We start from the raw sequence: 288,358 nt of genomic DNA, 5'->3' as shown, positions 1-288,358 counted from the left end.
TGGTAGTCAGTTCTCTCCTTCTACCATGTGAGAAGGTGTGGCAGTTTGAATGAGAGAGGTCATCACAGGCTCAGATATTTGAATACTTGGTCCCTAGTTGATAGAACGGTTTAGGAAGGATTAGGAGGTGAGATCTTGTGAGGGGTGATGTGTCCTGGGGGTGGGCTGTGAGACTTTAAGAGACTCAGTCTATTCCCAGTGACTTTCTCTCTCTGCCTCCTGGCTATGAATCAAGATGTGAGCTCTCAACTGTTGCTTCGCTATGCCATCATGAATGCTAACTCTGAATTACTCAATTAACAGCTCTCTTTTTATAAATTGCTGTGCTTGTAGTGCTTTACCACTGCAACAGAAAAGTAACTAAGACACCAGGTCAGGCTTGGTGTCAAGCACTCTTACTTGAGGACCCATTTTACTGGATCATGGACAGACATTTATACCAGTGTTTCTTTGTTTGCTTGCTTGCTTGTTTTTTAAGGCAGGTTCTTATTATGTAGCCTCAGATGATTGCAACTTGCTGTGTAGACCAGTCTGACTTCAAAATTGTAGCAATTCTCCTCTGTCTGCATACTTCACGGTGATTTCTGGTTCTCAAGTATCTGGCATGCAAATCTGCTGTAGACTTTGTGCAAGGTTTCTGTCACCTTTTAGAAGTTGCTTTTTACCAGTGGCTCTTATTGTCAGGCATCTTGTGCATGAGAGAATAAAACGGAGATTTAGCAAGTGTAGAAAGAGCTGGATTATGTAGAGAAGGGCATCTGGGGAAAGGGCAGCCCAGCCCCCAGCCTGGGGTGCCACCCAAGGAGGGACCTGTACAGGAGGGTGGAACCGAGGAAGGCTGAGAGATCCTGGAGACCAGCAAGGAACTTCTTGCTATGTTAAAGAGGCACCTCAGTCATTGGTTCCAGGTTTGAGACTTAAAGATTATCAACCCAAATTTGGCATTAGCAGAATTTCCAGAGGAATAATAGCAAAGCAAAGGAAATCTCCTACAAAGGGCTGAGAAGATGCATAGAACACAGCTGGTGGGCTGCCAGGCACTTGGCAGTTACGCTGTCACTTGATAATTTTCTTTAGAATATGCTTGGTTTATTTGTACCAGCATTTCTTATAATTCCATGCTAATATAAAGGTTAAACAGATATCTCCCCGAGTGTAGAACAGTTAGTCAGAAAGAAAACACTGCAGGGTTCCGCTAGGGAAGTGTCCTCCAGTGAGGACATTATGGGAGCAAGCTATACTCACTCCACTGTGAAGTTCTTCAGCTCTGGCAGTCTGAGAGAACTGCACTGGTGGAGGCCTGGACGGCCCTTGTGAGCATCAGCCAGCAGCTAGCGTTCATTGCTGGGCACAGGTGATCTCAGTAATGCTGCTGATCATCGAGCTTAGATGATCTCCAAAGCCAGGGGCACAGACTCAAAGTCTCAAAGTCTGCTTGCTGCTGGTATGTATCAGCTTAGAGGCTTAAGAAGTCTGTCTTTGCAGAAACACAATGTGATACTAGGGGTCACTTCCAAAGTTGCAATTTTTGGGCTGTAGTTTTGCATTAACAGGGCTTAGAGTTTAGCGCTGCTTCATTAACATATCAATCCAATCCCTCCCTTGGTGCTAGTTCATTAACATATCAAATCCTGTCTTGGGCTTGGCACTTATCTAGCCATCTTTTGTGACTGGTCCATTAACATATTAGAGCTTGCCCTGAGGACTCAGGCCTGTCTGAGGTACCTTGTACCTTACAGGCACTAAATTATTCCAAGTCACATAAAATAGTTTCAAGTTACTCAAAATGATTTTACTTATGCTCCTCACAAAGATGACTTAGTAGGAACAGTGTGTGCCTTGGAATCATGAGGACAGAGGACTGAGTTTGGTCCCCATAACCTGCATATGAAAAATAAGCAACAAACAAAACAAACAAACAAAAAAATATGTGTGGCAATGAGCCTTGCAATCCAAGGACTAAGGAGCCATGTGGGTCCCTGGGCTTCAATATCCAACCAGCCTAGCCAGACAGGTGCATTCCAAGCCAAATTAAAGACCTAGAACAATGTAGATAGCCAGTTGTCTTTCCTGTGACCTCTGTATAAACTGTTAACAAGACCACGCCAATGGATCATTACCCAGACAGTTTTTATGTTAGATAAGGAGACAACTGCCAGAGACGTCTGGAAGAGTCCAGAGCAGGGAGGGAAAGAAGTAAACTGAACATGACCAGCAGAGCAGACTTGGCCTTGAAAGGAGAGACAGGGAGAGTGCAAGAAAGGAAGACAAAAAGATGCCAAGGGAGAGGAGCAACAGAGAATAGAGAAGAAATCACAGGATTATAAGGACAATGAGATGCTGTGGGGCAGGAACTCAGGAGCTGGAGAAGTTCAGGGTGAGTGGTGGGGTTACAAGAACTGAGAAAATCTAGAATGCTAGCTGGGATTCTGACATGGGTAACAGGAGCTTGTGATACCAAGGGACCCTCGAGGCCAGCATGTGCTCTCTGGTATGCAAACAGACACCCACAGAGAACAATTTGTCCCTCCTACCAGTGATAAGGAAATGACTCCTTTGGTAGAGAGGAGCCAGTTTTGTAAGTTCCTGGGAATGATGGGTTTTATCTAACTGCCAGAATTCGAACCTGGCAACCTCCACATTCACACACATGTGTGCACACCCGAACACCCAAGCACACATACAGACACATGACCATGCTTACACATACACACACAAACCCAACTGCAAGCCAAAATAAGTGCTGGGGATGGAACCCAGGCATAATGTCTGCTAGACAAGGGCCAAGATACTTGCCTACATCCCCATCCTCTGTCTTTTATAGAGATATTTTCTTTGAGCCTAGGAAGCCAAGGCCACAATTTGGTTGTTACTTTCTGAAATCTACTGAGACTAGAGAGGAGGTTCCTATTTTTTCCTTCAGGAATAAAGACCTGAAACCATGGTGATTCACACTTGTAACCCAGCACGATGGAGACAGACATAGGTGAATCCCTAGGGACCACCAGCTAACCAGATGTTATGGTTGGTTCTAATTGCAGTTTGATACAATGTAGAATTATCTGGGAAGATCAGGAATTATTTAGATAAGGTTGGGGGAAAAGCTAACTTAGTATTTACAAGCAAGTAGTATGCTAAGTATTCCATAGGTACCATGTAGTCTGTATATTGAGATCTGAGTTCAACCTGGACTATAGAAGGATTTCTGCCAGTTAGATAAACCAGTTCCCATACGCCAAAAGGAGTCATTTCCCTTACCCATGGCAAAAGGGAAATCATATCACAGCCTATGCTGGCTCCAAGGCTCTCTCAGTACCACAAGTACCTCTATTACCTCTATTACACATTTCAAATGCTATGCTATCATCCTGATTCCTGATTCCCCTCAAATAATTATCTTCCTATAGCCAACATGAGTTTCCTCTCTCTCTGTCTCTCTCTCTGTCTCTCTCTCTGTCTCTCTCTCTCTCTCTCTCTCTCTCTCTCTCTCTCTCTCTCTCTCTCTCTCACTCTAATTGATTGAATTACCACAAGAGTATTCCAAATCTGATTTTGGTCACATATATCCTTGACAATGATGCTCAGCTGGGAAAATTGCCTACTGCCAAGCTTGATTACCTGATTTTGATAACAGAACTGGCACAAAATGGAATGAGATAATTCCTGGGAGTTGTCCTTTGAGTTCCTCATGTACCCGGTGGCATGTGAATGTGTGCATACACACGCACACACAGGATAAAAATGTTCTTTTAAAACTTTAAGAAACTACTGTTAGGGTCTAGCACTGAAGCGCAGTCAGTAGAACAATTGCTAAGCATCCACAGAGCCTAAGTTCCGTACTCAGTACCATTTATACTAGGTCTGTTAGTATAAGGCTATAATCCCAGCACTCTGGAGGTAGAAGTAGGAAGGCCAGTAACTGAAGGTCATACCGTGCTACATGGCAAATTCAAGGTCAATTTGTTCTATATGAGACCCTCTCTCACGCAAAAAAGTTTTTAAAGATGGTTATAAAGCTAAGCACAGCCCTTCAATCCCAGTATTCTAGAGACAGAGGTCTCTGTGAGTTTGAAACTCTCTGGCTCTACATAGTGAGTTCCAGGCGAGCCAAAGCCATATAGTGAGATCCTGTATCAAAAGAAAGATGATTATAATTTGTATCTGAATTAGTCACAGAGGATCATGGTTTGAATATTTGCTCCCAGCTGTTAGTGCTGTTTTGACCACTGTGAAACCTTTCAGAGGTGAGAACTGGCTGCTGGTAGTAATGTACTGACAGGTCCCAGGAATTGAAGTCAGGTCATCAGGTTTGGATTCAAACTTTTGTATTCACTGAACATCTCACTGGCCTGTTTGCTTGACTTTTGAATTGGCCTCTATAGGGTAAATGACCTAACCTACCATATAGAGACAGACTGTGACGCTAACCGTTAACCATTCGGGTAACAAATTGAACTGTATATACATTCCCCAAAAGCAATGGAATGGGGTGGTTTTCATTATTTTGCTTTTGTGGATACTTATTCTTGTTATAAGGACAGTGTTTGGGAGTCAGTTCTATCTTAACCCCTTACTTCTGAGGCAGGGTCTCGTTTGTTGGGTGTTATTCCAAACTAGTGAGTGTCTCTCCACATAGCAGCACTGGGAGTAGAGGCTTCACCTCCAGCTTCTTTTCCAGGACTTCCAGGAATTGAACCCAAGTTCTCAGGCTTATGTAACCACTGCTTTTACCCACTCATTTACCTCACTATTACCTATTGTTAATTTACAGTTCAGGATCTCATGTACCTTAGGCCAGCCTCAAACTCACTGTGAAGCTAAGGATGACACTAAATTTTCTGATCCTCCTGCCTCTAATTCTCAAGTCATGGTATTATAAGGCCGTGCTGTGGTGTGTTCCATGGTGATAGAAAACAAGACTTCAGGTTGCCTAAGCAAGCACTCTGCTACTCCTTTATTCACCCAGCCCCTCTTCAGAGGTTTATCCATGATGTTCATGCACATCTGCAAATTCAACTACTGTGTGGTGAAAGCATTCATTCCAAAACAAATCACATCAGCACTGGACATATACAGCCTCTTTGTTGTCCCCATTCTCGAAGTGATATAGTTACTGTAATTACATAGCTTTTCATTGTTTCTAGTACTAGTCACCCACAGACTAAAGTCTATGAGAGATATATCAAATCAAAGGCAAACAATATGCTATTTATAAAGGAACCCGAGCCTCTATAGAGTTTGATGGCCTCAGAACATTCTGGAACCCTTCTCTTCTGTATATCAAGAGAAGACTGGCTGTATTTCATATGGAGAGGTGATGGGATATGTCATTCTGTAAATATGTCTCTCTTATTGGTTGTTAAATAAAGCACTGTTGGCCAATAGGGAAGCAAGATAGGTGGGACTAGGAGTCTAGGAGGATTCTGGGAAATGTAGTGAAGGGAGCTGTCACCATGTGATCTCCCAGGAGAAAAGGATGAGTCAGGAGGACGTCCTCAGAAAGATAAGTCCTTATAAAAAGATATATTAGTAATTATGGGTCAATAATTAAGTCAGAGCTAGTCAATGAGAAACAATAGCAAATGGCCAACAGCTTCATAATTAATATAGTGTCTCGTGTGTTATTTGGGGCCAAAGTGGCAACGGGAGCCAGGATGCTGGTGGGAAGAATGCACTTTACAGAGAGGGAATTTCTTGCAATTGCTGATGTAGAGTTTCAGTTACAAGGATGGCAATTAAATGTGGCTCTCCCATGATATAGTCTTTATTTCTATTTTAGCTTTAGTTATGTGTGTGTGTATGTACACATGGAGGCCAAAATAAGGTATCAGGTCCCCTGGAACTGGATTTACAGGTAGCCGTGAGTCATCTGACAGGGGATACTGTAAACTAACCTCCTGGGCCTCAGCAGGAGCAGCAAGGGTTCTTAACCACTGAGACATCTTTTAGCTCCATACAGCTCCATTTAAAAGACAAACACAATAAAACAAGAAACAAATCCTAATGCTCATGAGGATAATGCAACCTGAAAAAAATAAAACAAAACTGCAGAATTTAGTTAGGGTTGGTGAAATAGCTCACAGGGTGAAGATGTTTTCTGCAAAAAACCCTGATGAACTGAGTTTGACCTTTAGGTCTCATGTGATGGACGAAAACCACAAACCAAAGTTGTCTTCTGATTTAACATGGGTGCCATGACACGCCCACATCCCCAGACAAGCAAAGGATAAATAACAAGTACATAAACAAAGAAATGCAATTATAAAGAGTACAGAATTTAGGCAAGGGGATGAGCCAGGGTATTAGACAGCCTAGAGCTGATGGTTTGTAAAACCCAAGCTTGACTTTGTCCACCCCTTTTCCTGCAGCAGTTGCTAAGGGGAAAACAAAGTTAGGCTACTCCCAGTGTTTTGTGTTAGAGTCTCAGGAAAGTGTCCATACACCAAAGCGACTTAAGCAAAGGAAACTTAACTTCTGCACAAGGGTGCAACATTGTAACTCATTCAGATGGCTAAAAGACACATGCAGTCCCTCTAGGTTTTTATCCCCATCCCCCAACCCCTACCCCTGGAGGGTCCCAATCCTCAAGATCAACACTGGAACATGCATTCTTAAGTGAATGTAAAAAATAAACAAACTTAAAAGCAACACAATTTTAAGAATGGGATGAAACTTTGTGCTCAAGCTTTGCTGTGAGACAAATGTCAAGTCTGTTGAGAATCCACAGCAGAGAACAAACAGTTCCCGACTGGGAAGAGTAAACTGGAGACACAGGAGATGCAGGTTGTGATTGACTGATGAAGTCTCTAACATTTTGTACATTTCTCTTAAATTTCTCAATAGGAAACACAGCAGCTAGCACTTAAGGGCTCATAAGCAACAAAGTAGATTTCAATGTCACTTGTTCCCATGAACCTTGGACCCAGGAGCAAGAAAAGAAAGACTTTGGCAATAGAAAGTAAATGAACCTGGAAACCTGCTGCATGTCAGCTTGCTGGGTAAACAATGCCCACCCCTGAGCATCCCCATTTTTCAACTATGTGCCTAAGATCTTACCCTTTGGGCACCTTTATATGCCCCATCCCTGTGGTCTTCTCAGCCTGTTGTGTTGCCTTGCAGCAGGAACTGTGCTTTGCAAATGTTTAGTTTTAAAATGCTTTCATGTCATTCTGAGTTCACAGCGTTGCAACGTCTGCTGAAGCCATTAGGTGTGTGTGTGTGTGTGTGTGTGTGTGTGTGTGTGTGTGTGTGGTGACAAAATCCACATGGGTGGTGGATGACACTCAGGAAGCCCTGGATTCAGACCGTAGCATCACACACTGAATGTGGTGCCTCACATCTGAATACCCAGTGATTGGGAGGTATAAGCAGGAAGAAAGGACATTCAATAACAGCCTGGGTTACATAGCATATTTGAAGTCAGTTTGTGCTGTGTGAGATCTTTTCACAGAAATGGAAAAGAAAGAAAAGGAAAGAAAAGAAGATGAAGAGAAGAGAAGCAAAGGAGAAGAAAGGAAACCTGAGTTCAGGGAGGGCCAGGAAAGACCTATGGGGAAGCTTTCTATCACAGGGAGATTTATTTCTGAGCCTCAATACCAGTGAACCTGCCATCAACACACGCACACTCAAAGTCACACACACATTCACACACACACACACACTCTCACACACATTCACACTCACACACTCACACACCTACCCCAGCAGCAGCAGCAAGTGTTGAGCCTACAGTTTGCAAGGTGTGTGGCTACCTTCCTGAGAAACTTCTTTGTTCTAGATATGGGAAGGTGATTCTTGCTGACATTGATCAGTTATCACATCTACTCCGTACACACCTTCATGTTCATTGGCCTGATGGTTATTTTGTCAACCTGGATATCTGAAGGCTTATCCATGGCACTAGCAGTTTCCTGGAAATATTTATATAGATGCTTCTCAATATAGGCTGCGGCTACATTCTAATGATGTCATCATTGAAAGACCTGAAGTGGTCAGGCTGAATGCCTCGTGACATCCCGGGCTCAATAACCAGACAGTTGGATGCAATCCGCAAGAGGTTTTTAATTTTACACAGGCATCTGTGGGCACTCCAGCTGCTTTAGCAAGCTGAGAGCTCCGAGCTTTAGGACAGTTTTCTTTTTATATACATAATTTTGGCAAGCTAAGCAATGGGGATATTGTAAAAAGCGGAGCTACTGCAGGTACAGACCTGGGCAAGCAATAGGGGATTGTCAGAAGCACAGGTATAACTCATCCTCCCTGGAGAAGCCACAAGGTCAGACGTACATTTATCTCTACAGCCTTCCGGTTTCCTTCGTTAGCACTCTGGACCTGATGTTCTTTCTAATCAGACCTGGTTCCCTGCCTAGGGGAAAGGACCTTGGGGAATTTTCCACTGAGGCAACCTTCTGAGTCTCAAAAAGTGTGTGTGGGGGGGTGTATTGAGGTTTTTCAATCATATATTGTAAATATTCCAAGTCAAAACTGTACCTCATATGGCTGAGGTAGGTGAGCAGGGAAAACAAGAGATATTTAAGAGGCTTCAAACTTAACAGGTTCACTTGAGAAGGTGTTTGCATAAGGATCCTCATCACTCATGTAAAAGCTGAGCACTGTGGCTTATGCCATTAATCCTAGAACTAGGGACTGGAGGATCCCTAGGATTTCCTGACCAGCCTGGAGAACCAAGTCAGTGATTTCCAGGTTATATGAGAGAACTTATCTCAAAAATAAATAAACAAGTAAACATTAAGTGGATAAGTGTTTGAGGAAAACTATATTGACTTCTGAACTCTACATACACACACACACACACACACACACACACACACACACACACACACACACAGAGGTGCATGCTGCATGCACAAAGATCAACATTTGAAAAAAGCCAGTGAAAGAGAGAAGGCTTGGAAACCCCTCCACAACAAGGCTGATATGTAGCATAGCGTGCATAGAGAAAGTTCATGTTCTGTAATACTGGAATGTAGGAGTACTAATCCTTCGTACAGAGTGTGCCTTGAGTTTCTAATTTCCTTTTCCAGCCCTGTGGCCCACTTCTTTGGAAGTTCCGTCTTTATTAGTAAACTGTCATTGTGTCTACCGTGTGGTCCAGTTTTTGTGCTGGCCATAGAGCCTGGAACTCTCAATGAGAGCCATCCAAATCTGGATGTCTACCTGTAGTGCACTGAGCCTCTCCAATGTCATAGCTTACCAACACTGTGCAGAATTCATTATTTCTTTCTTTAACAGCAGTGAGGGAGGAGGCAAAGGCACAGCTCTGTTCTGTCATCCTCAGCCGTTAGAGGTGTTGTTTTAGAGACCGTGACTCATGTCAGACTGGGATTTGCAGCTTCAGAGCAGGAAAGAATTTCAAGATGAACCAGTATGAAGTCAGGTTAATCTCATTAAAGATAGTTTAATATAGACTTAAGCATGGGGGTCAATAGTGAAAGACAGTCACTTGGGAAAAATATAGCAGCATGGTGTGTGCTTCCCTGAGGAAAACAGACCGAGAGAGAGAGAGAGAGAGAGACAGACAGACAGACAGACAGACAGACAGACACAGACAGAGAGACAGAAAGACCCAGAAATTAAGACTTTGCCATATGCATAATAGTCTTAATGTTGACCTTAGTGGTGGATCACAAACTATATTTTAAAAATTGTTAATCAACCTCTATCTCTCTGTCTCTCTGTCTCTGTCTTCTCTGTCTCTATCTCTCTCTCTCATCTTATCTCCTCTCTCTTTTGATAAAGATTATACAATAGCTCTGGAGATGGCTTGAATAGAATTATAATCCAATAAAATAAAAACCAGGAGCCATTAGGATTGCACCCAGATTTAAGGTATACCTATTTTAAAAGGGGGTTTGTGGTAAGACTCTTGGAGAATTGCAGCTTTATAGATGGGAAGCAAGAAAAGCCTTAAGCAGCTGTTAATAGTTCACAGATTCATACTTCTGAGTGGGTGAAAAATTTCAACCAGACTCCAACAAGGGAGTGATATTTGTTTTTCTTGCCTCATCATGATCCTGGGTCTCCCTTGGAGCTTTAGTTCCTTGCCAGCACTCAGGATCATTAAGGAATATCACAGAAGTGGCTTATGTTACCCTGACCCCACTTCTCCTCCCCTCCAGAGCCTCAACCTGCATGTAAACAAAAGGTTTCTCCTCTATCTTGAAAAAGTGTTTTTCGTAAGATGAAGACTCAAATTAATACACAAACCTTTACCTAGAACATTAGGTATAACAGAGACTTTGCTGCAAATTTCTCATATGTACAGTGGTATTTAGCCACTGTTATCTAGGGATTCAACTATCTCAGGAGCTAGATGAATTCTAATACAGTGTGTGTGTGTGTGTGTGTGTTTGTAAGTGTTTGTGTGTGTGTGACAACAGTGCTGAGACTTTGAGGCCTTAGTGAACACCAAATGCTATTCTAAAAAATATGATTGAAGAAATAACAAAAAGGTGGGTGAGAGAAGATATCTGAACCGTGGTAGTCAGCCTCAGGAGGAGGAAGTAGCCAAATAATGGAATGGCCAGACAGCTTCCTACCCTAATATGGGCTTTCAGAAAGCAGTCCCTCACTGGCTACTGAGGTCTCTTTTATTGGGGGGTGGGTAGGTTTGATATAAAACAGCTCTGAGGATAATAGGATGTTAGTACCTGGACTGAAGAGTGGGGGACTAAGGGCTCAAGGCTGCCTGTGGGTAAATAAGTGTGGTAGAAAACTGTGGGATAATTGGCTGTTAGAAAGGAGGTAATAAATACAAGTGTAAACATATATCATGCAGCAAGGGAGTCTTTAAGGTATCTGGGAAGAGGGCTGGAGAGATGGCTCAGCTGTTAAAGGCTAGGCTCATAACCAAAAACATAAGGTATCTGGGAAGACACATTTTTGTAAAGCAAAAAGGCTTTAATCACAGGTTCAGTTGCTTAGAAAGGGTGTACATCATGGGATCGCAAATTCAGTTGATGGTTGAAAAACATGGTTTGCAGGATACTTTAGGTTTAGGAAACAGAAACTTGTTTTTGTAAGGTATGGACACTTAATTACATTGTATAACAATGTGGCTCCTTAACAACAATGTGGGCTCCTGTATCAGTTTCACAACATCTGTAATCCCAGCATTCAGGAGGTGAAGGCAGGAAGATTAGGAGTTCAAGGTCATCCTCAGTGGACAGGTCTAGGCCACCCTGCTTCCAGGAAAACATTTGTATATCTAGAATTGTTGATGCTCCTAATGCCTGGAAAGGGAGGAAGAATATCACTGACATCTGGTAGGAAGAATCTAATCTATGGATACTATTAAGTAACCTGCAAACATACTAGAGTCTCCTAGAGCAAAGATTAATTGGTCCAAATAAACCTGACAAAATTGAGGACAGCCTTTATGGAAAGCAGTGTGAACAGATACAAAGGAACTGAAGTTAGGATGTTGAAAAGACGGTTGTTCCCTATGTTTACAGAAATAATTAATAATAAAGACATAAAATAGATGTAAGTGCCCACCAACAGATGAATCGAAAATGAAAATGTTAGATGCAGACACAGAGGGATACTTCTCAGCAATTAAAAAAAAAAAAAGAGGAACCAGGGAGAGGAGGGCTCAGCCAGTAAAGATGCTGTCTGTCAGGCCTGCCAGCCTAAAATTTGTTCTCTGACTTCTACATATGTGCTGTGGTGAACACACCCCCCCATAACACAATAAATAAAATATAGTAATTTAAAAATGAATCCTGTCATTTGCATCAACTTGGAAAATGTGGAGACTACACCAAATGAAATAAAACTGACACAGAAAGACAAATTCAACAGAACCTCACTTGTGTGTGGAATCTGGAGGGATTGGCTTCATGTAAGTTGAGAGAAGAACAGGGGTTGCCAGATGTTAGAGCACTCATTCACAGCTTGAGAATAATAAAAAGATAGTTACATGGGAGGAATAAATTTTGAGAGATCTGCTCCACAGCATAATCATAGTTGGTGATGATTACATTTTGTTTGTTTGATGAGATCATTTCTTCCTAGATACCTGAGCTGGCCCAGACCTTACTATATAATCTAGGATTGCCTGCAGTTTTCTGCTTAGCTTCACTTCCAGATTACTGGAAAGGAATCTGTTTCCTCCGCTGCTCTAGCCCATCGTCTCCATGTGTCAGTATAGAAGGTCATACATGAGGTGTTACCCAGGAAGTGACAATCTTCCTGTTTCAACTTCTTAAGAACTGAGATGAATAGATGTTCACCACCATCCCATAATTACACTATATGTTTGTAAAAAAAAAAAAAACTCAACAGTGCATGGTCTTCTCACAATACGAACAGTAGTATGTATGTAATAATATGTGCATGGTAATGCACATTTAAATTAGTTAGATCAAACAACTCCACTGTGTAAGTATTTACATATACACACATATTTTTCAAACAGATATTATATAGGACACAACTCTTTTATTATTCAATTTAGCTTCTTAATTTTTAAATTATTATTATTACTATTATAGCATGTTTTCCTTTATGTGTATGGGTGTTTTGCCTGCATCTATGTCTGTGCATCACATGTGTGCCTGGTACCAGCAAAGGCCAGAAGAGGGCTGTGGGTCCCCTGAAATTGGAGTTACAGGTGGTTGTAAGCTGTCATATAGTTACTGAGAATCAAACCCAACTTCTCCGGAAGAGCAGCCAGTGCTCTAAACCATCAAGCCATCAGCCCTACCCCCCATTTTTATCTTTATTTTTATTTTTAATGGGTATGTATGTGTGGAAATGTGTGTGTGTGTGTGTGGTTTATATCTGTGTGGCATATGCACCCACAGCAGACACCAGAAAAGGACATCAGGTATCTTGTTCTGTCACTCTTTGCTTGATTTCCTCAAGGCAGGGAGTCTCACTGAACCTGGAGCTAGGCTGGCCTGCAGCAAACCCTCCTGATCCTCTTGTCTCTGCCTCTCATGGTGCTGGTATTACAGACTCCTGCAACAATATCTGGCTCTTTTTGCGGGTGCTTTGGATTTGAATTCAGGTCCTCAAGCGACTGCAGCAATTTCTCTTATCCACTGAGTCATCTACAGAGCCCCTTTGTTGGTTTTAGAAAGTAAATAAGAGAAATGGAGGCTTATATGAGCCATCTCTTGAAATTTCAACCCAGCTGGCTCCCCAGTGTGTAATCAGAACCAACTGAGAACCAACTTTGCATTCATGGCGGAGAGAACTCTAGGAATGCATGTGTGGAGACCGGAGGACAACCTCAGATGTCATTCAATCTTATTTTAAAGATTTAATTTTTCAGTCTTTTTTTTTAAGATTTAAAGGCTTTTTATTTTATGTGCATGAGTGGTTTACCTGCATTTATATAAGTGCATCATGTGTGAGCAGTGCCCACAGAGGCTATAGGAAGGTATTGGGTCTTCTGAAACTGGACCTGCAATTGGTTGCTAGATGCCATGTTCTTACTGGAAATAAACCTGGGTCCTTTGTAAGAGCAGCTGACCCTCCTAACTTCTGAGCCATCCCTGCAGCCCAGACACAGTCTTTCTTTCTTTTTTTTTTTTTTGTTTGAGATTATAGTATACTTAAATTATTTCTCCCTTCCATTTATTCCTTACAAAACCTCCCATGAACCTATTCCTTGCTCTTTTTTCAAAGTCATAGTCTGTTTATTCATTAATTGCTGTTACTTACCCACATACATATATATTTAAATATAGTTTGCTCAGTCTGAGTAATGTTATTTACACATATATTTTGTGAACTTGTCATTTGGTATCGGATAACCAAGTGGTGTACTCTTCCCTGGAGAATATGATTTCTCCCACCCTCAGCATTCTTTAATTGCCTGCAATTATTTGTGTAGGGTTGAAGCCTTGTGATCTTTTTTGCATGTCTACTAGAGAATTCCATGATCATCTCGTACTTAGGCAGCCATGTGGGTAAGATATAGATTCTAACATTCCTGAGAGACACAATCTCAGAGCAAATGCCCTGATCCTTTGGGTCTTATACTCTTCACTCCTCTTCTCCTCAGTGTTCCCTGAGCCTTAGGTGCAGAAGTGTTTCATAGATGTGTTTGTTGGTATTGGATTCTTCTACTCTGTATTTTGATTTATTGTGGTTTTCTGTAATTATTTCATCTCGTGCAAAGTGAAGTTGCTTTCATGGGAAGAGATGACTATATTTGTCATTGGTTATAAGGACAAATGCTTCAATTTTTAGGTATTGTGCTGGTTTAGTAATGATTGGAAGTTCCCTTCTAAGATCCATGAACTTACTGGCACCAAGTGCTAGTTTGGCTAAGTTTCTAGTACCAGGCCTATTGTTCTTGAGTAGGTCTTGTCCAGTTATAGAACTACTGGCTACTGCTAAGGTATGCTTGTCACTGCTGCAACCCTAGGGTTACTGTTCTATACTGATCGTTGTTGTGGTTGCTTCCCTTCTTTGGAAGCTTGCAAGGCCCCTTCTGTAGGAGCCACTCTGATATCCATGATCCATGCTGTCACCTCAAACCATGCAGAAGTCCATGATCTGTGCTTCTGCTAGTTGTTAACGAGCAAGGAAGCTTCTTTTGCACTGATGACTCCAGATTCAATTGAGAATGAGAGACATTGAAGGCTTCTGCAACAAACCCCCACCAAAACAACAACAAAAACCACCCAAAACTGTGGAAGAGATTCCTTAAAACTGTAACAAAGCTGAAGTGTAGCTCTTCACAGTTGATGGCTTCTGGTGGGGTTGGGTGTGGGCAGTAGGAAAGGACTCAGTTATCTTTAAGGGGCTGGCCACTGGAAGTTTGCCCATGATCCAGTGAATATATGGCCAATGCAAATTGAACTTGGAGTGTTTATTTTCCTTTTCTGTAGAGAGGGAATAAGGGTGGGAAGGTAGACCTAGGAGAAAAGATGAATGAGTGTGATTGGGTGTATTATATGAAATTCTTAAGTAACCAGTAGGGATATTATGTTAGGGGAAATTTAAGTAAGGAATAAAATATTTCTTAGTGATTTCCTTCTTTTCACTTTTGAAGATATTTATTTTATTTATGTATGTATTTCACAAGTGTTTGCTTACATGTACATGCACTATATGTATGCCTGGTATAGGTGGGGTTCAGAAGAGGGCACTGAGTCCCTCTGGAATTGAAGTTACAGACAGTTGGGGGCTGCAATATGAGTGCTGGGAATTGAACACAGGTCCTCCTTCAAGAGCAGCCAGTGCTCTTAGTCACTCCCTGAACCACCTTTACAGCCTGGCTGTTACTCTTTTTTCTTTTAAGAACTTTTTGCTCATGTCCCAGGGCCATTTTTGAAATGGGTAACTCTTTTGATACTGTGTTTCTGAATTCTTTGTATTCTTCATATCAATCCTCTGCCAGATGTATAGCTGGAAAAGATTCTTTCCCATTCTCTGTGCTTCCCCTTCCAGCAGCTGGTTGCTGCTTTAGCTATTAGTGTTATGAAGTTGCACTTGTCAGCTGTTGGTTCATTTCTTGGGCAGAGTGTCCTATTCAGAAAGTCTTTTCCTAGACCTTTATCATGTAGGGTGCTGTCTATATTTTCTTCTAGCAGTTTCAGTATTTCAGGTTTACGTCTTTGATCCATATAGAGTTAGTTTTTGTGTGATGTAATAATTGCATATTCTGCAAGAGGGCATCCAGTTTTCCCAGCATTTTTTGTTGAAGGTGCTTTGTTTTCTACAGCTAATAGTTTTAGATTCTTTTTCAAATATGAAATGACTAATGTTACATGTATTCAGGTTTGGGTCTTTGATTTTGTTTGACTGTTCTACATGTCTGATTTCTGTCAGTGCCATATTGTTTTTATAACTTTGTCTCTGTAATATGTCTTAAGATCTGTAGTGGTAATTCCTCAGACATTTCCTTGACCACCCCCCACCCCAGGATTTTTTGGAGATTCATGATCTTTTGTAGTTCTATGTGAATTTTAGAATAGTTTTTTTTCTAGTTTTGTGAAGAGGTGTTTTGATTGAGATTGCATTGAGTTTTTAATAATGTTTAGCAAAATGGTTGGCTTTCACTTAATTAACCAACCCATTAATATGAGATGCCTTTCCATTTTTTAGTGTTTTTATCATCTTTTTGCCCACCAGGGATTTAAAGTTTTCATTTTAGAGATTCTTTGCTCATTGCTTAGGTTTATTCCTAATATTTTATTTTCTCTGAAGCTGTTGTTAATAGGAGTGTGTCTGTGATTTCTTTTTCTGTGTGCTTGCTTCTGGTATATAGAAAAGCTACTGATTTGTGCAAGTTTATTCTGAATTTTGCCACATTGCTGAGTTTTTATCATTTCTAGAATTTTTCTGGTAGAATCTGTGGGATTCCTAATGTATAATAGTATCATGGTACCTTAAGGTTTCTACTGTTGTGAAGACACAACATGACCATGGAAACACTTATAAAGAAAAATATTTAATTGGGTGGTTTACATTTCAGAGGTTCAGTCCATATCATCAGGGTGGGACATGGTGACATGCAGGCAGATATAGTGCTGGACAAGAAGCTGAAAGTTAACACATCTTGATCCACAGGCAACAGGAAGTCAACTGACTCACTGGGCATTGCTTGGGTATATATGAGACCTCAAAGTCTACCTCCATATGTACACACTTCCTCCAAAAGGCAGTACCTAATGCTTCAACAAAACCAAACCTCCTAACAGTGTCACTCCCTTTGGGGACCATTTTCTTTCAAACCTCCACATTCTACTCCCTGGTCCCCGAAGGCTTATAACCAAATGTATTCAGTCCAACTTCAAAAGTCCTATAGTCTATAGCAGTTTCAAACTTCTTTAAAAGCTTAAAGTTCTGAGATTCATGTGATCATTTAACTGTAATCCCTTGTACAATCAAAATCGGAAAGCTGATTACATACTTCCAACACATAAAAGCACAGGATGTGTATTACTATTCAAAAACAGAGGGAAGTAAGCATAGTGAGGAAATACTGGACCAAAGAAAAACCAGCTGGGCAAATCCAAATTCTGCATTTCCATGTCTAATGTCAAAAAGCTGTTCATATCTCCAACTCCTTTCATCTTTGTTGACTACAATACACCTCTTTCCTTTACGCTGGGTCCTCTCCCTGTTGCAGCTCTCTTCAGCAGGTAGCGCACGGATCTGGCATCTCCAAAATGTCCAGAGAAATCCAGGCTTCACTTTCACAGTTTCACGCAATAGTCTCTATGCCTCTTTTCAGGGTTACCTCTGACACATGTCTGGTCTCAGCGACTTTCCTTAGTCACAGAGGGAAATTTACAGTGTATTTTTTCTATCCCTGACTCTGAAGCCAGAGCCATGTGACCAGAGTGGCCAAGTTCTGCTGATTACTGGGTCTGAATAATGGCCCCCTCATTGAATTACATCTTAGCCAGTTTTCTGTTTTTGATTGTTGCCTTTAATGCCAAAGCCTGGCTGTCCTTGAACTTGCTCTGTAGCCCAGGCTGGCCTCAAACTCAGAGATTCACCAGCCTTTGCCTTGTAAGTGCTGATTAAAGGTGTGCACCATCACACTTGACTCTAAGTTTTTATTAAATTCCTTTTCACAAGTTGGAAACTTAGCTGGGTGGGATCTTTCCCTGTGGTCACCACTCCCTTTATTTTATGTCTTAATCTGTTCATCTTCTTGAACACAGGATTTAGTTCTATATAAATTTTATAAATTTTCATCAGAGTCCATACTAATAACCACACAGTAGAGTCTATACTAGACTGTTTAGAGATTTCCTCTGCCAATATAATTAATCCAAAAAACTCTTCATTGTAGCCTCAGGCAGACTCTTTGGATAATGCCCAAAATCATCCATATTATTCGTCAAAATATCACAAGAATGATCTCAAGGCCACATATTTATATTTTCTCCTCTGTACCCATTTGAGCATGTCCCCCCAGTTTATCAAATAACACTCAGCACCATTGTCTTTCATGCTCCTACTAGAATGGCCTATTTAGCAGTCTTAAATCATTGCTTTCCTAACCCAAAATACCAAAGTCCAAATTCCTCCAAGCAAAATCATGGTCAGGCCTATCACAGTACTATCCCTCTCCCTGGTACCAACATCTGTCTTAGGGTTTCTATTGCTGTGAAGAGACACCATGACCATAGCAACTCTTATAAAAGAAAACATTTTTTTGTGGTGGTGGCTTATGGGTCAGAAGTTTACTCCATTATTATCATGGTGGGGAACATGGAGGTATGCGTGCAGATATGGTGCTGCCTACATCTTGATCAGAAGGCAACAGGAAGTAGACTGTCACCCTGGGATTGAGCATATATGAACCCTCAAAGCCTACCTCCACAGTGACACACTTCCTGCAATAAGGCCATAGCTACTTCAAGAAAGCGACATCTCCTAATAGTGCCACTTCTTATGAGTTTATGGGGGCCTATTGCATTCAAACTACCTTACCACTCTTGAACATCTCCTTGAATGTAGCACTTAGCTCCATTCCACTTTCTGATGCTCCTTTTTTCTTTTCATTGAAAAAAATAGTTTCTTGTTACTCTTCATAATGAATCTGTAATAGCGTGGCCAGTAATAACCACACAACAGAGTCAAGACTAGGCTGTTTGAGATTTCCTATGTCAATTGAATTAATCTAAAACTCCTCATTTAGCCTCAGGCAGTCTCTTCATATAAGGTCCAAAAGCAGTCACATTCTTCACCAAAATATCACAAGAACAATTTCTAGGCAATATATTAAATTTCTCTGGAGCCTTTTGAGCCATCCCCCAATCATTCTTAGCACCACTGTCTTTCATGTCATTTCTGGTATGGCCCACTAAGTAATGCATAAAGCATTCCATTGCTTTCCTAACCTAAACTCCCAAAGTCCAAGTTCCTCTAAACAAAAACACGGTCAGGCCTACCATAACAAGTCCCCATCCCCAGTACCAACTTCTGTTTTAGTTAGGGTTTCTAATACAGTGAAGAGACACCATGACCATGGTAACTATTATATAATTGGATGACTTACATTTCACAGTTTCAGTCCATTACCATCATGGTGGGACATGGTGACATTCAGGTAGACATGATGCTAGAGAAGGAGCTGAGAGTTTTACATCTTGATATGCAGACAACAGGAAGTAGTCTGAACCACTGGTCATGGCTTGAACATATATGAGACCTCAAAACCTATCTCCATAGTGATGCCCTTCTTCCAACAAGGCCACACCTATTCAAACAAAGTCACACCTCCTAACAGTGCCACTCCCTATGGAGGCCATTTTCTTTCACACCATCACACATGGTATCTGTAAATAGAGAGTTTCACTTTTTTTTTAATCTGCTACTTGTATTTCTTTCATTCTCTTATTTTATTGCTTCTGCTAGTATTTTGAGTACAATATTGAACAATAGTGAGGATAGTGAACATCCCAAGTCAGGCTTTCTCATTATCCTGGTGTTTGTTGATTAGGCTAGATTTGCAGGCCAGAGATCCTCAGTTATTCTCCTGTTATTTTCTCCCTCATGCTGTGATCCTGGGTATGCTTGGCCATGCCTGCATTTTTTACTTCAAATTAGGTCCCTGTGATTACATGTCTAGTGCCTAATCAACTGAGTCATTCCTCCAGTACCTCCATGCACATATTAACTTGTAGAATTAAGCTGGCCCTTTGTTTGCAATGATGGGTGTCTGTTAGATAAAATTATTAGAGATTTCTCCCTGTGAAGCTGATTTGTGGTTAGATTTTCTAAATTTCTGAAAAAGGGATATGGAACCTCTTCCCCTCTTTTCTCTCCTCTCCACAGAAGGAATTGCACACTTGAATGCCAGTGCTTTGCAAGGCGCCTTTACAACCACAGGGGTCATGGGTGACAATCATGCACCCACATCTCATCATATCATAGAGGAACTCTATCCTGAGATGCTCACCTACTCTGGAATATCACCAAGAAAATATTTACTGCTCCAAGTGGGAAATATAAATGGTTCATTCGTGGATGGCAGAAAGCAACTGGACCAGAGAAAGTTCATCAGAAAGGCAGGATCCAGCCCAGGCCTTTCAAAGTCACCTGGAAAGCCAGTAGGCCCTATGAGGCCCTGGAAACCACATACCAGAGGCCAAGGATGGGATCCAGGAGGCCAGAGACCCCCAGAACATTCCTTTCCAAATGGTCAGCCACACTCAGCACACTCAGGGATGAGGCCCTGGCCAGACTCTCACTCCAGGACCACACCTAGTAAGTGTTTTTTTTTTTACTTTTTCAAGTAGACGTTACATAAGTCATATACCTATTGTATTCTCTTTGGCTTTTGTCGCGTTTGCTGCGCGGCCTGTGTCCGAGAACGTGCGGAGGGTGTCCGGGATTGACAACACAGAGACTCGTTCAACGATGTAAAGAAAACTTTAAGCAGGCTCCAAAAAGGTTCAAGAAAACTTCCTAGGAAAGGCTCCCACCAGAGAAGCTTCTGCTCTCTCCTCTACCCTGGCTGGTTCTGCTCTGACCCCAGAAACTGATCTGGGCGTGGCAGAAGAGGTGGTTAGTCTTTGGACAAGGTCGAGGTCAGGGTGGTTTCTGTGGGCAGGCTTTTTCCAGGAACTTAATGCCCCCAGGCATTGTATTGTTTTTAGTAAACATTTCTTACAGCTGCCTACTCCCAGGCAGAAGGGGAAGTGGGTCTCTGCTCAAGGTCTGGTGTTCCCACAGGCTTTTTGGTATTTAAAATTGTTTTTAGTCATCAATTTATTTATTATACAATTTATCATATTACCCATTGGCAGCAAACTTTAGTGTTTTGGTTTTGGTTTGTTATTGTTTTATTTTCTTAAGACATCTTAGCATTCAAAATGGCAGGTTGTCTTGTGTCATTTTCATACATACTTAGTTTTGGTTGACTCCTCCATTTGCCTCCCCCATCTCCCTAGACCCCTTGTACTCCTCTTTAATTTTTATATGGCATATTCTATTACCTCCATACCTCTCTTCCTTGAAACCTCTTTTACTACCATTCATGGACCCCTTTCTTGTTTCCAGGCAACTACAAACAATCATATATACAATAAAATTACAAGGTAAGATACATATTTGAGACATATGGTATTGGTTTTACAAACCTGGGGGAACCCCTTACATTTTCTTATTTAATACATCTGAAAATTTCAGAGTTTCTGTGGTTGAATAAAATTTCATTGTGTATGTACCATTTTTGTATCTATTCATCAGTTGTTGTACATTTAGGCTAATTTCATTTCCTAGCTATTAAAAATAGATCAGCGACAAACATGGATTATTATTGTATATTAATAATATAAAATAATCTTTATTTTGACATTTCATAATGCAGTTAATACTTTTATTTGGATTCACCCCTTATTACTCTCTAAGGTATACCTCTTACAATTTCCCCTGGCCATTTTCCTCTTTGCAAATCATTTACTTTCTAATTTCAAGTCTTTTTTTTTTTTTTTTGGTAAAACCAGATACTACATATGAGAGAAAATATGCTGTACTTGTGTTTTTGAGTATAATTTATTTTATTTAAAATAATAACCTCTATTTTTCTACAAAACTTTCAAATAATCAATTTAAAATTTCTATTTAACAAAATAAATATATTGCTGTATAATTATATTGATCTGGTGTTTTGAAGTAGGGTAGTGAATGGCATCATGATAGAGTACATTCTGAGTCATGTAGTCTTGATTTCATCATTGGAGTCAGTGGATCCCCAGAGCAAGCTGAATGCTGTCACAGATATCAAGGGTGTGGGCTCAAAATGGCCCCTTAAAAGAAAGCTCAGAGACACTTTAAGGATGAACTTAACCATTGCAGCTGCAGAGGACCTCTACTTCAAGGAACTGAAGTACATTCCCTATTCCCAGGGCATGGTTATTTTTCTTTGTGTTTACACTTTAGCCAGTTGATTACCATATTCTCAGAACAACTTGAATGAGGCTTACAAAAATACAATGCCAAGTGCAAAGTCTCCATTAATCAGGTACCACAGTTTTCTGGGAGGTTCCTGAACTAAGTTTTGCATAGGCCTTTGTCTTCTGAGGAAATTCCCAAACTAAGTTCACACAGGGGAACAAAAGGTATCCGGTTGGTCAGAGAATGGATTAGGCTAGGTGCTAGCTCCCTGGGGCTAGGTCAGATGTATCAGGTTTGTGGTTAGGACAGGTTGCTAACACTGCTGCGCCAGGCCAGCAGGATACCACTACACTAGCAAAACTAACCAGGTCTATGAGCTTTGTAGGTGATGGCGGGACCCTCCCTCAATGAATAAGGTGAACAAGTAATGGAGAATGAGTCCATGAATCAATCTTTGGTCTCCATATTCACATGATTATACATACATGTGCACTCACAGATACATGAGCCAACATACAGGAAAAAATGAGAAAAAATAAATTAACTTAAAAATAAAAAAAATATATATATATATAGGATACAGAAAATAAAGTAACCACAAGAGAGAAGTTGTTCCTCCCATTCAACATGTGGACTATGGGAGTCAAACTCAGGTCAACAGGCTCAGCAGGAAATGCTTTCTTTTTCTGGCTGAGCCATCACACCTGCACTGCTGGACACTTCTACACAAGGATTGATTACACTAATATCATCATAAGCTTGTGCATAATGTGTTCAGATGTTCACGGGAGGGGAACTTTTCAACTCCATTATGATGTTTTAGGAGTAGAGTGACATAATTCTTCTGACACTGGCTGAAACTCTGTTACTGGAACATGACTGTAAAACGGCACTATGGAATGACTAAATCTGGCTATTTAGAATATACCTCATAGTGCTGGTTACTTTCCTTTTTTGCTGTGATCAAAGACATGAGAAAAGCAATTTAAGAAAGGACACATCTATCTTGCTTCACTGTTTAATGGGGCAGGAAGCAGGACTTGGAAACAACTGGTTACATTATTGTGTCCATAGTCAGGATGGTGAGAGGGGAGGGGGGAGAGACAGAAAGAGAGAGAGAGAGACAGAAAGAGAGAGAGAGGGAGAGAGAGCAACAGAGAGAGAGAGCAACAGAGAGAGGAGAAAGAGACAGAGAGAGCAATAGAGAGAGAGAGACAGAGTAGTTTCAGAGAGGAAGGGTATGTTTCAGGTTTCAGCTTATTTTATGCCTTTCTATTTTAAAAAAGGATCTATTTTTTATTATGTGCACATGAACGTGTGTTTGTGGGACTATATGCCACATATGTGCAGGTGCCTGTGGACACCACAGGAAGGAATCAAATCCTCAGGAACTGGAAGGATAGGGGGACATGAGTCACCCAGTATGGGTTCTGGAAACCAAACTCAGATTCTCTGGGAGAGCAACAATATTCTTAACCACTAAGCCCCTTTTCTTCTTTTAAAAAAATTATTTGTGCTTGTGTTTGTACATGTCCATGTGTGTGCGCATGTGTATGTATGGGCAAGTGTGTACATTCCATGGTGTATATGTGCAGGTCAGAGGACAACTTATGGGAGTCAGTTCCAACCCGCCACCTTGCTGAGACTGTCTCTCTCACAGTTTCTATTGCTCTGCCTCACTCAAGCCTGCTTCCAGGTGACTCTTCCATCTCTCCCTTCCATCCTGCCGTAGCAATGCTGGAATTGCAGATGCACACTGTCTCATCAGACTTCTGATGTGGATTCTCGGAGTCAAATTGGGGACATCAATGTTGCATGGCTGCTGCTTTATCCCATCATGGTGTCTATCTGGCTCACTTTCTCCTTTTAGTCCAAGACCCCAAACTATAAAATGCTGCTGTTCACAATTTGGGTAGATCTCCCTATCTCAATTAACCTAATTAGATCTCCCTCACACATATTCTCAGAGGTCTGTTTCCAGGATTATTCTAGATCTTTCCAAATAGACCTCACATTTATTGCATGTCATTATCATCTTTGTGTTGACAGCACTTGGGGTCCACCCTTTTACATCTGTCTTTTTTCATTAGTTTAATTGATGTTGAATCTGTGCCTGGTGCTAATCAGGGACCATTTGGTTCTGGGTTCACACCCTTCTAGTACCTCACAAGGAAGAGAGGTTTCAGATGAGTTGTCACAATTAAACACAATGATATAGGGTCTTGGAAGTAAATAGTTTTCTGACAGGCTAGGTAATCTTGAAGGAATGGCTTGTATGTGGATTGTTTTAGTTTTTTCTACTAGTAACAGAAAACAAACTATTAAAGGTTAATTTTAGTTATATATATGTGTGTGTTTGTGAAGAAGTATGTGAACATGGATGTTGGTGCATGGAGGCAAGAGGTATGGGATCTGCTGCAGCTGGAATTTCAGGCAGTTGTGAGCTGCCCAGTGTGGGTGCTGGAAACTGGACTCCAGTCCTCTGCAAAAACAGTATGCACTCAACTGATGAGCCTTCTCTCCAGCAGTCACTAAAATTGAAGTTGTCATGATCAGCTATGTAGTCAAGAGGGAGTGAGGTAGATGAAAGATCTCTGTGGATATTTTTCCCCATCCTCCCCTTTTTTACAACCTCCTCACTCTTTCTTTGTCTTTTCTCTCCTCTTGCGCCCTCCTATTCCCCCTCTCAGTTCCCCTTCCTCCCTCCCTCCCTCTCTCTCTCTCTCTCTGTATGTTTTGTCATGATATTCATGTACTATGATGACCATATGATGACAACCTATGGAATTCTTCTAAATCTTCCACATCTGGTGGGGGCATGCTGGAAATTACAGAGACATGTGCCTAGCTTTTCCATGTATTATTGTCTTTTTTTTTCTTTTTAAGACTAGAGACTGGGACCTTGTGGGTTGAACAGGCTCCTTCTACCTCTAAGCCAACTGAACAAACAGGTAATATTCAAAAACAGAAAAAAGATTTATTCACTGTAGTCACATTGGGAAAAAGAAAAAAGAGGTCCAGTAACACCTCAACCACAAACCTGCGACATGAAGTTTGGGTTCAAATCAAGGGCCAGGGATATGAGTAAACAAGCAGGACTGGCTAAGATGTGGCCCATCCATCATTGTCATCTTGCTCCAGTCTGCATTGAGAAGTAGTCTTGCAAGTTCTCAAAGATGTGTGGAATCTCTTTCCGGAAGACAATCTCCCCTCTGGCTGACATGACATTATTCACAGCCTTTCCCTTTCTCAGCGTGAGAATACAGGAGACATTGCACTTCACAGACACACATTGTTTCAGTAGTCTAATGATGCAGACCAGCAGGTCATTCTTTGGTGACAGGTTCTCAAGCGAAAGAACCAGGGAATCAGAAGTAAAGATTAGTACTGTGCGCGGTGGAGGTCTGTCTTCCCTGATTCCATTTATTTCTTCAACTTCTTTCTTCCTCTTCCCTTTCCATCTTCTCTTTCTCCTTCCATTATTGTTTTTAAATACAGGATCTCACTATGTTGACCAAGTTGTCCTTGAACTTGCTTTGTAGGCCAGGATGACCATAAACTCACAGTTGTCCTCATTTACTTCCCTGACTTCTAGAAACACAGAGCTGGCCAGCCAGTGTAGCTACCTCAATAAGGTCCAGGTTCAGGGAGATACCTAGTCTCACAGAATCAGACAGAAGGTATCAAGGAAGATTCCCAGTATCAATTTCTGGCTTACATACCTACTGACCCTCCCACACAGGAACCAAACCTTCAATATATAAGTGTTTCAAGAACATTCCAGATCTAATCCATAATAAGCTTGCATCATATCTCTACCAGAAAGATCATTCTATAACCTTCCCTGGTTCTTCCCCAATGTGACAGAAATTCTCTCTCAACTCTTTTTTATATTATTTTTATTTTATTTATTTACTTTTATTTTATGTGCACATTTGTCTGTGTGAGGGTGTCAGATCCCCCTGGAACTGGAGTTATAGACAGTTATGAGCTACCATGTAGGTGCTAGGAATTGAACATGGGCCCTCTGGAAGAGTAGTCAGTGCTGTTAACCACTGAACCATCTCTCCAGTCTCCTCTCTCATCTCTTACCCAATGTTTTTCTTCCACACTGTTGTGTGAGTGCAGATCAAGGAGGGAGAAGGCAAGGCCAGGGTTGATTCTCATTGGTGTCTAGCTTCATGTTCTGTGGGTTCTAACAGCATAAATTGCTTAAGTTATTGCTTTTCAGCAGTTCTAATTATAAATACTGGATGTGAGAATAGTTAAAGAGACACCACACACACCAAACAGATAAAAAAGAATCTGACTGACAAAAAGTATTCGAAAGAGGAGAATGCTTCTAAGTCTTCTGCTCAGGACCCTGCAAGTCACAACCTCCTGGAACTGAATGTCTTCTTAAGACAACCAAGACCCTCTTGGCCTGGCTTTTGTGCTTTGTTTCCAAAGGAATGCTTCCTTGAAGCATTTTTCAGCCTCAGCTACTTCTGTGGACATTTGGGATTAGCAGACTGTTAGAATGTTTCCTGAGCTAACAGATACTCACAGGCCTGTCCAGCAGACATTGAAGAGCAGCAGGGTGTGACTGTCATCAGACTCACTTTGCCACAGGAAAGGGTTATCCTAGCATCTGAGAAATAGCACAAAGTCTCTACTGAGGCTACAAAAAGTCCAGGTTGAACCCCGTTCTGCCGAAGTTCAGAAAGAACTGAACTCGATATCAGTACTCCATGTCTGGCAGGAGACGTGTTGTGAACTCCTATTCATCTCCTCTGTTTCTCAGCTCACGGGGTGAAGGTAACCAAGAGCTGTGTTTGCACCAGCTTTCCTCACTCACTTGTTCCCTTGTTTGTCAAGCATTTACTGAGCGCCTACTGTATAACAATGCATACATGGAGACCAAAGATGTATGGGAATTATGAAGTCATAACTTCTGCCTTCTCAGAGGGTTATATAAAAAAATTCTAAAAAGAAGACGGGAAGTGCTGTGAGCGGCATCTGCTTTCCATGGCAGTCATCACCTCACTGCAGCTGTGCTGATGTGCACAAGACCTGCACAATAAGGATAAGGGAGAGGCCAATGAGGACCCATCCTCACCTGAGAGACTATTTGACATTAGCAATTAATGGGCACTGGAAGAAGTGGTTTCATTTATTCAGCCTGAGCTGCATGAGACTCTATACCAGAATAATAAGAAAGAAAATGAAGGCACTCAGAAAGGTAAAGAAATAAGTTCAATGTGATGTGACATTAGCACCACTATTCTTGGCACTCCTCTTGATTGTCAACTTGACAGAATCATTCAAATTATCTAGAAGAGAACCCTCCAGATATGTCCATGAGGGGACATTCACTGAGATATGAAGACCCATCCTGGTGTGGATGGCACTCGTTCACGGCTGGGGTCCTATTCTGAATAAAACAGGAGAAAGTGTGCTACACACTAGCATTCTTCTCTCACTGTTTCCAGATTGTGGATTCGGCATAGCCCACTTCCTGAAGCTCCTGCCTCTGTGATTTCCCACTCATGGTGGACTATACCCTTCAACAGTGAGACCAAATAAACCCTTCCTTCTTTAAGCTCTTATCAGATATTTTGTCATAGCATCAAGAAAGTCACCAATACAGCTTCTAATATTAGAAGGCTATGCTTTTCGCTTGAGCTCCCAAAATTTCCAGTACCAGTGATGACAACTCTCTGTACCCATTGATTCTGCATCTATCAATTCACCAATCACTGTAAAAGAATATAAGTATAATGTTGATATAAAACAAATTGTAAACATTTAAAAGTGAAGATATTTCATGTGAAAAATCACATTATTGAAATTTGAAATTGCAATGCCGATAACTTAAAAACGGATGTATCCAGCAAATCTGTTCTTCAGTTTTTTCTCACCCTCCTCTGTGTGTGAGTAGGTGGTAGGTGCGAGTTGTGGATATAGTGTCTTATTTTGCTTGCTTGTCTCAATACAGTGTTTCTCTGTAGCTTTGGAACCTGTCTTGGAACTCTCTCTGTAGACCAGGCTGGTGTCAAACTCACAGAGATCTACCTGTCTCTGCTGGGATTAAAGTCACTCACCACCACTGTCCAGCTGATATATAGTGTCTTGTATAGCTCAGGCTGGCCTCAAACTCACTATGTAGCCAAGAATTGTCTTGGACTCCTGGTACGCTTGATACTCCTGGTTCTACCACCAGAATGCTAGGATGGCAGTGTTGCAGCACTATACCCAGTTTATGGTTCTTAGGATATAACTTTGGGCTTCAGTCTTCTTTGTCATGTACTCTACTAAACTGAGCTATAGCCTTAGCTTTGTACCTCATTCTTGCAAATGAATTTTCAGTGGCTGAAACAGTTGGTTCTGACTATCTGCTACCTGGTGTCAGCTGTCCCTATAGGGTCACTCAAGAAACAACTCTGCTTTTATCTTGTGCTATCTGCCTGGTCAGAAAGACCTACAAGGCTGGAATCTGCTCCCAGAGGTTTTATGCTTTAATATAACAGTTTTCTTATAGTTAAAAATATGCTCCAGTGAGTCTGCTAAGGAGACCATGCTGTCCTATGACCCCAAACACTTATTCTTTGGTAAGTATAGAAAAATAAATCAGCATCTCAAAGAAATACTTAGATTCTCATGATTCTTTCAGCATTATTGACCATAGCCAAGATATGAATCCATCTAACTACCTATAGATGGATGAATGGATAAACAAACTAAAGTAGATATGTGTGAATGCATGTATAAACACATACTGGAATATTACTCAGCCATAAAAAATGAAGAAAATCACCAGCTATTGTCGTGTATACCTGCTATTCCACCACTCAGGAAGAGACAGGGTAACTCAAGTTCAAGTATGTTTGGTTACATAGCAAGACTTTGTCTCAACTACACACCACCATCCCTAACATGCACACAGTACAAATGAACCCAAAACACACAGACATAGAGATGGAGAGCCTATTAGTCTACTTGCAGATGGTGTGTAAAATAAATGAACAGAAGCAAAATATAGAATGTTCGTTATCAGCATTGAAAAGATGACTCATCAGTTAAGAGTCCTTCCTGCTCTTCCACGGGCCCTGAGTTTGGATTCTAGCACCCATGTTGGGAAGCTCACAGCACTTGTAACTCCAGCTTCAGTCAATCTGATGCTCTCCTTTAGCCTCTGGGGTATTTTTAAGTTTCTAACTAGAATCTATTCATCTGTCTGTCTATCTATCACTCATCTATTCATCTATTTCTCTCTCTCTCTCTCTCTCTCTCTCTCTCTCTCTCTCTCTCTCTCTGTGTGTGTGTGTGTGTGTGCTAAATCATGCAAGTGGAGAAGTAGTGGAGGATGGTGAACAACCCAAGGCTTAATGCATGTCAGGCAAGCACTCTACCTAATGAGCTACATCCTCGGGTAATCATCTCTTCATTTTCTTTCTTGTTCGTGCTTTCTCGTACAGCTTTCAGTCCCCAAGTTTTGGCATATGGTTCTGATGCAGTCTAGGGATCTTGAAATGATACACTTTGGGGGGGTCCGGATTGGAATCACTTCCCCAGCCAGTTAAAGATTTTACAGGCAGGAAGAATCTGAAGCTCATCTACTAGCAGCAGAGAAATCTTAGGCACCAAAGACAGATTAAGCTGTTGAAGTGAGGTGCTGGCCATGGGTGAGGAAACCACACCCACAGTTGATACACAGAGAAAAAGACTCTTTGCAAAGCAGAGGGGAGCTGGGCTTGGGAAGCTGAAAACTCCAGTCTGTTCTGGGGTGAGGGGCTGGGAGTTTTAACGCCTCTGAAGAGCTTTTCTCCCCACTTGAGTTGGTCAGTTTGAAGACAGAGAGTGTTTACCTGATTAGCAACTGTGGCATGTCATGTTCTGAATCAGTCTTGAGCTCTGAGCTGGTCCATCAGCAGGGGACCTGCTGGTGGGAATAAAAAGCTGTCAGGCTTTTGTCTCAGGTCAGGAGGTTGAAGAAGAAGCTGGCCATCTTGGGGATTCACCACCTTCCCAGCCCAGCCATGGCCTTTCTCAGTTCTATCTGCCCCACCCGTCTGCCCTCCTTTTGTCTAGCTAGGATTACTCACCTTTTAGTTCTCTTTCCGCAGGTTTCATTGAGCCTCAAGATCAAATTAAGTCTTTTGTGTGTGTGTGTGTTCAACCCATTGCACTCTCACCCAAGAAACAGTTCTTACTGCCTGCTCACTTGGGGTCATTTAGATTCCTTAGGCCAGGCACTGTGACCATCCTTCACTGCCGTGTCCTCACACATGGCACATACCAGCTCCCAGGCAAAAATGACTGGTGATTCAGTCCTTACCCTTTCTTCTCCTTTCTCACCTCACCACCCATCACTCTGTTGCTGAGTATAGGACGTATTAGCTTCTTGAGACTGCTGTGACAAAATAATCCTGGGTAAGTTTTTCTTTTTTGAGATCACATCTATACTTGACAAAATTCTCAGACGTCAACTGTATGCCTGCCACATTTGGACAAATTCCCAGCGTAGCCCAAGCTCTTGTGGAGATACAGAACACTGGCATCACCCCAGAGAACCATAAATATTGTCTCCTTTTTTTCTACCATAGAAAGTATAATTTTCAACCAGGAAAGGTCACAGGCTAAACACGTCCAACTCCAATATATGATATTTTGATGGGCAATGGGGTGGAGCTTGAAGCATTGCACCCACCCTATAGGAATTCAGAGCGAGTTCCAGGACAGCCTCCAAAACAATACAGAGAAACCCTGTCTCAAAATACAAAACAAAACAAAACAAAAAAAGAAAGTGCACAAGTAGTAGAATTTTACTTGCTTTCCTTTATACCTGCCTTCCTTCCTTCATCTCCTTTAGTTTGTTTATTTTTAAAGAATTTTTTAAAAAATAATGAATCTCACTTTGTAGAGCAGGCTGGCCTCATACTCACAGATATCCTCCTGCCTCTACCTCAGGAGTGCTGGGTTTTAAAGAAACATTTAAACAACGTATTTTGATTATTTCCATCCACAAGTATTCAGTGTTCCCTCTGGAGCCCTTCTTCTTCTTCTTCTTCTTCTTCTTCTTCTTCTTCTTCTTCTTCTTCTTCTTCTTCTTCTTCTTCTTCTTCTTCTTCTTCTTCTTCTTCTTCTTCCTCCTCCTCCTCCTCCTCCTCCTCCTCCTTCTTCTCCTTCTCCTTCTCCTCCTCTTCCTCCTCCTCCTGCTCCTCCTCCTCTTCCTCCTCCTCCTCCTCCTTCCTCTCTTCTCTCTCTCTCTCTCTCTCTCTCTCTCTCTCTCTCTCTCTCTCTGTTTTTCAAGACTAGTCCTGGTTGTCCTGCAATTCACTCTGCAGATCAGGCTGGTCTCAAACTCACTGAGGTCTGCTCACCTCTGCCTAACAAGTACTGGGATTAAAGGTGTGTGCCACCACCGGTCCCCTTTTTAAATAGTGAGTTTAATTAGTTTTTAAAAATTAATTTAATTAATGACTTTGATTGTATGTGAATAGATGTGGAGTTATTTACTGGTCCATGGGCTACTTCTCAGCAGCTACCCCCCAGCAGTAACTAACTGCCTCATTACATCCAGAGCTATACATGATGTTTCTCATTGTGCTTTTTCTATTTATACATTCTAGGGTTCACTGGTCAAGGAACCCCTCACAATTAATAGGGGTCTTTCCACAACAATGAACACAATCAAGCTAACCCCCCCACAGGCATTCACAAAGGCCTATCTCCCAGAGGGTTCTAGATTCTGTCCAGTTAACAGTTAACATTAACCATGTCATACATTTACTGTGTGTCAGGTGCTCTGGGGGTGGATTCACAATTTAGAGTATATGGGGAGGTAACACACATAGCTGATCATATCATCAAGCAAGCACCTTGCATATCTTCCATAAGCCCTCTGTCAATGACATATAACCCCGGCTCTTATTCCAACCCTCTTTTGTGGGGAGGGTAGACAGAATTTATGCACAATATCATACACAATTGAGTGTACACCTTAAAGCACTTATCCCTACATCTCATGAAAAAAATAAGTGCATAATCGGTTTTGGAAACATAGAAGGAAATCTTGCTTTTTTCCTAGGGAACCAAGCAAAGCTGGGAGGCTCATGACATTCATAATGCACCAGGGCAAGAGAAGGAAACAGACTTGGTACAGGACTGGGCCTGGGCATGGAGACCTGAGAATATAGGTTCTATTTTAGGTAAATTAAGGACACCTATCAGTTCAAGGTGAGTCTTAACAGAAAGCTGGAAACTTTAGACTTGAGTCCAATGTGGGGAGAAGGCAAGGAAGAATTTGTGCCAGCGGCAGGGGAGGCTGACTTGGCATTTTTCAAAGGTCACTGTGGTGACTTGGTGGAAGGAAACTCACTCAGCGTCAATAAAGACAGTTTTCAAAGTCAAAGCAGTGAGGAGGGTGTGAACTGAGGTGAAGTGGCAGGCAGCTTAAGAATCACTCAGAAAGTTCTCGAAGGAAGAGATCCAAATGGCATTTGATGGACTGTGTCCCTGAAAACCTGGTGTGCTTCCCTTCAAACATCCACCCTTCAAACATTAGGGGTCCCATCATCACATTTCCAGGGAACCCTAAGCTTATCAGCTCTCTTTGTTCAGCAACTACTTTCGGTTGTAATTATGCGGTTTTGATATTTTATTAATTTTTAATTTATTGTATTTTGAGACAAGGTGTCATGTAGCTCATGCTAGTCTCAAACATAACTTATTATAGAGATTGACCTTGAACTCTCCTACCTCCACCTCCTTAGAACTGAAATGACAAGCCTACACCACCATATCTAGCTTATGCAGTGGTAGAATAGAGCTCATGACTTTGTACATGCTAGGTAAATACTCTACTAAAGCTATACCTTCATTACCTCTTTTATTATTTGTGTGTGTGTCTGTGTTGCTTTACAGCTTTTGCACAGCGGCTATGCTAATCTTCTCTGTATCATTCCAATATTAGTAAATGTACTGCCTAAGCAAACACCTATATTATATATCCAGATTACTTACCAAAATGTTTGGAGTCTGTTGTATGCCACACATTAGTGATGTAGCCACTAATAAGTTAGGCACAGTCCTTCCAATGATGGGCTGGGAAGACGACTCAATTAACCAAGTACATGCTGTTCAAGTGTGGGGACCTGAACTTGATCTCCAGAATCCACCCAGAACAATAACAAACAAATAGACAAACATCTGAGCACGGTAGCATATGTTTGTGATCCTACTGTGAAAATTTACTTTTGCCAACATTGGGAAAGACAGACTTGCCACCTGCATTAGAACAGCCAAATGCACTTAGTGCTCTGTTCTGCTTGCTAGTGGGATTCTGGACATCAAGTTCAGGTCCCCATGCTTAAACAGTCCATCATTGGAGGGTTTTGAGGGCAAAATAAGACCATAATTTAGAGCAGAGCAAGGTGGCATGTATCCAAAGGGTAATGTACTGTCAGTGTTTAAATGGAGAATGCCATGTAAATGCCATGTAAATGAGGCAGGGTTCAGAGTCAGGGTTTCTTAACCTAGATGCTCCTGACATTTGGAGTTGGATGATTCTCTATTATGAGAGTTGTAATTTGCATTATAGGATGTTAATTCCTCAGCCCTGTCTCTATTCATTAAATACCTTTAATGTTCCCCTTCTCTCAGTTTGATAACCAAAAATCCCTAGACATTTCTAGATGGCCCTAAGATCTTGGAGGAAATCAGTTGCTTTAACTTGAGAATTACTATTTTGGACAATTCCTTCATCATCCTTTTCCAAAAAGTCCATTATACTTAGATACACTTCTCTGGCTGCTGTCCCATACATTATTCTTACCTTCCCTTAATTTTTTTGTTGTTGTTCAAGTTATCCTCTAGCTCAGGCTTGTCTTTAACTGATCCTGCAGTTGAGGAAGACCTTGAATTTCTGATCTTTCTGTCTCCTTCGTACCCAGTTTGCACAGTGCTAGGGTTGAATCCGGAGCTTCATGCTTGCTAGATAAGCTCTTTACTAGACAAGGTATATTTTCTATTGCCCTGGAACATTATATGAATGAAAATTCAGTGGGCAACTATACAGTCTTGAGTTATACATTTCTGTATGCATATATGATTGCAAAACTTTGGGAACTCAGTGAGTCAGAAAGTTTTGTGAAGGGTGTCGCTCAGAGGAAATATTGAATAAATGTCTTTGGTTGTTACTGAAATTTAATGTCCATGGCTTTGATTTATAGTACCTTTTTGTTCCCTGATGCCTCACGTTCAGGTAAGTGGTCAGTAAACATTATTACAGTTGTTATAACTGTTGTTATGGGGATTGGCACTCAAACTATCTCCAGATACTCCATCATTGTCTCTCGACTTCTCGGCCTGACATTCTGACCCTCATTCATTCTTTTGTGGGAACTCCCTTCTTAACACTTCTCAGCAGATTCTTCTGAGCTTCCTCTAACTCCACCTTGCCTGTGGCATTTCAAGTGGGGGATTCACTTCCTTGTTTCTGAAATCTACTTTTCTCGATGGTTAGATGACAATACTATGAAAATCATTCCTTTCCCTTTTCAGTTTTATAACTTGATTTGACATTTAAAAGTTAGTTTTCATCCACATTGACAGTAAATTTATTTTTTTAATCAAAAGACTTTATTCAGAGGCTTGGGGAAAGGTGGGAGACATTCTGTTGTCCTCCACAATGTACATCTTAGGGTTTTCCTTGTTGCTAAGAGAGGCGGTAGAACTCTTAGGCATATATCCAAAAGATGCACATTCATACAACAAGAACATCTGTTCCACTATGTTTATAGCAGCATTATTTGTAATAGCCACAACCTGGAAGCAACCTAGATGCCCCTCAACTGAAGAGTGGATAGAGAACATATGGTACATTTACACAATTGAGTACTATTCAGTGGAAAAAAACAATGGAATCTTGAAATTTGCAGGCAAATGGATGGCACTAGAAGAAACCATCTTGAGTGGGGTAACCCAGTCACAAAAAGACAAACATGGTATGTACTCACTCATATATGGATTAGACATGGATCAGGGGAGTGCCAGCCTACAATCCCACTGCCAGAGAGTCTGGGAAACAGAACCTTCAACCAATGACTGATGGAAACAGAGGCAGCCAGCCACAGCTAGACACTGAGCTGAACTCAAGGAACCCAGAGACAGAGAGGGAGGACTGATGAGCATAGGCATCAAGACTGGACTTGTTTAACTCACAGAAACAGCTGACCTGAACAATGGGGACCTCTTGAACCCCAGACTGATGGCTGGGAATCTAGCATGGCACTGATCCAGACCCCCTGAATGTGGGTGTCAGTGAGGAGGCCTAGGCAATCTATAGGGCCTTGGGTAGTAGATCAGTATTTATCAAATACTGATACAAATGGACTTTAGGTGCCCATCCCACAATGAGAGATGCACTCTCATCCTGGATTCTTGGGGGAGAGCCTAGGCCCTGCCAGGGATGAAATGACAGACCATGGATACCCCCCATGGATGGCCTCACCCTCCCTGGGATAAAGAGTGGGGTTTGGGAAGCAGGGGTGGGGTGGTTGGTGGGAGTGTGTGGGAGAGGGGCGGGAGAGGGAAAGGGAGAGGGACCTGGGATTGACATGTGAAGCAATCTTGTTTCTAATTTAAATTTAGAAATTAAAAAAGATATAAATAAATAAATGTGCACATAAAAAAAGAGAGGTGGTAGATTTTTTTAATGTGGTAACAGGGACAGAGAGCTCCTTTGGTGAATCCTATTTCTTTATGTTTTCTAGACAAAAACACATGGATACTTTGGGAAACTTTCCTTAGTCATGTAGTCTGATCATCTTTATTAAGCCTGGTATCAATGTACACATTTGGAGTTCTCATCTCCTTCCTGACCAGATTTTTTGATATCTTTGATACCCAAGGGGCAACCTTCTTAAAAAGCACTCCATGGATGTGCTTGATCAAAATACATTGTATACACATATAAAATTCTTAAATGATAAAAATTTAAAGTAGAGAGTAATGGAGAAAGGCACCTGAAATATACTTCTGCTTCCACATGCAAGCACATGCATATGCACACATACCTGCATACATATATGTACTCAACACACACAGAGATACACACACACATATACACACAGACTCACACACACACACACACTCACAAACACACACACACTCACACACACACACACACAAGCGTGTGTGCACGAGTGGACTATCATACTTGATGCCTATAATCACAGCATGTGGGATGCTAAGATAAGAGAATTGTCATGTGTCCGGAATTCCCAACGAGGGCTACAAGTGTGAGAGACAGACCTCTGTTCTAGAGCCATCTAATAAGTGACTAGAGAGGCATGGCTCAGTTGAAGAGTACTTGCCTAGCTTGCATGAGGCCCCAACCCTACTCCCATACTCCACACTGCCTATGGAAGAGGGGAAATCCTAGCTTGGTGATGAATAGAAGTTATTTACATCGCCTAATAGGTGTTCAACAAACAGCAGTTATGATTGCCTATGGTGAAACTAAATCCATTAATTCTGCTCTGCTTGCTCTTTATTTAAAGATTTATTTTATTTTTAATTATCTCTGTGACTGAGTGTGGGCATGTACACGGGAGTGGAGTTCCTGGGGAGCTGGACGAGGGCATCAGATATATTGGAGCTAGAGTTCCAGGAAGTTGTGAACATGGGTTCTGGGGATTGAACCAGGGTCCAGCTTGCTCTTTTGTAAAGTCAGGGCACCTTTTGGACTTGTGCCCTCATGACTGATTGACTGGTGATGCATGGCAGACTTGTGGTTTCATGCCAGCGAAAGGCCTGAGAAAGAACTAGAACTCTGTGAACTCCCCAGTGCTGCTGCTTGGGGGAGCAATGTTTCTGCTTCTCTGTGTTTGCTTTTCTTAGGCTGGGAACACCTTGGTAGGAACTGAACTTAAGAGTTCAGGCAAAAGTCAAACTCAGCTCCTCCTGCTCTTCCTCTCCTATACATCCAGCTGCCATATTCTGTTTGGAAAACTCCCTTCCTCATGTAGCGAGCAGCCAGTGTGTTCGCAGCTACAGTGCTATTGGAGGCTAAGGGCTAAGGATGAAAATAAAGACAAAGACAGCGGCTCATTCTTGCAAGGAGAATGGCATTTATTATTACAAGAGTGGAGCCTTATATACCAAAGGCAGGTATGGTGGAAAAACACCTAGGTCAGAAGCCATTGTTCCCAGGGCCCTCCTGCAAAGGGGTGGGCCAAAAAACAGGAATTAGCATTTAGACAATGAACAGGAACTTGCATGCAGGCCTTACTGGGAGGAGGGGATGAGAAGTGTTTTGATAAAAGCCCTTAGTAACAAGCAGTCAACAGACCCCCATGGGGTAGGGTGCAACATCTTCACTCCCTCCTCACCTGGTCCAGTCAATTCCAGATTACCCTTCCTCCTTGGGTTCTGAGACATCTGCTCCAGGAAGCCGGACCCACTTCTCCACCCACTTCATGATGACGTTTGCTGTCTCATACTGACTTACTAGCCATCCTTCAATGCTGTGTTTGTTCATTTGTCCATCACCCTTGACATACAAGCTGCGACTACGATGGGGGGGGTCAAATGTGTTTACATTACTAGTGACATAGGTAGGGCAAGTAGACAGGTGAGTCATTCTTCACGAAACTGCGGAAAGGATGGTGACCTTAGGGGTGGGAGGTGGAGATTACTGACATACTTGTACCAGTCATAGGTTTGTGCAGTTTAGTTCCAGGTACAAGATGTAGGAGTCATATGACTCCCTGAATCCTAAGCTCCTTTGCCCTGAGCGCCTATACTCACTCTGCTTCTTAGAGATGGGTCATCTTAAATCTTCCACAACTGACTGTTGCAAGGCTAAAAACATGAAGATCTCCCAAGTGCCTGGATAAGAGGACTGAAGGATCAAGGAGATCCAATTTCTTACCCCAGTTTATTTTTAGTAATACATTGAGGGACGAGTCTGGGGAAAAATCTAAATCAGTAAAATGCTTGCTTTGCAAGTAGGGAAACCCGAGTTTAATTCTCAGAACCTACCTATAAAGTCCTGTGCTGTGCTCATAGTACAGTCCTGGTGGTGTGGTGGTGTGTATCTGTACCCCCTATGCTGGGCAGGTGGAGACATGCAGAAATCTGGGCTTCCAAACCAATCCATCTAGCCACAGTAGTGAGCCTCAGGCCAATGGAGGGCCATCCACATGGCTCAGTGGGCAAAGGCAGTTGTCACCAATCCTGAGGATCTGAGTTCGATCCACGGAAGAAAACCACGTGGTGGAAGGAGAAAACTGACCCTCATAAGTTGTCACCCGACCTTTACATGAGCGCTGCAGTATGCATGCACGTGCACACACATATTAGAAAAATCAAGTAAAAAATAAAGGTAACAGAATAATTAGATTTGAAAAAGGTGAACTAAGGATGCATGCACCAACACATGTATATAAACGAGTGAATACTCCTCCCCAGAGACCTTGCAAATAGGAATCAGAAATCCCAAATCTCTTGCTGAATTCTGAATTTTTTCTTTTTTCTATTTTGTTTCATTTTTATGTCTATGGGTGTTTGTCTGCATGTACGCCTGTGCACCACTTGTGTTCCTGGTGTCCAAGGAGGTGAAGGGCATCAGGTCTCCTGGGACTGGAGTTACAGACGATTGTTAACCACTGTGTGAGTGCACGAAATTGAACCTGAGTCCTCTGGAAGAGTAGCCAGTGTTCCTAACACACTAAGTTATATCTCCAGTCCCTTTTGCTGAATTCTGTACAGCCCTTTGCACCAATCTTGTCTGTCAGCAGCAGCTGAGAATCTTGACTTAGAAGTAGCATATTGCAATTCCTGTAGTGGCAGGGGAGGCATCATGGTGGGGACAAAAGAATGCAGGTGTCCTTTTCAGGGTACTGAAAAGCTCAGTTTTCATCTCTTCTAGCAACTAGGGAGTTCCCACACAGGAATGCTGCCTCCTCTGCACTCCTACACATACCAAGCTGCACTCTGGAGGAGTAGCACCTTCCCCAGGGGAGGGTCCACCCAGTCCTGTCTGGTGGTACCAGGCTCTAAGCAAAGATGTCAAGTAGAATGTGGGCAAAAATTTAAAAGGATAGCTGTATTCCAGAGGCTCCTCTGTTCTCCTTCAGATTCTGATAGATTAGTGTACATGCCTTGGCTTAGCCCAGGTCAAGCTTTGTTAGTGACCGTAGTTACCCTGGGCCTTGTATTGGTCTACAAGGTGTTAGTCACTGTGTGGGCTCTGGATAATGCCAGATGACCTTTGCCAGCTACGGCAGTCATTGCTTTCCCCTAGGGCAGGCTCTGCCCCTCCTGTGAAACCTACCAAGGTGTGTCCTCACCACCCTCCCTGAAGATAAGCTGGGGCTAGGTTAGGCTGGGTTCAGTCTCAGGGACTCACTCAAAGGATTAAGAAGCAAAGCACAGCACAGCTGGGCAGGAGGATGGGTCAGGAGGGCCTGGGATACTTGTCACACCGATGCAGACACCTGCTGACTCTGGCTGCCAGTCTTCTCCTCACCTATGGGCCAGGTAAGAAGGACGGAACTAGATAGACTCTGGGAGGAGAGGAGCAGAAAACAAGGGTGCTCTGGCTTCTGTAAGTCCTTCGGTGGGGTTGTCACTAGCAGCGGGAATGACAACTGTTGATTGAAGAGTCCCCGCCATAGACTCAGGGACTTCAGTCTCAGTGTGCCTCAGTTCCTGACCTCTCAGGGAACAGAACTGAAGGACAAGTCAGAGTGAATGCAAGTGAGTTTATTGATTAAGCAGAAAGACGATAGGAACGCATAGAGAGTCAGGTGCCATCGTAGTGTCCGTAATAGCAGTCCATGTGATGTAAGGAGCTTTGGGGTACTTGACCTGCAATTAAGTTGAGGTTCCAGGGAAAGCAGATATTGGTATACTCCTTTTTCTTATACACAGAATTTTGTTTTCAACATGGAGTCTGTCTTAGATATGTTGCAGTTGGAAGAGGGATGTTAGATAGAAAATATTATCAAGGAGAATCCTTACTTACACATATTATGAAGGAGATTGGAGGCATAGTTCATGAACTAGTTTGAAATCTCACTTTCTCTCTCTCTTTCTCTCTCCTCTCTTTCTCTCTCTCCCTCTCTCTCTCTCTCTCTCTCTGTGTGTGTGTGTGTGTGTGTGTGTGTGTGTGCCTATGCTCATGTGTTACAGAACACATGCGCAGGTCAAAGGACAACCCCAGGTATCAGTTCCTTACCTTCCACCTTGTTAGAGACAGAGCGTTTTGTTTAGCCTCTGCGTATAACAAGCTAGTTAGTCCATGACCATCCAGTGACACAGTTGTCTCCATAGGGATGCACTGCAGCGTCTGGCTTATTGGGCTCTAGGGAGCAGGCTTCTATTGCAAGTGCTTTACCCACTGAGACACCTCCATGGCTTCATGTTAAGTATTTAAACTATTTCATCTTTTTTTAAATATTGAAAAACACCTTATTTTACATCCAATCCCAGTTCCTTCTCCTCCCATCCTCCCATTCCTCCCACCATCTCCCCATCCCACCCCCATCCACTCCTTGGGGAGGGTGGGGCCTTCTATGGGGAATCATCAAAGTCTGTCACATCATTTGGGGCAGGACCTAGGCCCTCCTCCATGTGTCTAGGCTGAGAGACTACGCCTTCATAGGGAATGGGCTCTGAAAGTCCGTTCACGCACTAGGAATAAATACTGGTTCCACTGCCACTGGCCCCATATGCTGCCCAAGCCCCCCACTGACACCAGAATTCAGGGGGCTTGGTTCAGTCTTTTTTAATTTATTTTATTTTAGAAGCACTCTTATTTACATATCAATCCCCCATTCCCTCTCCCTCTCATCCTCCCATGCTCCCTACTGATCCTCCAACCCCATCCCACCCCCTCCCCAAGGATAATGAGGCTCTCCACGGGTCGGGGGGGCATCAAAATCCCTCACTTCATTTGTGGGAGGGCCTAGGTACTCTTTCTTGTATCTGGCTGCAATAGTGTCCCTCCATAGGGAATGGCTCCCAAAGTCCATTTGTGCACTAGGGATAAACATTGGCTCCACTGTTAGTGGTCCCATAGACTGCCCAGACCTCCTAGCTGGCAACCACATTCAGAGGGCTTGGTTTGGTCTAATGCTGATTCCCCAGCTTTCTGACTAGGGTCTCCGTTCTCTCACTAGGTCAGGTCAACTGTTTCAGCATTGGCTCCTTTGCTCATCCTCATCCCTCTCTGCAGCCAGATTCCAGGAATATAACTCAGTGTTTAGCTGCAGGTGCCTGTTTCTGTTTCAATCAGCTGCTAGATGAAGGCTCTAGGAATGACAACCAAGTTGGTCACCAGTCTCATTATAGGGGAAGGGCATCAAAGGCAGCCTCTCCACCACTGCCTAGATCCTTAGTTGGGGTCATCCCTGTGGATCCTCTAACTTTTCCTCTGTGCCAGACCTATCTCCAAGCCGGTACTGGTTCCCTCTATCAAGGCATCTCCTTTCTTGCCCTCTATTCCTCCCCTGTCTCAGACCTCCTGTTCTCCTCGCCCCTCTCTTTCTCCTCCTTTACCCTTAGGCAGGTTCCCCAGTTGTCACTCTGGAGTCCATGAGCTGGCACTTACTCAGGTCAGCTATTTCTGTGAGTTTCCCACAGAAGCTCACCATCCCACCTGAACTAACTTCCACAAGTGTGTTTGTGCTTTGTAAAAACAGGTGTACAGTTCCTTTTGCAGGTGGTCTTGTCAATTATGTGGGAAACTCCTGGGTGTCCATGATGTGAGAGAGAAATCAGAACCAGGGGAATGAGTGGGAGTGGGGTGTCCTTCCCTTCCTTGTGTTCCCCCCTTTTTTTAAAGCTGGCTGTTCTGCCTCAGTGGAAGCCAGAACCAGGACATGCTCTTTGCTATCAGTTTTCAGTAAAGACTCCCTTCAAAACCAAGCTGCATTTTCTGAACTGAGTTCACAAAGCTGATGTTTTGTTCAGGAAACAAACCCTGGGATTTGAGTGCAGCTGATCAGGTACGCTTTGCTCACTTGCTTACTCACAGCCTTATTCTCTGGTAATCTGAGGGAACTCTGGGCTTCTGGGACAAAAGAGAAATTCTCAGGGCAGATGTGAAACAACTCAGTAGTCCACGCTCCCACAGGATTCCATGATCGGTGTGATGGGCCAGACACACGATTGCCCACCTTGGAGGTACAGTGCTGACCTGGCTTGAGAGACTGAAGCATAGAAGGTGGGGAAGCATGCCTCCTTGGCATGGTAGCACAGGGTTTTCAAAACAGGGAACTGGCAGGGAATGTTATAGCTGTGGGTCTTGGGAGGAGGAGACGGCATTCCTGGCACTATACACTAAGTGGGCAAAGGCAGATGTCAGCAGCTAGCACCAAGCAGCATATTTGTGTAGGCTTGTGTAAGCTGAGCCTAGAGTTGTGTGATGTAAGGATGCCCAGGGACAAGTATAGAAACAGAGAGGCATTCCAAGAACCTTCCCCAAGATCTGCTCTTGGGTCCAAAGGATGAACTTTTTTGGTCTGCGGGTCACTTGCAGAAGTCTTCTTGAGCCATCCTGCCCTGACTATAGAAAAGGGCTCTAAGTCTTTAAGCACTGTGGAGTATCAGGAAACACACCCCCCCCCCCACACACACACACACACATGCCCCTCCAGCAGAAAAGAAACAACATCCTCCAGTCCTCACCCTGGAGCCACCCAAACCCATACACTCTTCTACTCTGACTTCATAAGAAAGAAATTCTGACTTTCTCACCAAACTTTTCCAGTATCTAAGACATGGTTGTGCAAGAGAGAGCCCTCAGTGCACCTAGGCGCTTAAATATCTGTTCATTTACTCTTTGCGTGGCACAAAGACACCTCCAAGCCTCTGGAGGGGTGAGGACAGGAAGCCTTCAACATATTCCAAAATCCAAAGGAGGTCTTAACTCCTCTTCCTCCCTTGCTCCTTCCTCCCTCAACCCCAACCTAGCTAGTATTGAGTCATTTAAGTCCTGGCAGTCAGGGGACTCTGGAAGAACTTTGAAGTTGGACATCTTTGTGAGGTCATCAATCACACAGCACCCTGAATGGTGGGCAGGTTCTTTACAACCATTCCCATGTTGCTACAAACAGAGGCTGTTTAACTGCTTTTGCCACCAAGGCTCACGCAGGGTTTGATTCTGAGACCTGTTGATCTGAGCAACTCCATTTCTTTGTCAGTGAAGAGAGTTGGCCTGGGCTATAGGCAGATGGCCCCTTCACCACCTCCTCAGGCCCTCACGAAGTATCTCCTGGAATCAGTCCCGACACCCTTCAGGACTTTTGATGTGAAATACTGGAAATGAATCCCTTATCCTCTAAGCAATATATCTGAGTCTACTGTTGCCAAGCAGAATGAGAAATCAGACTCCAGTAATTACAGAGTGTTCATCTGCATTCTGCTTCTTGTTATTGATTAGCAGTGAGTACACCTCAGACAAACCTCATTGGTTATAATACTGGACAAAGTCAGTAGATTGTAACTACTTTATGTTTGTTTATGCTTAATGTACTGTGCCTAGCTAATCTTAAATGTTCTCACGTCTGTGCGAAGAGGGGAAAACCTAATATTTTATAGGCTTTGGCAATACTAGTGATGTTGCGTATCCATTGGAGTCTGAAAAGATCCCTTGTGGGTAAGGAGGTGTTATCAGCAGATACTGGAGTCCAGTGGGTACCTGCTGGAATTCCCAGATTCCTGTGATGTGGAATGAGAATTGTATAATGTCTTAGTTATTTGACATGACAAACACAATATGATCAAGACAACTTATAAAAGAAAACATTTATTTTGGGGTTCCAGCAGCTTAGACTCCAAGACCATCATGCTGAGCAGCATGGCAACAGACATGACACTGGAGGAATAATTGAGAGCATACACCTTGAGACACGATCATGAGGCAGAGAGCAAGGGAATTGGGAAGGCATGGGCTTTTGGAACCTCAAAGCCCACCCCCAGTGACATGCCACTGCCAACAAGGCCATATAACTTACCCCTTCCCAAGCAGTTCCACCAGCTTGGGACCAAGCACTAAAATATAGGAGCCTGTGGTGGCCATTCTCATTCAAACCACCACAGACAAGGAGAGATGTGAACAGTAACAGAAGCAGAAATGGGTTATTAAGATGGAATACCCAGGCTGAGAAAATGCACCAGTGGCAAGAATGCTGTAGCATAAGCAAGACCACTTGATTTCAGATCCTTAGTACTCATGTTACAACAGCAACAGCAACAATAGGTATGGATATACCTGTAACTCCGGAGCAGTGGAACATGGAGGGAGGAGAACCATGGGGGCATATTGGCTGCCAGAAAAGTTCTCTGAAACACCCAATCTCACAGGAATAATACAGTGATACAGAAAGATGCTTAGCGTCCTTTACTGGCCTGTGCAACGCCCTCACACAAATGTGTGCATGCATCACATTCACATACAGAAAGAGAAATCAAGGAAAGAAGGAAGGAAGGAACAGAGAGTGGGAGAGAAGGAGGGAACAGAAAGAGAGGGAGGGAGGGAACAGAAATAGAGGGAGGGAAGAAGGGAAGGAGGAAATAAAAAGAGGGAGGGAAGGAGAGAGGGAGGGAAGAAACAGAAAGGGAGGGAGGGAGGGAGGGAGGGAGGAAGGAGGGAGGAGGGAGGGAGGGAGAACAGACAAGACTTCCAAGAGAGGAAGTGGACCAGAGAAAAGTCAGAAGCTCAACAGCAAATGCTGTACCAAGGACTGGGACTTTTATACAAGTGTCTATGCAAGCTCTCTTACATGTTGGCCATGGAGGTAGCAGCTGTGGTGTTCCATTATTGCCACATGTTTCTTATGTACCTTACTTATGACCCAGACTTCATGCTGCTCTCCTGCCAAAGGAACAGTCGAGAAGTCATAGCTGTGCCTAGTTCATCCAGGCATTACTGCATGTTGTTACTGCTGTGAAAAGGGTGGGTCTGTGTCCTAAGGTACCCGAAATATACAGGTTCTCATCTCCCAGAACAAAGAATTAGACCAGGGACGTAGCATTAGAGATTAATATTAATTAAGAAAGGTAAAGTGCTCCTAAGAACTGGAGTGGACTAGTGAGCTGAGGGAAACGTGTGATCAAGAGTGCTGGGCAGTGAAGCTCGTGACCTTTTATAGATCATTTACAACACATTTGCTTGCTATTTCATGAGCTTGGGGGAATAGGCTTTGCTTATTAAATGCAGTCCAGGTAGAAAAGCACTTCTAGCCCCTCTGGCAACTGACTTCCGGCATACATTAGCCTTTTTCTTTATGATATACACCTCATATTTAGAAGTACTTCTTCCCTTTTCTTTATGATACACACCCATATTTAAAAGCACTTATTCATTTTTGAATTAATGTCTTGAGGGATTCATGTCTTGGTGCATGTGTGTAGGTCAGAGGACAACTTTTGGGAGTCTGTTCTCTCTTTCTACCTTCTTGAGATGTTGTCTCTCTCATTTTTTTTCTGCTTCCCTGTATTGTCTACAGGCTTGCTAGCCTAGGAGCTTCCCGGTGAGTCTCCTGTCTCCACCACTCATTTCTTTGAAGAGCGTAGGATTGCATATTATACCTAAAAAAAAAAGCAAAAACTTATATCCCTGCTGGAATTGGGCATGCTAGCAATGGGAAGCTTTAAAAGCCATAACTGTAAGATGTGAATCATACAATATTAAGGGGTCAATAGGAAGGAAAGAGAGGGGATAATCAAGGGTTCAGAACTACAGTGGGGAGAGATGACTTCTTCAATAAAGTAAGGTAGAGAATCAAGATACTGTAATCAACTTCACTAATTTATCTCAGCTTAGTTAAGCTTTGTTTGCAGCGGCATCTTGCCTTGCAAGTGAACTTGTTGTAGTAGTGGGCACACCCTTTGGGCATGGTTTCAGGTGCAGACGTGACCCATTATAAGGTAGAGGAAGGGCAGGCTCACGCTCTCTTGGGTTTCGGGGAGCAGGGAAGGGTAGAGGCTGCACCTTCTGGATCAGGAAGAACATGGCAGTTATTTACTCCTGTCTGTGTAAGTGCCTCCCTAATAAATACCAATTTATCATTTGTTGTGGGTCTGGTGGGCTCATTTAAACCCCACCTTCATTTCTAGGCACATCTGGGTAGATAGGTGTATTCTATAATCATTTCTGCTTTAATCTTGGAGAAGCTGACAGTCAGTGAAGTGAGTTGAGGCAGAACCAGGAAGGAATTCAGAATTTCAAGATCTGCATTCCTGTCTGTTGTGCGTGAATGAAGGTGAAAGGCAGTGAATATTTTGGGCATCTTTTGAGTATGTGAATAGGTGTGTATGAACATGCAATAGGGAGTATACTCTGTGTGTATTTGAGTGTATAAATGTTTGACATATGTGTGGGTATTAGTGCCTGTGAGACTGTGTGTATGCACATAAATGTGACAATATTTGTGTGCTTAAGTGACTGTGTGTATGCACATAAATGTGACAATATTTGTTTCTGTCAGCATATCCCTGTCTGAGGGTTTGTGTCTGTACATGTGAGTATTGTCCTTGTTTGTATTTGTGTCTGCATGAATATTGTTACAGGTGCAGATCTCAGTCTGTGTTGAAGTGTCCAGGTTCTTATGCTCCATGGCAAAGAATTTGGCCCTAGACACATAATGAGAAATAGTGGTAGTCACAGTTTATTAAGAAAGCAAATCAGTGGGTCAGTGAGTTGAGAAAAGAGCCCAAAGCACTGGGCTATGACTCTCATGGACATTTAAAGGGCATTTTCACAGAAGCTGTCTCTCTCATGTTTGCATATCCTGGGCTTTACTTGACATGCTCCATTGTATGAAGGCCAGGTGCAGTAGGACTTTCACTTTTTCTTTGCCAGTTGACATCCTTTATCTGTTGCTTTACCTTGTAGTTTTCTTCAGTATCTATTCTCTCACTGCAGTGGGAGTGTGTCTATGTAATGAGGTCCTTTCTCTTCCTGGAAGTTCCCAGGTTTGCACTCCTAGTAGAATGCCTTTGCTCATGTCAGTGGTCAGCCCTTAAATCTCGACTTGCAGGGCAAGGAGACACACAAGGAGCCACTTTTACCTAGATCTCCAAAACACCAGCTTCTTTGTGAACTGATGATGAGCCAGCAAGATAGAAGGCTGGTCAGGAACAATTAATTCTACCTGTTGTCTTCAGGAGGCAAGACCATTTAGCATTTTCATGATTTCCTGAGCCCCTCCTCATCCTTTCCTGGAGCCTGCCCAGACTTGCCTGACCTTGTATGTCTGTGACTCTGGACTTTGCTGCTGTGAAGAGACAAACCGCTGATGCAGCAGGAAGGTGGGGTGGGCGGAGCTGGCTGTTGGCTGTCCTAGTCCTCTTAATCTTTCTTCCTATCTTCACCAGTTTCACGTGCTTGCTTTTATCTGTTCCTGAGATCTGTTCTGGGTTTTTGGCATTGATGTTTGCCATTCTAACACTCTATCCAAATTTTAAAACTCACTCATTCCCACAGTTATCAACTTTCCTCTGTATCCACAAAGAAATGGGTGCAGGGTGCTTTGGGATACCAAAAGTCACAGGATGGTAAAGTCACTTTTATAAAATGCGGTACCTTTGGCATGGTATATCTTCAGACTCCTATATAATTTACATTTTCTCTAGAAAGCCTATAATATCTATTCCAATTCATCTGTATCTGTAAGTCCTTAGTCATTACAAGGTGTTGTTTAGGGCCTAATAAGGAGAAAAGTCTGTACAGCTTCAGTAAAATACACTTCTTTTTCTAAATATTTCATCTATAGTTGGTTGAGTGCAAAGGGATGGGGAGGGGTACATATGAGGAAGTCATACATACAGAGAGAAAGAAATATTGCATGATTTCTCTCATATGCAGTTTTGTTTTCGTTTTTGTTTTTCGAGACAAGGTTTCTCTGTATTGTTTTGGAGGCTGTCCTGGAACTTGCTCTGTAGACCAGGCTGGCCTCGAACTCACAGAGATCCACCTGCCTCTGCCTCCCGAGTGCTGGGATTGAGGGCATTGGTGGCGCACCAATGCCCGGCTCCATATGCAGTTTTTTATTTAAATAGAACTATATGAGTGTACACGCATGATTGTGCACTGGTAACTATACTCCCTATGTAAATACATGTATATATAAGAGTAGTTCTAACTCTATATATTATAAAAAAGTAAGGAGTATTACTGGGGACCAGCAGGAAGAAGGAGAGTGGAAGAAAGAGAGGGCAATGTGGGTGAATAGGAACAAAGCACAATGATATACTTGTGTGCTACAAAAGCACTTTTTAGAAACAACAACAAGAACAAAGACACATACAAATGACTTCTGAAGGGAAAGTGTATTCTGCTTCTGCCCTCCCTCCTACATCTCTGACCCACTCTGTATCATGGATTCTCCTTTCCAAACCATAAAAAAGAACAGCTCTATTGTATGGTAGGCAGTAGACTAAAGGGAGTCAGGATGATGAGAGCAGACGTTGGAGAGGGTTCTTAAGAATCCTTGCTGCTCTTCTAGAGGACTCAAGTTTCGTTCCCAGTGTCCACGTCAAGCAGCTCAGAATTTCCGGTAACACCAGCTTAAAATGGAACCAGCAACCTCTTCTGACATCATGTGTACATGCCCTCACACTGACATGCACATAAACCCATAATTAGCTATAAAATAAAATCTTGTGTAAAGGATAGTAGACAGAAAATATATTTTTCAATATGCACTTCTAAAACATAGCATTTCCAATGCCATGGTATTTGTATGTAACCTACATAAATTTTTCTGATCATTTAATTTCAGCTACTTATAAAATATAAATCAATATAAAGTGTTAGACTATGTTAAATCTTAATTAAAAGCCTTCTTACTTCCATTTTGGTGAAAAGGCAAAATCAGTTATGACAATTGCCCCAATATGGTCAAATGGTGCCTGATAAAGCTACACTTTGAATTCAAGCAAAATAGTTCTAAGATTTCCAGAAATAGAGTTTCTGTCTCAGGACACCTTGTGATGATAACCTCATACCAGGAATAGGCGAAAAAATAGATAGATCGTAGGACATGGCTAGCAGAGGGTGAGTTATGATAACAATTTCAATAAAGCACAATAACTTGTAAATACTTAAACTTATTAAGAAATGTATTGAATATTGTAACACATTTTATTGATATGCATGGTACAATTGAAATAATTTTTAAACTGTACATAGACAGGTTATGTATACTACCAGTCTCCACATCCTTGGGCTCTCCACCATTGGATTCAATCAACATTGCATAGAAAGTATTTAGGGAAAAATGCATCTATTTTAAATGAGTATGGAGAGTATTTCTCCTGTCATTACTGCCGAATCAGTACAGCATAACAATTGGTTATCCTGCATTTACATTTTATGTTCTATTATTAATATAGAAAGCAAACGATACAGAAGAATATATGTGGGTTCTTTGTGTGTGTGTGTGTGTGTGTGTGTGTGTGTGTGTGTGTGTGTGTGTGTGATGTAAGTACAATGCCCAAAGAGGCTGGGAGATTGGGTCAGGTTCCCTAGAACTGGAGTTACAGGTTGTGAGCCACCTGAAATTGGTGGCAGGAACTCTACTCAAGTTCCCTGCAAGAGCAGTAAGCCTCCCTAACCACTGACTTATCTATCCAGGCCCCAAACTCCTTAATTCTATACAAAGAACTTTAGGATCTGTGGATTTTGATATCTGTAGAAGATTCTGGAATGTGATATCTTAATATGTGTATATACATATGTATATATAATCATGAGTAACATATTTAGTAAATGTATCTGTCACCAAAGGTATGTATCATTTTAAAGTGGCATGAACATTCAAAATTACTCTTATCAATTTTAGAATATGAAAGACATTATTAACTATAGTCACTGTGTTGTTCAGGGATTCTATTTTTGTTTTGTGAGATGGGGTCTTGATACATACCTCTCAATGCCCTGAGAGTCCCTCTATAGCCCAGACTGTCTTCAAATTCAGGGAAATCATCCTGCCTTATCTTTCTGCATGTTGGAATTGCATGCATGCGTGAGTCACTGTCTTAGTTACTTTTCTATTGCTTTGATTTGAAACTGTGGTCAATACAACTTATAAGAATGCATTACAGAAGGCTAGAGTCCATGATGGTGGAATAAGGCAGGGCAATAGGAATAGCTAAGAGCTTCCATCTTGATCTGCAAGTAGGAGGCGGGGAGAGGCACATTGGAAGTGGCAAGCATTTTTGGAAACATCAAAGCTAGATCCAGTGACATACCTCTTCCAATAATAGCATACCTCCTAATCCTCCCCAAATAGTTTCACCAATTAGGGACTAAATATTCAAACATGTACCTATTAGTGCCATTTTCATTCAAATCCTCGCATTCCCTCCCCTCTGTGGCTCCCGTAAGCCAATGGCCATATCAAAATGCAAGTTGTGTTTTCTCTAACTTCAAAAGTCCCCATAGTCTTTCACAATCTCAGCACAATTTAGAAATCCTAAGTCTAAAGTCTCTTCTAAGATTCAAGACAATTTCTTAATTGTGACCACCTGTAAAATCAAAAACCAAATTACACACTTCCAATATACAATGGCATAGAGCATGCATTACCATGACAAAAGACTGTGGCTTGCCAAAATCTTGAGTACTTCCACACAACCAGGCTTCACTTTCACAGCTTCACGCAGTGGTCTCTCAGGACCGCCATGCCAAGACTTCCATTCCACATGCCTAGCCTTAGCAGCCGTTCCTTAACCATAGAAGAAAATTTCATAACACGGTTACTCATATAACTTCATGACTGTAAAGCAGTACCGTGTGAACAGCATAGCCAGGTTCAGCTGCCTGTTTGGGATGGAGCTTGTCCTCACTAAATCACATTTGCAGAAGATTTCCTTTCTTGTTGCAAAGGAGCACAAAATACCCCAAGCCTTTCCATCTTACAAAGTGGAAGGCTAGCTGAGTGTGGTCTCTCCCTCTATTCCATTTTGGAACAGGCCTTTCTTTACTCTTCTCATCTCTTACAGTACAAGCATAGGCTCTGGCATTTGGTTCCTGGAACTGTTTGACTTTTCAAATTGTACACATTGTTTTGGGGGGTCCCATTTGTTCTTTTTCATGGTAACTGTGATTGCTAATAAGCACAAATTGGGTAACTATTGGGCTGTCTTGAAGTTTTTGCCTCCTAGGAAATTAATTTAAGACCTTTTAATTTAACCTCAGACAGAAAGAAACCACATTCCTTGCCAAGGTAACACGAGAACTGTCTCTAGCCATTTGCTAATATCTTTTTAAGTTCCTGAGCTCAGTCTCCATAGTCCACACTGTTCTCAGCAGTACCATCTTCCAGGCTTCTACTAGCATGGCCTATTAAGCACTGCTTATATCATTCAGCTGCCTCCCTAGTCCAAAGTCTTATTCTTCTAAGAGACAGCATGATAAAGCCTGTTACAGCAACAGCCCACTCAGTCCCTTGAACCAGTTTCTGTCTTCATTACTTTTATATTCATCTGATAACATACCAAAGAAACTTATAACAGAATGTGTTTAATTTGGCCTTACAGTTTCAAAAGATTAGAGTGCATGATGGTGGAGCAAGAGAATGATGGCTGGAAGAGTTGAAAGCTTATATTTTCATCTACAAATAGGAGGCAGAGAGAGGTACATCGGGAATTGAGCAAGTCTATAAAACCTCAAACCCTGCCACTAGTGATACATATCTTCCAACAAGGTCATGCCTTGTAATTATTCACAGTTTCTTGAACTGGGACCAAGTATTCAAACATATATGGAGTCATTCTCATCCAAAACACCTTACCAAGCATGCCCAGCTTTGTGCAGTAGCTCTCCCAAATTTTTCTCCTCAGCTAAGGAAATGCTGTGCCCTAAGAGAAAGCTTTTCCAAGATAATTTAATTTGCTTCATTTAACATACTCTGGTATGTATTGTTCTATTATATCCCCTTAGGTTTACATTTATTTCATTTTATGTATGGGTGTTTTGTTTACAAGCATGCTTATATGCATATGCATCATGTACATACCAGGTGCATTCAGATGTCAGAAGAAGGCATTGTATCCCCTGGTACTGAAGTACAGAAGTCTGTGAGCTATCATGTGGGTTCTAGGATCCAAACCCAGGCCTTCTGCAAGAACCAAAAGTGCTCTTAACCATTTAACCATCTCTTTAATGGCCCCATCCTTATTTTTATTGATGCTGCTTGTAACCTACTAAGTTGTTTATTTGCTTATTTCCACCAAGAGACCTCAAGTGTTTTACCCTAGGCCAATTTCATTACAGTAGGAGTTTCTCAGTTCCAGTACTAACATTTATGTATATGAATCTGGATAATTCATTTAGGGAGATGTATTGGTAGGATGTTGGACTTGATCATGGGACTTCTACTCATTAGATGGTAGTAGCATCCAAAGTCCTAGACACAACAACCAACAGTGTTTTCATATGCATCATTTCTCTATCTAACATAATAGGAGGCAAATATCTGTCTCACAAATGATTAAGGACAAACCTCATCAGGTTTCAGTGGCTAAGGGCACAGAGACACAGCTCCACATTCTCATCCTCAGCAACCTGAGGCATCTTCTTAACCTTTTAGGAACCTCAACTTAAGCAAAACTGGCATTCAAGGCATTGATAAAGAAAATAGTTTCAAAACCAGGTATCATGAAGCAGAATTGGAGATTTATTGAAGATATTTCATTAAAGATTTTAAACATGAGGGTCAAGAAAATGACAGGCACTCAGTGAATAAAGAGAGGCATATCCACTTATTAGTAAAAGTGGATTGTAAAAATTAAGTATCACATGATTGTTGATATATAGCATTTTAGTGATTCCAAGTTATATCTCAAAAGGTTAGTAGGAAGTGTATTATTTTTCTCTTGCCCATCTCTCTCTTTTGATAAACAGGATTATAAAATGGTTCCCATGGTGCCTTGTATGGGATTATACTCTGATAGAACAAAAACCAGGAGTCACTGGGCTGCACAAAGGCTTAGGATATGTTTTATTGTAAATGGAGTTTCTGGTGAGAATCCTAGTATATTTAAGGTTTACAGGGAGAAAAGAATTAGTTGATAGTTCTGCTGGAAGTTTTGTTTCTTAGCTGGTTAGAGGCTTCAACCAGACTCTGGAGTAAAGGATTCTTCCCCTTTTCCTGTCCCTATAATTGTCCTTTTTTTGCCTCAGTGAGAACCAATCATCAACTGCTTTATTCTCCAAGAATTTCATAAATGCCTTGATCATATTAAACACAGCTAACTTCCTTTACCTTAGGTATCAAAACAGACTACAGCTCCTTCAACTGCAGAACTGTCTATGAAGATAAGCTAAAAAAATCGGTTTATAACTTCAGTGAGTCCTAAAACTAATCTGATCCTTAGCTTCCCTAGCTTCCCTGGGATTGCTAGAGAAATATCCACATTTCTCACCTCTCCTTTGGCAACTTTCTCTGTAACCACGAACCACCTGATGGAGGGGTGGGGCCTCAAGGGCCTCTCACAGACTCACAAAGGACTATTGAGAGGCCCTATCTGTCCCTGTTTGTTTCAGGCAACCAGAGCTGCTGTGAGTTTATGTGTGCCATAATTTGGTCATGTGCAGAAGACACTGTTTCGCCTTGATCGTTTCCAACCTCTGGTTCTTACATTCTTTCTTTCCTTTCTTTTGCAAAATTCTATGAGCCCTTAAGTGAGGGTGTGTTTCATGTAAAAGTTCCTTTTATGACCGAGATCTCTACAGAAACTTATTTCTACAACTTTACCAGTTGTGAGACTCTATATTAACTATCATCCACTGCACAATGAAGCTTCCCCAATGATGATTGAGAGCTGTACTAAATGTGTTTGATACCATATTTACTTAGTAATAGGTTCTGCCCTAAGGACTATAAGCTCCCTGGCTTTTAACTAGATTTAAAGAACTAGGCATTCATTTCCCTATGTGGAGTAGGCCATGCATCTAATAAAAAAAGTTTGGTTATCCCCATAACACTTATTCCACTATGGCATATGTTACCATATCTTGTCAAACCAATTGTTATTATAGCCTACAGGGTTCATGGGTGGATAATATTATTAATGGATTTCTCCCCCATCAGGCTGCACATATACCATGGAGAAAGCTTCTTTTAGTACCAACATGTTTTCTCTATGTCCTATGATCAAAGTGTGTGTGTGTGTGTGTGTGTGTGTGTGTGTGTGTGTGTGTGTATTCAGATAGTTTTGGTTTATCACATAGGTATGTATCCATCAGTCCTTTTGTTCCTGATCCAAAGTGATTTCAGGTTTTGGTGTCCTATGGAAGTTCAGAATAGGACACAAATTGACAGTAATGTTTCTAGAGAGATGAATAGAAAATGAAGGCAAAAGTGCAAGGTATTTTTTTAAATTAGGTTTGTTCTTTTGACAACTTCATACGTATATAAAGCACACCCTGCTTACTTTTACTCCCAACTTCTCTGTTACATGAATAATAAAAACCCACAGACAAATATTGGGGTTCAAGCTGAAGATCAGAGAAACAAAACAGCCAGCCAGTATCTGTATCAAGGCCGAAATGGCAATCCTGTCCTCACCATGACTGGAAGCTGAATCCCCTATGACTGAATACTGAATACCCTTCTCCTGTCTTATATGTCTCTCTAATCCTGGGGTTAAAGGCGTGGGCTCTGTTTGTCTTTTAGAGTTATTCACTCAGATGTATCCCCGGGTGGCATTAAACTCACAAAGATCCATCTGCCTTTGCCTCCTGAGTCCTGGGATTAAAGGTGTGTGCTACCACTATCTGGCCTCTATAGCTGTGGCTAGCTTTGCATTCCGATCTCCATGCAAATTTTATTAAATAATAAACAATGTACCACCACATATCTCTTATCTTTCTCCCATTCTTATGAACCTTTCATTCCTTGTTGGCCCCTTTCCCAGATTCATGACTTTTGGTTTTGTCATGTAACCCATTTAGGTTAGAGTTACCCATGGGAGCCTGGTGGGTGTCACCAGTGCTTACAAAACTGATGGCAATGACTCTCCCCTTCCAAGAATCTATCTGCATTAAATAGTTAAGAAGTGAGGTGTGGTTCCCCTGAGCCTGACTGTTGATAGTTCCATTTTTGTACACAGCCAGAAAAGGAAGATGATATGTGATGTTCTGTAGTTTATAGATACAAAACTGCAAAGATACACTAAAAATACAAAACACAAATACTTACTTTGAATATGTCACCATAATTAAAGTAATAATAGCAGGAAGCTTTACAGTGTAAAATTTTCTGGAGCTGCCAGTACCTAAATACTGCATGGTGCTTTATTTGTATTTGAGTCCTTGGCTTATAGCTTCTTGGACAAGTGAGTAATGACAGAATTTTAGGAGTACATGGAGTAGTTCTCTTCTTCATCAACCTAGATTTAGAGACAAGGATAACATTAACTCATAAATTGTACAAGAAATAGCCAATTTGGGATAGGACAGAAAGCCCTAGAGAAACCAAAACAGGACCAGATCCCATCTATAAATTTCCATTGAGTATATCTGTCTTCACATCCAGAACCAAAGCCAAATCCTGCTTAATATTTGACTGGAAAAAGAAGGCAACATTATGCTTTATGATGGTTTCTTAAAAGGATAATGAGTGAGTGTATTTCAACTTATATGCCGAGCATGCTTTCTTTATTCATCCCCTGATTGAACATTTAGGTTTATTCCACATCTTGTTAAAGAAATAAATTCAAGCTAGACATATTATAATCCTCATACGTGGGAGATGAAAGAGGAGGATCTTTAGTCAGTCTAGGATACAGGACTAGTTACAAACAAATCTAGGCTCATAGTGGGGTGCTTCCATGAAAGAAAAACAGACAATGAGAAGAACGGGAATAAGGAAGAGAAGCAGGGCAAAGAAAAGAGAAGTATGGAAAAGAAAACAGCAAAGGAAGCAAAGGAGGAACTATCAAAGTCAGACAAGAAGGTTAGGAATAAAGGAAAGAAGAGGCAGGAAATTATGTAACTTGTAATAAAATGATAGACATGGAAGAAATAACGTGAAGAGGAAAACAGGCACAGAAAGATAAATAATGCAATACTACACATTTTAAAATGTATGTGGAGTGTTGGAAGTGAAATTTATAGCAGTAGAGAGAATGGAATGGAGATTATGAGAGTTTGGTGATTGGAGAGGGTTTGACCAGTTAGTATGGTGAGCTAGGATACCTCAAATCTTTTCACGGTTATATTTTCCAGTAGAAAATGCTGGCTTGCAGTACATGAGATAATACCTTAGGGCTATGTAGGTCAATTTAGTCATGTATTATGTTTATACATGTGGTGCTTGAAAATGTGTGTTGCAGATGTATACTCCCATGCAGGCCCAAAAAGTTGACCACGGGAAGAAGCTTCGTTACTTCCCACCTTATTCCCATGAGATGGGACCTTTTACTGAAACCTGAGCTAGCCTGGAGGCCAGCAACCTCCAGTGAGCCTGCTTCTTTCTCCGTTCTGTGTAGCTCTAGGATTAGAGATGCAGGCGTGGCATCACCTGACTTTTTACATCATCGCCGGAATCCAAATAGGTCCTCGTGCTTTTGTAGCAACTGCTTTTACCCACTGAGATGGTGTCCCAGCTCTATGTGTGTAGGTGTTTCCCCTCTTTTCCTACTTTTCATGCATGGTTGCATTCATGTGTGCACAGTGTGTGCAAGCGTGTGTGTGCTTTTTTTGTGCATGTGTGTGTATGTGCATGTGGAGGCCTGAGATTACTGCCAGCAATAATTTTAAATCCCCTTTACCACCTTATTCATTGGGAAACTGTGTATCAAACCCAGAGGTCTGCAGTTTGCCTAGTCTTCCTCACAATCTTTCTCTGAGGAGCCCTGTCTCCATGTTCTGGGGACTCAATTGTTTTTTCTTTTTGTATTTCTTGCTTAAATTATAAACAATCTTATTTTATATATCAATCCCAATTCCCTCTCCTTCCCATCCTCCCATGGCCCCTACTGACCCCTATCCCATCCCTCTTCTGTTTTGATCCCCATGGGGGGTCATCAAAGTCTGTCACATCATTTGGGGCAGGCCTAGGCCCTCCCCCATGTGTCTAGGGTGAAAGAGTATCCCTCTATGGGGAATGGGCTCCCAATGTTCATTTGTACACTAGGGATAATACTGATTCCACCGCCAGAGACCTCACAGACTGCCCAGCTTTCCTAACTGACACCCACGTTCAGTGGGCCTGGTTCTGTCTTATGTTGGTTTCCAACCTGTCAGTCTGGTTTCCATGAGCTCCCCCTTGTTTAGGTCAGCTGTTTCTGTGGGTTCTGGAGATGGAATTATTATCAGGTACTAAGTTATCTCCCCAAAATACCACAGATATTTTTCTTTTTCCTTTTCTCTTTCTTCTCTTTTTTGTGAGAGAATTAACTATATAAATACACATTCTGGCAAAGTATAGTAAAAATTTCAGTCATTCATATACCATGATATGAATTTCTCTTATTGTATGTTCAACCCACTACAAATTGATACTTTTTCAAACTGGCTCATTTAAAAAATGTATTTACGCCGGGTGTTGGTGGCACACGCCTTTAATCCCAGCACTCGGGAGGCAGAGGCAGTTGGATCTCTGTGAGTTCGAGGCCAGCCTGGTCTACAAAGCGAGTTCCAGGACAGCTTCCAAGATAATACAGAGAAACCCTGTCTTGAAAAACCAAAATAATAATAATAAATAAAAATGTATTTACTACTTGAGAATTTCATACATATATGAATATATTTTTATTATATTTATCCTTCACTTCTGCCTCCAACCCTTCCCAGACTTTTCAAACATGTCCTCCTCCTAACTTTATGTCCTGTCCTTCTGTGAATAATCAGTTGTTGTTACATTTATATTTATTTTAGTGTGTGTGTGTGTGTGTGTGTGTGTGTGTGTGTGTGTATCCCAATGTACATGTGGCAGTCAGGGGACAATTTTCAGGAATCGGTTCTTTCCTTCCACTGTCTGCATCCTAGGATTCAAACTCAGGTTATCAGATATGGCAGCCTGCTGAGCCATGTCTCCAGCCCCTCTCCTCCACCTTCTCCCTCTTATGCTTCTTCTTTTTTTGAATGACGTATTGAGTCTGATTAATGCTGGCTATATGTGTAAGGTTGCAGGTCCAATCATCCATGGGGGCATTGGCAATCTACTAGGGGTCACATATTTGGAGAAAACTGATTCACAATCAACTGGCAATAACTCTTCAGGTATCACACCCATGCTGGAATGTTAATTGAGTTGATCTTGTACAGATATTGTATAGACCGTTAGAATCACCATGGATTCGTGAGGGCAATGTTCCCATTATGTTCAGAAGATAATTGTTTTTATATTTTTGCTTTGTTTTATTATGAAATTGTTGGTTGGTGACTAGGGTTTCTTATTTGCTAGCTCTGTCTTAATTATTAAACCAATTCTATTAATCTAAGTATTCCTATGTGGTCTTCTCTTACTGGAGAAAGGTATGGGGACCTGCTACTCCTCTGGCATCCTACATGTCGACTGCAGAGATGAGAGGGATTTCCTCTTTGTCCCTGCTTATATTCTCATTCTCTCCAGCTATGTCACTTCCTGCCTATTTGTATATACCTCCAGACCTCTGTGGTTAGTTAGTGGCAGTTTCTGCACAGCTACATCACTTTCTGGGACCATATGATCACCCCTCTCTGCCTGCACTTCCCAGAATTCTTCATGTCTCCTAGTCCTACCTATCATCCTGCCTGGTCAATCAGTGTTTTATTCATCAACCAATAAAACAAACATATATACAGAAAGACATTCTTCCATTATCTCCTCTTTTCTGTCTGAATAAAAAGAAGGGTTTTAGCTTTAACATAGTAAAATTATATATAACAGAACAGTTATCAAATGGGAACTATAGTTAACAATATGTAGTCCATTAGTGTTTAGCAAAATTTAAAGAAAATATTCTCTCATCTCTCCTATCTTTGTGAGTCTAAAGTCTTATGTGTAACTCATTTTTTATTATAACTACAGAAAACAATAACTGTCTGTTTTTAACTCCATCAAAGACCACAGAAGAATAGTACATAAACTCAAGAATTGACAGAGACATCTTGCTACCTGATCAGTTACCCAAAGTTCCTCTGTAAGGTTGGAGCATCCATCTTTGGCCCTTAGGCCATAATGTGTCTGGCAGAATCTTCAGTGATGCAGAGATTTTAAACTGTCTGCCTGCACTGGCAGTTTGTCAGTCATTTTTCTGTGTCTTGCAGAATGTCTACTAGACTCTTCCATGAAGCAGGAACTCCTCAGGACTGTCTTTCTTTCTTTTTTTTTTTTTTGCAAATTCAGCAGTCAATTTCCTGTGAGTCCTCCATGTCCAGTCTATCAAATAGTCTAGGCAAGAGTGGTTTCTTGCCCAAATGGCTAGTCTCTCCATGCTGAAAACAAACTCTATAATGAGTTTCTTTAATGACCTTTTTCTCTTTGAAGTAATTGGTGTGGTCAGGAACAGTTGTGTATCACTGTCATAAAAAAACCTAAACTATTTTAAATGCCATATTCTGTAGGTCTTTGAAAGGTTTGAAAAATATCTATCCATGTCAAATATTTTTCTGTATATCTAGAAAACCTAACTAATGTATCTATAAGTTTTGACTATTATAGGTAACTATAATTTGTACTTAATTATACATTACATTTTTAAATGAGCTGTATAAACAAATACCTAAATAAGAGGAGATGTATAAACACAACACCTAAATAAGAGGAGAAATATACATATAACAAAATTGACCTTAAATTTGAGTCATTAAGCCAAAATCCATGCCAATGCAAAATATTCATTTCTACATCATACTTCCCACTTTTCTTAATAAAGAGATTGTTTGTGATCATGAACCATTTATAACCAACCCCATTTAATTGAAAACAAATATTTATAAACAATATTTGGGAAGTCGGGCATCATTCTCTCCAAAATGCTTTCTGCTGTTTGGGGGTGCTGTCTATGGGAGCCTAAGAAGACCCAGAAACCTGGCCAAATTCTGACTGTTGTAGTCTGTAAGGCTGCATCATCTCAACTGTTTTGACTGTTATTATCATCTGGGCTACTGTTTCATGGGGTCTTGCTTGATCAAACCATATTACACTGGAAGGAATTCACAGCTTTTAATCTTTTGTGGAAACAAGAAAAGAACCTCTTTCCCCAAGTAACATGTTCTTGTACTTAAATGTAGAAGTCAAAGCATTTTCACCATGGCATACAAATGAACTTTGGGAGTCCATTCCACATGGAGGGATGCTCTCTCAGCCTGGACACATGGGGAAGGGCCTAGGTCCTGCCCTGGATGAAATGACAGACTCTGGAGATCCCCCCAAGGAGGACCTTACTCTCTCTGGGGAAAGATGTGGGGACTGGGCTGGGGGTGGAGGGTTGGGGTGGGGCTGGGAGGAAGAAGGGGTTAGCTGGGATTGACCTTTGAACCATGCATGTTTCTAATTTAAATAAAAAATATAAAGATGAAAAAAAGAAGAATTTTTTAAAAAGGCCCAAAAAAGAATTTTCAAAATATATAAATTGGATTAATCCAGCAGCATTTCTTTTAGCAGTTGGTGCAATTTCCTCAGCAGTCAAACAATTCAAAGACAACACAATAGCATACAGCATCTAGACTCTCTGTGTATTTTCCATATTTATGTGGCTTTAAAAATTTTTTATTATTACTCTATTTCTTTTACTTTTTTTTTCATTTACTGAGACAGGGTTTCTCTGTGTAGCTTTGGCTGCCCTTGAACTCACTCTGTACACCAGGCTGGCCTTGAAACCACAGAGATTTGTTTACTTCTGCCTCCGAAGTGCTGGGATTAAAGGCATGTGCCACCACACCCAGCTACTCTGTTTCTTTTTTCCTTTTTCTTTTCTCTCCCAAGCCTGTGTACATTTTTAAACACACTCTAAACCTTTAGAGGTTTTTCTTTATTTGAATCTGTCTTCACTGTATGTGTTTATCTTTTTCTGGTCATAAGTCTTTTATCTGCTAAACAACAGTGTTAAAATTAAAGCCATGACTGTTTTAGCTGCTTTCTTTCCAAGATGGCAAGGGTACTTTAACCACCAGCACTGAGATCTGTGCTCACCACCTTGGTCTACACTGCCATAAAGCAGCATGCTGCCACTTGGAGATGTGGTCACTGCCACTGCCAGCAGCTAGTACACACCATTCAATTGTTAGCAGGGCCTCTTAAAAGAGTCATGCAGTTTTTCTGTTTATGTGGAGTCACAAAACCTCCCTTAAAGGAGCCACGTGAGTCTCTGATTGTCTCTAGCAAAACGGAACCCACCAGAGAAAACACAGCTATCAAGAAGCTGTGCTTGTCTCTGTTCTTCTGTTTCTAAAATTCCTTTTAAGCTTTTGTCATTCTATATGGAAATTCATGCTACAGGTTTCTGGTGCCATTTTGTAATGTGAGCTTTCTTGCCCCGCAGGTCCCACTACCCTTCTCTTCCCCAAAGAAGCACACAGATGCTAGATTAATTGTGAAACTGTTGGCTGGTGATTAGGGTTTCTTATTGGCTAGCTCTGTCTTAATTATTAACCCATTTCTATGAATCTAAGTATTCCTATGTGGTCTTTTTCTTATCTTACTGGAGAAAGGTCCAGGGAATTGTTACTTCTCTGGCATTCTACATGTTGACTGCTTAACATCTCCTCAGAGAAGAGAAGAGCCAGAAGACATTGTTTTATAGATCTGGTTCTTATAGACTTTCTATTTCCTTTTCTAGGAGGCTTCCTGAACATTAGAGAGAGGGAGTATGATTTAGGACTGAATACTCTATAGTCATTTATTCCCTGCAATTTTGACCTAATCTGACTCATTTTTAGAGTTATAAGCCTTTAGGTTTAATTTATAAGCTATATTTCATGCAATTTCACCTGGGAAATATACAATTTATGCAATGATTAGTTTTTAAAGATTTATTTATTATGCATAGTGTTCTATCTGCATGTATGTCTAGAGGCCCAAAGAGGGCACCAGATCTCAATATAGATGGTTGTAAACCACCATGTGGTTGCTGGGAATTGAACTCAGGACCTCTGAAGAGCAGCTAGTGCTCTTAATCTCTGAGCCATCTCTCCATTCCTACAATGATTATTTTAATACATGTTTATATAGACATATAAATGCTAAGTGAGAAATGTTTTATCCTAGAACAACATAAATATAGTCCAGGATAAAATTTCTCTCATTAGATGAATGTAAAGAGATATGATTAATGCTGATGTCAATCAAAATGTGATTATAATCACCTTATACGTATGTAAGAGTGTATATAAGGCTGTTCCTGAGGATATTATTAGATCACTCTTTTATAATTACTATTATTTATCAATAGCTCACTATGTCAAATAAACCCAAACCAACCTTGCCTTCTTATGTAGCATCAACATTACAAGAACCACATAGTTCTACTGGATCTATGGCTTCAGTACTCAGAGCAACACCAAAGACAAGCACAAGAATGTTGGACACAAGCACAACAGTGACCTCTTCAACTTTATTTTGGAGAAGTAGCATTCCTTCAAACTTGGCCACTCTAAAAAACACAAGAAGCTCACAAAAAGCAGTGAACAGCTTGGAGGACACCAGTTCTGATCCCCATATATCATCTGAATCAATTGTACCTAAAACCACATTGTCCACTTTAATCCCTGAAGCCACAGGAAAGAGCTCTGTTTCTGTTTCAGTGAATGCATCAAATTCTACAAGTACTGACACACATAATGGGGCTGAATTAAATACTACTATGCTGTCAGATACATCCAGAACTCTTACTATGGTGGAAACTAACATACCTGAAGTGATTTCAACCACAGAGCCTACTCCTAGTCCTACTAAAGTGTCCTTTATTAATTCTGTTGTTATATCCAGTACAAAACCTACTTACAGCACTTCCTATTCAAGTCCTCATCAGTCAATCAAGCCAGAAGAAACCTCCAGTGAAATGTCCACTGGGCCCCCAAACTCTATCACCAGCACAGAAATTACCACTAGTGAGACAGGACATGATGTGACCCCAAACATGGTCTCCCAAAGTACAGTAGAAAAGTTCTCACTGCTGGGAATGCTCTCCAGTGTCTCTCAGACTTATCCATTGTTAGAGAGATCCAGTCTTCATGGCACAAGTTATGATACTCCATCCAAGACAAAATCATCAGCACTAGAAGGAATCATCTTTGAACATTCCTTGGTAACTACAGTCAGAACAAACTCTTCATCACCTGTTAATTCTGCATCACCACAAAGTGATAGTCACTCTTTTGCAGGTTCTATGAATTCATCCCTACCTATTACCCATCATACTACCAAGCAAGTTTGGAACTCAGCTTGGATGCAATCTAGCCCACTTGAAAACATGGATTTAACCACAAGGTATGGTCCTAACCATACAAATGTTTCTCTTCCTGAATCATGGACAAGAGACATGTCTGTTGGGAACACATCCTTTACAAAGCTGCATGAATCATCAAAAGAAACTTCCATTGGAATCACCATTGGGACCCCTGTTTCTAGCATCACTATGAAATCACAACAGTTGACAAACAGTCACACTGGATATTCTGTGGTGACATCAAACATAGTGACTTCTAAAAGCACATCAACCTATGCCTCAATCAAGGACACATTTACACATTCAAAAGCCACAGCATCTTCCAACAGTATTGCTTCAGAAACATTCACACCTATTTCTTGGGAAGAAGCGAAGTCACCAGATTCCATTACAATGCCACATGAGCCATATTCACCTTCTGCTATTTATTCCATGAAAGACACACACATTAAATTGTCTACTAGTTCTATGGCCCCTGCAATCACAATTTCTAAGAATCTAATCCCAACAGACTTGTCCACAAGCTTGGTACCTGGGACTGATTCAATTCCAAGCTTAAGTAGCAGCCCTCAGACAAGTTTCAATATTGCACAATCATCAAATATCTCAGAAATGACCAGTGTTTCCTCAGTCACAAAAGGAAATCACATGGAAGATGGGGCATGGACATTTCTACTTTCAGAATCTACAGACAATTCTTCCAGTCCTCCATCCCCATCATGGACTCATTCAACTTGGGAGGGGACTCATTCAACAAGACCTATGCCCCAGACAGCCTCACATTTTCCAGTTCCTTCCAATGCAAAGAAATACAACACCAGCTCTCCTGCTTCTGTCACCTCTATCTTCATAGTTGCTAAGGACCCAATCCCTACAAGATTACTTACAACCTCAGGATCAGTAACTCAATCAATACCAAGCTCCAACACTGCCCAACTCTCTAAAATCTCACAGACAACCTCTGTTTCCTCATTCACACCAGCAAATACCATGGAAGGTGGGTCTCACACACCCCATGTCCAACACAACATCACATCTACATCAGTCCCACCTGAAAAGGAAACTTTCACAACCATTCTGCCCACCATGGAACATACCAGATTTTCACCTTCACAGCCAATCTCATCTGAAAGTATGGAGATTGAGACAGGCACACTTTCCTCCCCAAGGACAGCATGGGCAGATTTCAATTCATCTGAAGACATAAAACCCAGTCCTAGCCATAGTGGCCTGCCCACTAGCCCTTCTCTTTTTGAATCTAGGACAAGCACCATTTCTGCTGAGAGCACATCCCTGTCAGCCCCTCATCAGTCATCATCAGAAGATACTTCCACTGGAAACTCCATCAGTCTCCCTACCTCCACCATCAGTGTAGAAACAGAAGAGATGACAAACAGACCCATGGGACAATCTCCAGTTACATCAGACATTTTGACTTACCCAGACACATCCAGTACTGACTCAGTCAAGGACATCCACACCAGTGGGATGCATTCATTTCCACATTCAGAATCCATGGTTCCTTTCAACAGTCCTGCTTCAGCCTCATGGACATTTACTCCTAGGAAAGGATCCATGTCTACAGATTCCACAACACCAGGATTACTTTCATTGACCCCTGATGCTTCCTTGCCAGAGAGACACAGTAGTCATTCTCCTGATTCTGTTGCTTCTGTTTTCACAGTTACCAGGGATCTGTTCCCAACAGCTTCACACACAAGTTCAGATCCTGTGACTGCTTATAGTCCAAGTTGGAGCAGCATCTCTGAGTCAAGATCCAACACTGGACATTATTTCTCACCCTCACAGATGAATAAATTTTCCTCAGTCACACCAGAGCCAAAAATGGAAGCCAGCAGTTCTGGACCCCAATTCAAATACACCATCACACCTACTTCAGTGTCATCTGAAAATATAGCTTTCCCCACTACCCCTCCCACCATCCAAGTATCCCCCCTTTCACTTACACAATCAACATCATTTGATCATGAAAATATTGGGACACAGAAATTTACCCTCTTGACCACACTAACACAAACTAATATACCTGAGGTGAACTCAAGCACAGATTTCATTAGTAGTCATTCTGAAATGCCTTTCACTTACTCTCTTCCCGTATCCAGAACAGTATCCATGTCTCCTGATAGCACAGCACTTCCAACACTTCAGCACTTTATACCAGAAGATATATCCAGTGGAATTGTCAGCTCCAACATCACAGAATCAGAAGAACTATATACGAGCAAGACTGGGGATTCTAAAGTAACATCAAACATGGTCCTCTCCCTGGAAGCATCACCCATGTCTTCAGTGTCTGACAATCTCACTAGTTTCCTTCCAACTCCACTAGTCACAGAGACATCCACGTTTTTAAGTCAAAGTTATGAAGATGTATCAGTTGCAAAATTTCCAGCTCTGAAAGGAAGCCAACCTGCTGATTCTCCAGGATATCTTTATAGGCCTACTTTAACTTCCCCTGTTACTTCCACAGTAGAACACAGCACCCCATCTCCTAGTTCTGTGGTCTCTGCCTTCACCACTTCTAGGGAGGCAATCACAACTGGGAAGGATATACATGATTTATCTACTTCATTTCCAAATTGGAGCAGTAGTATACACTCAAGCCAAGAGACTTCACAGGCCACCAAGTTCTCACAGACAAGCTCTGCTTCTTCACTTAAAGCAGAAATGACTATGGAAGCCAGGACTCCCATGCACAAATCCAAAACCTCTATCACTCCTGCATCGGTTTCATCTAAAACTGCATTTTCAACCATGTTCCAGCATCCATTGGTAGATACTACAATATCTGTTTCACAGGCCACATTTTCCAATGCCTCTAGAACTATGACTCAAACAGATTCTTCCCTGAGCCAATCTCTTCCACAAACTACTATTCTTGAAGAGACTACCATTGCTAAAACACACAACAATGTTTTTTCTCAGTTGCCCCCAAGCATGACTACTGGCCTCTCCATTTCAGAGTACATGACAGCTGACAGAATCTCCACAAAAAATCCTCCTTATTTCTCAGCATCAGAAGATATCACCACTGGAAGCATTCCCAGCCACATTACCTACCCTAGCACAAAAGAAGAATTAGCCACCATCTTTGAGGCAGGTAATTCTGGGTCTTTATTATATGAAACCCTGTCCAGGGACACTGCAACCACTGTTTCTATGACAGAATTTTCTTCACCAGAGCCTCAAACATCTCCACATTTAGCATTGATATCTGAACACAGCAGTTTTGATGAACAGTCACATATAAGTTCTTTACCCAAGGAAAAACACACCTCTTCAGATTCAGTATCAACTGTGACTGAGAAGACCTCACTGTCTCCAGTTACTTCTACATCACAAGTACAAAATGTCTCTTCCCTTGGTTTTGTGGGTGCACTTGTAACTTCTATTCAAGAGACAACCTCAATTGGAAAAGACAAAAATATAGTTTCTAAGAGCACCTCAATCCAAGGCCTAGACGCCACAAGGCTTTCAACTCTAGGTCCTTCATATGACATAAGAAACCTAAAGACAAGTCACATTTTCTCAAACAACCCATCAAGCAGAGTAGAAACTAATATTCTTGGAGTTAATTCCCAAGATACTATCCTAGATAATTCAGGCCTATCAAGAATAACAGCTGTAATTATGACCTCACAAAACAATGAGGATGCAACACTTTCAACACCAATGTTCTTATCTGAATCTCCACACAGAGAAACTCAGAAAGCTTTTCCCCTAACATCAGTAAAGCAAGAATTCACCATGCCTGAATATACTAACTTGATGACAAGATCTAGTTCTGATCTTTACACAGTGCCTACTAGGATTTCCACTGGGCTTTCAAGAACAGAAACTAACTCAAATGATGGACTATCTGTTTCAAGTTCTGCATCTTTCACAAAGACAACAGACATCTCTACGGGAACTACTTCCAATGTCTCTACACTTCCCATCCCAAACATTGATATCAGTCAAGTAATTAATGCTACAGAATCATCTAAAATCACCACTCTTTGGAAAACTTCAGGCACTACTTCTGATACTCAGGCCTTTTCTACTGTAACTCAGACAGTTCTCAACATAGACAACATGTCTGTTCTGAACAGTTCTGAGTCACTGTCACGGACAGACTCCCCATCCCATGAAGCAACCTCCTCTGTGAATTTTGCAGAAATACATCAGACAACATCACATTTTCCTGCTACTTCCACATCAGAAGGACAAAGACTCTCCTCTCAAAGGACTGCAAAGGACACAAACTTAGCTTACCTTACAACTTTGTTTCCAAGCTGGAAAAATGGTGAGTTAACCACTTCAAAGGATACCAGGACCTCACAAACATCTTACATGTTCACCAGAACTGAAGTAACTAGTATGGACATACCCACTCCTAGACCCCAGTTCCAAAACACTGCAGCATCTGATGCTGTTTCACCAGATGGGACTTCCTCTTCCTTGTTGATATCACCAACAAAGACATTGCCTTATTCTGCTTCCTCTCTATCACCACAGAGTTCAAACTCTACTTCTTTACCTGAGATGTCATTTCCCACCTCTGGGTTCTCTAAGACAACAGACACATTGAGCGGAAGCTTGGAAACTGAAACAAGTTTGCCTCCAAATTTAAACAGCACCTCACTTGAAATATCGGGCTTGCCTCAAGTTACTACTGATACAGAAAAATTTCAGTCTTCCTCACAATACGAAGTAACCAGCATGAAGATTATCAGTACAGGACATGAGCTAAGTTCCTCTGTACCAGCACCCCCTGTATCTTCCAGGGATACCTATACAATGGGGGCTTCTTCCTACATTTGGGTGACTGCTATGTCTACATCATTTCCTGACTATTTAGAGACTACCAGATCTGATACTGAGCAATTTTCCCATTTGACTTCTGGATTGAGAGACTCTAGCATGTCCCTACAAACAAACATACCTTCACGTCCTGTGTCTACTCTCATTTTGCCAGAGTCGGAGACTACTGTCACTTCTGCTATGAACATATCAACTCCATATCAGACTCTATCTTCAAAGTTTACTGAAACTCCAGTAGAATCAGCTACCATCTTACACCCTTCTTCATCTACTGTAGAGTCTACTGTGGCAACATCCTTCTCAGAATCCAATTTTACTATGCCTTCACCGGAAAGCACTTATGTTCCACAAACTAGTATAGATGAGACAACTTTTGTTGAAACAACAACCTTTTCTTCAAAAGAAGAAATAACTTCATTTGCCACAACCAGCATTTCAAAAGGCAACTCATCTGTAACTTTGAGCAGTCCTCATTCTATAACACAGTCAAGTCATGTTGATGTTTTGGTTTCCACAATTGCAGAAAGACTGTCATCTTCAACTTCTACACCACTGTTCTTTTCTGCTTCCACTGGCGGTGACTTTACAGCCAGTCCAGTCCTCCATGGGATTACTTCTTCAGGTAATTTACAAACAGAAGATAACAGTATTGTTATAATGAGTGGCAGCACTCAAGATTCCATGATTATGTTTGGAACTTGAAACCTAGATCAAATTCCATCAAGACATCATTATCAACCTTCTTGAGAAACACAATGAGTGAGAGTTTTGACTTGCGAAAGGGGACAGTGCTTTTCAGGTTCTTACACATTCACCCAGGTTGATAAGTAAGAAACCACTGTCCCTACATTTCCATCCACAGACTGGGAAGGCAATAACCCTTTGCTAAGAGGTAGAAAGTTAGGAGTCCATTATTGCATTCATATTTATTTGTGATTACTACAGTTAACATTATTAAATCATACAAATTGTACAAATTAGTGAGTTTCATGATCATACATGCTGAAACAATGCTCTCATCACCCCCACTTCCTACAGTTACCTCTTCTCACTTTCTTCTCTACCTTTTAAATTCCTTCCATATTCTTTATAGTTAGTTTACTGCCTTTAGGGCTTTTTATACGTTTGCTTCCACATAACATAAAGTCTATGATGTTTGTTTTCCTGTCTGCTTAATACTGTTTAACATAATTATTTCTAGTTCCTAGAAATTATGACTGAGTAAAACTCAACTGTATATACTGCACATTTTCAAATTCATACAACTGTTTGAAAGCATGAATCCTGTTTTGTGTGTTACTAGACATGGGACCTAGGAACTTGCACATGTGAGGCAAGTATAATACAGATAGCTTATACCCTCTACCTTCATACTAGAAGGTCCTTTAACAAACATTGGTTGAATTACTAACACCAATCACTTCTAATAACTGAGGTATGTATAGGCAAAACATAGAATACAAGCAAGTGTATGAGTAATTTCTAAAATATAATAGATGTTCTAGTGTTATTATTAATGATAGTTGATAGTGGTGATGATGACAATTAGGCAATTATTTCTGTATCACACTGCTTCACAAATGTTTTAAATCTTCATTGTAATATTCTTTTGTGGGTAATGAAGTTGAGATACATAGAAAATGGGATATAATTTTCTCACTATTAAAAAGCTCATAAGTGACAGAAGTAAGCTAATAACTTAGATGTTCTTGGTTCATGCCTGTCACTCTAGCATGTGGGAAAGTTGAGACAAAAAGATGCTGTCTTCAAAGAGAACCAGAGTTACTGAGGCCCTGTCTGAAAAATCAAAGAGGAAGGGATGTAACTTAGTGCTAGAACACTTCATCTAGCATTCATAATGTCATAGGTTTGAGTCGAAGCACTCACCCAACAAAAAAAAATATAAGTCAAATCAAACAGTAGTAGGAATTTATGTTCTAATTCATTAGTTTAAATAGGGGAACTCAAAAAGCTAGCAGACAATACAAGAGATTCTGGCATTACAGTAGTCATATGAAGACAAGATTTTAGAGAGAAATTGTAACCTTTGTCAAATACTACAGAAAGGCTAAGCTGCCATAAAGTGAAGCATAGAGGACTAGACTTCAGCCAAAGTCACATGGAGATAAAAGGGAGAGATATTGCTTTAGTTTGTTTTGGAAGGTTATTCCATATGGATAGACATATATGCTATGATATATCTATCTATCTATACCTATATCTATATCTATCTATATATCTATATCTATCTATATATCTATATCTATATCTATATCTATCTATCTATCTATCTATCTATATATATATATATATATAGAGAGAGAGAGAGACAGACCCTGGCTGGCATGGAACTCACTCTGTAAGTTATGCTGAGCTTGAATTTGAAATAGTCCTGCCCTAGTCTCCCATAGAGTAGAGATTATAGGCACTACTAGATCTGACTCAACAAAGAGTTCCTACATGTTACTAGAATTAGAACAGAGTTAGAAGGCAAGAAGGAGATCATGAAAACTGAAGAAATAAAGTACCTAATGATGTTGGAGAGACCCAGAAAGCACTAAATATACTAGAAGCCCTTTTAAGGATACTATCACTGTAAGAGAATTAAATTTGTTATGAGATTTCATTTGTGACACAAGTCTAAAAATGCCCCCAGAAACACTACTAGTTTCATTAGACACTCTCCGAGGAAGTGTGTTTGAATCCCTACATAGATAGTTGGAACATAGAAGTAATATGAAAGGTATATATTTGAAATCATTGATTCACTTTCTCTCTCTCTCTATATATTGTCTTTATATATAACCAGCGGGCCTCAAACTCATGATTCTTATGCCTCAGCAAACTAAGTATGTGGATTTCAGTTCTGTAGCACTATACTTTACTATGATTCTTCTTGTATTTGTAATTCATTCATACTCTGAAGAGAAATCAAATCAAATAAAAAGATAAGGGCACATTTAAGAAAAAACAGAAGAAAAGGAGGGCAGACAGCAAATAATAGGTGGGATGTGATTTATTTGGTAGTGTGCTGCTTAGCATGCACAAGGCTCTTGGTTCTACTCCAGCATTGCTTAAGGTAGGCATGGTGGCCTACACTTGTATTCCAAGTACACAGGAGCTTGGAGACAGGAGGAGCAGGTAATTCTCAGCAGTGTATTAAGTTTGAAGCCTGCCTAGGCTGCATGAGACCCTGCTTTTAAAAAAGAAAGTAAGAAAAGACAGAACAAAGGAGGGAAGGAGGGAAGGAGGGAGGCAGGGAAGAAGAAAGAAAAAAGAAAGGAAGGAAGGAAGGAAGAAAGAAAGAGAAAGAGGATGAGAGGGAGAGAAGAAGGAGGGGAAATGAAAGAGAGAGAAATATTAAATAAAGAATGACAGAAGAAAGCAAAAGGTAAAAGACAGGAAAGGCCATCAGATCTATGTAGTGCTATCTTTTTTGTTGTTGTTGTTGTTGTTTTTTCGAGACAGGGTTTCTCTGTACTGTTTTGGAGGCTGTCCTAAAACTCGCTCTGTAGACCAGGCTGGCCTGGAACTCACAGAGATCCGCCTGCCTCTGCCTCCCAAGTGCTGGGATAAGGCGTGCACCACTAACACCCGGCTATAGTGCTATTTTGCTTATACAAATAAAGTCTGTCTGAAGATTAGAGAATGGAGTTTACTACTACCTAACCATAGAGGTCTGAAGGTCTGTACAGACAGGAAGGAAGTGAGCTAGCTAGGCAGAAACAGGATATAACCAGGGAGAAACAGGAACTTGCTCTCTTGTCTGCTGAGACGCTAAAGGTGTGGCAGTGGCTTGCTCCTTCTTCTCTCTGATCTCTCAGCATTTTTCTCTATATCTAATTCCAGTTTTTTTTATCTAGACCAATTAAGTACTCCATTTACAGATCTGCAGTAGACATATAGACAAATTGACATATTTACGGAAAGCTAACTAGCTATGGCTCAAGGCCACTGTTATAGGCTCTAGAAAAAGAATGAAATGTACTCAATGAAGTGATCTATTTAGACAGTACAGTCTTTGTGGAAGAGAAACTTACCTATTTTCTACCTCACTCTCACCTTCAGAAACAGAAGATGGCACACAGTCCCACACAGAGATTCCTGATGGAGCTACTCATGGAGACACAGCAGGCCTGGGAAAGGACCTCCTGGCTTCTGCATCACTTGCTAGCCCTAAAGGTAAGTCCCATTGTGATTATTCCCTAGGAAGTAGACATAGTAACCTTTGCCTTATTTTCTGTTCCAAAGCACCAAATCTCTTGATTTCCTTTAAAAAAATACTGTATGGGTTTCATGAATCCATGTCTGAGCAGGATCTTTGTCTAATGGTTACTGCATAGAAAACAGTGTAAAACAATGTTCTCATCATATGCTGAGCATGGTTCACTCCAGATCTCAAACTTTATTTTCTCTCCTCATTCTGTCTCTAAAGCCTTTCTATGTAACTCAAGCTGGCTTTAGACGGACAATTTCACTGACACAGTCTCCTGCATGCTAAGACTTCAAATAAGCATCTCCATGTCCATCCTGAAATGCTAATTTAATAAAATATATATGTGGAAGACTGTGATATAAACTAAAAATTCATAGAAAGATGTAAAATGAACAAAATCATTATAATGCGACTTTGTGTATGGACGAGGGCTGGTAGTAAGCCACAGTAGTTTGTACGAGCTAGGCAAGCACTCTCTTGCTGAAGCCTGCCCACAGTTCCTCACTAGCAGATTTTAAGTCAAGAACTCTACATCTGAGCAACATGCCCAGGTTACATCACTGGAAGATTTTAGGTAGAGGCTCTACCCCAGAACCATGCCCCCAGCTCCTCCCTGGGGGATTCTAGGTATATCTGGGGCCTGTGAAAGTAAAAAAGCTCATCAGTTCCTTGGAACTGGAGTTATGAATGGCTGTACGTCCCTAAGTGGATCCTTTGAACCAGAAACGGGATTTTGCATGAACAGTAAGTGTTCCTAATGATAAAATCATCTTTGCTGTTTCGTGGTTTTAGTTTCCTGAGGAACCTCTAATCTTTCTTTGAAGTGGATGGGCTCCGTAGCCTGTATTCCCACCAATAGTGTATGATGTTCATTTTTCTACAACAGTTAAAAGCATTTTTGATATTTTGAATGTAAATATCATTTTGACTAAAATAGAAGTGAGTCTTGGTGTAGTTTTGCATTTCCATAATGGTTAAGAATGTTGAGCCATTTCGCCATAGACTTAGTGGGAGCCAGGTTTTAGTTAGCTACTTTGGAGACTTTTGATATCTAGGTTTTTAATAAAGATATCACTAAGTCAGAACTATTGATTTATTCTGTGGCCAGCTTGCATTTGGCAGAGAAGGCAAAGAAGAGAAGGAAAAAAATTCAATTCAAGGTACCTTAGCGTGCAGATTCCAGTCTAGGTCACAGTATTTATAGGTGTGCTCTACCATACCCGGATTATGCAGTTCTAGGGATTGAACTCTACAAATGCTAGGTAAATGTTATACCCAATAAATTTCATGCCCAGTCCATGTACACTTAAGTACACTCATAAAACAATACCATGAAATGTTGGGTATCTTCCAGAGGGAAAAAATGATTATGCAATAAAACAGTGCTAGTAAAACTTGGTTTGAACAAAGCCAAACAAGTTCTTTTACAGCCACATCTCTAGTAAAAAAAAAAGACAAAATAAATAGGGAATGGTCACATTATGGAACTTTCAAACAAATGGCACTTGTCACCTCTCTCAAAAAAGAGTTACATTCTTTTTTAAAAATTTAAATTAGGGACAACCTTGTTTTACATGTCAATGCCAGTTCCCTCTCTCTCCCATCCTCCCCTGCCTCCTACCAACCCACTATCCCATCCCCTTTCTGCTCCACAGGGAGGTTGAGGCCTTCCATGGAAGGTCTTCCTAGTCTGTTACATCATTTGGAACAGGGCCTACGCCCTCCCCCATGTGTCTAGGCTGAGAGAGTATCCTTCTATGTGGATTGTGCTCCCAAAGTCTATTCATACACTAGAGATAAATAATGATCCACTGCCAGAGGCCCCGTATATTTCCCAGACCATCCAACTGACACCCATGTTCAGGGGGTCTGGGTTTGCCTATGCTAGTTTCCCAGCTATCAGTCTGGGGTCCATGAGATTCCCCCTTATTCAAGTCAACAACTGCCTCTGTGGGTCTCTTCAGCCTGATCTTGACACCTTTGCTCATCACTCCTCGCTCTCTACAACTGGACTCTAGCAGTTCAGTTCAGTGCCCAGTTATTGCTTTCTGCTTCTGCTTCCATCAACTACTGGATGAAGGCTCAAGGATGGCATATAATGTAGTCATCAATCTCATTACTGGGGAAGGACGTTTAAGCAGTCTCTCGACTATTGCTTAGATTATTAGCTGGGGTAATCCTTGTAGATCTCTGGATATTTCCCTAGTGCCAGATTTCTCTGTAAACCTATACTGGCTCCCTCTATTATGGCATCTCTTTTCTTGCTCATCACTATTCCTCCCCTGACTCAATCTTCCTGTTCCCTTGTGTCCTCCTCTCCCCTCCTCTTCTCCCCCTCTCCTTCTTCTAATCCCCCCTTCCCTCTCCCCATGCTCACAGTCTTCTCAGGAGATCTTGTGCCTTTCTCTCTCTCCGGGGAGCCATGTGTGTCTCTCTTATGGTCAGGAGGTACATTCTTATATACCATTATTTCACACCTTCATTTATTCATATATTCACTCACACTTCGAGTTGAACACCTACTACTTGTCAAGCAGTCAAACACTAATTGTTTTTAACAGCCAGAACTTCTGGAGATGAAAATTTTCAGTTCAGATATTGGGGTAAGAAAATATGAAACAAATGAAATATAATGAATTTTCAGTGAAGGTGAATATAAAGTTGCCCTTGAAAATGATCAAAATTGGTAAGGTTTGATGAGGGATCAATAGGTCAGGAAGACAGAAGAGCTTAACTTTGAGTAGTACAGACAATAGAGGGAGCAAGGATTGCATAAGCGTGGTCACAAATTTATGGAGGAGTTACAGCTCAAAAAATACAGGAGGGTTAAAGTTGTAGCTCAGTTGGCAGATTTCCTGCCTAGAATTCACAAAGCCCTGAGTTTTTGTCCTTGGCACCATATAAACTAAATGTGATGCATATCTATGATCTCAGTACTTAGGAGTGAGTCGGATGAAAAGTTTAAGAACACTCTTAGCTATGTAGTGACTTTAAGGCTGGCCTGGGAAATAGGAAATTCTGTCTTTCCTGTCTGTCTCTCTGTCTGTGTCTTTGTCTGTCTCTGTCTGTCTGTATGTATGTTTCTCTCTCTCTCTCTCCCTCTCTCTCTCTCTCTCTCTCACACACACACACACGCACACACACACACAAAACATCAGTGGGAGAAAAGGATGAGCAATACAGAAAAATTCACAGTACCTTTTCCCATAGTCAGTTAGTGCAACACTCATGCCAGGAAAGCATCACTGTCATAGATACTTCTCTCCCTTTCATCATGTAGGGGAAAATATGAATTGCCTGCCTAGAAAGTGTAAGCATTTTTTACAAGTTGTATTGCATGTCTCAACTTACAGAGCTATCCACAGAAGGGGCAGCAGAAGAGGACACCACTATCACAGCTCCAAAGGCTACTTCCATTGCCACTTCAACCACCAAAATCTCTACTACAGCTTCAAAACCCCTGGCTCACCTCAAGACAACAGAGAAAACAAGCAACACAAATACAACAGAGATGATTATCACAGCCTCAGATGCTTCCCATAATGTCCTAGGGATCACAGCATCATTTCCCACCAGCTCTGGAGAAAACACTAGCATGGTCCTCAGTACAAGACCATCCTCTTATAGTAGAGAACCAGAGAGCATGGCTTTATGGAGTCACAGTCTTAGGACAGAGACAAGTCAAGTTGTTAATCCTTTGCCCATATCCTCTGATGAGTCTGATACAGTATCATTGGTCACCCATTCTTTAGAGATTACTTCAGCTGTTGCCAAGATAACCCAGAATGCTTCTCAGGATGAATCAGATTCCATGGTGTCCACAGCCACTACTCCCAGAGAAGAAGCCAATTCAGCCATTGCAGCAGCAGCAGTTTCCCCCGTGATACCAGATTTGGTGACCTCACGGATTAGCAGGCCTGAAGAAAGCACCATTTTGTTTATTCCAACTCTCACTGATTCCCAGAGTGAACCAAAGTCAACAGGCTCTGGGATCACCAAGGCTAGGACAGAAGTCCCCTCAGCCATTCCAACAGTCCTCATGACAACTCCAGATGTTTCCCATATTGTATCAGATAGTGTGCCCTCAGTGACCACCAATTCTGAGACCGAAGCCAGATCAAATTCTTCAACTTCTACTACTTCATCTAATGTATCAGAAATACTGACTTCACTTGTCACTACTTTTAGGACAGTCACCAGCAGCAATATTCCAACTTTGACTCTTTCTTCTGATAAACCAGAGACAGGAGCCTCAATGATCACTCATACTGGGGTACAAGATACTTCATTCCTTCCAACTATGACTGCTTCCTCTGGTGTACTTGGGATAGTGACTTCACTAGTCCCTAGTTCTGAAATATACACCAGTACAATTTCCCCAGCAATAGCAAGATATTCACAAAAAATGGAGAAAATAACATCACAAGTAACCCTTTCTGCAACATCAGAAAATAGTTCTTCTGTTACAACTCTTACTACTTTACCAAGTGAAGCAGCTGAATCAGCCTTATTTGTTACCAATCCTGAAGAGAACAGCCTAAGGGTTCCCAGGACAAGACCAAATTTTTCCCATATTGAATCTCATACCACACCCCCAACAACCATCACTATTGAACAAGAAGCCTTATCATCTGTTCCAACTATAGCTATCTCGACTAGTATTCCAAATATGACAACACTAGAAGGCCATGGTTCCGAGGAAGATGCTAGAACATCTAAACCAATTTTGAGTCTTCATCCTTCTGAACCACATACAAAAATTTCTCTGATCGCTCATTCTGGGGAAAAGACTAGTTCATCCACATCTACTATTGTTGTCTCTCCAGGTGTAACAGAAATCATGAGACCAGTATTCCCTAGCTCTGAGACATGGATAGATACAAGAAATAAAACTATTTCCTCAGGTCAGCCAGAGACCACAACATCATGGACTATGAATCCTGAAACAGAAGTAACCTCAAGGGTGATACATACAACCATCTCACCTAGTCTTCTAGATCTAGTGACCTCAAAATCTGTGAGCCACACTCCTAAACCGCAGACTACACTTTCATTGGTAACTGATGCTGGGGCAGACTACAATTCATCTACGTCTACTCTGGCTGACTTTCCAAGTATAAGAGAAGTGACCACTTCACTGGTCACTAATGTAAGTTCCAAAAATCATGCAACAACTTCAACTCCAACTTTTTCCCCAGTAAAACCAGAGACAACAATATCTTGGATGAGCAAGCTTCAAAAAGAAGCCACTTCAGAGGTCCTAATGACAAATGCAAAGCCTAGTGTTCCAGACATGGTGACTTCAACAGTTCTGAACCACACACCTTCTGAACCACAGACAACATCATTGGTCACCAATGCTGGGGGACAGCTCAGTTTATCCATGTCTTCTCTCCAGGCTTCATCTCCAGGTATAACAGAAATGACACCACCATTATTCACTAGCTTTGGCACAGACAGCTATGCAAAGACTACAACTCTGGCTGTTTCCCCAGGTCAACCTGACATCAACGTTCCGTGGGCCACCCATCCTGGAACAGAAGGTACTTCAGGGGTTTTATCTACAATGATCTCACCTAGTGTGTCAGAAATAATGACTGTACCAACCGTTATTCCTTCTGAACCATATACTTCAATTTCATTGGTCACTGACATTGGGGAACAGCCTAGTTCAGCCATGTCTGCAAGGCCTGTCTCTCCAGGTATGACAGAAATGATCCCATCACTGGTCACTAGTTATGGCACAGAAAATCATCCAGTGACTTCAACTTTTGCCATTTCTCCAAGTCAATCAGAGGCCACAGCCCCATGGGTCACCAATCCTAGGAAAGAAGACCCTTCAGGAGTTGTAACTTCAGCCATATCAACTAGTGCTCCTGGTATGATGGCTTCAACATCTCTAAACCACATTTCTTCTGAACCACAGAACACATCATTGGCCACTCATGCTGGGAGACAACACAGTTTGGACACGAATAGCATGGCAGTCATTCAGGGTATAACAGAAATCACATCACTTGTCAACAGCTCAGGTATAGAAAGCCATGCTGTGCCTACATTTATAGTGTCATCCCCCATAAAACCAGAGGCCACATCACTAGGAGTAACCCAGTCTAGAACAGAAGGAACATCAGGGGTGCTATCTACAACTGTTTTATCTAGTGTACAAGGAATGATGACCAGAACTATTATTCCTTCTGAACCACATACTGAAGATTCATTGGTAACCAACACTGGCGAAGAGCCCAGCTCATCCATGTATACAAGCCCTATCTCTGCAGGTATAACACAAATGATACCATTCCTCCTCACTAGCTATAACACAGAACAGTATTCAGTGTCTTCAACATTGGATGCTTCTTTGAGTCAACCAGACACAACAGAACCATCACTCACTTATCCTGAAAAAATAGACAAATTAGGGGTTCTAAGTACTACCATTTCAACTGGTATCCCAGAAATGATCACTTCAACAAATCTTATTCCTTCTAAACCACATACCACATTTTCATTGGCCACTCACATTTGGGAACAATCCAGTTCAGCCATGTCTTCAAGGCCTGTCTCTTCTGGTCCAACAGAAATGATGAAATCACTGCTCACTAGCTCAAGCACAGAAAACTTTTTAATGACTTCAACTCTGGCTGTTTCCCCAGATCAACATGGGACCACAGGTTCATGGGCCACCCATCCTGAAAAAGAAGGCACTTCAGAGACTATAAGCACAACTTTCTCACCAGCTGTTCCAGATATAATGACCTCAACAACTCAGAACCACACTCCTTCTGAACCACAGACCATAGCATCATTGGTCACCTATGCTGGTAGACATCCAATTTCATCTATGTCTACCCAGGCTGTCTCTTCAGGTGTAACAGAAATAATGACACCTCAGGCCATTAGTTATAACATGGTGACACATGAAACTAGCCCTGCTCTTCTTGTTTCCCCAGTGCAAAGTGAGTCTACAGCCTCATGGACAACTCATGTGGAAAGAGGAACCACTTCAGGTGTTTTAAATACCACCATTTCAGCCAGTGTTCCAGCACCTGTTACTTCCCCAACTTTTATTCCTTCTGTACAACATTCCACAGTTGCACTTGTTACCCCCAATGGTCAACAGTCCAACTCTACCATCCCTACTCTGGCCCTCTTTCCAGGGATAATAAAGGAGACACCATCAATGGTCCCTAGCTCTGGCACAAAAAATATTTCAGCAGCTACAACTCTGGCAGTTTCTACAGATCAAGCAGAGGCCACAGATTCATGGGACACCCATTCTGTAAAGGCATTCACTTCAGACATTATAACTACAACTAAGCTACCTAATGCTCCAGAGAACATAACTCTAACAAGTCTGGCCAGCTCTTCTGAAACACAGACCACAATACCAGTGGTTACCCATGCTGATGTACAACCCAGTTTATCCATATCTACTCTGGCTGTTTCTTCAGGAGTAACAGAAATGATGACATCCCGGGCCAGTACTACTGGAACAGCAGCACATGAAACCAGTCCAGCTCTACTCGTTTCCCCAGGTCAAAGAGAGACTTCAACCTTATGGAATAGTATTTCAGAACTCCTTAATGGCACAACTTTTATTTCTTCTGAGCCACATTCCACAATTTCATATGCTACTCACATTGGTGAGCAGTTCAATTCAGCCATGCCTACTCTGGCTGTCTCTCCAAGTATAACAGAAATGATTCCATCACCGGTCACTAAATCTACTACAAAACATAATTTAGCAGCTACAACTCTGAAGGTTTCAACAGAACAAATAGGAACCACAACTGTATGGGTCACCCATCGTGGAAAAGATGACTCTTCAGGGAATTTATCTACAAACATGTCACATACTATTCCAGACATGATAACCTCAACAACTCTGAGCCACACTCCTTCTGAAACACAGAACATAACATCATTGGCCACACTTCCTAGTGGACATCCCAGTTCATCCATATCTACTCAGGTTGATTCTTCAGGTGTAACAACAATGACACCATCACTAGTCACTAGCCTGGACAGAGAAAACTATACAATTACCTCAACTCTGGATGTTTCCATAGGTCAGTCTGAGACCACAGCCACATTGATCACCCATCCTGAAAGAGAAGCCACATCAGGAGTACCAACTACTCCAATTACAACTGGTATCCCAGAAATGATGACCACGACACGTCTTGTTCCTTCTGAACAACATAATACCATTTCACTGATCACTCATATTGAGGGACAGCCCAGTTTAACCTTATCTACAAGGCCTGTGTCTCCAGGTATAGTAGAAATGGTACATTCATTGGTCACTAATGTAAGTGCAGAAAGTTATCCTATGACTTTAAATGTGAGTGTTGCCCCACATAAACCAGGTACCACAGCTCCATGGGTCAACCATCCTGGGGAAGGAGGTACTTCAGGAATACTATCTACAACCATCCCACCTAGTATACCAGAAATGATGACATCACCATCACAAAGTCTTATTTCTAGTGAACCACACACCACAGTGTCACTTGTCACTCATGTTGAGGGACAGCCCAGTTCAGCTATGTCTTCAAGTCCTGTCTCTTCTGGTATAACAGAAATGATGCAATCAATTCTCCCTAGCTCAAGCACAGAAAGCTTTTCAATGGCTTCAACCATGGCTGTTTCCCAAGGTCAACCGGGGACCACAGGTTCATGGGTCACCCATCCTGAAAATGAAAGCACTTCAGAGATTCTAAGTACAACTATCTCACCTACTCTTCCAAACATATTGACCTCAACAACTCTGAACCATACTCCTTCTGAAGAAAATACAGTAAGATCATTGATCACCTATGCTGCTAGCAACCATACTCTATCTATGTCTACTCATGGTTTCTCTTCAGGTGTAACAGAAATAATGACACCTCAGGCCATTAGTTCTAGCATGGTGACACATGAAACTAGCCCTGCTCTTCTTGTTTCCCCAGTGCAAAGAGAGTCTACAGCCTCATGGACAACTCATGTGGAAAGAGAAACCACTTCAGGTAATCTAAATACCACCATTTCAGCCAATGTTCCAGCACCTGTTACTTCCACAACTCTTATTCCTTCTGAACAACATTTCACTGTTTCATTTGTTACTCCCATTGGTAAACAGTCCAACTCTACCATCCCTACTCTGGCCCTCTCTGCAGGAATAACAAAGGAGACACCATCAATGGTCCCTAGCTCTGGCACAAAAAATATTTCAGCAGCTACAACTCTGGCAGTTTCTACAGATCAAGCAGAGGCCACAGGTTCATGGGTCACCCATTCTGTAAAGGCATTCACTTCAGACATTATTACTACAACCATGCCACCTAGTTCTGCAGAAAACATGATTACAATGAGTATGACCAGCACTCATTCTGAACCACAGACTATAACATCATTGGTCACCCAACATGGTGGATATTCAAGTTTATCTATGTCTATTCATGATGTCTCTTCAGGAGTAACAGAAATGATGACATCCCAAGCCAGTACTACTGGAACAGCATCACATGAAACCAGACCAGCTCTACTTGTTTCCCCAGGTCAAACAGAGACTATAGCCTCATTGTCAACCCATGCTGAAAGAGAAGAAACTGCAGATTTTCTAAAAACCACCACTGCAATTAGTGTTTCAGATCTCCTTAATGCCACAACTCCTATTTATTCTGAACCACATTCCAGCATTTCTTTTGCCACCCACAATGGTGAACAGTTCATTTCAGCCATTTCTACTCTGACTGTCTCTCCAGGCATAACAGAAATGATGTCATCATTGGATACTAGGTATGATGCTGAAAACAATTCAACTCTGGTGGTTTCCAAAGATCATCCAGGGACTGTAGCCCCATTGGGTACTCATTCTGGAAAAGAAGACTCTTTCAGGAATCTATCTACAACTATATTACCTAATATTGCAGACATGATGCCCTCAACAACTCTGAACCACACACCTTCTGAACCACAGACCACAACATCATTGGTCACCCATGCTGGTGGACATCCCACTTCATCCATGTCTACTCAGGTTGTTTCTTCAGTTGTAACAACAATGACACCATCACTTGTCACTAGCTTGGGCACAGAAAATTTTGCAATTGCTTCAACCCTGGATACTTCCACAGGTCAGCCTGAGACTATGGCCACATGGATCACTCATCCTGAAAGAGAAGCCACATCAGGGGTACCAACTACTACCATTACAACCGGTGTTCCAGAAATGATGGTCACAACCACTCTCATTTCTTCTGAACCATATAACCCAATTTCAATGGTCCCCCACATTGATAGACAGCCCAGTTCAACCTTGTCTCCAAGCCTTGTGTCTCCAAGTATAACAGAAATGATACAATCCCTGGTTACTAGCTCAGGCACAGAGAGCCATCCTGCGACTTCAACTGTGGGAGTTTCCCCAGATAAACTAGGGACCACAGCCCCATGGATCAACCATTCTGAAAAAGAAGGCTCTTTAGGGCATCTGTCCACAGCCATCTCACCTAGTGTTCCAGACATGATGATCTCAACAACTCTGAACCATACTCCTTCTGAAAAACAAACCATAACATCATTGGTCACCCATGCTGCTGGACATCCAAATTCATCCATTTCTATTCAGGCTGTCTCTTCAGGTGTAACAGAAACGATGACATCCCAGGCCACTACCACTGGAGCAGCAGCACATGAAACCAGTCCGTCTATGCTTAGTTCCCCAGGTCAAACAGAGATTACAGCCTCATGGACAACTCACCCTGAAATGGAAGAAACTGCAGGTGTTCTACATACCACCACTGGAACTAGTGTTTCAGACCTTACTTCCACAACTCTTATTATTTCTGAACCACATTCCACAGTTTCATTTGTCACCCACATTGGTGAACAGCCCAATTCAGCCATGCCTACTCTGGTTGCCTCTCCAGGTATAACAGACACGGTATTAGTACTGGGCATTAGCACTGTAGCAGAAAACAATTCAACTATGGCAGTTTCCAGAAATCATCCAGAGACCATAGCCCCATTGGTTACCCATTCTGGAAAAGAAGGCTCTTCAGGGGATCTATCTACAGCCAGGTCACCTAGTGTTCCGGACATGATGAACTCAACAGCTCTGAGCCACTCTCCTTCTGAAGCACAAACCATAGCATCATTGGTTACCCATGCTGCTGGACATCCCAGTTCATCTACATCTACTCTGTCTGTCTCTTCAGGTATAACACAAATGACACCATCACTTGTCACTAGCTTGGGCACAGAAAGTTATGCAAGTACTTCCACCCTGGATGTTTCCATAGGTCAGCCTGAGATGACAGCCACATTGGTCACTCATCCTGAAAGAGAAGCCACATCAGGGGTACCAACTACTACCATTACAACTGGTGTCCCAGAAATGATGGTCACAACAACTCTCATTCCTTCTGAACCACATAACCCAATTTCAATGATCACTCACATTGATAGACAGCCCAGTTCAACCTTGACTACAGGGCCTGTGTCTCCAAGTATAACAGAAATGATACAATCCCTGATCACCAACTCAAGCACAGAGAGCAATCCTGTGACTTCAACTGTGGGTGTTCCCCCAGATAAACTAGGGACCACAGCCCCATGGATTAACCATTCTGAAAAAGAAGGCTCTTCAGGTGATCTATCCACAGCCCTCTCACATAGTGTTCCAGACATGATGACCTCAACAACTCTGAACCACACTCCTTCTGAACCACAGACCACAACATCATTGGTCACCCATGCTGGTGGACATCACAATTCATCCATATCTACTGTGTCTGTCTCTTCAGGTAAAACAGAAATGACACCATCACTTGTCAGTAGCTTTGGCACAGAAAGTTATGCAATTACTTCAAATCTGGATGTTTCTATAGGTCAGCCTGAGGTCACAGTCACATTGGTCACCCATCATGAAAGATTAACCACATCAGGGTTACCAGCTACTACTATTTCAACTGGTGTCACAGAAATGATGACATCAACAACTCTTAATCCTTCTGAACCACTGGCCAGATTTTCATTTACTACCTCTGCTGCGGATGAGACCAATTTAGATCTATCTACCACAACTGTCTCTCCAAGTATAACAGAAATTATGACACCACTGGTCACTACTTCTGGGAGAGAGACACATGAAACTCCTCCAGTTCTATTTGTTTCCCCAGGTCAAAAGGAGACCACAACTTCATGGGTGACTCATATTGAAAGAGAAGCTACCTCAGATTCTACAACTACAACTATTTCAGCTAATGTTCCAGATATGATTACCTCACCAAATCTTATTCCTTCTGAACCACATCCCATAGTTTCACTGGCCACTGACATTGGGGAACAGCCCATTTCAGCCATGTCTACATGGCCTGCCTCTCAAGGTATGACAGAAATGATCCCATCACTGGTCACTAGTTCTCACACAGAAAGTCATCTGGTGTCTTCAGGTCTGACCATTTCCCCAGGTCAAACAGAGACCACAGCCCCATGGGTCACACAGCCTACAAAAGAAGACACTTCAGAGGCTGTAACTACAACCATTCCACCTAGTGTTCCAGACATGATGACTTCAACAATTCTGAACCACACTCCTTCTGAACCACAGACAACATCATTGGTCACCAATGCTGGGGGACAGCTCAGTTTATCCATGTCTTCTCTCCAGTCTTCCTCTCCAGGTATAACAGAAATGACACCACCATTATTCACTAGCTTTGGCACAGAAAGCTATGCAACATCTACAACTCTGGCTGTTTCCCCAGGTCAACCTGACATCACAGTTCCATGGGCCACCCATCCTGGAACAGAAGGTACTTCAGGGGTTTTGTCTACAACCATCTCACCTAGTGTATCAGAAATGATGACTGCACCTACCCTTATTCCTTCTGAACCATATACTGCAGTTTCATTGGTCACTGACATTGGGGAACAGCCTAGTTCAGCCATGTCTGCAAGGCCTGTCTCTCCAGGTATGACAGAAATGATCCCATCACTGGTCACTAGTTACGGCACAGAAAACCATCCAGTGACTTCAACTCTGGTCATGTCCCCAAGTCAATCAGAGACCACAGCCCCAGGGGTCACCAATCCTAGAAATGAAGATACTTCAGGAGTTGTAACTTCAGTCATCTCACCTGGTGCTCCTGGTATGATGACCTCAACATCTCTGTACCACATTACTTCTGAACCACAGACCACAACACTGGTCACCCATGCAGGAGGACAGTCTTCTTCATCCACATCTTCCCTGGATATCTCTACCCATGTAACAGAAACAATATCATCACTAGTCACTAGCTCTCATGTTCCAGAAATGACAATCTCACCAAATGTTATTTCTTCTGAAGCACATACCACAATTTCTGTGGTTACCCACATTGTGCACCAGCCCAGTTCAACCATGTCTTTAAGGCCTATCTCTACCTATGTAACTGAAACAAGACCACCACTAGTCACTAGCTCTCACATAGAAAGTGATTCAGTGTCTTCCATTCTGGCTACTTCTTCAAGTCAGAGAGACACCCCAGTCTCATGGGTCACCCCTCCTGTAACCAAAGCCCCTTCAAGCACTCCAAGGACATCCATCTTTCCTAGTGTTCCAGACATGATGGCCTCATCCCCCCTTTTTCCTTCTGAACCACATACCACAATGTCCTTTGTCTCCCATGTTGGAGAACAGTCCAGTTCAGCCATGTCTACAAGTTCTATCCCTCCAAATATAACAGAAATGATGACACCACTGGCCACTACTTCTAAGACAGAGACCCATACAACTACTCTAACTCTGGATGTTTCAAGTCAAACAGATACCACAGACTCCTGGGTCAGTCATCCTGGAAAGGAAGCAACATCAACAATTTCTACTCTGTCTACTTTATTTGGTGAGCCAAATATAACTGAAACATGGCTTACTGTTTCTGCCCCACCCAGTACACCACTTTCCACAACAACTCCCACATTTTCTTATAGTGAATCAGACATCACTCTCTCAGCTTCTAAGGCAGAGACCACTTCGACCATTCCAACAACTCTTTCATCTGATGTACAATATATGACCACTCCTCTGGTTTCTGGTTCTACGACAGATAATAGCATGATTTTTCTTCCATTGAGTACATGGATGCATGAACCAACATCAACAGTCTCCTTGGTCACTCAACCTGCCTTAACCCAAAAAACTTCCAGTTTTTCGGATAGTGGTTTAGATATAACTCCCTCAATAGTCAATCATCCTGGAATAGAAACCAGTTCATCTGTGCCAACAACGACTGTCTCTCATGGGGCACCAGGTGTAATGATTTCACAGTTCATTAGCTCTGGGCCAATGAACAGTACAGTTCCAACCACAGTTCTGCCTCCCAATGAGCCAAAAAGCACAACCTCATTAACTACCCTCCTCAATGCAGAGACTAACAGAACATTTCCTGTTTCAACTGGTTTTCTTTCTGTTTTGGAGACCACAGCTTCAGTGCCCATTACACCTGGGGTAGACGTTAGTACAACTCTCTTAAATCAGACTGTCTCCGCTGGTGAACCAGAGATGACAAAATTTCTTGTGAACTCATCTGTGACTGAGGATAGCAGAAGTGACATGGGTACAACAATTTCGTCTGGTACTTCTAAAGAAACAGTCTCTCTCTCCATCTACTCTGAGACTGAGACCCATACAACCCCGTCCCTTGTTTTAGCAGGTACCACAGGTTTATGGGCTTCCATCCCTTCAAGAGAATCAACTCTGAGTATGTCTCCTAATGTCCCTGGGTTTCCAGGTGTTGCAACAATTAGTAAATTTAGCAGTGAAACTGTACCGAGCACAAAAACTTCAGCATCTGTCACTACAGTTAGACTTCCCAATTTCGACAGTGATGTCACAAGCCCCATAATGACCTTGATATCATCAGAGTCCTCAACAAGCCCACTTACTGACCTGGAAACTACAAGTGAGACTTTTCATTTAGATACCACAAGTTCAAGACCCACTGAGGCTAAGACCACAACTACACTACATGGAAGTTCTTTTGCACCTCTGGCCTCCTCTAGAATGCCCACATGGTCTTCTGAGAATGTGACTTCAAGACCAAGTAAGAGTAAGTTTTACTATTGTAGTAATATATAATATATATGTATGTAATGTAAATATTTCCTCTATGTGTGTTTTAGGTATACAATTCAGTATTGTTGAAAGCACAATGTCATGCAGCCACCACTTTCGGTTTCCAGACAGTTTTTGGATTCCTGTTCATTACTGACTTTGTGAGGGTTGAATCTAGGACCTTATATACTTCAAATGCTATGACACTAACCCATATCCACAACCCTCCAAACAATTTAAACCACCCCAAACTGAAATTCTGTACCCATTAAGCAACAATTCCCAATTCTACATTCTCCCCAATCATTAGTTACTTATGCTTCCTTTCTATGTGCTGTATCCGTTATACAGTTATTATCCACACAGCAGCCAAGACTTCAGCAGTCATGGCATACATGGGAGACAAAATTTACTAACACAATACGGATTCCTTTGACTCTTATATTCTGTCTATACCCTCTTTCACAATGTTTCCTCAGCCTTAGAACTGGTTATTCATTGATTTTTTTATTTATTCATACATTCATTTACTTTAATAGTGTGTGTGTGTGTGTGTGTGTGTGTGTGTGTGTGATATGCAGTCAGAGACAAGAGAACATCTTTATCACTCTTCACTTTATTCCATTTAGGTAGGGTCTTTCACTAAACTTAGAACTAGACTGGAAGCGAGGAATCTAAGATCCTCCTGTCTCCACCCACATCATTGCTCTGTCTGGTGTTGCAGGAATACACATGGTCAAACCCAATTTTTTATATGTGTGCAAGGGATTCAAACTTAGACTCTCATTTTAGCATGACAAACACTCTCACCCACAAATCCCTCTTCATAACCCTAAGAGCTATAAGCTTTTAAATAAAATTTTAATTGATTTTTTAAATTTTTCTTCTATTTTTGAGATTTTAATATAATTACATAAATTTTCCTTTCCCTATCTTCCCTTAAACCCTCCCATAAATCTCCACCTTGGTCTTTTTCAAAATTATTGCCCTTATTTCATTAGTTGTTGTCACATGTATGTATAGGTATATATACATATATTCTAAATAAAATCTACTGAGTCTACGTAATGTATGAATATTTTCAGGACCAATCCTTTGGCTTTTACAAGCAATTAGCATTAGCATGCCCTTCTCCATTCCACTCTGAATCTTCCTTGGTTACCTGTGTTCTGTCTGTAGGACTGAGGACTTGCAGTCTTTCAATGTCCACTCTGGCATGTCTATTATCATCCTAGTATTAGCTCATGTTTAGGCAGTGATGTTTTTAGTGTGCCCTTCTCCATTCCCCTCTGAATATTCCTTGGTTACCTGTGTTCTTTGTGTAGGATTGAGGACCTCTGGTCTTTCAATGTCCACTCTGGGATGTCTATTATCATCCTGAATTAGCTCATGTTTAGTAAGAGTGTAGCTTCTGAAACTACTAACAGACACAATCTCACAGCAAACTCCCTGATCCTCTGGCTTTTACAATCCTTCTGCTTCCTGGTCATCAATGTTCCTGATTCTTAGGGCCTGGAGGGTTTTGTCGATGTATCCATTGTAACTGAGCTCCTTAACTCTGCATTTTGATTGGTTATTGCCCTTTGAACTGGTCAGTGTTACAAAAAGATGTTTCCTTGATGAAGGTGGAGGACTACGCTTCTCTGTGGGCATAAGAACAAATGTTCAGATTATTGTTTGGGATTATGCTGGTTTAGTAAATTGGTGGTTGAATGTTTTCCAGGGTAATGGTTTTCAGTACTAAATTTCCATTACCAAGCATGATTTACCACTTTTTGGATATGTCTTCAGTCTAAATGGAGAGCTCTTGGTTACCATCAAGGTATTCATGACACTAGTCTCCCCATAAGGCCACAGTGCATTGTTGGTAGTTACTTTCCCAAGGAGATCAACCAAACACAATTCCTGGGTTGAAGCCTACTTGGTTATGGTATAAGATCTTTTTGATGTGTTCTTGAATTCATTGGCCAAGTACTTTATTGGGTATTTTTGCATCTACATTCATAAAGGTATTCAATTTTGTCTGTAATTCTCTTTCTTTATTTATGGTTTGGGTATAATGGTGACTGAGGTCTCATAAAATAAATTTGGCAATGTTCCTTCTGTTTCTATTTTGTGAAATAATTTGAGGAGTACTGCCTTTATCTCTTTGAAGGTCCAGTAGAGTTCTGCATTAAAACATATGACCTTGGGTTTTTATTGGATGGAAAACTTTTAATGAGTGCTTCTATTTCCATAGGGGTTATAAATCTATTTAAGTTGTTTATTTCCTCTTCATTAAGTTTGGTATGTGGGATCTGTCAAGAAAATTACTCATTCCTTAAGATTACCCAATTTTGTTGAGTACAGGCTTTTAGCATATGACCTAACGATTCATTGGATTTCCTTGACATCTGTTGTTATTTCCTTCTTTTAGTTTCCTATATTGTTAATTTGAATATTCTCTCTGTGTCTTTTAGTTACTTTGAATAAGGGTTTGTTTATCTTGTTGATTTTCTCAAAGAACCAACTCTGTTTCATTGACTCTTTATTAGGTTCTCTTTGTTTCTATTTTATTGATTTCATCCCTCAGTTTATTTCCTACCATCTATCCATCCTAGGTATGTTTGCTTCCTTTTTTTCCTATAGATGTCTCCAAATTTTTATGAAGGCACTTAGTGCTATGAAGTTTTGTCTTAGCACTGCTTTCATTATGTCCTACAAGTTGTTCAGTTTCTAGGAGTTTTAGACTTTCTGTTGTTTTTGTTCTTGTTGAAATCCAGCTTTAATTTGTGGTGACCTAATAGGATAAGGTTATTTCAATTTTCTTATGTCTGTTTAGACTTACTTTATGCAATGTGGTCAATTTTGGAGAATGTTCCATGAAGTGCTGAGAAAAAGTTATATGCTTTTGTGTTTGGGTAAAATGTTCAATGGTATCTGTTAGGTAGTTTTGCTTCATAACATCTGTTAGCTCCATTATTTCTCTGGTTGCTTTTCATCTGGATGACCTGTCCATTGATGAGAGTTGGGTATTGGAATCTCTGTTAGTGTGTGAGTTTTGATGCGTGATTTAAGCTTTAGTAGTGTATCTTTTACAAATGTGAGTACCCTTGCATTTGGAGCATAGATGTTAAAAAGTGAAATGTCATCTTGGTGAATTTTTCCTTTGATGAGAATGAAATATCTTTCTCCATCTTTTGATTAATTGTTTTGAAGTCTATTTTGTTAGATATTAGAATAGCTATACCAGCTTGTTTCTTGGATCCACTTACTTAGAAAATCTTTTTCCAACCCTTAATTCTGAGGCAGTGTCTATCTTCGATATTGAGGTATGTTTCTTGTATGCAGCAGAAGGGTGGATTTTTTTTACATGTCCCTTCTGTTATTCTGTGTCTTTTTATTGGCGAATTGAGTCCATTGATAATTGAGAGAGATTAATGACCAATGATTGTTAATTTCTGATATTTTGTTTTTGGTAGTGATGGTAGTATGTGTGTGTGTGTGTGTGTGTGTGTGTGTGTGTGTGTGTGTATGTGTGTGTGTCTTCTTTGGGTTTTTCTGGTGTGAGATTACTTATTGCGTGTTTTTGTTGGTGTAGCTAAACTTGCATTGGGATTTTCCTTTCTAGTACCTTCTGTAGGGCTGGGTTTATGGAGATACAGTTTTTAAATTTGACTTTGTTATGAAACATCTTGTTTGCTCCATCTATGGTAAGTGACAGTTTTTTTTGGGTATAGTAGCCTGGGTTAGTATATGTAGTCTCTTAGAACCTGCAAGTCATCAGTACAGGCCCTTCTGGATTTTAGGGTCTCCATTGAGAAGTCGGGTGTGATTCTAATAGGTCTGTCTTTATGCTACTTGGCCCTTGATACTTTCAATATTCTTTCCTTCTTCTGGCAGAGGAATTTTTTCTAATCCAATATATTTGGTGTTCTGTAAGCTTCTTGTACCTTTATAGCATGTCTTTCTTAAGGTTGGGAAATTTTTCATTTACAATTTTGTTAAAAATACTCTCTGAGTTTTGAGCTGGGATTCTTGTCCTTCTATTCCTATTATTTGTAGGTTTGATCTGTTCATATTCTCCCAGATTTCCTGGAAGTTTTATGTTAGGAATTTTTGTTATGTTTGTTTTGTTTTTTGAGACAGGGTTTCTCCGTGTAGCTTTATAACCTGTCCTTGAACTGGCTTTGTAGACCAGGCTGGCCTCAAACTTATAGAGATCTAACTGCCTCTGTCTCCTGAGTGCTGGGATTAAAGGCATATGATACTACCACCTGGCCAGGAATTTTTTTATTTAAAAATATTTATTTTTCATTTTACATACCAACCCCAGTTCTTCCTCCCTCCCCTTTTCTCACCCTCCCCACCTCCCTGCCTTTCTACCCCAATCCATTCCTCATAAGAATTTCCTTGGGGAGTCAACAAAGTCTGACACACCAAGTTGAGGCAGAACAAAGCCCCTGTCCCCTGCACCAAGGCTGATGAATGTATGGGGAATGGGCTCTAAAAAGCCAGTTCATGCACCTGGGATAGGTCCCACTTCCAGGATACCCCCAAACAGTTGAAGCCACATAACTGTCACTCACATTCAGAGTTCCTCAGCTGTCAGTCCATAGTGCATGAGCTCCCACTATCTTGGATCAGCTGCCTTTGTGGTTTTCCCCATCATGGTCTTGAAGCCCCCCTTGATCATATTATCCTTCCTCCCTCTCTTCTACTGAACTCCAGGATTTTTTTTAGATTTAACATTTTCTTTGACTGATGAATCTATTTCCTCTATTGTGCCTTCAACACCTGATCTCTCTTCCATCCTTTGTTTTCTGTTGGTCATCCTTGCATCTGTAATTCCTGTTTGCATACCCAGATTGTCTATTTCCACGATTCTCTCAATTTTTTGCTTTCTTTCTTGTTTATATTTACATTTTCATGTTTTGAACTGTTTCCTTCACCTGTTTGTTTCTTTTATGTTAGCTATTTTGGCATTCTTTAAGGGATTTAGTGAGTTTAATGGAATTTTTGTTGGTCTTTTCCTCAATCTCTTTAAGGGCTTTCTCTTTTTTTCCCTTATTTGCACTTTAAGGATCTCTCATCTTCTTAGTTGTCTTTAAGGTCATTTTGCTGTGCTTCAGCTGCATTGGATTGATGAAAATTCAAAGTCTGTTTTGTCAGATCTTAAGATAACAATGCCTGTTTGTGTCTTGGTCTCAATTATTTGGTGAATTTTTTTCTTAATGTCCTTTTACTCTAAGGCAGTGCCTATCTTTGAAACTGAGATGTGTTTCTTGTAGAAAACAAATAAAAGGATTTTGTTTCTTGATCCAATCAATTCCCCGACATGTCTTTTTATTGAAAAATTAAGTCTCTATAACTTAAAGTTATTAAAACGCTTTCATTAATTATGGTCAACACATTGTTGGATTTTGATGTTGTAGTTTGTTTTTTCAATAGCACTTTGCATTTTTATAATTTTGGAATAATTTCTTTCCACAGTTTCTCACCTATGTTCATTCCTTTCTTCAACCTGAAATATTTCTTCCTGTATTTTCTTTAGGTTTGGTTTGTTGGATATGATTTTTTAAGTTTATTTATTTTGCATCCTTACCACAGTTTCCCCACCCCCTCTCTTGCCACTACCTCTCTCTATCTCCCTTCTCCCCACCCCTACTTCCAATTTTCCTCCTCTGTTTCTGTTCAGAAAAGGGTGGGCCTCCCATGGATATCAATAAAGCATGGCTATCAAGTTTCAGGAATATTAAGCACTTTTCCTTGTGTTAAGGCTGGACAAGCCAAGCCAATATAAGCAAGAGGGTCCCAGAAGCCATGGAAAGAGTTAGAAACAGCCCTGTTCCCACTTTTAGCAGTACCATGAGAATACTAAGCTACAAAACAGTCACATATACGCAGAAGGCCTAGGTCAGTCCCATGCAGGCTCTCTGGTTGTTGGTTCAGAGGCTGTGAGTTCCTGTGAGACCAGGTTGGTTAATTGTGATATATGGTTCTTTTAGGCTGTGGTTATCATAGAAAGTTTTCTTTCTCCATCAATTATGGCAGACAGATTTTTTGGGATATATAATTCTAGGCAGTCCATCACAGTCTTTTTTTTCCCCCCTGAGGCAGGGCTTCTCTGTATTGTTTTTGAACCTGTCCTGTGCTCTGTAGACCAGCTGGCCTTGAACTCACAGAGATCAGACTGCCTCTGCCTCCCAAGTGCTGAGATTAAAGGCACATGCCACTAAAGCCTGGCCCATCACAGTTTTGTAGAACTTAAAATGCATTTCTCCAGGCTCTTCTGATTTTCAAAGTTTCCTTTGACAAATCAACTAATATTGTGCTGTGTTATACTTGTGTGTTTTTTTCTTGAAACTTTCGATCCATTTTCTTTATTACATGCATTAGTATTTTAAATATGATATGTCATGAGAATTTTCTTTCTAGTCTTTTTGGTGTGTCTTCCTTAGTTTGGGGAAGTCTTCATCTATGATCTTGTTGGAGATTCTATGACATTGACTTGGGATTCTTTTCCCAATAATCCAAAGGTTTAGTGTTCTCATTATGTCCTGTATTCCCTTTATATCCTTTGTCTATTGCTTATTTGCTTGTTTGGTTTTCTATACTTTGCTTTCTCATCTTTGAATCCTGATATTTTATCTTTTGCTTGATTCATTCTATGTGTAAGGCTTTTCTTTGAGCTTTCTAGTTGAGTCACTAGGTTTTTCAAATTTCATCTTCATTTCAGTGTATTCTAATTGTTTCTATCTCTTATTGGATTATATTTCCAAGTACTGGATTGTCTTCTTCATGTCTTGGGCATCACATAGGCATTTAGTTTCCTAATTACTTTCTTCTTAATTTCATTAATTTACTTTTTGTGTGTTTCTTTTTAAAACTCTTTGAATTATTTGATGAAAGCAGTCACATTCTTCACCAAAATATCACAAGAACAGTCTCTAGGCCACTTACTAATACTCTTCTTCTATGAAACCTCTTGAGTGTGACACCCACATGCCATATCGCCATCAGGAACACTGTCTTCATGCTCCCACTGGGATGCTCCATTAAGTCCTGCTTAAAGTGTCTAAAACCAATTTTCTAGTCCAAAGACCCAAAATCTTCCTTTGCTTTACAACAAAGAGCCTATCATAGTCATACCACATCCCCTGGTACCAACTTCAGTCTTGGTCCATTTCTTTGCAAGTAGTTTCTTAGTCCTTTGGAAATAGTTCTACACTCCGTTGAGCAAGAATTGAAGTATATGATACTGTGGGGGTCATTCTTGTTCAAACCACAACAGGTGGAGAGGATGGATGTGGTGCAAAAGGGACCTGTAGTGACAGTTAGTGTAGGTCCTGCTGGAATCCTAGAGGTAGTTTGCAATGCAGAGAGGGTTGAGCATACTAAGATGGAGAACTGTATGGACCTGAGCTAGATCCTGAAAAATGGGAAGAAAATGGGAATGGAGGCTTTCAGGGACACTTACTAAACTAGATGATGAAGAAGACAATGGGAAATCTTGAGCTGTGAGTTCTTGAATCAACTGGATATGATGTCTACAAGCTACAGGCTTTTCCCTTCTCTATCTTACATCCATGTGTCTGGCCATACTAGTCTTATACCCATTTTCCCATAGTCCACATCCTCCTACCTTCAGAGATACAGCAAGTATTGCTCTTGAAATTCTGGAGTTTTATTTTGGTTTTTGTAATTCTCTTTTTCTAAAAAGTCTGTCACTTTTCATAGACCATAAATTTCTCTAAAGCAAAAATCTTATATACTGTCAACCTGCATTCTGTCCTATTCTATTTGCTCAAGTCTTCCATGTTTTGCATATTGACTTTTTGTAAGTTTTTATCATTTTTGTAAGGAAATTTCCTAGCAACAGGACTAATTTTTCCCTTTTATGGTTCTTTTTCTATATCTTCCTTTGGTTTTCTTTCTTTTTTTAACTAATGAGTTTATTCTATGAGTAAAAGCTTATTTATAAGATCATAAATGACTTATAAGTATTTATACACTTAAAGAAATGTCTCTCCCTCCTCAAGCAAATATTAACTGTCTATAAATTCTCAGAGAGGGATGGGGCCTCATGAACTTTCCCGCCCAAGCAACTATTCCTCAAGTAGAGACAGAGCCTTGTGAAAATACAGCTGACCTCCCACAAATTCACCACAGGACATTGACAGATCTTATTTCTTCCAAATTGTCACATCTTCTGTAAACACAAGAACACAAAACCCTTGGCATGTCTTGAGTATAGCATTCCTCCAAACTCAGTACTATCTCCCTTTCTCTAGCTCTTAAATTCTTTCTAAACCTTCCACAGTTTCAGTGCAGTTTGAAAAGCATGACACAGATATCCAGTTTGGGGCTGAACATTCAGTAGTCCCTCAGTCTTTTCACTTTGACCAGTTCCGAGTCTTTACTGTTACCACTGTCCATTGAAACCTTTATATGATGTGACACAAATGTGAAAATAAAGGCCTCAGTTCCCTTCTCAAGTAAATGTAATGTCAATGGCTTGTCACCTTTAGACATTCTGGGCTGAAACTTCAGGATCCCTCTGGAGAAGAAGTCATAAATCTACTATGAAGTCCCACCCTCTCCCTCTAGTTGGGCAGAAAAGATTTGGGCATGATATCCTAGACTTTAACTATGTGGCTATGAGACAGTATTAGTTATCCATTCACATTCAGCAGCTCAATACCAAAAAACCGAAAGTTGTTTCTCTCTCTCTCTCTCTCTCTCTCTCTCTCTCTCTCTCTCTCTCTCTCTCTCTCTCACACACACACACAGACATACACTCACACATATAGAGGATCATGGTTATATTCACTCTCACTCTTTTCCCTCCAGCTACAAGTATCCCTCCAGAATTGGTGCCATTCACTTTCAACTTGACAATCACCAACCTGCCTTATACTCTGGAAATGGGGTACTCAGGCTCCTCACATTTCAACATAACAGAGAAGGCCTTGAACTACCTGGTAATGTGAAAATGCATTCCATGGCTTACCTTTTCTTCACCTCACCTAATCTCATAGACCTCTCTCTCACTCATCCTTTTGCCTTATCCCCAGCTCCAGTCATTGTTCCAGAATACCAGCATTGGTTCTGGCTACTCTGGTTGCAGACTGATGTTGATCAGGTGAGCCTTCTTTCCTTTATATCATGGAAGACTTATCTGTCACAGCCAAATTAGTCTGGGCTTAAGATGGGAATATCACACTCAGAAGGTGAGGGGCATAAAGAATGAGACATCAGAGACACTGTCTTTGATTTAGTGATGGAGAGACAGGACTTCCTGAAAGAAGAGGCTTCCCAGGGAACTTAATTGCATGAAAAAAATTGTGTATAGCATTGAGGCTCACTGATCAGAAAATGTGATAGTAAATAACTTAGCAATCATAGAGTCCTTCAGTTCATGCCGTACTCTGTGACTTAGTAAGCCTAACTTTCTTCCTGCAAAAGGTCCAATATGTAGAGAGGCAGCAGTTACACAAGCATGAAGCCATGCATAAACCAGGTCAAAGAGACCATTAAATTCCATAGAGATGCCCAAAGAACCTAATCATGGAATTTTTGCTTGATCCTGGGGAATGAGGTGGAGACTTTCTGCAGATGATGATACATGAGTCATACTTTGACAGTGTAGATACAGTAAGCAGAAGAAACACAGGAAAATAAACTATTTCACAGGGTAGTAAGTAATGGGGTATGCAAGAGTTGGGGATACATTCCTCTTCCTCTTCCTTTTATTTGCCCTCATTTTCTTCCTCCTCCTACTTCTGTTCCATCTCTTATTCCTCCTTCTTTTCCTAGCCCTACCCTCCATAGAAAATCTCTGTTAAAGAATAGAGTGAGCAGAGTAGATGACTAGTGAGCTATGAAAAATGAAGGAAGGAACAGAGAAGAGGCCAATATGTTAGAAAGAGAGGAAAAGGGGACTGAAGAAAATGATAGAGAATAGAGAAAAAGAGAAAGAAAATAAGTAGACAGGAAAAGAAGGAAATAAAAGGAAGGAAAAGAGAAATGTAGGAGTTGGGAAGGTAGATGTTCCAAAAAGTCTCAGAGTAACTTTGAACATAGTCATGACATATGTGAATCAAATAACTGAAGGAAAAAATGACAATGAGAGAAAAAATGTTGAACAAACTTTTCTAGAGCTAACCCACTTTACAAAATAGGAGACCTAGTGAATATCAGACTTAAAAAAGAATGTGACTAAGAACATAGATATTGTCCATTAAAAAGACAAGCATAAAACCAGGAGGGAATCAACTTGAAGGAGATAAACACAATTTTCTCACATCTCTAGATGATTCATTCTCATGTCCTCATCATACTAGGTCAGAAAAGAGTGGAGCAGCCACTGGAGTGGATACAATTTGCACCTACCATCCTGACCCCATGAGTCCTCCTCTGGACAGAAAGCAGTTGTACCAAGAAGTGACCCAGCTGACCAATGGTATCACCAGGCTGGGTCCCTACATCCTGGACAAATACAGTCTCTATGTCAATGGTAAGTATCTTTGTCAGAATTGGGAGGTTTGGGGGATACACAGCATGAAACCCGTGACCTATTCCCTACAGTGAGCCCCCACCTCTGTTAGTTTTCATTGCTATAACAAAGTAACATAGAGTCAGTTTAAAGAAGGAAAGGTTTTTATGGCCCAAAGTTTCATAAGTTTAAGCCCAGGTTAATTAGTCCCTGTATTATTTATGACAAAGTCCCCGAAAAAGGCAACTTCAGGAAGAAATGACACAAGTGGCTCACAGTTATAGAGTATAGTCCATCATGGCAGTGACATAATGTCCAAAGGAGCTTGAAGCTGCTGGTCACATTGAATCTGATGTCAGGAAGCGGAGTGAGATGAATCCTGGTTCTGAATAATCTTCCCTGTTTTCATTCAGTCTGAGACTCCTGCTCACTAGACGGTGCCTCCCTCATTCAGTGTGTGTTTTCCTGGCTCAAAGTAGGGAATCTTTCTGGAAGTGCCTTCATGGACACCTACGTATCTGTTTCTAAATACTGATTCTAAATACAGCCCAGTTGATAAAGATTAATCATTGTAGTTTGGTTACTTTAAGGCATGTGGCAAGGTGGAAATATGGTGGAAGACATAAAATTGGAAATCTGCTCTTTTATGGGACCCAGGAGGCAACGAGACAGGGAAATTTGGGGGATACACAGCATGGAACCAGTGACCTAGTCCCTCCAATGAGCCCTCACTTCTGTTAATAATTCACTCAACTGTTAACTCATCCATTGATGAAGTTAAAACTCTTAGAATTCATTTACCTTTCTTCAATTTCACAGTTGAAGGCTGGGGACTAAGCCTTCAACCCATGAACTTTCTGAGGACACTTCAGATCCCAAACACAGGATTTACTTAGTGTCCTTTCTATGCCAATAGCTTATTAAAAGTGATATTTTGGGAATGTCTATGTCTGAAGACATATCCATGTCACTACTAAAAGGCTGTTAATATTTTCTGTTAAGTATAGATGAGAGGATGCTAATAAGTATCCCATTGATATATTACAGTCTCCTGCTATTGATTAAAATGTGTTAATAGTCTCAGACTTGAGAAATCACTGTACCTAAACTTTCCAGTTTTATCTTTTAATTCACTTTTGAGAATTTCTTGTAACCTTGGTACAAGCCTACCATGTCTTAGACGGCTCATTTTGGCATGCGCAACCCACTAAAAGGCCAAGTCCTTTTCTATTGCACCTTTTGGGACTAAATATTCATCCTGCTTCTCCTTCTTCCTTTTTGTGCTCCCCCTCCTTCTCCTTTTTCTACTGTCCACATCCTTCTCCTCTTCCTGTTTATCGTCTTCTTTGTTCTCCTCATTCCCATTCTTGTTATCTTCTTCTACTCCTATTCCTCCTTCTTTTCTCCTACCTTTTTCTCATCTTTTCCTCTCTTCCTATTCTTTTTGATCCTCTTGTTTCTCCATTCTGTTCTTTCAATTCATTTCCTTCTCCTGTTCCTCTTCCTTCCCTAATTACTCATCTTTCTCCCCACATTCTCCTTCTTTTCTTCTCATCATAAGGTCTCAATTAGAGTAGCAAATGATGGGGGAAGTTTGGAATGATGGATGATTCTGTGATTAAGTGCTTCATATTTGCCTGAGAGTGTCTTCACTCTCATTTCCCTTCATCATGCCAACTTATTTATCAGGATCCATAGAGCATCTCAAACAATTACAACTTCCAGATACATTGCCACCCTTAATAAAATATACACTGAATAGTGAGTAGATGTCAACAGAAAAATTGCCATAAATAGATTATACAAAAGAGTAATAGCTGCTCATGTTTATCTTAAGGATCTCATAGTGAAAATTTTGTAATTATGTCAACCTTCTCAAAACCTTGTCAGTCTCTATACTCATTTTTACCGAGAATCATTGTACATTGAAGAAGGAAATTATTTGCCCGTGATCATGACTATAAAACATGCCAAAACGGGGATTCAACTGACAGACACTCTTCAAAATCAAAGATAACATGATGAACCATCCAAACAGAGCAAGCCTTTAACATCTGGACAGGCAGTCTGTAGCCTAATAATCTAACCTAATTCTTTGTTAGCTATTTACTACCTTATATTCACTTGTGGATTATGTTGATATATAATGTGAAGCACATATTTTACTATGTTATTTAAAGCATATATTATTTTGTGTCTGCAAGACACTTTTCTCTTAGTGTAACAAAATACTCTGATCTGGAGACAGTAGACATCTGCAGCAAAATAGTATTTTTCAGATATTACAGTATGTTGCACATATGAACTCACATGGGTTGTGCCTACACGCACAAGAAGCGAACAATATCACAACAGCTGAAATACCATCATGAATGGGAAAGTCAAATTTGTGTTGTCCGTGTACGCATGGTGTGGGCCCATCTACTGGGGGATGGTTCACTTAAGGTTCACATCCAGAAATAAAAACTGACTCATTCTTCCTTACCATCACCTGTCAACTATGCCTCAAGTAGGATTTGGAACTCATGAGTCCCTTGCCCATAAAAGGAAGGGTTTGTTTTGGCTTACACTTCACGGTAGATCCTATCATGGCATGGAAGTCAATGCAGCAAGATCTTGAAGCAACTAGTTGAATCATATCTACAGTCATTAAGTAGAGAGGAAGGGGAGAGAAACAATGACACTCAGCTAGTCTACTTTTAATATACTTCTGGCTATCTGCCCAGGAAATAGAATAACCCATTTTTAGTGTGTCTTCACTCTTCACTTAATCTAATCAAATAACCACTTGCAGGCATAGCCACAGACTAACACAATCAACATAATCCCTCACAGGTGGGCCTCAAAGCTTACCTTCTATGATATTGTATTTCCTGTCAAGTTGACAACGTTGGACATCATAGAACATTTACTACAAAATTTGGTCTAATACAAAGCATTTTTCACAGCATGAATACTCTGGAGTATCAGATTGTTTGGTGTGTGTGATGATTGACAAGCTGCAGAATCCCTCCAGGCTCTAGTGTTGCATTTAGAGAAAAGGATGAAAAAATAGATGTAAGATTATCTTGAAACTCAAATGAGATAGGACAGAAAAAAAACCTAGAAATTTTCAGAACATCGTCTAGATCTGATCTATGTTTTCAGCTTTTAGACAGAATATCAGAAATGGAATAATGATCCAGAAAATAGTCATGGAAACTGCGTTCTTGAACTTCTCCTCCTTTTTTTCTTTCTGTTCCTCTCCCCCCATCCTTATCTTCTTTATCTTTCAGGGAAATATTAATGAGAAGCTCTTTTCTTGGCTTTCTCCTCCTCCTCTTCTTCCTCTTAGGGGTGGGCCACTTGCCTAGTATGCACAGGCTCTAGATTCAATCTCAAACACGCGTGCACACACTAAAAAATCCTTCTTCTCTAGTTTCTGTCACAATCCAGAGTTAGCAATTACATTTGATATCTCATTGTTCTCATCTTTGAAGCATCCTGAAGCATCATATTCCTTTCATCAAAATTTCCTGTTTCTCAAGCCACATACACATCTCTGTGTCTATGTGTGCATGTGCATTCTACAACAAATGTGTAGAAGTCAGAAGCTACCATCAGACGCTAATCCTTGCATGCTGCCTTGCTTGAGATACACTATCTTTGTAATTCACCAATATATATTTTAGAATATCTGACCCATGAACTACTTGAGACTCTCCTGTCTCTGCTCCTCATCTCTCACCATAGGATACCTAGTTTAGAGACACTTGGGCTAAATGATGAGCTTTTATGCATGATCTAGGCATATAACCTCAGTTTCTCACACTTGTATGATCTAGCTTCATATCTTTAACTGCTGAATACCTTAGCCAAAAGCAAAAAGGTCAATCTATTCTAAAATTCCAAATCACATTCCATTCCTGAGAGAAATCAAGGCAGAAATTGAAATCAGGCTTCCTGCTTTTGTTCCTCCTGTTTCTCTTCCTTCTTCCTGTTTCTGTCCTTCCTCCTCCTCCTTCTTCCCTATCCCCTTCCCTTCTTATCTCTTTTATCCTCCTCCCCCAGAAAAATAGTTGCAGAAAGGTTTTTTTCCTCCTTCTCCTCCACCTTTTCCTCCTGGGGTGAAGCTCAGAGGCAGATACTTGCATAGTTTGTGCAAGGATCTAGGTTTATCTATATATCAAGGGATAACCCTGTTTGGGATATTCCTGTAGGTATCCTATTTCTAACCTGCTTTATAGCCAATAAAGTGAGGTAGAAAACATGGAGGATGCTTCTTGCTGGCTGGCAGGCAGGTTTATGCTTAATAAGGTTTCTTACACAGCCCACTTGCCCAGGAGAGGGGCTGCCCACAGTGGAAGGCATCTTCTTGCATCAGTTAATGAAGATAATCCCCAGTAGGCATACACACAGATCAATCTGACCTAGGTAATTCCTTGGTTTCTATTCACTTCCCAGATAATTCTACATTATATGAAGTTGACAGTTGAAGCTGTCTAGGACTTAACATCAAACAGTTTTACTACTAAGCCACCTTCACAAGTCTCCATTTCTCTATTTTTGTCCCCATATAACTCTCCCACAACATGTCAAAATTTTATCAATTCTATGTTATAAATAATAAATATACACTAATGTAGCATCATAAAATTTTCTTAAGCAAAAAGAAACTAAGTGAGCAAAGATAGATTTAAATTATTGTCCCAAATAGAGAAACTATAAATATACTTAGAGCACACAATCATCCATAAATATGTTTTTACCTTTGCAATGTGTGAAACATTATTGCTGCGACATAGGATAGCCCCATCAAAACATAGGTATCTGTTATTATTGTATATATTGTTTATTTTTATTTTATTTATTAAATTTCTTCATGGACAATTTCATGCATATGTATGCTGTATTTTGTTTCGTCTAGCCCTCTGCTCTCTCTTATCTCCCTCCCACTCTTTTTCTTCCTCTTCTTTACAGGCCCCTTCCCCACATTCATGTCTTGTTTGGTTTGCTTTGTGATCCACTGATCTTAACCAGGACCACATATGTAGCCCCAAGTTTGGGACTATGCTTTGGAGACAGGTGGGTTTACCCTGTAGTACACGAACAAAAGCAATGATTATCGATACCTCTCCCAGAACTTATCGGCTGCAAAAAGTTCATCAAGGAGGGGAAGGGCTCCATGAACCTTTTCTTGATTCATGTTTGGTGTTGAAAGACTCAATGCAGACAGCCACACAGCTCTAAGTTTATATTTGCAATATTGTGCCATGTCCTGAATTTTTAAATAAAATTACACTCATTTAATTATGTATTTGTGTGTCTCTCTGTCTCTGTCTCTCTCTCTTTCTCTCTCTCTCTCTCTCTCTCTCTCTCTCTCTCTCTCTCTGTGTGTGTGTGTGTGTGTGTGTGTGTGTGTACATGCATGTCCTGATGTACATGTTGAAGTTAGAGGAATGCTATGGGAATGGGTTCTCTTCTTCTACCCTGTAGGCCCAGAGTAATGAATTAAGATTCTCAGAGTTAGTGGAAATTACTTTTATGAATGAAGTTTCTAGCCAAACTTATTATTATATATTGTTTTGATAAAATTAATGGAAATTATGTTTATCATGCATATTATCACGAGACAAGGTATATAATAATGGTCAAGTAAGATGTAGCCATTACTTTATATATAAATCTCAGAATGTTTCATAATGTGCTCGCATAATAGCCCCTTATTTTTACTCTTCTTTCCTATCTGCAGGTTATAACCATCAGTACTTGACCCCTACCACAAACAGTGAGTACTCAATATATCCAGGACCCCCTTTCCTAGGATTAACTCCATAAAGCAGAAATTTACAATATCCATTCCCATTAGTTCTCCAGAACAGCTCCATCAACCGTTCCTTTCCACATCCCCTGTGCCAAGCTCTACAGCTAATAACAATACCTCCAGAGTCTGTAACTTTTCCACATTGCTTTGTAGGGTATCTACTCTCCACTAAGCAACTTCTGCACTCTCTGTTCTTGAGCCACCCGAGACACTAGTTTGACATTTCATCACCCTAACTTTAGTCCAACCATAGCACACACTAGCTCTTTATGAAGGCCAGCTATCTCTGATTTCTCAGTTTCCAAATCTCACCTCAAGGTTCTGAAAGACGTTTCCTGACTACCTTCTATTAATAGCCCTTTCTTTACTTCACACCTGGCCCATGGCTTTTTTCTGTCATCATGATGACTAAGTCTTTGACTGTTTCTTCTTTGGAATTTACTTCAACTTAATTTATTCACTCCCCATGTATTTATCAACTACTTCATACTCACTTTCTATTAAAGGTTGAATTCTTCAATTCATAGTGAGAAGTCTGTATATGTTCATGTGTGAATTCCATTTGAATATTAGGAAATTATTCTAGATCTTAGTCATGATTGTGATTATTGTCCCATCTCTTTATTTTTCCTAGACATAGGCATAGAGTCTACTAATGCATCTGTTACAGAGGGCTGGATTTATATCCTAAATTCTGTCAAACTGAAGCTAGTGGTCCAACCTTATGCTACAGGGGATAAAAAAATATGGTATAGTGACTATATCACTTTAGCTTCAAAAACAATTATTTTTATCTAGGGAAATGGACCAGTGGGTAAAACCACTTACTGTAAAATGTCAGCACCATGGGACGCAGAAAGGGGAAAATACTGAGACTTGCTGGTGCAAGCCTACTTCCAGAATCAGTAAGACTCTATATCTAGGAAATCAGAAAGAGACATAGCAGAACACCCCAGGGCTTTTCTGGCCTCCATCCATGCCTATATATGTGCACTTGCACACACACCTTACAAATACATCACACTCATACTTACACACCAGTAAGTAAATAAATGAATAAATAACTCACACCGATCTTATCAGATGTATTATCCAGTGAAAATATATAAATAACCCAGGTGTATATGAGAAGGTTAATGGATTAAAAATTAATACAAGCCAGGTGGTGGTACACATCTTTAATTATAGCACTCAGAAGCCAGAGGCAGGAGGATCTCTGAGAGTTCAAGGCCAGCCTGGTCTACAGAGCGAGTACCACAACAGACTCCAAAGCTACAAAGAGAAACCCTGTCTCAAAACAAATTAAACAATATATCCATGCAGTCAGATATTGTTAGTCCTACAAAGAGGGAAATTCTCACATTTGTCATAGATAATATTGAGAATATCCTCACAAAAAGAGAAATGCAACATGATTTTTCTCTTGAGAGATATGGAATAGTAAATTTCATATAAACAGAAAGTGCCAATAGTAGTTGGTACAGGTTAGGGAAAGAAAAATGAGAACTGCTTAATTATTTAGAGTTCTAGGTTTGTAAGATGAGAAGATTCTAAAGACTGGATCCACAGCAGCTAATGCAATCATCCCTTTGACTATAGCCACCGTGGGCTACAGTGCATATTAAACTCCCCACTTTCTCTTTTCTGCTACAGGTACAAGCCCGTCTTTTCAACTCTTCACCCTCAACTTCACTATAACCAACTTGCGCCATACAGAGGGCATGGGATCCCAAGGATCTGAAATATTCAACAGCATGGAGAGGATCTTGAATCTATTGGTCAGAACTATCTCACACTCACCCAGTCTCATCTCAGTTTTGTAACTTTCAGCCCCTTAGATCACCTTCTCTTTTGTCCACAGCTCAAACCCATGTTCAAGAATACCAGTATTGGGAGTCTTTATTCTGGTTGCAGACTAGTCTCTCTGAGGTAAGAACTTCAGAGTATATATGCAGGGTATTTAGAAGATCACCATGTGCTAACTCCTGACTCCCTGTTCCTAGTGTTCTAGGAGCAGGTGACTTCCAACTTCTCTCTAGTCCTTTTGCTTTCGGAGGAAAATGTAGACTCCATTTCCTTTCAGGAGACAAAGACCTGTCATTTTATTGAGCACTTCTTGCTAGGCTTTGTAATAATTTCACTTATAGACTCCCCTAGGGAGGCCTTATCCACTCTGAGGAATGGATGAAGATTATGATATGGGGAGGTAGGAAGGGGGGAGAAGGAGGGAAACAGTGGATGGAATATAAAATTTAAAAAGATTTTTAATTAAATAAAAAAAGATTACTAATCACTAGTCTGTATAACCAATCAAATGTTGGATGAGATTCCTTTTATGAATTAATTGAAATTTATATTACTTAAAACAACAAAAAACTCATTTATGTTGCTGTAGTAAAATACTCTGACCAAAAAAACCAACCAACCAATATACGTAAGGAAATGTTTATTTGGCTTACAGTTCTAGACTATAGTCCATCAGGTGGAGAGTTAAAGTGGCAAGGGCTTGAGACAACTGGGCACATCATACCCACATCTGGCTGCTGGCCACTTGCTAAACTTCACTCCTACAGGCTCAAGACTGATGCTACCCATGGTGGTCTGGGTCTTCCTACATCAATTAACAAGCAGGACCATTTCTCACAGGCTTGGTGACAAACTGACCTGATCTACTTAATTCATCATTAAGACTTTTCCCAGGCAATTTCAGCTTATAGCAGGTTGACATTTAAACTTAACCATCACAGGTCTGAAACTGTTGATTTATATCACATACAAAAATAAGCCATAGAGATGTGGTGAAACGTACCTGGCATCATGCAATGGTTAAATAAGAGTTATACCAGTTGAAAATGTTTTCTTTTTACCTTATTTGCATTCTTATTTTCCCAATCCCATTGTCACATTTCTGTTAGTAGGACATGTGTGGTCCTGTTACAGATGTAATGTTAAAGGATAGCACAAACACTGGCATGTTTGGATGCTCTCTTGATTGCAAGGACATTGGCTTTGTTGTTAAGTATCTTCTTCTGGTGCCAAGTTCATCAGTAGCCTCACTTCTCTTCTTCAATGAAACTTTTCTGGGACCCAACCTGGAGTTTCCTCCTCCCCATCTCTGTTGCTTTTCCTTGCCCAGGCCCGAGAAAGAAGGAACAGCCACTGGAGTGGATGCTGTGTGCACTCACCATTCTGATCCCATGGGCCGTAAGCTGGACAGAGTGAAGCTGTACTGGGAATTGAGCCATAATACCAATGGTGTCACCAAGCTAGGATCCTTCACTTTAGAAAATGACAGTTTGTACATCAATGGTGAGCATCATCTTAGGAACTGTAAGCTGAAGATGATAATGTTACCCTAGGATAAGTGGGCTCTGTGATTCATCACCAGACCCTTGCTATATATCATCTTCAACCTGAGCAACCACCTGCTGCTAACATATCAGCTTTTAGTCGTCAAGTCATTCTCTTTTCTCCATATTACTGAATTACAAAGACATTATTTGGATATATGTCTAACCTACAAAAGCTTTCCTCTATCCTCATCAACGACCATCTCTGGTTGAAGCCAGTGGTGGTTCAGTAGTGGTTTAAATCTAGGGTTGTTTTTGTTTTGTTTTACTTTAAGGTAAGTCTTCTTAGGTGACTAAGACTGTCCTAGAACTAAAATGTAACCCAGTCTGTCCTAAAAACTGATGATTCTCCTGCTTCAGCCTCTCGTGTGTGCTGGGGTTAGAGGCATATACTCTCATACCTGTCTATGTCATATCTATGAGGACTTATAATGTCTCTATTAGGCTTGCTATGCTTCAAGACATATTTTCTGAACTTTACTTCCATCAAAACTTTCATTTGAAATCCCACACTGAGCTTGGAGTGGTGACTGATCCCTGTAATCCTTGGGTGTGCCTGGTATGTTCAGGCATTACAGTTTGATCTCTAGTACTATAAGGAAGAAGGGGAAAAAGGGAGGATTAGGGGAAGAAAATGAAGGAGAAGAAGCAGAAATAAAAAGTGTTTACCAGATGAGGTGGTCCCTCTGTTATCAAAGCACTTAAAACGTGAGGTGGGAGGTTTTCTGCAAGTTCATACTCAGCCTGGGTTACATAGAGAATTCAAGGCCTGCCCGGGCTACAGATTACTATGTCTCCACTTCAAATAAAACAAAGAGTTATAATTATAGTTTTCCGTAGTAATGATAAAAGATAAGCTACATATAGAACTTTGGACTCACAAGGATAGGATGGATAATATTTTCTTTAAGTCATACTGAATGTTGATAGACAAAGTATTGTAACTGTGTTCTTGCTTGATAGCTGTCCTGTTGTATATAATTTGACTATGTTAAAGTTAAGACCTTTCTTTTTGTTTAGACAGAAAAGAGGAGATGATGTGGAAGTCCTGTGTATATGTCAATAAAGCTACTGTTGGTCAATAGGGAAGCAAGATAGGTGGGACTAGGAGTCCAGGAGGATTCTGGGTAGGAGAAACACAGGGAGTCAAGATGTAACCACCATAGGGATAAGAAGCCTGGAAACTTTTCTCCGGTAAGAGAAATACTTAGATTAACAATTACGGGATAAATACTTAAGTCAGAGCTAGCCAGTAAGAAACAAAAAAAAAAAAAAAAAAAAAAAAGGCCAACAGCTTCATAATTAAAAAAAAAAACAAAGAGTCAGTCTCAAACAAAATTAAAACAAAAAGTTGAGTCTTTTATCTTCCTGCCCATGGACTTTGAAAAATGACAGTTTATAAATACATGTTGTAGAACGTGGGATGTGTTTAAATTGTGAATCCATGAGAAAAGAGATGGTTCTCTTGATAACACCTGGATTATTTTTGTTGCTTTCTTTTAAAAAATCGGTTTTTTGAAACAGGGTTTCTTATTTCTGTGGCTGTTAAGGAACTCATTTTATAGACCAACTTGGCCTAGAACTCACAGAGACCCTCTGGGTCTCAGCCTGTAGAATGCTGGTATTAAGGCGTGTGCCACCACCACCCAGCCAATAATTGGATTCCTAGTGCTCCACTGTAGAGACTTGAAGTCTCAGCTAGAGATGGGGCTGATGGGCCTCAGCTATATCATAAAAATTTCTGTCCTTGCATTCTGATTCTCCCCTTTTCTCATCGCAGATTTTACCCATCAAACCTCTGCTACCACACCGAACAGTGAGTATTTAAAATCTGAAGATTGTGTTCATCACAACCTCTGAGAGAAATAGCTGATCCATATCTTACCGAATCCAAGATCATAGAGAAGAAAAAGTAAATTAAAATCTGGACTGACACACCCACCACAATTTTTATTTGACCTAATTTGGAGAGCAGAGATGCTCTTTTGTGACATTTGTGCACTACCTCAAATACCATTTTTTACTCTAATCCATCTCTCCTCAGCTCCGGTGACGCCTTCTCTGTTCTTCACAGTGACCTCCACCACACAACCTAACCTTTCAACAGGTAGGTGACTTCTCTCTACCACTCCTTCTAGGAAGCCAACTCTCCCGGCTTTGTAGATTGGACTTCGGAGATGATTGAGGGAACCTATGATGCCCATGGGTGATTCCTGTTGTGTGCATTTTTTAAGCGCAGTAGACATGCTACCCTCAAATTTTCATCCATAGCAATCTTGGACAACTTGTTTACCCTACCATTGCATCAGTTTCTTCAACTACCAAATGATGCATTTATTTACAACTTCACACTTAAAAGTGTTTAATCCTACCATTTGTAGCAGGGTAGCAGAATGTTTGAGTTACATGCCCAAGCCCAGGGTTTGGCATTATTTTAATTTTATTTTTTGTGAACATGTGAGTTTATGCTATACATGTACAAGTGACTACAGAGGTCAGAAGAGAGTTTCTGATCCCCTGTGGTTGGAGTTGTAAACATTTGTGAGCCACAAGATGTAGGTGCTGTGAACTAAACCTGGGTTTAGCAGGAAGTGATCTTAATTGCTGAGTCATTTTTGCAACTCTATGTTCTGGGTTTAATCAAGAAATACTTGCTTAGCAAGTTTTGTATTAGATATAGAGGATAAGATGTTGCATATGTCACTTGTAGTTCGCCAAAGTTCTGTGCATTAGGTAACTTAAAGTAAGACATGCAATTATAATTAATAATAAAACCACTAGGAGAAGTACTAGGGATGTTCTTCAGTTAGTAGACTCTTACCCACCATGTATAAGGCACTATGGTAAATCCACAGCACCCCATAAAGTTAGGTGTTGATTTGCACACCTGTTATTCTACAATTCAAGTGATTATCCTTGGCTATATGGAGAGTTTGAGACCAGCCTGGGGTACCTGAGAATCTATCTTTTTTTTTTTTTTTTTTTTTGGTTTTTCGAGACAGGGTTTCTCTGTAGCTTTGGAGGCTGTCCTGGAACTCACTTTGTAGACCAGGCTGGCCTCGAACTCACGGAGATCCGCCTGCCTCTGCCTCCTGAGTGCTGGGATTAAAGGTGTGCGCCACCAACGCCCGGCCCTATCTATGTTTTTGTAACATAGATTTTTATGAAATTTCACCCTTCACATGCTGTGTGGTTTTATATTCTATAATTTTGTGTTTTGAATAAATAATAGTAGATTTCAGAGCTGTTGGTAATTAGTACAAACTTCTTTATATAATTCACCTATTTTCCCCCAATAACTAGACCTTACATAAATTAAAGGAAGCTGCATTATCAAAGTCTACAAACATCAATCAGATCTTACCAGTTGTTCTAGATTCCTTTTCCTTTACTATGATAAAACACTCTGAACTAAAGTAACTTCAGGAAGTACTTTTGCTTCTCAGTTTGGCTCATGCTCCCAGGCTACAGTCCATCACTGAGGAAAATAAGTATAGGCGAGAACTTGGAGGCCAGGAATCATGGAAGAATTGTGCTTGCTAGCTTGCTTTCTGGCTTACTCACAGCCCCAAATCTAGCTTTAACTGACGTTTTTTTTTGTTCCTTTCCTCCAAACCATGCAATTTCTCTGATTTTTTTAACCTTTCTTGGGAACTTGTAAGGGTCACATCACTATTCCTAGCCAGTTGACCTGGTTGGCACACCTACACAAGTACTTCTTCCTGTGTCTATGACATTCTTCTGACACAGTTCAGTAACACTCTTCACACATACAGAGTTATAACTTCATCTTAGCATTGTGCTTTCACCAACTCAAAGCTTTCCTTTGAGTCACTTGGCACTCCTGAGAACTGTGCATCTGATTCTCTACCTATGTGGAAGTGAAAAAGTAACATCGTTGCCAATACATGAACTTAAAAAATTTTTTTTATTTGTTTATTTAAATTAGGAGTAAGCTTGCTTCATATGTCAATCCCAGCCCCTTCTCCTGCCCCTACTCCCCCAACCCTCAGAAAACCTCCGACTCCCCATCCCATACCCCCTCCCCTCCCCAGGGAAGGTGAGGTCCTCCAAGGGGATCTATCATATCATTTTAGGGAGGGGCTAGGCCCTCCCCAATGTGTCCAGGCTGAGAGAGTATCTCTCCTTCATATGCCAGGGATAAATACTGATCTACTCCCTGAGGCCCCATAGATGAACTTTTTAAATGTGTGCTTTGTTTCTTATGAAGCCTTTGGTGTACCTGTCCTGGGTAGGATGATTTGACTTCTTGTTTCCAACTGCCTGTCTCAGTCCTCAGAAGTTGTCTTAGAGTTAAGACCAAATGTGTTGTAGTCATGACCTCCTTTACTACCCTTGATTGCAGTGGCCACGCCTGTCTTGACATGGTTCACCCTCAACTTCACCATCACTAATCTGGAGTTCAAGGAAGACATGCTGTACCCTGGCTCCAGGAATTTCAACACTCTGGACAGAGTCCTCCAGCACCTGGTGAGAGACATGTCCATTGTGTCTAAACCCTACCTTTCTCTGACCTTGCTCCTGTTACCTGGGTCACAGCTCCTGCTGGCTTTGTTCAGTGGTTCTTTCTTTTTATTTTTTTTATTTTAAATTTAAATTTAAATTAGAAACAAGGTTGCTCCACATGTCAATCCCAGGTCCCTCTCCCTTTCCCTCCCCTCCTCCCACACTCTCCCACCAACTCCCCCAATACCTACTCATTTCCCTAGGGAGGGTGAGGCCCTTCATGAGCATGTCCATAGTCTGTCATTTCATCCAGGGCAGGGCCTAGACCCTCCCCCACGAGTCCAGGGTGAGAGTGCATCTCTCATTGTTGGATGGGAGCCCAAAGTCCATTTGTATGCCAGGGATAAATACTGATCTACTACCCAAGGCCCAATAGATTGCTTAGGCCTCCTCACTGACAGGCACATTCAGGGGTCTTGGTCAGTCCCATGCTGGATTCCCAGGTATCAGTCTGGGATTCAAGAGCTAACCCTTGTCAGGTCAGCTGTTTCTGGGGGTTAAACAAGCCCAGTCTTAACCCTTTTGCTCATCAGTCCTCCCTCTCTGTCGCTGGGTTCCTTGAGTTCAGCTCAGTGTTTAGATGTGGAAGTCTGCCTCTGCTTCCATCAGCCATTGAATGAAGTCTGTTTCCCAGACTCTCTGGCCGTGGGATTGTAGGCTGGCACTCCCAGATCTATGTCTAAAATCCATATATGAGAGAGTACATAGCATGTTTGTCTTTTTCAGTGGTTCTTTCTTGTTTCCCCCTTTTTTCTTTCTCATAGCTCAAACCCCTGTTCAAGACCAGCAGTCTAGGATCTCTCTTTTCAGGCTGCACACTGATGTCACTCAGGTGAGTCCATCCCCAATATAAACTCAGTCAAATAGGTGGATGGAACTGGGCATTGGGCTTCCAATTGTCCGACTGTTTCTATTTACAACCACCACAGTCTGACTGTGAAACATCAACAATACCAACAGCTAAATGTTACTAGGTTCCTGAAGTACTTTATAATTTTATATTTTATAATTAATAGTTCATAGTGTTTTATATGTAATTGTTCTTTAGTTTGAGCAAAAAATTCATGAAGCAGGAACAGAAAGGGAAACTGAGGTGCAGATAAATAAATGCTTTATGCCAGATCTCACAGAATAACCTCATACCATATTCAAACACACACATATAGTGTACATATGGGGATATAAGTATATGTGTGTGTATTCTTTTGTAATTGCCACATATATCTAGTATAAAATATATTACATACTATTTGGGGTAAATAATATTGTAAATGAGCTATAAAATACATTAAATATTTACATAAGGGTTGAAGTTTTAGTTCAGTGGTAGTGTTTGCATAGCATGCACAAGGCCCTAGGTACATTCCCTAGAACTCAAAAAGTAATTATATATTGGCCTGGGCTATGGCCCAGTATTAGAATGCTTGAGTACATTGTTGCAAGCCATAGGTTCCATTTCCATCATCATTAATAGGCATAATAACAGCATATAATATATTTTATATTACAATAACACATATTTAGTTATTAACATACTGAATTTATTTTTATATATCTGTATTTGATTTTTTAAAACTTATATAATTGTGCTGTGTTACTTATATCACACTGCTAGTCACCATGGGAACTGAGCAATGTCAACGCATTAGGATTGTTCTGAGGATGAATGATTTGTTACAGAATTAGTATGCCTGCCTAGTAAAAAAAAACACTCTGAGTAGTTAGAGATTAATAAAGGAAAATGCTCTTTATTAATAAATAACACATGACTAGTTCCATCTAATGCACAAAAGGGAACCAGTGTCAAACAGAAATTTAACCCTTACATAGACCTTAGGCTTGTATATTCTACATATGATGCCATCCTTAAATCTCATTTAGGTTCTGGTCTCAGGTTACACTTTGAGGAATTTAAACAAAAACAGGAGACTGCAAGCCTGGCTGCTTATGCAAATGGGAGATTTACACAACAAAGTCATTGTGAGAATTAGTTTTAAAGTATACCTGTGTTGTTCTTTTCAAATGCTTGTTACCCAGGATCATCTTGCCTACTTAGTAGAATTATACTTTTCCCCATAAGAGCACAAGGGAGTGAGGGGTTGATCAGAACTTAATGGTAGTGATGAGCCTGAGCTGCTCCTTTGGGGTTCTGTTGCAGATATATTCTTTGACATGGGGAAAGGCATAATGGCTGGTTGTAAGTCAGGGTTGTCTCCTTTTGTCATGGGGATGGAACCTAGTTAGAGCTCAATCTTGGTAAGCAAGCATTAGCAGAAGAATTTTCTCAGCAACATGAAATTTCAATTGTTGTACAAAATTTCTTTCCCAGATTTTCTAGAAATTTAGATTAGTACACTATCATTCAGTCATATAAAAGCAGCTTTCATTATTCTACATTATGCAACAACATTTTTGATCATGTTTTTTAGCAAATATTTTATAGCATCAATTCTATTGCTCCTGCATCACAGTTATGAATACAAAGGACAGAGCCCCTGCCTGGGGAATGTTGAGTAAATGGTTATTATTATACCTGAAACAATTGAATTTACATCTGTGGGGCATGAGAACACTTCATTCACTGGCTGGTTAGCTGGATCAGTACTCTGCAGCTAATGCTGAAGGGGTAGGTCTGTCATCCCTTCTATTAAGAGGTTACAGCAGTAGGAGCCTCTGAAGCAGCACAGGAAACAGTTTCTGAGACAGCAAGTTTAGGCCCAGCCTGGAAAACTTACTGAAACCTTGTTTTGAAAATGAAATATAAAATTTAAAGTTAAAAATTAAAAAAAAAGGAAGGCTGAAGATGTTGCTCAGCAACAGAAATGCCAGCCTAGATTTCATCAGTGAGGGGCTGGAATATACATGAAGCATACAGTATGCTTGGAATCTGCCAGTGTGAAGTTGGATTCCTTCTCTAATAGCATGCATACATGCATGCATGCACACATGTAGACACACAGATACACACACACACACACACACACACACACACACACGGTGGTAAGGCATTGAGGCCTTGTAATGGTAGACTGAATCAACAATTGTTTCAAACAGACCCCCAAAATAGACAACTCTCTCCAACAATATAAGAGCTATGATTCTTCCTAGAAATCCGCGGACCCCGTGTCCCATAGGACCTGAGGTAACTAACATTAGCCTTCTGAATGTCAACTCTCTGAAGTACAGTGTCATGACCATCTCTTCAGAGGCCACCTCTGCCCATTAAAGCTTGGCTTATAGAACCTTGTGTCAGTCAGAATCAGTGACAACACTCAGATATCCTGATGATATCTTCAATACAACCCTCTGTCTGTCTATCACAATTTGAAGAGGCTTCTTTCACAACATACAAAGATGGCTGTCCTTGTGATCCTAACTATTGGTTATGGTGTTTGTTTCTCTCAAGGATACCTCCTTGTTAGAATTTCCTCATCTTTTGAGTTAGGGTCTGGCAGAAAGAAAGAGGAAAGAACAAATAGTGGGAGGCAGAGCTACCCCAACTATGTTCTATACTTACCTATACTTACCCAGGTCTAAGAAGGACGGGACAGCCACCAGAGTGGATGCCATCTGCATGTATCACCCTGACCCCAAAGGCCATAGACTGGATAGGGAGCAGCTATACTGGGAGATGAATAAGTTGACTCATGGTGTCAACAGACTGGGTCCCTACACCCTGGACAGGGACAGCCTCTATGTCGATGGTAAGTATCTGGATGTGGCTGAAGTTTCTTCATAGATTGGCAGCACTTATCCTCAGGCTTTCTTTACCCTCCCTGCCTGGTTCTCAGCTATTAGCCTTGTCCTCAATGGGTGCTGACTCAACTTGAGATTTCATTTGGTTCCCAGTTTAAACTGACCTAACCTTTATCTGATAAGAGATTCTCTGATAGTCCTTACTTCGTGAACCCCAATCTATTATATATCCTTAAGTCTCTCTGGCACTTCTTGTATCAATTACTTTTCTCATTACAGATACCTGACAGAAGCAACTTAAGTAGATACAGATTTATTTGGACTCACAGCTTTGTAAGGGACAATCCGTCATGGAGGGAAGGTGTTTGAAACAGTTCCTCCCATAACAGTGCCAGCTCATGGTGCTGTTTGTTACACATGAGAAAGCACAGATTCTAAACCAGAACACAGGACAGTATGTCTATAAAAGTCTTATACTTATGAGCACAAGCTTGGTGCTTGTCCCGGAGATTTCACAGCCTCCCAAAACAGTGCCAACAACTTGGGAACAATTGTTTAAACACTAGGGCCTGTGAATGTCATTTTGCACTCAAGCTACAACATTTCTCTCTCTCAAACATGATACTCTCTTGTCCTCTGTTGTTATGGCAGGTTTCACCCATCAGAGTTCTGCACTTATCACCAGCGGTGAGTATTCAATGGATGTTTTGGTGACTCCCCATCTAATGCCAAGCAAAGAAGGAGCTATCCTCTCCTGATGCCTTTCATGTTCTTTGGCTAGAACAAGGGATCTGGGACGACAGTTACTTACCAACTTCTCTGTTCATACTTCCGGGACAGTCCCAATTCAAGATTTGTGTGCAAAAAGTTACATGAATCATGTCTCTTTTCTGTTATTTATGCTAGGAGAGTGCCTTGCTTTTTCACTAATAATGGTTTCCTTTTATTAGCTCCTGAGACTACCACAGAAACCCTGGGAATCTTTGGGACTCACTCCTTACCCAGAACCACAGGTTAGTACCAGTTTGTGGCACCTATGTTAGAAGGAGCACAAAAAGTGTCAATGCCTCTAATACTGTGTACAGAAAAATGGGATGTCACACTAAATCTAGTAATTTCATCAAACAACAATTTCCAATGAGCACCTAGTCTATGCCAGACATTGGAAGACATACCAGAAAACACACACAAAGTCTTTGCCCTCAGAACTTATATTTCTATGGCTATTCTGATGATGTTGATGTTTGTGTTCATAGTGTCAATGGTGATGGTGTTATCCATAGTGTCGATGGAAGTACTCATGTTGATGATATTAATGATTATGGTTTTAGTGATGGTGGTAGTGGCAAAAGTGTAAATAATTCTGACAGTGATGATATGATGATTATCATTAAGCTAGTGTTGATAATGCTGATATTTTTGATGATGCTGATGATAACTGCAATGGTGATATTGGTGATGCTGATGATACGGTTAATAATAGTGAAGATAGCATTGGACAATAGTGGTGATGTTGTTGTTGGTGGTTGTGTTAATGATGATAGTGATGATCTTATTAATGTTGATGATGTTGATGGTGGTGGTGATGAAGATGACGGTGTTGGCAGTGATTGTGTTAATAGTGGTAGTGATAGTGATACTAACAATTGTAGATATAAAGACAGAAATTATGGTGCTAGTAGTGTCAGTGTTAATGATAATATTAATGAAGATAGTAATGATTGGTTATATTAAGATGGCCATTTTTGGTGGTGGTGGTAGTGATGAAAATGATGGTGATAATGATGAGGAGTATGACTGTATTATATTGATTATGGTGTTAGTGCTGATAGTGCTAAGGGTAATGGTGGTGGTAGTTTTGATGATAGCATTGGATATGGTGTTTATATTATTGATTATAATAATGTTGTTGGTTATGATGTTGCTAGCAATGATGACAATGTTGATTATGGAGATGTGTGGTGATAATGATGGATGTGATGACTATAATAACTGTGATGGCAAAAAAATGATGATGAAGATGATGATGAGGATAAGGGTGACAACCAAAATCAAAGATAATATCTGACCTAAATACTGAATGCTATTTATTTTTCTTTTTTTTATATCATTTTTATTTTAATTTTAAATAGCTTGTTTTACATGTCAATCCCAGTTCCCTCTCCCTCCCCTCGTCCCGCACTCCCCTTCCCCCCCTCCCTCCCACCCTATTGCCAAATCCTTCCACATAGGGGATATCTAGAGTCTGTCATTTTACTCTTGGTAGGGTCAAGGCACTCCCCTAAGAGTCCAGGCTGAGAGAGCATCTCTCTTTGTGCTATAGGCACATGAAGACAGTTTGTATACCAGGGATAGACACTGATCCACAGCTCAGGGCCCCATAGGTTGCCCAGGCCTTCTCACTGACACTCACATTTGGGGGGTCCAGATCAGTCCCATGCTGGCCTCCCCACTGTCGGTCTGGGGTCCAAGAGCTCTCCCCTGTTCAGATCAGCTGTCTCTGCTGGTTTTGCCAGCCCATTCTTTGCCAATTTGCTCATCACTCCTCTCTGTCACTGGGTTCCTTGGGTTCAGTTCAGTGATTAGTTGTGTGTTTGCCTCTGCTTCCATCAGTCACAGGATGAAGGCTCCCGGATGGTTATAGACATCAAGTTCATTATCAGGAATGGGCATTCGAGGTGGTCCCTCCACTATTGCTTAGCTTGCCAAATGATGTTATACCTTTAGATCACTCGAGGTCACTCTGGGTCACTCTGGTTATTTTTCTACTATGAACCAACTAGTTGTATTTTATATCCTTTCAAAACAAGCTTTACAGGCAAGGGAGGTATAGAAATACTGTTATCATGCGTTTTCTCATGTCAACATACATTAGTTATATAAAATTGCTGGTTTCATTATGCCATTTTAAAACATACATATCATATATTTTTCTCATACTCACCTTTCATTGTCTCTCTTGTCCTCTGCTATTCTCTCCAGCATCTCCTTCCTCTTGCCAAATAGTCTTTCTAATTTTACAAATTTTAAATTTTACTTTTAAATCTTGATTGTGCCTAAAGATGAAACATGTGATATTTGCCTTTTGAATGACTTATTTCACTTAACATGATGCTTTACAGTTGAACCCATTTTTTAAAAATTTCATAATTTCACTCTTCTTTGTAGTAGGATAACATTCAATTTTATTTTTCCATTCATTGGTTGAAAGGTACGGGGGCTACTTTTTCTTGGATTTTTATAAATAGTTCTGGAATAAACATAAACATGTAGGTATCTCTGTTATGTGCAACTTAGCTTCATTTAGGCAGATGAAGCAGTATTCACTTTTAAATTCTGGGTTGATTTTAAAAAATAAATCTATCAGCCGGGCATTGGTGGCGCACACCTTTAATCCCAGCACTTAGGAGGCAGAGGCAGGTGGATCTCTGTGAGTTCGAGGCCAGCCTGGTCTACAAAGCGAGTTCCAGGACAGCCTCCAAGACAATACAGAGGAACCCTGTCTCGAAAAAAAAATAACAAACAAACAAAAAAGAAATAAATCTATCATAAATTTTCATATTTTCTCTGCTTTTGAATAATACATTTACTTCAATTAACTCTGATATTGTCTCCCATTTAAGTACCAACCAGGCCTGACCCTGCTTAGCTTCTGAGATCAGGCGCATTCAGGTGGTATGTCCGTAGACAGTTAACTCTGATATTAAGCACACATGTTTTGCTTTTGGCAACACAGTGCCTTATACATGGTAAGCTGTAAGAAATGTACTCATTACTCCATGAAGGAATATGAAGTATGTTTCTGGAAAAACATGGATACATCCTTTTCTTTTACTAGTTCAAATCCTTAGTGAGTCTCAGATTTCATATATACAACTATGTAGCACCTATACCAACCATTCTTCCATGGTACCAGTTGATAACAGCATTCATTCCCATCTGAAGTAAAGCTTCATTCATAATAAACATCACCAGTTGATAGTAGCTTCTGTTTCCTCCTGTATGAAGCCCTCTTTTGAAGTAGCTATCATCAGCTGCTTCTACCTGTAATATCCATTTCTTCCTGGTAGAAATTACTGATAGTAGTATCCAATCATTCTGTGTTTAAAGTAGCTCTACTATCCTCACCACTCAAGTATTTTAGTAAGTTACTTCTAATCTAATTTGGTTGCAAGACGACCTAGGAGTCTCGGACATGTGAAAACTTTTGTAGTTTTCTTATGAGACATCTGTGATATTCAAGGTTCAGCATAAGCTCCTGGGTCATGAGATGGGATTTCAGCCAGTTCCCTGCTTTCTTGGCTAACAGCCAAAAGACAACATATACTGTTTATTTCTACTCAGTTACATAGTAGTTCCATACTACAGTTACCTTCTGATCAAAATGTCACAACCTTGTCTTTGGAGCCTATAAGAACCTATCCTCCACATATCTAAAGGAGAAGCTCAGTGGCATTGAAATTAATAGTGAAGTCTCTAGATTTAACTGGCTTAAAAGTTGAGTTCATCCAAGAACTAAGACATGGTTACCTCTAAGCAGGGTAAGGTAAATTGTCTATTGATCTGTGGTTTATTATTTGAGAACCCTTTACATAAACCAAAAATCTAAAATTGTTTGTGCTTCTTATGTAAAATGGCAAAGATTTGAATATAACCTATGCACATCATTCATTATACTTAACAGGTTCTCTAGATAATGCCTAATACCTAATACTATGAAACTGTAATATGGTTCAGGGAATAATGATGAAATAGTAAACAGTACATGTTTGATACAAATTCAGTTTTTCAAACATGTTTTCAATATGCACAATGGCTAGTCATCAAGTGTGGAAATTAGAAGCAACAGACTAACAATACTATAATATTTTATATAGGAGACTTGAGGGCTACCCCTGGGACTCATTTGCTAGAGTCCTTACCTTGCATGCACAAAGCTCTGACTTCAAACCCCAACTTATCATAAAACATGATCATACAACTCTCACCTCAGTATTTGGGTGTAGAGGCAGAAAAATAAAGGAGTTCACAGTCATTCTCGATGACAAAGTGAGTTCAAGTGTAGTCTGGGTTACAATGAAATCCTGTTCCTAAATAAACAAACAAACAAATAAGGCTTTAGCATCCAAAGACTTTAGTTTCCACCTTAGTTTAGCTTTAAATTGTTAAGATAAATACTATGACCCAAACCAACTGTGAAAGAAAGTGGTTCATTTGGCTTACAGGTTACAGTCTTCATTTGTGAAAAAGCCAAGACAGGAACCTGGAAGCAGAAACTGAAGCAGAAAAAAGGCTACTTACAAGCTTGCTTTCTTATACAACCCAGGACCTCCTGCCTAGTGGTGACACCACACACAGTAGGCTGGACCCTCCCACATCAATCACTAATTAAGAAAACTCCCCACAGACATGGCTACAGGCTAAGCAGATGGAAGCTGTGGTAGTATGAATCTGACTGGCCCCCATAAACTCACAGGGAGTGCCACTATTAGGAGGTGTGGCTTTGTTGGAGTAGGTAGGGTCTTGTTGGAGGAAATTTGTCACTGTGGAGGAGGGCTTTGTGGTCTCATATATGATCAAGCCACACCCAGTGTCCTAGTTCACTTCCTGTCACCTGCCTATCAGATGTAGGACTCTCAGCGCTAGCACCACATCTGCCTACTTGCTGCCATGTCTCACCATGGTGATAATGGATTAAACCCCTTAATCTGCAAGATTGTAATGTTTCCTTTATAAGAGTTTTCATGGTTATGGTGTTTCTTCATGGAAGCAGAAACCCTAAAACAGATGTAATTTCTCAATTGAGGTTTTCCCTCTTTCCAGTGACACTAGTTTTTGTTAAGTTGAAAGAAATTAGACAGTGCAGTATCCTTTAGGAGGATGTAGAACTGATTATGGGACCATTTCACTGGTGATATAAGTAGCAATTATTGAGAAAAGGAATGGCTCTAGATACAAAAGAGATGGAAATTGATATAATGGACACTTGCAGTCCAGAGGAGTATTTGACGGCTTTGGTGAGTCCCAGGCCATAGCTTGAGGGACAGTAGTGATTAAGACAGTAAAAGTCATTGCCATAGAATTGGTGGGATTACAATCTAAGCAAAGGAATTGGTTGCTAAAAATAAGACATGTAAGAGCGTCTTGACATTTTTCCTTCTTTCACTCTACTTTTTAACCCATCAGAATTCTTGGTCTACAACATATTACCCTGGGTCCACTGTTTTCCTCATCCTCACTCCATCTGCAACTGATACCTCTTACTTAGAAATATTTTTTCTGAGTCCCTCTGCTTTTATTTCTCTCTCTGTAATCCGTTTACCACATGCCAACCACAGAAATGTTTTTTAAATATGTATCAGAAACATGGGTACAATGCTCCACACCTGAAATCCCAGCCCTTGGAAGGCTGAGACAGGAGGATCTTAGTTCAAGGCCACTAAGGACTACATAATAAGATTCTGGCTCAAGAAAGTTAATTGAAAATATAATATCAGAGTATATTAACTTCCTAGATGAAATATTTCTACAATTTCTCATTGTTATTACAAGATTAATATTTGGGGCCAGGAAGACAGCTTAGCATTTAATAGCATGGACTGCTCTTGCAGAGAAGTTTCAGTTCCCATCATCACCCACATGGCAGATTGCAAACATCTGTAAGTCCAGTCCCAGGACTTCTGGCATCTACAGGCACTACATGCATGTGGTCTACTCACCCACACATATAAAACTAAAATAAATGTGATAAAACAAAGAAAAACACATTACTTACTACACATACCTCTAAATAACTATTCCTTTCTTATTTCCTTCCTTCCCTTCCTTCTTTCCAACCATACTTTCTCTCACTCCCTCACTTTCCTTTTCTATCCTTTTCCTTTTTCCTACCCCCTTCCTTTTTCCCCTCCCACATTTCATTTTCCTCCTTTCTTCCTTTCTTCCCTTCACCCTTTTACTTCCTTCCTTCCTCCCATCCTTCTTCATAGCTTCCTATTAGTTTCAACAAGAGGAGGCATTGGTAAGACAGTGGTAGAGAGGACAGCAATGGTGTCACTATTTCTCTTTCTTTCTCCACGCATTATTGCCAGTGAGAGTTGTGTTTCCTTCATGGGTTGCTAATACTCTCTGATATGACAACTCTTTGCCCCTTCAGATTGATTTTCTAATATTTTCATCCCTCCTTTAGGGTTTTTTGTTGTTGTTGGAATTCTTTCATAATTAAATATCAGACATTATTACTATTCGACTAACTGCAAATATTTGCTGTTGTATTCTGTGTAGGCAACACATATTTGTTGAGTAAAGGGAAAAATTGCAGTCAGTGGTACTAGAAAGATAGGTCAACTGATGAAGTACTTGTGCTTACTTTACAAATATAAGGATCCAAGTTGTGTTGCCAGAACTCATGTGTTCATTTGCAATCTCAATGCTCCAGAGATAAAATAGGTAGGTTCCTCAGGCTATCTGACTAGCTAGGCCAGTTGCTTTGATGAGATTTAATCTAAAGAGAACATATTTCAAAAAAATAATAAAAGGGGACAAACAGTGTTCAAGAAATGAAAACCAAGGATATCCTGCCCCCACCAGACATACACACACACACACACATGCCATATATATGTACATATATATGTATATATGTATACACATGCACATACATTCCCATATATATGAACACAGATACAACAAAGAGCTGTCACATGCAAATTAACTTATGGTGCATATCTGCTATGTTTCAGGAACCAACTGAGCAGCTGGTAAAGGTTGTAGGACTCTTCTTCTTTCTCTTAACACACACACACACACACACACACACGAAGTGTATACATTCCTATCTGCATTGGCTTAGGGACCTATTGAGTGGAGTTCTCTGATAGAGAGGATAACAATCTCTCTTTGGGAGGACTGGTGCAGGCTGTAGGAAGGGTGACAAGAATCTCATGCAAGCTGAAGACAGATTCTCTTCTCTGATTTTCTTCTTTGTAGCAATGACTCATTCCCTGGTTCCCTTTACCCTCAACTTCACCATCACAAATCTACAATTCACACCAGTTATGAAACATCCAGGATCCCTGAAGTTCAATAAAACAGAGGCAGTCCTGCAGCGCCTGGTAAGAGCCCTTATATAATGACCACACACTTCTCCTTCTTAATCATCCCCGAAGTTCCTTACTCTTCTTTCTCCTTATCTTTCAGCTTGCTGCTGTGTTCAAGAATACCACCATTGGTTCATTGTACTCTGGGTGCCAACTGACCTTGCTCAAGTAAGATGTCTAAAAATGTGTGCTTGCTATGCTTCCCACATCCCTGACTCTCCCTGTTCCCCATGTGTTCATCAAAGCAGCACTGAGTACAAAGAATCTTCTCACCAGTTCCCAACCTCTGAATTTCTTTCTGGTCTTAATCAAGATGTAGAATATACCCCTAGGAATAAATTCTAAGCAATGTTCAAAATTACTCTACATTCGAGAAAATGCATAAATCCAAACTGAATAGTGTTTGTGGCATGCTCACCTCTCTTTTTAAAGATTTATTTGTATTCCAAACTCTGAAAAGCTGTAATATCTGAAAAAATTGCATTCCTAAGGACTTTAGATAAGAGATACTCAACTTGAATGTACATGATGAATAAGCATCCTGCCAGCTCTAGCACCAGTTTTCCTTCCTTGTCCAATTATTATTTATATATTCTAGATTTCTTTTACCTTGTAAGAATGCTAACTTTATCTCTGGTGTGTTTGTACGTGTGTGTTCATGCTTGGATGGTTGTATATGTGTCTATGTGTTTATGCATGTGGAAATCAGAGGTCAACCTCAGTTATTGCCCCTCAGGTCTCACTATCTTGCTTTCCTTGTTTGGTTGGTTGTTGTTTTTGTTTGTTTTGCTTCATTTTGTTTTTGAGATTTCTCATTGTCTTGGAGCTTTCCAATATGACTAGGTTGACTGGGCAGTCAGCCCTAGAGACATATCTATTTCACATCTCTAGCATAAGGTTTACATTTGCATACCACCACCCTCAGCTTTTTAACATGGATTCTTGGACTGAGGTCAGGTGCTAATACCTGCAAGGCAAGGAGTTTACAGACAGAACTTTCTGCCTAGCACTTTGCTATTTTCTGACATTATTATTCTTTTGTTTTTAGAAAAGAATTTTAGTTTTATTCATATGTAAGTGTATGTCTGTGTGTGAGCATGCACATATCAATGCAGTGGCTCCTGGAGTGTAGAAGATGTTGTTGTGGTGGGAAGCTTCATCCCAGCTCCCTGCATCCATATACCCAAAGAATGTTGGGGTAGAAATTCTACAACAAGTCCCATCTGCTATCTTTCTACAAACGCTGCTGCATTTCAAAAAGCCCAACAAATGATGACCCCTCCCCCAGAGATGCTCAAGACCACCCCACAGGGTATTTAAACTGTCCCACAGAAAACAAGCATGTGGGTTTCCGGTCTCACTGTTCTATCTCTTCTGGGAGGCAGGGTGCTGGAAAGCCATCCAGGAGCATTGTGTCCCTTAAATGTGGGCTTTTTCTAATTTGGTTTGATTTTGTCTAATTTGGGTTTCTGTGTTGGTAGAGAGATTTATCGGGGTGTAGAAAATTTTCAGATGTCATATACCCTGCAGCTGCAGGCATTGGGATTGTGAGCTACCCAACAGATATGCTGGAAAACAAATCCAGGTCCTCTGTAAGAGCAGAAGGCATTATTAACTTATTGAGCCACATATCCAGCCCTCAGAAATAATCTTACAAGTCATCCTATCATTCATTTTGAATTTATTCTCCTCACTATATCTCCCTGCACCCAGGCCTGAGAAGGACCGATCAGCCACTGGAGTGAACATGATCTGTATCCTTCGATCTGAGCCCATGGGGGTGGGGCTGGATCCCAAGCAGCTGTACTGGGAGCTGAGTCGTGAGACCCATGGCATCACACAGTTGGACTTCTTAACTCTGGACAGAAACAGCCTTTATGTTAATGGTGAGTAGGTGAGCAGCAGCAGAGAACCTTCCGCAGGGAGCTCCCTGTACATTCCATGCTCTAGAGTCAACACACACACAGGGTGGGGGGGGTTGACAGCAGCAGGGAGAGAAGAGGAGAGGAAAGGAGATGGAGGAGAGAAAGAAGATGAGAGGGAGGAGAGAAAGAAGAGGGGAAGGGGAAAGTGAGGTAATAGCTTTTCTGGAAATATAAGAGACTAGATATAGAAGTAGCAAGGGGTATATATGGTACTGAGGTGAACTGAAGCCAACCTGACACAGAATTTCTTCTTTATGGTCTAATTGTGTTTTCTGGGGTTTGTCTACAGTGTCTGTGTTCGTGTGTGCATTGGGGTTGCTAGGAGAGTGCTCTACTATTGGCCTCTGATTTTCCCTCCAGTCCTTGGGATCTGACATTTGAGAGCATTGGACAAAATGACTTAAAAATAAATCCAGGTTAGGCCAGGCAACACATACCTGTATCCCAGCTACTTGAGTATAACAATACATACCTGTGTCTCGGTCACCTAATAGACCATAAGTGGAAAGATCATGAGTTTGAGTTCTCTCTGGGCTATAATGTGAGACTCTGTCTTGATCAAGTATAGAAGATCCATGGATCTAGGTAAGTGGAAGAACAATTCTCTAGCATGTAAAAGGCCTTAGATGCTATCCCATCGGTTCCAGGCCCCTGTAAATCTTTTTCACTCCCATCCCTTGAATATTAATTTTTGTTCTTTTCCTTTATACAGGTTATAATAATTGGTTCCTGACCTCAACAACTAGCAGTGAGTAATTTGGACCCAAGTATCATGTCACCCTTTTTTCTACCCCCTACCCCACATCCATAGAAAAGGAAGGAGCCAAAACAGCCTAAGTTTCTCTCATCTGCATCTTTAGTCCCTGACTCAGAAAAGATACTCCCAGAACAGATTCAGATAGTAAAAGTGATTTTAATATCTAATGATGAGCAGCCCTTGCCTAGGAAAGCATTCTCTCTTTGATTCATTATAATTTTCACCTAATTGCTTTGGTTTCTATTAGTGTCCCAGCAATGAGTACAACTCCTGTCTTGGGCTTTGTATGTCTGACCTTTCTCTTTTGGTACCTTTCTACAGATCTGGTGAAATAGCTCAGTTCAAAGTGCTTGTTATACAAGCACAAGGACCTGAATTCAGTTCTCACCAGCCACATAAAAGCTGGTAGTATGTACTTGTAATCTTAGTACTGGGGAAATATAAAAAAGTGTGATACCTACTAAAACCTCTTATTTCCTGAGACAGTGGGACATTAGGAAAGCCCTGAACCTTCATTCATTTGTCTGCTCCACAAGTAGCTATTAAAAACTTATTGTATTAAATGTCCTGATGGTGTGACAAACAAAATAGTAGACTATGGTGAAAAGACAGTAGGGCAGATGAGGAGAAATGTCGGACTATGCAGGTAAGTGCTCAATCAAAATAGATGACCCTAGCGTAGAACCTGAGGGTACATGAAGGAGTTTCTCTCTCCTTAGTTCTCTAACAGTCTGAATCAATAGGGATAAGGGTCCTGAACAGTGAAATGTTGAATTAGAGAACCAGGAATGAGAAATGAAGAAGAGGAGAAAAAAGAAGACAACAGGAATAGCTGGGGCCAAGAGGTTCTGTGTAAGCTGGTTACTATGCCAAGCACGTTTATTAAGCAGTACAGCATGATATACACTGTTTTGAAGGGGGGGGGGGGATGGCCCAGCTCAGCAGAAAGCTATGACAGATAATGTTGGCAAGAGAGCACCAGGTGCCTCAAATGCATTTGCCTTAGGACTGATAACTACAGCCCAGAAAAAGAAAGTGTCAGGTCCTCAGAAACTACAACCTCAGCTCTTCGAAGGCACTGACTCCAGCATCAGACTGGCTTTGCCAAGTTCATCCATAGACAAGGACAGAACTTAAGTTTCTTTTGTCCTTTCTTTAGGGCCATTGAGAAAACTAGATCAGTCTGGATCCCCATGATTTTAGGTGTGTGTGTGTGTGTGTGTGTGTGTGTGTGTGTGTGTGTGTGTGTGTAGATGATTGTGTGTGCGTGCACATGTATGTGGATGCCAAAGATGGTTGTCATCCCCATTTGTCCCTCATCTTATTTTTTGAGATAGTGTCTCCAATTAGCCTATAGCTCTCCAATTTGGCCTGGCTATCATCTGGCCAACAAAGTCCCAAGATCCTCCTGTCTCTGCCTTCCCAGGGCTGGGATCACAGGTGTGTAGTGTAGCACTGCACCCAGCTGTTTGCATAAGTTGTGAGGGTCTGAAATGAGGCCCTGGTGTTTGTGGGACAAGCACTGGACTGACTGAGACATCTCCACAGCCCCTTAGTTTTCAACTGAGAAATAATGAGAACAACATACGCTGTGCATGGGCCTGACAGCACCATGTCATCTAGCATGGACTGACTCTACTTCAGCTGAGGTACAGCATCCCACACCCAACCTTCTCAAGCCTTGTACTGGCTCTGTTGAAGGAAGAACGGACACGATTTTGGTCTTATTCTATTCTCTTGTTTTACAGCACTGAAAGTGTTAGGGCTTGAAGTAGATTTTGATTTGGGGTAAGAGATATGTTAGAAGAGTAATTAGTCCCATGGACAGACAGCACGGTGGTGGCTCTGAGGAGAGGTCAAGTCCATGAAGCACAGTGAGGATCCTCTCTGATAGATCTTGGAGGAGGAAAGTGCAGTCATGTAGCAGGCTGTCCCTGATTCCTAGATGGACGCAGGTTGTCCCATATTGTTAGATGGACCACAGGCTGTGCCTGATTCTTAGATGGACTGAGGTTGTCTCTGATTCCTAGTGGGAGGGAAGAGAGGGACCTTATGTTTCCAGGGAGGAATGTGTGACTCTTAGGATGTGGGGGAAGTGAGGAATGGTACACCAGGTGTACAAAGTATATGAAATGTATCCCTATTGGTAGTGCTCTGAATGTGCCTGAGAGTGGCATCCTAAGATCTGTGAACTTCCTGGGAGTAAGGGAATGTAGTCTGTTATTCTCTCGGAATCCAGGGACCTGAGGAGTCTATTAGGGGATTAGGAATTCACAGACAGGCTTTTGGTCAGGAGCTTTTCATTTCCATTACAATCGCTATTAGAAAGAAGCTGCTGCTAGTGGGTGTGTCCTCAATAGCAGTCTGGTCTGGATTCTAGCAAAATTGTATAGTACTTCAGCTTAGGAAAACTAGGGTATCACTGTCATCTGGACTCGCCCATGGACCTTGATATAGGGTTTAAGGAGAACAGAGTGGAGCCTTAAATCTTGGGCTTGACTTGGGCCATGCAATTTGGAGATTGTATATTTAATTTTCCCTTGGTTCAAATTTTACACCTATAAAATCGGCTTCCCAATACCATCTCCTACCAAATCAATGGCTCCAATTTATATGTAAAATGTCATATAACCCCATTATAATGCATATATTTGAAATAATTTTTCTTCTGTGTGCACATGCATGTACACACAGGAGTCAGTTGGCTTTTACATTTGTACACATGCATGTGGATGCTGAAGGTCAACCTTAGGTACTATTCCTCAGGAGCCTTCCACAGTTTGTTTATTGAGATAAGGCATGTCACTGAGCTGGAACTCACCACATAGGAGAAGCTGGATGGCTAGTGGGCCCCAAAAATCCATCTGTCCCCACCTCCCCAACACTAGAATTACAAGTATGTACCACCAAACCTGCCTTGTTTGTACATGGGTTCTGCAATCAAGCCCTGATCATCCTCCTTGACTATGGTGACTGAGATGTCTCCCTACTATACTCTCTTTAAAAACGTTTTTTAAATTAATTTTACATGTTATGTTGTATATGTGCACAGACACACTTGTACATAAACAATGGCATGAGTGTTGAGATCAGAGGACAACCTATGGGAACTATCTCTTTACTTCTACTAGGTATTAAAGCCAGATCACCAAGCTTGTGATTTTGTAGTCATCTCACAGATTTTATACCTTCTCTCTTTACAAAAGGAAAGAAAGAGATCAAGGTAGAGATAGAAGGAAGGAAGGAAGGAAGGAAGGAAGGAAGGAAGGAAGGAAGGAAGGAGAATCTACAAGGGTTGAGCTGCAGAAAAACAAGTTGATATAAATGAAAACTCAGAAAATAAAGATGTTAGAATTTTATCAACACATGGTTTGACGTGCTTAGTTTCTGTACTATGGTGTATTAAACCCCACAGATAAATCATACTCATGCTTGATACAGTTCAGGTGATGCAGATCCACTCCTTTCCTTGGGAAGCTGTGATCCAATAGGAACACTCTGTTGCTGGAAGATACCCAAGTTCACAGCAGAAGCATCAGCTCAGTATATCTTTCTTCACCCCCACTGTAGTTCCAGTCTCTTCTCTGGTGCCTTTCACCATCAACTTCACCATCACTAACCTCAAGTATGAGGAGGGCATGCGTCATCCTGGTTCCCAGAAGTTCAATGCCACTGAGAGAATCCTACAAAGACTGGTAAGAGCTCTTTCCAGTATATGCAGAATTCCCTATAGATGTACGCCATACCTATCAGCCAGAACACACTCTGTAAGAAGGCCACACCATTCTTAACCTTGTTCCACAGATTCCAGTTTTGCTCACAGATGCTAGTTCCACACATCTCAAAAGTAGTTTGTAATTCCCTCAGTTCTTGTATTCACAGCATTCTCCCTTTTCCCCACAGCTCTGGACTTTGTTCAATAAAACAAGCGTCAGCCTCCTGTATTCTGGCTGCAGACTGATCTCACTCAGGTGAGTCCTAAGCAAAAAAAAAAAAAAAAAAAAAAAAAAAAAAAGCCAGAGATCCTCAATGTGTCCCAAATGCAAAGTGTGGTTGGCTTCCTTCCTTTTCTCCTGTCTGTACATTGACCATGTGGAATTTAGGAAGCACTGGATCCAACATCCAAGGTGTCCCCTAATCCATTTGAGTCACCCCACAGCCTGCAGATCTTCGGCAGGTTGATGGCCTTTTCCTGTTCATCTGTTCTGAATTCCCACCTTCATTTCCTCATGGTGGAACAGAAGGCGCTTTAAATTCTATCCCCAGAATTTCTCTTAAGATATTGTTCTAATTTCATTTCGGTCACTGTGACAAAACACCTCAACTAAAAGTAACTTAGAGGAGAAGTGGTTTGTTTTAGTTCAGACTTTCAAGTGGTAGTCCATAATTAATTTCACGAAAGTCACAGCAGCCAATGATTGAGACAGTCACACCGCAATCAAGAACAGAGAGAAATAAAAACAGGGATACTCTCTCGCCTACATTCAGCTCGACTTCTCCATTCTTTTTTTTTCTTTTATTTAATATCTGTGTGTTTATTTTTTATTCAGGATTTCTATGTTTTATTTTTTCTCTTCCTTTTTTATTTAAGTTAGACACAAGTTTGTTTCACATGTCAATCCCAGTTCTCTCTCCCTCCCCTCCTCCCCATCCCTCCCTACCAGGCCCCCCAGTCTCCTATCCAATCTATACTCCGATCCCCAGGGAGGGTGAAGCCCTCTAGGGTGGATCTCCAGAGTCTGTCATTTCATCCAGGGCAGGGCCTAGGTCCTCCCTCAAGAGTCCAGGCTGAGAGAGTATCCCTCATTGTGGGATGGGCACTCAAAGTCTGTTTGTACACCAGGGATAAATACTACCCAAGGCCCCATAGATCACCTAGGCCTCCTCACTGACACCCACATTCAGGGGGCCTGGGTCAGTCACATGCTTTCCAAACAGCCATCAATCTGGGGTCCAAGAGTTCCCCCTTATTCAGGTCAGCTGTTTCTGTGGGTTAAGCCAGCCCAGTCTTAACTCCTTTGCCCATCAGTTCTGGGAAATAGAACCTTCATCCAGCAACTGATGAAAGCAGAGGCAGATACCCACAGATAAACACTGAACTGAACTGCTGGAATACAGGGTCAGAAAGGGAGAACTGATGGACTTATCTATTCTTATACAGTTCAGAATTCACTGCCTAGTATATGGTGCTAACCACAATGGGCTTGGTATTCTCACATTAATTAGTTTCATACCAGCCCCCATGGACATGGCCACAGGTCAACCCAATGGAGATAACCTCCCATTTAAACTCTCTTCCAGGTGATCCAGGTTGAGAGCCAAAGCTAACCAGCACAGACATCAATGTCTTTTCCCTTTGCTTTAATTCCCAAATCCATATCTGCCTTAAAAATGAACTCCCTATTCTCCACACCATGACAATGCAGATTAGTGACTAACATCCAATAGAAGATCTTCATTCCATGTCTGCTCAGGTTCACAGGCTACTGGAAGTCACTACACTCAGAAACGCTTAGCTTAATGTATCACCTCTATACTAGTCATCTCATCTCCCCCTGGCTCCTTCCCCTTCTGCCCCCATCATCTCAAGGTGCTTACTAGGCAATCTCTTTATCATCAATCTTCTCATCCATCCTTGTCAGACCTGAGAAAGATGGAGCAGCCACAGGGATAGATGCCATCTGTACTCACCATCCAGACCCGACTGGATCTGAACTGGACAATGAGCAGGTGTACTGGGAATTGAGCAAGCTGACCAATGATATCACCCAGCTGGGCCCTTTCACCTTAGACCAGAACGGCCTTTACATCAATGGTGAGCAGTGGCCATATGTGTTGTATTGCACAGCATAACTCCTCCCCTCCCAGCCTCCACTCCCTCACCCTACCCCATTCCCACTTTTTAAATTATCTCTTCAGGTTATACACACCAGATCCTGCCCACCACATCCTCGAGTGAGTGTTATGAGGCTCTGTAAGAATCTCCTTTGCTGTAAGTCACAGACCCCCTGAAATAAAAACAAAAGGACTACCTACATGTCATTCCTGCAGCCCCTCTACAGCTGTGGATGCATAGAAATATGTTCCTCTCCTAAGGCAGGCTTGGACAGTAAAGTGCTTGCATTGGGCCTGGAGTTTGATCCCTAGCACCCATGTGAAAAGCCTGGCATATTGGTGTACATCTGTAATCCTAGCTCTAAGAAGAGTAAGTAGGAATAGCCTTGGGGTTTACTTGTCAGTCAGCCTAATTGGGGATTCACAGGTGTTACAACCTGGCCTGGACAATGAGTGGTATACTGGGAACTGACCAAGCTGACCAATGACATCACCCAGTGAGGGCCTTACACCTTGGATTTAAGATACAAAGTAGACAGTACATGAGGAGGAGCAATACCTGAGGGGCTGGAAAGATGACTCAGCAGTTAACAGTGTTAGCTGTTCTCCCAGAGGTCCTGGCTTCTATTCCACATACCCAAGGGATGTCTTACAACCATCTATAACCCCAGTTCTAGAGAATCAGATGTCCTTTCTGGCTGCTCTGAGCACCAGGCATGCACATGGTGCATAGACATGATGTAGCAACACATAAACTAAAATGAAATAATGTATACAAAGAATGACAGCAGATGTTGTCCTGTGGCCTCCAATGGCATGCGCACATCTGCACATTATATCTAAGTCTCAGGCACATGCACTGTCTTCTGTTTTCCCGAAAACAAAAGGATTTTCCTTCTAAACACATGGTATTTTTTTAATCCTCAGCTTCTACGGTGACCACCATTTCTGGCAGGATGACAACTCCTGTCTCCAGTCCAACAGGTAGGAATTTTCTCTCTGAAGATGCTCCTATAATTGCAGCAGGCAGAAGGAGGTATGGAGTAGGTGACACATCTCAGTTCCTTGAGAATTCCTTAAATGTCAGACCCAATACCCCAAGACATTTTATAAAACTCATTTTTGAAACCCTTAATCGGTCTGTAGTTTTTAATCTTTTTCTAGCCTTTTGAAGAACCCAAATCAGCAGGGCTACTAGGTGAGAACTTAAGTGTATAATTGTCACTGTGTCAAACACAAACTCAGCGTTAGAGGAGCATCTCAGTACAGCAATTGGCTTATGGCCAGAACCTGAATTTGATTCTTCAAACCCATGTAAAATTGCCATATGCAGTAGTAAGCACTTGAAATTTCAGTACATGGAGGAAGAAATAGGCAAATCCCTAGGCCTCACTGGATAGCTGGTGAGCTCCAGCCCAATGAGGTCTCTATTGCAAGAGAACTAGGTGTTCCTGAGGGTGATACCCAAAGTTGCACCTCTGGCCTTCACACACATGCACATGTATATGAACATGCAATGTCACAATGCATATATTCACATTAAGAAAAAATCATATATAATGTAACAGCATAGCCTCACATAGGCTGAGTGCTTAGAAAACATAAAGCCTGCAATATATCTCCATTTGGTCCTGTGACTTACAGTTTGTGTAACTTGGAAGCAAATCCTTCATAATTTGATGGAGTTTTTACATTTGTCTTCCATTTCCATGCTACTTGCATTGTATTACCATACTTAGTCCAAGGCAAGCAATCAGTCTAATGTAAGCAAAGAACTTCAAACACCATCTGATATACTAACTTCTGCATATTAACAGGTGGTTAAGATGACTTAGGGGGTGAATGTAATGGACTGATTTTTATTCCTGGGACCTGCTTGGTAAAAGGAGAGAACCAGTTCCTAAAAGTTTTCGTCTGATCTTCACATCTATGCTTTGCCATGCACGCTCCCCACACCACACACCCAGAGAGAGAGAGAGAGAGAGAGAGAGAGAGGGAGGGAGGGAGGGAGGGAGGGAGGGAGGGAGGGAGGGAGGGAGGGAGGGAGAGAGAGAGAGAGAGAGAGAGAGAGAGAGAGGGAGAGAGGGGGAGGGAGGGAGATAACCATCACTAAACAAACAAATAAATAAATGCTGGCACAATTTTCATTGAAGAACTGTCTTAAACTGATAAGTATGGAGACTTCAGAAAAGATTTGGCTTTCAAAAGGAACTCCAAGAAAGCAAGAAACCTATAGAGATTTTGCCAACTGGAGAGACACATATATTTTCTTTCTGCTTGATGGTAAAGTCACACACACACACACACACACACACACAAACACACACACACACACACATACACACACACAGAATTACTTTGTAACTTAGTTAAAGCTGGTGTGAGGTCTCCTTTCCAAGGAAACCTAATCTAGGGATGAAGAATCTCTTCAGTGCAAGATTATGCATGCAACTGATGGCCCGAGCTCAAGTTCAGAGAAAAGCAGTCGCTTAGTGTGTGTCTTTATCCCACCCCCTCTGCAGCAGTAGGCCCTGTCCTGGTGCATTTTACTATCAACTTCACCATCACTAACCTGGCATTTGAGGAGGACATGAGTCGCCCTGGATCCCCGAAATTCAATATCACTGAGAGAGCCCTGCAAAGCCTGGTGAGAGTCCTGCTCACTGCACCTGGCACTGCACACAGGTGCAAGCCATGCCCACCAGTCACACCAGCCCCTGAAAGAGTCTACCTGTGACCCCAAAGATGGAGTCCTGCAAGAAGACCTGGCCCATCCCAGCCTGACTCCAAGGATGAAATGTCTCAATGCCTTGCCAGCCTCACTTCTTCCCCACCTCTATCTGCTTGTCTTTCCTTCTCATTCCTCTAACCTTCTTCCACAGCTGAGGCCCTTGTTCCAAAAATCCAGTGTTGGTCCCCTGTATTCTGGCTGCATGCTGACGTCACTCAGGTGGGTGTTAGGCTATGGACGTGGGGTGTCAGACCTAAAAATGTACTGAGTTTCCTTCTTGTCCTGCATAGCTTCTGTTCAGGTGAAGTGAGGAAGTCCCGACATGGGATGCCTTCCAATCCTACCACCTTCCTGCAGCAACCTACACACCCAATAATAGACTGTTATCACAGTTTTAACTATTCCTGATTATCCTGTCTAAATTCCTGATCCCATTTTCTGCCTTTGAAATAAATTCAAATTCTGTCCTTTGATTACTCTGAAGACAAAAAAAAAGAGCCTTTTGCACTTGCTGTCAGTCCTAAATCCAGATCTCATTTGTCTTAGATATACGAGCTTCTCAGATCCCAGAACATGAGAGTGAACATCTGAGTCTTGTAGTTGATAAAAATTCATGACGCCATGACTTCTCATTGTCTCAGTTTAATAGAAATCAAAATGCTCAGACTCTAACTCTGGCTTCTGATCTTTTCCAATTTTCTTTTTAAAAAATGTTTATTTGTTCGATATTCATGTGTTAGTGTGTGTATGCACTTGTGCATATGTACGTGTGTGTGTATGTGTGTGTGTGTGTGCACAACAGTACCATTGAATCCATGTGGAAACCAGAGGATAATTTATTGGCACCACCATGTGGATCCCAGGGATGGAACCCACGTTGTCAGAACTGGTAGCAAAATCCCCATATATTGATCCATCACTCTGGGCCTCTATCAACCTTTTCATTTACAGTGGCTACTGTAACATGAAAAATAAATGACCCAGAGACTTATAATGGTGTTCAAACTGAAGATCAGTAAAGCGAAGCAGCCAGTCATCAGCTCCCAGTTCTAGCTCAGGCTGAAAGGGCCGATCCACACACAATCTCTTCACTAAGTCTCAAACTGCTGCCTCTCCTCAGTGTGGCTGGAGAACAAATGCCTCAAACTGAATATGTTCTTGTCTTAAATACCTCTCATGAGCCCTGGGATTAAAAGTGTGAGCTCTGTTACTCTTTTAGACTGATTCGATCTTGTATAAGCCTGGGTGGCCTTGAACTCAGAGAGATCCATCCGCCTTTTGTCTCCTGAGTCCTGGGATTAAAGGTTGTGTCACCACTGTCTAGACTTCTACAGCTTGTAGCTGACTTTTCTTTTCTGAATCCACAGTCAGTGTTGTTTTGTTTTTCAATCCCAGCTGCCTCTCCCTCCCCTCCTCCTCCAGCCCTCCCCACGAGGTCCCCCAGTCCCCCACCCAATCTCCACTCTGATCCCCAGGAAGGGTGAAGCCCTCCAGTGACTGTCATTTCATACAGGGTAGGGCCTAGGCACAGCCAGTCTTTAATAACCCATAAATAATATGTCACTACAGGCTACTCCCTGCCCATCCTAGCATTTTAGGATGCCATCTTAAGGAAGCCATCTCACTGTCCTTCCCAGATCTGAAAATAATGGTGCAGGCACAGGAGTGGATGCTGTCTGCGCTCACCATCCTGACCCCACTGGCCTGGGACTGGACAGAAAGACGGTGTATTCGGAGCTCAGCAGGCTGACCTATGATGTCAGCAGGCTGGGCCCTTACACTCTGGACCACAACAGTCTCTATGTTGCTGGTGAGCAGTGGCTACCTTCACTGCTTTAGTGAAGAGCCCATATTCTCCTCTCTCTTACCTCCATATCAGTATCGCCCTCCATTTTCATGCTTTCTTTCAATTTCTTTGCAGGTTACACACATCAAATTCTGAGTACGACCACAAAGAGTGAGTATTCTCAGGTTTTATAAATCTCTACCACACCTATGAGTCCCACATATTTGGAATGAAAGAAGTCAAAGGCCCAATCTCCATTACACAAAATAGTGGGAGACTTTCCCTGGAGACATGTGACAAACAGACATCTGCTCGTCCCAGAGGAGGAAACTGGATACACACCAAATAGCAATTACACTACCATCTAGCTTGGCTAAAAAGTGAGTTTATTAGGGTTACTCACAAGAGCAGGGATGGCTCAAAGGCATCTTCATCGTCAATAGCCACCTTATCATGCTGGAGACTCACAAAATCTGGAACACTGAAACTCTCTACTTGACTTGTAGGCATCTCAGATAGTCTCTTCTAGGCAGCTCAGATGGACAGAGTCTTCTCCCTTAAATGTTTTTCACTGCTTCTACAATCTTGGGCTCTCAAGAATCTCCTAGCTATAGCTTAACCAGACTTGTGAAGTTTATTTTTTTAAATCTCATGCGTCTCTTCTCTCCCTTTTGGAATGAATGTTTCAATTCAGAGTAAATTGCTAAATGGCACAAGTGTATCTCTTCTCTAGCCTGTGAAGGACAGAGACTTAAACTCAAAATTAACCCAACATCTGCATTCTCTCCCTGATGTCTCCAAGCTAATGGGGTTTCTACTCTAGTCATCTGTGAATTTACCTCCACAGCTTCTGTGATGACCACTGCTTCTACAGTGATGACTACCAATTCTTCCAGCTCTACAGGTAGGAATGCTCCTCTCTGAAGATGTTTCCAGTGATTCTAAAATATTTAGAGTCAGGAGAAGGAGTGGAGGACGTGGCAAGTTCCAGAGAATCTTAAGGTTGCCTCTTAATGACTCTTGCAGGTTCTTTCCAGACTACCAAGAATCCCTTTAATCCTATCTATTCCCTGGTACTCAGAATCTCTGGTAATTGTTTCTGATGCTTATTGGTGGCCATGGACTTCTAAATCCTTCTGCAGCCCTTAGAAGAATACATACAAGCAGGGCTATTGGCTGAGACTAGATATCTAGTCACTGGTGTCCTATCAAGCTTCTTAGCAAAACATGAAATTCCTAGGTTATTAACTAAGCAATCCACATAGAATTGCTTACAGGACTTCTGTTACTGAATAGATCAGTGGTTATTCTTCATCATGAATATATTCCATAATACAAACATGTATCAGGTCCTTTGCTAGGTGTAAAAACTATAGTCAGATTCTTTAACCAGACTTTTAGAGAAAATTTGATTTGTCCAAAATTGATGAACCATGACATATAATTACTATGTTTTCAGGATTTTGCGCTTCATTTATTTCCACCACATCTGTAATATTTTTATTATGAGAACTATTAAAATACCAGGCCTGTAATAGTTCAGTGCGTAAAGGCTGCAAATCTGAGTTCAGTCCCTGGGACCTACATGATAGAAGGAGAAAACCAATTCCGAAAGGTTGCCCTTTGACCTTGCTATGCACATGCTCATACAGATGTGCATACAGCATCCCCAACACAGAATTTTTAAAAGTTAAATTGAAAAAATATGAAAAATATCTCAAAACAGAGCAAGGAAAACCCTTTAGAACTTAATCTTTCTTAGCAACTTCTCCTATTTTATTCTAGTATGCAGAGAGTTATATCATCTGGTGATGTAAGTGCTTCCCCAAATTATACTGCTATGCTAAATTATTGTGATTCAAAATTGAAAGGCTTGGCTACTGATAAAGCGTTGGCCTAAGATTCATGAAACCCAGGTGCAACCCTCAGCATCACTGAAACTGGGTATGCTGACGGATGCCTGTAATCAGAGTACTTGGAAGATGGAAGCAGAATAATAAGTTTGTCATTCTTTACTATGTAGCTAGCTGGAGACTGAGATGGGCAATCTAACAACTTATCAGAAAGAATTATAGGATTTATTTTGAAAACTAGTGCTCAGGAGCTGGGCAGATGGCTCAGTGGCTAAGAGTACTGGCTGCTCTTCCAGAGGACCCAAGTCAATTCCCAGCACCCACATGGCAGCTCACACCCGTCTGTAACTACAGTTCCAGGATGTATGCACATTATGATACAGGCACACTTGAAGGCAAAACACCAATGAGCATAAAATAAAAATATATTATTAAACAACAAGAAAATTAGAGTTGAGATGTAGTATTTGAAAGATGTCAGTTATTCATTTAACACAATAGCGTGTGTTAAATGAATAATTGATATGTGAATACTACAATAATATGTCCTGTGTTCAAGTTGGATTCTGTGATCTGGGAAAATTATTTAATTTCTCTTTGGTTCAGTATTTTTTATTTGCATTTACTGGTTGCTTGATTTTGTGTGTGTGTGTGTGTGTGTGTGTGTGTGTGTGTGTGACTATGGAAAGTGGAAGTCAGAAGACCACTTGAGTCTGTTCTGTCCTTCCACCATGTGGGTTTTGGGGAAAATAATTTAAGTCACCAGGTTTGGCAGCAAGCAGCAAAACCCACTAAGCCATTTTTTCCAGTTCTCGTTTCCTCAGATTTTCAATTTGTGAAATGGACATCACAGTAGCTACTTGGTCCACAATAACAAATCCATTGTGTGTGAGCTCAATAAATAGGACCTCTCACACAAATAACCAATATATGTTTCTTGAGAATAAAAATAATAATAAGGGCTGGTGTGATAACTGAGTTCTAAAATTCTTTCCTTGCAAATTTAAAGATCAGAATTCAATTCACCAGAACCCAGGTGTCTTAGAGGGAAAGAGGAGAGAAAGAAGAAAGAATAGGAAGAGAAGGGGAGAGAGGAGGGAAGGAAAGGAGGAAGGACATGACATGGTGTTATGTACTTATAATCCTAGCTCATGGGAGATAGAGCCTTCAGGATCACTGGAATTTACTGGACAGCTAGTCAAGCCTAACTTGATGAGTACTTGGCCAGTGAAAGACCTTGCCTCAAAAAGAGAAAGATGGACAGTTCCTGAAGGAAAACAATCTAGACTGTCCTCTGTCATCCACATGTATGCATTCCCACAAGCACAACTCCCCCAAAACATGTGCATGCACACACACACACACACACACACACACACACACACACACAGAACACAGATATATATTGTGGACATATACTCAATCACAGATGTATCTAAACACACACAGGTAATCAATGAGTGAACAGATACAAGAACACATTTTGTTTAAACAAAATTTAAAAGGAGAATGCTTATGTGACTTTCATTCTCCTGAGAGTCACATATGCTTCCTTTCTGGTTGATAGTATACTTACCAGTCTAAAGTAATCCTATTCATCTTTGATAACCATTAGGTGAAGCTGATGTTTGAGTCTTCTCTATGAGAAAAGTGGTCACTTTTGGAGATACCCTTTCTGAGTGATGGAAGATGCACATTGGTGATGCCCCAACTGAAGTTCAGAGACAGAAAATAAGATAACGTTCAGATAATGTGTTTCTCACATCCCTTCCCTCCTCCTGCAGTGGCAGGCCCTATTCCAGTGACTTTTACCATCAACTTCACTGTCACTAATCTGGAATATGTGGAAGAGATGGGTCACCCAGGTTCCAGGAAGTTCAGTGCCACTGAGAGAACCCTGCAGAGACTGGTGAGATCCCCACCCCAGTGTATAAAGGCCCACCTACAGATGGAAGCTGCACTCAGAAAACCATGTCACGACCATGAAGGAGACCCCTAAGTCCTCAGCATAGTTCTCATGCCTCTTCCCTTTCTCCACAGCTCAGGGCGTTGCTCATTAAAACCAGTCTCGGCCCCCTGTACTCTGGATGTAGACTGACATTGCTCAGGTGAGACCTCATAATATCAGGCTAGGAGCTTCAGAGATAGTTCACTCAATGACTGCCTGCCGACCAACCATGAGAACCTGAGTGTGATCCTCAACATCCACCTAAAAATCCAGACATGATAGCATGTGCTTGTCAACCCAGCACTGGAGCAGTAGATACTGGCAGGTCCCTGGGATTGGCTGGAAAGTTGACTGGCCAGCCAATCTAGCCAAATCAGTGAGCTCTGGGTCTCCGAGAGAGAGCCAGAGACAGAGACAGAGACAGACAGACAGACAGACAGACAGACACACACACACACACACACACACAGAGAGAGAGAGAGAGAGAGAGAGAGAGAGAGAGAGAGAGAGAGAGAGAGAGAGAGAGAGAGCTATCTCAAAAAACAAGATGGGTGCTCCCAAGGAAGAATAAACTCTCAAGTTATTCTCTAACCTCCATATACATACATAAGCATGAACACACACATTATACACCACCATGCTCCCCCAAGAAAAGATTTTATAAACACGCATGCACACACACACACACACACACACACACACACACCGCAAGGATGGTGGACAAGTCTTACCTCAGGTATTTCTAAGCCAATTAAGCCAGCTTGCCTTTTGTCTTTATGTCCTTAGCATTGGGAAATTTAGGACACATAACCTCCAGTATCAGATTATTTTCTGTTCCTATCATTTGTTCTCAGCTATTACTATAGCCTGCAACATCCACGGGGTCCTAATACTCAGCTAAGATTGCCGGGGACAATTTTAAGTTCAATTCCCAGGATTTCTCTTTAGACAATGTGATTTTCCACTCCCAATTCCAGTTTTCATCTATTGTAAATATGAGCCCTCTGGGCACTCTGACTTGAGGATGTAGGTTTGAGTGTTGCATTACATTTAACAGTTTCACTCCATGTCTGCTCATGCCATGACATAACTACCAAAAGTCACTACATTCAGAGGGTGTAAGCCTGTATTTTCAGGAATATACCAGATGCCTCCTTTCTTCTGGCCCTACCAAAAATCTTGTGCCAAACACATCTGGATACCTCCCTAAGTAATCAATTTAATGTCAATTACCTTCCTGGCCCACCCTTCCCAGGCCTGAGAATAATGGAGCAGCCACAGGAGTAGATGCCATCTGCACCTACCATGCCAACGCTTCTAATGGAGGGCTGGACAGAGAACAAGTGTACTGGGAGCTGAAAAGACTGAATGATGGCATCATAAAGTTAGGGCCCTACACCCTGGACCAGAACAGTCTCTATGTCAATGGTGAGTTACGTTTCAGAGTCACACTCCTCTCCTCCCATGTCACTAGTTTCTCAGTCTCGCCCCGTTTTCACTCTCTTTTCATTATCTATGTAGGTTATACACAGCAGACTCTGGCCACCACCCAGAGGAGTGAGTATCTTGTGTCTTCACTATTTGTTAGTAAGTCCATGGATCTGAATTTTTGTTCCATGACTGGAACTCAACCTCATTTAGGGATGAACGGGGAATATGTCACCCCTTTGTATCTTCTAATAAATGAGGCCTCCAATCAAAACATTTAAATTGTTTTTACTTTCAGCATCTATGGTGGCCACTGTTTCTGAAGGAGTGCCAAAAGCTTCCTCAATTCCCACAGGTATGAACGTCCCGCTGTTTGTATTTTCCAAGTCATTTGAAAGATCTGTGGAGGCCTGGGGCAGGAGAAAAAAATCCCTCTATATGATTCTCCCAGAATGTTCCCAGGTCACTGAGGAATCTTTGATTACCAAACAATGCCCTAGTACCCTTCATACTAAAACATCCCCGAGAACCTGTTTCTGAATCCTATTGTCCCATAAAGTCTGCATCATCCAACATCCCTGACAATAGTACATTACTTCAGGACCATTTGCTGAGGATATTTATTTAGTCTGTAATGACTAATGTGCAAGGAGCCAGCACATTAAGCACTCCTATCTCTAGTTTACCAACTAATCAATGAGTTTGTTTTAATAGCTATTTTTGTCACTGAAGATATAGCTTAAAGTGGCAAAATGTTTTGCCTAGCATACACAAAATTGAAGTTCTTACTTGTAACTTGGGAAGTGGAGAAATAATAACCAGAAGTTTAAGGCCACCCTTGGCTGCATAGAGAATTTGAAGTTAGTGTGAGCTATACAAGAGCTCAAAAAATATATAATTGAAAGAAAGAACTTTTCTTGTTCAATAGATTAAATAGATAAGAGGTTTTCTTGCCGAATTACTAGTATGCCTGCAGTGTAAGTGTGTATCAACTTCCTGACTGCAAAATATTGTCATATCTTATTAGCAGAATTTTAAAGATTTGATTTGTCCAAAATCTATGCACCAGTCATTTCTGTAGTTCCTACATTTCTTCTCCACTATTCTACAATATTTTCTTTGTGAAAACTGCCAAAGATATCAAAAAGTACACAGAGCAAGAAAGTCCATCTGCTCACCACTGGGACTTGGTGCTTGTAAACAACTCTAGTAGTGTGAACTGTACAATCTAGTGACATAAAAGTTTGTATAAGTTAATTCTCTCGTAGCTGTGACAAAATACCCAACAAGAAGCTGTTTTGGGGACGAAGGGCTTGTTCTGCCTTGGAGAAGGCAGTGTGGTGAAAACAGGAGGCTGATTGATCTCATTGCATCTAAAGTCGGGAATTAGAAAGGAAGTAGAACTGGGCTCACTTCCTCCAGCATGGCTGCAACTCTTAAAGGCTCCACAACCTTCCCAAGCAGTGTCACATGCAACTGTGGGAGACCTTTCTCCTTCAAACCACAGCAAAATTCCTAAAAATTAGACTACTATGATAAATTGTCATTATTCAAACTCAGAGTTTGTATTAAAAATATCATTCAGAATCAACACATGAAATGTCAAAAATATAAAAAAAAATGGAGCTGGAGGGATGACTCAGGAGTTCAGAGGACTGCTTTTCCAGAGGACCCACATTCACGTTTAACTCCAGTTGCAGGGATCCATTGCCCTCTTTGACCTCAATAGGCATCTGTACATATATGACACACATTGATAAACACATACATTAATACATAGAAATAATAAAACAGTATTTGATAATATCAAAAGAACCCCAATACAACATATTAAGTGAACAATAAATTAGTGCTATAATAAATAGCATGGCTATTGTTATATTCAGAACTGTTTCTTAGCAGTTGCATGAATCGAGACAAATTATTCAGATTCCCATTGGTTCAGTCTTCATATCTGTGAAATGGGAATCACATTAATATCTCCTAATCCTGTTAAGTGAACTGAGACACTCTCAAAAAGGCAAATGCCATATTTTTCTATCGTGTAAGCTTCCTAGACTGTATGTAGTCACAGAAAAATGTGAATATATATACACACATATATTTATAAACACATATATGTATAATGGAAGAAGTAAAGTTTTCTGGGGGAACAAAAGGGGCCAAATAAGAGGAGGGAAAATGAGAAAAGAAAGAGAGGGTAAAGAAAATATTCAGTGCCAAATATGTACCTGTGTGAAGTATTGTAACTAAAATTTAAAACTGTTTAAAGACTTACCATAAATTTTTAATTTAATTTAAAAAATAGCTTGTTCATCCAAAGTGATAAGCCCTTCTGGGACACAAAAATTCAGAATGTGTTTCCTCAAATAATGTCCTTATTTGTATATGTATATATGTATATGTGTGCATTGTCTGTGTGGGTTTGCACATGCACTCATGTATGTGTGTATGGAGTGATGTGTGGAGGTCGGAGCACAACTTGAGGGAGTTGAATTTTCAGTCTTCTACCGCGTTAGTTCCAGGGATCAAACTCAGGTCATCGGGCTTGACAGTAAATGTATTTACCCACTGAACCATCTCACTGTATGTGTGGCTATTCATGCATGTGCAGGTTATAAGTACATGCACGTGGAAGCCAAAAATCAATCACGGGTGTCGTTCTGGATGCCTCTATATCCTTATTTACTTTATGTGTATGGTGTTTTATGTGCATGCAGTACCCGTCAAGAACAGACGAGGGCATCAGATACCCTAGAACTGGAGTTACAGATGGTTGTAAGCTGCAGTGTACCTGGGAGCTCTTAAAAAAACCACCAATGCGATCTTAGGCTGGCACTCCTGACAAGGGTTAGCTCTCGAATCCCAGGCTGATGCCTTGGAATCCAGCATGGGGCTGATCAAGACCCCTTGAATGTGGGTGTCAGTGAGGAGGCCTAGGTAATCTATTGAGCCTTAGGCAGTAGATCAGTATTCATCCAGGGTACACACATGGACTTTGGACTCCCTCCCAACAATGAGAGATGCACTCTCACCCTGAACTCTTGGGGGAGGGTCTAGGCCCTGCCCTGGATGAAATGACAGACTATGGACACCCCCATGGAGGGCCTCACCCTCCATGGGGAAATGAGGGGACATTGGGGGGGTTGGAGGGAGGGCACAGGAGGAGGGAAGGGAAACCGAGAGGGACCTGGAACTGACTCTGACTTGTGAAGCAACCTTGTTTCTAATTTAAATTTAAATTTAAAAATAATAAAAAAAAAACACCAATGCTCTTAACTACTGAGACATCTCGCCAGCCTTTTCACGGCTTTTTTTTTTTTTTTTAAAGATAGGTTCTCACACCATATATAAAGCAAGCCAATTCAGTTAGGCTGGCTAATCAACCAGTTCAAGGAATCAACCTATCTCTGCCCCTTCAGAGCTGTGGTTATAGGCCCGCACGACAGTGCTGGGCTTTTTTTTTTTTTTTAACATTGGTACTAACAATAAAAAACAGGTTATTTCAATTATAGGAAAATGGATGCAACTGTCCATACATTGTTAATTGTTCGTCTCAGAAATACAAATAGCATATGTTCTCTCTCATTTGTGGTTCTTAGGTAACATACATGTTTATATATAATTGTGCATAAATAGATGACAAGAAAGTTGAAGTGTCACTGTCTTAGGGAGTTGCTGTAATGCGAGAAGGAGAAATAGAAAAGCAGAAGGAAGTGACATGTTCAAGGGAAAGGCATGCTCCAAGCACATTATAGGCCTGCACGAAAGTGGATTATATAAGCCAGCAAAGCAAAATAAAAAATAAGAGAGAGAAATAGATTTACACTAGAAAAACTCAGAAGCCACGGATGACTACAGGCATGCTAGCTACCTGAAGGGACAGACATACGTCATTCTGCCTCATGGGTGAAGTTACCGCTATACAGTAGTCCTACTTATCCTTGGCAATTAAATTGAAGCTGTTGTGATGTCCCCTTCCCCCGCCTCCCCCCAGGTACCTGTGCTTCCTACAGGAAGTATCTGGCCAGTGCTTGAATATGCACATAGATGCTGCTCCATGCTGAAGTCTGGAGAAGAATAAGAGACTGAGCACGTGTCTTTCTCTCATCCCCTCTGCAGCTGCCCCTGTCCCATTGCCTTTTATTATCAACTTCACCATCATTAACCTGGAGTTTGAGGAGGACATGGGTCATCCTGGATCCAGGAAGTTCAATATCACTGAGAGAACCCTGCAGAACCTGGTGAGAGTCCTGCTCGCTGCAGCCAGCCCCACCTACTGGCCATGCCATGTCATGTCCCTGAAGAAGCACTGCCCATCTCATGCTGACTATACATATGCAAAGCCAACTCACTATTGCCTGCTTTGCTCATCTACTTCTTCCTGCTTCTGTTCCCCATGCCTCCTTCTCACCCGCTCCTCTTTCTCCACAGCTTAGGCCCTTGTTCAATAAAACCAGTATTGGACCACTGTATTCTGGCTGCAGACTGAACCTGCTCAGGTGAGTCCTTAGACTAGCTTGAGTGGCTTAAATACTCTCAGTCCAGTGATTGTGCTGAAATTCCTCACTGCACTTCTTTGGAATGTCTTATATACAGGTGAATTCTGGGGGTACCATAGCCAGTACCAAAATGTCTCCTGATTCAACCACTTGTCCCACAATCTATCAACAAATTGGAACCTCCTTCTTCTCTTTCATTTTGCATTATCTCCTTCCTCCCTTTACTTAATAATAATAAATGAACATTTCATGAGAACTTTCAAGTTGGCCCAGATGATTTCTCTTAAGACAAATGTGCATTTTCTGTTCATTAATTTTGACCTTCGGTGCTCCAATTATTCATTCAAATGTCTCACTTATTACCTCTCACTTTCCCATATATACACCTGCTTATTTGATTATTACAATTGATAAAAATTCTTGACTCGCTGTCTGCTCAGGGTCACATATTACTGGAGTTCAATATGATAAAAAATCTACAACTGACTTTGTAAGTCTCTATCAGATATGTCAGCTCTTCTGAACCCTTCATGTGCTGTTCCAGGTGTCTCAGGAGCCTTCCTGAGGAAATCAGTTTATCATCATTCTTCTCGTCTACCCTTCTCAGGCCTGAGAAAGACGGAGCAGCCACAGGGGTGGATGCCACCTGTACCTACCACTTAGACCCTACTGGCCCTAGGCTGGAAAATGAGCAGATATATGGGGAGCTGAGCAGTCTGACCCAGGGTGTCAGCCATCTGGGCCCCTACTTCCTGGACCAGAGCAGTCTCTACGTCAATGGTGAGCAGCTGCCATCTGTGCTTTGTTGCATTGCAGAGCCCATACCCTCCCTACCCAGGCCTTCTTTCCCTCGATTCCACTACAGTTCAAATCTCCCTTTTTCTATGTAGGTTACACACACCAGATCCTGGCTACCACACCCAGAAGTGAGTACTCTACCGTTTCCCTAATTTTCTATCACACCTATCGTTATACCCAGCCCTTTGAAGTGAAAGAAAACAATAGTCTACTGTGTCAATTTCACTCTTCACCTAACCTCCAGCCTGAGATGTATAGCGCTTGAAACCCTACGGGAACCCAGACTTGGACACCACTGGTGTCTCAACACAGACGATGTCTCTATTACAAATGGATTTCTTTTCCCCTCATAGTGTCTATGATGAACATTGTTTCTTCAATTATGCCAGCTCCCACCTCCAATCTCACAGGTAAAATTCTCTGGTGACTTCTGTGATAACAGGAGGCAGGAGAAAGGGTAGAGAACTATGTCCAAGAGGACCCTAAGATTGACCCTTAATGGATGATAAAGGGACCTCAAAGGTCTGAGAATTCTCAGAATGCTATTTCCCACCCTAGCAGCATCCAATCTCCTAAGCCATTCTCTGGTGCCTGTTTCTTAATGTAGGTGTCTAGAGACTTCTAGATCTTTCTAAAGCTCTTGGAAGAATATTAACCAACAGACCAGTTATCCAAGAACAAATTTGTGCAGAAAGCAATACATAAGAATAACAACTCATCATGATTTTATCAGGATCCTGATTTGACTTACTTGATCAAATGGCCAAGTCTGTGTGTGTATGTGTGTGTGTGTGTGTGTGTGTGTGTGTGTGTGTGAGAGAGAGAGAGAGAGAGAGAGAGAGAGAGAGACAGAGAGACAGAGAGACAGAGAGAGACAGAGACAGACAGAGAGAGAGAGACAGAGAGAGAGAAGAGAGAGTTCATGAATACATGCTTGTGTGTGCTTATACTTGTGGAAGCCAGGGGTGAGTTTCTGTTGTTTTTCTTCAGGTTTCATATTGGAAATACAGTGCTGGGGGGTGTTAGTAAGTAAAGTATGGCTTATAAGCATGAGAATCAGAGTTTTGGTTGCCAGAATCCACATGAAACCTGGGTAAGCATAGCAGCCTGTCTGTAGTCCCAGACCACAAGAGGGAAGGACAGGGACTCTCTGAACAAATTAGATAGTCAGACTAGCAGAAAGGGCAAGCTCTGGGTTTCCTCTGAGAGATCTTGCCTCGATACATAATTGGAGAAGATACCTGACATCAGCCTTGGCTCTCATACACATATATATGCACTTGCACACCATACATATCCCACATGTATTCGAACACACATAGAGTTATGAACGCTTCACACACATACATAGGTCAAAGCAGAAAATTCCATGGCTGTAAAAGCCTTTTCTTCTTATCAGAGTTCTCTCACCCAAGGCCTTACTCTGAGCTGACAACTGACCCTGCTTGGAGTAATTAGCCCTGTTCCCTAGACATCTGGGGTCTTCTCTGATAGACATGCCTCAATGGCAGTGGTGCATGAATAATGCTATGTACAGCTGCCATGTTGTGGCATGAAGGAATCAACAGAAAAAGAAGATAATTATTCCAAAGCAGTGGTAGAGTCATAGGCCATCTACCAGGAGCCACACAACTGAAGAGCATATCTTTATCATCACCCCCAGAGACCATTACCTGCTAGTAGCTCCTCAGAAATGGATGGGCTACATGAGCCTCTCCTCCATCCATGTTAGAACTTCTCTAGGTAAGAGTAGCTGTGAGTTTAAGTGCAGCAGCCATGTGGTGTCCTGAAGACAATTTCCTATAAGGCTCTTCCCGATCCTGCTCTTACCTTGTTTCCCCCTCCTCTTTTGTGGTACTACCTGAGCTTTACAGGGGTGATATTGGTGTTCTGTTCATATCTAAGCAGTAACAATTATTCTGACTAGTTAACAGCATCCCGACTAGTTAAGATTCCCCGCAGTAACTGCTGTCTGTTGCAAAATGTTCTCTCTTACCAAGGCTGAAGGCACATTGCTATTTCTATTTCAATTACCACCGGTGTTTAATTACTATTATTCATATGATTCAAAATATTTTTTAGATTCTGGTAAAGATGTCATGAACTGTTGCCTTAGGTGTGAATACAGGAGACCCAATTATATGAATATAAAATATGTCCTAATCCCTAAATTTTGTACCAGTATGACTCAGGACTTAACGTTTCCTAATCTAATTGCAGCCTCAAGCTCTTCTCAGAGGCTGTTCACTCTTAATTTTACCATCACCAACCTACCACACACAGAGGACATGTGGGTGCCAGGATATGCTGCGTTCAACAAAGTGGAGAAAGTCCTGCAGCTTCTGGTGAGACCCCTCCACACACCCCTTTCCTCACCCACTATGTCGCCTTTGGTCTTGTTTGCTCACTCCAGCCATACTTGCCTCCTGCTTGCCCCCCCTCACCCACCAAAGCCTCACCCACTTCTCTTCCTTGTTTTACTTACCACCAGCCACGTACATCCCCATGTTACACTCATCGGTGTCTGCCCACCTTTTGCCTCACCAACTTAAGGCTTAAGTTCCCTCCAGCCACGCCCCTCTCCCTTGCCTGGTTCACTGGTACCCAATTCACCCACCCCAGTCCTGCCTTCTTGCCACAGCCACAGATGCCTCTTTTGCCCCAGCATAGCCCTCCTGTCTTTAGTTCTAGCCATTGATGGTTAGCCCGCATCCACATCCATGTCCCTCTGTCACTTCACTCAGATTGCTTTTATACTATTCATTGATTCTCTGCTTACCTTTCCCAGCCCTACTCACCTCTTCCTGCTGTGCCTATAGAGTATCCCACACACCACCACTTGTCCAGCCCATTCATTCTTTCAAGCCCTATCCACATCTCTATCTTGCTCTGCCATTTGTGCTCACCCGTATTTCTCCTGTGACCCTCCATGGTGCCCTACCCATCTTTGTCAGCCTAACCTATTTTTCTTGCCTTTCTTTCTGGTGACCTGCCTGCCTCCCTTATCCTATTCACTGTTGCTCCATCTACTGAATCCTACCATACCACCCACTTCCCACTCACTAAGGTTCCACCCACAACCCCCTCTTGCCCTGGTGCCCACCTATCTGTTCCAGGTCCTCCATCCCTCTCTTACCAAACCCACTTACTTCTAGTCCATGAATTCAAAGCTTGCTCACCTCCCTTTCCCATTCCTTCACTAAAGTCCCACTAAAACCCCTATCTTGCCATACTTACTGGTAACTACCACATCTGTCTTGTGACAATTTGCCCCACCCACTTATTTCAGCTTGGACCACCTCTTGCGTCACCAACTTACAGCACACAAGATCTATCCCTGCCTGCCTCCCTTGCCTTTATCATTGGTGAGATACCCACAGCGATTGCACGAAATACACGGTTGTGCTACCCACCTGCTCCAGACACACCAATGTCTTGCTTCTCCCACTGAAGTCCCCCTGTCCACATGTCCCTCATGTCCTTCACTCTGGCATTTGCCCACATCTCTCATATAACATCCGTACTGGGCTCACCCATCCCAACCCTTCCTACTTTTTGTTGCTACACCCACCAGTATCTCTTCCATCTATCTTATCCCTCTCTTGCCACAGCCACTGAGGTCCTACCAACTCACTCTAGACCTGTCTACCTTCCACTTGCCCGATCTTCCCACTAAAACCCTCTCTACTTAGCTTTATTGCTCTGCCACTGGTTTACATCTCTACTGCCAATCTTACCCATCAAGTCTCATTCATAGCCCCACTTGCCTCACCTACTATTTCCCCAAGCTCTCCCTTTTTGCATGATACATGTCTTTGGATCTCTCCCCTTTTTCCCTATGTAGACCTTATATTTAATTGTACCCTCTCTCTTCTTCACAGCTCAAACCTTTGTTCCAAAATACCAGTGTTGGCCTACTCTATTCTGGTTGCAGATTGACCTCACTCAGGTGAGACCTTAGAGAAGACCACCAGGGAGTCATGGGTGGAGTTTCTACACATACTTCACTATGGTTATGTCTTCCTTTTGGTCTCAGCCTTTTTGCAGCCCCTGGGCCATGCCAGAGTCTATTATTTCTTGTTCTTCTGAACTTCAGTCTCTCATGTACTGTGTATTAGTTTCTGTCACAGAAACAAAGAAACAAAGCCCAGATCGGAGAAAAGAAAACCAAGCAAATATCCCTGAAATAATCAACTTACAAACCAAAGAAAAGCAAACCAGACACATATCCCAGAAATAATCAATTTACAAAGAGAATGTGCTTTTTGTCTGTCTAATTTTTGTTCACTTTTTGTTGTTGTTCTTTTTAAAACAGCCAGGCTTTCAACAATTTAGTGTGTATTGGAGAATGACCTTGAACTTACAATTTTCTTGTCTTCGCCTCTTGAGTGCTGGGATGACTGGTGTGTACTATCAGGCTCAGTGTATCTGGTGATAGAATAATGGTACCCAAGGTTTCATGAACACTACATTAGCACTCTACTAACTAGACTATATCACAAACCTAAAAATGTTTAATTTTGATCAGTTTTAGAGGCACTTATATCCACAGTCAGATGGATTGTCACTTTTGGTTTGTGTAGGGACAATAGAGTTAAATTGACCATGTCCAGAAAAAAAAAAGTAAGAAAGAGGAACAAGCAGGAGTCCTATAGTTTCCTTAAATATGCACCACACGATGATCTAAAGTTTTTTCACTCAGCTTCAACAATCCTCCATTTCCCAACAATTCTACCCACAGGATCATGCCTGTGCAGTGTGAACATCTGTGGGATATTTAAGATTTGCAGGTCAGTATTTCTTAAGAACTCATTTGGATGTTCTTTCCAAGGGAGCCCAACTACTTCTATGCCCTTAATTGAAGACCAATCCTCCTCTAATTGTGAAATTCATCCTCTTTAACTAAGCATACAGTTTTAGGAAGGATGTACATGGGTACTGATAAAGTGGACACCTCCTTAATCAGGCAAATTTTCCTAACTCAATCTTGTTGATCAGTGAAGTAACAGATGTCACAGCCCAGAATAGTATTTCTTGTGACTAATATGGCAAAGCCACTGGTAATTATGAATGAAATTCTTTTATAAAGGACATATCCCTATCATTTACAAAAGATATTCTACAGTTAAAGAGACATTCAACTGTTCCTGATGGTTCACACACAACAAGCAGTTAGCATGTGCTAGAAACTAAGGTATAGGAAAGAGATTGCCATATTGGCATTATTATGTGTAGTTGTTCTATTACAGTAGGATATTTAACATTCCTACATTAGTCATGGTTCTTCAGAAGAGGAGAATCTATTGGTTAACATACATTTTTTGAAGAGATTTATTTGCTTGGTTTGTGAAATTCAAGCTGAGTAGCCCAACAGTGGACACATGTACCTTAGAGTGGTTGAGAGTTCAGAAACTGCTCAGTCTACAATGGTAAATGCCTCAGCTAGATACTGAAGGCCTGGAGGGCAACTGGAAGGCTGCTATTCTAATCTATGTTTGAAAGAAGCTGAGTTCTGATGGCAAAGATGGCTTGATCTCATGCAGATTTTTTAAAAACGCTGATAGCATTCTCCATGCCCAGTTTGTACATGGGAAACTGAAACCATGAGAGAATATTGAAGAATTTGGAGATTAGGGAAGTACAGGAATTGAAGAGAGAGTAAGAGATTTGTAGCTCATGCCTCAAGACAGATGTCCAGGAAATCTAGAGAAAAAGAAAAGCAGGTAGGGTACACGCAAGGAAGGAAGCATTCAGCTACAAGTCAATGGTGGAAGAAGTAAAACTGAACAGGCTGTAGACAAATGCTCATGTGGAGACATAGGGGTTTTCATTAATAGGCTTGTGGGGACCTATACAAGGATCTCAGCAGACATCTAACAAGATTTACCTTCAGGAGGAGAATTAATTTGCCATGATGATAATGAATCATAAAATACAGGGTACCAGTGAAACTTGAATTCAGGAAGTAAAAGTAGAGCCAATTTTTCACCCTAGAGTTAAAGAGGCATGGTGGGTCCCGTTCACAATCACCCCAAAGTTTTGTCACACTGCTATCAGAGACCCTCATTCAATGCACACCATTATCTCCATTCCTAGATTCCTCCATCCACTAGCTAAGAAAATTGATATGTGGTTTCTTACTCTCTACCAATATTCTCATTTCCACAAGCTATTTCCTGTCATGTGTCCTGAACCACACCATCCCTCACTAGTCAATCCACTTACTGTTGTCTCCTCTATTTGCCCTTCCCAGGCCAAAGAAGAATGGAGAGGCCACCAGAGTAGACATGATCTGCACTTACCACCCAAACTCCACAGGCACTGATCTGGACAGAGAACAGCTATACTCAGAACTAGAACAGCTCACCCACAACACCACTGGACTAGGCCCCTATGCTCTGGAACAAAATAGTCTCTACGTAAATGGTAAGCTGTGGTCATCTTACCTTGTGGCAAAGCTCAAATTGTCCTCCTTTTAAGATATATTTTATCTATGTGTCCCATTCCTCCTTATGCTCTCTCCTTTGATTTCACTCTGTAGGTTACACACACCAGATTGCAGTAACCAGCAACAGCAGTGAGTATATAAAAATCTCTCACATTACAATTGGAAGAAGCATGAGGCCCTAACCATATATCTATTTAAAAAAATAAAGAAAGGAGTCAGGTACAGAGGCTTGAAAGTCCTTGAAATCACAGATCATGGAGTTGGGTGCATGAATCCTCCATATTTCTTTGGCAATGGAGAATATTAGTGAGACTCTTGGCTGAAGAGACACCTTTTGCAACTTCTCATTCTTTCTTGTTGGGGGTGGGTTGTTGATGTGTATGCAATGTGTCTACATTGGTTCACTTGAATGTTTACATTCATATATAGGCCAATGGTTAACCTGACATGTCGTCCCCTATTACTCTTCAGAATATTTTTTGTGACAGGTCTTTCATTGAACATGGAGTTCACATACTCAGCTAGGTATCTAGCTATAAAGCTCCAGGAAGAGATATCTTCATTTCTCCAGTACTAAAATTACAAGTATAAGTCACCATTCCCAGATTTTTCCATGTGTACTTGGGTACAGAACTCATGTACACATGCTTGCAGAATGAACTGTCTTGCCCACTTAAACATCTCCCACATTTTTCCTCCCTGACCTGCAGCACAGGATGGTCTAGCTCTGCTCACAATTAGTGAAACAAGGATACTCACTCACTTCTATAGTTTTCAGTACGATGTTGCCAGTTAGGACTATGCCCTCAGGATCTACCTTCCCTGTGTTGATCGCCAAACATGACTCGAAAAGCTTCTCTTCTCCTTCTCTTCCTACAGCTATAGAATCCCCCTCGGTATTATTTACCCTCAACTTCACCATCACCAACCTATTTTATGAGGAGGACATGCAGCTCCCAGGTTCCAGGAAGTTTAACACCACAGAGAAGATCCTGCAGGGCCTAGTAAGTCCCATGTATTTTCTCCAGGGCTGTTCACTTCACTGCATCCCTGCATCCTCTTTATCCCCATCTACATTTCTCCAGGACTCTTCCACAGTCTGCCTACAAAGCTCCATTCCTACACACCTTTCTCCAAAATGGTCTCCTCTGGGGCCCCACCTATCATTCCCCAACCCCCTTCCACATCCTACCCACGCAATTCCAGCTCCAAACACCCCTGGCCATCCTATGTCATTTCAGCCTCAACTTGTCTATGATCCCACACATCCACCTTCAGCTCTGCCTACCTCATTCTCGTCAAACTCTGTTGTCTATCCCCAGCTCTAGAACTCCTCTTCAGTCATTTCCACTGTGCTGCAGCCACGGCTACAATGCTCCAAGTATATCCACCTCTCTCTGTAACTACACTCTCTGCAACCCCACAACTCTCACCTGTACCCACTTAGATTTAACCATACCTATCCCACGGGTTCATCACATGTGCATTCCACTTACTCCTACCAACACTCTGTATCACCAGTGGAAGATCGCTTAACTGAAGGATAAGAGCTGTTCATTGCTCACCTATCCCATTGCCTTACCTTCTTTCTTTTCTACAGCTTGGGCCCTTGTTCAGGAACACCAGCATAGGCCCTTTTTACACTGGATGCAGACTGACTTTGCTCAGGTGAGTTCTTAGAATGTCACCCGTGTGGTCTCAGGCCTGCCAGTGTGACCTACATCCTGACTGACTCTGCCTCAATATACTCATCACAAATGGGTACTCAGGAGTCAGGGACTCCAGGAAAACACATCTCTTTTATCACCAATTTCACTTGCAACTCTCCCAAATCCCTATAGAGCCCACCAGCAGAATAAGACACCAACCTTGGGTGCACTTCCAGAGTCTCTCTTTCACAAACACACACACACACACACACACACACACACACACACACACACACACACACACACAATAAACCATTATTCCAGACTCTGAGTACTACTTGTATGATTTCTCTTTTAAAAATGCATATCTAACTTGGTCATTCATGGTCATTGCTCCTCTATAAATTAGAACAAGAAAATAGAACCAGCCCATATGTCCAACAACAGATGGATGGATGGGTAATGAAATGGTGTTTTACACGCACAAACACACACACACGTATATGCAACAGAATTTTATTCAAATTTAAAATTTCAGATACTGCTGGAAGATGGATATATTTGGGGGAAATGTCAAGCAAGGTGACCAAACTCAGGAAAAGCAGAACTGCATATTCTCCCTTATATATTCTATAATGTATATGTGTATTTGTAGAAATAAGTCTAAAGCCTAAAATGTAGGAAGAAAACCAAGGGAAGATAACACTATGTGATGAGGAAAGATGGCACAGGGAGGGGGTCATGGGCAAAAGAATTCTGTATCAAGGAGAAAAAGCAACTACAAAGAGGAATGTCAGGGGTGATAGAGGCATAAGGGGATGAGCATAATGGGAGAAGGAAAACCACTTAAACACACTTTGTTAGATAATCTCATAATGATGTCTAACTACTTATTAATTCTAAAATACTGAAGATGGTTCATTGCATTAACAGGACTTGCTGCTTTTCTAAAGGACCCAAGTTTGGTTGCCAGCATGGGTATCAGGAAGCTCACAACCACCTATAACAGTTCCAGAGAATATTACACCCTCTTGTGGTCCCTGTGGGCATCCAAACATGTTATTGCACAAGCATGTACACACACACACATACACACACACACACACACACACACACACACACACACAAATAAAAATAAATCCTTAGCAAGGTGGTTCTGGTACATACCTTAATCCTAGCATGATGGAAACAGAGGCAGGCAGATCTCTGAGAGCATGAGGTCAACCTGGTATACAGAGTGAGTTCCATGATAGCCAGGGCTGTCACACAGAAAAACACTGTCTTGCAAAAAAAGAAGAAGAAAAGAAAAAAGTCATTAATATTTTAGTGAAATGTTAAAATAATAATAATAATAATAAATGAAACAAAATATTAAAAATTACAAATGCAAATTTACCCAGCAGATGCCTTTGGTTTGAGATCTAGACACCCCCTGTTTTTTTCTTGTTTAGAGACAGGAAATCACACAAGGCAGGCTTAACTAACTGTGGGGCTAAGAATTGCCATGAACTTCCTGATCTTCCTGTCTCCACCTTTCAAGAGCAGACAGGCTTTTGTTTTGTTTTGTGTGTGGGGGAGTATTTATTAATTTTTTACATTTTAATCCCAGTTCCCCCTCCCTACTCTCCTTCTGTTCCTTCTACTCCCAACATCCCACCTTCCATCTGCTCCGCAGAGAGGGTAAGGCCTCCCTTAGGAACTCTACTAAGTCTGTCCCATCATCTCATTGAGGCAGAACCAAGGCACCTCCGCACTCCCCACACACACCCCTGTGTCTAGGCTAACCAAGGTATCTCTCCATATAGAATGGACTCCAGTAAGTCGGATTGTGCATTGGAGTAAATCTTGGACCCACTGTCGGTGGCCTCATATGTTGCTCCAGCTGCACCATTGTCACCTACCTATATTAAGGGAGTCTAGTTCAGTCTTATGCAGGTTGCCCAGTTGTCAGTGTGGGGTCAGTGATCTCCCACTAGCTTAGACCAGTTATTCTGTGGGTCTCCCCATCATGGTCTTGATTCCTTTGTTCATATTACTCCTCCTTCCTCACTTCAGTTGTACTCCAGGATCTCGGTCCAATGGTTAGTTGTAGATTTCTGTAATCTGCTTTCATCTATTTCTGGAATAGGGTTCTAGCTTCTCTGGGGTTGTGGATTTTAGGCTGGATATATTTTGCTTCATGTCTGGGTATCTTATGCTTTATGTCATTTGTGAATAAGTAAATACTATATTTGTCTTTCTGGGTTTGGGTTACGTCACTCAGGATGCTTTGTTTTTTGTTTTTTTTCTAGTTCTGTTCATTCAAAATTTAGAATGTCCTTCTTTCTAATTGCTGAATAATACTTCATTATGAAAATATACCAGTTTTTCTTTATCAGTTCTTCATCTGAGGGGCATCTAGGCTGTTTCCAAGATCTGGCCATTACAAATAATGTTGCTGTGAACATAGTTGAACATATGTCCTTGTGGTGTGAGTGTGCCTCGTTTTTGGGTATATGCCCAACAGTGGTATTGCAGGGTCTTGAAGTAGGTTGATTCCTAATTTTCTGACAAATTGCCATACTGATTTCCACAGTGGATTTATAAGGTTGCTCTCCCACCAGGAATGTAGGAATGTTCCCTTTATCCAAATCCTCTCCAGCATAAGCTATAATTGGTGTTTTTGATCTTAGCCATTCTGAGCAGTGTAAAATGGTATCTCAGAGTTGTTTTGGTTTGCATTTTTCTGATGACTAAGGATGTTGAATATTTCCTTAAGTGCCTTTCTACGATTTGAAATTATTTTGTTAGGAATTCTCTGTTTAGATCTCCACCCCATTTTTTAATTGGATTATTTGGTAGTTTGATGTTTAGTTTCTTGAGTTCTTTGTCTATTTTAGAGATCAGCCCTCTGTCAGATGTGGGGTTGGTGAAGATCTTTTCCCATTCTGTAGGGAGTCATTTTGTCTTGTTGGCTGTGCTCTTTGCTTTACAGAAGCCTCTCAATTTCAGGAGGTCCCATTTATTAACTGTTGCTCTTAGTGTCTGTGCTACTGGGGTTCTATTTAGGAAATGATGTCTTGTGCCTATGTGTTCAAGTGTATTTCTTACTTTCTCTTTTTTTAAAATTTAAATTAGAAACAATCTTGTTTTACATATCAATCCCAGTTCCCTCTCCCTTCCATCCTCCCATCACTTTATCTTCTATATGGTTCATCATGGATGGATTCATATTGAGGTTTTTGATCAATTTTTACTTGGTTTTTGTGCATGGTGATATATATGGATCTATTTGCATTTTTCTACATGTTGACAGCCCGTTATCCCAGCACCAGTTGTTGAATATGCTTTCTTTTTTCCATGTTATATTTTTAGTTTCTTTGTCAAAAATTAGGTGCTCATGGATGTGTGGGTTGATATCAGTGACTTCAATTCAATTTTGTTGGTCCACCTGTCTGTGTTTTTGCCAATACCAAGCTGTTTTCATTATTATCGCTCTATAATAGAGCTTGAAGTTAGGGACGGGGTTGTTTTTGGCTATCCTAGGTTTTTTCTTTCTGTATGCAGCTGAGTATTGTTTCCAGATCTGTGAAGAATTGGATATTCTGATGGGTATTGGATTGAATCTGTAGATTACTTTTGGTAGGATTGCCATTTTTACTATGTTGATCCTACCTATCCAAGAGCATGGGAGATCTTTCCATTTTCTAATGTCTTCTTCAATTTCTTTCTTTAAAGACTTGAAGCTCTTGTCATACAGGTCGTTCATTTGTTTGGTTAGAGTTACCACAAGATATTGTGTTATTTGTGAATATTGTAAAGTGTTATGTTTCTCTGATTTCTTTCTCAGTCTGTTTATCATCTGTATATAGAAGGGCTACTGATTGTTTTTAAGTTAATCTTGCATCCTACTACATTGCTAAAGGTGTTTATTAGGTGTAGGAGTTCCCAGGTAGAATTATGTAAACTATCATATTATTAGCAAATAGCAAGAGTTTGACTTCTTCTTTTCCAACTTGTAGCCCCTTGATCTCCTTTGTTGTCTTATTTCTCTAGGTAGAACTTTGAGTACTATGTTGAATAGTATATATAGAAAGAGACCACCAACTTTTAAAAATCAGTTAGATTTCCTAACTACATACTTTGAGAATGTAATTTCAGTCTCCAAATTCGGTGACATTTGTTCCTCTCACCAACTTGATTCAAAGGAGTAGTTAGGCGAGAGGACAGTGAACTCCGGAACTTATATGATTTCTAATCTCCCTACAAAACTTCCCATTTTACTGGGGTCTTCTTATCCTGCCCCCCAAAAGTCTTAAAACTTCATGAACCGGCTATATCTTTTAATTTGAGAAGATTTATATCAATTTTAATTATATGTGTCTGCTTGAGGGCATGTACAATGAGTGGTGGGTGCCTGTAGAGGCCAAAAGAACGTGTTAGAGATGCTGGAGCTATAGGGAGTTACAGGGAGCAGATCTGTATAGGAACTCAACTCGGGAAGCTCTTTAGCAAGCTCAACAACCTCTGACCTATAGTTTCAATCCCCTACTGAAAAAAATTCCTGGGTAGTGGTAGTACATGACTCTAATCCCAGCACTTAGGAGGTAAAGGCCAGTCTGGTTTACTGAGTGAATTCAGGACAACCATGGATACACAAAGACACCTTGCCTCAAAAAAAAAAAAGGAAAATTAATTAGCTTACAAGGTCGCAAGCTTTCTAAAATTTTTATACATACTTAGTTTTGACTGACCCTTCTTCTTTCTTCGCCCCCATCCTCCTGCCCTTTCTGCTTAAACACCTCCCTACCCACTATTTCCCCCTCCATTTTCATATCACATGTACCTTATTTCCCTCTTATTCCCTCTACCTTAATGCCACTTTCTCTACCCCCTCATGGTAACTTTTCTGGTTTCCTGGTTTCTACAATAAATAACTCCCATGTAAATATACATGTATAAAAAATTAGATACTGGCATGAGAAACTTAAGACAGAACATATGCTTGTATTTCTGAGCTTACATCTTATCACTTAATGTAATAATTTTCCAGTCTCAGATATTTTCCTTCAAACTTCATTCTCCTTTATGGATGGATAAAATTTCATTGCAAATAGGTACCACAATTTCAGTACCCATCCATTTGTTAATGGGCATCTAGGTTAGTCCATTTCTCTGATATTGTAAATAGAGAAGCAATAAACATGAAAGGTATCTCTATGGTAGTAAATAGAGTCATTTGGATATATGTCTTTTTGTGAGGTTTGGTCATGTGGAAGTTTTGTGTCAATTTTCTGAGAAGACCCTTTATACTGATTTCTATAATGGTTATATGTAGCAGGCTTACTTTTGGGCCACCAACCAGCTCCTAAATCATGACATGGATATTTATTATTAGTTATAAATGTTTGACCTTACCTTGTGCTTGTGCCAACTAGCTCTTATGACTTATTTTAACCTGGTTCTCTTTATCTACACTTTGTCTTGGGGCTTTTTTTACCTTTCTTTCATTCTGTACATGCTACCCCATGTCTGGCTGGCTGGCAAGTGATTGCCTGGCTGACTCGCGCATCTCCCTCTTTTCTTCTTCATTATCTCCTATCCCCACCCAGCCTGTATTTTTCCTCCTATATATTCTCTCTGCCTGCCAGTCCCACCTAGCATTACTGTCTAGTTATTTTCCATTCAGCATGTTATTAGATCAGTATGGTGCCTTAGGCAGGCAAGGTAAAACAGCAGCAACACATCATTACATAATTAAGCAAATGCAGCATAAACAAATGCAGCACATTTTTGCACGGTTAAAGTAATATTCCACAACAAATTCACACTGCTTTTTCTCTTTCTCCTCACATCCATCCTTAGGCCTAAGGAAGACAAAACAGGCACAGGAGTGGACACAGTCTGCATGTATCTTGCTGATCTCACATCACCCAAGCTGGACAGAGAAATGCTGTACTGGGAGCTGAGTGAAGTGACCCATGGTGCCACTAAGATGGGACCATACAAGCTGGATAAGGACAGCTTCTATGTCAATGGTGAGCAATGGCTGTTTGTTTACTGCTGTACTGAAAAGCCCAACCCTGCCCTCTAAGGCCTTCTTATTTTTTCTCATCACCTCCTTACCCTTTCCCAATATCTCTCTTCAGGTTACACCCCGCAGCATGCAATAAACACTCTCAATGGTAAGTATCAGTCATGCTGAAAGTCTACTCTCCCTCACTCAGGGAAAGGAAGTTCAAGGGCCCTAAATACATGAATAGTTCTTAGGAAAAGAAGTCAGGGGTAGAGGATGGAAAGTCACTAAAAATGCCTCAGCTCCAAAAGACTCATAAATAGATCCAGAGAGATAATTTAATTGACAACATGCTTACAGAGTACTGAGTTTGATCTCTGGAATGGTAGTATATCCTCATAATCCTAGCACCAAGAAAGTGTAGACAGAAAGATCCTGAATCTCAAGCCTGGCTAGCCAGGCTTATCAGGGATTCTCTGTATTGATATGGAGGTTGTCCTGGAACTTGCTTTTTAGACCAGGCTGGCCTCAAACTCACAGAGATCTGCCTGCCTCTGCCTCCTGAGTGCTGGGATTAAAGACATGAGCCACCAACACCCAGCCAAAAGTGCCTATCTCAAATGAAAGTTTTTAATTAAGAAATGGGTTCATGCTCCTAAGGAAGACAAGAAGATTGTCCTTTGGCCTCTATACAGACATATACATGTAAACATGTACCTACACAATAGCACTCGTATGTGTATGCATGAACACTCACATACACACATATTCACTGAAGACCAAACGTCCATATAAATGAAATAATAAAATGTAAATAAATAAAAATATTTAGTTTAGAAATTTTGTCCATCAAAACACATTTTTGTGGTGCTAGGAATTGAGCCAGGACAATTGAGCTAGGAAAATTCTCTATCACTGAGCAACATTCATTCCCCTTACAATAGAGCTGCATGACTCAGACTGGCATACAGAACACAGTCATGCTTCATTAGCCTTTCTGCATTCCTGGATTCTACCCAAAAGCTCTATAGTTACACACCTTCATCAGCAGTATGTGATGGTCTAATAGCATAACTAGCCCTTGTGCTAGTTTTCTTCTGTTGCTGTGACAGACATCATGACAAAAAAAGCCTCTTAGGGGAACCAAGTGTTTATTTAGATTACAGTTCTCGGTCAAAATCCATCACTAAGGGAACTCAGTACAGGAACTCAAAGCAGGATTCTGTAGGCAGAAACCATGGAGGAAAACTGCACTCTGACACACTCTACTGTTCATGCTTAGTTAGCTTTCTTTTACAGCCCAAGCACAACTGCCTAGAGAAGGTGCTGCCAGTAATGCTCTGGGCCCTCCTCTCATATCATGAATCAATCAAGACAATTTCTCACAGATATGGCAACAGACCAACCTGATCTTAGAGTACTCCTTTAGATGACTGAGGGTCATGTCATGTTGATATCTGGGGCTAACTCAGACAGCCTTAACATGCCCTCTGCAATTCTATGGTCTCCTGTGAGATGGTGACTTATGACTCATCTGAGATACCAGATCCTCCCTGCCCACTATGTCCACTGCTATGAGATCCTTCCCCTTAATCTTCTGCTGCAGCCACAGAGCCACTCCCGGTGTCTTTCACTCTCAACTTCACCATCACTAGCCTACATTACAATAAGGACATGCAGACTCCAGGTTCCAAGAAGTTCAATGCCACAGAGTGGGTCCTACAGCACCTGGTAAGAACCCCCCCCCCCAATTCACTCAAGTCATGCCCACTGTCACAAACCCAGTTGGTGTCAGCACTACTCACCAATGATGGAGCTCTTCCTGCCTTTTGGACCGTCTACTCTTTCTTCCACAGCTTGAGACATTGTTCAATAAAACCAGTGCTGGCCCTCTCTACTCTGGATGCAAACTTCTTTTGCTCAGGTAAGAATTTTTAATAGCAGAACAAGACTACCTCAAGTGTTCCTAGAACCAATAATTTACTGAACTTCCTGCCTGCCTACCTTTTGAATGTAGAGGTAGAATCCAAGAGGCATTAGATGAAACAGCAACTGTCTCCTAATCATATCATTTCCTCTCAAGACTGCACTAAAATTCTGCAGAATTTATCCACAGGATTCCCTCCCCAAGGTCATTCATTCTGAAGTTCCACTTTCTCCTCTATTTATCAGTGGAAGTATTTCTATTGCATGTTAAAATCTGTCTTTGGGTTGGAAAGAAGGACATCTTCTGCACTTGCTTCAGTACCCAATCCCAAATCATCGTCTGCCTCAATCATGTGCTCTACTGTCTCCCTGCCATATGCATTAGAGTTTGAGTCTTACCATTTCATATATATTCGTGTCTCTGCTCATAGTTCCAAACCATGATTTCAATGTGTGTAAAGAATCAAAGCATGGATTTTAAAATAAATAATGTTTATTTATGTTTTATTCTTGGGGAATTACATATGTATGATGAAATACAGAGATAAATATTTATATAATATTGTATATATTATACATGAGGAACTATCATATCTACCTCCCATTTACCCCATTCAAGTCCTCCTTACTTCCCCTAACACATCTCACTGAAAACTTCACAACTTCTCCATTTGGATAACCTATTAAGTCTTATTAGGTTGCTCATAAGGGCAAGAGTGAAAGAAAGGTCATCCAGTGGAGCACTGGAAACCTCCCAGTGCAAACGCCCTCAAAAAAAGAATGCTTTTCACCAATGTGTAACAAATCACTTTCTGACTGAATTTATGGTCATCTTTATTGGTGGAAACACATGCATGTTACTGTAAATCTGATCAAGTGCCCATGGTTGGTAATTTGTAGGCCCCAAGGTAAATTTGCTACTATTATTTTGATCGATACACATGGAATCCAACTGTCCTCTAAGTCATAACTTTAAATCTATGTATATAAAGATCTCACCAAAGAAGTTTCTTTATGTAATGGATGGTGGTTTATGCAGAAACTCACAACGGGTCAAAGCACTGAGAATAAGTGTCTGTGGAGTGCTCAGCCACAAATTGGCCATCTATGTCACACTCCCTTCTTTCAAGGCTCAATGACCATTGTGGAAGAAGAGGCAGAAAAATTGTCAAAGCCAGAAAGCAGGTTAATGGAACAAAATAGTATTTTGTAAGTATGACAGGAGTGTAGTACTCATGAACTCATACTAGATGTTATTACAAGCTATTAATATTCTTGCATGGAGTGATAAAAGTTAATGAGCCCCTGCCCCTAGTTGAAAAGCTATTGAAAATCAAGCAATTCTAGGGGAGGTCAGTTTTCTTCCATTACAATGGATAGTCCCATACCCATGAGCATATGAGCAGCAGCACATATTGACATCAGTGAAGTACAGAAAAAAGAGATATGAAATTGGGAGAGGGCAGAGAGAAGGGTAGATCTAGAAGAACTTGAGGGAAGAGTGAAAGGTGTGATCAAAACACATTGTATATATGTATGAAATTCTCAAAGAATTAATAAGATACAAAAAGTATTTTCTCTTACCCAGCAGCCATCAACTGCTAATAGTTCCACAGGAATGGGGTAAGACCCTTATATATGCTAGAAGTTTTGATGACTTGATTCTTCTCTTGTGCAAGTAAACACAGCTCCTATGAGTTCATGAGTATAGTAGCCATGTCATGTCCAGAAGACAGTATTTTATGACACTCATCCCGAACTTCTAGTTATTTCTTTCTGCCCCCACTTGTTCAGTATTGCCAAAACCTTGATTGTAAGAAGGGAATAATAAAGGTGTCTGATTTAGGGATGAATATTAACACTCTATTATTCTTTGCTAAGGCTTGACTCCTGACTCTGTATGAGACCTCATTCCTAATGACCTCTTTCTGTGTCACTCCAATAAGTCTCAAGACCATTTATGATGATCACTTTTACTCTCTCTCTCCACAGTTCCAGGAAGAATGGAGAAGCCACTGGAGTGGACACAGTTTGTACCTATCACCCTGACCACATAGGTCATGGGCTGGCCAGAGAGCAACTGTACTTGGAGCTGAGCAAGCTGACCTATGGTGTCACTCAGCTGGGCCCCTACACTTTGGATCAGGACAGTCTCTACGTTAATGGTAAGGGATGAGTGTTGGTCATTTTTCTTTTGTTACACCAAAACATCTAAGCAACATAACTTAAGGAGAGAAGGTTAACTTTGGCTCAGAGTCTGAGAAAAGATACAGTGCTGTATGGAACAGCAGGCGTGGGCAGAGACAAGAATGCTGGCCTGAACTTTACTTTCTCCTTTTTATTCACTTCATGGCCTAAAGCTATGAAATGCTACTAACCATATTGAATAAGCATCTTCCCTGCTCAGTTAAACTCATCTGGAAATGCCTTCACAGTCATGCCCAAGTGCATCTCATAGGTTACTCCAAATTCCATCCAACTGACAACCAAGATCAAGCCACGTGGACTTCTTATCTCCTTTCTTTCTGACCCCTCTCCTTTTCTTCCTCCATCTGTGCAGCTTATACTCACCATATCTTAGTCACTACCTCCAGAAGTGAGTAGGATGAGGTTTCAAATGTTAAGGTTGAGATTTTCTACCATATTCAACCCAGACATCATAAGTGGAAGAGTCCATGAACCTACTGTCTCTACACCTCACCTTCACCCCATGTCTAGCCTTGAGTGAGAAGAGATATGCTTTCTGATATGGCCCCAGATATAGGCACTTCCTCTCTGGAAAATACAGAAAAATGGCGTTCCCAACCAACTGCTTAGGGTACTTTCTCCCTAGCTTTTACACTAGGAACTTCAATATAAAAGGTCATGTTTGAATGTGGGTTTCTTCTTGCTGTCTGGGTGAGCTCTGTTGCTAAAAGTATGCTACAAACATAGTCTCAAGAAAATTGGAAATAACATCTTTTAAGGACAGACTTAGAAACTCTAGTAATTTAAAGTGTTCAGCAACAGATAGATTGGTTCATGCCAAATTTGCCTTTTTGTTAATAATCTTTCTCTTTCTTCATCACCTTTCTATGTCACTATAGGTTATACGCATCCAGCCTCAGGTATAATCCTTAACGGTGAGTACTGTAGACCTCTACATGGCCGTGGCTGCCTCCCTTCTCAAATATGAGGTACTGGATGAGCCAACCTTTCTTCTGTTATCCACTTTAAATGGGCAGGAGTTCAAAAAGGCTCATAGAAATGTAGACTAAGATAGAGATAATAAGGGTCATCCACACTTCCCCAAAGCAAACAACCCAAGGGTGATGACAAATTCCAAACAATAGATGCCATCGAACACAGATTATTGGATACAGTCATCCAGGCTGCTGCCACTCCTTAAAGATATATCACATAGGGATTAGGCACAATGAAATTACCATTTTATTCCTCATCTTGGACTTTCTGGTTTTGCTTTTGCTTTTGTTTTATATCAGCACCCGTGACTGCCACATTCTTCCAAGCTTCCTCTCTTACTCCATCCCCTATAGCCAATTTCACATGTAGGAAAGGATACATGCTCTTGTTAGTACCAATAACTCAAGCAAATCATTCTTCTCTCAGGGCACATCTACATTTCCAGTTAATACATTGTTTTATGTTATTCAGTCTAGTTACTCAGGATCCAAATTCTGATCCCAGTCAGTACCACAAAGGAGTTCTTGAGCATTGGTCTGCATACTTTATAGATATCAATCAGGTCTCTTTGACATCCAACTTGCTTTTTTTTTAAACTGTGATAAAATATTCTGATCAAAAAAATTCAAGGAAAGAAGAAAGAAAGGAAGGATAGATTTATTTATTTTTTATCATTTTTATTTTAATTTTAAATAGCTTGTTTTACATAGATTTAATTTTATCTGTTTAAGGTACAGTCCTTCATAGACTTAAAACATCAAGAGCTTGAAACAGTCGTTCACATCACATTCACAATTGGAAAACAGAATCATAAATACATGTTAGTGTTCCAGTGCCCTTTCTCCATTTTATGCATTACAGGGGCCACCCAGGAAAAGTCCTGTTCATAGTTAAAAATGTGTTTTCCCACATCAATTTATATAATCAAGATAATCTTCCACAGATATGCTAAGCCCATCTCCCCTAGAGTCTAATTGATCATCAATAGTAACAATAACAATCACTCATTCTGAAGATACAATTGTCCTCCAAAAATGACCTTCTTCTCATAATTATAAGGAAAGACACAGGGTACTGACCATTACTCCTCCTCTCATTCTCCTCCTCCCCCATCCAACTATCACCAAATCTCATCTCTTGTCCCTTTGGGGACACTCTCAAACCTTTCCTCTTTCTCAGTATCTACGTCATTTAGATTCTATCAAGGCCAGCATATTTTTCCTAAAAAGAATATAGTAGCCTCTATTCTGGCTTCCTAATGTCTTCCACATAACAGCTATAATATTTTTTATGATGTGTTTATATCTATGGAAGTCCTACAAACATCAGTTCTTCCTCCCTCTCATGCTGCCCCCATCCCACCAGCATCTCATCCCCATCCACTCCTCAGAGGGAGTAAGGCTTCCCTTGTGGAATCAACAATGCCTGGCATACAAAGTTGAGTCAGAACCAAGCCTCTCTCCCCCTGTCAAGCCTGAGCAACGCATCCCATCATAGGGATTGGGCTCCAAGAAGCCAGTTCATGCATCCAGGATACAGAATTCCTTTCTTATAAATAACATTTGAGTGATTTCATTTGTTCTGTGAGTCACATCCAAAGCTTTGTGTTACTTAACCACTGCTTCTCTGAAATAAACTCAAAGGATCCTGAAAGCCTCATGCCTGTACTTATCCCTGGCCATTGTGGAGTAATATTAAGTTCCTCTAATTCACCATTCTCTTTTATCCTGTATGCCTTTATCCAGGCTATCTGGAGTATTCTCCCTATTCCTTAGATTCTAGCAACTCATAACTCTACTGTTTGTCTTAACTGAAATAACACTTTTTCCAAGCAGTTTTTTAAAGTCATTGGTTGGGTCACCCATGATTTTCCTACTGTCCTTCTACTAGATTCTCCTAAAGTATAATAGTGGAACGTCCCTGGCTTCTACATTAGGTGAAGTTTCCCTGTTCATCTTAGAACCTAAAGAGTTTATCAGAGAATCTTTCATACACTAATCATTCCTGGATACATGAAGAAGGGTTCCAATTCTAATACTTTAACAGGTCCAGAATGTCCCCTGATTCAAAACCTTTTAGATCAACAATGTCACATAGAATTAGAAGCAGCCTTGGTCATTACCAGTTCTAAATCTGGACATCTGTATTTTCCCCACTGCTACAGGCAATGATACTATCACAGTACCCATTACACTCAACTTCACCATCACCAACTTGCACTATACAGAGGAGATGGGCCATCCAGGTTCTTTGAAGTTTAACTCCACTAAGTGGATCTTACATTATTGGGTGAGTCCTTTCAAGAACACCACCAACTCTAACCCCATCTTACAATTCCCTGGCAAGGCACTGTTTATATTTTCTGCTAATTCTTTTTATTTCTTCCATCAGTTTGACACCTTACTCAATAAGACCAGCATTGCCACACAGTACTCTGGATGCAGATTGACTTCACTCAGGTGAGACTCCCAGATGGAGTAGATTGTTGTAAAAGAGCCAGCAGATGTCATGCACTTCTAACATCACTTTTTAATAACACTTTCTTCCTGCCCAGAGAAAGTGTAGATTGAGCAATTAGAAACTTACTAATAGGAATTGTTTAGTGTCGAAAATTCAATTGATATTCTACTTAAAACAAGGGTTCTCTTATAAGAACTGGATTTCCTGTATGTAGTATAAGTAAAATATTTTATGAAGGGTTAGGGAGATGTGTCATTTGGTGTAATGCTTCCCATAGAAGCATGAAAAAGTGAACTTAACTCCTAGAGTCCACACAAAAAAGCTAGGTGTGGTGGCCAACAATTATAATCCCAGTACTGGCACAGAAGAGAAACCCTGATTGAAAAATGTGAGAGAACAAACTCCCAGAAAAGACAGGCAAAAGACTGAAGCTCACCAGTCAGTCAGCTTAACCTACATGGAAAGCATCAGGTTACAATGAATGACCCTATCACAGGACAATAAGTAAGAAAATGAAAAATAATGCAGAATGCAGGGCTAGCAAGATGGCTTAGTGGGTAAAAGCATAGCCAATACAAGTTTGATGATGAATTCGATTCCCAGAGCCAATATAAAATGCCAGATTTTTATGCATACATCAATAATCCTAATACTCCTACAAAGAGGTGGGAAACAAACACAGAGCACTGTAGCAGTCAGCTGGCCTGAAGTATGCAATGCAGCAGAAACAAGAGAAACCCTGATTCAGCAATGTGAGACAGCCGACTCCTGCAAGCTGTCCATACACTTGATGTTAATTGCTTGACCTGAATCACACACATTGTGTGTTTGTGCGTCTATCACATGTGCTTGTGTGCATGCACGTGCACACACGCGCGCTCACACACACACACACACACACACACACACACACACACTTACAGTGTCCAAAGACCTCAGAGGAGACAATAGGGCCCCATTTTAAAACTTTGTAACTGTCCCCTTCATGATCTTCAGCCTTCTTCCCTCCTCCCTGCTTTCAATGCCCCAGATACTCAGGAACTGACCTCAGTGTTTTAAACTCTCATGTCTTTCTTCCAGGTCTGACAGCCATAGAGCAGCCACAGGAGTGGACATCATCTGCACCTTCCACTTTGACCCCAGGAGTCCAGGGTTAGACCAAGATCAGTTATTTTGGGAGTTTAGTCATGAGACCCATGGCATCACCCGTCTGGGCCCCTACACTCTGGACCAGAACAGTCTCTACATCAATGGTGCGATCCAACATTTAAGTCATGATCTCTCTCCCACTTACAGTCTCAAGTTTTGCTAAAGTACTGACCAATTCATCCCTCTTTCTAGAATGAACTCTGTCCCATTTTTTCTTCCTTTAGTGTCATAATTCTCTATTTATTGTAATGACCCAAAAGCACCGTTAGGAACTGAGTAGAATGTTTGCTTTGAATGTTGATCCCATCAGCATCCCAGTTTCACTTCTGAGAACCACTTCTCAGTTGTTTGTCTAAGAGTAAGTGTAAAACCTTCACAGACATAATGACTAGCTCTTCAGTGTCACTGCCTACTTAGTTGTCTTCTCTGTGAACATTCATTTCATGCCTTTGCCTCTGCTTTACCCCCAAAGACACTCCACATTCTCATTTCCCCTTAATCCTGGCTACCCATTCATAAGTCCCTCACATTTTCTTCCTTTTCAGGTTACCATTTTGGAGCTGCAGCCCCAACTACCACCAGTGAGTATTTCTGGATGTCACTGCCTAGGATCTGCATCAATTTTCAGAGACCCCAGAGATGGCCCTTTTCCCAAAGAACGTTTTCAGGAATGGGTTGGATTTTATAGTCATCTTTTACTATATGTCACTTCCCTAGCCAAAGAATTGGAAGACTGTGTTCTATAAATCTTTGGACCCATAAAGGCTATTGGAGAACCTTGCATATATATATATACAATGCACGTCTCTTGGAAAAATGAAGAATGGAGGGTCTTAATAACTTAAGAGTTGTAGAATATTCCCTGTTTCAGATACTGTTAGTCTTACAGTGTCCCATGGTTAGATCTGGGAGGAGCCTTGCTCACTGCTTTGTTCCAAATTGGGAGCTTGCTTCCCTGTTCATCAGCTACTCAGTGTTCTAAGGTTGCACCCAACTCTCTCAACTTCACCATCACCAACATCTCCATACCACCTCAATGAGAAACAATACCCTCCTCCTTGGGTGAGGAAGACACCCTACAACCTGTCCTTCAGAGATAAACTGAGGCACAATAACATTGTCTTTTAAAGAATTTCAACAAATAATAATTTGGGAAGGGAGAAGAATCAAATCAAAGGTGGTTCAGGTCTTCCAAAGATAAACTATGGTGAAGCAATCACTGACAAATTCTGAACAAAACTAGGAAAGTATTTGGTTATTTGCAACTATGTGTTATATAGTTCTTATTTGATTGGCCTTAAACCTTGTTGAATAAGTTTCTAGGTGACCTCTGGTTTATTAAGATGCTTTTGGGTTTTTTTCTTTTTCATCTTTTCTCTTTTTATTTCTCTCGTCTCATCTGTCTCTGCCATCTTTTATACTGATATTGATACTAAGATAAAGAGAGAGAAGGAGGAGGAGGAAGAGAGATTGGGGAGGAACACGGAGAGATGGAGGGCTGGAAAAGGTTAACAGAGGGAATAGGCAAAGGGGAAAAGAGGGAGGAGGTGGAACAGAAAGGAGTGAGGAGGAGACATGACAAGTGGAAGAGAAGAAAGCAGAAAGGAAGTGTAGGAAAGAAATGAGAGAGAAAGGGACAAATAGAGAGGACAGAAGAGGGAATCTAGAAGAAAGGAGGGGGAATCTGTCAGAAAAGAATGGATGGGTGTAACAGGAAAAGACGAAGAAGAGAGTAAAAGGAAGAAAGAAACAGGCAGGTGGCTAAGAGAGGGAGAAGGTGGGAACTTGGAAAGTAGAAAGGGAAGGGAGAAGGTCAGGGGGAAACAGATGAAGGAGGAAAGGGAGAGAAAAAGAGGAACAGACAGACATTAGGAGTCATCAATCCTACTTGAGTATGTAGCACGAGCCTTTGCCCTCACAACGCAAAAGTCCTGTTTATACTGAAACAACCTATGTGGAAGGTGGGAGGATAGCAATGATCTATCAGGAGTCCTCACATCAAGGGTGCCCTTAAGTGACGTCTACAGTTTCCTCCATTAACAAGTCACTCTCAGATTTACCCAGAGCCGTAAAAGGAGCCCTTGGAAGACCCTCTACAAGGCACATTAATCCCCCATCCCCATCTCCTACTGTCATATCAGTTTTAGCTTTTAGCTTTGTCTCCTTCTACCTGCACAGCTGGAGAAGTCAGTGAAGAGATGTTCACAGTGAACTTCACTATCAACAACCTGCGTTACTCAGCCGACATGGGCCAGGTTGGCTCCCTCAAGTTCAATATCACAGATACACTCATGCAGCATCTGGTAAGCTACCTGCTTCCCCTCAGGCTCTTCTATTCCTCTCCTAGTGGGATGACTGCCTCTAACAAACTCTGGTTCACTTCTTTCTCTACAGCTCAGCCCTTTATTTCGGAGAAGCAGCCTTGGCCCCCTGTACACAGGCTGCAGAGTAGCTACTCTAAGGTGAGACACATTTTCCACTTATAGCTCTCCAGTCCGCCCCATCAACCCATTATTCAACTTGAAAAGGCTTGGAGTTGTGATGATGGAAATACTTAGGATGAAGATGTCCTTTTTTGTTTTGTCTTTTAATGATTCTATGACAATTTAATATTTTATAGCAGCAGGGTACTTGCCAATAATCCCTCAATAGTGGGTTGGTGACATGGCTTAGCAGTAGACTACCTGCCTAGAATGGATAGTTTGGCTGTAGATCACTTACCAAGAATGTACAAGACCCTAATTTTGATTCCAGCATCATTAAATATTAAATTGTAAAACAAAACCAAAAATTAGGTCTGGGTATAGTAACACAAGGCCTTAATCCAACAATTTGAGAGGCAGAAGCAGACAGGCAGATCTCTTTAAGTTCAAGGCCAGTCTGGTCTGTTCAGAGTTCCACTATAGCCTGTGGTGCAAAGTGAAACACTGTTTCAAAAACAAAACAAAGCAAAACCAAACTCAAAAACAGGCTGGCTGGCTGACTCCTGAGCTCCTGATATCCCCTGACCCAGTGCTTAGATTTCAAACACATGTGCTCATACTGGATACTTGTTACCTGAGTTCTTAAGAATTGAACTCAGGTCCTTCTTTTCTTTCTACTGGGTTGCCTCATCCAGCCTTGATTTGAGGGCTGTGCTTAGTCTTATTTCATCCTGTTATGCTGTGTTTGGTGGATGTCTCTGGGAGGAAGTTTTCTGAAGGAAAATGGAGGAGTGATGGATCTGAAGGAGAAGGGAGCATGGACCTGGGGGGAGTGCAAGGGAGGAGACTGTCATCAGGTTGTACTGTATGATAGAAAAATAAATAGAAAGAGCCGGGCATTGGTGGCGCACGCCTTTAATCCCAGCACTCAGGAGGCAGAGTCAGGGGGATCTCTGTGAGTTTGAGGCAGGCATGGTTTACAGAGCGAGTTCCAGGACAGCCTCTAAAACAATACAGAGAAACCCTGTTTCAAAAAACCAAAATAAATGAATATATAAAAAGAAGAAACTCAGATCATCTTGCGTGCAAAGCAAACAGTGTTACCCACCAAGTCATTTCCCCCTAATTGTAGATATATATCTATATTTTCACAAAAGTTTACTGTATGTATTAATAAACATCAGATTACTTTAATGAATAATCTGATACAATTAACTTATGAAAAGGAAAGATATTTGGTTCATGGCACTGGAAGTTTCGATCAAAAGTGGGACAGGACTACATTGTTGGTCCTCTAGCATGTGGTAAAAATAGAAAAATTACATCAAAACTAGGAAACAAAACTAGATGAGTGTTGTAGTCCAGTGCTAACTAGTAAGGGCACCCTGCAATGTCCTAAGGAAAAATTGTGAGGCCCCACCTTCTAGTGGCTCACAAAACCTCCTTATCACAGGAGTCTAAAACCAAGGTTTTTAATACATGGATCTTTGACAAGCAACTGTCCATCCATATTGAGTCTTTTAAATGGTTTCTAAGTGAACAATGAACTGTTATTACATATCTTTACACTGCTGTATAATCATCACTACAATTCGCCTCTCAAACTTCTTACCTTCCCAAACTGAAACTCTGTTCCCAGTAAACATGACTCTCCATCCCCATCTGCAGACCCTTCTGCCTACCATTCTTCTTCTCATCATAAAACATTCATCTTATGTGGCTGGTTCATTAAACTTAGCATAGTGTCCTCTCAGTTTATCTGTGTTGTGATATGTTAGAATTCCTCTCTTTTCTAGGGCCAAATAATGTTTCACCTGTATGTAAATGCCATGTTGCACTTATCTGTTGACTATGGACTTGAGTTTTCCATGAGGGTAGGCAAATGTGCCAGGTTCAGGACTTTCAATATTACAGGAAAAAACCCCAAAATTTTCTGTTCCCTGACATTATGGGTGCTGCATTCTGAAAGACAATGGGACAGATAACCCATGATTTCCTAGAGGGTGGCCAGTGCTCTAGGGAGAAGAGTAAGAGGGAGAAGAGTAAGACTCTGTGGGGTTCAGAAAAGCCGGCATGTTTGGTCCTAACACACTGAATAATGAATAGAAATAAAAAGAGGAGAAAGAAGTAGATGGAAAGAGGAGAAGGAATAAGGGGAAAGAGTAAAATGAGTAGAGAGGAATGGTATATGGTAGTATTATCAGGGATATTTGAATGAACATCTGGTCACCCAAGAGAAGGAAATGATGACACTCCAAAGTCACTGTATCACAAAAGTACAACTTGGTGAACCAAGGCTTGAGTTTGAAGGGTTATTTATAGCAGCATGGACCATTTATAGGCAGTCACATTCTTGCAAGCCCAGCCAAATATGGACAAAAATTCATGAGATATTTGATGCTGGATATCACTGTACAACTTGAAAATGTCTCAGCAGGTTGTGTAGAGTGACTACTGAGGGAGAAACAGTGGTTGGTCAAAATCTCCTCAATGTACACCTCTTCCTCCCCAACACAGGTCGGTGAAGAATGGTGCCCAGACCCAGGTAGATGTCCTTTGCACATACCACCAGGTTCCCAATAGTCTGGGACTTCCTGCCAAGTCAATTTTCTATGATCTAAGTTGGCAGACCCATGGAATCACCCGACTGGGTCCTTACTCCCTGGATAAAGACAGCCTTTATGTCAATGGTGAGCATTTTACATCTGCATCTCCCTACTCTGCTTCATGCTACAAAGGTTTCCAGTCATCAGTCTTTTATGGAGATACTAAGATTAAAATCCAGGATCCCAACCCAAAACCCTACCTATACCCTAAAAGACTACTCCTTAACACGCCCCAAATTAAGAGTTTTGAATCTAAGACACGATCCTAGTTGTTACTGCCAATGTGATGCTCTAGGCAATTACTTCACAAAACAGTCTGTCTTGGAGAAATAAAGAGGATACACTTGTCTCAAAGCCTGCATCCTTCTCACCCTTGATACTAGACTAACGTCATTCCTGTACTGTTTTCTTACACAGAAAAAAGGCAAGCATCAGTGTCAATAATGGCCTAAGTTTCTGACCCTACATATCAGCATAAAACCAAGAAATTACATATTCTTAGATATATACCCTGCAAGGCATAGTCCTAGAAAAACTGGTCAAAATAATTCCTTCCTTTCCTTTCCTTTCCTTTCCTTTCCTTTCCTTTCCTTTCCTTTCCTTTCCTTTCCTTTCCTTTCCTTTCCTTAACTCTCCCATATTCTTCCTCTCCCTTCCACCTTTCCTTTCTTCCCACCCCTCCTCTTCATCTTCTTTTCGTTCTCTACCTTCTCTTCCCCTCCCTTCTCATCTTCTCCTCTACCCTTCCACACCATTCCCTCTCCTGTTCTCCCTAATCTAGAACTAGTTCTTAGGAACTCACGCTCATGTATCACCATTGCCTCATGAAATAACTATTTTTCATTGTTGTGATCAAATACCTAACAAAATCAACTTAACAGAAGAAAGGTTTAATTTAGTTTCCAGTTTAAGGAAATCACTCTCACTGTGGCAAGGAAGGTAAAGTACCTGATCACATAGCCCCAGTAGTCAGGAAGAAGAAACAGCAAAATGCAAGTCCTCAGATTGCTCTCTCCGACCTGTTTAGTCCTGACCCATGATAAGGAACTGACCACAGTTAAGGCATCTTTCAACCACAAGCAAACCTAGAAGCTGTTTCAGAGACATACCCAGAAATTTGTCTCCTAGCTGTTTCTAAGCTCACAAAAATTGAGAATCAACAATAGCTATTACACACAAGTATGGAAGACAGGAGACAACATTTATCCCTCCCCACTACTTTCATTTTAACAAGGAGAAAAACTGAGGCAAAGAGAATGAAAGGAACATGCTGCCACCTTGATATTCTGGTTTGCATACATCCCTTCAATTCTGTTACAGAAGAAACTTGGTTAGGATTCACCTTCAAAAACTGCAGTTTAAGTTCATTATTTTGTTTTCCAGTCAACATTTACCAAAATCTACTGCAAATAAGATCTTATCCCTGGGACAAGGAACAAATAATTTTCATGTGTGCCTTGTCCCAGTGTAAACTGTAATACAATAAAGATTGATTTTCCCATTACTTGATTTATAAAGTACCACAGAGAGTAAGTGCTCAATAAACAATTCAATAACAAAAGTAGATTAAAAGGGAAGACAATGGTGTGAATAACTGCATATGTGAGAGTAAATAAACATGAATTTCTTGTTTTCTTGCTACTGAGTAGTGTGGAAGAGTTACATCTAATTGAAATAACAAGAAATTGTTCAGGATGACATTTAAATCAGATCTGGGTACCTGAGTAGATTATCAGTATACACACAAAAAATGTCAAAATGGGACCCCATATGTATGGTGTGTGGAACCATTATGACCTTGCACTTATGCAGGACTTTTGTTTCCTAGGTTACAATGAACCTGGTCCAGACGTACCTCCTACAAGTATGTGTCTGTATCATTAAGCGTTTTGGCTCATATATGTCTCCTCATTCAAAAGGGAAGTCATGCTTCCGAACAAACCAGTCTCCCTAAAGAGGTTGAGGTCTTAGTAGATGAATAATGTTGAATCCTTGGCTTCTTTTCTTTGGAACTTCATACCTAGCATTGGATTTCTGAACTTTTCATACCCCTCTGGGTTAAAGGAAGAAGTCAGAACAAGAGTTATAAGAGGGCAAATGTTAGATAGTGACTGTAGTTTCTCTCTCCCATTAATAAAAGCTACTGGGGCACCATTTCTGACTTTATTCTCAGGTTCTAAATTATGACAGTTACTTAAGTGATTTGGGGTAAAAAAAATAGTCTTTTAAAAATCAGTAACCTGTTCACCTATCTTTTCAGTTATTCATTCTTTCATTTTCCCTAATCATTCCTCTTCTGTGACACCACATTTCAGTCCACCTGTCCATCCATTCATTCATCTGCACATTTTGTTGCTCATTCTTTTACAACATTTTTATTCCTTCTGGTCTTTTCTTTCCATATTCATTCACCCACTTATCCATCCTTTACTTCTGTCTCTGTTGCTTGTCCATTTATTCTATCCATTTGCCCATCTGTCCATACATCTTCACATCCATCTGTATATTTACCTATATATGCATTTATCCATGAACCATCTGTTCATGAATCTGTCTGCCCACCTACCAGGCATGTGTCAATCCATTCTTTCCCATATCTACACATCTTCTTTTGTCCAAATGCCTGTTTGACACTAATTTCCTCTTTTGCATCTATATGCCTCTCCAAACACCCTGCGAACAACTTGACCACCCACCCATTCATCTTCCTATTTGACAATTCATCAATATACCTTCCTGTAACATGTAGTCTTCCCACAAGCCACTTGGGTCCTGCTGCTGTCTCAGCCTCCAAATAACACACGAGACACTATATTAATTATGAAACTGTTGGCTGTTTGCTATTGTTTCTCATCAACTAGCTCTGACTTAATTATTAACCCATAACTGCTAATCTAAGTATTTCCTCATGATCTTCTCCTACCGGAGAAAGGTTCCGTACCTCTTACTTCTCATTCATCCTACATCGTGACTGACTGTGCCTCTATTTCCCAGAATCCTCCTCGACTCCTAGTCCCACCTATCTTGCTTCTCTATTGTCCAACAGTGCTTTATTCATTAACCAAAGAGAGACATATACACAGAAGGACTTCCACCATGACCTCCCTATCACACATTCACATTCACACCCTGCATCTGCCCAGTTATCTACCTATGTTCAGGCTCATTCATTTAATTGTACTTTCTTCCTTCTGATTTGCTTCTACCTCCTCAAACTCTGTTTTCATTCTTTTTTAATTCTGCTTTGACTTTTCATTCATATGTTCTTCTTTACAATCAGCCCTTCTATTTTCTGCATTCACATTCATCTGTACACTTTGGTCAGCCTCTCTTCTTTGTACCACCATCACTATCTTATGAATTTCATTCACAGGTTTTTCTCATTCCTCAGCTCGCCTGGTTCTCTTTCCCTTACTCTTGTGGGTGATCTGTCTGACTTGGGCCAATGCTATAAGGGCTTCGCTATCAGGGAGGTCTGTCCATGCCTGATGACAGCCTTTTCCACAGCTCCAGAGCCAGCCACCACCATCTTGCCCTCCCCATCACCATCTCTACAGCCAGAATCCAACACAGGTATCTGGGGGACCCTTTTACTTTACTTGGCAAGAACACCTTGCCTCACACCTCTAACAGTTACCAAATGTCAGGTGAGAGCTAGGAAACTTAAGATGTGCAGAGCACAGTGCTAGGTTCATTATTACATGTACAAAATCCAACTAGCAATTAAGTTAGATGCCTGCCCTCACACAAATGCCATGCTCATGATGTACACAGATGATTAAAATAAAATGAGGGAAATCAGAGAGAGATACAACTGGCATAATAGAGAAGAGGGCTTGATGGATAAAATTCCACCTGTACTGATAATCCTGATGTGAATAGAAATGATCCAGATAAATGGGGGAATAAAGCACTGAATGAAGGAAAATTGCATCAGCAGTGACTCAATAATCAGAAACAGTATGTGCATACAGATAATTGATTGGACTGTGGTTTGCATGAAGAATACGCCTCACTACAGAAAAAGATAGTTAATGAAGGGTATAACGAACAGCTTTGAGTGAACTTCAGTTCCAAATACAGAAGCTTCTGATTAGGATGGGTAGAATAATCAGTGGGTAAAGTGTTTGGCACATAGACATGAAGACCAAAGTTCAAATTCCCAGGACCCATGTTAAGTGTTGGATAGTCATGACAGACCATATGGTAGAGAAAAAGATCTGATCAGAGCAGTATTACAGTCATGTCACAACACTCAATTGTAGGTTTTCACCCTCCTGTCTTCCTCCAGCTATGTGGCACCACCTGGAAACCTTTACAATCAACTTCACTATCTCTAACCTTCCATATTCAGCAGACATGATCATTGGCTCAGCCATGTTCAACTACACTGAGAATGTCCTACAACACCTGGTAAGACCCTCTGACCTGAAAACCCCATGCCAGAATTAACTTCACCTGCATTGTCCACCTAACTGTTTATTCACTTTTTTCCTTTTTTTCATCCACAGCTTGGACAATTGTTTCAGAATAACACCTTTAACTCAAGTTGCACTCTGACCTCCCTCAGGTGATTCTACTTCCATACAACTACCCAATAATAACCATCCCTTCTTTTGATCATCTGCTCTTTTCTCCTTCCTTGGGACTTCCATCTACATTATAACCCCCTTGAAGCTCTCTACCTTTCTCTCTAAGGCCTCAGAAAAATGGAACATTCACAGGTGTGGTTACCACCTGCACCTACCAGAATGACCCTGCACATCCTGGACTGGATACACAGGGTCTGTACGCAGAACTGAGCCTTCTGAGTCATGGAGTCACCCAACTGGGAAACTACACACTGGAGAATGATAGCCTCTATGTAAATGGTGAGCATGGTCTGTTGTTTGCTATGTGATCTGCTCAGGCATACTTTATTTTCTCTGTACTGTCAAATGTTCCTAGTGGTCTTTGTGTAGACCAGCTGTTTTTATGTTCTTCATTTCTGTCCAAATAATAAAATAAGCACACACAAAAGCATAGAAAGGTAAGGCAAAATATCACATCATGGACAATGTCAAGAAGGCAAGACATATAATTAATGGTCTTTAGCTGACTACCTTTTATCCATCCAGGAAGCTAGGCCATAGGACAGTGCTGTCTAGAGTTATCCCTCCTGGGTTGACTCAATTTATGAACTTCTTCAACATCATGCTTAGAGTTTTTCTCCTTGGTGATACTAAATTGTCAAATTGACCACTTGTAGCAATCTTTACATCCCATGCAGTGTGAAAGATGGTATCTTAGAACTTCATACTTGCATTTTAACAAAGAAAGAAATTCAGGCACTGGGAATAAAAGGGGCCAGCATACACTTATAAGAAGTGGTTTGTAGATTATCTGAGTCTTAGTGTCCTGAGATTATATTTCATTCTTTGCCCATTGAAGACCTATGCATTTTCCCTGTCGAAAAATGCACAATTTATTTGTCTAATTTGTTACCAAGTCAGCATTTACCAAGAATCCACTGAAAAAATACCTTGTTTCTGGCACCAGAGATAAATAAGTTTCATGTTCACCTTTTCTGAATGTAATCTATAGTGAGATATATAGTAAGGCACAGCCACACTATATTATTCAGCATAATATTCTTCAACTTGAAGTGGAATAAGATACATAACAAATGACCAATAATGTATGTTATTATATGTTATATATAGGAAAATAGGAGGCTAGACAATTGCATAAATGAGAGTATATCTTTGGATTTTGAGGTATGAACAGAAATCATATGAGAAACTCATTCTAGTTACATAGAGTCTAGAACATGAGTATATGCTTAATATGTACTCACAAGGACATGTATCCATTTCCCACATAGATGAGAGCCTGATGTATGAGATCATTCTGCACCTTGCACTTATGCTTGACCTTTGTTTTCTAGGTTATAATGGACATGTTCCAGACATGCTTACTACAAGTAAGTATCAAATTATTCTAAGTTGGTCTTGGTCAAGGCTTTCCTTGTCATTTACAAAGGAAGCTTGCCACAAACACAGGCCAGTCTCCTGTGTGTAGCCAAGGTCTTAGCAGAAAGATGAACCCCTAGCCTATTTTTTGCCCTTCAGCCCTAGCATTAGATTTCTGAATTCCCTTTACTCCTTCAGCTTGGAAGAAGAAATATGAATATGTGATTGTTATGTATAAAAAGGATCATGTCAAATAGAAATTTTTATTTCTTCTTTTAATTTTAAGATTGCAATATGCTTACAACATTTTGCCTTTCCTTTCCCTCCCTCCAAAACAACACATACACTTCCTTTCCTCTTTCAAATTCATGGATTTTTCTTTTCATTAGTTATTGTTACTTGCATAGAAATATGTGTAATACATATGTATTCTTAAATATAACCTACTCAGACTCTATACTGTTACTAGTATCTATGTTTTCAGGACTGGCTATTTGGTAAACAGTTGGTGTGCTCTTCCCTAAGGAAGACTATTTATCCCACTTTCATCATTCCTAGTGACCTGTAGTTCTTTGGGTAGGGTTTAGACCTCTTGAACTTTTCCTCATTCACTTTGTCATGTATATTGTTGTTGTCCTTCTTCAGCTTATGTTTATGCAGTCATGATGGTGAGATTTATGAGTGTAGTTTCTGACATTACTGCAATCTATAGACTCATAGTAAACTCCCTAATCCTTAGTCTCTTACAAACTTTCTCCCGACTCTTCTGTGATGCTTTTAGAATAAATACTTATATTTATTGTCTCTGCCTGTCAGCCCTACCCATACTTTCTCCTGCCTCACTATTGGTCATTTGGCTCTCTATTAGATCATCAGCTGTTTTAGACAGGCAAAGTAACACAGCTTCACAGAGTTAAACAAATACAACATGAAAGATTGCAAAACATCTTTTCATCACTAAGCAAATGTTTCACAGCAAAAACAAATGTAACATACCTTAAAATGATATTCTATAACAGATTGCTACTTAAGTTGTTTTGGTTAAAATATTACAATTTCATTCCATGACCCAATCACCTATTTCTGCAACTGTTCTTCCATTTTTATAATTATTCCTATGACACCTCATTCACATCCAATCAATCTACTATTTTTCCTGATGATTTATTTACTTTTCATTTTCATTCTTCCTCTCTTTTCTGACACCCATTCTCTCAGTTATCAGCCATGAATACATCCATAATAGTGTCCTTTCCATGTTCTTTCTTCATTTCCTCCATCCATCCATTTAACCATCCACCCATCTGGTTATTCATACATCTATTAACATATACATGCATACATCCACTCACCTACCTACTGTTCTGTTAATGCATTAAACCACCTAGATACCTACCCATTCATCATTGTATGTTATAGTTATGTATACATATATACACTTACTTTCTCCTTTGTTCATTCCCCTATGTATCTACCCAAACATCCAATCATACATCTATGCATCCATCCCTACATCCACCCACAAACATATTCATTCATTCTTCACCATGCACTCACTCACCCACTTCATCCTTAACTCAATCTCACTCATACATCCAAGCACCAATTCATACACCTGTTCAATCACCCAATTATATTCATTTACTTATTTGTTCTGGTCTCAATATCTGTCATTTCTCATGTTTTTTATTCCTCTTGAAATATGTTTTGAATCATTTATCATCAATTTATTACTTTCTTATCTGACTTCATATTGATAAACTACTCACAATTTTCATTGCCTTGAATAAATTTCATTCAGAGACTTAGTTGCCCCTCCACTCACACAGTCACTCTTGTTTATGGTCCACTTGTGAGTGGTTGGCCTGGCTTGAACCAATTCTATAAGGGCTTTCTTTACTGTATGGGGTTCTGTTCATTACTGCTGACAGTCTTTTCCACAGTTCCTGAGACAAACACCACCATCCTGCCTTTTACGTTGACATCAGCACAGCCAAAATCCACCACAGGTATTCGGGGAATCCTTTTCCTACACATGATGTGAAGCCCTGTCCCACATTTCCATCTCCTGACTTACATGAGACCTGGCAAGCCGTGATATAATGATGCATTGCCAGTATCATTATTACTATTGCCGAGATTAGACCAGCATTTCAACCAGATGCCTAGCCTCATGCAGCTGCCAGGCTTCTGAGATGAACAGACCAAGAGAGGGCTCTGACACAATATAAGTGGGTGGGGACCTTCTAAAGAAAGGTCCACCTGAAGTGAATCTCCTAGGATGAGTAAAAATAGTAGATAAATTGTCATGACTTGTTGTGGTGACAGAAGATTCCAACAATGTGGGCTCTGTGGCCATCAAGAGCAAGTGTGTGGAGAAACTTGAGGAATGTGAGTTTTTTTGAAGCATGTAGCTCAACTCTCAGTGTTGGCTTTCCATGTCCATCCCATGACCATAGTGTTAGGCACAGAAGTGATAAGTAACTGAATCTGGGAATCATAAGAAACCACATTAAAGGAATCTTGAGTGTCAAACCAAGAAACATGAACGTGACACTGAAATTCAAGGGGAGCCATAGTGGGTAAGAAGACTGGGGGACATGTCCTTGTGAGATTTTCCTTGCATAAATACTTTTCATGTGTTCATCATAGAAAAATCCATTGGAACACACAGTGAATCTTAGGGGTAATGGTCTAGATATGAGAAGATAAGACCTGATCTGTTATGACAAAAGAGATAGCACACAAGAAGAACATTAAGAAAAGGAAACTGGTATAACATGGAGATGAGATGTTCAGCTCAGACTTGGATGTGTGCAATGGCAGTTGGTGGTATACTGGGATACTGGGATGCATGTAAGAATCTAGTGTAGTAACATATAGGATTCTAGTGTAGTATCAAGCAATCTCTCAGTTATACTCATCCCTCTTCCTGTCTTCCTACAGCTGTGGAGCATCATCTGAAGACTCTCACTATCAATTTCACCATCTCTAATCTTCCATACTCAGAAGACATGGGCTATAGCTCAGCCATATTCAACTCCACTGAAAGTATTATACAGAACTTGGTGAGACCCTTATCCTAGAAAATATTTGTAGGGTAAACTTCCTATACATCATGCATACAACTCTTTTCTCTTTCCCCCTTTCCTTCTTCTATAGCTTACACCCTTGCTCCAGAATATCTCATTCAACCCAAGCTGCAGAGTGACCTCCATCAGGTGAGTCCACTTCCTTGTCATTTTCCATGAATGGTGATACCTATTTTGACCCTTCTGATGTTTCGTCCTTTCCTTGGTTCTTATCTGCATTAGGTTATCTCTAGAGTCCCCACATCTTATCCTTTACTCTTTTCAGGCCTGAGAAGAATCAAAACTCCAGTAGTGTAAATGTCATTTGCTCCTACCAACATGACACTGCACATCCTGGACTGCACACACAGGAGCTGTATTCAGAGCTGAGTCATCTGACCCATGGAGTCACTCAGCTGGGAAACTATACATTGAAGAAAGATAGTCTCTATGTTAATGGTGAGAATGGTCTATGTTTTCCTTTGGGACACCTTCAGTAATTCTTTATTTTCCTAGCCTTTTCAAAGTCAGTGATCTCTTTCCAGATAAGTTGCTTCCATGTTCTTAGATTCTTATTCCAAGAATTTGAGAGTACCCATAAATAGCATTTTAGGAAAGTAGATATAGTTGGTTACATGGTGTCTCAAGTCAAGAAGAAGATATATGTAAATATAAATAATAGCTCTCATCTCTCTCTTCCTATTTCTTTTATAGTTTAGAAGCCTGTCCATAGAATGGAACTACCAAGAATTAGGGTGAAACAATGCAGTTCATTTAAGTCAATCCCGAAGCCCCCTCACAGAATGCCAAGAGCTTTGTCTTCTTGAAATTTGTGGGATCTTGTCAGTTTGCAATCAGTATTCACCACTGTGTACAATGATGTTTACCAAAGTTATTCTCATTTTAACAAAGAGAAAAATTAAAGCACATGTAGGTAAATGAACATGCCTACTGTCTGAATATGAATTCTAATGTTCGAAATTTAAGTCTGCTCCTTTAACTTGGCCATTGCAAGGACTCATGTCGGATTTTTCTCTATAATAGCTTACACAACTTAACTTGATCATTGTATTGCTCACTCAATGTTTTACAAATATAGGTTGCATTTCAGACATTATAGTTGATACTAGAAACAAATAAGTTACATTTTTACCTTGTTCTAGTATAAACAGTAGTTGGGCATGGTGTTTTTTTAGCTCAATTCTACATTCTTCAAGGGAAAATGCAGTACCACACATGATAACTTCCCAATAAATATATGTGGGATGAATATATATATATATATATATATATGAGAGAGAGAGATGAGAGAGAGAGTAGAAATGATGATGACGTGAGTGGATGCATATAAATATGTTGAGTGACTGACACATGAAAATAAGACACACTTTGAGGGAGCACAATTGAGATTTGGTAGTGAAGAGTTAGGTAAGTTGAAACACCAGGACATTCTAAATAATGTCAATTAAATCAGACCACAGAACATCAGTAGATGCTCAGTCAGTGTATAAAGTGATACATATCTACATTGTTTCCACATGGATTAATGAATGGTGCTAAGGACTATGTAACACATTATCCTTATTTGTTTTTTTTCTTTTCTAGGTTACAGTGGAACTGGTACAGAAGAACCAACCACAAGTAAGTGCCAGTTTAGCCTGACCTAGGTCTTGGTCCATGCTTTTCTCCTCACTTCTAAAGGAAGCTTGGCCTAAACATGATCCAGTCTCAGTGGAAGAAGATACAGAGTTGTTAGACTCTTTTGGGGACAGAAGTCCTTTTGTTGGATTTCTGAATTTTGCTCAATCTTCTGTACCAGAAGAAGAAAATAGAACAATTACATTGTATGGCATTATTAAGAAACTGAAGTTTATGTTACCTAAATCAAATGCTATTGAGGTTGTAGTAAGGGCTTCATTGTTAAGTATCAAATTGTGATGTCTACTAAAGTGTTTGGGTAAAATAGTCCACTCATGCATTATTCCTTTCATCTATCTTTGCTAGTTATTGTTTGTTCAGAGCCACTTTTTCTGACATCTATCCATCTACCCAACCCCACCCACCTGCCCATTTATTTGTCATCCATTCATCCTCCTTTCTACTCTGCTCTATTTCTTCATTTATTCTATCATTGCTTCTCTATTCATCCTTCTAACTCTTCATCTATTCACTATTTATCCATTAACTCATACTTAATCTCCATTTGCTAGCTTTTTCTTTATTTCTTTGATATAGCTCTCTTTTAAATACACACACACAAACACCACTACCAAGTTATCTGTCCATTACCCTACATACCTATCCACTCATATACCCGTCCACCACACAACCACCCACCCATGTATTCATTATCTATAATCTGTCAATCCAATAAACTATCTACCTACCTATATACTCTCATCTATTGTTTTGCTTAGCATCCATTTCTTTTCTCTTTATTTTGTCTGTGCATCTACCTATCCATATGCACATGTATCCATCCATTCATCACCTCGTCATTCATTTATCCATCCACCATTCAGTCAGTCATCAACCCATCCATCCAACTATTTACCTTCCTGACCACCTGCAAGTAAGTCTATCTATCCACTAGCTATTCACTTACCTATTCATTCATATACTTACATCAAGACAAATCTATTAACAAACTTCCCCACCATTCATTATATTCATTTATTTACATGTTGTTTGTTCCTTCTTTCCTTCCTTCTATTTCTGCAGGTACTTATTATTCTTCTTTCTACTTATCTGTATGCCATTACATTATTGTCTTTCAATTAATTCGTCCTTCTTTCTCTGCCTTTCTCCAACCAACCACTCTCAGTATCTGAGTTAATTTCATTCATAGAATATTTCAACACTGGCACCCATTCACTGCTTTGATCCGTTCTGTGTATTATCCTCCTACAAATGGCTCATTCTGCCTGGGACTAGTGCTGCATGGGATTTTCTAATTACATGTGGATTTGCCCATCTCTCATGACATCCCTTTCCACAGATCCAGAATCAGCCACTATCATACTGCCCTCTCCATCAACACTTGTGCAAACAGAATCCACCACAGGTATCAGAGGACCTGTTTCTCTTTTTTTTAATAAGACCCCCTGTGCCGCAGTCCTGATATTTGTATGAGTTCTATACACAAGGATATGAAGAACCCAGTGCCACAGCTATCATTACAGACAAAAAGTTTACAGAAGCAATTCAATCAGTTGCCAAGCCTCAGACAACCACCAAGATTACAAGATAAACAGACCATTGCAGTGTAGTGTGTAATTTGGTGTGGTTACAGAGCTCACATGTTGTAGAGAGTAAAGGGCTTCCAAGTGTCAGTCCAATCTGATCTGAATTGCTCATGCTGAGTAGGAGTGGTCCAGATAAATAGGACACAAGTGCTTCTTGAAATGATATTAACAATGAGGGCTCCTAAATCCAGAAAAACATTATATTTGGATAAATGAGTAGATTTGTGCTTTTATGGAGCATAAAGTTCATCTCCCAAAATAGCCTCTGCGTTTCTCATCCGAAGACATACAGGCAGGAAGGTAGATCCAGACTGATGAGTCACCAAAGCTAAAAGGTCATGAGAACTAGATTGGAAATGACAAATCAAAACACTCAAATGGAACACTGAAACTGCACAGACATGAGTTGTAGGAATGACACGGCAGTCTCAGTAAGACTTTCTTTTCAGAACACCCCTCTTATGTTGTGTAGAAAAAGATCTGTAGACAGTATATCCTATGAGTCTTCTAGGATAGTAGTGCGGATAAGAGAAGATATGGTCACACTGGGAAAGTACACACAAAGTGTGCTAGGAACATTCAAAAAGATGAATTGGTGTGGTGTGGAGATGTGATATTAAGATTGTAGTCAGAATGGGTACATTGTTAAGTGATAAGACACAAGGAGATATGACTTGATGAGTATATGATTCCAATCTGGTCCCAGGTAAATTCTTAGTTATATCTCTCCTTATCTCTTTTAGCTGTGGGGCACCACTTGAAGACTATCACAGTCAGCTTCATCATTTCCAACCTTCCATATTCATCAAATATGAACAATGGCTCAGCTGTGTTCAACTCCACTGAGAATCTCCTAAAGAACCTGGTGAAATCCTTATTCCAGGAGTTTCTGCTTAGATAAATTAATTTACCCACTCAATCCAAATTTTGTTTTCATTACTTTCCTTGTTTTTCTCCCCAGATGGCACCCTTGCTCCATAACATTTCCTTCAACTCAAGTTGCAGACTGGATTCTCTCAGGTGTCCATTTGCCTAAAATCTATCATTCTTGCCCCTCTGCTTATTCCTTCCTCCTGGTTCCTATCTACATTACAACATTTCTAAAGTCTCTATAATCCACGTAACATAGGCCTGAGAAGAACGGAACTGCCACTGGTGTAGAAGCCATCTGTAATTACTTCCATGACCCAGCATATCCTGGGTTGGACACCCAGGGACTGTACTCTGACCTGAGCAAACTGACTCATGGAATAACTGAGTTGGGCAACTATACACTGGACAAAGAAAGCCTACATGTGAATTGTAAGTATGATCTGAGCTTGCTGTGGAATGTCCCCAGTCATATATTATATTTTCCTACATCTAACATTAGAACTGATAGTTCTGTCTAGATAAATTTATTCTATGTTCTTAATACTTCATTTCCAGAACTCCTGAACAACATGCAAATAGCATGGCAAGGGAGTATGGATGTATGTTCATATTGTGTACAAAATCAGGAAACAGAAGGATTTGAGATAGTTTGCTGAGCTTCCTTTCTACTTCCTGTATCTACTTTCAAGAATGTACTCCAATGTTTACATTACTCACATTTATTCACAAATGGTTTTTCCATGCTAGCTAACTGGTATAAAAATATAGAATTCTTTGTATGTATGCCAAAGAAGAGTAACATTGAATCTCATAATAGATCTATCTGCAGCTTCTTAGGAACATTCACATTTATTTCTGTAGTGGTTACACCCCCACGAGAAGTGAATAATTGTTCCTGTTTGCTTACAACCATGCCAGCCTTTGTTGGCATTTGTTTTGTGTTTGTTTGTTTAGTTCTGATCTTAGCCATTCTGATAGGAGTAAGATGATATTTTCCTTTTTTAAAATTTAAATTAGAAACAAGCTTGTTTTACATGTCAATCCTAGTTCCCTCTCCCTCCCTTCCTTCTCTGCCCCTACAGAATCCCTATCCTATCCCCTTTTCACTCCCCAGGAAGGGTGAGGAGGCCCTCCATGGGGGATCTTCAAAGTCTGTCACATCATTTGGAGCAGGGTCTAGACCCTCCATCATGTGTCTAGGCTGAGAGAGTATCCCTCTATGGGGAGTGGGCTCCCAAAGTCAATTCATGTACTAGGGATAAATACTGATCTGCTAAAAGAGTACCCATAGATTCACCAGACCTCCAAACTGATACCCTTGTTCAGTGGGTCTGGAACAATCATATGCTGGTTTCCTAGCTATGAGTCTGGGGTGGTCCATGAGCTCCCTGTTGTTCAGGTCAGCTGTTTCTGTGGGTTCCTCCAGCCTGGTCTTGACCCCTTTGCCCATCACTCCTCCATCTCTGCAACTGGACTCCAGAGTTCAGCTCAGTGTTTAGCTGTGGGTGTCTGCTTCTGCTTCCGTAAGCTACTGGATGAAGGCCCATCTTTGTTTTCTTGTGGCTGGGTACCATATTATGAAGAAATCTTAAAGAAGTTTTGTTGTTTTTCTCTGATACCTAGGGATGTTGAACATTTTTTCAAAAATTCGTATTTCATTTTGTGAGAATTATTGGAGACATGGAACAATTTATAATTGGCTTGTTTTCTTGGTGGCTAATTTTTTTATTTATTTGTTTATTCTTGACACTAATCGTCTGTCAGATATTTAGCTGATAAAGAATTTTGCCAGTCTACAGGAAGCCACTTTGCTCATACAGACCTTTTCCTGTAGGGAAGCTTTTTTATTTATTGTTAATCTTTAAGACTATGGTATCCAGGTTCAGTACCAAAAATTCTCTCCAATTCCAGTAAGTTCAAGTGTACTCCCACTTTCTTCTAAATTACATCAGGGTATCAGAACTTATTTAAAGGTGTTAAATATTTGGACTTGAGTTTCAGGTGTTCAGGGGCCTATTCATCATTTATCTTTCCAGCTGTTCATTCATCCATTTTTTTCTAGTTATTCCTATACTTATACCATATTTCCATCAATTATTTTATACATCTATCCATTGAACCATTGATTCATTCATCCATCTATCTATCCATTGATGTATCTATCCATCCATCCATTCCTAAATCCATCCATCCATTCTCCTACCTATTCTTTTGCATTTACTTTTTTCTTCTCTCTTTCCTTTGTTCATGATTGGGTTCATTCACTCATCCACATTCACAGATAAACCCAAACTGCTGTCCATTTTGCAGACTAAACATTATTTCTACCTTTTTCTTTATCCATTCATACATAGATCCACCTCATATTTAGTCTCCCACATACTTACCTATATATCCATATATTCACAGCCTGCATGATCATCTACTTTTCTGTCAACTACTACCTATGTATCTTTCAGTGCATTCAACTGTTTATATACCTATTCCTTCTGTTTTCTTGGATGCTTAGCATTCACTTTTTGTCTTTAATTCTCCTGTGAATTTACAAACCAATCCATTCATGTATCCATACATCCAGTTCCTATCTACTCGTTCATATACCTTCCTATCTATTCAATAATCATTTACACATCTATATACCTATGCTATAATCTGCCTAATGATCAATAAATATGGACACAGAGACACACATACACAAAAAAGGCGCACACATACTTGTTTACTCAACATCAAGTTCATTTGCTTAGTTGTTCATTCCCTCCTTTCTTAAATCTCTCCAAGGTGTCTTTAATTTGAATCTTCTTGAGTTCTCTGTATTTATTTATAAACATTTATACATTTATTAAGTATACAGTGTTCTCTATGCATGGGTGCTAGCACATAAGAAGAAGGCACTAGACCTTATTATAGATGATTATGAGCAACTACTGCTGCTGGGAATTGAACACAGAACCCCCTGAAAGAGCAGCCAGTATTTTAACCTGTGATCTATCTCTCCAACTCCCTTGGCCCTCTTTTTATATATCCTTTCTTAAGTCTACATATTTACACTTTCTATTTTGTGTCTTCCTAATCCACTTATGTCATCCAGTAAGCTCATCCAGTATGATAAAAGCTAATCTCAATATTTTGAGTTAATACCATTCACATAGATTTGTTCATTTCTCCACTCACACAATCACATCAATTTAGTTCATGGATCACCTGTTAATTGTCATTCTACCTCTGACCACAGGTAGAAAAGCCTATCTTACTACAGACAATCTTTCATGTATATAAAAAGAGTAAGGCTTTCTGAGAAAAAAATTCTTCCTGAACTGAATCTCTCAGGATGAGTAAGAGTAATCCAGATAAATGGAACATGAAATGTTCTTGGAAATGAGATTTTCACCAATGACAATCCCTTCCACAGCTCCTGAGCCAGCCACCACTGCTCTACCTTCTCCGTCTACATCTCTGCAGCCAGAATCTACCACAGGTATTTCAGGATCACATTAGCTCAGATCCCCTGTCTCATCCTTCCACCACCTATATTCCAGATACAGCCAGGAAATCAGGATATGAAGATGCTAGTGTCAGGGAAATATTCATATGTGCAAATATCAAGCCAACAATCCAAATGGGCGCATGCTCACATGCAAAGAATAGGAATATGAGACAAATAGGCTACTGCAATACTTTGAATGTTTTTGTATATGAGTGGGGGTGTGCTTAACAGGCATATAGCATAATGTAGAAAAGGAAAGACTTCCAGGGGAAAATTCCTCATGAACTGAATCTCTTGGGATGAGTAGGTGTGCTCAATATAAATGAAGCATGAAATGTTCCTGGAATTGAGGATCTCAGTCTAAGGGCTCAGTGACAAACAACAATATAGTGAATGGTAATAAATGGGAAGGGTTTAATTTCAATGAAACATAGTGCTCAACTCCCAGTGAAGAGCATATATGTTCTGCTTAGCACCTACTGTGTCATAGAGAGATGATATAAGGCAAATACTTCGGGAACTGACTTGATTTCTGCATAATATAAGCTACCTTTCTTGTACTACCAAAGGCCACTTACCTAGTGGTGGTGCTGCACATAGAATACTGTGTCTACTATATGAAAAAGCTATCAAAAATTCCCCATAGATACTGTTTTAGGTCACTCTGATGGAAGCAATTCTTCAATTCTTACTCAAACATGTAACTACTTAACAACCAATATTAGCCACACAATGTGTCAAATTTCTACATACAAACTTGACACTGGAAGTACACATGGAACAATGGGTACTACTGAACTTTCACTTCAGAAAGCTCCTTCTATTGCTCAGGATAGAAAACATCTTTAGACAGGGCATCCAACAAGTTTGCAGTAAATATATTATGGGCACAAGAAAATAAGACCTAAGCTACATTTAGAGAGAATTACTGTGAGCAATGTTAAGGAGCAGTGATTGGTGTGATGTGTAGTTAAGAATTTGGGTAGGTTCTGATCTGAATGGATACTTTGGGATGTGGTTAGAAACTGAAATGGAAGACAAGTTGAGGAGAACAGGATTTTCCTCTGCTGTCAACAAATTTTCAGTTGTACGTCTTCTCTACCTGCAGCTATGAGCCACCATCAGCAGATCCTCACAATCAACTTCACTATTACCAACCTTCCATATGCATCAAATGTGAGCAATGCCTCAGCTGTGTTCAACTCAACTGAGAACATCCTGCTACACATGGTGAGAACCTTATGCCAGCAGCCCTGACTGAGATTAATCATATATGACCCCTTTATCCACACCTGTTTTCATACCCTCCTGCCCATCCACAGCTAGAACACCTGTTCCAGAATGGCTCCTTCAACTCAAGTTGCAGACTGGATTCCCTCAAGTGAGTCCACTTTCTGTCCATTTGCCAGGATGACCACTGCTTATTGTTGCCATTCTCATGTCTCCCCATTCTTTTGATTCTGTACTAAATTATGACTACACTAAACTCTCTACATGACTCTCTCTCTAGGCCTAAGAAGAATGGAACAGCCACTGGTGTGAATGCCATCTGTGCCTACTACCATGACCCTGCACATCCTTGGATGGACATCCAGGGGCTGTACTCACAGCTGACAAATCTAACACAAGGAGTCACACAGCTGGAAAACTACTCACTGGACAAAGATAGTCTACATATTAATAGTGAGTGTTCTCTGCTGTTTCCTGTGGAATGTACCTGAGCATTCTTTATTTTTCTACCTCTATCAATAATATTGGTAGTGCTGTCTACACCAGTTCATTCTGTGTTCTTAGTACCTTGTTTCAGGAATCCAAGGAGCACACGGGAATAGCCTTGCAAGGAGGTATAGGTGTATGATCAAAATGTGTACAAAGTCAACAACTGGAGGACTGTGACTATATTTGCAGAGTTTCCTTTATAATTCTACTTCAGAGTTGCTTTGATTTGCATTTCCCTAATGGCTAATGATGTTGAGCACTTTCTAAAGTATCCCTCAGCCAGTTTATACTCATCTATTGAGAATTCTCTATTTAGTTCAGTCCCCCACTTTTTAATTGGATCCTTTGATGTTTTGGAGACTTGCTTCTTGAGTTCTTTTCAAATATCGGAGATCAGCCCTCTGTCAGATGTGGGGTTAGTGAATATCTTTTCCCAATCTGTGGGGTGCCTTTTTGTCTTTCTGACTGTGTCCTTTACCTTACAGAAGCTTCTCAGTTTCAGGAGGTCCCATTTATTAATTGTCGATGTCAGTGTTTGTGCTACTGGTGTTAAGTTCAGGAAGCAGTCTCCTTTACCAATTAGTTCAAGGGTATCTCCCACTTTCTCTTCTAAGAGGGTCAGTATGGCTGAATTTATGTTGAGGTCTTTGATCCATTTAGACTTATGTTTTGTGCATGGCAATAAACATGGACCTATCGGCAGTCTTCTACATGCCAATATCCAGTTATGCCAGCACTATTTGTGGAATTTTTCACAATGCTTATTGAACCAACATTCATTTACACTGGGTTTTCCATCCTGATCAGCCAGATATAGGAAGTTGCTGGCAGATATGTCCAGAGAATTGTCATTTCAAGGACTCTATGTCTTGTGAATTGACAAGCCATTTTAACCACAATACCCTATAATGTTGGCAAGGAGCTCTAATGAATGTACATTTACTCTGAATTGAACAAAGAAAAACAAAACACAGAGATGAAAAGGGATTTACTTGCCTGTTTCCTATACTAAGTTCTGACCAATCAAATTTATGAGGTGCTGGTTTTTATAGCAAATATTTTTCACTAAGCCATTTCAAGGATTTATGTAACATTTTCCACACTATTATCATTTTCCATTCAGTATTTACTATATACTATAGCTTACTCATGATAATCAGAGCAAGTATCTTTTCTTCATGTTACTGAAGTGGTGGAACACACTGTATATTTTGTCTGTTTGTACTATATACTTCAAATTTAAAACTATAAACTCCAAATTAAAATGGAATACTTCCCATAGAAAATGGTCAATAATAACTGCTGTATGGATGCATATTGGTACAAGAGATGGGAAGATAATCTTGTGTGTGAAAATACGGTTTATAAGAGTCTACTGACAACATGCTAGATGTAGGGGAAGAGATTGGTAAAGTTGAAATATGAGGGAATTCATCTCCAGTATCATTGGTCCCATCTTACAGCGTGAATAGTTGTTCAGTAATCTATACAAGGGTGGTAGGGTGCCATAAGGACCAAGGCATGCAGAATCATTTCCTTTGCTCTTCCTTCCCCTTATATGTCTTCTATTTTCTAGGTTATAGTCAACCTGGTCCAGAAGAACCTTCTACATGTAAGTATCATTTTAGACCCACTTAGGTCTTTGTCCCTCATTTCTCCTTATTTCCAAAGAAATATTGACCCAAATACATGCCAGTCTGTTCAGAGAGATCAAAGTCTCAATGAAAGGCAGATGCAGAGAAAATGTTTCTTCTTAACATTGGAGCTCTCATGTTTTATTTCTGAATTTTCCATATTCTTCTTGGTTGGATAAAATATTTGTTAAAGTGTAACTTACAGTGTTATGGGGCTTAGTTTAGATGGTTACTGTCTAATTTATGTCTCCTAATAAGAAATGATGTCATCAGGGTCTTCATTAACAAGCGTCAAATTCTTATAAATATTTAGGTATTTTAACTAAAATGACCTTCTCTCATTTATTTTTTCTAATTTGTGTTATTTCTTTGAGAGCTTTATACAATGAATTTCACTTGCTATCGCATCCATGGACATGTGTTACCAGGCCAGTCATTGTTATAGCTGAAAGGGTTAACAACTGAGTAAGTTTGGAGATTCCTTTCCTCCTCCAGTAGCATGCATAGCAACTTCTAGCACTCTAAAGTTAGCCAGAAGGGATGAAACTTCCAGCTGAGTACCAGCCTTATCTCTCCATGTGCTTTGGCTCAAGTGTGCTTTATCTTTAGCATTGTTTGTCTACGGAATTAGTTCAGGAGTAATCGTTGTGAGTCGTACTACATCACTCACCAACAAACCCAAAAGGAATAATCCATTCCTGATTCTGGGCTATTATTTGTCATTGTGTTGTGTCTAATTGGACACAATAGTCCCATTATAAAGCAGTTCCATTTAGATTCTTTATATGTGTGTATGCATATATTTCAGGAGGCTTCTATAATATTGGTGTTCTATGTGACTTTTTTGAATGCCTGTTTTTTTAATTGCTCCATTTATTCCCTCTCTGCATGGTCATCCTAATTTCTTTGCCATTTGACCCTTACCTTTTCATTCTATTCTACCTATTAATTCTTAATATCACCATATCCTATCAAATGAAGCATACACATCTAAAGATTCAAAGCCAATATCTACAAATGATTGAAGACATATGACTTCTCTCTGGTTCCAGCTTACTTCACTCAGGATTGTTTCCAGCTCCATCCACTTACCTGTGCGTTTCTTAACCCTGTCATTTTTTTATTTAAAATTTTCTGTATTTTATTTTGATGTCCTGTTCCCCTCTCCTTATTGCTCTCAAGTCCTTTCTACTTTCTGACTCATGAAACTTGCTTTTCTTCCCCTATCTATCCCCTTTTATTTCTCTTCCCCTATGTACCCCAGAGACAAAAGTGATAATCCAAATACACAATCAACAAAACAAATAAATTCAAAGCAAATGAAAATGAAACAAAAACCTCATATCATAATTAAAAATAAAAATCATCAAGTCAATTTTATATTCTCCAACTATTTCTGGGCATGAGTCCTTCTCAGGGTGTTTTTAATATACACAGTGAAACAGCACTAGAAAAAAATTAATTTCCCTTTCTAGGCAGGCATAAATTGCAAGTAGCTTCTTGGGTAAGGGTGTAACTTTGTGTCCACTTCCCTTTCTATGTGGTGTAATTTTGTCTAATTTAAACTTGTGTAGGTCAAAGGACTGTAGATGACTCCAAGGAAATAGTATCTTCCAGACAAAATTCGATTGTGACACACTTAAACTCACAATGACTATGAAAATTGTATTAATCTTATGAGCTTAAAAATACTATGTAAATCTACCATGTGTTTATTATGTATCCATCAGCTAATGGACATCTAGATTGCCACAGTTCCCTAGATATTCCTATTAGAGTGGCAATAAACATTGACAAGTATAGACTGCCTTGAATGCATGCCAAAAAGAGATAATGCTGGATCTCACAGTAGGTCTACTGCTGCCATTTTTAGGAACCTCCACACTTATTTTTGTAGAGATTACCTCCCCATTAGCAGTGAATATTTGTTCCTGTTTCCTCACATCCATGTTTGCACTTGTCATCATTTCTTTTTGTTTCTTTTGCATTGTTCCATAGCCTTTCTGATGGTGTAAGATGCAATCTTAAAGAAGAGTTAATTATATTTTCCCTGACACATAGGGATGTTGTACATTTTCAAATTATCTGAGCCATGGCACATTTATAATTGTGTTGATTTTTTTATTTTTAAATTTAAATTTAAATTAGACACAAGGTTGCTTCACATGTCAATTCCAGGTCCCTCTCCCTTTCCCTCTGCTCCTCCTACGCCATCCCGCCAACACCTCAATATCCCCTCATTTCCCCAGGGAGGGTCAGGCCCTCCATGGGGGTATCCATAGTCTGTCATTTCATCCAGGGCAGGGCCTAGACCCTCGCAAAAGAGTCTAGGGTGAGAGTGAATCTCTCATTGTTGGATGGGAGCCCAAAATCCATTTGTATACTTGGGATAAATACTGATTTACTACCCAAGGCTCAATAGATAACCTAGGCCTCAACATTGACACCAATATTCAAGGGGTCTTGATCAGTCCCATGCTGGATTCTCAGGCATAAGTCTGGGATTCAAGAACTAACCCTTGTCAGGCCAGCTGTTTCTGGGGGTTAAACCAGCCCAGTCTTAATCCCTTTGGTAGTCAGTCCTCCCTCTCTTTCACTAGATTTCTTGAGTTCAGCTCACTGCTTAGCCTTGGGAGTCTGCCTCTTCTTCCATCAGCCACTAAATGAAGGTTCTGTTTCCCAGACTCTCTGGCCATGGGATTGTAGGCTGGCATTCCCCAGATCTATGTCTAAAATCCTTACATGAGAGAGTACATGCCATGCTTCTCTTTTTGTAACAGGGTTACCTTATTCAGGATGCTTTCTTCTAGTGCCATCCATTTACCTGCGAATTTCAAGATTCCATTGTGTTTTTCTGCTGAATAGTACTCCATTATGTAAATGTAGCACATTTTCTCTATCCACTCTTTGGTAAAGGGGCATCTAGGTTGCTTCCAAGTTCTGGCTATTACAAATAATGCTGCTATGAACATAGTGGAACAGATATCCTTGTTGTATGAATGGGCATCTTTTGGATATATGCCTAAGAGTGGAGTTGCTGGGTCTTGTGGTATGTTTATTTCCATTTTTCTGAGGAATCTCCATACCGATTTCCAAAGTGGCTGTACAAGTGTACAAGTCGGCACTCCCACAAGCAGTGGAGGAATGTTCCCCTTTCACACATCGTCTCTAGCATAAATTGTCATTGGTGGTTTTGATTTTGGCCATTCTAACAGTAGTAAGATGGTATCTCAGAGTTGTTTTGATTTGCATTTCCAGGATGGCAAAGGATATTGAGCACTATGTCAGGTGCCTCTCAGCCATTTTAGACTCCTCTATTGAAAATTCTCTATTTAGTTCTGTAGCCCAACTTTTTAATTGGATCCTTTGCTGTTTTAGAGATTTGTTTCTTGAATTCTTTGCAAATTTTGGAGATAAGCCCTCTGTCAGATGTGGGAGTTAGTGAATATATTTTCCCATTCTGTGGGCTGCCTTTTTGTCTTGCTGACTGTGTCATTTGCCTTACAGAAGCTTCTCAGTTTCAGGAGGTCCCATTTATTAATTGTTGATCTCACTGTCTGTGCTACTGATGTTATGTTCAGGAAGCTGTCTTCAGTACCAATTTGTTCAAGGGAAACATACACTTTTCTTCTAAGAGATTCAGTATGGCTGGATTTATGTTGAGTTCTTTGATACATTTGGACTTAAGTTTTGTGAGTGGTGATAGACATGGATCTATCCACATTCCTCTACATGCCAGCATCCAGTTATGCCAGCATAACTTTTTTCTATTGCATATTTTTAGCTTCTTTGTCGAAGATCAGATGTTCATACATGTATGTGTTAACATCAAGGTGTTCAATTCGATTCCATTGGTCTACCTGTATATTTTTCTGACAATACAAAACTGTTTTCAGGATTATAGCTCTATAATAGAGCTTGAGGTAGGGGATGGTGATGCCTCCAAATGTTGCATTGTTGAGTAAGGTTGTTTTGCATATCCTGGGTCTTTTGTCAAAGGCTTTTTCAGCATCTAGTGAGATGATCATGTGATTTTTGTTTTTCAGCTTGTTTATATGGTGGATTACATTGATGGATTTTCGTATGTTGAACCATCCCTGCATTCCTGGGATGAAACCTACTTGATCCTGGTGAATGATTGTTTTGATTTGTTCTTGGATCCAATTTGCCAGTATTTTATTGAGGATTTTTGCATCAATATTCATGAGGGATATTGGTCTGAAGTTCTCTTTCTTAGTTGTGTCTTTGTGTGGCTTGGGGATCAAGGTTATTTAAGCCTGATAGAAACAGTTTGGCAAAGACTCTTCTGCTTCTATTGCGTGGAATACTTTGAGAAGAATTTGTATAAGCTGCTCTTTGAATTTCTGGTAGAATTCTGCACTGAAGCCATCTGGACCTAGGCTTTTTTTTGGTTGGGATACTTTTGATGACTGCTTCTATTTCCACAGGGGTTATAGGTCTATTTAAATTGCTTACCTGTTCTTGATTTAATTTTGGCAAGTAATGGCTATCCAGGAAGTTGTCCATTTCCTTTAAATTTTCGAATTTTGTGGAGTACAGGTTTTTAAAGTATGACCTGATGATTCTCTGTATTTCCTCAGAGTCCATTGTTATGTGCCCCTTTTCATTTCTTATTTTATTAATTTGCATGTTCACACTCTGCTGTTTGGTAAGTTTGGATAAAGGTTTGTCTATCTTGTTGATTTTCTCAAAGAACCAACTCTATGTTGCATTGATTCTTTGTATTGTTTTCCTAGTTTCTAATTTATTGATTTCAGCCCTCAATTTGGTTATTTCCTGGAGTCTACTCTTCCTGGGGAGTTTTGCTTCTTTGTGTTCTAGAGCTTTCAGCTATGCTGTTAATTTTCTAGTATAACTATTCTCCAGGTTCTTCATGTGAGCACTTAGTGCTATGAACTTCCCCCATAGCACTGCTTTCAAAGTGTCCCATAGGTTTGGGTATGTTGTGTCTTCATTCTCGTTGAATTCTAGGAAGTCTTTAATTTCTTTTTTTATTTCTTCTTTGACCCAGGAATGGTGCAGTTGTGCATTATTCAATTTCCATGAATTTGTAGGTTTTCTGCAATTTGTGTTGTTGTTTAATTCTAATTTTAAAGCATGGTGGTCTGATAAGATGCATGGAGTTATTCCATTTTTTTGAAGCGGCTGATGTTTGATATGTTGCCAGGTATGTGGTCGATTTTTGAGAAGGTACCATGCGGTGGTGAGAAGAAGGTATATTCTTTTTCATATATATGAAATGTTCTATAGATGTCTGTTAATCCCAGTTGGGTCATTACTTCTATTAGACCCTTTGTTTCTTTGTTGAGTTTCTGTCTGGTATTCCTGTCTAGTGGTGAGAGTGGTGTGTTGAAATCGCCCCCTATAAGTGTGTGGGGCTTTATATGTGATTTAAGTTTTAGCAATGTTTCTTTTATAAATGTGGATGCTTTTTGGTTTATCTTTTTGTCCATTTTTTGCATTGTATGAACCTTTTGGTTTGTTTTTTCTTGCATTTCTTGCATTTTTTGGTTTGTTTCTTCTAGCATTTCTTGCATTTTTTAAAGTTTTTTTTTCTTCCATTTCTTTAAGGGATTTTCCTATATCCTCTTTTAGAGCCTGTATCATTTTCATGGAGTTTTTTTTTTAAGGTCATTCTCTTCTGCTTCATTTGCATTGGAATGTTGGAGTCTTGCTGGTGTGCTGTCTCTAAAATCTGGTGGTGTCATATTTCTTTTTCTGTTGCTGAGTGTGTTTTTGTTTTGTCTCTTTCCCATCTCTTCTTCTAGTGGGTGCAGAAAGAGCCCCTTACTTGTCTGGTGGTTAGGGGACCAGAGTTCCCTTTTGGTGGGTGCAATCAAGTCCAATACTCTTTGAGTTCTTCTATTCCTTGTCCTAGTTCTGGTCCCGTGGGTGGAGGAGAAGTCTAGGAATCTGGGGTGCTTAGTCTTCCACCTTGTCCCCTATTCCCATTGGTGGAAGAGAAGACCTGGGATGCTTGGCTCCTGCCAGGATGGGAAGCTCTGTGGCAGTTCCCAGGCAAGCCCCAGGCACTAGAATGCAGGCCTGTATGCAGGGCCTGTTTTACTTGGTCCTGCCTCTGGAATGACTGTTTCCCTGGTCTCATTGGAGCAAGAAAAGACCTGGGATCTGGTGAGTTTGCTTCCTGCTAGGATGGAAAGCTCTGTGGCATTCCCGAGGCACTGGAATGCAGGTCTGGATGCAGGGCCTCTTTTACCTTGTCCTTCTGTCGGACCCACAGGTCTTGTATTGATTTCTTTTTTTTTAACACATTTATGATAATTTATTTTGCTTTTAAAAGACATTTCACAGCTCATTGAATATGCAGAAGTTCACATGGATAATAAATGTTTTAATGATGAAAATTTTTCATTTCAATTACTTGATTAAAATGCATTAGAAAAAGATTAATTTCAAGAGAGATTTATTGATGTCTCACAACTATTCAATGTCTTTATATGAATTCATTTTCTCATCTGCTTTTAATACATTTTATACTGTGTCTGCATTTAATTACTTTATTCTTCCCAGTGTTTGTGATTATGATATCTAAACTCTAGAGATTAATAAAACCCTCTTATATTGGCACTAAAATTTTTCTGTAAATAGTGGAATGGAAATAATCATTCCATTAGTATAGTATCTAGACAACCTCCTGGAAATGCTGGCCACCTGCACAAATTAGTTATAACCAAATTGAAGAAAGCAATGCATTTGACCACAGGCTATAAGACTATTAATTTCTCTTGTAACTTTTGACTTGTTAGGAACTTCTGCAATTTTTCTGTTTGCATATATTTTTGTTTGCTTGTTTTGTTTAGATTGTTCTTCAAACTTGACTTCACCTTCTAAGAAGAATCAAGGGATATTTTTATTTGTTTCCATTCAGTGTACCAAAATAAATGCCAATCCATAGCTTCAAATTACAAGTCATCTTACATTTCTAGCATGCCCATGTTACTTTTGTTTTCTTATTTGGCTTACCTCAAACCTAAAAATATCTATCATATGAAAGGTGAAATTAAGGGAGATACTTAAGAAGGAACAGTAATCAATATAAATAGGCAGATGTTAACAAGTGGTTAATGTTGCTAAAATTTAAAGCTATCTTAGGAATTCTACCCAAGCATACTGGCCACCTGTACCTGGATTGAATTCCAACCATCTATTGCTTAACATAATTGGAGCTGACTATCCTTGGGTGATACTTTACTCCCAGCAGCCTGTCTTTCTAAGCATCCTCTCTTGGTCAGTCTTTCATTTGAAATCAATACTAACTTCAGCTAGTAACTTAAAACCCACTGAGCAAATGCTGCCTATAGTTTAAGGCTGTACCATGAACTTGGTGTTTGAAAACCTTGGGCTTGATTCTCACCATCATTAATTATGTACTTTGGACAATTACTTTAAGCCCCTTTCAGTATTTTTAAACTAGAGAAAAAGCAATTGAAACTCATTAGGATTCCTTTGATTAAATATACAGTTTAATGTGTATATGTGCATCTGGCTTAGATTCCTAAATGGCATGTAGTGAGTGCCAGTAAATTCCATGTAATGAGATTAATGCTGTTCCTATTGCCATTTTGCTAAACTTTAAGCTGTGTTTTAAATGTCCTAGTTCATGCTTGTATTGATTTCTTAATGGCTAACCTTTTATTTATTCATGTGTCAATTATTTAGCCGGTATAAAGATTTTGCCATTTTGCAGAAAGTCACTTTGTTCAAACAATGTCATCTTTTTCTGTAGAGAAATTTTTAGTTTCACGAGGAGCTGTTTTGTAATTATTAGTTTTAAGACTATGCTGTCCAGATTCAGTAACAAAATTTCTTTTGCATGCCATTAAGTTCGAGAGTATTCCCCAGATACTCCTAAATTAGATCAGGATACCAGGACTTTGGAACTACTATTTAATCTATTTGAGATAATTTTTGGGCATTCAGTGGTCTATTCATCATTTACGTTTCCAGCTGTTTATTCTTCATTTTTCTGGATATTCCTGTACTCATTCACATCTCTATCAATCGATCCATTTGTCATTCTATCCATCCATCCATCCATCCATCTATCCATCTATTCATTAATCCATCCATCCAGCCAGCCATCTATTCTACCTATTTTATATTTCCTTTGTTTTTCCCTCTCTCCTTCCTTTATTCAGGATTTAATTCATAAGATCATACACATTCACAATAAATCCAAACTAGTATCCCTTTTCCATTTTGGACTTTATTTACTTTTTTCTTTCTTCATGCATACATACATCCACCTGAACTTTCATCTACTGCATCCCTGCCTATATATCCATATATTCATAACCTGAATAATCATCCACTCTTCTGTCAGCTACTACATATGTGTCTTTAAAAGAATAAAGAAAGCCATGACCACACCTTCCATCTATAGTATCTCAGCAGACAAGACAGTGAGTTGATGATTCTCCCTGCTTATATCCTCTTTACACCCAGCTATCTCACTGTTTGCCTATCTGTTCAGACCTCCAGAACTCCATTGGTAGTTAATGCCAAGATCCATTCCCAAAGTTTCAGACATGCTTTATTTCTACAAGAAAGATATCACAATATACCTATGCTTTAATCTCCTTATTCATCTATCAACACAAAGACATACAAAGGAGCAAACATACACACACACGCACACAAACACACACAGACACATTTTGCCATCATCAAGTTCATTCACCTAACTGTCCTTTAATATCTCCTATCTTCAGTCTCTCCATGTTATCTTTGATTTGATTCTTCTTGAATTCTGCTTTGAAACTACTTTTCTCTATCATTCCATTCATCCGTCTACTTAAAACTTTTATTTTCTAACTTCCTGATACCTTTGTATTCTTTGCTCATCCGTTTTGCTGATAACTACTCACAATATCTTGAGTTAAAAGCACTCAAAGTCTTATTCACTTTTCCATTCACAATATCACTCTTCACATTAGTTCATGGTTCTCCCTCTGAAAGAAAATTACTCTAACTAAGAAAAGTCACGTAATGAACTTAGGGGAAAAATTTCTGAAAAATATTCATCCTGAAATGAATCTCTAAGCATGAGTGGCAGCAATACAGATAAGTAAAGCATGAAATATTCTTGGAAATAAGTATTTCAGCCACAACAATTCCTTCCACAGCTCCTGAGCCAGGCACCACAATTCTACCTTCTCCATCTACATCTCTGCAACCAGAATCTACCACAGGTATCTCTGTATCTCATTACTTACCTTAGATTGGATCCCCTGATCCACACAACCTGTCCACCAGATTCATCCAGAAAACCAGGATATGAAGACCCTAGTGTCATAGTGATCTTCATATGCAAAAAGATCAGACTAACAATCCAAATGGGAGATTGCCCACATGCAGGCAATGATTTCTGAAATAATTAGACTACTGCAATATTTTAAATGTTTGTGGAGTTGGGGAATGGGGCTAACAAGCATATAACATAATGGAGAAAGCAGAAGAATTTCAGGGGAAAATTCCTCCTGAAATGAATATCTTGGGATGAGTTAGAATCATCCAGCTAAATGAAGCATGAAATGTTCCTGGAAATGAGGATCTCAGTATAAAGGATCACAGACCAACAACAATATAGAGAATGGGAAGAATTGGGAGGAATTTGATTTCCGTGAAAAACGATATTCAACTCCCAATACAGGCTCTTTATGTCTTGCCTATCACCTACAGGGTCATAGTGGTTGGCTCATGATGGATGTGTAAATGAGAATGGAAGTCATTAGAAGATGTCTAGAATGCTGACAGAAGTTTCATACGGTTGCTCTGATTAATGACAAACTCTAAAGCAGCTTGGGGTATTATGTGTGTATACTTCAGGAAAGCCACATAAGAACTCAAAACAAGAACCAAGAAATAGGGTATAAAGCAAAATCCTGAGGAACACTGCTTACTGACTCGATGCCAGCCTCATATCATGTACCTCTTGACTACCCAAGGTGATCTGCCTGGCTGCGATAATGCAGAGTTGACTGTAACTGCTATATCCAATGACAATCAAGAAAATCACCCCAAATATATTGCCTCAAGTAATACAATTTAAGCAATTCTTCAATTCTTATTTCCATAATACACTACTTCACAACCAATATTAGCCAGATCAAGTGTCAAATCATCCAATACAAACTTGACACTGGAAGTGCATATTGAACCATTTGTAGGAATGTACTATAGATCACCCTGGTGTGAGTTTTCATTTCAGAAGGAGGCTCGGATTGCTCAGGTTAGACAAATTCTTTATAAAGAGCATCCCATAAGTCTGCAAGAAATATATGCTGAGCATGTTAAGGAAAGGCAATTTGTGTGACGTGTAGTTAAGAATGGGTATGTTCTGATTGATTGGATACTTTGGGATGGAAGACTAGCTGGTGAGAAGAGAATTTTCCTCTGCTAGCAAAAAAATCTCAGTTGTACGTCTTCCCTACCTGCAGGTATGGGGCAATATCAGCAGATCCTCACAATCAACTTCACCATAACCAATCTCCCATACACATCAAATGTGAGCAATGCCTCAACTGTGTTAAACTCAATTGAAAACATCCTGCTGCACCTGGTGAGAACCTTATGCCAGCAGCCCTGAGGTATATTAATCCCGTATGATCCTTTTATCCACACCTGTTTTCATACCCTCCTGCCCATCCACAGCTAGAACACCTGTTCCAGAATGGCTCCTTCAACTCAAGTTGCAGACTGGATTCCCTCAAGTGAGTCCACTTTCTGTCCATTTGCCAGGATGACCACTGCTTATTGTTGCCATTCTCATGTCTCCCCGTTCTTCTGCTTCTGTACTAAATTATGGCTATTCTAAAGTCTCTACATGATTCTCTCTGTAGGCCTAAGAAGAATGGAACAGCCACTGGTGTGAATGCCATCTGTGCCTACTACCATGACCCTGCACATCCTTGGATGGACATCCAGGGGCTGTACTCACAGCTGAAAAATCTAACACAAGGAGTCACACAGCTGGGAATCTACTCACTGGACAAGGATAGTCTATATGTTAATAGTGAGTATTCCCTGTGGTTTGCTGTAGAATGTTCCTGAGCATCATTAATTTTCTTACCTCTATCAATAAAATTGATACTACTGTCTATACCACTTCATTATGTGTTCTTAGTACCTTGTTTCAGGAATCCAAGGAGCACACAGGAATAGCCTGGCAAAGAGGTATGGGTGTGTAATCAAAATGTGTACAAAGTCAACAAATGGAGGGCTATGAATATATTTGCTGAGATATGTTTCTAATTCTACTTCAATCCAGAAATGTATTCCAATGCTTATTGAACCAGCACTCATTTGCACTGAATTTTCCATCCTGAACAGCCAGACATAGTCAATTGCTTGCAGATATGCACAGAGAATTATCAGTTCAAGGACTCTATGTCTTGTAAATTGATAAGCTATTTTAACCATAATACCCCATGATGTTGGCAAGGAGCTACAATGTATGTACATTACTCTGAACTGAACATAGAGATCAAACAAACGTAGAGCTGAAACAAGACTTGTCTGTCACCTATACTGAGTTCTGACCAATTGAAATTATGTTGTGCTACTATTTATATTCAACCAGTTTCATTAAGCCATTTCAAGTATTTTTGTAGCATTTCCACCCTCTTATCATTTTCCATTCAGTATTTACTATATACCATAGTTTATTTATGATACACAGAGCAAGTATTTTCCCCATGTTACTGCACTGTACATATTGTCTGCTTGTATTATATACTTAAAATTAAAACTATAAACTTCAAATTAGAATGGAATACTTCCCATAGAAAATGGTCAAAAAGAACTCCTGGATGCATGTTGGTAGAAGAGATGCGAAGACAATCATGTGTGTGAAAATATCGTTTAGAAGAGCCAACTGACAACATGCTAGATGTAGGGGAAGAGATGGGTACAGTTGATGTAGGAGGAAATTCATATCCAGGAGCATTTGTCTGATCTTCAAACATCAATAGTTGTTCAGTAACCTAAACAAGGATGGTGGGGTGCCATAAGAACCAAGGCATGCACAATCATTTCCTTTGCTTGTCCTTCCCCTTACATGGCTTCTATTTTCTAGGTTATAGTCAACCTGGTCCAGAAGAACCTTCTAAAAGTATGTATCAATTAAGACCAACCTAGGTCTCTGTCCCTCAATTCTCCTTATTTCCAAAGGAAAATTGACCCAAATACCTGCCAGTCCTATCAAATGAAACATGCACAAACAAAGATTCAAAGCTAACATCTACAAATGATTGAAGACATATGATTTCTTCTCTCTGTTTCCAGATTAATTCACTCGGGACTGTTTCCATCTATATCCATTTACTGCATATTTCTTAACGCTATCATTTTTTTCTTGAATATGTTTCCTCTTTTTATTGTGGATGCTTTTGTATATATAGATGTGTTCATAGCAAAATATATTGAATATATATACATAAATGTACATTCTCCGAATATGCCCACTTTTTATCAATATATGTTTTCATTTAAATTAGAAACATGCATGTTTCACATGACAATCCCAGGTCCCTCTCCCACCCCTCCCACCTTAACCCTCCACCAGTCCCCTATCCCCCCACCCAATCCCCACACCACTCATACTCCAAGGAGGGTGAAGCCCTCCATGGAGGGTTCTCTGGAGTCTGTCATTTCATCCAGGGAAGGACCTAGGCCTTTCCCCATGTGTCCAGGCTGAGAGAGCATCCCTCCATGTGGAGTGAACTGCCAAAGTTCATTCATACACCACAGTAAACACTGATCTACTACCCAAGGCCCCCAAAATTGCTGAAGCCTCCTCACTAACACTACATTCAGGGAGTCTGTATCAGTGCCCTGCTCACCTCTCAGCCATCAGTCTGGGGTTCAAGAGCTCCCCCTCGTCCGGTCAGCTGTCTTTGTGGGTTTCATCAGCACAGTCCTGACCACTTTGCTCATCACTCCTCGATCTCTGTCACTGGGTTCCAGGAGTTCAGCTGAGTGTTTAGCTGTGGGTATCTGCATAGTATCTGCATTATTTATTTAAAATTTTCTGCTAAGTATTTTGATGTCATGTTCCCCTCACCTTATTGCTCTCAGATCCTCCCTACTTTCTGATTCACCAAACTTCATTTTCTTCCTCTCTCTATCCTCTTTTTTCTCTCTCCCCCATGTACCCCAGAGACAAAAGTAAAAATCCAAATACACAATAAAAAATAAATTCAAAACATATGAAAATGAAAAAAATGTCATATCATAATTAAAAGTAAAAATCATGGAGTAAATTTTCTATTCTCAAACAATTTCTTGTTATGTGTGCTTCTCCGGGTGTTTTTAATATACTTAGTTACACAGCACTAGAAAAAGATTAATTTTTACTTTCAAGGCAAGTATGAATTGCAAGTAGCTTCTTGGCTAGGGGTAGAACTTTGTGCCCACTTCCCTTTCTCAGTGATATAATTTTGTGTAATTTAAACTTGTGTAGGTCAAAGGACTGTAGATGACTCCAAGAAAATAATATCTTCAAGACACAATGTGACTGATCCACATACAAACTCACAATGATTATGGCAATGTATTATACTTACCTGCTTAGAAATACTGTTAATCTACCATATTTTTATTATGCATCCATCCATTAGTTTACATCTAGATTGTTATAATTCCCTAATATTCAGATTAGAGTGGCAATAAATATTGACAAGTATGTTACTCCATAGAAGCATATAGATTCACTTGAATGAAGGCCCAAGAGAGATAATGCTGGATCTCACAATAGACATAATGTTGCCATTTTTAGGAATCTCCACACTTATTTTGTAGTGATTACACCCCATATTAGAAGTGAGTAATTGTTCCTGTTTCCTCACATCCATGTTTGCATTTGTCATCATTTCTTTTTTGATAATTCTGCTTTGCTTTTTTTCATAGGCATTCGGATGGGGTAACATGCAGTATTAAAGAAGAGTTCATTGTATTTTCCCAGATTTTCTGCATTTTTTAAATCTTTCTCTACCATTTATATTTCATTTAGTGAGAATTATCTGAGCCATACCACATTTCTAATTGGGGTGATTTCTTGATGGCTAAGTTTTATTTATTTATTTTTCCTTTATTTTTTATTTATTCTAGACACTAGCCCTGTGTCAGTTACTTAGCTGTTATATAGAATTTTGCCATTTTGCAGGAAGCTATTTTGTTCAAACAATGTCATCTTTTTCTGTAGAGAAATTTTTAGATTCATGAGAAACTGTTTAATAATTACTAGTATTTAGGATTATGCTTTCCAGGTTCAGTAACAAAATATCTTTCTCATGCCAGTAATTTCAAGTGTATTCCCCAGTTACTCCTAAATTAGATCAGGGTACCATGACTTTGGAACTGTTATATAATCTATTTGAGATGATTTTTAGGTATTCAGTGGTCTATTCATCATTTACCTTTACAGCTGTACATTCTTCCATTTTTCTAGATATTCCTGCATTAAAATCACATTTCCATAAATACATCTGTTCATCATTCTATCCACCCATTCATCCACCCATGCATCCATCCATCCATCAGTCTGTTCTATGTATTTTATATTTCCTTTGTTTCTTTCATCTCTCCTTCCTTCATGCAGGATTCCACTCATAAGAACATCCACATTCATTGATAAATCCAAACTAGTATCCATTTTCCAGTTTGAACTTTATCTACTTCTTTCTTTCTTCATGCACAGATACATCCACGTGAACTTCCATCTACTGCATCCCTGCCTATATATCTATATATTCATAACCTGAATAATCATCCACTTTTCGGTCACATACTACTTATGTATCTTTCAGAGAATGAAGCTAGTCATGGCCACACCTTACATCCTAAGTGTCTCAGCAGACAAGAGAATTCCTGTTTCCCACGGCTTATATCCTGTTTGCACCCAGCTATCTTACTGTTTGCCTGTCTGTACAGAACTCCAGAATTCCATTGGTAGTTAGTGCCAAGATCCATTCCCAAATTTTCAGACATGCTTTATTTCTACAAGAAAGATATCACAATATACCTATGCTATAATCTCCTTATTCATCCATCAACACACACAGACACATACAAAGCAACAAACACACACAGAGACATTGTGCCATCATCAAGTTCATTCACCCAACTGTCCTTTATTATCTCCTTTCTTCAGTCTCTCCAAGTTATCTTTGATTTGATTCTTCTTGAATTCTGCTTTGAAACTACTTTTCTATATCATTCCTTCCATCCATCCACTTACCCCGTTTATTTTCTAACTTCCTAACACATATGTGTTCCTTGCTCATCCTTTTTGCTGAAAACTAACCACAATATCTTGAGTTAAATCCACTCAAAGTCTTGTTCACTTTTCCATTCACAAAATCACTCTTCAGTTTAGTTCTTGGTTCCCATGTGAATGGGTGGTTCTCCCTATGACAGAACATTAATATAACTCTGAGCAGTCTTCATATAAAGAAAGCAGGATGAGTGGAAGCAGTCCACATAAGTAAAGCATAAATTCTCTTTGAAATCAGTATTTCAGCAATAACAATCCCTTCCACAGACCCTGAGCCAGGAACTACAACTCTACCTTCATCATCTACATCTCTGCCAGAATCTACCACAGGTATCTTGGGATCTCATTGCCTACCTTAGATTAGATCCCCTATTCCACTCTTCCACCACCTGTCTACCAGATTCATGCAGGAAACCAGGATATGATGATCCTAATATCAGGGAAATCTTCATATGTGCAAAGATCAGACTAACAATCCCAATGTGTGCTTGCCTACATGAAGGCAAAGGTGTCTAAGACCAGTAGACTACTGCAATACTTTGGATGGTTGAGGTGTTGGGGAATGAGGGGCTAAGAGGCATAGAACATAATGGAGAAAGGGGGAGGATTTCAGGGGAAAATTCCTCATGAACTCATCTATCGGGATGAGTTACAGTCATCCAGTTAAATGAAGCATGAAATGTTCCCTGGAAATGAGGATCTCAGTATAAAGGCGCAGAGACCAGCAACAATATAGTGAATGGGAAGAACTAGAAGAAATTTGATTTCCATGAAAACAATGCTCAACTCCCAGTGCAGGCTCTTTTTGTCTTGCCTAATACCTACAGGTTCATAGTGGTTGGCTCAGGATGGATGTGTAAATGAGAAAGAAATCATTAGAAGATATCTAGAATGCTGATGTAGGTTGCATGCAGTTGCTTTCATTAATGCTGTACACTAAAGCAGCTTGGGGGAGTATGTATGTATACTTCATGGAAGCCAAATAAGAACTCAAGACAGGAATCTAGAGAGAGAACCTAAAGCAAACCCCTGGGGAAAACTGCATACTGACTTGATGTCAGCCTGGAATCAGCTACCATTCTTGTACTACCAAATCCCACCTGCCTGGTTATGATGATGCCTACTTGATTATATCTGCTACATCAAATAACAATCAAGAAATTTGCTCCAAACATATTGCCACAAGTAATACAATTTAAGTAGTTCTTCAATTCTTATTTCCATAATACACTACTTCACAACCAATATTAGCCACACCAAGAGTCAAATCATCCAATACAAACTTGACACTGGAAGTGCATATTGAACCATCAGTAGGTATGTACTATAGATCAACCTGGTGTGAGTTTTCATTTCAGCAGGAGGCTCAGATTGCTCAGGTTAGACAAATTCTTTATAGAGAGAACCCCATAAGTCTGCAAGCAATATATGGTGAGCATGATAAGGAAAGGTAATTTGTGTGATGTGTAGTTAAGAATGGGTATGTTCTGACTGATTGGATACTTTGGGATGTGGAAGAACTGAACTGGAAGACAAGCTGGTGAGAAAAGAAATTTCCTCTGCTAGCAAAAAATTCTCAGTTGTACATCTTCTCTACCTGCAGGTATGAGGCAATATCAGCAGATCCTCACAATCAACTTCACCATAACCAAAGTCCCATATGCATCAAATGTGAGCAATGCCTCAGCTGTGTTCAACTCAATTGAGAACATCCTGCTACACCTGGTGAGAACGTTATGCCAGCAGCCCTGACTGAGATTAATCATATATGACCCCTTTATCCACACCTGTTTTCATACCCTCCTGCCCATCCACAGCTAGAACACCTGTTCCAGAATGGTTCCTTCAACTCAAGTTGCAGACTTGATTCCCTCAAGTGAGTCCACTTTCTGTCCATTTGCCAGGATGACCACTGCTTATTGCTGCCATTCTCATGTCTCCCCATTCTTTTGATTCTGTACTAAATTATGACTACACTAAACTCTCTACATGACTCTCTCTCTAGGCCTAAGAAGAATGGAACAGCCACTGGTGTGAATGCCATCTGTGCCTACTACCATGACCCTGCACATCCTTGGATGGACATCCAGGGGCTGTACTCACAGCTGACAAATCTAACACAAGGAGTCACACAGCTGGGAATCTACTCACTGGACAAGGACAGTCTATATGTTAATAGTGAGTATTCCCTGTGGTTTGCTGCAGAATGTGCCTGAACATCATTTATTTTTCCTACCTCTATCAATAATCCTGATACTATTGTCTATACCAGTTCATTATGTGTTCTTAGTACCTTGTTTCAGGAATCCAAGGAGCACACAGGAATAGCCTGGCAAAGAGGTATGGGTGTACAAAGTCAACAAATGAAGGGCTATGAATATATTTGCTGAGATATGTTTCTAATTCTACTTCAATCCAGATATGTATTCCAGTGCTTATTGAACCAGCATTCATTTGCACTGAATTTTCCATCCTGATCAGTCAGACATAGTCAATTGCTTGCAGATATACCCAGAGAATTATTAGTTCAAGGACTCTATGTCTTGTCAATTGACAAGCCATTTTAACCATTATACCCCATGATGTTGGCAAGGAGCTACAATGTATGTACATTACTCTGAATTGAACATAGAAATAACACAAGCATAGAGCTGAAACATGACTTGTCTGTCACCTATACTGAGTTCTGACCAATTGAAATTATGATTTACTGCTATTTATGCCCAAACTGTTTCATTAAACTATTTCAAGTAATTTTGTAGCATTTTCACCCTCTTATCATTTTCTATTCAGTATTTACTATATATCATAGTTTATTGATGATACACAGAGCAAGTATTTTTCTCCATGTTACTGCACTGGTGGAACATGCTGTAAAATTGTCTGTATTATATACTTCAAATTAAAACTATAAACTTCAAATTAAAATGGAATACTTCCCATAGAAAATGGTCAATAAGGAACTTCAGGATGCATGCATGTTGGTAGAAGAGATGGGATGGTAATCATGTGTGTGAAAATATCGTTTATAACAGCCTACTGACACCATGCTAGATGTAGGGGAAGTGATGGATACAGTTGAAATAGGAGGAAATTCATATCCAGGAGCATTTGTTTGATCCTAAAACATGAAGAGTTGCTCAGTAACCTATACAAGGATGGTGGGGTACCATAAGAACCAAGGCATGCACAATCATTTCCTTTGCTTGTCCTTCCCCTTACATGGCTTCTATTTTCTAGGTTATAGTCAACCTGGTCCAGAAGAACCTTCTACAAGTATGTATCAATTAAGACCAACCTAGGTCTCTGTCCCTCAATTCTCCTTATTTCCAAAGGAAAATTGATCCAAATAGATGCCAGTCCTATCAAATGAAACATGCACATACAAAGATTCAAAGCTAACATCTACAAATGATTGAAGACATATGATTTCTTCTCTGTTTCCAGATGAACTCACTCAGGATTGTTTCCATTTACATCCATTTACTGCATATTTCTTAACTCTATCATTTTTTTCTTGAATATGTTTCCTCTTTTTATTGTGGATGCATTTGTGTATATAGATGTGTACATAGTAAAATATATAGAATATATATACATAAATGTACATTGTCCAAATATGCCCACTTTTTCTCAATATATTTTTTCATTTAATTTAGAAACATGCATGCTTCAAATGTCAATACCAACTCCCTCTCCAACCCCTCCCACCTTAACACTCCACCAGGCCCCTATTCTCCCACCCAATCCCCACACCATTCATTCCCTATGGAGGGTGAGTCACTCCACAGAGGGATCTCTGGAGTCTGTCATTTCTTTCAGGGACAGACCTAGGCCCTTCCCCATGTGTTCAGGCTGAGAGAGCATCCCTTCATGTGGTGTGAACTGCCAAAGTTCATTCATACACACTAGTAAACACTGATCTACTACCCAAGGCCCCAAAGAATGCTGAGGCTTCCTCACTAACAAATACATTCAGAGAGTCTGGATCAGTGCCCTGCTGGCCTCTCAGCCATCAGTCTGGGGTTCAAGAGTTCCCCCTTGTCCAGTCAGCTGTCTTTGTGAGTTTCATCAGCACAGTCCTGACCACTTTGCTCATCACTCCTCGATCTCTGTCACTGGGTTCCAGGAGTCCAGCACAGTGTTTTGCTGTGGATGTCTGCATATTTAAAATTTTCTGCAAAGTATTTTGATGTCATGTTCCCTTCTCCTTATTGCTTTCAGGTTCTCTCTACTTTCTAACTCACCAAACTTCATTTTCTTCCTCTCTCTATCCTCTTTCACTCTCTCTCCCCCATGTACCCCAGAGACAAAAGTAAAAATCCAAATACACAATAAAAAACAAATAAATTCCAAACATATGAAAATGAAACAAAAATCTCATATCATAATTAAATGTAAAATCATGAAGTTAATTTTCTATTCTCAAACTATTTCTTGTCATAAGTCCTTCTCCAGGTATTTTTAATATACTTAGTGACACAGCAGTAGAAAAACATTAATTTTTACTTTTGAGGCAGGTATAAATTGTAAGTAGCTTCTTGGCTAGTGGTGGAACTTTGTGTCCACTTCCTTTTCTCAGTGATGTAATTTAAACTTGTATAGGTCAAAGGACTGTAGATGACTCCAAGGAAATAATATCTTCAAGACAAAATGGGACTGATCCACATACAAACTCACAATGATTATGGCAATTGTATTATTCTTACCAGTTTGGAAATACTATGTTATTCTACCATATTTCTTATTATGTATCCATCCATTAGTTTACATCTAGATTGTTACAACTCCCTAGATATTCAGATTAGAGTGGCAATAAATATTGACAAGTATGTTACTCCATAATGTAGGCACAAGAGAGATAATACTGGATCTCACAGTGGACATAATACTGCCATTTTTGGGAATCTCCACACTTATTTTGTAGTGATTATACCCCATTTAGAAGGGCATAATAGTTCCTGTTTCCTCACATCCATATTTGCATGTGTCATCATTTCTTTTGTGATTCTTCTGCTTTGCTTTTTATCATAGCCATTCTGATGGTGTTAATATGCAGTCTTGAAGAAGAGTTAATTGTATTTTTCCAGAATTTCTACATTTTTGAAACCTTTCTCCACCATTTATATTTCATTTAGTAAGAATTATCTGAACCATACCACATTTGTAATTGGGTTGATTTCTTGGTGGCTAACTTTTATTTATTTCTTTCTTCCTTTATATATTTATTTATTTATTCTAGACACTAGCCCTGTGTCAATTACTTCGCTGTTATAAAGAAATTTGCCATTTTGCAGGAAGCTATTTTTGAAACAATGTCATATTTTTCTGTAGAGAAATTTTTAGATTCACGAGGAACTGTTTAATAGTTATTAGTATTTAAGACTAGGCTGTCTAGGTCCAGTATCAAAATTTCTTTGGCATGCCAGTAATTTGAAGTGTATTCCTCAATTACTCCTAAATTAGATCAGGGTACCATGACTTTGGAAATATTATGTAATCTATTTGTAATTATTTTTGGGTATTCAGTGGTCTATTCATCATTTACATTTCTAGCTGTTCATTCTTCCAATTTTCTAGATATTCCTGCATTAAAATCACATTTCCATGAATCCACCTAATCATCATTCTATCCACCCATCCGTCAGCCCATGAATGCATCCATCCATCTACCCATGCATGCATGCATGCATCCATCCATCCATCCATCCATCAGTCTATTCTATGTATTTTATATTTCCTTTATTTCTATCCTCTCTCCTTCCTTTATTCTGGATTCCACTCATAAGAACATCCACATTCATTGATAAATCCAAACTAGTGTCCATTTTCCAGTTTGGACTGTATTTACATTTTTCTTTCTTCATGCACACACACATCCACATGAACTTTCATCTACTGCATCCCTGCCTATATATCTATATAGTCATAACCTGAATAATCATCCACTCTTCTGTCACATACCTCTTATGTATCTTTCAGAGAATGAAGCTAGTCATGGCCACACCTTACATCCTAAGTGTCTCAGCAGACAAGAGAATTCCTGTTTCCCACTGCTTATATCCTGTTTGCACCCAGCTATCTCACTATTTGCCTGTCTGTACAGAACTCCAGAACTCCATTGGTAGTTAGTGCCAAGATCCATTCCCAAATTTTCAGACATGCTTTATTTCTACAAGAAAGATATCACAATCTACCTATGCTATAATCTCTTTATTCATCCATCAAGACACAGACACAAACAAAGGAACACACACACACACACACACACACACACACACACATTTCGCCATCATCAAGCTAACTCACCCAACTGTCTTTTATTATCTCCTTTCTTCAGTCTCTCCAAGTTATCCTTGATTTGATTCTTCTTGAATTCTGCTTTGAAACTACATTTCTCTATCATTCCATCCATCCATCCACTTAACCCTTCTAACTACCTAATACATTTGTGATCTTTGCTTATCCTTTTTGCTGAAATCTAATCACAATATCTTGAGTTAAACCCACTCAAAACTTGTTCACCTTTCCATTGACATAATCACTCTTCAGTTTAGTTCTTGGTTCACATGTGAATGGTGGTTCTCCTTATGACAGAAAATTACTCTAACTCTGAACAGTCTTTGTATGAAGAAAGCAGGTTGAATGGAAGCAGTCCAGATGAATAAAGCATGAAATTCTCTTGGAAATCAGTATTACAGCAATAAAAATGCATTCCACAGCTCCTGAGCCAGGCACCACAACTCTACCTTCTCCGTCTACATCTTTCCAGCCAGAATCTACCACAGGTATCTTGGGATCTCATTGCCTACCTTAGATTAGAGCCCTGTTCCACTGTTCCACCACCTGTCCACCACATTCATGCAGGAAACCAGGATATGATGATCCTAATATCAGGGAGATCTTCATATGTGCAAAGATCAGACAAACAATCCAAATGGGTGATTGCCTCCATGCAGGCAAAGGTGTCTAAGACCAGTAGACTACTCCAATACTTTGGATGTTTGCGGTGTTGGGGAATGAGTGACTAAGAGGCATAGAACATAATGGAGAAAGGGGGAGGATTTCAGGGGAAAATTCCTCATGAACTCATCTATCGGGATGAGTTACAGTCATCCAGTTAAATGAAGCATGAAATGTTCCCTGGAAATGAGGATCTCAGTATAAAGGCGCAGAGACCAGCAACAATATAGTGAATGGGAAGAACTGGAAGAAATTTGATTTCCATGAAAACAATGCTCAACTCCCAGTGCAGGCTCTTTTTGTCTTGCCTAATACCTACAGGTTCATAGTGGTTGGCTCAGGATGGATGTGTAAATGAGAATGAAAGTCATTAGAAGATGTCTAGAATGCTGATGTAGGTTGCATGCTGTTGCTTTCATTAATGATATACTCTAAAGCAGCTTGGGGTGTATGTGTGCATACTTCAGGGAAGCCAAGTAAGAACTCAAGGCAGGAATCTAGAGAGACAACGTAAAGCAAACCCCTGGGGAAAACTGCATACTGACTTGATATCAGCCTGGTATCAGCTACCATTTTTGTACTACCAAAGCCCACCTGCCTAGTTATGATGATGCATACTTGACTGTGTCTGCTACATCAAATAACAATCAAGAAATTTGCCCCAAACATATTGCCTCAAGTAATACAATTTAAGCAATTCTTCAAGTCTTATTTCCACAATACACTACTTCACAACCAATATTAGCCACACCAAGAGTCAAATCATCCAATACAAACTTGACAATGGAAGTGCATATTGAACTATCAGTATATATGTACTATAGACCACTCTGGTGTGAGTTTTCATTTCAGAAGGAGGCTCAGATTAATCAGGTTAGAGAACGTCTTTATACAGAGCATCCCATAAGTCTGCAAGAAATATATGCTGGGCATGTTAAGGAAAGGCAACTTGTGTGATGTGTAGTTAAGAATGGGTATGTTCTGACTGATTGGATATTTTGGGATGTGGAAGAAGACTCAAATGGAATACTAGCTGGTGAGAAGTGAATTTTCCTCTGCTAGCACATATTCTCAGTTGAACATCTTCTCTACCTGCAGGTATGGGGCAGTATCAGCAGATCCTCACAATCAACTTCACCATAACCAACGTCCCATATGCATCAAATGTGAGCAATGCCTCAACTGTGTTCAGCTCAACTGAGAGCATCCTGCTGCACCTGGTGAGAACCTTAAGCCAGCAGCCCTGAGGGACATTAATCCCACATGACCCCTTTATCCACACCTGTTTTCATACCCTCCTGCCCATCCACAGCTAGAACACCTGTTCCAGAATGGCTCCTTCAACTCAAGTTGCAGACTTGATTCCCTCAAGTGAGTCCACTTTGTGTCCATTTTCCAGGAATGATCATTGCTTATATTTGCCATTCTCATGTTTCCCCTTCTTCTGCTTCTGTATTAAATTATGACTAGTCTAAACTCTCTACATGATTCTCTCTGTAGGCCTAAGAAGAATGGAACAGCCACTGGTGTGAATGCCATCTGTGCCTACTACCATGACCCTGCACATCCTTGGATGGACATCCAGGGGCTGTACTCACAGCTGACAAATCTAACACAAGGATTCACACAGCTGGGAATCTTCTCACTGGACAAGGACAGTCTATATGTTAATAGTGAGTATTCCCTGTGGTTTGCTGTAGAATGTACCTGAGCATTATTTATTTTTCCTACCCCTATCAATAATATTGATACTACTGTCTATCCAAGTTTACTATGTGTTCTTAGTACCTTGCTCGGTGTATGTTCAAAATGTGTACAAATTCAACAAATGGAGGGCTGTGAATATATTTGCTGAGATATCTTTCTAATCTACTTCAATCCAGAAATGTATCCCAATTCTTATTGTTCCATCATTCATTTGCAGTGGATTTTCCATCCTGATCAGTCAGACATAGAAAATTGCTTGCAGATATCCCCAGAGAATTATCAGTTCAAGGACTCTATGTATTGTCAATTGACAAACCATTTTAACCATAATACCCCATAATGTTGGCAAGGAGCTATAATGTGTTTACATTATTCTGAACTGAACATAGAAATCAAACAAGCACAGAGCTGAAATGGACTTGCCTGTCTCCTATACTGAGTTCTGACCAAGTGAAATGATGATGTGCTTGATTTTTATATGCAATCTGTTTCATTAAGCCATTTAAAGTATTTTTGTAGCATTTCCACCCTCTTATCATTTTCCATTCATTATTTACTATATACCATAGTTTATTCATAATACACAGAGTAAGTATCTTTTCCACATGTTATTGCAGTAGTGGAACACACTGTATTTTTTGTCTGTATTATATACGTCAAATTAAACTATAAACTTCGAATTAACATGGAATAATTCCCATGGAAAATAAGGAACTGCTGGATGGATGCATATTGGTATAAGAGATGGGAAGATAATATTATGTGTGAAAATATGGTTTCTAAAAGACTAGTGACAACATGCTAGACATAGGGGAAGAGATGGGTATAGTGGAAAATATGGGAGAATTCCTATCTTTCAACATGAATAGTTGTTCAATAATCTATACAAGGGTGATGGGTGGCCATAAGTACTAAGGCATGCAGAATCATTTCCTTTGCTCTTCCTTCCCCTTACATGTCTTCTATTTTCTAGGCTATAGTAAACCTGGTCCAGAAGAAACTTCTACAAGTATGTATCAATTTAGATGAACCTGTTTCTTTGTCCCTCATTTCCCCTCATTGTCCTCATTGACCAAAATACATGCCAGTCTGTTGAGAGAGTTCAAAGTCTCAATGAAAGGCAGATGCAGAGAAATTGCTCTTTTCTTAAAACTACAGCTCTCATGTTTGGTTTCTGGATTTTCCATATTCTTCTTGGTTGGATAAAAATATTTGTTAAAGTGTAACTTACAGATCTATGGGGCTTAGTTTAGATAGTTAATGTTGAATTTATGTCTCCTAAAATGGAAATGTCCCCATCAGGGCTCATTAACAAGCTGCAAATTTTGATAAATATTTAGGTATTTTACCTAAAGTTCCCTTCTCCCTTTTGCTTTTTCTAATTTGTATGATTTCTTTGTGACTTTTATACAATGAATTTTAGTTGCTATCATATCAGTGGACATGTGTTACCAGGCCAGTCATTGTTGTAACCTAAAGGGTTAACAACTGAGTAAGTTTGGAGATTCCTTTCCTCCTCCACTAGCATGCACAGCACCTTCCAGCACTCTAAAGTTAGCCAGAAGGGATGAAACTTCCAGCTGAGTAACAGACTTCTCTTTCCATGTGCTTTGGCTCTAGTGTGTGTTAAATTCAGGCATATGTTTCTAAGAAAGAAGTTCAGGAGGGTAACCAAGAGCATTGGCAATAGGTAGTAAACTTTGTGAGTCTTAGCACATCACTCACCAAAACCTCCAAAAGGAATAATCCATTCCTGATTCTGGGCTATTATTTGTCATTGTGTGGTGTCTAATTGGGCACTGTGGTCCCATTATATAGCAGCTCCATTTAGACTCTTTATATGTGTGTATACGTATATTTCAGGAGGCTTCTATAGTGCTAGTGTTCTATGTGACTTTTTTGAATGCCTGTTTTTTTAATTGCTCCATTTATTCCCTCTCTACATGGTCATCCTAATTTCGTCTAAATGTGGCCCTGCCCTTTCCATTTAAATCCTTAATACCACCATATCCTATCAAATGAAGCATACACATCTAAAGATTCAAAGCCAGCATCTACAAATGATTGAAGACATATGACTTCTCTCTGGTTCCAGCTTACTTCACTCAGGATTGTTTCCAGCTCCATCCATTTACCTGCACATTTCTTAATCCTGTCATTTTTTTATTTAAATGTTTCTGCATTTTATTTTGATGTCATATTCTCACTCTCCTTATTGCTCTCAGGTTCTCTCTACTTTCTGACTCACCAAATTTATTTTCTTCCTCTCTCTATCCTCATTCTCTCACTATCTCCCCCTCTGTACCCCAGAGACAAAAGTAAAAATCCAAATACACAATAAAAAAACCAAATAAATTCAAAACAAATGAAAATGAAATAAAAATCTCATATCATAATTAAAAGTAAAAATCATGGAGTCAGTTTTCTATTATCAAACTATTTCTTGTCATGAGTCCTTCTCAGGATGTTTTTAATAGACACAGTGAAACAGCACTGGAAAAATATTAATTTTCCCTTTCCAGGCAGGTATTAATTGCAAGTAGCTTCTTGGGTAGGGGTGTAACTTTGTGTCCACTTCCCTTTCTCAGTGGTGTAATTTGGCTAATTTAAACTTGTATAGGTCAAAGAATTGTAGATGACTCCAAGGAAATAATATCTTCAAGAAACAATGGGACTGATCCACACATAAACTCAAAATGACTATGGCAATTGTATTATTCTTACCAGCTCGGCAATACTATGTAAATCTACCATATTTTTATTATGTATGCATCCGTTAGCAGACATCTCATTGTTAGAATTGCCTAGATATTCGGATAAGAGTGGCAATAAACTTTGACAGGTATATTACTCCATAGAAGCTTATAGATTCACTTGAATATATGCCCAAGAAAGATAATGCTGGATCTCATATCTCATAGTAGATCTATTGCTGCCATTTTTCATAATCTCCACACTTATATTTGTAGTTATTACACCCCCATTAGAAGTGAATAATTGTTCGTGTTTCCTCACATCCATGTTTGCATTTGCTGTCATTTCTTTTTTGATTCTTCTGCTTTGCTTTTTGTAATAGCCATCTGATGGGGTAAGATGCAATCTTAAAGAAGTGTTAATTGCATTTTCCCTGATTTTCCACATTTTTAAATGTTTCTCCACCATTTATATTGCATTTAGTAAGAATTATCTGGTGCATGCCACATTTCTACTTGGGTTGATTTCTCAATGGCTAACATATATTTATTTATTTATTTATTTATTTATTTATTTATTTATTTATTTATTTTAGACACTACTCTGTGTCAATTATTTAGCTGGTATAAAGAATTTTGCCATTCTGCAGAAATCCATTTTATTCAAACCATGTCATCTTTTTCTTTTAGAAAAAACTTTTAGATTCATGAAGAACTGTTTATTAATTACTAGTCTTTAAGAATATACTGTCCAGGTTCAGTCCCAAAATTTCTTTCCCATGCCAGTAAGTTCAAGTGTATTCCCCAGCTACTCCTAATTTAGATCTGGTTACCAGGACCTTTCAATTTGCGGTGAGTTTTTGGTACTCAGTGGCCTATTCATCATTTACATTTCCAGCTATTCATTTTCCATTTTTCTAGATATTCCTGCACTCAAATCACATTTCCATTGATCCATCTAATCATCATTCTATCCATCCACCCATCCTTCCATCTACTCTCCTATCTATTTTATATTTCCTTTGTTTCTTCCCTCTCTCCTTCCTTTATTCAGGATTTCATTCATTCAATTATTCCCATTTATTCAAAAATCCAAACTCCATTTTACAATTTGGATTTTATTTCCTTTTTTCTTTATTCATACACACATACACCACATGAACTTTTCATCTACTGCATCCCTGCCTATATATCCATATATAGATAACCTGTATGATCAGCCACTCTTCTCTCAGCTACTACTTATGTATCTTTCAGTCCATTCACATATTTATGCACCCATTTCTTCTGTTTGCATAACTGTTTATCATTCACTTTCTATTTTTCCTTTATCTGTGAATTCATGAACCAATCCATTCATGTATCCATATATGCAGCACCCATCTACTCATCCATGCACCTTCCCATCTATTTAGTAATCATCTACACATCTATATACCTATGTGGTGGCATCTTGCTTTTACAAATAAAGCCTATCTGAAGGCCAGAGAATGGAGCTAACCATGGCCACACCTTACATCCTTAGGGTCTCAGCAGACAAGAGAGCAAGTTCCTGTTTCTCCCGGCTTATATCCTGTTTGCACCCAGCTATCTCACTTCTTACCTGTCTGTATAGACCTCCAGATCTCTATTGGCAGTTAGTGGCAAGATCTATTCCCCAAGTTTCAGACATGCTTTATTTGTACAAGCAAGATATCACCATATACCTATGCTATAATCTCCTTATTGATGCATCAACACACACAGACAGACACATACACAGGAACACACACACACACACACACACACACACACGCTCTCCATCATCAAGTTTATTCACCTAGATGTTCTTTATTATCTCCTTTCTTCAGTCTCTCCAAGTTATCTGTGATTCAATTCTTCCTGAATTCTTCTTTGAAACTACTTTTATCATTCTATCCATCCATATACTTTTATTTTCTACTTTCATCTTCTAACTTCCTAATACATTTGTGTTCTTTGCTCATCATTTTTGCTGAAAACTAATCACAATATCTTGAGTTAAATCCCCCCCAAGTCTTGTTCACTTTTCCATTCACAAAATCACTCTTGAGTTTAGTTCATAAGTGAATGGTGTTTCTCCCTCTGACAGACAATTAACTCTAACAATGAACAGTGTTTGTATGAGAGAGCAGAAGGCTTTCTGAAATGATTCATCCTGAACTGAATCTCTCAGGATGAGTGGAAGCAGTCCAGAAAAGCATGAAATATTCTTGGAAATCAGTATTTCAGCAATGACAATACCTTCCACAGCTCCTGAGCCAGGCACCACAATTCTGCCTTCTCCATCTACATCTCTGCAGCCAGAATCTGCCACAGGTATCTTGGGATCCCAGTGCCTACCCTTAGATCAGATCCCCTGTTCTACTCTTCTACCACCTCTCTACCAGATACAGCCAGGAAACCAAGATATGAAGACCCTAGTATCAGGGTGATCTTCATATGTGCAAAGTACAGACTAACAATCCAAATGTGTGATTGCCCACATGCAGGCAAATGTGTCTGAGACAAGTAGACTACTGCAATACTTTGGATGGTTGTGGTGTTGGGGAATACAGCTAAGAGGCCTATAACATAATGGAGAAAGGAGAAGGATTTCCAGAGGAAAATTCCTCAAGAACTGAATCAATCAAGATGAGTAGTCATCCAGATAAATGAAGCATGAAATGTTCCTAAAATAAGGATCTCAGTATAAAGGCTCAGAGACCAACAGCAATATAGTGAATGGGAAGAACTGGGAGGAATTTGATTTCCATGAAACATAATGCTCAACTCCAAGTACTGCCTCTATATGTTCTGCTTAGAACCTATCGAGGCATAATTGTAGGGTCAGGATGCATGTGTAAATGAGACTTGGAAGTCATTGGAAGACTACTTGAATGCTGTTTTAGGTTACTTTCTGTTGCTGTGATAAATGTGGAAGTTGGGGAAATATGAGTTTATTTCAACATATGGGCCCACTCACAGTCTATACTATTTTTACCCTTTTTTAATTCATTCATTTTTTACATTTCAATTCCAGTTCCCCTTCCCTCTTGTTCCCCCTCCTACCATCTGTAAGACCTCCCGTAGGAAGTCAGGACAAATGCACCTCTCCACCCCCATACCCTGTGTCTAGGCTATGCAAGGTATCTCTCCATATAGAATGGTTTCACTAGGTCAGTTTGTTCATTAGTGTTATATCTTGGACCCACTGCCAGTGGCCTCATATATTGTCCCAGTCACACCATCATCACCTATATTAAGGGAGTCTAGTTCAGTCTTATGCAGGTTAGTTACTGTCAGACCTTAGTCAGTGATCTCTCAATCACAGGTCAGCTGATTCCGTGGGTTTCCCCATCATGGTCTTGACTCCTTTGTATTATTGCTCCTGCCTCACTTCAATTTTACTCCAGGAGCTTGGCCCTTTGGTTTGCTGTGGATTTCTACATGTGCTTCCATCTGTTTCCGGAGTAGGGTTCTCTAGGATTATGGATTGTAGGCTGGATATCTTTTTCTTTATGTCTGGTATGCACATATGAGTGAGTACATACTATATTTGTCTTTCTTTTGGGGGATTACCTCACTCATGATTTTTCCTAGTTCTGTGTATTTGTCTGCACATTTTAGAATGTCATTGCTTCTTGCACCTGAGTAGTACTCCATTGTGTAAATGTACCATATTTTGCTTATCCATTCTTCACTTGAGAGGCACCTAGGTTGTTTCCAAGATTAGGTTATTATGAAAAGTATTGCTATGAACATAGTTGAGCAACTGTCCTTGTGGTGTCAATGTGCCCCCTTTTGGTGTATGCCCAGCAGTAGTATTGCAGGGTCATGAGGTAGGTTAATGTCTAATTTTCTGAGGAATCACCATACTGATTTTCACTGCAGCTGTACAAGTTTGCACTCCCTTTCTCTACACCTTCTCCAGCATAAGCTGCCATTGGTGCTTTTGATCGCAGTCATTCTGATCAGTTTAAGATGTAATGTTAGAGTGGTTTTGATTTTGATTTCCCTGATGCCTAATGTTGATAAGCATTTCCTTAAGTGTCTTTCTGCTATCTTGAAACAGTCTATACTTAAGAGAGGCTAAGTAAGAACTCAAGGGAGTAACTTAGAGAGAGGATATAAAGTGGACCAAGGGGGAAACACTGCTTACTGACTTGACTTTGGCCTCATATCAGCTATCTTTCTTGGACAACACAAGCTCCCCTGCATGGTGGTGGTACTGCTCACAACTGACTTCACCTTCTATATCAAATAGCAATCAAGAAAATGCCTCATAGATATTCCCACAGGTCAGTCTGATGGAAGCAATTCCTCAAAACTTCTTCACAAGTGTGACTAGTTGACAACCAATATAAGCCACCACAGGTGTCAAATTGGCAAGCCTGTGCTTGACACTAAAAGCAGACATGGAAGCATGGGAGGTAATGGCCTATGAACCATCACTGTGAGAGTTTTCATTTCAGAAATATGCTTCAAGTGCTAAGGACAGAGAACATCTTTAGACAGAGCATCCAATAAGTCTGCAGGAAATATATTCTGGGAATGAGAAGATAAAACTTAAGGTAGAACGAAGAGGGAATTAATGTTAGGAACTTTCAGGAAAGGTGATTTGTGTAATATGTAGTTCAGAATGGGTAGGTTCTGATCTGAATGGATACTTTGGGATATGGAAGATGACTGAAATGGAAGACAAGCTGGTGAAAACAGAATTTTTCTCTGCTATCAACAAATTCACAGTTGTACGTCTTCTCTACCTGCAGCTATGAGCCACCATCAGCAGATCCTCACAATCAACTTCACCATAACCAACCTTCCATATGCATCAAATGTGAGCAATGCCTCAGCTGTGTTCAACTCAACTGAGAACATTGTGCTGCACCAGGTGAGAACCTTATGCCAGCAGCCCTGAGGGACATTAATCCTACATGATCCTTTTATCCACATCTCTGTCTTGCCCATCCACAGCTAGAACACCTGTTCCAAAATGGCTCCTTCAACTCAAGTTGCAGACTGGATTCCCTCAAGTGAGTCTATTTTCTGTCCATTTGCCAGGAATGACCACTGCTTATTTTTGCCATTCTCATGTCTCCCCGTTCTTCTGCTTCTGTACTAAATTATGACTATTCTAAACTCTCTACATGACTCTCTCTCTAGGCCTAAGAAGAATGGAACAGCCACTGGTGTGAATGCCATCTGTGCCTACTACCATGACCCTGCACATCCTTGGATGGACATCCAGGGGCTGTACTCACAGCTAAAAGATCTAATGCAGGGAATTACACAGCTGGGCAACTACTCACTGGACAAGGATGGTTTATTTATCAATGGTGTGTGTGCTCTTTGGGTTGCTATGAGTTGTCCTTACTTATTCTTTAGTTTCCTACACTTCTGAGTATATAAAAATTTCTCTGAACTTCAGAAGATATTGTAAATGTCTTCTTTATGCTTGCACTCAACAGTCTTTCCCAACACCTCGAGTCTGCATTTTTTCTGTCTGCACTGATTGTTTGAAATGCCTGAAATGCCATTGCTTATGGTTATGAACATAAATATTTACAAAGCAGTTTGAAGCTATGAATTTTTGGAACATTGAAGTAATTTTCCATGTAGAGCTATTTACCTTCTCAATCAGATGTTTTTAGGAGATTTAAAATACCATAAATAAACAATTCCAAAATCCATTCTGAAATCAGTTGGATACTCAGAGCACATCTTACCTGAGAATTTGGCAATGTAACACACAAGGTTCACAGCTAGGTAAATACAGCTAGGTTAATTAGTTTCTCTCTCAGCAGCCTGCATTTAACCTTCTGCTACAAGGTACACCAGTCAGTAGTGATTGAGCTTCCAGTTCAATTCAAAATTGACTGTGTCCTACATTCCAAAGAGTTGCTGTCTTGTCTTTCCATCTACTACCCTCATTTTAATAATCAGAACTGAAGAAAGGGAAAGGAAATTTACACTCCTATAATAGGTTTATTGATAATTAGAAGTTTGATGATCTGAATTTTGGTCTGTTTACTCTAATTCTGAAATTTTGAGACATACATAGGATTTTAGCCCTCATAAAGTATACAATTCAATATATTATCTACTCAAGGGTGTCAAGCATCTTAACCAAACACTAATCAAGGCAGAAGAGACAAGTAAGCTACATATGCAGTTTGTCTCAATGTAAACTACCACGAGGCACAGAATTTTTTCAGTACTATATTATTCAAATAGAAGTGGGGAAACCACATATATAAAGGGCTCGATAAACATAAACTGGGTGAATAGATAGAGTGAGAGTACAAGGGAACATGATAGTGTAGGTGGGTATGTATAAATGGGAATTGAGATATGATAGATTTTATGAGAAGCTCTTGTGAGGAACATGCTCTAGAAGTAGTAAAGAATTGTTGGATCTGGCTGAAGTGGCAATACATTATTTTTCATATTGACATTTATGTTACCTCTTGGAACCAAAATAGTTGCTAAATAATTATATACAAGGATATGCATCCGTATCTGTCCCAAGTGTACTAAGGCATGGTGTATGGAGCCTTGTTGCTACTTCCCCTTACATGTGACTTTTGTGTTATAGGTTACAATGAACATGGTGCAGAAGGACTTCCTACAAGTATGTATCAGTTTGGACTATGTAGGTCATGATCATAGACATTTCTATTCATTTCTAAAGGAAACTTATCCTAAGAATAAGCCAATGTCTTGAAAGGGACTAAAGCCTTAGTGGAAGAAAATTTGTGGTCTCTGGTCTTTTCTTGTAATTTCAGTTCAAGTGCCAGATTTCTGATTTTTCTTCTCTCCTCTTGGTTGGAGAAAGATTTTTATATAAGTGTTACCTGCAGAATTACAGAGCTGAGTTCAGAAGAAGATTGTAGTTTTTGTGTTCTAAAACAAATAAAATGTCCCCTCATAGGAGCTTCATAGTTAAGCAGAAAATTATGATAGCTACTTAAGTTATTTTGACAAAATTTTCACTTTCTCTTGTTTGGTGACTCATTCCTCTGTCTTCCTAGCTATATATTTTTTTTCATTTTTCTACTCACTCATCCTCAGGCACCACATTTCCATCCATCTATCTATCTATCTATCCATCCACATATATACTCATATATCTTTCCACATATCTACTTGTTTATCCTCCCACTCACTTTCTTGCCGATTCTCATGTATAATCCCCATTCCTTCTGTTTTTTCCTTCTAATGTTCAATTGTTAATCCATTTTCATCCCCCGCATCCATCCATCAATATTTTTACCCATTGTCTTGCTTATCATTGACTAATTAATTGTTTACTTTCTCTGTCTATCTACCAACACATGAATATACCTACATAACCATCTATCCAGCTGGACAACCACCCACCTACCTAGAAATCCATCCATATGTCTACCTACTTCTATACCTGTCAATTTGTCCATCTATCTACAAATCACCTCCTTCTGTCTATTTGCCTGGTTGGAATTACTTCTTTCTGTCTTTTATTCATATATATATATATACATATACATACATATATATATATTTATCCATCCATCTATGTACCTCTTCATATATTAACCCATTGACCCCTACATCTATATTTATGTATATTTGTCAATCTACCTATCCATCTGCCAACATTTTCTGTCCAGTTTTCTTCTTAGCATGTTCTCCCCAACCCGTCCTTACTCTTTATAGCCCTACAACCATCCAAATATCCACCTACACCAATCCTTGCATCCATCACCCATATACCCATCTACTCACCCACATGCCTATCTGTCACCATATACATTTATTTATCTACTGTTTCTTAAATCTTATCTTCCTTATGTCATTCTATCTTATCTTTATTTTTATTTTTATTTTTAATCTGTTTTGACTATTAATTTATTTATCATCCTTCTACACATGCATTCATTTCTTCTACATTTTTTGTCTTCCAGTTCATCTGGCCTATTTGTTTACCCTACTTTAACTATCTTGAATTGATAACACTCACAGTTTTGTCTGCCTTCATTCTGGCAATTACTCTTGTTTATTATCCACCTGGGAATGATTTTCATAGCATGGATCACTGATGGAATGTTCTCTCGTTATGTGACATCTCTGTCCATCCTGATGACAATCTTTTCTCCAGATCCTGAGTTACCCACTACCATCCTCGCTTCTCCATCAACATCTATGCAGCCAGAACCCACAATAGGTATGCTGGAACTCTTTTTTCTATTCTAGCTGAGGTTCCCATTCCACTCCTTCACTACCTAACTTCCATATGACAACTAGAAAACTAGAGTGTAAATATCCTAGTGGTGAGGCCATCATTATAATAATAAATATAAGTCTAGAAATTCAATCAGATGCCTCCCTTCAAGCAACCACCAGACTCTGAATTAATAATTATAATACAGTGAGGAATTTTAGTGGGAGAGGAGCCATATAGCATAATATAAATATGCAATGACTTCCTGGGGAATGTTGCACCTGAACTGAATCTCTCAATATGAGTAGAGTATCCCAGATAAATAAAGAATGGAGTTTTATCGAGAGTATTCCCTCAGGGAGGGCTCAGTGGCTCACAGCAACCTATTTTGATGGGAGAGTAGAGAATTTGGTTTACCTGAACCAAAAAAGCTCCACTCCAGTATAGCTTCTGTATATCTTGTTGTGGACTCACAGGGTCATGCTAGTAGTTGAGGAATGGATAAGTAACTAATGATAAAAAGTCAGTAGACACCAAATGAGAAAAGAACTTGAATGCCTAATCAAATGGATTCACTTTGGGATTGGGGAGATTGTACAGTGGTTAAAGTATTTGCTAAACCAACATGAGGACTACAGTTTTAAAATTACAACATGGTAGCCTATCCATAAACTCAGCACTTGGAAAGAGAAGAAAGAGGGCTCCCATGAAAACTGACCAGCTAGTATAGTCAATAATGTAACCCTAGTTTCAATAAGAGACCTTGCCTCAATATATAAGGTTGATAGAGATCAAGGAAGATAGTTGATATCAGTTCCTGACCCCCACATTTACACATGCAGACATGCATTCATGTATGCACCTGCACGCACGCACACACACACACACACACACACACACACGAAACAAAACTACAGTAAAATAAACTTGATATTGAAAGTTCAAAGGAGTTATAAGTAATCCTAGAGTTGGGGAAGTCCTAGTGAGGTTTCCATTATATAATGATTCTTCTGTTGGAGTACGTAGATAACATCCTTCAGACAAAAAAATTCAATGGGTATTCTAGTGTGTACAAAGGATGATAAGACATAGCTGTGATGGGGAAGCAGAGAGAATTCATATGAAGAACACTCAGAAAAGAGTGTTAGTGTGATGTGCAGATGAAGAGCTGTTCAGGTTCTTTCATGGATGGGTACATTGTAGGTAGTCATACAATGGGAAAGAAGATGACCTGGTTAGTGCAAGAGATAAGATTTATCCCACATAAACTATAACTTGTGATTATTTATTTTCCTCTCTTCCTGTAGCTATGGGGCATTTGAAGACTTTCACACTCAGTTTCACCATCTCCAACCTCCCATACTCAGCAGGCATGAGCTCCGCCATGTTCAACTCTACGGAGAGGATCCTGCAAAACTTGGTGAGATGCTCATTTTGATAACTTCCTGTTGGATGAGGTCTATTCCCGCCTCCATTATCTCTTCCCTTGCTTTTCCTTTTCAGCTTGGACCATTGGTCCAGAATGAATCCCTCTATTCAGATTGCAAGCTGGTTTCCCTCAGGTAATTATACTTTTTAATTCATTTCATCCCTTGTTGTGACTTTTTTACTTGGTCCTCCTTCTTTGGAATTTACATCCCTATTAGAATCTTTCTAATTTCTCTATATTCCTTTCTCTTCAGGTCTAAGAAGAATGGAACAGCCACTGGGGTGCATGCTACCTGCTCCTATCACCATAACCCAGCACATCCTGAGCTTGACACTCAGGAGCTGTATACAAAGCTGAGCCAGTTGACTCATGGAGTCACCCAGCTGGGCAACTATATGCTGGACCAGAATAGTCTCTATGTCAATGGTGAGTGTGTTCTGTGTTTTGCTGTGGAGCATTTCCAGGCATCCTTTAATGTTTTTCTATACCTGCCAAAGTTACTGGTAGTGTCTGTCTGATCTTAGTGTTTCTAGGTTCTTAGTATTTCTTCAAAGAATTGAAATAGGACACACAAATAATTAAACAGCAAGAGCTTTTTTGTTTGTTCATTTTGTTTTTATTGTTGTTTATGATGTTAAGTAGCAAGAGCTTTAATTCAAAAGCAAAGCAAAATATATAGGTCAGATAAACTGCAAAGAAGCATCAAGCTGAAGCTAGATTTGCTCAAGAGTCTTGAGTCATTTTCTTTGGGTCCTGGAAGAAGTTGAGTTGTTTGCTAGGTGTGGGGTGCAGCTGGCTTTTTGTTTTGATTATTATATGTAGGTCATATAAATCTTTGTTTACTATAGCTATACTTTCTAATGATGCACTTTGCTTTAATCATATTCATGCCCAATCATGCACTCTTAAGTTAGTAAATAGAGAATTTCCCCTAAAAGTATACTCAAGCATCTAAAACCAGTTTGGGATGGATTGGTATCCTGTCACTAGTTCATAAATATGTTTAATGCCCATAAAGGGGGTAAGTAACAGATGATGGCTAGTAAGCTGGTAAGAAGTTGTGGTGGTGGAGTGACTTATTGCTCCAATTAGAAAGGAATGTATCTACAGATGGGGTCCCAGATTGCTAAACTGTTTTCACAAATACCTCACTAATACCTTTCCTCCTTATTTTCTAGGTTATACTCACCAGATTGCAGAAACTACCCCTAGTGGTAAGTGACCCAATAACAACCCTCGTTCCATTGTATTCAGGGTGGGAAACAACAGTTCTTACCCGTATCTTCAACAATCCAGGATAGAATGACTAGAAACACACACTAGGGTATCCCCAGAACTAAACAAGGTATGAATCACTTCCATTTTATTAGCAGGAATCAGAGAGAGTACCATTAAATATTAATTGGGTAGCCAGGGACTGTGGTGTGCACATTTGGTCCTCAATGTTTGGAAAGATGAGGCAGGAAGATTATTTAAACCCATAGGTTTAAAGCCATCTTGAAAAACAGCAAGTAGTGGTCTTAAAATAGGTTATTTCAGTGGGTGGATAGAAAATAATTATACAAGTCAAATACTTTATAAAAGAAAGTCAGGCCTCTAGCTCATGAACTAGGAAAGCCATTGGCAACCATGATTGGTTGTCCTGAACCTGCATTTACAATGAGTATTTCATGACATTATTCTATTTCATTCTCTGTAAAACCAAGTTAGCCTGAGTGTTGGTTGTAGAATAATAACCTTCCCTAAACTGTCACAAGGAGGGCAGATAAATAACGAGAAATGTGCTTCCCAAACAAAATGTCATCTATTTTAAAGTTGATTATTCCTTTGTTTTTACCCACCTGCTTTGATGACATTTAAGGGATAAGTAAAACTATATGTAGCTAAACTGATCACAGTGATAGTTTGGGGCAAGCATAGCTTGTGAAATGACTTACTACAATCAAGAATAGTTTACACATGTATCCTGCAAATAGCTACTGAAAGGTAGAGGCACAGACAGAAATAACAAGAAGAATATTTAAAATCCCTTCTCATAACTCGGCCCAGTGACTAATACTTATAATCCTAGTATTCAGGAGCAAGGGGCTTATCCTCAGTACAAGACCAACTTGGGCAACCTAGTAAGTTCCCACTCCATTGAAGTGGAGTGAAACTTTGTCTCAATAATTCAAAACCAAACCAAGCATCTTCTATTAAAACTTTAAGGGTATATTGATAGGAAAATGGTAGAGAAAATGGGGAGAAAGAAGGAGATAGGAAACTAAGAATGGATATGACCATACATATTTATGCATGTATGGAAATGCCTGACTGAAGCCACTTTGTATAATTAACATGTTAAATTATCAATTATATGTACATATTAATTACAGCTACCATGTGTTACAAGAATCTTCAGAGCTTTACCTTATTAAAAACTTTTTTCTATATTTATTTTTTTTAAATTGTACTTTTAAATGGCCCGCAAATACATAATAAGTTGCTAACATGTTCCTGGGAGAAAATGTTGCCATTCATTTTTGCATAGAGTAATGTTTAAATCATGTTAAACATATCTAACTCCATGTTTGTCACATCTTTATAGTAAAACCATACTTTAAAATCCTTTCCTATTTCTGAAGTTTTCAGTTCAGTGTCATCATCTGTAGTTACTTTCTGTGTAAGAGTACCAGAGTTTCTTACATTGATATAACTGGAACTGAAGGCTAGTTGATCAACTTTTGACTATCCTCTTCCTTTGCCTGAGCCTCCAGTCATTACAATTCTCAACTTCCATTAAGTCACCTCTAGAATACAGGTATTTATCAGAAGTATCCTTCAGTTTCTACAAATGAGAATTCATTTTCGGTCTGTGGTGTTATCTACTCATCAGTTGATGGACACTTCAGTTGAGAAACCATACCTTTTGACTAACAGCTCCCCATCTCACACACACACACACACACACACACACACACACTGATAGTACTATTCTATTCATTGCCTCTGTATTTATTGTCTCAGAATTGTCTTGGAAATTCCATATATTTTCACAAAATAATTATTCCACTTATAAGTGAGATCCTAAGACGTTTATTTTTCCAATAATTTATTTCACATGATATAATAGCCTCCAAACTGATTTGTGATAAATGTTAATTCAAGATCCAGTTGTCTGACCCATGTGTTCCTTGGGAAAAGGATCATAGATTCTTCCATATGGGATTTCTTTATGTTAGCAAGTCTCACATGGCCAGCAGTGTATTGTAGTTCAGAGGATTGGTGAGACTAGGCAGGATTTCCAAAATGGAATCTGATATGACAGAAGTGTACTTAATACTGTGACAAGATAGTGAACAAGATAGGTGTGTGTATTTCCCTCAAGATCCATCATGTTGGACTTCTGAAACATAAATGAGTAAAAACGGTGGAAGAACATTCCAGAAAATAGAACTCAAGTAAGAAAAGAGAAATATCTGAGTGATATGAACATCTGTAAAACTTCAATTTGCCCCCTACTTTGGAGTAACTTTCTGTTTGTGAGTCCTCTATATCACTAGCATACACACCTACTTTCAGTTAATTCTCATAGCAGAAATAGGTTTTCTACATAACTCCAGTCCTGTGCAAAGAACTAATGGTCTTTCCTCTGTTATTATAGGCTATGTGCTCCCGAATGTGACAATAAAGGGCACATACCAGCTAAACTTTCATATCATCAACTGGATCCTCAGTAACACAGACCCAACATCTTCAGAGTATATCATGTTAGAGAAGGACATCGAGGATAAGGTGAGGCCACTTTCAAATCTCCTATCTCTCCCTTCCCTGAGTACCCATATCATTGCTCCATCTGATGTATATCTACCAAGTAATTATTTCAACTTCTCAACTTTACCAATGTGTTTTCACATCTCTAATGTTTATAAAGGTGCCAGTGTGCCTTAGTTGTCTGTTTACCAGACACAGAAACTAAAGCTCATAGAGGAACACTATGAGCACTAAAGGAACACTATGAAATTAGAGAGTAAAACACTTGCTGGGCAAACCTAATGGTTTCATCCCTATATGAAACACCGCAAATCACCCCACATCGAAGAATGGAAGGAAAATAGTTCATAAAAACCTCTAGATATGTACCATGGCATTAGTGAGCCCCACATCATACACACAAAATAATAATAAATGAAAATTTTAAAGGGGCATTGTGTTACCTTTTTGTTGCTATGGAATATTTGAAATAAATAGCTTGCCAAAGGAAGGTTTCATTTGGACCGATTGCCTCAGAGGTATCAGTCAGGGCTCAGCCATCTCCATTACTTTGGGTCTAAAGTGAGGTAGAACATAACCATGTCAGGAATGTGTAGAGAACAGAACTACTTCTGCATGCCAGCCAGAAAGTAAAATAGAGAGCGGGGAGGGAGGAAGAATCAGGAAAATATCCTATCTTGCAACAGCACACTGCCAATGAACTATTTCCTCCAATTAGACCTCTTCCCTTTCAGCTTCCCTATTCCCGGTACTCATTTGATTATGAACCCTTGATGGCTCAGTCCATCAAGAGGTCAAAGCTTAGCCAGGTGGTGGTATCACATGCATGTAATCCCAGCACTCAGAAGCAGAGGCAGACAAGCAGATCTCTAAGTTCGAGGCCAGCCTGGTCTACAGTGCTAGTTCCAGCACAACCAGGGTTACACAGAGAAACCCTGTCTTGATAGAAGAAAAAAAGAGGTCAAATCTTTTATCATCTAATCACATCTTGTGAGCTCCATATGGATGCAATAGAGAATAGGCATTCAACATATAAGCCTTCCCAAAGCACATTTTAGATCCAAACCATACCAGTTATGGGATGCCTGGAGGTATACAGTAAGTCAGAGCAGAACTAGTATTTGAATTGAGGTCTCCTTTGTCCCCAAGCCTATATACTTTCCATGGTTTCTAGTGATCTCTCCACCCTCATGGAACTTCTCTCTGACCAACCTTCTCTACTCCTCCTTCTAGGTTACCACCCTCTACACAAGCAGCCAGCTACAAGAAGTATTCCAGTCTTGCACAGTCACCAACTTGATGTAAGTTCTAAAGGTTGGAAACTGACTGATCGGCTTCCATAGATTTAATGGTAACAGAATAGAAATGGGAGAACACTTTTTGGACATAGAATTTAAAGTATAAAGATGATAACTATATTTACCCTAGACCAGCCTCCCTAATAAACAGTTCACACATGACCCTCTCATTTAATTCTCTCATAGGTCTCTATGAGGTGGGTATAATGATCATGTAAGAGAATCAGAGCCACTGATAAATGAGTTTTTCTAAAGACTTTCAACATGAGATTTAAACCCTGGTCTTAGGGGAGGAACAAAGTGCTTGAAAGTATTGAATCATCAAAGGACTTGCAATGCTTTCAAAGTCCAGTACCTTTGGTATTTATTTATTTATTTGTACATATGTGGTATATGTGTGTTCATTCACATGTGTGCAGCTGCTCATGCATGCTCAAAGGCCAGCACTGAATATCAGATATCCTCCTATATCACCCTGTGCCTTATTGCCTTGAGATAGGTCATGTCCCTGAACCTGGAGTTAGGCTTACAGTGAGCAAGACCAGGGGTCCTCCTGTCTGGCCCTGATAGTGCTTGGGTTATAGGACTGCACATCCATGCCCAGGTTTTCTAGAAGGGTGCTGTCATCTGAACTCAGGTTCTCATATTTTTGTCGTTATTCCGAGTCATCTCTCCAGCTCCACCTCTGAAATTCAAAGTGGAGATAATTATAGTAACACCTTCCAGCAGAATGATAGAAGTCACTTTTTAAGGTTCTTAATGCATATCAAGAGTTTAATGGATGTTGTTATTGCTACTGTAATAGTTTAGGCTTATTTCCTAGAAAGACAGAATCTAGGAGTTCTGAGGAATCTGGATAACTACAATTCCTACTCTTAGATCTATGAGCCTTTAAAAATAGCAGCTTGAAACACTGCAAATATTCATTATCTGAATTCTTGTGATCTCTGTGCCTAGGTCGGGCTCCATGGTGGTCACTATCAAGACACTGTTCTCCTCTTATCTGGACCCCAACCTTGTGAAGCAAGTCTTTTTAAATAAGACATTGAATGCCTCATCCCACTGGCTGGGTGCCACCTACCAGCTGACAGATCTGCAAGTGATAGGTACAAATGATGGTGCTGTTTCAAAAGCAGAAGCAATAAGATCAATTAAATGAAAGGAAAAGGTTTCTGAGAAGTAGTGAAATGGAGATATAAAGGGGGCTTTCTGGAGGCCCATGTTAATGATCCCTGCCCTTGATTCACCCAAAAGAAGCAAGAAGAGGAAGATGAAGCAAATATGTTTAAACAGTTTATTTTATTTTGTATGTAAACTTTGTAAGAGGTATACCTGGCATGGATGGAGAAACTGATATCAGGTGTCTTTCTGTATTTCATTCCACTTTATTATTTGAGACTCTACCTGGAGCTCAAAATCCAAACATGCTAGCTAGCCAAGAAGACCCACCAATCCTACGGTCTCAGTATCCCCAATACCAGGATTACAGGTGCATTCTACACCCAGCTTTTTAATGTAATAATTCTATTAATATTTTGAAAACTTCATTCATGCATACGATCATATTCACCCCTACTCATCCCTCAACTCTTTACATTATCTGCTTCATTTTCCACCCCCTCCAAATTTAATATCCTCTTTTGTTTCTCATAAGCCATCAAGTCCAGTTTGTGATGCCCATATGCATAGATGTGGAGTGACACACTGGATGTGGTGCACCTCCTAGGGCCACACTCTTACAAAAAATCGGATTTCCCCTCCCTCCTAAGTCTCTAACTGCCACGCTCCTTAGCTAGGGATAGAGACTTGTGAAGCCTGCTCTTCTCCATCCTGGAATGTTTAGAGATTTGATCTTGTACAGACCTTGTGACGACAACCACAACTGATGACAGTATATGAGCACAGAAATACTACTATGTCTACCAGACGCTGATTTGCTCCAGTCCTTGCTGAACTCTGGCTCTTACAGTTTTCCCACTCCCTATTCCATAATGGCCCCAAAATCCTTCAGGGGCAGTATATGTGTGATATAGATGTCCCATTTGTGGCTGAGCACTCCAAAGAAATCTATTCTCTGTACTTTGATCAGTTATGAATTTCTTTATCAAGTATTATCATGTTCTACTGTACAAAAGAACTTCTCTGGTGAGGTCTAAAAGTAGCATTAATCTATAGGTAGAGAGATATGAATCTATGAGGTAGTTTATAATATGTAAATTTAGCAGAATAAAAGCAGTAGATCATTGCTCCCATTTTTAATTTGAATGTTAGGGATTCAAACATGGGTCTTCATTCTTGTGAAGTGAGCACACACTGGCTAAGTCATCTCCTTAGGAACCTACATGTAAATTAAGATGAGTGGCCTCCTTGGGTATCCATAATGAATAATGAATGGCTGATTGGTTGTTGACAAATAGTTAATATGGAAGTTTTACCTCTCTCTCTCTCTCTCTCTCTCTCTCTCTCTCTCTCTCTCTCTCTAGACATGAAGCCACTTATTCTTCTGCCAACAGAAATCCCAACAAGTTCCAGCTCTCAGCATTTCAACCTGAACTTCACTATCACCAACCTACCCTATTCCCAAGACATAGCACAGCCAGGCACCACCAGACACCAACAAAACAAAAGAAGCATTGAATATGCGGTGAGAATCTTGTTGCTTGTCCACTTCACTCCCAGACAGAAACTGACTGTGAACACTGGATCAGTGGTCAATTTTTCTAAAAAATAAAAGTCCTTGAAAACACATTCTTATTCCCATTTATAAGTTATGAAAAACACAAAGAGACTTGATAGCCAGAAAAGGGTGCTACAGCTACCCCGGAACAAGACATCCTGTGCTCGGACTTGCATTTGTCAATGAAAACGTAGATTGGGAAGTATCCTTAGTAGCTGCAAGTTTCTTTGACAGTGGAACCTGAGGTTCTGACATAGGAAATACTGTCCTGTCTTTCAGCTCAACAAGATTTTCAGAAACAGCAGCATCAAAAGTTACTTTTCAGACTGTCAAGTTTTAGCCTTCAGGTAAGTGCCAACCCAAGACTTATTGACACTGAGGACTTCTTGACCTCAAACTCATTATGTAACTGAATATGGCCTTGAATTTCTGGTCCTGCTACCACCACCTCTGTTGTAGAGTGCTGGGATTACAGTCAAATCTGGGAAATTACTAATGTGTAGTAGGATCTCTACAGTTTTAACAGTACAGCCAAGGGGAACAGTCATAGGACAACATTGCTCTCTAGTGGCCTTGTAAAGGACAGCAGCCACAGTGTGGATTCAAAAACAGAAGGTGGGCACAGGTTGGACAGATACCTCAGTATGTAAAATACTTAGCTTGCATGGAAATCTGAGTTTGGGTCCCTAGAACACATATAATACCCTGACCTGGCCTCATATACCTGTTACCCTAAATCTGGGCAGGGGAAAGAAAGTTAAAATGATTCCCTTTTCATAATTTCTTGGTTTCTATTTTAGGGAAGACATTCCAAGGGATATAAAATGGTTACTTAAAAGCAGCCTTTTTATACAGTAGTAAGTTCAGCTATCTTAGAAACTTAGTTGAGGTTGTAAGCCCACCAGATATGATGGTGACTGGCAGGTGGTGTCATGGAATCCAGAGTGTAGAACATACACCTGCATAAAATATACACCTGCATAAAAAATATACACCTGCATAAAAATATACAAATATACAATATACAAATATACAATATACAAATATATAAATATACAAATATACACCTGCATAAAAATGGAAATATTCAAACAAGATAATTTTAATTTAAATAATTTGGATTTCAATATAAAAATTTAATTTGTGAATGAGAGTAAGACTAGTCAAGAACTACCATGGAGCCAGGCATGGAGACATAGCTGTAACCCCAGCACTCTTTTCCTCAGAAATTGGGGTTATAATTTGTGAGTTTAGACTTCTTGACAAAACAACTTTTAAAACATTTAAAAGAGAAGCTTGAGAACTCTTTTATTAGATTTTGAGAGAAAATTATCAGGCAAGGTATAAATCCTGGGACCTTCCAGGAAGAGGAGGGAAAGAAAAATCTATGATTTTTGAGTCAGTGTAAGCCTTAGAGGTCTTCAAGGAGTATATGAAATTTGTGGGCCACAGAGGGTGAAGAAAGTCTTCAGAGAAAGAGTAAGAAGGCTTAGATTGCCAGGGGAAGCATGTTTAGGACTTCGGTTGGCATGTAAAGGATAGATATAATGAAGAAAGACAATGATTTTTTTAAATTAAAACTCAGAAAAAGCAGACAGTGAGGATCTGTAAGCAACTGCATCAAAGTACAGACTTCTCATGAGTCTAAATACATATTTTTTTTGTTTCTTTGAGACAGAGTTTCTCTGTGGCTTTGGAGGCTGTCCTGGAACTAGCTCTTGTAGACCAGGCTGGTCTCAAACTCACAGAAATCCACCTGCCTCTGCCTCCCGAGTGCAGGGACTAAAGCCGTGTGCCACCAAAGTCTGGTTTAATACATAACTTTATTAGGAAGATAATTGTTTCTTTCTTTAGATCCTGTCCTGGTTAGGTTAACTTTTAAATAGGGATATAGTGTTATATAATGTTCTTACCTCTAAGGCAGAACAGCATGTCATGGCTCTACTCAGGAATAGAGGTAGAACTCAGAATACATTCTCTTGATCAGAGGGAAGTAACTTTGCCTTAAAAGACTTCAACAAAACTACAATATTGACACCTTTTTATATAAATTTTAAATTTTAAGGAATGCAAATGTAATACTTGTTTAGTGTTAACAAGGAATGAGTCTGTGGAATCCAAAGCTGATTATGAGGAAGGGGACCATCTTCTATGGCCTCCACACCTGCTAATGTCCAAGTATTAATGACCAAGGCAGGAGATCAGGTTTCAAGACTAACCTGCACTACACAGTGACACCCAATCTCAAATAAATAATCATTTTTCCAATGTTTTCTTTACTCAACAGATAAATAAAGTGTCCTTGAGATTTGAGAGTCTCTCAGTAGATGTCTGAATAAGAATGATGACATAAGTATGAGCCCCAAGATGCACATTGTAGAAAGGAGAGAGTCAAATAAAAGTTGTCCTCTGACCTCCATATTAGCAATGTAGCACACGTGAAAACACACACACACACACACACACACACACACACACAAATAAAAATATGTTTTCAAAAGGACTGCAGAATCTCATCTAAGGAGATACCTAGGAGCCCGTGGTACGGTAGACTCCCATGTAATTATGAATCATTTTTGACTGCCTCTTCTAACTATGTCCATTTAGCAAAATAATAGTAGTGGCTTAATTTTGGGGGGACTATGAGCTCCGCAACTGTGAGTTCTTGGCCATATTTACAGTACTAAACACATTTCCTCCTGTAGATCAAGCAGGTCTTAAATTCAGCTGGAGAGCAATTTGTTACCCCTATACCATTTGTGTGATTGTTGAACACATGGGAAAGTTTTGCCAGACTGTTCATAATTGTAACTCCCAGGATTCACAGATGAGTAAGTCAGCTAGTGACTTTTTTCTCTAAAAGTCCTGCATAGCACCCCCAAGTACTGTGAAAGCTGGCCATTAGGGAAGAATCTTCCATGTAAGTTCCAGCTTAATTTCTCCATGTCCTATGAAAAAGTGTTTGGTGCCTTTGGTAACAAGGTCTTAGCCTGGATTTATCTTCTGTAAGCTATTTGTAGGCTACCACAGCACCTGTAAGTTCATGAATGCAGTGGTCCAGTTATATCTGAAAAGCATTGTTTTACAGCCTTCCTTCATGACCTCTGCTTCTTACAATCTTTTGGCACCATTGCACAAGGGAGAGTAAAATACAGAATACTCATTTAGGCCTAGTTACATTTCTAGTATAAAGTAACAACATGATACAACTAATACCTGTATCAAAAAGTGTAGTGCAGAATGTTGGACAAAATTCTCCAATAAAGAGATTAGCAACAGATAATCTATAATAAATGCAGAATAGCAAACATCCTTGTTCATCCTCTTTGCCCTCTCAGGTCTGTCTCCAACAGCAACCATACAGGAGTAGATTCTCTGTGTAACTTCTCACCATTGGCTCGACGGGTGGACCGAGTTGCTATCTATGAGGAATTCCTTCGGATGACGCAAAATGGTACCCAGTTGCTGAACTTCACACTGGACAGGAAGAGTGTTCTTGTAGATGGTAAGGCTCCCTGGTCAATGAAGGCAAGATGACATTCCCAGCCATGGGTTCTTAGCTAGATATCTCTTTTATTAATACACAGTGAAAAGATTTAACTTTTAATCAGGCAAAAGCCTAGAATCCAAAGTGAATTATTTAATGAAGCCCATGTCATACAAATAACTTTAAAAAGGGGCTGGAGCGATGGCTCAGAGGTTAAGAGCACTGACTACTCTTCCAGGGGTCCTGAGTTCAATTCCCAGCAACCACATGGTGGCTCACAACCATCTACAATTCATTCTGGTGCCCTCTTCTGGCATGTAGGCAGAACACTGTATATGTGATAAAAATAAATAAATCTTTAAAAAACCTTATTAAAAATAACTTAAAAAACAAACTTGATTGGATACAATTTCTGAACAAGAAGAAAATGGAGGTATTACATTTGTATACTTCATCAATCTCATAATTAAAATTAAATAAATAATGCATTTTAACAAAGAGGAAATTACACCAGGCTCCACAGATATCTACAAATTGACAAATGAAATACAGAATGATGTAGATTGTTTCTCAATATATGCTTTTTAAATTAGAATCATGCATACTTCACATGTCAATCCCACTTCCTTCTCTCACCCCTCCTTCCTTGTCCCTCCACCAGCTCCCCAGCCCCCACCCAATCCCCACACCATTGCTAGATGTCATTTTTTTTTCAGAATAAAATTTGTGATATCTAATTGATTTTAAAATTTGAATGAAAATGCTAAATGAAGCAAGGATAGTAAATGGGAATCATTTGTGAATACTATTTTAATTGTATAAAATACAAATAGTTAAATTTAAGCAGTGAATTATTACACTATTCTGTCTACTTTTCTGTATTTCTGTTAAGTCTTATTTAAGCGAATAACAGACAGGATGATGAATGTCTTTAGTCTAAGTTCTATGGCGGCAGAGACAGGTAGAGCTCTTGGAGTTGAAGGCCAGCCTAGAAAAAATAGTGAATTCAAGGCCAGCTATGGCTATATAATGAGATCCTATATCAAAGGAGCAAAAATTAAAAAAAATAAAATAAAACATGGCTGAGGGTTATCTCAGTGGTACAGGACTCTCCTTCCACGTCCAAGATCTTGGATTTTACACCTAGATTCAAATAGTAAAGAAGACTGTCCAGATGTCATAGAGCATGCCTTTAATCCAAACACACACGAGGCAGAGGCAGGTGGATCTCTGAGTTTGAGGCCAGGCTAACCTACAGAGCAAGTACAAGGACAGCTAGGGTCTACACAGAGAAACCCTGTCTTAAAAAACTCAAATAAAAAGACAATCTCAGGTGAATTCTGTTTCATTTATTTCCAGGGTATTCTTCAAGCAGGGGTGATGATGTGATAAAGAATTCTGGTAAGTTTCAGACTGGCTCATGTCTGGGGTGCCATAGGGAATTTCTTCTCTGTAACTCTATTATCAAGTGCTGTATGCAGGGGGTCATGGTAAAAGAGCGTCAAACCATGGCAAGGACAGATGAGATAGAGTAGACAGACATTAGGGTTTTCATCCTGTTGGAAGCCCATAAAGAAAGAATTGGGATGCAGATTCATATGAAAGTGAGCCACTGAGCTCTCTCTACAAGATTCATACCCATTCTCAGACCACTTAGGGTTTACGAAGGATTGCCAGGAGGTGGCAATGGGGGATTCATTCCAGTATTTGTCTCCCCAGGTCTTCCCTTCTGGGCTATCATTCTCATCTGCTTGGCAGTACTACTGATACTCATTACATGCCTGATGTGCTGTTTCCTGGTGAGCAAGGAAGTGTGGGGGGTCTGCATTATCAATACTGAATTGTTAAGAACTTTTGAACAGGCAAGCACCATACAGCAGTTCGTCAGTCTAGGATGGCCCTAGGATGTGTCATGTATGTCACATAAATGACAATGTTTTCCAAAATGTTACTGCCTAATGCTATTGTATCCATCTACACTTGTTTAAATTCAGTCTATAATGTTTGTATAATGTCATAAAATAAGGCCCTAATGTTATGCAGTAAATGACTGTCTATTATATATAATATATACAAGTCCTTCGCTACTGATATTTATGAACATTTTCTTCTAGATTGTATGTGGCTAACCTTTCAAATCCCTCTTTTCTAATTTTATTGCTATTGATGTTTATTTGTTTGTGTGTATAATTTATTTGCTTTTAGGCCAGGCTTGCTTCAAATTCACTGGGTCACCAAGCAGGATCATGAGTTCAAGACCCCCCCACCCAGTTTCTGCCTCCCAAATAATGGGATGGCAAGAGTGTGCCACCATGCTCTGCATATATTTTGTTTTTATTTGACAAATAATGTGTGTTTATATGCGTTGCAAGGTATGCATTAAGAAATTACTAAATCAAGTAAATATATCATTTTGGGTGGTACGAATCTTACCCTGGGCATTTCTGAACTATATAGTACATTAACTGTAGTCAGTATGTTCCACAATGGACCTTAAAATTCTAACTTTAGTCATTAATGAAATGTAGTGAAATAACAACATGAATAAAACTATAAGTAAAAGGTTGATAATAGTAAGTACAGGCAAAGATGTGAAATAACAGAAACTCTTACTGAGAGCAAGTGGAATGCGGGTTGGTCATTGCTTTGAGGGTTTCATATACTCGGCATAAGACACAACTATCCCAAACCTATTAATTTATGCAAGGATAATGAACATACCTATCTATAAGACCTATGCAGGTTCAAGTCACATAATTCCAGCACTGAAAGGGGAAGGAAGATACAAAATTCCACCCCTCAGAAAGAAGCCCTTTTCAATTGGTATGTGATGGCAAAGGAAAAATCATTTTTCTTCAATGGAGTGACATTAGTATACCAATCACACTCCAGAGCTGGCACTATGGCTATGCGTAGTTGGCCAATACAAAGTGAACTTCATTGGTTTTTCGGGGGTTGATGTTATTTGGTTTGTTTTGGCATTTTTTGTATTATTGCATTTTTGTTTTGATTTTCTTTCCTTTTTAAAGAGAGAATGAAAGAGCATGAAGTTGAGTGGGCTAGGGAGGTGGGTTAGGAGAAGTTGGGGGAGAGAAAACACAATCAAAATATTTCATATGAAAATGTTTTAAAAAATATAAAAGAGAATACCTATCAAAAGACTTGTACAAAAATGTACATAAAATACCTTTGTAGTCCTAGCCAAACTTAAAAAAAGAAAGATGAACTCAACATTTAATAATAAATAATAAAAAATAATGAATGGTTGATCTGTAGAGACAGAAATCAACCCTGAGATTTCTGCAATCATAATTTATGTTTGCAAATGGCAAGGAAGAAAGAGTTATAATGAAGCAGAACACAGTTAGAAATGATAAATGGGTGTTTCTCATCCCCTTTCTGAGTGGTGGCTTAGGGAATTGTAATAAAAGCCTATCACATAAAGTATTTCTTCTTGAAACAGTATTTCACTATAAAGCCCAGGCTGGTATTTAATTAACAATCTTCCTAACTCAGTTTCCTAATTGATAGGAGTAGAGACACATGTAACTATGCCTCACTAAGTAATTCGTTTTAAATGTATTCACTTTATTGAATGTCAGTTATTTCTCCTTTCAGCTAGAAGAATGACAGCGGGGAGGAAGCACAGAAACTGGGCTGAGAATGAAATGAGAATAGAATATTGGAAAAAATTATAAATAAGTAGATACATGCTAGATACTTAGAAATATATATATAGAGAGAGATGATGGATATTGTTTCACAGTTGCTAATTGACAGGATCTACAGATTTCTGATAGTAACTATATAGATAACAGACAATACATTATTAATACATGATAGATGATAGAATCATAAATGATTGCAAGATGGCAGGTAATTCAGATACAACTGGTGGCACAAGCAGAGACTACATTAATGATACATGACAGAGAATTCTGTACATGATTGATAGCTAAGTGTTTATGAATATTAATAAATTAATTCAGATAAAAGAAATATGGATGGAGTAATAATTAAGACTAGAGAGGGAGGAAGGCATTTTAAGGGAGAAACCCAAATAGAAAAAGGAAGAAAAGAGATATAAGAAACATCAGGTCTCTGGCTTTGGCCATGCTTTCATTCATGATATCTGTTCTACCAGGGTGTCTGGCTAATGGCTTCTCCTGACTTTCACAGATGACTATCTGCAGAAGAAAAAAGGAGGGAGACTACCAGGTTCAACGTCACCGCCTGGGTTATTACCTGCCTCACCTAGACCTGAGGAAGTTCCCGTGACTCCACATACCAGGGATACCTTCTCCTTAGCAGGATCCAAAGAATAAATAAATCACATTGGTCAGACTCCGCACCTATGACTTTCTTGACTTGATCCCTGAGGAGGTCCCTGATGAAAATGTTCCTTCTTTAAGTCCTGATGGAGATTGTTAGTTATGGTCTGTGACCTCATAGCATGTCATTCTTCAGGCACAGAAGAATTTGTGAAACTGGTTGTATTAGTTACTTTTTTGATGCTAAAACAAAATATCTGACAACAGCATCTTAAAGAATGGTTTAAAACAGGTAGTGATGGAACACACCTTTAATCCCAGCACTTGGGAGGCAGAGGCAGGCAGATCTCTGTGAGTTCAAGGCCAGCCTGGACTAGCGAGCTGGCTCCAGGATAGCTAGGGCTGTTACACAGAGAAGCCCTGTCTTGAATGAAGGAGGAGGAGGACAAGGAGAAGGAGGAAGAGGAGGAGGAGGAGGAGAAGAGGAAGAAGAAGAAGAAGAAGAAGAAGAAGAAGAAGAAGAAGAAGAAGAAGAAGAAGAAGAAGAAGAAGAAGAAGAGGAGGAGGAGAGTTTAGTTTGGCTTACAGTTCCAGGGGGACACTGTCCACTATGGTGGGAAAAGGGTGGTAGCCAGAGGAGGCAACAAGCTGGTCATATTACAGAGGCAGTTAAGGAACAGAGAACAGAAAGTGGGGCCAGGTTATAACACCTTAGAGCCCATAACTCTATGAACCTCTTCTTCCATCAAGGCTCCATTTCATAACTTTCCCACAACCATCCCACTGTCAATAACTGGAGGGCCCAAATGATTAAATATGTGAGACTAGAAGGAGGAATCTACATTAGAACCACATCTGTTGGATCCCCCAGAAGTAGAGTTACAATGTGTTGTGAGCAACCAGATGTGGATGCTCAAGATTGAACTTGAGCCATCAAGAATAGTAAGTGTGCACTCTTATCCTGACATTCACCCATTTTGAAAACCATAAGTGCTGCAACAAGGTGAGGAGGGGTGCAGGAGAAGAAAGGGGATTTGTTAGAATGGCTTACAGACTGTGGTTTACTTAGCACAACAATGACTGTCTACCGATGGAAGGTCCAAGAATCCAGTGCTTGTTCAGTCCACAATACTGGATGTCTCAGCTGGTCTTCAGTATACACCAGAATCCTGAATAGGTTGTAATGCCAGTGAAGGAATGGACTTGATAGTGAAAGGAAGGACAAGTGAGAGCAAGCTTCCTTCTTCCAAGTCCTTTCCAAAGGATGAAGGTGTGACCCACATTAAAGGTTGATATTCCCACCTCAAAAAGATCTGGATTAAAGCTATATCTTCCCACCTCAATGACCCAGAATAGAATGACCTAGTTAAGAAAAAATCACTGAGAGATGTGCCCAGCCATTCGGATTTTATTTAATCCCATATGTAATCAAGTTGACAACCAAGAATAGCCATCACAACCAGAAAGGACAAAGCACTACATAATTCTGTGATGCTTCCTGTAGCTCTGCAGTCTGTACTTGCAACTCTGATCCCAACATACACACTTCTACTTCCTCGGTTGCTGGGACTATAAAAACGTATGTCAGTAGATCTGCCTGATTCCATGACATATGCAATAACTACTGTTGCCCTTATGCAAAATAAATTTGATATAAAAAGAAATATACAAGCTGGGGTCATGGCTAAGTGGGTAAATGCTTGCAGGGCAGACATGGAATTTGAGTTCTGGACAGAGTGGCATGTATCTGAAATCCCAGCACTGTTGTGAGGAGACAGGAAAGAAACCAGGGAATTCATGAAAGTTCATGGGCTTGAGACCCTGTCTCTAAGAGGATGAAAAGTGAGGATCAACACATGAGTTTGTCTTCTGATATGTTCTGTGGTACACATTAACCACACACACACACACACACACACACACACACACACACACTTACACACAGTGGTGGTGGACTTCATAATACAGCTGTATGAAATCTTTAAAAAGACAGATATATGAAGATAGGCAATAGAATGATTGTGACAATCGGCAAACATGAGCATGGAGATATAGATGCAGCTTAGAGAGCACAAAACTGGTTATGTAGAAAAACTATGTTCAGAGCTCTAATGTGCAGTGTAGGATTCCAGTCAGTAACACCATGATATGCCATGGAAATTGACTAAGCCAGAGTCTAGGTGTTTACTACCTATGAGATTGTAACTAACTCAGGGTATTTATCCACATTGTCAACTTGGCTGGCTCTAGAGTTACCTAGAAGATACAATTCTGGGTATGTCTGTGAATATATTTTCACAGTTTAATTGAAAAGAAGCCCCACCCTAAACATGACTGGTACCATCCAATGGTCTGAGGTCTCAGACTGAATAAGAAGGAAAAAATGGAGGGGGAAGTGAATAGTACCCCAACATTGTCTCACTGTTTCCTAACTGCAGATACAATTTGAGCAGTTGCCTCAAAACCCTCCAATCAAGCCTTCTCACCACCCCCTTAAACTGTGAAGCAAAATAAACCATTTCTTCAAATTGCTTTTGACATGTCTTTCCTTAGTGGTTAGAAAAGTAATATGAGATAATTGTTATTCTTGTTACATATGCAAATCAAATACTGTGTCATGTACCTTTACAAAGATAAGTATAGTCCTCACCTGCATCAAGGAAACTTTTTTTTTGAAACTTTTGTTTTTCAATGGACAGACTTCGTTACAAAAAAAACCACAATGAATCAAAATGCAGTTGTAGGAGCCCAGTCCCAATGGATACACATACAACATAACCCCTGAACCTAAGGTTCCCCCATCATTGCTAAGGGGTAGAAAGATTGTAAAAGGGAAACAAAATAAAAACCAGGGAGTTTGTTGTGAAATGGTGCTTCCTAGGAATGTCAGAGGCAATAACACTTTTTAAAACATTGTAAGTAAAATACAAGAATGTTAGGTAGCTAGTAAATGATGGCTTGGAAATAAAGAATACTTGCTGCTCTTGAGGGGGACCTAGGTTTTTTCCCAGAAGCTGTATGACAGCTCTCAACTGTCCATAATTCCAGTTCCAGGGGATCCAAAGATCACCAACCCACACACCATTCACAGATATACATTCAGGTAAAACACCCATATATATGAACATTTTAAAAAATAAAATAGTGAATAAATATAGTACTATAAAAAGCAAAAGAAAAATATTTTCTCATCTCAAACTCAATTCCTCATCTCAAAACTAAATTACTGGGGGTAGAGAGATGGCTCAGTATTTAAAACTCTCGCAGAGGGTCCAAGTTTGGTTCTTGTAACTAGTGTATGATAGCTCACAGCTGCCTATAACTACAGTTTCAGGGAATACAATATCCTCCTCTTATGGTCACTTCATGCACCTGCTCTCATAAGCACATAGCAGTACACAAACACATAAATTAAAAACCCTCGGGATTGTAATTACAGACAGTTGTCAACTGATACGCAGATGGTGGGAATTACACTTGGGTCCTCTGGAGAACAGTCAGTGCTATTAATCACAGAGCCATCTCTCCATCCTCTAAAATAATTTTAAAAAATAAAAATTACTGGCTGGGTAATATGGCTCTATGGTAGTGCATTTACCTGGTATAAGTGGCAAGTTGGGATTGATCTTCAACACAGAGAAAGAGGTGAGTAGAGAAAAAAAATAATCATTTGCATTTTTTGCATTACACAAAGAATTTTAATGAAGTATTGTCAAATTTAAAGTTTCAAGGTCTCAAAGCAGCAACAAAAGACACTGCAAAGAAGTGTTAAAACAATTCTGCATTTCACCTGCAGTATCTGCTCCCCAGCTCCCCTCTCTGTGTTTAGAAGTTTGACTTCCTGGACTCCCTCATTTTCTCTGCCTCATTAGCTAGCCTGTGTGCAATCAATGCACCTGCCAGTCTTTCTCTTGCTATTTTCACTTTCCTTTCTTGGTTGCTAATATCTTCATCGGTGACGAGAAATTGATTGCAAAGGATCTGTGGCATACTTGCTTCTGGAATCATTTCCCCCAAATTTGAAGACGACTCATGGGTGGCTATGGGCCTGAAGTCAATGTTGTTGGCTTGGGTCTCTGAAACAGATGAATCTGTGCCTCTAGGTGTAAGGTCTTGCAAAGCCTTGGCAAGATTTGTAGAGCTCAAAAGTTCTCCTACACTGCTACAGGCCTGGAGTCCTTGCAATCTCTTCTGCCAGCAGGCTTGTTGGGGTTTGTCCAAGGTCTCCTCCCATTGATGATATCTTACCTCATTGCACGGGTGGGATGTGATTCTAGTGACTGGCCTCTTGAATGTATAACTGGACATCCTCAAGGGGATTGAGGTGTTTAAACAAGTCTTTGGCTTTGATGTGTTCTCACAGTCACGTTGCTTCCTCTGTGAAGCCTTACCCATCTGACTCCTTTCTTAACCCTATAAGCGAAAGTCATAAAATTGCATTAATGGGATGAAGGTTGCCTCCTTATGTTATCTATGTGACAGCTAACAATTATTAATGCTGCTTTTAGGTTCCACCATCCCCCTCTATCTCTGGTGATGGATTTGACCTGTGTTCAAGGACATCATCCAACAGATCTAAGTTTAGCACAGAAAGCTCAAAGTCAAAACTCTCTAACCACTTGGCAAAACTCCCTCCTTGCTTGAGTGTATTTTTATTCTCTCTGGATGAACTGCCAGCTACTTGAGAGCTCATATTCCCTGTCATGACACGCAGTCTCCATTCTTCCTCTAAGTATCTAATTTTACCATTCTTCTGTGATGTGTGATGAATTTGTTATTAACCACATGATTTCCGTAGCTTCTTTAACATTGAAATAAAAGTGAAATAAAATCATAAGAGCCAGAGGTTGGGAAAGAGTGCTATGGAAACAGCATTTCCTGGACACAACAGGACCATTGCGATCAAGAACTCACAGGAGCTCTAATTACTCACACGAAACCTGTACAAGATCAGATCAGCCAACATTCCAGAATAGATGTGAGAGAAGTTCATGGCAGTTGATTACTGCTGAGGAAGGGACAGTGAGTTTCCCTCAGAGTGTGGCCTCTGATGGGTTGCTTTAGTGGATGGCCCTACACCCACGTTCATACGAGAAGCACTAATAACTTACAGTAGGTCCAAAAAGAAGGACAGGGAGTTGGAAGGAGAAGTGGTGAGGATGATTGGGTGAAGCTGGGGGGTGAAGGGGAAGATGATGTCATCAATCCATTTCCTATATGTATGAAACTTTCAAAGAAGAAATGTGTTTGTAAAAATTAATAGCAAGACTGCCAACAATATCACTCTTGAAGAATCACTACAGGGCCTGAGAAAAAGAAAAGAAGATAGGAAGGAAGGAAGGAAGAAAGGAAGGAAGGAAGGAAGAAAGGGAAGAAGGGAGGGAGAGAAGAAGGAAGGGAGGGAGGAAGGGAGGGAACATACTACCAGATTTTGATTCCTGTGGAGTTTCTTTTTCTAGATTTTATGTAACAGATAGTACATGGCACATAACTATTTCTCAAAAAAACAAGTAGACTCAAAAACTTACCTCCCTTTTTATTTAGTAATTTTTGTTAATATACATTAACTACAAAAGGATTTCACTGTGCTATTCCCATATTCACAAATACTGTATTTTGATCATAGTCACCATGGCTACTGCTTTCTATTATGCCTCTTCTCGCTCCTCCTTTGACCATTTCTACATGTCATGTTTTCCTTTTTCACATTATATTCTTTCTATTTAAAACACACATCCAATGCAGAGGTGGCTCTAAAGGTGAGGACCCTTGCAGCTGAACCTAAAACCCTTTGCATCAGCGCCCATGAGCTATCTTCTGACCTCCACATGCTTGTCATGGCAAACATATCTGCACTCACACACACAAAAGAGTACAAATGTTAAAGTTGCCTTAAACATAGTTTCCACATGAGAGGAAATATGGTATTTGTCTTTTCTTTTGGGTGTGTATGGGTAGAATGTGCATGTGCTATGTCTTTGCGCATGTGTGCACACATACACATGTGCCTGCAGATGTTTGAAGTTGATGCCAGGTATCTTCTGCAATAGACCTCTACTTTTTATTTATTTCTTATTTATTTATTTATTTATTTATTTATTTATTTATTTATTTATTTATTTAATGAGACAGGGTCTCTCACTGAACCTAGAGCTTGTCAATTGTGAGTAGTCTAGCCGAGTAGTCAAGCTTGCCCCTGAGATCTATTATTTCTGATTCCTCAGTGCTGGAATTACAGGTGGCCACCACACTTGTCCATTTGCTTTTTGGTTTGTTTGTTTGTGTTTTCAATATATTTTAGAGATTATATTATATCATTTATCTCTTCTCCTTCCTCCCACCAAGTCCCCCTATGCCTCTCCTTTCTCTTTTGTAAATTCTTGACCCCTTTTTTAGTCATTGTTGTTACCTACCCATATATACATACATTCCTAAATATTGTCTGGCTTTTATGTAGGTTCTGAGGATTCAAATTCCATTCCTCATAACTACACAGAAGTGTTTTATCCACTGAACCATCTCTACAGTCTAGTATTTGTTTTTCTAAGTTTGACTTCTTCCATTTGATATACTTGTCTCTAGTTCTAGCCAATGTCCTACAAATAGCACAATTTTATTCTTCATTATGACTGAATAACAGTCCATTGTGTAGGGACTGACTATAGACTTCAGTTGGTAGAGTTTTTGCCTAATATGCAAAGACCCTAGGTTTGATCTCCTTAAAACTGAGTGTGGTGATACCGGTTGGTAATGATAGAAACTGGGAAATGGAGACAGAAAGGTCAAAATTTTAAGGGCATCCTCAGCTACACATTGAGTTTGAAATCAGCCTAGACTACATGAAACCCTGTCACAAAAAATAAAAATTTCAAATTGTCTATATAAGCCACATTTTTTCTTTAGTCATTCCTATGGACATCTGGGCATATTCTACAATTTGACTTTTGTAGAAATTTTGTTCTTTTATTTTAACATACTAAATACAAACATTTACAGAAAAGTATGATGACGGGATACATAAATGCACTGTATTATGATTAAATCAAGATAATTAGCATTTTAACCATCTTAGTATACTTACCATTTCCTTGTGTTTGGAAGCTTCAATTTTTTCCTAATTCTTTATTATATGTATGAAATATTGTGAAATACAGTCACATGCTGTTATAGAATGTAAGAACTGACTCTTCAGGCATAACTTCAGTACCCATTATCCAAGCTCCTTCCTCCTGATCCCATATCAATACTCAATTCTACAGTCTGTGATCTCAATAATTCCATTGGTATTATTGAAAAAAATCCTTTTCCATTTATCTTACCCACCTTGTAAAACTTCAAGTTAGGAAAACTGTGATCATTACCATGCCACAGCTATTACTGGCCTTATGATACCTGTTGGAAGAAAAAAATATACAACATACTATTTTGGTGCAACTATGAATACAATATATTTAAAATTTACATGGAAAAAGTCATAGTACCTGGGCATTTTATGTTTTATGAGTCACTGAAACTCCCTTAAGCCATTTTGATACTTTTTCAGTTTTTACTTTTTGTTAGTTCTACTTCCTGTTGCTGTGATAAAACACGCTGACAAAAGCAGTGGATGGAAAATGAGTTTATTTGGCTTACAATTCCATATTATAGTTCACCAGTGCAAGGAAGTCAAGGCAGATCTTTACATGCACTCAAGAGCAGATGAATAATACCGTCACACTCTTATGCACTCAAGTTCCCTGAAAACCTTCCCAGTACTTCAGAGGAAACTATAAATAGGCTGAAATTTTAGGGTCCAGTTCATATATTTACACCTATCTTAGACTGTTTGTAGATTTCTTCAATTATGTTGGTATTTCCTCTATCTCCCCATCTTAGATTTTTCTCATCTTCCCCATGTCCACATACACCAATGAGTCCCTCAATCTTCAATGTCTCTTTTCCTAGAGAATCCTTACTTTGGAATTTAATGTTTACATTTCTGTGAACTACACAGAAATCCTTTGCTTAACCTCTTCCGTCTGCTCCTCTTAGCACAAGCTGCTCAAAGAGGGACATCTATATTATGTTTTTCTGGAACATCTTACCTTCAGCCAGCTCCTCAGACTACTTGGAACCTTCATATGTTGTCATGATTCTGTGGCTCTTCCCTGTGAAAAGTCACAATGACCCTTTGTTATTACATCCAAAAGGAACTTTTCACATAATCTTTAAGTAGAACACAATTTTAAGACATGTTCTGACTGCACATAATCCTTGTCAGCCTTCATTTTGCTATATGGCCCAGGCTGACCTCAAAGTCACAATCCTCCTGTTTCAGCCTCCGCCTTTAAAAAGAATTATCACACCTAGCATAAATATAAATAATAGGAATACAGAACATGCACATCTGATACAATTCACCATATACATGGATATGTGCTATTAACAGAAATATAAACTTAATTTCTAGAATATATTTTTTTAAAAAGTAAATAACTATAGAAACAATAATGACTATGTATTAAACTTTTGATGAGTTTTTATATTTTCATCATGAACAATTGATTTCTTAAGATCAGTATATTTAACCTGATCTGAACATTTTACAATGCATACGTGTATCAAAACATCAACGGTCACATGGTACCTGCTGTGGCTTCAATCTGAACTGTCCCCTCACAGGCTTATGTTTTGAATTCTTAGTCCCCAGGTCATGGCAGTATTTTGAAGGCATAGAGGCTTTATCAGGAGGGTCTTGGCTATCAGAAGAAAATCATTGGGAACAGGTAATGTGAACATTATACCCACCTCTGGTTCTAGATCGGCTGCCTCTGATCCCTAGTCTGCTCACATGTGTACAACTTTTGTCTCACAAAGCCATGACAACTACTAGGATGGACTATAATGTTCTGAAACTGTAGTTAAATAAACTTTCCCTGCCTTAAATCATTCCTATAGGACATTTCAATCCCAGTGATGCAAAAGTATCCAAAAAATTATTCTATAAATATGTACAATGTGTTGTTATATTAACTAAAAACATTTAATTTACATAAAAAGGAATATTAGTTTTGGACCACAGTATATAATAACTTCTATGTGTATATAAGTTGTTCATAAACTTTATCACTCCTGTGTGTTTTTAAATTTTTGACCGATAAATATAAATATGGAATGCAATGTGATGTCTTGATGTATTTTCTCATGAAATCCTAGTCCTTGTCTTAATTCCTACAGTTTATATGGTCCACCTGCTTTGAAGATAATTCTCCCTCTCGTGACACAAAGGATACAGGGCACAGAAACAAGGACCAAAAAATGGGATTTTATAACAGAAAGGAAATAATTTGGCAGCATAACTGGGTTGGGGGAGGTATGAGATAGAAAACATATGAGAGAAACAAATGAGAAAGAGGGAAAGAGAGACAGAGGGGCAAATAGAGAACAGTCAATGAGAAATACATAACAGGAAGAAATGAAGCCACAAACCTAAATGGAAGGGCAGGGAAGAAGACGGAGAGTGAGGAAGAGGAGATGGAGGAGGAGGAAGAGCAGCGAGAAAAGGAAGAGCAGAGATGGAGGGAGAGGAGGGGCACTCAGATGAACAAAGAAAACACAGCAATCTCAGGGTATTTAAAATATCATAAAATCTACAAAACACAAACTATAGCCTCTGACCCATTCTTAGTGCCTGGCTCAGTGGTATTAATATCTTAATATTAATTATTGTGCAATCATCACCACCATTCATCTCAAGAGCCATCATTTCCAAAACAGAAACTCTTTTCCTACTAACACACCAACTCTTTATCCCTCTTCCCAGGCTAGGGAGCCCACTGTTCTGGTTTCTACTTCTATAACGTGGCTACAATAGGGATGGCTGTGTGAAGAATCAGCATTTATCTTTTATGACTGGTGTACCTTCTCAAGAAAGTATTTCATTCATGTTGTACTATATAGGTCAGTGTTCCTGCTTTTTAAGGCCACAAATAATTTTACACCATAAAGGGTGAAATGCTGGAAACTGATGGCCCACCGTGGTCCCCGCATAGGTCTAACAGAAAGCTGCTGTTCACTTGCCGCACATGCTCTGGCACACAGATGATTACAGCAGATGTGGAACCAGGAACAGAACTCCTCCATCTGTGCCTGGGAACTGACGTCGACATCCCGGCTCCAGTCAGTCCTGCTGCTCACACTCGGCATTTTGGTCCTTGTTTTAATTCCCGGGAACTGACTAAACTCAAGAGAAATCCATTTCAGCCAAGAGAACACAGAATGTGAAACATCTATATATGACAAGTTTGAGGCAATGACACCCAGCACAGCCTAGGATTGGTATGTCTTCCATAAAAACCCTGTTTTATCAAATCAACATATAGTGGGCCTGAAAGATAGCTCAGTGGCTACGGGTGCTTTTTTCCAAGCCTGACAACATAAGATCTATCCCTGGAACCCATGTTGTAGAAGGAGAGAACCGACTCCTGAGGGATGTCCTCTGACCTTTGCATGCAGACACACACGATAAATAAAATGTACTTTTAAATCAACATGTTAATTGTACAAAGGAATGGGTTTATGACATTCCCTCCCATATTTCCCCCCTAGATTTCATGAGTAACTGAAAAAAACACACGTATTTTTCTTTGTGGGGCTGCTTTATTCCATTTAATGTGATTACTTACTATAATGATCTATCCTTGTCCATTCTTTTCTGCAAATGGCATATTCTTTATGGCCCGATAGACTCCAACTATATATATTTACCACATTTTATCCTTTCTTCTGTTAACGGCTACATAGGCTGGTTGCACAATAGCTATTATGAAGAATAAAGTAACAAACACAAGTATGTAGATATGTCCAAAGCAAGCTAATGTAGTTTTTGTCACGTAGACATGTTAGAATCATATAACTTCAATTGAGAAAATGCCACCATCAGATTGGCCTGAAGACAAGTCTGTGGGGCACTTTAACAATTATGATCAATGTGAGAGAATCCATAACATTGTGGGCAATACCACCCTGGCAGGAAATCTTAGGTTGTTTCAGAAAGAAGGCTGAGCAATCTAAGGGACTAAGATAGTTAGCATTTTCCTCCACATTTCCTGTTTCAGTTACTGCTCAGACTTCTCTCAGTGATGGACTGCACTTGGGATGTGTAAGCTAAATCAATACTTTCTTCTTTGACTTTTTTGTCAGAATGTTCTATCACAGCAGTAGAAAGCAAACTTGAACACTGACTGATTCTTTGTAGTATAACACAATGGCACAGCAGGGACTTTTATCTTGCTCGGTTAGTATGTCTTGCATCAAAAACAAAAAGAAAAAAATACGTTGTTAAGGATAAAGAAAATCTTATACACTGTTTCTGTGACTGTAAAATAGTGTAGCCACCATGGGAACCAGTAAGGAAGTTCTTCCAAACACTAGAACTACAACTATCACATGCTCTAAGTATACAACCCTTCCCCTTTCTACCAGAAAGCCCCAGCTATTAGGGCCATGAGGTGAATCACTTTTGTCATCTCTACCCAGTGTTCATGCTGAAACTTTTCTGCGTATGCCTCCAGTTATTTTCCATAATACATTATATAGATGTGTGTAAAATTGTCAAAAAATTAAAATAAATAAATACATGTTGGTCTTTCAAGAAGCAATTTCAGAGAAATGCGTACAATGCAATTCTAGCAGGATGTACAATCGTGGAGAACAGAATGAAGAAAGGTTACTGTTGAGTGGTGTTACCCCTCTTAGTGGTCGTGTGAGCATAGAAGAATGGAAACTAAAAATGAGGCACACTGAAAGTCTCATTCAATAGCCAACTTTATTCAGGGCATCAGACAATTTATTTATATTCTGAGGGCTAAGCAACATCATAAGAGCAAAGTTCACATGAATTCGAGTTGTGTACAGTCACAAGGGCAAAGCCTGTTCACATGACTTTTGGCTGTATACCAGTGGTTCTCAACAATCCTAATGTGACCGTGACCCTTTAATACAGCTCCTCGTGTTATGGTGACCCAACCACAAAAAAAGAGAAGAATTCCCTATTAATTCATAACTGTAATTTTGCAAGTGTTATGAACCTTAATGTAAACATCTGTGTTTCCCGATGGCTTTAGGGTGAAAGGGTCCTTCACCCCTCCCCCAAGAGGGCCACCCGTGCTTGGAAACGACATCTGAATAGTAAGATAATCTGAAGTAAACCCAAACCCACTCCTACTTACTACACCTGGGAGGGGCATGAAAGGAAATTCCAAGAACAATTTTGTGCTTGGGGGGGCTGAGGTCACAGACACTTGTCCTGTTTTCTTGGCGTTTTCTTAAACAAATTAGGATTCTCATTACATAGCTTCACTCATGGGCTGTGTTCTAACATGATCCATGGAGGGTCACCTGCAGTAGCTCCCCAGGGGGTGATCTCTTGCATTCCCTAGGGCCACAGGACTCACAAACCCCACACTACCCATGGCCACCCTTCCCTGCCACTAGCCTCTCAAATCCCTTGGGGCAGCAGCAAGCCTACCTCACACCCTACACTACCATTGGCCACCCTCAAAACTAATGTCCACCCACAGTCAACTCAGTTCACGCCTGGCTTTGTCTGTGCCCATCCCCGCCCCAGGAACTAGTCCACAATGCAGCTACCTCCAAACCACGTCCCACTATTATCTAAATCGCCTGCCATGGAGTTTGGCTCTCCCGCGCCCATGCCTGTCGCTCCAACAGTCCCTCGCTGCCAGGCTGCCCGTGGTCTCCTTGGCCGACCTATCCCAAAGTCCAAATGTGTCAATAAGCAAACTGCGAAGAGCATGGCCAGGCGGTGGTGTGCATGCCTTTAATCCCAGCACTCAGAGGCAGAGGCAGGCGGATCTCTGTGAGTTCTAGGCCAGCCTGGTCTACAAGAGCTAGTTCCAGGACAACCTCCAAAACAATACAGAGAAACCCTGTCTCCAAAAACCAAAAACAAACAAACAAAAATAAGCAAACTGGGAAGAACACTTAGAATCTAGAAGGGCCCGCGGAGGCCAAAACTGCCCACTAACCCCGCCCTGAAACCCCTAAGAACGTCTGGGCGGAAATGAACCGGGAAGCGGCCCGCAGAGGGCCGGAAGTGGAAGCGCAGAGCGGAACTGAAGGCGGAACTGAAGGCGGAGCCGGCTCGCGCTGCTGGGGTGGGTGTTCCTCCCGCAGGCGGTGGCCGCTGGGAGGGGCGGGGTAGTGCGAGCACCGGTCCTGTTAGGAGGAGGCAGGAACGCTGCCTGCGAGCCTGCTCGGCAGTGCCAGGACCCCTGCATCCTCCTGCAGAGGTAAAGCCGGGCTCCTCCACCTCCCGGCTCTGGGGATGCTTTTTTGTTCTCCCGGAGTGAGGCGGGGCGGGCTGGCGGAGGCCCGGGGACGCTCTCCTGTGTCCTGCCATGCCAGCAGCAAGCGGGCCAAGTAGTGCTCAGAGTGGAAATTCTTCAGCTCTGCCAAGTTCAGCCCTGTCCCTTTTAGGCCCTCTAAGCCACAGGGCATGTTTACCGTCCGTGGAGCCGCCGGAAGATCGCTCTCCAGTCAAATAAGTTGCGCAGTTGCACAGGCAGATCATTTCGCCTCCTGCCTGTCCTGTTGAGCTTGTGCCTGGCCTGCATAGAGATCAGGTAATTCCATTCCCCCCAGCCACAGGCTGGGCTGTTTTTACATGTTAAATCAGTAAGTACATGCGGAGGGAGGGTGATGGAGGTTTTGTTTTGTTTGTTTGTTTGTTTTTCTGTCATAACTTCAGTGTTTTCTGTAAAAGGCCTGAGCGTCGATTTTTTAAATGCTTTTTTCTTTTCAGACAAAAACAATTATATATATCAAAAGACATCATTCAAACTGAGATTTGTGTTGAAACCTCAGTGTGGTGTTGAAAACCCCTCGGTGAACACCTGCCCTCGTTAATCTGTGAGTTTCACGTAACCAGGTGAATGTTATGTGGGTTGTAAGCAGTACAGATCCAGCGGATCGAGCAGTGTCGAACTTTGCTTGTGACAGGTTGTGACTCTAAGTGTGCAACCATTAAGAATGGGGGTTATCTCAATAAGCTGTATTAATGTTTGATAAATTATATTCAAAGAATGAACACCCAGGTGCCTAATAAGTAAATGTAGTTAAATACAAATTTCACAAAATAGGCATAAATAACCATGAATATGAATGAGCACATACATGCAGAATTTTCTTGTGTGCTTCAACACCAAACTCTTCAGGGTTTTATATTAAGTACAAACGACATATTTATATGTATTTTTAGTACTTACAGATTTTCCCATTAAATGCTCAGTATAGCATTCTTTAAGCTCATTCTATGTGACTTCAAAAGCCTGTACATCCTCATGAAGTTTCAGAATAAAGGGGCATGTGTGAAAAGAAGTTTTGTGTTTCAATATGTTAGTAACAGAAATCTAAAATTGAATAGACTAACTACTAAATGTTGATAAGATTGTAAATATTCGGAAGACTATCAAAGAACAACTTTCAGGTTAAAGAGCAAGATACAAGGCTGCCCTTCCTATCTTGCCTCCTAATAGGAATTTAACATTTCTGAAGCAGCAGTATGATCTTTTATAACATGGAAGATAGTTTTTAGCTGTATGTTTGATTTCTTTTATCCAGTGTTGGGGATCTAACACTTGTCTTGGACAAGTTAGGCAAGTGCTCTACCACTGAGCCAAATCCCTACACCTGCTAGTTTTTTTTTGTTTGTTTTTTAGCATTCCTATAATCATATTAAGGGAATACTTGGTTATTATGTAACTGATATTCATTATTATACATTATTATTAGGATGACCGAGACCCTTATTTTATTCAAGGCTGAAGATCTTTTTAGGACAGAGGACATTGAGGATTCAGAATAGTCTGGGGCAATCTAGGACAGTTAGTCACTTTTATGAACTGGGCCTTGGGTCTGATGCATGAGGCCCAACAATGACTTTGACCTATCTCCATGGAGTGTACATTCTAACAGAAAAGACAGTAAAAATGAATATTGAGGCCTGGGTCTAAGGAGGCAGCAGAGTCATTTGGAAAGGAATAGTAATTAGATTGCAAGCTAATAGTGCCTGATGTCTCAAATGACTGTAAACAGTGACCTCAGATGACACAGATACAACATTCTCTTGCTGTTCTAGAGCTGAGTATCTCTAAGTGCCTCGGGCAGCTTTCCCTCAAGCTTTTTAAGAAGCCTTTCCCACGTTACAAAACTTTCCGAATTCTTTGACTTATGGTCCTTTCCGCCATCACCCCTTTTGCCCTCCCCCCATAGGGTCTCATTCTGTAGAGCCCTGCATGGCCTCCAACTCACAGATCCTCTTGCCTCTGCCTCCTGCGTGCTTAGAGGCATGCACCAGTATACCTAACAACCTTCCTCCACTCTTAAAACCAACAAGGAGGCATCCTCGCCTTTCTCCACCTCTGTTTTTGTCTGCCTGTTGTCCTGTCTCTATCTCTGTTCCTTCCTCTCTTTTTCTGTCACCTCCTGTCCCTTGCTGCTCCTGTCCCCATTCCCACCTCCCTTACCCTTTCTCACTCCTATGCTTTCATGTCATCGAATCTGAGATTCTCTCTCCTTCCACCTCACACAATGCAATTCGGACCATCCAGGATAATCTCCTAACTCAGTGTTTTCACCTTACTGACAGCATCAGAATTCTTTCTGCAAACTGTGGAGGCACACCTATAGGTGCTGTAAAGCAGAACTGAGGCACCTGTCTCTCAAAGAGCCTCAGGAGCCAAAGAATCCCTGGAAGTCCACTTTCTCACATTGTCCAAACTTTTTAAGTGTTTATGCTCTGTCCCTGCCCCATATGCCCTACACTACTTTCCTTGGGATCAACTAATCCTCAAGAAGCTGCTTTTATGGTGCTTTTTTCAGAGAAAGGAGAAACCCCCCCTTCCTCTAAAAAATAAAAATCGTGTATGTGCATGCTGCTTTCTTGGTACCTTGATTGATTTTTTTCCACTTAAATTGGAGATAATTTCTGTCAATACCTACAGATGTTTTCAGGTTGGAAATTTTATATTTTTTCTTGCTTTATATTATTATGTAGGTCACCTACAGTTTTATTTAACCTTTCCCATTTGATGATCATTTGCATTTATTTCTTTTTAATGTTCTTATTTTTATGTGTGCTGCTGAAGAGGTAAGAGGACAACTTGCAAAAGTTGGGTCTCTCTTTCTATTATGTGGGCTGTGTTTATTACGTTTGTCTATTTTTTTCATGGGTATTATGTTCCGTAGTGTGTGGTAAGAGGACACCTTGCTAGTTCTCATCTTCCACCACGTGGGTCCCTAGGGTTAAAAAAAGTCTTCACAGCAAGTGCCTCTATCTGCTAAGCTTTCTTCCCAGACCCATTTGTGATTATCTCATTTGCTATTATAAGTACAGTCAGTGATGTTACCCAAGTCTTTTGGTATTTGAATATGATTGAGCTACTTCATAGAAATGGGATTAAAAGAATAAGTGATGAAAGTTTATGCTCCTTGGCCTAATGTTGACAGCTTGATTTCATAAGAGCCATGCTCATCTGTGTGTGAGAAAGCTTTCCTTTATATCTTAGCAAAGTTTACAGCTTTCTGTGGTTTTGCTCATGAAACAGATGGGAAATGGTGTCAGGTAACAATAGTCTGTTACAATCAACATCATTGGTTCAGGAATATTGTTTCAGAGATGGAGGTGGTAAACAGTAGGTACTACCATGTGAGGAGCGAGTAGGACAAGGGGAAAGGAGACATCATGAGAAATATTGGCTGTTATAGGGGAACAGACTGGACAGTAACTAGAAACAAAACATACTTAGGGATAAGATTATTTCACCAAGAGGATGCTACCTGACTTGAGTGGCAAGGTCGAGAACTTGAGGATAAAGATGAATGGGACCATCAAGAGTGGGTGCATGACCAAAAACTACCTCAACGTCGGTGGTTGTTCACCAGTACTGGAACCCTGGAGCTCAATGCACTGCTTGCCGGCAGCTCCGTATGTCAGAGAATGTCTCATCCAGGCAGCCTAGCTGGTCTGATCGTCTTCAGCTAGCTAGCTGGCCTCTGTCTCCTCAGCAGTCTTTACTGCTTGTATAACTTTGAGGAGATGGGGCCTTGTGAATCTGATTACTTTTATAGATGTTCAGGTTCTCCTGATGCTTACTTCCCGTGTCTTAAGGAGCCTCCTTTTAGAATTTCTAGAGTCTTAATAAGCCTCCTTACAACTTCGTGAGTTTTAACAAGCTAAGACAGAAATGGCACACTCCATCAACAAAGTTAAGTGTTCCCCAAGTTGTGTGAACCCTTCAAGCATATTAATCAAACCCAAGAAAGTGATCATGGGAACTCCAGTTTTCAGCCATTGTGTCAAGAGCATAGGGAAACCCATCAAGGGCTGAAAACTGTCATCTAAGGGGCACTCAGGGAACTGATCCTGCAACCTGTGACTATTCAAGCCTGATAGGATATTCAAGCAGATTTTTCCAGGAGTGGATTGAATTAGTAGACTTCCAGCTAGTGATGACTTCAGAATTGCTTTTTTGCTTTAAGTGGGGAGAATTCCTTTTGATGGTGATGTGAAAGCAGAGGGAGAACAGACACCCCCCACTCTGCCTAACCCCGGCAAACAACCTGCCAAGCAGCTCCAGTGTGGGAGGCAGATGCATTTTGAAGAAGGCAAAGGTGGACAAGTTGAAAAGTGCTTGTCCTCAACACCCCTGGGAAAGAGAGTGGCTGTAAAACCTTCCTGTCCTCTTTGATTCCAGAGGACTGCCCTTGGTGTCTCTGGGAGTCAGAAGTGTATCTGTCCAGTCCACTCCTTGTGTTTGGAAGCTCTGGTGCTAGAGTCATGATGGCAGCAACTGTCGTTCCTCTGATCCATGGTAAGTCATTGGGTCCTAGCAACCCTTAGAGTAGTACTATCCAGAGGCCCCCAAGCCTACAATTCAGAAAGAGGTAAAGCCTGGCGAGCCATTGAGGAGGCTCAGGCCTAGCAGAAAAGTCAAGAGTGAAGCCCAGTGGTCCTTGGATGTGATAGACAGCTCTTGAGACAGGATGTACTTGCTGGCTGTTGGATCTATCATCTTCAAGATGACTGTGTGGTCTCTTTTAAATTTTACCTTTAATTGTTCCTGGAATAAATGTTCCTCATAGGTGGTGAGAACCAAGTGCCCTATATCCTAGCTAAGTTGAGACAAGGTTATGTCATGCTTATGAAAGCTGTGACTGAATATCTGTGCAGGCAGAAGAATATGCTATGACTGTACATGTGAACGAATATTCATGCTGTAGGTGCAGATAGTGTTATATTGTTAGTATCAGTTGGATAAGTAAACCTCACACCATCCTAGGATGTCCTAGCTTCTCATGATTTATTTCTTCTTCCCCAGTTCAGTCTTCTCCGTACTCACTGTCTCCTGAGAAAGGACACATAGGGAAAGAAGGGCTGGCCAATGAGTTCCTGACAAACTTGATACAGGTGAGTCAGATATTCTTTTTCTCCAAGTCATCCCTTGCATAAAACTTGTTATTATGAAGACTTATACACTCCAACCAGAATCACCAAGCATCTGACCAGGGCTGGGAGACAGCTCAGAAAATGTCTCTTGTATCAATATCCACTGCGTTCTTGAAGTTCCTTCCAGCGTTTCTAAGGACACCATATACTTCCTAAGAGTTTGTGGTGAGGTCATCTAAAAGTTTGATTCTGTCTTTCTTTCATGCAGTTTATCACAGCATGGGGGAATTATTCATTCATGTAACAATTGTTTCTCCTCTTTATGGATTGTCCCAGGCCTGTGCTCAGCTCCAGAAAATAAGATTTCAGGAGCTCAAATCTGAGTGGAAGAAAGTGACTTTGGGACGTAGGGCAGTAGAAAGGAGAAGAGCCAGGAAGCCGAGCCCAGGAGCCAAGGCAGACAGAATTCAACCTGTCTACATGTCTTGTGCTTTGGGTTCTCCTCTGTGGGTCTGCCATCCCCGGCTCTCTTCTCCTTGTCTTTGATGGGGTCCTTAACTAAACTATGATGTGTGAATGATTTAGGAGTTGGTGTCGTTCGAAGATGTGACTGTGCAGTTCACAGAGGAGGAGTGGGCTTTGTTGGATCCTTTACAAAGAACTCTGTACAGGAAGGTAATGCTGGAAAACTGGAAGAACCTGACCTCACTCGGTAAGCTACCATCAGCCTATGCTGCATTTATGTAATGACTCAAGCAAGATTTGCAGTCCAGTTTGTTCATTGGTATAGAACAAAGCAATGTTTGAACCATTTTAAAATAGACAATTGAGTGACTTTTAATATATTTGTCATGTTGTTTAACAATGTAATTTCAGAACATTTCATTACTTCTGCTATGGCTTGGTTTAACCTCCAAAGGTTTCTGTGCTAGAAATTTAGTCCCCTCTGAAAGTCAATGTTAAAATAGTGGAAACCTCTAATGGTGGGATATGTTAGAAGGTATCAAGATCAAGAGACCTTCCTCGGAATGGATGTGTGCTGTTTCTTGGGAGTTAGTCAGGTCTTGTGAGACTCATCCAGTAGGGGTAGGGCCTTGGGAACCATCCTCTGGCTATGCTGTAATTTTCACTGGCTTGATCTCATATAGGTAACAGCATGTTATGAGTTGGCGCTTGCAATGGCCATCATGTGTCCAGAAATCAACATTTCATCATTGCCCCCTCAATCTGCCAGCTCCTACATTATTTCTGGCCCCTCATCCACTTAAAATCAATGAGGCTGGGATGGTGGGACGTGGGTATAGATGACCCATCCCTCACCACTTTACCCAGTTGTGATTCTCTGCATTAACTACTGTCCAATGCAGAAAGAAACTTCTGTAGACAAAGTTTAGAGATTAACAGATCTATGGGCGTAAACATAAATATTTAGAGTGCTATTTGACAACATAATCATTTAGCAAAAGACAAGCGTATTCCTCCTTGGATCTATGATTTCTCCAGTCCTGCCTTTTTGACCAGGTTTATAGTACCAGGCATGAAATCTCTCCTGTGAAGCAGGCCACATAGCCAGTCAGAAAGCAAATGATTAACCCCATAATCATCATGCCACTCACTGTTGCACAAGTGGGCACTTTTTTGTCAGCCAGTTGTTATTATGGCATGCAGAATCTAGCACTGGGTAAGACCATTGATGTCTCTTCTCCATCAGCATCCTACATAGCATGTTCTGGCACTATACGACCTAGTCATCAGAGAAAGAGGTTCCTGATCACTCACCAAAGTCAGTGGTGTCTTCAGCAATAGGGTCTTATTGTCTAGTTATGGTGGACAACTAAACAATGACAATAGCTTCTGAGGCCTCCTGACCAATAACTTATAGGAAGGTATTCTATTCCTGCCACTAAGATTGCCACCTATGCAAGATTTTTTTTCTATTTATGCTCTTTAAAACAGCATGAAGTTTAGGATTTAATTAAAATCAAACTTTTAAAAAAATTTTCAGTTAACATTTGGAAGCACCAAGATATTTTAACCCCACCATCCATCCCCTGATCCCCTTAACTGTGTCCTTTCCCTTCCCCATATTGATAAAGTTGGTGTTAAAATATCAAAGGCATTATGGCTAAAGGTCACAACTTCAGAATGTCAAACATCCTCACTCTGTGTTTTAAAATAGAGCTATGAAATGTCTGTGACAGCGGGTGGTGTTTGTAACATCCTTCTTTGGCAAAGCAGAGGCTGCAAAGAGTATCCCAGGGCTGCACAGTTTTAGCTCTGAAAAAACCCAAAGCTGCATAAAACAAATACTGAAGATGAATCAGGTTTTCTAGGAAGCAGTAACCCTGGGGCACAGAAAGGTGCCTGGATCTCTGGAAGCTTGCATTTTGGCACCTTCCTGGTATACTCAACTGTCAAACTCTACTTTTTTATATGTGTCAGCTTGCAAACCAGTGGATTTCCAAAAGACTTGTCTTAGTTACTGTTCTATCACTATGAAGAGGCACTGTGACCAAGGCTATTTACTGAAAAGAAAACATTTAATTGGGAATTTGCTTACAGTTTCAGAAGGTTGATCAATAACCATCATGGTAGATAGCACAGTGGCAGGTAGACAGACAGGCAGGCAGTCATGGCCCTGCAGTAGTAGCTGAGAACTTACATCATCTGCAGAATGGAGGCAGAGGATGAGAAAGAGCTCCTCCAACAATGCCACACCTCTCAATCCTTCCTAAACAGTCCACCAGCTGGGAACTAAACATTCAAGTATATGAGTCTTTGGGGTCACTCTCATTCAAACCACCTTCTTCATAGATCCTACTTTTGGCTTATCCACCCCAGCCTACCATCTCTTCTCCCCAGTCACTCTGTCTGTACTTATTAAAACCATTAACCCTAAATGTATCTCCCATGTCCTTTCATGTCACCTGTGTGCAACTATTCCTCCTAATAGTAGTGTTTTTTTTTTTATTCTTCCCCCTTGGGTTGGAAGATTGTAGTTTCTGTATAGCTTTGTGTGTGTGGGGGTGGCGTGTCTTAGGGTTTTTTGTCTTATGTTTTGTTTTGTTTTGTTTTGTTTTGAGACAGGGTTTCTCTGTGTAGTCCTAGTCATACTAGAACTCACTCTGTAGACCAGGTTGGCCTTGAACTCAGATATTCACCTGCCTCTGCCTCCTGAGTGCTGGGATTAAAGGCATACACCACCAACGGCCCTCTATAGAACTTTTTCGTTAACCCTTCATTTAGTTAAGTGTCCTATTAACACCTCATTTCCCCATTCCCTCCCCAACTCCAATCTTGAACTTTTCTGTCCCTGGATTCCATTTTCTATTTTCGTTTCACTTGTATTTTACTTTTTTCCCCTCCAGCCTGCCCTGAAGGCCATCCCCCAATGGCACATTTCTAGTTTGCTACCTTTCACGTGTACTCTGGTTTAAAGGTACAAAACAAAAACTGAGTATAGGAACCATTTATGAGAGAAAACATATAGAATTTGGTAAGGTGACTCTCAAACCTCATCTGTAGCCCCTGGCTACCATTAATCTGCTTTCAAATGCTGTATTTTAAAGGTTTAGCCATGATATAACATGTTCTAGGGTTTCATTCATTGTAATGAAAAACTAGTATTACAGACATACTAAATTTTGCTTATCTGTTAATTGGTTCATAAACATTTAGGTACATTTTTATTTTCTTGGTTATTTTGAATAATACTATTATAGATATTTATACATTGGTTTAATCATTTGCTTTTATTTCTTGTGATACTTGTGGGGTTGTTTTGTTTTGTTAAGAACTCCTAAAGTCTTCCATGTCATGTGCCCCATTATATAGTCACACTAATGCATCTACACCATTTTCTTTTGATCATAGTCATTCTACTAGGTGTGAAAAGTACCCATTGTTTCAATTTGCATTTTCCTAATAAATAATGATATTGAACATCTTTGCTTGTACTTGTTAACTATCTAACTGAAAAAAACGTCCACTCAAGTCCTCTGTCTATTGGGTTGTTAGTATTTTTGTTGTAGTTTGCTAGGTATTTTGGATAAGAGTCGTTTCCAAATTACAGTTTCCTACTAATTCTTCTGTTGCGTATCTTTTCATTGTTGTCTTTTGTCTTAGTTGGAGTTTTTATTGCTCTGACAGAACTGTGACCAAAATCAAGTTGGGGAGGAAAGAGTTGTTTTGCCTTATGATTTTAAGCCCAACACTAAGGGAAGCCAGGACAGGAACTCTGGGCAGAAACCTGGAGGCAGGAACAGGAACAGAAGCCATGGAGGAATGCTGTTTACTAAGATCCTCATGGCTTACTCAGCCTTTAGCAGCCTGAATACCAACCAGCCCAGGGGTGGCACCACCCTCAGTGAACTAGGCCCTCCCATATCAGTCATCAGTCAAGAATATGTACCACAGGACAGTCTGGTAGAGATGCTTTCTCAGTTGAGATTCCTCCTTCCAAACTGACTCTAGCTGGTGTCCAGTTGACATGAAACTCAACAGTACAAGTGACTCCTTGTGATCTTAATGTACAAGCGTATCACAACTATAACTTTAATTTCTTATTCATCCTCAAGTTCTCATTTTAGTATTAATATCATAAAAACTTCCAACTTTTAAGTCCCAGTCTTTAAAAGTTCAAACACTTTCTAAGTCCAGTTTCTTTAAAATATCCAAAATCTCTTCCAAAGTTCAGTTTCTCTAAAATATTCAAAATATCTCTAAAATATCCATAGTCTCTCAAACTCCAAAGTCACTTTGAAAGTTCAGTGTCTGGCCGGGCGGTGGTGGCGCGCGCCTTTAATCCCAGCACTCTGGAGGCAGAGGCAGGTGAATCTCTGTGAGTTCGAGGCTGGGCTGGACTGATAGCCTCCAAAACAATACAAAGAAACCCTGTCTCGTAAAACCAAAAAAAAAAAAAAAAAAAAAAAGAAAGTTCAATGTCTTTCAACTGTGAGCTCTTGTAAAGTAAAAACTGACACACTTTCGTAACTCTTTGTAGGAAAAATCATGGTAAGGTTATAACCAAAACGAAGCAAAAAAAAAAAAAAAGTACAATAGTATAAAATGCTGGATATCGTCTGATCACTCACTGCCCTCTAGGCTTCTCCAAAGAGTTTTGAGCTCCACTACTACAGCACACAGAGCACCACTCCACAGCTTCTGATGACTTTAGTCATGCCATTATACTGGTATCTGGTCTCCATCACAAACGAGCTGTACCTTCAATTAATAACATTCTGGGCTCTCATCTTACCTCTGTGACCCCATTAAGCCTGGACCTTCTACTTCAACTAAGGTTTCACCTTCACCAGGGACCTCTCCCACCCTCTATTCAGGGACTCCAACACTGCCACAGGATGCCAGGCCTTAGCTATCCTTCCTGATTCCTTCATCCTTCAAAGACAGAAATACTTGAAAGATTCTTAACAGTACTCAGTTTAGCTGTCAGCATGGGGTACAGACATATAATACTAAAATTTAGGGAGATGGTTTCTAATTCTGCCTTGACCTTCTGCTTCATGCGAAGCCAAAGATCACCCAAGAATGTGAGCCAACTAAGATCTTTCCTAAGGGTATGGATTGCGCTGGTTATGTCCGTAACAATCTTGTTCTGGAGAACATTATCTTTGAAATACCCTTCCTTCTAAGCAACATCCTACAGTCTACTTTTCCTCCTGGGCTTTACTTACTTAATGCTTGTTTGTGACTACTCTTCTTTTCTTACACATTGGCCTTTACTTGTATTTATCACATGTGTCTCAGAATGTGGAGTTAAACAAATAAAACCATTTAAACCAGTCTTGTAGGAAGTCCCTGGAGGACAAAAGAAAACATAGATCAAGCTCTGTTCTGCTTCTTTTAGGACAATATATGCTGCCTTCTTAAGGTATACAATCAGAAAAGATAAAACATGGATATGAGTCATTTAAAAATGGCCTACAGCCTCTTACACAGATTAATTTGGAAGTATGTTATTTGAATTTTGCTTCCATATCTAAACATTCTATTAATAGTTTTAATTTTTTTTATGTTTGTAGTTGTAGAAAGGCCATTCATTTCTGTTAAAGTTTACTTATTGTTTCTGTTTGGGCCCAGGGGAGTTTTAAGTTCTCCTTTTCACCGTTTTCACTGTCTGATGGGAGAAGTCCTATGTATATGTCAATAAAGCACTGTTGGGCCAATAGGAATCTAGGTAGGTAGGACTAGGAGTCCAGGAGGATTCTGGGAAGGAGAAACACAGAGAGTCAATATGTAACGCCATGGGGTAGGAACCCGGAAACTTCTCTGGTAAGAGACATCCTTATATTAACAATTATGGGGTAATTACTTAAGTCAGAGCTAGCCAGTAAGAAACAAGCAAGGCCAACATCTTCATAATTAATATAGCCTCCTGTGTGTATATTTCGGACTGATGCGGCTCTAGAACCAGGTTGGTGGGAAGGTTTCTCTCAAGGAAAAGGTTTCCCTTTACAAAATGGTTGTCAGAAGCGGGATTGAATTTCCACGCAAAACAACAAAAGCTTTAAAGGAATTTTAGAAACAGAAGAACGGAGAGAAGCACAGAATTTTGGTAGAAGGATTTTCTCAGGTGGGCTCTGTTTGCTAGGGACAAGCCGAGATTCACACGGCTTGCTTACCAGAGTCTTCCTGACTCGGCATGAAAAGAAAAAAAAACCAGCAAGGTTGTTTTAAGAGACTCTGCTAACAATTGAAAAGTTATACGTACAACTGGAAGTGGCAGCTTTTGCTGGATGTCAGCATGGACTGAGGCGGTAACCTGGAGTCACACTTACGCCCGCCATCTTGAAAAATAACGGTAGTTTAAACAGCCGCGGTTTTAACAGATAAGACACGTGGCCAGAAAAAACGTAAAGATTTACAGTAAAGCCAGACTTGGATGAACAAAACCTCTAAAGGTTTACAGTGTGTTTAAAAATATACGTGAGATTCAGAGAGAAAATGAAACGGCAAAGTGGTAAATAAATAGAGAAGCCGGCATTGTGGTGGCGCTCGCCGGTAGGATTTACTCCAGAGGCAGAGGCAGGCGATTTCCAAAGAGAAACCCTGTCTCAGAGAAAAATAAATAAAATTAAAATAAATAAAGTAATAATAGATAAATGAATAAGCCACGTAAAGATGGAAAATACACAGAGAGTCTGGATACTGTACGCTATTGTGTTTTTCAGTTTTTTGATTGCTCAGGAAGGAACAACTGCTCAAGTACACTTGATTATTAATGCTGCTGAATTAATTCAACTTCTATCTTTTGAAAATGCCTTGACTTCAAAATTTAAGTATAAGAATATGTTACTCGGAAAAGGAATTTTAGTTTATGTTTCCACAGAAAATGAAAAGCTGAGGATTCTTTCCAGGCTTCTGTAGCTTGATGAACCAAGACCCCCGGAATCAGTGGGCCAGGCGTTCCAACAACTAAAACAGCTAAGATAATGTAGCTTCACAGACCCCCAAAAATAAGGACTTATGCAGGTTTCTGAGTTTTGTCATGATCCCTATGGTATAAACAGCGCCCCCTTCCAGCACGAAGCAGTTTGGAATGAGCGACGTCCTAATTCCCATCTTGTTTATAAATCTTTGTTTTCATTTAAATGGGATTGTTTATAATTGATTAATGATCACAACCAATCTCGTTTTAATGGTAAAAAGGGGAATTATGGTATGGGTATGGTTTTTCATTTATTGATAAATTCAAGGTCAATTATATGATATGTATATTTCTCCTCTTGATTAAGTATTGTGCTTATACTGTTCTTTTAAAACATAATGCATATTGAATACAGACTATAGATAGTTACTTATAATAGTCAGAACTTATAGTTAGGTAAGTTAGGTTTTCTAGATAGATAGAGATGTATTTGAGACAGATGATAGTCTTCAAACCTTTCAAAGACCTTCAGAAAATGGCATTTAAAATGGTTTAGGGTTTTTCTTGACAATGAGAAATGTCTGCTTCTGGCAGCACCAACTATGTCTGAGAGGAAGAATCGCATCGAAGAAACTTGTTATGGAGTTTGCTTTCAACATGGCAAGATTAGCCATTTGGGCAAGAAACTGCTCTTGCCTAGACTGTTTGACTGTTGCTGTATAAACTGGACATGCAGGACCCACAGGAAAGTGACTGCTGAACTCAGACTTACAGGGTTCCTACTTCATGGAAGAGTCTACAAGACTTTCTGCAGGACAAAGAAAAATGACTGACAGACTGCCAATGCAGATGGACAGTTTTGAAATTTTCTGCTTTGCTGAGAAATCTTCTGGATACATTGTGGTCTATGGGCTGAAGATGGATGCCCCTACGTTACAGAGGAACTTTGGGTGACTGTCCAGGCAGTAAGATGTCTCTGTCAATCCTAGTGTTTATATATTATCCTTCTGTGGTCTTTGATGGAGTTGAAGACAGATAGTTATAATTATAGTTTTCCTTAGTTATGATAAAAATAAGCTACATATAGGTCTTTGGACTCACAAGAATGAGATAGATGATATTTTCTTTAAATCTTGATAAATATTGTAACTGTGTTCTTACTTGATAACTGTTCTGTCATATATAATTTGACTATGTTAAAGTTAAGACCTTTCTTTTTGTTTAGACAGAAAAGAGGAGATGATGGGGGGAGTCCTATGTATATGTCAATAAAGCACTGTTGGGCCAATAGGAATCTAGATAGGTGGGACTAGGAGTCCAGGAGGACTCTGGGAAGGAGAAACACAAGAGAGTCGAGATGTAACGCCATGGGGTAGGAAGCCTGGAAACTTCTCTGGTAAGAGACATACTTATATTAACAATTATGGGGTAATTACTTAAGTCAGAGCTAGCCAGTAAGAAACAAGCAAGGCCAACTGCTTCATAATTAATATAGCTTCCTGTGTGTTTATTTCGGACTGATGCGACTCTAGAACCAGGCTGGAGGGAAGGCTTCACTTAAGGAAAAAGCTTCACTTTACAACTGTCAATTTTATAAGTCTTTTTTAAGCATTTTTTCTACTTAAATGTGAATAGAGATTTCAAAGCACAATGGCAAAAAGAGATGTGGAAATTTCTGTCTAATGTTTTTCTTGAGAAATTATTTTCTCTTTCTCACACTGACCTTATATTCTCCATAATTCCAACTTGGATGACCTTTTAAATGGATATGTGAACATTGGCATGTATATCTGGGATTATTAATAATAACCCATTACTTTGCAAATTGAGGTAGAGACACTTATATTTTTGTTTTTTATGAAAGTTTCTATGTTCTTTGGAATTTAGGCAAAATTCCACTGCTATTAAAGTCACATTTTTTTCAACTTCAAAGTTTGGCTTCAGGTTTATGGATTTGTGATGGGACATGTCCTTCTGTATGCTATGGATATATGTTTATCTTATTGGTTGATGAATAAAGCTGTTTTGCCCAATCGGAGGCAGGATGTAGCCAGACAGGTAGTATAGAAGGTCTACCAGAATAGGAAAAGACTGGGAGAAGGAACTTGGAGTAATATGCTGGAGCAATAGACATAAGCCGTTGCCTTGTGGTAATACATTGTTTAATAGAAAAGGATTAATAGTTAAGAGAGACTAATAAGAAGCCTGAGCAATCTGCCAAACAGCTTATAATTAATATAAACCTCTGTGTGTTTATTTATGACTAAGGAGCTGTAGAACCAAGTGGGACAGAAACCTCCATCTACAGATTTGCATAGCCCATGAATAAGCTCACTAGCATTACATGTATTTCTTCCATAACTAGGGTATTGCCTTGATAAACCAAATCTGATATCCCAGTTGGAGCAGGAAGACAAGGCTATGACAGAGAACAGAGGAAGTATTCCAGGCATCTCTCCAGGTGAGCACAAGAGGATCTGGGCTCTTCTATGGCTTGGGAAGCCAGAGTGAAAAGTATCCTTTCCTCTGACAAAGGTAGATGTGGACATTTGACATGAACTACCACCATTTTTACTCTTCTCTCAACTCTGCCTTTGTCATCTCACACTTTGACCTGTGAAAGAAAAACAAAGATGCACTTCTTTGTGTTTTAATTTTTATATCACAGGCTGGAGAGATGGCTCCAAGATCAAGGGACCATACTGCTCTTACAGAGAACTAGAGTTCAGTTACCAGCAACCATACAGGAAGACTCATACCTGCTTATAATTCCAGCTCCTAGGGACCCCAGCCCCTCTGTTTACCACAGATATTAGTATATACAAGTACATATAAACACTATTAAAAACTTTTTTAAAATGTAAATTTTAAGTCACAATTCCCATTCTTGATAGTTTACTTTGTCTGATTCTTATGAATCTCAGTATATGTCTGTTTTCTTTAACTCCTAACATTTCCAGAACACACTTCCCCTTCTTTCCAGTCTTTCAAGTGTTCTGACCTTTCAGAGTCTTCCTTGAGTGATGTACACCTCACCATTTTTCTTCTTCTGTTGATGTATTTTTCTTGTTAATTTCTTTCAGAATTGGAGACTGTACTTAAAGACAAATGGCTAACTCCTGAAAAACTTAGTTTTAGAAAGGAACATGCTGATAGTGGAAAATCAGTAACACTGGAGGTAATGATTTCTGGTTTTTCCATGTTTGAAAAGATAGAAGACCCAGAGAGTCATTATGAACAGTATCATTTAAACTTGAGGAAGTACAATATCTGAACAGATACTGTGAATGTATGATATTTTGCTAGAAAAAAATTAAGCCAACTTCAAACATATTTCTTCACTGAGAGTTCCCACAAGTACCCATTTCATTAAGTTTGAATCATGTGTTGGGAATTTGAAACATAAGTGGTCCTAAATTTATGAGAGAATGTTTTTGGATATATGGATATATAGCCAAATGGCTGTACATTTGAACAAGCTCAAATTAAGCATAAGTCATATATCAGTACTGAAAGAGCCAAAATGTTTTATGTCATAGATTTTCTGGGAAAGGGAATCTTATTTTAGCATGATAAGTTATTAATGTTATAAATTAAACTTATAATTTATGTCATAATTCACAGGAAAGAGATCATCATGGAATGAAAATCAATGAATGCAATCATTGTTTTAAAGTCTTCAGCACGAAATCTAATCTTACTCAGCACAAGAGAATTCATACTGGAGAAAAGCCCTATGATTGTAGTCAATGTGGAAAATCCTTCCGCAGTAAATCTTATCTTACTGTTCACAGAAGAATACATAATGGGGAAAAACCATTTGAATGTAATCACTGTGGGAAAGCATTTAGTGACCCCTCATCCCTCAGACTTCATGTAAGAATTCACACTGGGGAAAAGCCCTATGAATGCAACCAGTGTTTTCATGTCTTCCGTACCAGTTGTAACCTCAAAAGCCACAAGAGAATTCACACAGGGGGTGAGAATCACCATGAATGTACTCAGTGTGGAAAGGCCTTCAGTACAAGGTCCTCTCTCACCGGACATAATAGCATTCACACTGGAGAGAAACCCTTTGAATGCCAGGATTGTGGGAAAACCTTCAGGAAGAGCTCGTATCTAACCCAACACTTGAGAACGCACACTGGAGAGAAGCCCTATGTGTGTAACGAGTGTGGGAAGCGCTTCAGCAGTAGCTTTTCTCTAACTGTGCACAGGAGAATACACACAGGAGAAAAACCGTATGAGTGCAGTCACTGTGGAAAAGCTTTTAATAATCTCTCAGCTGTGAAGAAGCACTTAATGACTCACACAGGGCAAAAACCCTATGGGTGTAACGATTGTGGGAAATCTTTCACCAGTAACTCCTACCTCTCTGTGCACAAAAGAGTACACAACAGGTGGATATGAATGGTAATGAGAAATTACTGAGAAAATGCTTTGTTGATCCTAAGATAACTTGAGAACATTTACATCAGGTAAACAAATTATCTTTCTCAGTATAAGGTGTACTCAACCCAAATTTTGTGGCTTTAAACAAATACCTCACATTTTATAGGTTAGGAATATGAGAGCACCATAGTTGTGTAGTTCTTTGTCGGGTCTTCTCATGAGCTTATATTCAAGACACCAGGCAGAACTGCATCTAATGAAGTTGTTATTGAAGGTTGCCTCATCACATGCCTGGGAATTTGCTGTTGGTTATTGACAGGAGACCTTCACTGACTTACCACGTTGGCCTCTCCACATGATTACATTTCTTTATAATACAGCAAAAGAACAACCCCTCCCCCAAGAGATCCAACAAAAGCCAATTTAAAAAATTAAGTATCATTTATGACCTTCTCTTCAAAAGGTATAGTTTAACTTCTTCTCTATTGTATTCATCATACACAGACCAGCCTTTATACAACATGGGAGAAAACTACAGAATATCTGAGGGTCAGGAGACAGCTCTCTGAGAGCCATCTGAGAAACTTGCCATGAAATTAATGAAGTATGCAGTAGACCTTCATCCTTTTAATCAGTATGAAATGATATTCAGTAAATTGTTAGATCTCTCTGAATAGACATCTGTGCGATGATGTTTTTTAGTTCACTTATGATAATGTGCCCCAAAGATGATGTGTTGGAGAAAACTTGTTGAGTAGAATGGTGGTCATGTGGTAATCGTCTTCAGTGATGTTAGTCCTTTTAGTCTTTGTTGTGGGAAATCACACAACTGAGGAACAAAACAAATTCAGGAAACTATACAACAAAGTGTTCATATTGCTCACCACAGATAATGAGGTGATCTGCTGTGATATTGGGAAATCGTTAATGATTTTTCTTTTTTAAAGAGGTATGAGAACACTTTTTGATATGCCCCCTTGAGTATCAGGGATTGGCAAACCCTCGAGGGTTCCTGTGATTGGAGGAAATAATTGGCAATGCTTAATCTTAAGCACATAAATTTGAGGGACCCCCTAGGAGAGTGAAGAAATACGTGTCAGGATGCATCCGCCTCAGCTTTCCGCTGAGTAACTATGTAATAAAATTTATACTGGAAATGAAGTAGATGAGTGTGGGGTTACCACTACTAGTGGGTAGTATCTGAAGTTTCATTACCAAATTATTTTCAATCTTTGTTTTGTAAACATTTATGTCTACGTGTATAATCCCACCCCAACTTTTCCCAAATTCCAACACAATGTATTAATAGCTAGTCTTCTGAAGGGCTGTGTGTGGTGGCCCACACCAGTAATCCTAGCACTCAGAAGCTCAAAAGGTAGATTGCGAATTTGGTGCAAGCTAGAACTAGCTAACACAGTATTTTTGTCAGAGTATTGGACTTTTTAATATTGATCCTTTTTCTTCTTTCTGCCCTGAAAATATCTAATGTCCATTTTGTACTGCTTAGGGCCAACAAGGTGACTCAGTGAATGGCGGTGTTTGCCACCAAGGTTGATCACATGCATTCGGTTCCCAGAACCCAGACAGTGAAAGTAGACAACAGACTCCCACAAGAGTTGTTCTCTGCTGTCCACATGTATCAGCCCATCACCAAAAAAAGTATTTTATAAAATCTGTAGGTTGTTAGAATAATACGCCAGGGGCACTGGACAGATGACTCAGCAGTTAAGAGCACCAATGGCTGCTCTACCAGAGGCCCCAAGTTCAATTCCCAACATCCACATAGCAGCTCATACCTGTCTATAACTCCTGTTCCAAGGGATCCAACACTCTTATATAGACATACATTCAGGCAGGCACCAATGCAATTACAAATAAATCAATCATTAAAAAAAGAATATGCCAGGATTTCTTCAAGCATACAGACTGACACCATGAAATTTGAAGGCTGAAGGGAAAGCCTAACTTCTCACTCTGTTTTTATTCATGCTTTGATATAAAGTAACCCATTAGTGGTTGAAGCCAAAATGATTTGCTGGATGTTTTTGAGGTGATGCAAAGTTGCAGCTTAAAGCAGTACCTGACTGATAAATCTATTCATCGAATAATATCCATAGATCTTTGAGAGTAATATATATTCTTACATGTTCTGTTTTAATGTTATGTACAAATTGTTTTCTTTTAAAGTAATTTGTGGTAGAGCCATAGAGGTGTTCCACTGTGATTATGAATTAACGTTCTTATAATTTTGGCATTTTTTTCTGTTTTGGAGTTCTGTAATGATGCATACAAGATTGGTTGTCTTTTTGTGAGAAGTGTTCCTTTATATACAGAGAACACATTTTTTTCGTAACAGTACTATAATAAATGGTAAAAGGTTATAGACAAGCAGGAATGCCTTATGAGTAACTATTGAGTACTCTGAATAAGCACTGAAGTATCGTTATTATTCCCAGTTTAAAAATGAAATATTAATATGGCACACATCAGTTACTTGCCTGAGTTCTCTGACTAATAGTATAGTACTGATTTGAACATAAGACAGTCTATTAGCCTAATACTAGTATGTGCATTGAGTATGTTCTGGGAACTGTTGTATAGGTATTTGCTGAATTGAAATGTTCTCTGCTGGAGTAAACAAAGATGCCCTAAATGACATTGCAAGAAGAAACTAATGAAACAGGAAAACTTTCCAAACCTTTAGGATGCAAAGTGCTCAAGGGCCATCCCCCAGGTTATGATTAGTAAATAATTGCTGCTGAAGAGAATGCTTGTATGTAATGTATGGAACTACCAATAAATTAGGAAGGAAGCCCCAAGGATGTAGCTTATTTTGTTGTCTCCCATGCTGGGATAGGGCTTTTCCTAATACCGCTGCCTCTGTGTCATCCATACTTCTATAAGTAATCTTCAGTAATTCACTTGTTTGCCCAGCCAGGTTTGAAGGAATAGTGCCCTTGATCTGGCTCTAAACATTTGTTTACATACCACAAACAGGGCACCAATACAGGAACAGACAAAAACCAACGATCTCTGTGGGAAGATTATTGCAGCATGAACTCTGTATGGGATTTAAGATGTACTCCCAAAGCTAATCCTTGTGAGGATGGAGTATCATTTGGGGCAGCCCTGATACAGACATTCCCCATATGGTAGGCGACAGCATGCCTTCTTTGCTTTTGTCTTGGTTCCATGGTGTCTGATATGGATGCTAAGATATGCAACCAGGGCTGAGCCATTTGAAAGTAGAGAATCTTTTGGAAAAAGTCCAGAGTGACTGAACGGCTGCTGTGATTAAACAAAAAGCTTATTTTGCTGGGGGGTGGGATGGATTTTTTTGCTTTTGTTCATTTTTTAAATAAATTTTATTTAAATTAGAAACAATATTATTTTACATAGAAATCCCAGTTCCTGTTCCCTCCCATCCTCCTATAACCCCCTCTGTGCCCCACATCCAATACCACATCCATTCCCCAGGGAGGGTGAGGCTTTCCATGAGAGATCATCAAAATCTATCAAGGCTTTAGGGGCAGGACCTAAGCTCTCCCCCATGTATCTAGGCTAAGAAGTCAAGTTTCTTAAAGGGGGACATGGTGTATTTTATCTTTCAGCCTATTATTGAGGGAAGTTAGGATAAGAAATCTAGGCTGATAACTTAGAGAAATGATTCATTATCTGCCTTGATTATGGCATCATGCTACACTAGCTTATATAACTAAAGACCACCTGCCTTTCAAATTACCCTAGGTCCTACTACACCAATTGAAACATTTCCCAAGGGTCAGCTTGATTTATGCAGGTCCTCAATTGAGGCTGTCATGTCTGATGACTGTTGAGATTGTAATTTGACAGTTAAATTAGGACAGTCTTTCTCTGCATGGGGTGAGGTGGCACACCTTACTGGATTTTGCTACTAGAGTAAGCATGTACTAGTAAAAATGCCACTGGACTAGAGAACATACAACCATTCCCAAAATTGGCACTGTGGGACAAGATGTTAAGCAACTTATGGCAATTTGCCCCTTTGTGTGAGTGGTGAAAGATAACACATTCTACTGCCTGCCCATACTGAACTTGTCCAAGTAATGATCCTGTTCTGCTGATCACTAGTACTCTTGCTTAGCAGGAGATTGTTGAAACAGAGGGGATGAAATACAGGTATGAATTGCGGTTACAGATGGCAGGGTTCAAGTGAAAGACAACTACTAACTAGACCTGTGCCAAAGAAGCCTCCCTGAGACCAGAGAAGTTGGAATCCATGGGAAGAATTTAACAGCAAGGAAAGAGCACTAGAAATCACAGAAGATAAACTTCAAGTCTGACCCTTAATATAGAAGAAGATCTTTATTGGCATGTAGAAGGGTGTCTTAGTTGTCTGGTACAGAAAATTGCATCTGAACTGATTGAATTAGGGAAGACTTAAACATGACATGAAAGAGTCCTCTGGAAGCTTATCGTGTGAGACTATGGTAGAGATGGGATCATCACTTTAATTGGGAAATGGACAGACTGAGTTAATGTATCTAATTGTTCTTCCTTGAGTGGTGGCTATGTAATCTAATGAAATAAAAGAAAAGGTCATTCACACTTAAGCAAACTCACTAGACATTTGGGTTGCCTGTGATTTCAGTGGTTAAATTATTCACTATCATGGTTCAGGAAATATTGGGAGAACTGGTCGGGTTTAGAAAGATGTCTTAGTAGGTAAGAGCCCTTCCTTTGCAGTCCTGATGACCAGTTTGAGCCACAGAACCCACCACAAAAGAGAACTGCCTACCCACACTCTTCCTCTGACCTTTACCTGTCCACCTTGGCACACATACACCTATACACATACTTCACACACTCTAAAAATACTTTTTTTTAAAATTAACGAAAATTAAAGAACAAGCCTTCAGAGATCCTTCCTGTTAGAGATGAATAATCTGTGGCACACAGAAGACATAGCAGCAAAGCAAAAGTGTCTCAGAATTCTTATGAAGAAAAGGTACGCAAAACTCAAACTTGAATAGTAGCTCACTGGGCCAGGATGGAATCTGTTGCTTAACCCTACAGAAGGTATTTGGTAACCAAACCTGTAATCCATCCTTCAGGGTCAAGAGTAAACACTCTGTTGTTATTCAGATTAAGAATATTGCATTTAGCCTCTACCAAGGCTAAAACCTCCTGTAGCAACCATGCTTAGTCTTATAATAAAGACAGTTTTGAGCTCTCTGACCTTTATTAAAGATGGAGAAGAGCCATCTTTATGGGCCCTGACAGTTCACTTGGTGATGCTTAGGAATCAGGGTAACAGTAGGAGTGATTATCAAGATAATGCGTTCAGGCCAACAGTTGGGAAACATGCCTTTTATCCCAGCATAAGGAGTCAGAGGCAGGCAGATCTCTGTGTTCCAAGGACACTTGGAACAGACTGAGTTCCAGGACTATATAAAGAAGTCCTGTCTCCAAAAACAAAAGTTTACCTCTGGTGGAATCAAAGATGTGTGCTGCCATATCCAGCAGCATTACATTCTCACATGTAAATTACCTTGTGTTACTTTATTTATTAAAAAATGAATTTATTTTAAAATTAGCTATAATAGATGGAAGGTTCAGATCATAAAAGAAACCTAGTATAAAGGGAAAGATAAATGAAAGATACAACCACATCTAAAACATCTTTATAGCATCAAATTACCAGTGCAGAAAAGAATCTCTGACCTTTTATTTAAATTGAAAACTTTATTGATAGTTTATGATTACAACAGAGATTTTAACTAAAACAATCAAAATAAGTCCAAGACAGTGGTAAATAAAACACACATGGAGCAGGTTTTCATTAACAAGTATTAAGTTAAGCACTTAATATAAAACACTAAATAGCCTCCCAGGCAAGATTATTCCTGTGTTCTGAAAAGTGGATAAAAATAATTATAGTTTGTTATGGCAAGCTTTCCTATAGTCCAAACATTCACCAGGCTGAGACAGGAGGATCAAATTTAGGGAATACCTAATAGTCCAATAGTCACCAAATTTTGAAAAAAATACGATAACCTGAAATTTCTTATCCCATTAAGCCTGATATTATAAAACTATTTATTTGTTAGGTCATAGACATAGTTCTAGAAAGGGGATTAGCCATATCAGCTGCAGCTTCTCTATTTCCATGGCGATGGCAACCAGAGTTCCAGTCTTATATGCTGTCTAGTAGTGCCAGCAAGGAACTAAAAACCTAGTAAGCCACAGGCCCGTGGTAGGGAGGGACAAAGGATTAGCTTCAAGCTGGCCAGGCCTGCCTATCCTGAGTTAAGGCTTTGTTATCTACCCAGGAGATTCACTGAACTAACTGCTCAAAGACAGAGACACTCTCGTCTAAATGTTATATCAAGGAATTCCCTTTGCTCTGTAGGTTGATGGAGGATCTATTCCAGAGTCCTACTATGGACCATAGTTGACCTAGAGGATATTTTCACATGAAATTTATTTTAGAACATTTCTATCGAAACCAAAAACTTTATTATTTAAAGCACTACTGGTTACAATTTTGCTTTTCAAAAAAAGCATTAGCTTTTATTCCCAGCATTTGTGAGGCAGAGGCAGGAGGATCTCTGTGATTTCAAGGTGACCTTGGTCTCCAGAAGGAGTTCTAGGACAGACTCCAAAACAGCCAGAGAAACCTTATCTTGAAAAGCAAAAGAGACATACAAGTAAACAAAGTTTCTTCATGGAGAACTTGTAGAGTCCAGCACACTGATGTGTTCCTGTTTGTGGTTGTTTAGTCTTGTTTTCACTTAGTTTCACAATACCCTTCTACACTCCATTCTGCCATGTTCTCTGCCTGCCTGGCAAGCCTGTCTGTCTCCAAGGCCTGTGCCAGTCTCTTCCTGGCTCTACTAACCTTCTGTGCTTGTCGTCGAATGTCTGTACTAGTTACCTCTTGACTGTACAAAGATGACAACAACATTAGGGCGACTGGCATTGTAGCCCCTTGACTGAAGGAAGAGGAGAGTGGGACAGAGGGAAAGTGTGGCGAAGTGTGCAGATTATTAACGCCTCTTTGAACTTTGGCTTCACCCTGCGATCCCAATTCAGTTCCTCTGACAGTGTTTGTAAGATCCAATGGGCATACTAGCTCCCATTTACTGTCTTCAACTAGATGTCCCAGCAGTCTCTTGAATGCACAGACCTGCCGGGGTTTCTCCAGATACTCTTCAGACTTATTCCGAGGTAAGGTGATATTCTCAGGATGGGAACTTTTTCTAGTCACAGGCCTTGGGAAGATGCAACTGGTCATCCTCACAGGAGTCACAGGAGTTGCCCGAAGTCGGCGTTTGTCCTTGACCTTCTTCTCTGCAAGCCGGGCCCTCTTGTTCAGTAATTCCTGGGGTATCATACTTCTTTTGAGCCTTCCCTTTGAAAACAAACTAAATGTAAACAACACAGAGGATGGAATCTACTACTAGCTATGCTGAATTTTCTCTGTTCATGGATCTTCTACCATCCCTTTTCTCTGAAGAAACTGGTCTCGATTCAGTGATTCACCTAATGTCATCTGTGAATGTTTCTAAAATCAAAAACCTCTAGAGTAGGGCCCAGAATTTGAATTTTGGCTAGATCCCCAATGTCGCTGCAATGAAGGATCCAGTTAGCAGGCTTCTGGGACATCTAGCTCATATGGCTATCAAAGATAGGAATCCAGGGGTCTCTACTAAACCAGATACACATGGATTCCCCTCCTCCCTTTAAGAATGGTACTCTTAACTTGTCTTTCTTATAGTCACTGCATGCTTATATTCCAAACCTACTCCCAGTGACATGCAGTTATTACTAGTACAGAAATACACCATCTAAATTCACACAAGAACACTCATGCAAGGACAAATCATCCATGAATGCATTAAACAGTATAATGCCTTGATATTATGGGCTGATGAAGTACATTTTAAATTAATTGCAAAAAATTTAACAAGTACTTAGCTGCTTTTCATGAGACATGAGTTTGTGTCAAGTACAACTGTGCATTAAATTAAGGAGAGTTAAATGTAAAGAAAAATGACAAGAATGAACATTAAACCATTAGTATGAATTAAGTACTCACTATCAAAGGCTGGCTTGTTAATGAGTTTCCTGAAGATCCTTGCATGGTTGTAGAGCTTGTCTTTAAGGCTTCACTATAGAGATGCAGACAAGGCCTGGGTTGCTGGAAATGGCAGTGTCTTTGTCTTCTAATGTTCCTTTTCTATAGGAAGAGAGGTGCATAATCAAATTACCAGACAATCCAACCTATAGATAAACCGATCAGTGGTAAAATTGCTAGGGAATCAATCAGTTGGTGGATAATCCAACCACAAATAAACTGGGTAGTAGATTATACGATTGTTGATAAAGTGATCAATTAACAATCTGTGGGAGTTCCTGTTTCATATCCATGGAATTTGACACTTAAGTGTTTATTCAAGAGTAAAACTTGACCCTGTTAATATACATGAGGTGACAATAGTGTTTCATTATATTGAAACTCAAAGATTACATTATAAAAACCTTATAAATGTCCGGTTTGGTGGTACACGGCTTTAATCCCAGCACTCCGTAGGCTGAGGCAGAGAGATCTTTGTGAATTTGAGGCCAGCTTGGTCTACAAGAGATAGATCCAGGACATCCTCCAGAGTCACAGAGAAACCTTGCCTTGGGGAAAAATTCCTTATAAACTGGAGGTGGCACATGACTTAGATCCCAGACTTAGATCCCAGCACTTGAGAGATATAGGCAACTTGAGTTCTATGACTTGGTGTGCAGCCTGTATACAAACCCATTTCCATGAGAAATGAGACTATTTCAAAGAGAAATCTTGTGTCAAAAATGTAACAATAAAAGGCTGTTTATAAGGAACAATTTATGTTCGGATCTGTGTATGAAGACACCACTAACTAGCATACCCATTATCTCACCAACCTTTTCAAAGCAGCATTTTAAATATATCCATTTTTCTCAATAGTTGAATATTTCCAAATACTTTCTATAAAAATTGAAATAGACATTTCTATATGTACAAATTTTCACACTTTTTTATTTTATTTTTTTCGTTTTTCATACAGCGTTTCTCTGTATTGCTTTGGAGGCTATACTTGAACTCACTCTGCCTCCTGAGTGCTGGGATTTAGGTGTGCACCACCAACGCCAGCTACACACATTTATTGGCAGGTTCTTACTATGAAAGTCAAGCTGGTCTGGAACTGAGAGAGATGTTTCAGTGTCTGCCGTCCCTGTACTGGGATTAAATGTGTGCTTGGCCACACCAAGCCCAACACCTTTTGTATAGGATTATTACTCATTAGAGATTATTTACTCATTCATCAGGGCTGGGCCAGGAGGTACACTTCTTTATTCCCAGCACTGGGGAGGCAGAAATGGGCAGATTTCTAAATTGAGGATAGCTTAATCTACAGAGTAAATTCTTGACAGCAAAAGTTACAAATTGAAACCCTTTCTCAAAAAAAATGTAAAATTAAAATGTTAAGCCAGGCAGTGGTGGTGCATGCCTTTAATGCCAGCAGTAGGGAGGCAGAGGCAGGCGAATTTCTGTGAGTTAGAAGACCAGCATGGTCTACACAATCTAGTTCCAGGACAGCCTCCAAAGCCAAGAGAAACCCTGCCTCGAAAATGCTGCCTCCAAAAAAAAAGTAAAATATTTTATCAATAAATATCCAACACTTAAACTGTGTGCTTTACAGAAATAACACAAATAGATGTTTTAATACAATACATAGGTATTTAAACAGAAGTTGTTATATTATAAATTGAAATTTCATGTTATTTCTGATAATTCGTGTTAATATCACATCCTTTCTGAGGCCCTTGTTTTATTTTCCTTTACTCCAACTTAGAATTACATACATATCCTCTGTTTAGCCCTGGTTGTCCTAGAACTCACTCAGTAGATCAGGCTGGCCTCAACTCAATGATCCAACTGCCTCTGTCTCTTGAGTGCTGGGATTAAAGGTGTGCACCACTACAGTCAGGCTATAATTAATATCTGTATTCATTTTCCTACATAAATTTGTTATAACTAACCTGTAGATCTATGTTCTTGCACTAATAATTAAGGCATCAATCCTTTATATTCCCCTAATATGAATATTTTAAAAACCAACATCTAGTGCTACATCTTAGAAAATTTTCATTCTATCTTTTATCCCACTTGTTTTTTTGGTTTTTGTTTATTTTTTTGTTTCTTTGTTTTGACTATGATACCCAGATAATGTAGGTAAATTGGAAACAGCAATCGTAGGTGTTGGGAAGATCATTCAAAGGAGGCTCGTGGGATTCCAACTTAGCCCATCTACCCTAAGAATGCCTCAGTAATATTTATAAAAGCTATATACACAATAAAAATCAAATGTATATATGGTTACCTCATTACTCAAGAGGACATGACAGGGGGGTTGCAAACTCTAGTTTCCCGTACGCTAAATAATGAAATCCTGTCTCAAAGCAACAATAAAACAACAAATACTATATTCCCCTGCACACAACTAACCTTCCCCATCAACACTGTACACATTCTATTGTACTTTGGTCTTGGAAACTAGAATCATACTAGATGTGAACTAGAATTTAAATAAAAACTCTCAACAACAAGAAAATGGATTGAAAAATGCAATGTGTGCAACAGACAGAGCTCCATACAGCGTAGTTTACATAAGCAATAGGAAACATTTCACATGCAGTGGGAACAGTTGTTCCAACGATCAGAGGTTCATGTTTCTCTTTTCTAGACTTTCACACTGAAGTATCTTTCTTCACTCTTGAGTTTGCCTTCTCTCTACTTCTGCCTCATTTTCCTTAGTGATAACGCATAAACAAAAGCTTCACCTGGGAGACCTTACAGGGGAATCACCTTGTTAGGGACCATGAGATAGGGGTACTGTATTCTGAGTCAAATAGTACTAAGAAATAAATCACTGCTTTTGGTAATGGTAAGAATTGACTGAAAAGGCCTCTTTTAATTGAATGTGTTCCTTATTAAAGCTAAGATGCTGAGTGCTGTAATAATTTGATTCCCTAGCTGACAGTCCTTCAACCCTTCCTGCAGCAGAGTTGCCTTGATTGAAGGACTATCACCTAGAGCAGCCAGTCTGACTACTCAGAGGCTTTGAAGAATCCTACAATACCACGTTAGGGTTCTCTAGAGTCACAAAACTTATAGAATGAATACATATGAATATAGGTTGTATATGTATATATGAATACACCGCAAAGACTTACAGGTTATGGTTCAACAATGCTACCTGTGAATGGAAGTTCAAGAACCCTGTAGTTATTCACTCAATCCCACGAGGCGGTTTTTCTCAGCTAGTCTTCTGTATATGCTGGAATCACAGGCTCCAATGCCAGCGAAGGAATGCTTATGCTGACAAGCAGAGAGCAAGCAGGCAAGGAATGAATGTGTTTTCTTTCACTGTCTTTTATAGGCTTGCAGCAAAAGGTGTGGCCCAGATCTGAGTTAAAGGGATGTGTTTTTTCACCTCAAAATCTGGATCAAATGACAGTGTCTTGCTGGGGGGGAGGGGAGTGGCACACGCCTTTAATCCAGGAAGAGGCAGGCAGATCTCTGTAAATTCAAGGGCATCCTGCTCTTCCGAGTGAGTTCCAGCACAGAGAGGGGTGTTAAACAGAG

General features: G+C 40.2%; 5 protein-coding genes and 1 non-coding gene across 8 annotated transcripts; 3 read left to right on the top strand and 3 right to left on the bottom strand.

Moving 5' to 3' along the window:
- Positions 1-32,710: 32,710 nt before the first annotated feature.
- LOC121135901 lies at positions 32,711-32,816 on the bottom strand. Its single transcript, XR_005873006.1, has one exon. It is a non-coding gene; the product is annotated as a U6 spliceosomal RNA (small nuclear RNA).
- A 29,413-nt stretch (positions 32,817-62,229) lies between these two features.
- LOC121135871 (mucin-16-like) lies at positions 62,230-68,745 on the top strand. The gene is made up of 2 exons (XM_040735246.1): positions 62,230-65,933; positions 66,177-68,745. Exons 1-2 carry the CDS (start codon positions 62,230-62,232, stop codon positions 68,743-68,745), a joined length of 6,273 nt encoding a protein of 2,090 aa, XP_040591180.1.
- A 6,851-nt stretch (positions 68,746-75,596) lies between these two features.
- LOC101822725 (mucin-16) lies at positions 75,597-246,545 on the top strand. The gene is made up of 112 exons (XM_040735245.1): positions 75,597-87,339; positions 96,177-96,307; positions 96,401-96,468; positions 97,670-97,842; positions 103,553-103,588; positions 105,278-105,402; positions 105,486-105,553; positions 106,761-106,933; positions 108,755-108,790; positions 109,019-109,081; positions 111,341-111,465; positions 112,266-112,333; positions 115,033-115,205; positions 115,849-115,884; positions 116,148-116,210; positions 123,187-123,311; positions 123,397-123,464; positions 125,010-125,182; positions 125,934-125,969; positions 129,549-129,673; positions 129,882-129,949; positions 131,621-131,793; positions 131,898-131,952; positions 132,173-132,183; positions 132,741-132,797; positions 134,336-134,460; positions 134,696-134,763; positions 136,182-136,354; positions 136,466-136,501; positions 137,178-137,234; positions 139,968-140,092; positions 140,224-140,291; positions 141,387-141,559; positions 141,653-141,718; positions 141,858-141,914; positions 145,682-145,803; positions 145,994-146,061; positions 146,669-146,841; positions 146,952-146,987; positions 149,080-149,204; positions 150,741-150,808; positions 153,113-153,285; positions 153,401-153,436; positions 154,187-154,311; positions 154,908-154,975; positions 160,801-160,973; positions 161,085-161,120; positions 162,558-162,682; positions 162,808-162,875; positions 164,870-165,042; positions 165,964-165,999; positions 168,225-168,349; positions 168,452-168,519; positions 169,601-169,773; positions 170,215-170,250; positions 171,848-171,972; positions 172,064-172,131; positions 174,610-174,782; positions 176,527-176,562; positions 178,206-178,271; positions 178,990-179,111; positions 179,210-179,268; positions 179,397-179,569; positions 180,625-180,660; positions 182,593-182,658; positions 183,596-183,717; positions 183,812-183,870; positions 184,007-184,179; positions 185,326-185,361; positions 186,719-186,784; positions 187,709-187,830; positions 187,927-187,985; positions 188,095-188,267; positions 191,251-191,316; positions 192,434-192,555; positions 192,648-192,706; positions 192,836-193,008; positions 194,621-194,656; positions 203,846-203,911; positions 205,160-205,281; positions 205,374-205,432; positions 205,562-205,734; positions 206,797-206,832; positions 210,262-210,324; positions 211,598-211,719; positions 211,812-211,870; positions 212,000-212,172; positions 213,235-213,270; positions 216,717-216,782; positions 218,056-218,177; positions 218,270-218,328; positions 218,458-218,630; positions 219,638-219,673; positions 223,629-223,694; positions 226,127-226,248; positions 226,332-226,390; positions 226,521-226,693; positions 227,953-227,988; positions 229,495-229,560; positions 230,865-230,977; positions 231,061-231,119; positions 231,240-231,412; positions 232,165-232,200; positions 234,630-234,760; positions 235,973-236,040; positions 236,995-237,143; positions 238,521-238,681; positions 238,994-239,061; positions 242,053-242,219; positions 243,561-243,602; positions 243,921-244,000; positions 246,381-246,545. The coding sequence occupies exons 1-112, from the start codon at positions 75,597-75,599 to the stop codon at positions 246,477-246,479; spliced, it is 22,350 nt and encodes a 7,449-aa protein (XP_040591179.1). The 3' UTR covers positions 246,480-246,545.
- Positions 246,546-250,154: 3,609 nt separating this feature from the next.
- On the bottom strand, positions 250,155-254,619 carry Mbd3l1 (methyl-CpG binding domain protein 3 like 1). The gene is made up of 3 exons (XM_005087658.2): positions 254,557-254,619; positions 253,796-253,864; positions 250,155-250,885 (listed from the first exon to the last, which is right to left on the bottom strand). Exon 3 carries the CDS (start codon positions 250,865-250,867, stop codon positions 250,298-250,300), a length of 570 nt encoding a protein of 189 aa, XP_005087715.1. The 5' UTR covers positions 250,868-250,885; positions 253,796-253,864; positions 254,557-254,619; the 3' UTR covers positions 250,155-250,297.
- Positions 254,620-259,637: 5,018 nt separating this feature from the next.
- Positions 259,638-281,300, top strand: Znf558 (zinc finger protein 558). Of its 3 annotated transcripts, none has more exons than XM_013126409.3 (8): positions 259,638-260,097; positions 260,277-260,383; positions 264,229-264,345; positions 264,853-264,941; positions 265,506-265,632; positions 274,673-274,768; positions 275,391-275,485; positions 275,932-281,300. In XM_013126409.3, the coding sequence occupies exons 3-8, from the start codon at positions 264,312-264,314 to the stop codon at positions 276,715-276,717; spliced, it is 1,227 nt and encodes a 408-aa protein (XP_012981863.1). In that variant the 5' UTR covers positions 259,638-260,097; positions 260,277-260,383; positions 264,229-264,311; the 3' UTR covers positions 276,718-281,300. The 3 variants fall into 3 exon arrangements, with proteins under 3 accessions (XP_012981863.1, XP_012981864.1, XP_005087714.1); XM_013126410.3 differs by having other exon boundaries at positions 260,277-260,402; XM_005087657.4 differs by lacking the exon at positions 260,277-260,383.
- A 2,168-nt stretch (positions 281,301-283,468) lies between these two features.
- LOC121135870 (putative methyl-CpG-binding domain protein 3-like 3) lies at positions 283,469-284,074 on the bottom strand. Its single transcript, XM_040735244.1, has one exon. The coding sequence runs from the start codon at positions 284,072-284,074 to the stop codon at positions 283,469-283,471; it is 606 nt and encodes a 201-aa protein (XP_040591178.1).
- Between the last annotated feature and the right edge of the window lie 4,284 nt (positions 284,075-288,358).

The sequence above is a fragment of the Mesocricetus auratus genome, unplaced genomic scaffold (assembly GCF_017639785.1).
Source record: "Mesocricetus auratus isolate SY011 unplaced genomic scaffold, BCM_Maur_2.0 Super-Scaffold_100044, whole genome shotgun sequence".
Lineage (NCBI taxonomy): Eukaryota > Metazoa > Chordata > Mammalia > Rodentia > Cricetidae > Mesocricetus > Mesocricetus auratus.
Note: the sequence above shows the minus strand (reverse complement) of the source record. Positions and strands in the feature narration are given on the sequence as shown.

Coding starts and splice junctions, on each gene's coding strand:
- LOC101822725 (XM_040735245.1), top strand. CDS start 75,597: ATGTCTCAACTTACAGAGCTATCCACAGAAGGGGCAGCAGAAGAGGAC. Junction 176,563..178,205: donor TCCAGACGTACCTCCTACAA/GTATGTGTCTGT, acceptor CCTTTTCCACAG/CTCCAGAGCCAGCCACCACC. Junction 179,570..180,624: donor TGATAGCCTCTATGTAAATG/GTGAGCATGGTC, acceptor TTTGTTTTCTAG/GTTATAATGGACATGTTCCA.
- LOC121135871 (XM_040735246.1), top strand. CDS start 62,230: ATGTCAAATAAACCCAAACCAACCTTGCCTTCTTATGTAGCATCAACA. Junction 65,934..66,176: donor ATGGAAGCCAGGACTCCCAT/GCACAAATCCAA, acceptor GTTGCCCCCAAG/CATGACTACTGGCCTCTCCA.
- Znf558 (XM_005087657.4), top strand. CDS start 264,312: ATGATGGCAGCAACTGTCGTTCCTCTGATCCATG. Junction 265,633..274,672: donor GAAGAACCTGACCTCACTCG/GTAAGCTACCAT, acceptor TTCCATAACTAG/GGTATTGCCTTGATAAACCA. Junction 275,486..275,931: donor GAAAATCAGTAACACTGGAG/GTAATGATTTCT, acceptor CATAATTCACAG/GAAAGAGATCATCATGGAAT.
- LOC121135870 (XM_040735244.1), bottom strand. CDS start 284,074: ATGATACCCCAGGAATTACTGAACAAGAGGGCCCGGCTTGCAGAGAAG.
- Mbd3l1 (XM_005087658.2), bottom strand. CDS start 250,867: ATGGGTAAGGCTTCACAGAGGAAGCAACGTGACTGTGAGAACACATCA.